The 247,915-nt window shown below is 41.6% G+C and overlaps 8 protein-coding genes and 3 pseudogenes across 11 annotated transcripts; 9 read left to right on the top strand and 2 right to left on the bottom strand.

Moving 5' to 3' along the window:
* Positions 1-20,567: 20,567 nt before the first annotated feature.
* Positions 20,568-135,936, top strand: kcnh4b (potassium voltage-gated channel, subfamily H (eag-related), member 4b). Its single transcript, XM_067969223.1, has 16 exons — positions 20,568-20,643; positions 55,343-55,576; positions 61,658-61,789; positions 66,491-66,621; positions 78,645-78,888; positions 81,980-82,137; positions 90,236-90,443; positions 94,979-95,173; positions 97,521-97,720; positions 99,558-99,807; positions 104,116-104,330; positions 110,952-110,990; positions 114,075-114,442; positions 119,723-119,829; positions 130,247-130,323; positions 134,862-135,936. Exons 1-16 carry the CDS (start codon positions 20,568-20,570, stop codon positions 135,867-135,869), a joined length of 3,642 nt encoding a protein of 1,213 aa, XP_067825324.1. The 3' UTR covers positions 135,870-135,936.
* Positions 135,937-167,407: 31,471 nt separating this feature from the next.
* On the top strand, positions 167,408-206,511 carry LOC137299899 (ras-related protein Rab-5C). Of its 4 annotated transcripts, none has more exons than XM_067968878.1 (7): positions 167,408-167,586; positions 170,736-170,796; positions 189,390-189,660; positions 197,735-197,886; positions 201,811-201,933; positions 202,093-202,186; positions 204,883-206,511. In XM_067968878.1, the coding sequence occupies exons 3-7, from the start codon at positions 189,495-189,497 to the stop codon at positions 204,996-204,998; spliced, it is 651 nt and encodes a 216-aa protein (XP_067824979.1). In that variant the 5' UTR covers positions 167,408-167,586; positions 170,736-170,796; positions 189,390-189,494; the 3' UTR covers positions 204,999-206,511. The 4 variants fall into 4 exon arrangements, with proteins under 4 accessions (XP_067824979.1, XP_067824980.1, XP_067824978.1 ...); XM_067968879.1 differs by having other exon boundaries at positions 170,736-170,801; XM_067968877.1 differs by lacking the exon at positions 170,736-170,796.
* Positions 206,512-210,382: 3,871 nt separating this feature from the next.
* LOC137300062 (large ribosomal subunit protein uL15-like) lies at positions 210,383-210,843 on the top strand (annotated as a pseudogene).
* A 4,659-nt stretch (positions 210,844-215,502) lies between these two features.
* LOC137300134 (heat shock protein beta-11-like) lies at positions 215,503-216,197 on the bottom strand (annotated as a pseudogene).
* A 4,384-nt stretch (positions 216,198-220,581) lies between these two features.
* On the top strand, positions 220,582-221,570 carry LOC137300133 (heat shock protein 30C-like). The gene has a single exon (XM_067969222.1). It carries the CDS (start codon positions 220,731-220,733, stop codon positions 221,382-221,384), a length of 654 nt encoding a protein of 217 aa, XP_067825323.1. The 5' UTR covers positions 220,582-220,730; the 3' UTR covers positions 221,385-221,570.
* Positions 221,571-222,584: 1,014 nt separating this feature from the next.
* Positions 222,585-223,386, bottom strand: LOC137300061 (heat shock protein 30C-like; annotated as a pseudogene).
* Positions 223,387-227,264: 3,878 nt separating this feature from the next.
* LOC137300132 (heat shock protein beta-11-like) lies at positions 227,265-228,288 on the top strand. The gene has a single exon (XM_067969221.1). The coding sequence runs from the start codon at positions 227,453-227,455 to the stop codon at positions 228,104-228,106; it is 654 nt and encodes a 217-aa protein (XP_067825322.1). The 5' UTR covers positions 227,265-227,452; the 3' UTR covers positions 228,107-228,288.
* Positions 228,289-231,714: 3,426 nt separating this feature from the next.
* Positions 231,715-232,769, top strand: LOC137300131 (heat shock protein 30C-like). The gene has a single exon (XM_067969219.1). It carries the CDS (start codon positions 231,923-231,925, stop codon positions 232,574-232,576), a length of 654 nt encoding a protein of 217 aa, XP_067825320.1. The 5' UTR covers positions 231,715-231,922; the 3' UTR covers positions 232,577-232,769.
* A 3,431-nt stretch (positions 232,770-236,200) lies between these two features.
* On the top strand, positions 236,201-237,251 carry LOC137300130 (heat shock protein 30C-like). The gene has a single exon (XM_067969218.1). It carries the CDS (start codon positions 236,405-236,407, stop codon positions 237,056-237,058), a length of 654 nt encoding a protein of 217 aa, XP_067825319.1. The 5' UTR covers positions 236,201-236,404; the 3' UTR covers positions 237,059-237,251.
* Positions 237,252-240,682: 3,431 nt separating this feature from the next.
* On the top strand, positions 240,683-241,733 carry LOC137300129 (heat shock protein 30C-like). The gene has a single exon (XM_067969217.1). It carries the CDS (start codon positions 240,887-240,889, stop codon positions 241,538-241,540), a length of 654 nt encoding a protein of 217 aa, XP_067825318.1. The 5' UTR covers positions 240,683-240,886; the 3' UTR covers positions 241,541-241,733.
* A 3,431-nt stretch (positions 241,734-245,164) lies between these two features.
* On the top strand, positions 245,165-246,215 carry LOC137300127 (heat shock protein 30C-like). The gene has a single exon (XM_067969216.1). It carries the CDS (start codon positions 245,369-245,371, stop codon positions 246,020-246,022), a length of 654 nt encoding a protein of 217 aa, XP_067825317.1. The 5' UTR covers positions 245,165-245,368; the 3' UTR covers positions 246,023-246,215.
* Positions 246,216-247,915: the final 1,700 nt, after the last annotated feature.

The raw sequence follows: 247,915 nt of genomic DNA, 5'->3' as shown, positions 1-247,915 counted from the left end.
AGCAGCACACTACAGTCGTCAGTGCCTACGCCCCGACCCTAGACGTAATGGACGAGATAAGAGGCAATCTACTCTAGCCTTGACCAATCGCTGTCCCGTATCCCAAAGGGAGACAAGCTGATTCTCCTCGGCGACTTCAATGCCAGAGTCGGGAGGGACGCAAACCTTTGGAAAGGCGTGTTAGGCAAGGAAGGTGTAGGGAAAACAAACCCCAATGGAGTCCTCCTCCTGACTAAATGCCTAGAACATGACCTCGTCATAACTAACACCCTGTTCCACCAGAGGGACAAGTACAAGACCTCATGGCAACACCCCTGCTCTAAGCACTGGCACCTAATAGACTACATCATCATCCGAGCGAGGGACCGCAAAGATGTCTGCATCACCCGAGCTATGACCGGAACTGACTACTGCTGGACTGACCACCGACTAATCCGCTCTACCATCTCCATCAATCTGGCCCCAAACTGGCAGCGGCAGAAAATACTCTGCTGCAGGAGACTTGACGTCGCTGGACTCAAAGACCCTGAGAAGAAAGACCTACTCAGCCGTCGCCTTACAACCAACCTGGCGACAACCAACGAACCAGAGTGCAGAGTGCCCACAGCGTCCGGTCCATCCTAAAAGCTATCATAGTCAGCACCTGCTAGGAGACGCTCTGTCTCTCGACCAGGAAACACCAAGACTGGTTTGACGAGAACGATCAGGAGATTCAGGATCTCCTAGACTGCAAACGCAAGGCGTTCCTGAATTGGCAGCGAGAGGAAACGAGCCTACAGGCAATTGAAGGTGCAACAAAGAACCCGTGACCTAAAGAACAGATGGTGGGTGGAAAGAGCGCAGGAGACTCAGCAACTCGCCAACAACTGCGACGTGCGCAGCTTCTTCAGCGCAATTAAAGCCATCTACGGTCAGAGTACCCAGGGACCTACACCGCTGAGAGCCAAAAATGGAGAGGTGCTCATCAAAGACAGAGAAGGAGTCAACGCCCGCTGGCGAGAGCACTTCGAAAACCTCCTCAACCAAGACGCAGTTCTTGCCTCAAGTGCCCTCGACACCATCCTGCAACACGCTACCCGCCACCATCTCGGCACAACCCCAGCCCACTGAGGTCAAAAGCCATTTGATAGCTGAAAAACAACAAGGCCCCCGGTGCAGATGGAATCCCCGCTGAAGTACTAAAATACGGCGGAGAGGCACTCTTGACATGACCTTATCACCCTTGTCTGGAAGGAAGAGAGCATGCCGGGAGATCTCAGACACCGTAATTGTGACCACCTTCAAGAAGGTCTGACTGCGGACATTAGAGGGGTTTCCCTACTGTCCACCATGGGAAAGGTCATCGAGAATCCTCCTTCCAGTGGCCGAAGAGCTCCTCCCTGAGTCTCATTGCACTTCTGCCCGTTCAGAGGCATAATGGACATTATCTTTTCCAGGAAAAGTGCAGGGAGCAGCATCAACCTCTGTACATGGCCGCCTTTGACCTCGCAAAGGCCTTCAACTGTGAGGGATTGTGGAGCATCCTCCTCAAATTTGGTAGCCTGCTGAAATTCGTCACCATTCTCTGCTTGCTCCACGATGACGTACAAACCATGATCCTCACCAACGGATCCAGCACAGACCCAATATGAGTGCAAACTGGGGTCAAGCAGGGCTGCGTCATCGTACCAACACTTCTTCTTCCTCGCTGCAACACTCCACCCCATCATCATGAAGCTCCCTGCCGGAGTGGAGCTAATCTACAGGACAAGAGGGAAACTGTTCAGGCCAGAACCAAGACAACCCCCAACTTCTGTCATCGAACTGCAGTACGCAGACGATGCGTTCACCGAGGCGTATGAGAGAATGGGCCTCAGGCTAAACATTCGGAAAACAAAAGTCCTCTACCAGCCCGCTCCTGCCACACAACACTGTTCCCCCGACCATCATGATCCACGGTGAGCCTCTGGCCAGTGTGCATCATTTCCCATACCTCGAGCTTCCTCTCTGAGCAGACATCAACAATGACATCGACTCCAATGCGCCAGTGAAGCCTTCGGACGCCTGAAGAATAGTGTTCGAAAACAGAGACCTCCAATCTAGCACCAAGCTCATGGTCTACAGAGTAGCTGTGGTCCCCGCCCTCCTGTACGCATCAGAAACATGGACAATGTACAGCAGACGCCTCAAATCCCTGGAGAGATATCACCAACGTTGCATCCGCAAAATCCTGCAAATCCACTGGCAGGATAGGCGCACCAACATGAGTGTTCTCTCCCAGGCTAACACCCCCAGTATCAAGGCACTGGTGTTGCTCAACCAGCTGCGATGGGCGGGTCACATTGTCCGCATGCCCGACACAAGATTCCCTAAATAAGTGCTCAACTCCAAGCTCTGCAATGGCAGGCGATCACTAGGAGGGTAGAGGAAACGCTATAAGGACACTCAAAGCCTTCCTTTTTAAAAAAAAAAATGCAACATCCCCACCAACACGTGGGAATCGCTGCCCTAGAATGCCCAAACTGGAGAAGAAACATCCGCGAATGCACCAATCACCTTAAGCATCACCGAGTGGAGGCCAAGTGTAAAGAGTGTGCCGAATCCAGAGCGTCTCGCCCACCCACCTTATTAAAGACTACCTGCCCCACCTGTGGCAGAGTCTGTGGCTCCAGGATTGGACGATTCAGCCACCGCAGAACCCAACCTCCCAGAGTGGAAGCAAGTCATTCTCGACCCTGAGGGACTGCCAAAGAAGCAGGAATAAACATTGGGTTTATTTAAGAACTATTGGGAGTGAATCCAAACAAGCTTCGTTCTTTCAGGAACCCTATAATCCCAGAGCTGGGTCTCTTTATTTAAATATCTCAATCTTTGACACTAGAATGATATCAGCGATGAGGGACTTCAATTATGTGGAGAGACTGGAGAAGCTGGGATTGTTCTCCTTAGAGCAAAGAAGGTTAAGGGGAGATTTAATCTAGGTGTTCCAAATTATATGGGGTTTTGATGAGAGTAGATAGAGAGAAACTGTTGCCACTGGCAGGAGGGTTGGAACCAGAGGACACAGATTTAAAATAATTAGCAAAAGAACCAGAGGGAAGATGAGGATTCTTTTTTACACAGTGAGTTATGATCTGGACTGCACTGACTGAAAGGGTGGTGGAAGCAGATTCAATAGTAACTTTCAAAAGTGTGTGTGTGTATATATACTTAAAGGAAAAGTTTGTGGGGCTATGGGGGAAAAGAGTATGAGTGGAACTAAATGGATAGCTCTTTCAAGGCGCAGGCACGATGGGCCGAATGGCCTCCTGTGTTGTAAGATTCTATGATTTTTTTTTTTCAATACTGTTCTCTCCTGGTTGGAGATGGCATGTTTTTCTTTTTCTAGTCACAAATATTATGAATGACACATTAAAAATAACAATTCTGTCTGCATATGCAGACACAGACAGAGACAATGTGCTGTTGTACTGTGCTACCTGACTGAGACAGGTAGGTGCAGAGTTTGGTTCATATTCATCGAAGCTCCTGTCACATTATCTGGCTGTGAATCATATCCTCGCTACCAGGAGAGAGCTCCATGCATGTGTGCTTCCAGGCAATGATCCACTCTGTTCCACAGTCACTTTACCAAATCAGTTTTTTAGAAAGAAACTCTAACTTTATAAAAGATGAAACTTTCAACTTCAGTAGGAGCATAAAACATGTTGAGATAAAGGGACAAAAGTACAATTATCTGTAATGCTGAAACAACACTGGTCATTAGTACAACCTTTGGAACAAATGCTGGAAATTGAAATGGACCAATAAAGGGTCTAGCTTACTGAGTTCGTGTTGAGGGGGGGAGGAAGCTTCACCTGATACCTGAACATGTCCGGATCATGAGCAGCTTCTCCTCCCCTCTCCCCACAGCTGCACAAATGCAAAAATCAGCCTTTAGGATCAGTTGCCAGTCCAGCCCCAATTTCTCACTTGACGTTACTTCTTCCCCCGTCTGCTGTGAGAAATTAAACAATTTTGTCTTTTGTTTTTAAAAAAGCAAATTTTTGGGCAGGGGGGGAAATTCGTAAAGGTTAAACCTAAAATATGGAAGTTACAAATCAAAATTTTTACAAAAATTATTTCCAAGACTAAGAATAAAATGACTAAAATTTGGGAACAAATGACTAGGCTTAAATTAGGATTAATTTTTATGGATACTGTAACTAAAATTTGAGAGATTGGTTTAACATTATAGGACTAAAATGCAGGCCCTGTCTAGCAAAAGCTGGATAAATAGCTTTTATTTTTTTTAAAAATCAATACAATAAGCTGAATGAGCCCTGTCTCCAGGAAGGTGAGCACATTCCTTTGGTGATCAGTGGCTCATTAGTGCCAGGTTACAGATACCCGGTCTATTCAAGTAAGGCCAAATGAGACTAATTTGATGAGCAGAATAGACCAGCTAAAAGGCTGAAACAAACTAGATCCATTCTCAAAGTCTTGGCACCCTTTTGACAGCATGATTCCTCCAGATACATTGTTCCAGTTAATATCAAAGTTTACAGATTTTCCTTTTCATTTTCTACTTCTTTAAATGGCTAATGAGTGTCTTTATATTTGTAGAAAATGGTGATGTGGCGACGTATGTTTCAAAAGCGGCTTTGTCTGTGAACAAAAGATGCTGATGTAGATTGGAAATCAAAAATCATATAAATAAGGGATTAGAAACTGGCTCAGTCGTTCCGAGAAACTAGCCGAAACACCCGTGTCCAGGATATACCTCGTGTTTGCTCGCTGAAAGAATTCGTAGAGATGGAAACCCCTGCAGTGAAAGTAATGTTTGTGCGAGAAGGAAGAGGGATGGGGAGTTGGGATATAGAGGGGAAAGTAAAATAAAAACAGGGGGAAAAAAGGGACTAATAGTTCTGTGCAAAGAAGAGCAGGTGTAGGTGTCAGAGGAAAAAGGGGAAAATGATTTGAGCAGAAGGTTTAAAAAAACAAGGGCCTGATGTAATGAGGGGGTCGAAGGGAAAATTGAAAGCAACTTTTTTTTTGATTTTGACTTTTATTATCTCTCCTGAATTTCGACGATATTTGCTTTGAATGCATTTTGCCTTTGTTTGCCAAAATACATCTACCTTTCCTGTAGTTAGTCGAGGTCATGTGCCCAATGCCACTGTCGTTTGTTCCCTTATTAGTTTGTCAGACAATTGATTTCTGTAAGTGTTTTAACTGAATCTGCTTTAGTTGGTTTGGTTGTCAGAATTACCTTTTTTTTTGTATTGTGCAGTTTATTTGTTAGGCATTCAAGTATTTTTTCCTTGCAGTTGTTTTAAAATTTATTTTGCCCTGCATACTAAATCATCCTCTGATAACAGGCAGGCAAGCTGTCACTCAAGCTCTGATGAAGCCACTCTGAAGCACTCGCTGGGAGATCGTTGCTGCACGACTCTTCCTATTTTTCCATTCTTTGTTGGAAAATCACCTGTTTTCCACTCAGCACCTAACTGCAGTTAGCCCAGCCGAGTGTGGCAGATCACTGTATAAAATATCGACAAGAATTTCTGGCTGTTCACGGTAGCACAAGCAAAATCTTTGTTTTAATTGTTGCTCTACATTGACCTGTTTTCTGCATGAATGTGATGTAATATTAGTGGTAACAAAGATCATGGAATGCATTGCCTGAAGGGGTGGTGGAAGCAGATTCAATAGTAACTTTCAAAAGGAAATTGGATGGAGCAGGGGCGTGAGACTAATTGGAATTGCTCTTTCAAAGAGCCGGCACAGGCACAATGGGCTGAATGGCCTCCTTCTGTGCTGCTGCAAGATTCTATGATTGTATTTCCACTAGTGAGACATCAAAAAGCAGTTTCAACTAATTCTTAGTTTTTTTTTTTAAAAAAAGAATTCTGCTATAAATCCTTTTTTAAAAGTTATGTGCGTACCCAGAATATATTCTAACCAGTTGTGAGATATGAGTATAACTTGTTTGTGATTTTATTAGTTATGAATAAGGCAAGTGATTTGGTGTAACAGCATCTCATGAATTGCTATGCTGGATGTGTGTAGCCTGGTTTGCTGCCCAAGTATTGCAATTTTGGACAAACAAACCTAGTGGAAATGAAAATGTTCGTTTCTGAACACCTCTAAGTAATAATAGATCACTGTTCCTGTGCATAAGTTAAGCTTAAGCTTGCAGTTCTGCCCCTTCTTCCTTTTTGACTTGCATGTTTCCTTGCTGATTTTCTTTTTCCTGCATTGTTTGACCTTAATTTGTAATATGCTGTCATCATTCGCTTGATATTTCATCCACTGTGTAAAGCAGTTCTGAGACTATTTGTCCAATTCTCATTTTCCTGTGTCTGTGCTAATGAATTTTGTTTTTATTTTGGTGGTATTGTTAAATATTATTACATCTTTATGCCGCCACTTTTTACCCTCCTAGTCCTGGCTGCGTTCCAGTTTGCTTATTTTTGATCATCCTTTTCCCCTGGAGATGTATGTTGATGTCAGATTCCTGCCCTGATCCATCGATTTGGCTGAATCTCCACTGTCATTAATAACACAGTTGTGAGTCAAGGGTTTTCACTTATGTACATTCAAGTTGAGTGTAAATAATGACATGGAAAATGTTAGATGACAACCAAAAACCATTCTGTTATAATGGAGGTGGAACTACAGCTGTGGACATTATAATAGACTCTATCCCTAAGATGAAACCTTGAACTTAACCCTTCTGAAAAGAGCAACTGAAATCCTGAATAAGATGATCTCAATGTATTTGCAGTCATAAATATAGGGACACAATAGAAATTGCTGACCAGCCACATGTGTGGCTATGGTGACTGTTTTAGCCACAGGCTCTAATTTTAGTAGAAACCATCTTCCATACAGTGCAGGTAAAGTACTTGTGTATATTAACAAATATCTCGCACCATTCAGTAATCAAGGAAGTAAAGCACTCTCAATGATCAAAAAACACTACCCTAGCCTGCTTTTCACCTCACCATTTTACCAACAAACATACAAAAAGGTTAAAGTACACATGCATATTTGAGTACGAGTAATGATCTCACATGCCCAACGATGGCATCTATTACTCATTTTTGTTTACTAATTAGCCAAACAACAAAAGCAAAATACTGTGGATGCTGGAAATCAGAAATAAAAATAGAAAATGCTGGAAACACTCAGCAGGTCAGGCAGCATATGTGGAGCGAGAAACAGATTTAACAAATGCAATTAGCTGCATTTTGATTCCCAACTAGCCACATGTTGCTAGTAGCTAAATATTGGACAACTCTAATTTAGAGCTCTTTTAAAATGGCTTCTTCCTACTGAATGTTCTTACTTTTTCTCCTTCTTGCAGAAGCTGTGTGCTATCCAGACTCTGGTCCTGCTCTGCTCCCTAGTCATTGCCTCTCCCAATATCCCCGAGTGTTGCCACCAGCAAACCTGCTCCTGCCGCCTTATTAATCTCCTGCATGGAACTGGAAACCATGCAGCTGGCATTCTCACTGTAGGCAAGAGGAAAACACATTCTCATCCTTTTCAGCGCCGCCTGTACCACCTTCTTCATGGCTTAGAGAACCAGGCTACTGGTATTCTCACTATGGGCAAGCGAGAAGAACCTCAGGAGGTCCTATCAGCGGAAGATAGTCCAGGAGCAGCTGGGATATGTCAGAATGTTACTTCCCTCCTGGAAAAGTATTTCAGTTGGGATCTGAAGATAGATTTGCAAACCAATACAGAAATACAACTGATCAATAAAGATTTCGACCCAAGGGGCTGTTTAACAAAACTTTTGAATCTGTGTTTTAACAGCAATACTGTCTTGGTGACTTAGATCTCCCACATACAGCCTGTGTGCTAGATCCTCTTTGTCAGTTATCCTGTAGATAATTATCAGCATTTGATGGATATTGCAAAGAAACTCAGTTTCAAAAATTGTTGTAGTGAAATCAATCTGGGATCTTTTCTGTGACTGTGAATGTTTGTAAATGTTGTTTGTAGGTTGAAAGAGTTAATGTTAACCTGTATTTTCAGAAAATAAAGTCACATTTTTAGGTTTACCATCAGCTAAAGAAGTGTTCTGTGTAACATCTTTTTGTTCTGTCTTTTTATAATACAATGGTGTCTTACTAGTCTTAGACTGGCTGAATCCAATTTCTCCATCAACCATCTCCACGCTGTTTTCCTTCAACTGGGAAGGTGGAGGGCTGAACTGGGGACCATCTGTGAGTCTGTATTATCTCAGATTGGTGTGCAATAAGTAGGGTTTTATATCTATGCACACCTAGTATAACAATCTCCAAGTCCATTAAAAATCCATTATAAGGAATAGGAGTGTTTGAGCATGAGTTCACTAAGATTTGAATCGAGAGCCTCTGGCTGAGAGTATATATATATTTTTTTGTCCTCCTCTTTAGTTCCCAGACACTCCAGAGGCAACTGCAGAAAGTCCATGAGTGCCATAGGTTGACTTCCCAACTTTTACCCTGCCCTGGTGGGGAAACAGCTCCCTCCAATGGCCTAGCTGAGAAAAGGAATTCATTATAACCAGAGTCACAGACCTGAATCCACCTTCTGCCGTTCGGTGGCATGTTAATACACCAGTCCATGTGCCATTGGATCTATTCATTTCCATTTGAATTTTATTCTTGACTGAACACGCTGGTCTAAAAAGAAACATTGATTTTGCCAAAGAAAATGATTATCTCATTGTTGAGCCTCAATTAGCATTGACATTTTGTAAGTATCATCTCTGTAGATATCATGACCCACAGAAAAGCACAGTGAAGATCTGATGCTCAAAGGGTTCCTATTTGTGCATCTGTTGGTGTAGATGAAACTGCTTGTGCAGTCTTTTGTGTGCAGAAGCATCACTGCGAAACAAATTTACTTTTACAGAAGCATGAAGTGAGAGTTTTAAATGCTACACCAATAAACTGTTAAGAGCTCATAATCCTAATTACTGTCAGATAAAGTGTAGAACTCCATCCCCAAATAATAAAATGCTTCTGTTGTAAATGTTCAAATCTAATTACTTGTATTAAAGTAGTTAAATACCCATCCCTTTTGTGCATCCCCTCCACTCCACTGTTAATAGTAAGGTTTTCAGCCATCTTAGCCCTATCTCTGGAACTCCCTCACTGTTTTTTAAAAAAAAGAGAAGTAATCTCCTCAGCCTTTTGAACTATGCTTTGGGTTATCTCATCTTTCACTACTACCTGGTTTCTGTTTCACCTCCTGTGGGATGTTTTCTACATTAAAGTTGTTGTACCTCTCCTCCAATGGGTTCCTTTTGATTACAACCAATTGAAGTCCACATTAACAATAAGTTGATTAACTTTTTTCAGAGATTGAAACTTCTTTTGAGAGCATAAAATCTGTGGGATATAATGTTTACGATAGTTCCCAGCTGGAAGTCAGTTGTTGAGACTATCCAAATTGAATTCTCTTAGAACCATTATGGCAAGCTGTATCAAAGGGTTAAGTGCAGAATTCAGCTTGAACTCCTGTGTTAACTGATAGTTGAAGGCCCTGTTTTAAATATATTTGTATAGGGCCTTGAAAGCCTTGTGATCAACACCAGAAAATATCTGGTTTTCTCGTGTAAGCAGAGTGAAATAGCTTAGACTGGATTCAAATTCAAGTACAAGGGCTGAAAGGACATTGTGCTGACCCACTACACAAATTAATCTTCCATCAAAAGAATTTGTAAAAGATAGGAAACAATTCTTGTTACTTTTATTTCATTACTAAATAATAACAGAATATGAAGAGTCCTGATAGGCTGTACCAATGCAAAGAGCTTATAGGGCTGATGGTGAACATGGGATCCCTTTTGTAGAACCATTTGGGTGGAGGACAGGATAAAAAGCAGGGCCCAAAGTAAATTCAGTTGGAGAACTAAAAGATCCCAATGAGCTTGTCTCATTGCTTAATGGATAAATGCATAGCTTGGTGCAGTATTAATAGCGTAAAAATTAACCCAGTATAAAAGGAATAATTAGATAATGCACAGTGTAGTAACATTCCTTATGAGAGTTCCCTCCTGTAATATTTGATATAAGGGTGGCAATCAAACTACCACAAGGACTAGAAATATGAAACCCAAAGAAAGAGAAAAAGACACTAGGGGGTTGATTTTAAACCCCCAAGAACTGGTAGGCTGGGAGCAGATGGGAGTTGAAACATTTTTTTTGGGGTCGCGCCCGCATCCCGGCTTTATTTCCAGGTTTAACGTCTGTGCGGAAAAGTACAGGCTTCCCACTGGGAATGCAAAGTCTGAAAATGTTGTGGTCGCTACCCAAAAAACAACTATTTTCAACTCCCACCCGTTCTCTGGGTTTAAAATCACCCCAAAGGAGTCCAAGTATACTTGGAAGTTCTAAACTTCAGATTGACATACAAGAGCCCAAAAATATAGGGAATGAAAAAAAATCAGCTGATCCCAGCTGCCACATTAATTAGTCTGCTATGCAAGTTCTAAGCTGAGCATTTTTTTTCCATACCTGTGTTTCTCTTCTGTATCAGAAATTTGACACAGCCCACCTGAGTGTTTGTTTGTTTGTTTCAGCTGGGTCATTTTCTACACTAGGTGGCGATCTATTCCATGAATTAACCATTCTGAAGGAGTTACTGAAGAACATTTCACGTTGAAAGTGGAATTGGTTTTGAATGGCTGCGATCCATCTTCTGTGTGGTAAAACTCACATGAATCATGGGTGGGTGTTGGCATAAACCATTCCTAAAGGGGTGGTTTCATTCACTCCACAGTTCAAACTACCATGGAGTTCACCCATTAAAACTGCTGTAGATTCAGTTACCCACAGTTGGCAAATCTGGTCACACCAATGCTTTATAGTGTGCAAGTATCATTTTCTTAAACAATTCACTGGTTTGATTTTATAACCTTGTACAGTGTGTTGATATTTTCAGTATTGCTAGTTATCACACCCAGATTGTTTCCCAATCTACTTTAAATAATTTTACTGTATAGTAACTTTGGTTATAAAAACTGCAAATGTACATTACTTTGAATTTCTCCATAGTAAATATTACTAATAAATCTACTGTCGCACTGCAGTGCATGGAGTTATGGAAGCAGTGGTCGGATAGCAAGTGGGCTTCAGGGAAAGCCACATTTACAGACAGCTGAGGAGTGGGAAGGGGACAGTAAATGGCCATGCAGTCTTGGCACTGAGTGGGAAGAGCAGGAAGTCAACAGGGAAAGAGAGTAGGTAGTCAGATGAGATGCTGGTCAGATGAGACTATCAACTTGAAAGTTGTATTTAGTCATTTCAATCAATTTATTTATTTTATAAATAGTGACAATGTAAACATTTAAATAATCTACCTGTTTAATAGCATGCGGGGCAAAGGCAGAACACTACATCTTTGGTGGAATGTGATTAGTTATTTCTAATCATTAACAGTAGTATCATAAGGTGATTGGCAAAAGAACCAAAGGTAACATGAGGAAAAACTTTTTTACACTGCGAGTGGTTAGAATCTGGAATGCACTGCCCAAGGAGGTGGTGGAGGCAGTTCAATCATGGCCTTCAAAAGGGAACTGGATAAGTACTTGAAAGGAAAAAATTTGCAGGGCTATGGCGAATGGGCGGGGGAGTGGGACTAGCTGGATTGCTCTTGCATGGAGCCGGCGCGGACTCGATGGGCCGAATGGCCTCCTTCCGTGCTGTAACCTTTCTATGATTCTATAAGCAGTGGAGATACTGAACTAGTCAGAAAGCTCCTGCTTGATGCTTTGGCCCATACACCTGCTTGTTACGAAGTCTCTCTCTCATTTTTCACTTTTACCATACAACTTTTACAATTTGCAGACTCTGATCTGATTGCCATATTCACATCAAATTCATGCGAAGATTCTGAACAGTATGCATTTAAGGACTCAACCCTGGGATATTCTCGGTCGTGTTTCTCTAATTAGAACTGCTACTGCTGATCACTATCTATTTCCTGTTAACTAGCAAATTCAACATTGAATTTATAGCATCCGCCTTTTGTCCCACTTTAGCCACAAGACAGTAGTAAGGGACCTTAAGTGTTTCCTGCCTGTCAAAATGTACATCAACTACATTATCATCACTAATTATGATGCACTTTCAAAAGATTGGAATAAACTTGTTTGATCTGTTTTTCATAAATTGATGTTGACTTAGAATTATTTCTGTTCTTGTTTAGGTTTGCTTAAATTAAAGCAATTCCAAGCAAAGATATTATTATTTAATCATTTGACTTATTTTTAAGTATAAACTCGTTACAATTGAACTTTGCTGTAATGTTGCACCATATAGCAAATCCCAATATCAACTGGACAATCAATAGAACAAAGTTGCAAACAACTGAAAACATCATTGTGCTCTGAACTATTATGACACTCTAGTGACAGAATGTGCCCAGGAGACCGAGCCGAATTCTTTTGATTAACTCTCAGTGAAGGATCTGTAGATAATCAAGCTGCTTTCTGTGCTGTTATTTTAAGTGCAATATAATGAGAAAAGACTCTTTGCAAATGAATGAAGTGCAGTAGTAATTATAGCTCCAGTTATATGGAGTCTGACTTTTGCTTTTATCTATATATCTATCTAGATATATCTGTATCCGATATATAAATATCGGAAGTGTAGTGAACAGTGAGGAGGATAGAGATAGACTTCAAGAGGACATAGACGCGCTAGTGGAATGGGTGGAGACGTGGCAGATGAAATTTAACAGAGAAGTGCAAAGTGATACATTTTGATAGGAACAACGAGGAGAGGCAATATAAACTAAAGGGTACAATTCTAAAGTGGATGCAGGAACAGAGAGACCTGAGGGTATATGTCCACAAATTGCTGGAGGTGGCAGGGCAGGTTGAGAAAGCGGTTTGAAAAGCATACGGGATCCTGGGCTTTATAAATAGTGGCCTAGAGTACAAAAGCAAGGCAGTCATGATGAACCTTTTATAAAACACTGGTTCGGCCACAACTGGAGCATTGTGTCCAATTCTAGGCACCGCACTTTAGGGAGGATGTGAAGGCCTTAGAGAAGGTGCAGAAAAGATTTACTAGAATGGTTCCAGGGATGAGAGGCTTCAGTTACGTGGATAGACTGGGGAAGCTGGGGTCGTTCTCCTTAGAGCAGAGATGATAGGGAGGAGATTTGATAGAGGTGCTCAAAATCATGAGGAGCTGTTCCCATTGGCAGAAGGGTCAAGAACCAGAGGACACAGATTTAAGGTGATTGACTGACAAAAGAACCAAAGGCGACACGAGGAAAAACTTTTTTATGCAGCGAGTGGTTTGCACTGCCTGACAGGATGGTGGAGGCGGATTCAATCGTGGCTTTCAAAAGGGAATTGGGTAAGTACTTGAAGGAAAAAAATTTGTAGGGCTACAGGGAAAGGGCCGGGGAGTGAGACTAGCTGGATTGCTCTTGCAGAGAGCCGATGTGGGCTCGACAGGCCAAATGGCGGCCTCCTGTGTTGTAACCATTCTATGATTCGAAGTCTTGTTTCTAAATGTGTCCACTGTTCTTCAGACAGTCAAAAGCATTATATATAAAAGATAAAAAGGCCAGTCATTTCCTGATGGTTTCTCTGACCTTGATAACCTGACTGCTCTGCAAGTGCAAGAAATGGGAATTTACAGACAGCTGCCAACCTACAGACACTGGAATGTCCTAATAGTTCAGAGCACAATGATGTTTTCAGCTGTTTGCAACTTTGTTCTATTGATTGTCCAGTTAACACTGGGATTTGCTATATGGTGCAACATTTCAGCAAAGTTCAATTGTAACTAGTTTATACCTGGGGGGGGAAAAAAAGTTGAATGATTAATAATAACATCTTTGCTTGGAATCTTTTAATTTAAGTAAACCTAAACAAAAACAGAAATAATTCTAAGTCAACATCAGTTTGTAAAAGACAGACCAATTGACTTCAGGACTTATTGGTTTAGGTCACTTACCCACAGGGAGTAACTAAGCAATGGGATGTGAAGGTTAAGAATAGCTCCAACTTAGCTAACTAGGAAAATGGATAGGTATCTCATTATGATCTGTATAAATGTTAGTCTTCTGGTACTTATTTTGTGAATGTCATTGCTCATGATGAGTGAGATATTTTCAGTATTGCAAGGGAAGGGGACTTGCACATCACCAGTGAAGGCATTTGGAAAGAGGTTTGAGAGACCTCCCCAGAAATAGTGAAATAGGTGTTTTTCTGGTTCCTTGAAAATGAATATATAGCTTTTTCTTTACCAACTGCAGATAGATATAAACAAATAAGTTTGTTCCTCACATGCTATACTTGCATAAGTAAATAAATCTCTATGAAATATAGGTGAACAGCTTTTTCCGATCCATCGGTTTAGGGTGTGTCTTTTACAGCAAAAGCCAAGACATAACATTTGCATCTTTCTTTCTTTATCAAATAGCACTGACGAGTACCAAATAGCAACAGTACTTATTGTATTTCAGCAGAGCCTTTTAATAAATTCTATTCAGAAGCTCCCTTTTAAATATGGATAATCCATTCAGTTTATACAACTTGTGTTTAGACAGTGACTGACATACAGGCTCAAGCTTCTCAGTTAGGTACAGGTCTTTGACTGAAAACACTGTCACAAAAAATTCTAACACAAAAAATGCTAATGTAATAGGTAGGTTTAATACATTTTTTTGTAAATTTTGTATTTACTTTGCCTTGTATTATGAATCTTATCTTCAGTAATAAGTGCTCAGCTTGGTGGGGGACCCAAGATGGCAGTTGAAGAGATTTTCAAAAAATATTTTGCCTTTTTTCTTGATAGCCATTGCTTACTGTCCATTTTTGGTTCTAACTTTTTGAATGTCATGACTGGTGGTTTTCATTCCTGCTCACTACTTGCTGAATGGTGCATTCCTTACCTGTTTGGCTCCAATGAGGCGCCAGTGTGACGTGCATATTTGCACATAGACAGCTAGCACGCCTGAAATGTGACAGGTAAAATGTGCTTGATGTACCATTTTATATACATTTATAGTATTATATCTTTTTTAGATTTTGTGTAAATTTCATTCTTGTTTTGCCAACTGCAATTCTATAATATAACGTTGTTTGCATTTTCATTTCAGATCATATGTTCTCTTGTGTTTTGCATCACAAAGTGAGAAATTTTCTCTGATTGTTATTTTGTAGAAAAATCACAAACCTGTTGGATTTCACTAGAAATAGTCTCTAAGAAATCTCTCGCTGTGATTGACGTGAACACAATGAGCAGACTGGTGCTTGCATTTTTCTCAAATTGATCAAATTTGCAGACACCGACTAGGAGGGGCAGTTGAATCTGAGGAGGGAGCTCAGAAAATACAAAGTGAGTTGAGCAACATATGTAAGTGGGTGGAACAATAGCAGATGAAACTTAATGGGGAAGAATATGCTCCCGAAATTACGGAGGATCTCAAGTGCGCTCTCCGTTTTTAATGGGGAATTGAAGGAGCAAGTTTCCGCCTGCGCACTTGCACCCTGAAACGCGGAAATAATGAACTTGCTCCTATTGGTTCGCCAGCGACTTGACAGCTGCGAATTAAAGGGCCATTGCATGCTGCAATCATTGAAATCACTGAAAAATTGCAAACTTGCTCATCCGCCCGGCTGGAAAAGAACTAATTACACCACCAAACAGGTACACTTAAAAATACCAGGTCTAATCTAAGTTTTAAAAGCGTGGTTAGTCTTAATGACTGTTAAACAACTAAAAATTAAATTTTAAAAATGTGGAGTCTCACATTAATCCTTATTTTAATAATTTTTGGGTCACTTAAAAAAATAAGTCATTGTAAATAAAACATATTTAATTTTTTTTTCTAAGAAGCCTAAGAAAGAATTGAATTAAATTAGAGACAAAAGGGAAAAAAAATTAAATGTTTTATTTAAAATGACTTCCAGAATACTAACTTTTTAAATGAATGAAGTCTGCTTTCCTGCTTGTGGGCATGACTTGTCTTCCTGACAGATTTTGAGGAAGTGTCTTTTATTCTCACAGACTGTTCCATGTGCATCGACTTACGCTGCTCAGAGGCTGAGTTGTTAGCGCACAGTTTTTTTAAAAGTTCAAAATCAAGCAAGTTGACACCACAGAACCTGCAGTAAGTACATTCGTTAATTTAATTCGCAGGAGCTGTGGCGAGTGTTAACACTCCGCTCTGTGCAAGTTCTGGCCCATTATAGACAAAAGTGTAAAATACTGCACCTTGGAAGAAAAAAAGAGCATACACGTATTCAATGAATGATGTTGAAATAGCTAAGGATGACAATGAAAGAGATCTAGGGGTCTTAATAAATTTGATGCCTAACATATTCAACCACTGCAAAACAGCAGTTAACAAAGCAAATTGAATGCTGAAGCAAATACCAAAGCAGTAGATTATAGGTCAGACAAAGTCATGCCGAAATAGTATTGTGCTTTGATCAGATCACAATTTGAGTGTTGCATCCTGTTTTGGTCACCAAGGTACAAAGGAGACATTCAGTTGCTGGAGAAAGTTCAGAAAAGAACCTTGAGGCTGATCCCTCAAGCCAGAGACCTGAGGTATGAAGAAAGATTGTTGAATCTTGGGCTTTTTGGCCTTAAAAGGAGGTAATGAGAGATGATCTTATAGAGGTATCTAATAAACAGTGTGAAAAAGATAAATCTGGAATATCACTTCAAAATAAATTCTGAGAATAGGCTAAGGGGACATGGGCTCAAAAAACGTAGAGGACTAATGTTAGGAAATTCTTCATACAAAGACTGAGCAATGCATTGAATGGACTTGCAGGTAGAGTAGTGGAGGTGAAAATCCTAGAGTTATTTAAGAAACAATTGCAATAATCTTGTGATTTTTTTCCCCCAGTATTTGCAAATTATGGTTGAATACACTGGTTTGATTACTTGTTCCATGAACATTTTGGTAATACTCCCCCTATTTAGTTACTTGCTCCTTTTTCCTGCCAAATGGGTTTGCTTGTCGTACAAACTTGGCTGGCATAAAAGGTGGGTTGCCTAATCTGAAGTCTCTGCCATGTTACTTTGAACTTGAATTGTAGCAGGTGCCCAAGTGAAGCCTAGACATGGCACTTTCTTTAATAGATGTCCTTCACTCATTTCCATCCCATGGCATCACAGATTGGGAACTCAGCTCAATGGTGAAACGTGGATACAGACCCATGTCCCAGTACTGCACCACTCCTCATTTGCTCTATGGTCATTTTACCTAATTCACCAAATTGATTCTCAGTTGTCGCGAGTCCTCTGTCAGCCCTGTCTCATCTACATTCATTGTACAGTGGACTTCATTAGAAGCTCTTCTGCAATGCTTTCTCCCAGAAGAGCAGATGATTGATCTGAATAAATTGAGTCTATTCTTGATTGATGACTATACAAAGTGCTTGAAGAGTCAGCCAACAAGCAATTCATTCAAACAATTAAAGACAGCAATCAGTGGAGTACAGCCTTAATTTATGTGTTTCATAATTACTTGATAGTACTTCTTCCCTCTCCAGACTAAAGCCATAGTCACAGCCATTTAACTCAAGGACAAATCAGTAGTAACAACAACAACTATGTTTCTATAGCACTCTATACATTGAAGAATGCCTGATTACTTTAAAAAGAAAAAGAAGACTAATAACATTGTCAAAGAGATGCTTTTGAAGATGAGGAGAAAGTTAACCAGTTGAAGAGGTTTGTGGAGAAAATTCTAGAGGGCAGGGCTGCAGTAACTGAAAGGGTGATCTTCAATGGTGCAGCAAAGAGAATGGGGAATGAGCGTTAGTAAAAGTCAGATAACTGAAGGGTGCAAAGTAAGATGTATTGTTGAAGTTCACTTCATGGCAGGATTCAAAAATAACAAGAACCTTATGCAATTCACTACGGCACAGGGAGCACTGGAGCTTATATGGGACATTGTGCAGAAGGCGATTTGGGCAAAGTATTTCTGGATTATGTGAAGTCAGTGCAGGCAGAGAAGCTGAAGAGGACAGCATTTGAAAAATCAATCCTTGAGGTGATTTAAGGCATGTCTTAGGTTTTCATTGGAGGGGGTGAGGTAGGGACATTTTTTAAGGAGGTAGAAGAAGGTGCACCAGATATGTCTCAAAAATCTGAGCACAGAATTGAAAGAACTCTGTGCAGTACTGGATTTAGCTTGAGTGGGCAGCCTGGGAGGTTGATGAAGTTAGAGCTAGAGGCATATATGAATAAAAGCACAGTGATATATCAGTTTGAAAATGTGTAGCTCTCGGTGCATTCATTTTGTATAACTAATGAGGACCATTACTCATTTTTAACAATTTTAATGTAAATCAGCATTTTGTGTTCACATTGCTAAGCAATTTTGCTATCTCAAACTGATAAGGAAAAATTTCCAAGTGACCATCTGTGTTTTAGCTTTGGCATCAAATCCTGTAAAACTCCATTATTTCTGAAACTGAAACCCAATCTCTATAAAACAGACTGGTATGTTAACTCTTGTGTGCTTGGTCCCTGCTAGTATAACTCCCATTCCCTCTTTATCCCCCTCCCCTGTCACTATGAAGCAGGGACACCTAGTGACCTCTACACTCAAAGGATCTGACTTCAACACGATTATAGATTCTTCCACGAGACACTGCCTAATCCATCAGCAGCAGCAGGAAATCAGACACAGATCTGCCACTGTTAAGGATTTTTTTTTTTGAAAAAGCACATTAAAAGGGGGAAAATGTTGTAACAATGAATTTGACATAAGTACTGCTAAATGCAACCAAGGGATGACTGCCCACACTAAAATCAAGGATCACCAACAAGTTGGAGTTTCATTATTTCTAGTAAATCAAATGAAGAATTAGTAATGTTGTTTAAAAGTACATTTGTTGCTCTAGCTAATCATATAGAGCAGTTACTTACCTAACAACAGTGGGATAAAGAACATGGTACAAGGCATGTACCCAGGGCATTTTGTTCCTTACTCCATTGTGTGGGCATTTTAATAGGGCATTATTTGCCTTCTAATTGCATAGGAAGCTTTGGGGCATAGTTTGTGTACATTGAGCAATAACATTTTTTCATGTGGAGATGGCAATGAAACGCTGGACTTAACTTATGCTGCTAGAAAAGATTAACATGACCCATAACTATTTAATGCAGTCATTAGTCCATTAATTTTAAACCGATTGAGGGCTGTGTTAAAGTAGTGCAGGAAATGTTTTTTTATGTAAACTAGTTAACTAGTGCACGACCAGGAGAAGTTAACCCCACCCCATCACAAAATGACTTGGTGTGGCCTGTATCGTGATGAAATAATGCATGGCTCTTTCCCAAAATGGTGAAAATCTCCCTATAGAAAGAAACAAACCCACGGTTAGCTGGAATTCAATAAATTAGCACAAACTGCCCATTTTGCATCACTTGGGAATTCAATTGCAACGACAGCTTCAATGCCATCTGAGGTTTTCGATTAATTGAACAGATGCAACATTCCCCCTTTTTAATGGCGATAATTAGCTTTGCCACATTCCAAGGAAGACCAGTAACTATGTTGTTCATGTACAATCTTTAAAAAATGCCCACGCTCTACCATGAGCGAAAAACATTTAAGATTACGGGATGTACTGAAAACTTGGATGCCGGTTTAAAAGTGGCTGTATGGATATCTGCACTTGCTTTAATAAAGGTTGAGAAATACCGATTGGACCGCTTTTAAATTGGAAGGTGACGGTCTACTGTGATTGTAAAGTACTATTTCCACTTATTTCTCGCATGGCATTTTAACCCCTAATTTTGCAGTCTATTTCGATTCATTTTCTTTCGCTATGCCCAACCGATAGACAATGTCCAACATCATAGAAAGTTCACTTGCTTGCAATTCATTTGAGGAGACAGACACCAACCGGTTGTGATGTTGGTTCTAATGCTGCAGATATCTGAAGCTTGTCCCCATTCCCTCAGTTTACTGTTAACAAATATTCTGCCCCCATTCTCCTTGTACATATTGCTTCTGAAAATAAAACGAAACCTTCGCACAAAACTTTGGATACAGTGGGGCAATCGACAATTTTTTTTTTAAGTCATCTCTTCTCAAGAAACTTAAGTTAACTTTAATTTAGAAAACCCTTCTGTCTTTTTAAAAAAAAAACACCTTGATTTCCCTCGCCCGCCCCGTGAGGTCTGGAAGTGCTGGGTTAAGGAGGAGGAGATTGTAGTGGTGTAGCGCACTCCCAATAGAAGTCCTGTTCGTGCAGATGTTGCGATCTATGATTCGAGGCTGGTAGAGAGTGGACCGAATGAAGAGTTTCAATGGAAATGTAAGAGTGAAAGATGGAGATGAGAAGAGCTCTGAATTATTGGGCCGAGGGGCAGCAAATGACTAATTATAATGATGGATATCGAAGAGAAACATGTGATGTGGTAGATCAGTCACAACAAATGTGTTGGTATCTCCGAACAAAGCTGACTTTAACGCTGTGACTGAGGCGACTCTGTGCTACCTTACGGTGTGGATCCACACAAAGTTCAGGGCTATTGATTGAGACAAACTTCACTCACCTACAATGGCACAGTTTTAAAGTGAGAAACTCTTAATCAACGACGGGAAAAATGCCTGTTATGAAAGGCTTGTTAGCGCCTCAGAATACCTTTTTGGACACCATAGCAACGCGGTTTGATGGAACACGTAAGTCTGAAAGAGACGGCAGAACACTGTGGAGAAGGAGAACTGGATTTCTGGTTTTCCATGGGGTTTTGGGTATTATTTTAAGTTTACAAAGACTGACGGGCAAGGGGAATTTCCTTGTAGTCCTTCCAATTAGCAGAAGGCTAAAGACGCGAACACCCCTAATTTCCAATGTATTTTTTAAAATTTTGCTTGAAACTATGACTCTTCATGCAGTGGAATGGTACATTGGGATCCTGTGTACCTGACCCAGTCACATTGTGTAAAGTCTACAGTATCAGGTGAAATCTCGGCTAGGTATAAATCTAAAATAATACACTGACCTCAGAAACTGGAAAAAAAAGAGCTGTTTGTTGCTTGGTTGGTTGTGGTCTCCCGGGAGACAGTAGATGGTAAACAGCCCAGAGCTCCGGGCTCCTGAGATATGCAAGGTTGCGTTTTTAAAGTTACGTTTAGAAGGAACCCTTTAACGTTTCAGCCACAAAACTATGGGATTAACCCAACATAATCGTTTAAAAAATACAACAGAAAATTTAATGGGAAACATTGGATAAAATCTGTTAAATCCCCCTCCGCCCAGAGCCTATCCTTGCTGAGCTGAGAGATGTAGGGGTTACAAATCCATTAAAGGTCGAGTGGAGGCTAACGTATTTACAGGTCATTGTGTTTGTTCCGCGGGTTTTAAGGTTAAATGAGTTTGTCCAAGGAGGTTGAGCACAATGCGGAAATGTGCGCTGTTTCAGTACCATGGACAACGCAGCCTATTTATAGTAAATACGGTAGCCCGGACTCATTCAAGCGAATCGGAGGAGCTTAATTAACCGTAATATGCCAAAATGTTTCAGTTTTACCCCTGTAAGACTTACCTTCAGAAGCCCCTAAATCGTTCGAGTTGTTTTTTGCATAATAAACTTTCAAACCTCGGCTACACACCGAACACTAACAGTACGAAAATATGCAGTTAAAGCCACTGAAAGTAACAATTACACTTTTTTAGGAAGCACTAAAAAATTAATGTTTTTATAAAATGGCAGAAAAAGGCTACTTAAAATTGTCAAATGGATCCAGTAAACTTTGCGCATGCTTTTTGTATCCAACATAAAACTTTCTTTTGAGCTTCAACACCAAGACTTCTTGTGCTTGAGAATAAAGATCCTTGTATCAGGACAAATATTGAGGTTCTAATGTTGGTGAAAAATTTCAACTGTATTTAACATAAATTCAGGCTCACGTTTCTAGCTGAAGGATAAGAATCCTTTTGCTCTTCATGTAGGTTGACTCCAGTTTTCATTTTCTTCACCTGAGAAAAGCATATTCTCTATGCTGCCCTCCAGAACCCAGTTGGAATCAGGGAATTTGCTTAATGCAGAATCATAGACATCCTAGAAATTATGGCGCAGAAGTGTCTCATCTTCTGCAGATATCTAATTTAATTTGATTTTGCTGCTTTTTCCCTGTAGCCTTTATAATAGGAATCAGACCTATTGCATATTACTATTCCATCACTTATTATTTTCTTCCCAATTTTCTCTCCTGCTCTTCCTTCCTGAGGGCAGTGACGACCTTTAGAGTATGGTTCCATGCATATTGGTTACCCTCTGGTACTTCAACCAAGTGCTCAATACTCATAAGTGAGCCTTAATAAATGAGTATTGTCAGGCTATTACAGAAAACTTAAACTGGACATTGCCTTGACTTCACTGGCGACCCAATTTGTAACTTCCAAACATGATGCATACAAAACAACACGTGGGTGGCAGTATGTTGTAAACCAAGAATCCATGAGGGGTTCAGATGACATCTGGGCAGTGTGGTGACATTCATTGGAGCTCAACAATAATAACACTACAGAATGGTTAGACATGGGTTCATGCCCGTAATTTGTTCTCTGCAAAAACTAGAAGAGAAAAATAGAGGGCTACATGCATGGGGGTGGGGAGGGGGGCTACATAATTACAAAAACATACTGAACCACAACAGCAAAGCTTGAGTGCTTTATTAATGAATTGAACCCTGAGATGCATTAGTTGCTTCAAACAGTCTTTTGTTTATTTTCTTCATAACATCTATGCAGATTTTGAAATTTTTACTTCCATTTTGTATCAATGTCAGGCTCCAGCAGTTGAATTATATAGTTGAACTGAAGTGATAATCTAACACATCATTTGCACTGCAATGTTGTTTTACCAAACGAGCTACACTGCAGCGATTTTGAGTTGTATTGCATAGCTTGTTGTAAGGGAATAGTTATGCATACACTGTATATCTTAGAGAAACAGATTGTACTGCAGTTACCTGTATATACGTATTTAGAGTCTCTCTTAACCCACAATCTTGCCTTTATCAGTGTTTATTGTGTTGTTTAGAAATTTAACTTGAATAATTAGAACAGGCAGCGCTTGGAAAATTAATTATAATTTTACCAAATTGTCTTTTAAATTGTACTCACTGAAAAGGTATACTATTGTCATTTGCAGAATAAATTTTGATTTATGTATCCATGGCTCCAAGAGAGCAGGTTGCCAACCATGTGAAGCAGTTTACCCAAGGAATAATAGGAGATCTCGTTAACACCTAACCTGAAAATTAACCCTAATTAAAATGTCACTGTTCTCTAGCCCTATCACAGTAAGGGTACTTGTTTTTACTTTTTACATGATAACGATTCCATAGAAACCTCCAGCTAATCCAAGCATTGGATTACAAAAGTACCAACTAAATTTTCATTAACCCCAGTATAAGCAGTTCTTGAGCCAGACATGCAATAATGCTTGAAGTGCATTAACCCACACAGTCCTGATCTCACTAGTAACATTTTCATTAGATCTGTAACAGTTCCCTGTTTTATGGGGGTGAGATGGGGTTTCTGTAGGCTGGACCCATCCTATATATCGCAGCTTTGTGTGCCTATACATTTTAGAATTTGAGGGGATGAAAACTAGATGAAGGAAGCTAATGAAAGGATATGGGGCCATTAAGAAAACAATCATATTCATTATAAACCAGAGAGGCTTTGAAATATGGGAGCCCAGTTTGAACCAGTTCTCTTTTTCAGTTTCAGCATTTTCACAAATTTACCAAAAGAGGATATTAAGCAAAGTACCATGAATCTTTGCACAAAATATAGCTCTATCTTTAATGCACAACTCCCACTTTTGACCATGAATTTTTAGAAGAGTAGCATCCATGTATAATGTATCCCCTTCCCCACTTTGGCTTTCAAACTGTTAACATGAATTATTTCACTGCAAGTGCTACAGTGCAGTGGAAAATGTAAGATTGTTCAGTACACCAAAGTACAATAGAGTTACTGGATTCAAGTTCCAGGTGTATGTAGTTAAGATGCAAACTTGGCAAGGTTCCAAGAAAACCCAGCGCGTATCCTGCAAAAAATACATGGCCAAATGCAGTCAGACTGCAGCTTTTCCTGAGTTCAAGGAAAACTTGCTGGCATTGGTCAGTGAAAGAATTGAAAAGGCAAATAGGGAAAAATATTTCCACTGGTTAATGAGTTGACAACTAGAAGACATAAATTTAAGATCAGCATCAAAAGAACAAACGGAGAGGTTAGGATAATTTTTTTATGCAGAGGATTGTTAGGACATGGAATGCCTTACCAGAAACAATGGTGGAAGCAGAATCCATAATAACTCTTAAAAGGGAAGTGGATAAATATTTGAAAAAGGCATTTATAAAAAAAGTTTGGGGAAAGGGTAGTGAAATGGAACTAAGTGAATTACTCTTGGAGCCGGCCTAGATGGAATGGATCAGAGGACTTCCTTTTGTGCTGTTACATTCTCTGGTTTAAGAAGGAATTGGGGTCAACATGACCAAATTCAGATAGGTCTCTGGCTAAAAGGAAGGGTATATTATTTAAGGCATCCAGGGTCTGGAAAGGAAATTTCTGCAGTAGGGTGACCTATTTGGTAGTGCTCCATTATCCTGCAGATACTTTCTGCTGACTTTGAAGAGAACTTAATCATTTCAAAGTGGAGCAGTGCAAAAACACAATAATCCTGCATTGGAAGGTATTATTTATGTTGTGCCTATGTAACAGTTATATAGTTACCCCTGCCAACACATCGTTTTCCCTATTTGCCAACAGAGAAGGGAATGATATCCACATTTCATTACACATAGCACAAGTGCCACCCAGTGATTTGAGTGTTTCTGAGGAAGCATCCAACAATATGGTTAGTCAGGCATTCACATTTCTTAGTGATGCCATCAGGTATGTCTCCACTTCCTTTTGGAAGGAAAGCCTCAGCCTGCACTAATTGTCTGCCAAAATGGGGAATGTTCATCTCTGTCTGCTGATGCAGGTGTGCAGGTACTGATGGGTGAGCAGAGAGAATCTCTTGTGCTGCCTGACCTACGTAGCATCCATCTGTAGGTTCTCCTCCTCTTCCACACATATCAATAGGAAGATTCCCATTGGGAAACCCTTTAGTGCCAGTAATGATTTATGAGGAAACAAATAAGTGGTGATAATTTGCATAAGGACTCCTGAGTACCTTAGCGTCAACAGCAAGAGAAAAAAAGTTAAAAATGCATACCATTATTTTGCTGTGTCTTTTCCATGATCTCCCAGGATATGTACTACTGCCTAGCAACCCTAGATGCCTATTTCAAATGGATGTTCTTTACACCTGGTGTTCTGCACATCAGAAAGGCAGGAAGTTGTGTGAAGGCCTGACATGCCCACAAATGTATATATATATAAGTGAAGCTTCTGCTTGAAAACATGGCCATTTCTGATGGGGAAGGACATGCACATATTTTCCAATACTGGCAATACTTACCCAACTCTGGCATTATTTATCAGAAAATGCAGGCTAGTGTGTTGCTAGACTCTCTTTCCATGAAAACACAAATCAGATCAAAACATAGCAATTTATCTCCGTTCTTGGTCGTTACTGGTACCAGTATAGCTATTCCAGTTATTTGCAAGTCTGGTTTGATTTTATTGTCCATCTAGAACTGATGTACAGAATATCATTTTACTGTGTTCACTGAAGTTGCAATCTTCACCATTAGACTGTTTTAGTAATCTCCATGTCTTATGTTTTAAAAGAAAAAAGTTTCACATTTTTTGAGTAATATTAGTTAATATTAAATTTGAAGTTATCTGATTTTCATTTTGTACTAGGTCCCACATGCCTTTATCCTCACCAGCCTCCATTGACTCTCTATCCCGTAGCACATTGATTTAAAAATCCTTGTTTTTGTTTTCCAATCCCTCTGCGGCCTTGCTCCACCCTACCTCTGCAATCTTCTCCAGCCCTTGGTCCAGCATCTAACCTCAGCTCTTCTGATTCTGATCTTCTTTGTTTCTCTCTTTCCCTGCCCTCTGCTTCATTCCACTATCAGTAGCACAGACATTCAGCCACCATTCTGGGACTTTCACCCTAAACCCCTTTTATTTTGCCACCTCTTTCCTTACTTTCAAAAACCTACCTCTTCAACCACACCTGTACAATCTCTCCCACTTCCTGCTCAATACCCTCCAATCTCCTGCAAATCACCTTTTGGCTGTTTAATTAAAAGCCTCTATTTAAGTGTAGATGTGTGATATTGCATAGTCTTCCACTCTGAGGCCATGTTAACTCACAACAAGGTGTAAATTAAATACATCAAACTTCATAAAGCTGTAAAGATCTTTCAGTAATTTGACAACAAAGAAATCCAGGCAAGGGTAAGGTAATGACATCCCATGTGACTGGTCTCTTTATTGTTGTCCCAGTGGGAGAGGTGCACAGCAGCTTTGCCTCAATCCAGGAGTGTCATTTGACACTTTTTCCACGATAACAAATGCCCAGCTTAAATAAACTGGAGAAATGCTTGGCGAATGTGCAGTGAAATGAAAAAAACTTGCAGTAAAACAAGAAAATAAATGTGATGTATTTAATCAGTTGCTTACTAAGTCAGGTACAGCTAGCTATAATTCAAATCAGAAACTGACTGCACCTTCCAATTGTTTGGGCTCACCTGTATCTACAGCATTGGCTTCTAACTGTAAACTGTATGGCAACAAGCCTTTTACTTTCTGTGCCTGATACTCATTTAGTGCAGGAAATATAATTTATTTTTGCCTTTAATAATATAATTGGATTAATTGTGATTTGATCAATAAATCTTTCAGTATAATATAAGCACTGAGCTTTGGCATAAATATCTTGGAAAATCTTCCTCCCTCGAGGTTAGTCGACACATGCCAAAGAAGAAACACTGTGTCCATTTTTCATCTACGTACCAAACTCTGGTAAATACTGTAAAATCCAGTGCTTAAAGCGTAGGTTTTATAAACTACAATCCTTGTAGGGTGCTATCAATCTTCTGGCAGAAAAGTCCCTAGTGTCACTTTGACATCGATGTGATTAAATTACCATCTTGTGCAGTTGGCCAAAAAATGACTCCAATATTGACATCCCTCGTGTCTGGTGACTTATTTTAGCCTGAACCATAGAGAAGTGCTACAGGTGCACCAATGGGCAGGAGAGAGATGAAAGTGGAACCTGCAAATCCTGTAAATGAACCTGAACACAATGAACTAGATGGGCTCCATAGCCTTTTTGTCATTCTTGATGTAGATTGACTAACTACAGTCATTCTGTCATCATTTTACAGGCACATTACAGTAAGATGAGCTGCCAATCAAATGATCCACAGACCAACTATAGTTTATGCAGAACATTCAATGCGACATAATTTCCATTTCTTTTAACTTTTCTTTTTTTATTGAGAAAGAAAGGTGAAGGCTAAAAGCTAGAGTGCAGGACATACCAATGTTGAAAAGAGTAAAAGGGATGATGTGAATCAGGAAGTAGTGATTAGGTGACACCAAGCTTGAGATTTGTACGCCAGTAGATGCTAGGAGGCAGCGAAGGTAAGGAGTTCCCCAGTTTGAGAGCTGCGGGAAAGAATTGATTTGAATAGGAGACTGCACATGAGTCTTGAATTCATAAAGGCTCAATGTAGGGAAGAAGCAGCACCTGTAGGATGGTGTTATAAATTTAGAAGGCACAATCCTGTCTTTGATACTGCAAAAGTAAATGGGGCAACTGGCTTTAATATGTAGTTGGAGAGATCGTGTCGCTAAGAAAGTAAGTTAAAAATGGAGCTGAATTTGGAGAAGTCATGGACTGTTAATTATCAATTCCATCTATTAGATCATGGGAACTAGAAAACCTGATTTTATGCACCGCGATTGGAAAATACTTCAACCAGAAGTAAAGTGAGAAGATAAAAAAAGCATTAGACTTTGCATAATAAGACTAGATCTAACCACAAAGTAATTATTTATCATAAAAGAGCCAAGATGTTCAAAATAGCAGCAATAAAAGTCAACAAGTGAATAATTGGTAGTAGTAATCACCACATGATTCATAAAATAAAGTGTTTTTCTGTTCTTAGAAGGAGTACCAGAAACCAAATCATGGATTTTAAGGATTGATTGTGGAATGAGAAAATGGATAAATTTGGACACATGATCTGACTGAAAGCAGTAGCCGGATAGGAAGTGTGGCTCAATGAGTTAATACACCATCTGTTGTAGCACTGAGCCCCACAAATAAGGAGGTGCCAGCGTGGTGATAGTGGATTATAATTAGTCTCAGTAATCCAGGAAAAGAAGGGGGAAAAAAATAGACAGCTTCTGATTGAGTGATCACGTGTGGATGTTGTGTGAAAATTACTGTGATTTCTCCACCCCCACCTCTCCCCACCCATGGTTTAACAGGCTGCTGACACTCATTTTCTGGGATTATGCATAAAGAATGATCATGCAAGCAAGATGAGAGCTTCCAGCACCCATGGAACTGCATCTTGGCATGAATTGCTACCTTTGGGTCAGAAGGAGAGAAAAGGGAAGGTAAAATTCGGAGGAGGGCATGGCTCGTAAAGAAATTATCAACAGTAAATGTAACTTTAAGAGATCTGAATCAATTTAAGTGGAAAACTGCCACTGGAGATTATTAATCTCTAGGAACTGGTATCGAACAGCAGGACAAAAAAGAAATAAGTATGGAATTACTTGGCCAAATAATATGTGCATTAGGGAAAGAGAGAATAATAATTATGGAGGGATTTTAATTATCTTGAGCTAAAGTGCAATGAAGAAAGATCCAAAAGGAGAGAAAAATTCATGGAATTAATGCAGGATTGCTTCTCGTTGAGCTTGTTGAAAGGAAGGGCGGGGAACTGGGCATACACGGTATAACGTTAAGTAATGAGTCTGAGATAATGGAAAATTTTATAAGTGAAGAAAAGATTTGATTAGCAGTGATTATAATATAATTAGATTTAATTTTGTCATGTACTACCAGCCCACCAGTACCTCAACCAAGTGGGCATTCTTCAGTGAGTGTTGGCAGACTGGCAGGACATTGCAGCTGAGCCCAATCCCGTCCTCACCCATGTGAAGTTTTTCTCATAGGAGCAATTGGATGGCAATGAGAACTGACTCCTTTATCCCTCTTGTTTTTTTCCCCTCCCCAACCCAGTGACACTGAAGCCAATTGTACCTCCTCCACTTCTGCTGTGACCGAGAACGGGTCATTCAGCACAGACTAAGGATAGAGTCTGGAGCTTTCCTTGTCTGTCTGAATCAGCATCAGACTGAACAGGATATTTATCCAGCTTTTCCACACCTATCCTCATGAGCATAAGAAAAGCATTCCCTCGTGTAATTGGGCTTGATACTTTTAAAGGTGTTGATATACAATTGTCGGTTAAAATTTAGCAATTGATGTACAAAGCGCATCTAGAGTTGCCTTGAGTAGCAAATTCAATTCATTTTGGTGTTTAACAGAATATTGCTATTAATTGGGAAAGGGCCACTATGTTTGAAAAACATTTTTGTTTAATTGTGTGCCAATGTCACATGCTAGTGACGTGATATGATTCATATGTTTATTTACAGACAAATGGGGGGCACAGTTTGGCCAAACATATTTTCATTATGTTGGTGTCCCTTCAACATACAAAACACTGATAAATTTGACACTTGTATTTAACCAGTTAAATGGTATTTTTCCACTGGCCATTGACCAGGCAACGTTTGTTGGGTGTGACTTGGAGCTGGAGCAGACAATAATTAATGACTGTTTGCCTCATACACCTGGGTTCTCCTCCAGGGCTTTGTGCATTTGTTCTAATACACATGAGAATGAGTCCAATTTGTGTGTGTTTTGTTCTTTTTTCAAAACAAAACCTGGCTTGATGATTATTCCCTTTTCTCTTTTCCTCTCTCCACCCACATTGTGATTCAATATTTGGAAACTAATACTATTGGTTAATGCATAGTTCTTGTCCGAGGCTTTCCAATTGGGGTTCATCTCCGACAGGTTGGGACTTCTGACCAACATCCCGCCTGACTCTGGCCGATCTTTGGCCCCAGGGTCATTAGCATGCTAGAGGTGAGCTCCCGTCCTTCGCCAATGTATCGCACTGAACTGGGGATGAAAACTTGCTACTGCAGGCTTTGGAGATGAAGAGAACTTCCACATACCATGAAAAATTGTTGCTCCTGCTTCTGGGCTCTGTGAACAGCCATGCTCCAAGAGTGGTTGCACAGGCCTCTCGGTGAAGAAATCTCTGAGGCCCCCTCTCAACACTGGATGTCGGGGCCTAACAGGTACTGCTGAGACCCTGTTTCCCTTGTTTCAATCTGATTTGCATGTGTCAGCCCCCATTTGGGTGGGTGCGTTATGTACTGCAGAAATGAGGGGGAAAGAATGCTCTTTTCTGGCCCCATCCAACCCAGATCTGCCAGAAAACTAGTGGCAAGAGGCCAGAAAGCCTTTGCCTCTCATCACAAAGTTAGAGGTTGTGAGGGCACTCACAATGAAGGGATCAATTTCCCTTCACTGCCTGATGGATAATCAAAAGTCTTTGAAATCTGGTCTTACACAGATGAAGTAGCAGTATCCGAGGCATGGGAATGAAAGTTAATTATAATAAAAGTAACAAAAGAAAAATTATCTGGTATATTCACCAAGAAAAGGAGATGAAATACAAATAACAAAAAGAGTTTTATGTTCTAAGCCGGCCTGCACAGGCTTGACTCTGCAAGTAGTTGTCAAGGACAGAGTGGCTCTTAGCTTTTGTGTCTTAGGATCATTCCAGACTGCCAGTGGGGACATCAGCCACATAAGTCAATCAGCTGCCCATACATGTCTAATGCAAATGGCCCACCTCATAGATATCTACTAGCTGCATGGGAGGGTATTACTGCTTTAAAGAGTGGCTGAATTCCTGTAGGAGCAGTCGATTATAGATTATGCTCATATGATCCACAATGACACTATCAACATGTAACAGAAAGGATTCCACTCTATGAATGTTCAGGTCATTTGCAGCCGTCAGCCCTGGATAATACAAGTCAGTGCCTGCTTCCCAAGCAGTTGTCGTGACTCCTTTAGTTTAAGGCAGTTCGGTATCCGACCAACCTTTGACCCACAAAGGCAGGTGCCAATATGTGTCCTGAGTTATTCTCTGGAGCCATGGCTCATGACGCCTCAGCAGCATCCAAAGGCACCAACTGAAAATGGGTATATAATGAAGTTATGCATCCACCAGAGTAATCATACAGCATACCATTGGCATGTTGAAGCAGAGAAATGAGCTGCTGAACTCCTTTTCAGGCCTTCTTTCAAAGCAATGAGTCTGCCTACATCATGCTAATGAGGCTGATCCCAGAAATATATATGGGGTCAGAGGATTAAAGGTTGGGCAGGCTCCTCTGATCAGAAGAGCAAACCCTACGGTTTCTGCTCTAATAGGTTGCCATGGCACCAAATGTAGCAGTTTCTGAATTCAGATTCCAGAACAGATCGATTCAGCAGTTCGAAGAATTTCTCAAAATTCATCACAGTTCTTAGAAATATTGGGAAATTTTGGTAAAATGGTATGAATTTCAGTATAACATTTGCATTTCCATAGCACTTTCAAGGTAGAAAAATGCCCCAAAGCGCTTCACAAAGGGATAATCAAAAGCTTTTGGAACACACTCGTGTCCACGTACAGCACTTGATTAGCTTCTGTCATGGGGGAGGGGGAGTCAGCAATATAATGGGCCGGATTTTCCTGTGAATGGCGAACGAACGGCGCCTACCGTTTGGTAGACTTGCACTTGCTCATGGGCTTTCGCACGGCGAGTTCCTCTCATCAGGCGCTCAATCCAACGTGGCGTCCTCTTCAGGGTGTCTGGGACCTGTGTGAATGGGGCAAGCAACTGTCAGACAAAGACTGAACCAGAAAGTGTAAGTAAGAATAGTGAATTCAGTGTCAAATCAGATACAGAAAGTGAAAGAAAAAGAGGGTAAGAAATATTAAATAAAGAGACAGAAAGAAAAAGTTTAAAAAATTTTTTTTTTCAATGTCCAACAATTAAAATCTGAAGGAATGATACTCAACACTTGTAAAAGTTAATTTTCAGTGCCAGAGAGGTTGTTAAAGGCTTTACCACGCCGTTAACAAGGTGCTTAGACTTAAAATGACTTGACGTACCTTTTTTTGGTGAGATTAGTTCGTATCCATCAGGTCAGTGCAGGAACTTCACACCGTTCCATTCATTTGAATGGCGGGCTAGCCGGTGAGATGCCGTTCACGCGTAGCTTACGGAGGAGAGTCGGATCTGGTACAGCAATTTCCAGATTTCCATGTTTAACTACGCCTGTGCGGTTGCTGGAAGATGCTCTACCATTTGCACAGAAATAAAGATGAGCCCTGTTAGCCTTGTCGGTTGTTAACAGGAAAATCCGGCCCATAGTATTTTCCTGATCATACGATTGAACTCCGACACACATTTAATTTGCTCATAGATATTGTGCTTGGAACAGGATTTCATTTTTTGTATGTGTTCCATGCCATGCAACAGTCCCTCAAGAAGAGAGTGGGCAAGTGTATTGTTCTCCTCCGCTCCAATATGTATGTGCCTACCCTAACACGACAGCTTCCTAAAATGACTTGAATGCAGGACTAGAAAGGGAACCAGCCATGTGGGGAATTGTGGGCTTGTCTACCAATCTATAGTGCCATGCATTAATGCCAGCACCAGACTGCCAGCTGGATCAGAAATTCCATAAACAATGGATCTAAATAGACAACATGCCAATCTTTAAACCACAACCATTAATCATTGATTCAGAAATTCAATCCAAAGAAAAATGACAGAAAACACTTCACAGTGAAATCTTTATTGTCTGCACTTTCCGTTATTCGTAAGAACATTGTGTAAACCAGCTGACACGGAATTGAGAGTTTCTAATTTTTCACAGACTCTGGTGTCTTGATCTGACAGGATAAGTAGTTGTTACCTGGGTGTCCAGTGCCTCGTAGCATTTACCATCCGTGCAGCTCCTGTGTTTAGCTGCAGGTCTGTGAAACCAGCAGGAGTCAGGCTGCCAGCAATTATTTTTTCAATATCTCCTATTTTTAAATATGGGTCTCATCTGCACGTGCTGGAAACGTGAAGTAATCTAAATAGAGCAGACAGAAGCTAAAAGCTCACTGTGTCAGACTAAATGGAGAGAGCCTCAATTATTGGTGGAGAGAGGGAGGGTCCCTCCATTATGATGCATAATTGAAGTTCCACTTTAAACAATAATGGTTAGGCTTCCAAACCATGCTGATGTCTGTCTCTAGGCAGAATTTGCAGTGCTTGATTGTATTTATTTTGAGCATTAGGTAATGGTAGAAAACGTTGTGCTTGGAAGAGATTTTATATTAAATGGTGTGCTTGAATTTGGAATTCTTATAGATAGAAAGGAAATTTTGGTGCATTATTACATTAAATGCAATTTGTTGTAGGTTTGGAAGCGAATGCCAGAATTCTTTAAGAGATTTTGGGCACTTTGTTTGAAACAATCTACTCTACTGAGGGCAGGGAGCTGGGGTGGTCCCGGCATTGCTCTTCAATTCTAACCAGCACCATTTGCTGGAAGCCTGAGCTTGTATCGTATGCTCATTACAATATGTATCTATCACAAGGCAAAGTGCTGCTTAGTAAGGTTTACTTTAGGTGCAGACACTAATGGTAAACATAGAACCATGTAAAGATACCCCGTTCGCAACAAACCTCATTTTCCATTTCATTAAGTTTTATGTTTCAGTTGCCCTATTTCTAAATTAGCCACATCCATGAAGATCATAGTTTTGAATGTATGGGAGATGTGTCTGGATGCTTTTTTCAAAAGGTGCAATGTAACATCAAAGGTTGATTTGCCTCTTTCCAGCCTCCTCCACACAGTCTATTAAGTAAAAAATGTCACAGGAATACAATGGATAATAAAAAAAAACTTCACATTATCACAGTGACACTTTAACTACCCCTTTTAAGGATAGCATTATCACAGCAGACAAATTTCAAGCCTAACTGCATGCAATTATCTTTCTCTCCATAGATCTGTTTTCCAGCATTATCGAAACCTCTTGATCATAATTAGTGCCATCCATGCTTTAATTGTCGCGATTCATGATCCTGGGCCAGTCATAGGGAAGAATGAAGAAGAATTGCGAGGGCTTTTAGTTGATTTCTATCTTGAGACAAAGACAATACGTGGGTGAGGATTTTGACCCCTCATTTGTGGGTTTTATTTCAGTGGGGATAACGAGCAGCTTTTTTTGGTGCAGTTGAGAGTTCAGACATATCTTAATGACTTTCCAGTGTTGAATTGGGTCCTGTCTTTCTCAGAGTCATTGGGGATATTTTGTGAAGATATATTTAACCCTTTCATAACTGAGTGGATTAACTGAAGCAGCAATACACAGTGGAGATGAGCAACATACCCTGCCTCCTATTCTGGATGACGAGGATCCAGAAAACACAAATTGGAAGTGTTGGTGTTAGTTTACACTTTTTCTTCAGCTGGGCTCAAATACGCTGTCATCTTTTGTGATTGTGGTTTTTCTATTAATACCCTGTGCTAATCTGGTTGATGTCTAATTAATGAAGACTCACAAAACAATTTGAAATAGAAAGCAATCTGAATGAGAGAAATTTGGATTTACCAGAACCCATCCTCTGAACTCCAAAATGATGTGGTTTCTAACACAACTGTGAGTTCATTCCTGGTTGTAACACAGGATTAGCCTGTTTCCAGGATAGAAATCATAGATGTCCGAATTCATGCATTTCTGACCACCTCCATTTTATATGCATTTTAGGAATTTAAAAATGGAGCTCAATAAAATTTTACATCTAAAATTATTTTAAATATTCAGTGCAGTTATAAACTAAGGTGACTTTTAAAAGATAACCTCCAATAATTGAGTTGTTCTACAGTCCTTTCTTATTCATAATGGGGTCAACCCTCTTGGGATTAACAGGCCTTATTCTCATCAGATCTCTACTGTATTTGGCATTTGGCAAAAACCTGACAGTCATGGGAATGAGGGAATCCAGTTGAATTCAGTAGGGACTCAATAGCAATACTATGATGTAAAGGAAGTTTCCACTTCCAATTTCTATTTGTGCTCCAATTACATTGTTGGAGTTTTGTAGGTTAGAGCCTCCTACACAAGTTCTAAGTCAAGTGGTGGTTGATGATGGGCACCAGTCTGTTCTGTCCATACTGTAACACAGCAGCAACAAAGGCCAACGGAGGCAACTAGTCTAGGGTATAGGGTAGGATGAATGGTTGGACAGATAGTCTAGAGTTTTGTTTGATTTATCTTTGGAGAGTTTCAGAAGAAACTTTCCAAGACATTTTCTCAGTAGATCAAATAGTTTGGGGTAGATTCCATAATAGAGTTGATCGTACATGGCATGTGAAAGGAGTGGACTTGTTTGGCTGAATGGCCCTATTTTGTTCTGTGCTTTCTTATCTGCACACTGAGAGCCAAGTGTTCTCAATTGCCCCAAATCTACACTGCATTCCAAATCACCACGTAATCTCAGTGTGGACAAAATTTTTCACATTTATTTTGTTACAACATGCTTCATCTTGAATGATTCCTTTTGGGGAAAACTACTTATTAGTTGACACTTTGGGCTCAATTTTGAAATGTTGGCGGGGGGGGGGATGGGTGAAGGTGCATGTGGCAAACCTGAATTAAAAAAAAACCTTACCTTTTCCGACGTGATCGCAATGTAATTGATGGTGATTAACGTTGTTTCCGGGTTTTGCGCCCGCCTGATTGACAGGTGGGCTGACAACAGGAGCTGAGGAGGCGGGGGAGGGGGGAGGGGGGAGAGGGGAGAGAGAGACGTCATCTGGCGCTGGAACAGAGAGTGGAGGGCGCTGAAGATACCGGGGGAGATCGGGGGGGGAGCAGGAGCAGAGCAGGGATGGCGGGAGATCGGAGAGGGAGACATCGGGGGCTGAGAGGGACATCAGAGAGGGAATCATCGGGGGGAGAGGGGGACATCGGATATCGGGGGGTGTAGGTGACATCGGTGGAAAAGTAAATTTATTTTGTTTTTTTAACTCTGTGCAATGGTTTTTTTTATTTTATTTAATTTATTTTTGCCTGATCCGGCCCTGGTTTCACCAGGTGTGAATCGGAAGCCGTGGGAAAGCCACCCAGGTAAGTTTAAAATCGTTTTAACTATCTACTATGTCAGAAATTTCCACATCGTTCACCTGAGGAAGGAGGTAGCCTCCGAAAGCTTGTGAATTTAAAATAAAATTGCTGGACTATAACTTGGTGTTGTAAAATTGTTTACAATTGTCAACCCCAGTCCATCACCGGCATCTCCACATCAGAAATAAAGTACCTTAAGTACCTCAATGAGGTACATTTGGTTCTTCAACTATCATCCCACCGACTTTAATTGCCGGCTTTTATTCAGGAAGCGCACACGCACAAAGGCACGCCTGTGGGAAACTTGGAAGTCAGTGGGTTATGGCTGGCTTCTGCACCCGCCCCCAACGCCCCCACAATTTGATTTGAAAATCAGGACCTTTATTTTTGTCTCGTTTTTCAATAACTGACTCAGAAGAACAGAAATTTGATTTATTTTTCATTATAAATGTAACAGAATTAGCAATTAGTTGGAGACTTGCATAATATGTTAAATGAATTAGAAGACACATTCATGGAAACCAGTTTATTGAACAAAAGCCACATTGTGTCTGCATCAGTAGTGCAAATTTGCAGTAGCACAAGCCAGCAGGTTACCCGGGGGGGGGGGCCCAACATTCTCCTGGCTTTGAAGAAAAGAGAACATGAAATTTTCATCTGTTGTAACCTTTGCCCTCCCAACACACCTGGTTTCTTGAAAGTGTCTATCAACTGCTTAATGATCTAATTTCTTCTGCAAAAATAAAAGATTGGCCCTGTTCATTGTATGAAGACTTAATGCACTCATTATCAAATTCTGTTTTTGCTGGGTCTTCTCTGCCCTGTCCGTGGTGAATCCTGGCTATTTTACTTTCAGGTTTCGGCCAGCTGCATGAGTTCTGCACATCAGCAGCTTGTACCACAAGCATGGGTCTTGTTGTAAAATAAAAACAGGTTTAGTTCAAATTGTGCATTCCAGACTGTCTCACTCATTGGGAATGACTATCACTCATTCTGGTTAGAATCTTACAGCACAGAAGGAGGCCAATCGGCCCATCGTGCCTGTGCCGGCTCTTTGAAAGAGCTATCCAATTAGTCTCGCCCCCCTGCTCTTTCCCCATAGCCTTGCAAATTTTGTCTTTCCAAGTATATATCCTATAAACAGGCTTACGCTGGCCTATATGGTTAAAAATATTATTTATTCAGGTGTATGCCACTCTGTGAAAAGCAAATGTATTTCATGGGGGGACGACTTCCTCTGTCTGCTCTTTGTAGCAACTTGTTTACCTGTCAGTACAAAGAGAAACCTGAGGTGTGTGCTCGCTTTCTCCCTCCCCCTCCCCTTTAATTTAAATGGATTTGCAATCATAGAAAGGTTACAGCACGGATGGAGGCCATTCAGCCCATCGAGTCTGCGCCGGTTAATTTATGACTCTCTTAGCAATCGTAAATATTACTTGTAACAGGTCACTGATGTTGATAGCTGTCCATCATGCAATGCCATGATGATGCATAAGATGTAATTATGTTGTTATCTGATGCACTTTGGCTGATAAGTCAATTATTTTTTTTTCTATGAGCCAGGATAACTGGCTCCTTTTAAAGGAGACTGCTTCTGATGGAGCCAGAGTTGAACAGGAGGAAAGCTTGAACTCAGGATCACATAAGTAGGCTTAAACTGGCCTGTGATGAGGCCTGTATAAAACTTCAGTGGTCACTCACACACCCAATGGAGTTTTAAATGTAAAGATTTTACCTATTGTCATCTATAAATAATATTGGAGCTTTCCCAATGCTCAGTTGGTAAAGGCCATGCCCAGAATGGTCCCAGGCTTGATCCCTGATCTATCTTGAGTTAGCTGATTTCATCCGGGTGGGTGATAGGGGTGCTACAATCAGGGGAAAATTGGCTAGTGTTCTTGCTTTAATTAATCCAGTGATTCTTGCTAGAAAGTGCCTGTGTATGGACATCAGCTCAAGCAAGTCTTGGCTACAAAGCACTTCTCTTTTTTTCCCCCACCCACCCATAAATAAGCCTAGACAGTAAGCGTTGGCAGGATATTCAAATGTAAATGTGAATGTTCAGGCAGCATACCAGACGGGTGCTGACACTTGTGGAATTATAGCCCACCAGGAGTCACACCTTCCAGTACAGAGATAAGAAATTTGGTGTGGAATAAATAAAAGCAAATTAACTCCCCGAGATTTGTGCAAGACTTGGACCTTACTTGACTGTTACCTTTTCTTTTTACAAACACATCTGTACATGCTGGCAGTAGAGAAAGTGAAAGGACAGGCAGAATTGCAGCTTGCTCTAGGCAATTTAACTAGTGTATACACTCATGCCCCCAATGTTCCCAGCTAAAGAGGAAACAATGGACGGAATCTGCCTTTAAGACTAAAATAACCCAATTGTTGAACACTGACCAAAAAGCAAATGATAAAACTAAGATAATCGGAACAATTTCTGACCTTGTTGCCGCCAAGAAATGAAATGAAGCTACTGCTGTGGTAGAATAAGCAAAGCAGCTTTTTAAAAAGTTAACACCAAAAATATCACTGGCCTCGGTGCAGCCACTCAACAGGGAGTGTCTTTAAAAGATTATTAACAGAGATATCATTCTGGATATTAGGCAATTCACAGAGATCTCATTGGAGTTTGTTTTGGACAAATGTAGAGTAACTGTGGAATATTTACTTGTTCATAATTGCTCTCTCTGGCACAACAAGGACTTTCTGCAGGAGGTGGTGGACATTGTTCTTTCAATACCCGTAATTAAAAATAAATTAAATTAAATTGGTGGTGAGTGTTTTAAATGGAACATAAGCAGCTCCATTGCGATGCTCAGGCCACAAAAACAGCTACATATTGATTTTTAAAAATCTTGCACTTGTGATTGTAAATAATAATGTGTATTTGTGTTCAGCATAGTGGGCTAGATGGATAGCTTTTAACGTGTAGGTCTTGGGTTTGAATGTAGCCCACATTGATGAGATAACTCTCGTCCCCTCTCTCTTGCCGTAAAGTGAGTCGGAGTAGACTCACTTCTAGGCCTTACCAAGTGGGAGTTCATAAAATAACATTGCTCCATAGTCTGGTACTAATTGGTACCGATTTTGAGGTCATAAGTGTGGTTTGTATGGAAACGGGAAAAAATTACGTTGGTGCAGTAGAGAGAGCCCCACTGTGGTTGGAGTTTAATGAGAATTGCCGAGACACTGGAGGGAAATTACCTTTGAAATTTCATCTATGCAATAGGTGGCATTGGGAATGCTCAATGGATGCCAATAGTAGAAAAATAGTCCCCTTCCCAGCAATGAGATTCATTGCCTTGAGCCAAAAAAACAATCTTGAAGAAATGATTTTCATCCTGTCGAAGCTGCATTCATCCACACAAAACTTCTGAGTGTGCTCGAGAGAGAGAAGCCTGGGTTATTTATCTTCTATTTTCCTTTTTTCCCTTTATTGAAATGCTTAGCTTCTCCTCTGAGCCTTCCTGGTGGCTTTGTCAAAATCAGAAAATTGGGGACGAGAAACAAATATAGGCATTGTGGATTACAAAATACTCTGTTGCATCATCTCTATTCTCTTACGCAGATCCACATTGAAAATCTTTCAGTCTGTTTTGTGTATTGGTTGGGGAGGAAAGTATCTCTTTACTGTATGAGGTAATTTCACAGCTCTGTAATGAGCTATGCAATTATGAAAAAAAAATGCTGCAGTGTTTTTCAAGACTACTTTAATCAGTTTTAAATTTGTTCAGATTACCTTGAATAATCTGGAAAAATCTCAGCAATTTAATGAGCAGATTGTGTGGATCAGTGCAGACACAAACTAGCAGGTGTGTGGGTGGACAGTGTTTTCTTATCTGGGTCAGAACACTGTTTATTGGGGCAACAGTCAGTCCCATATAATAATTCTATGAGCAATGCATTTAAAGTTCTACACTCGATCTATCAATCAATGAACTTAGCATTTTTCATTTATTTTAAAGGACTGATGTTCTTTTACAAAACAATGCCAAGGGAGTCAATTTCAAGGCAAGTCACATGATGGCAGTTTGGCCAACTCAGTGTCTGACTCTAATTAGCCCTCACTTCCACAAGTGTGACATTTCAATCTTGATGGCCCTGTGAGTGAGACTGCTTTCTTTTTGAGGAGAAGAGCTAAGGTCCATAGTGAAGGACACTGCTAAGGTTGAAAAGAGTAAAGGTGAGAGATATCAAGTAGTAGTGGTTAGAAGATGTCAAACTCGGGACTTAAAAGCCTGTCGACTGTCAGAGGAAGGGAAGACCGAGGGGGCTAAGGAGTTTCACAAGTTTGAGTAGGGTGCAGAATTGCTGGGATTCTCATGCTATGGATTCATGATGTGGAGAAGCTTTAGTTGATGTTGTTCAAAATTAATTTCTTTTATGACCTTTTAATCGCCTTTTATTTCCCTGCACAAGAAATCTGTTGGGACACTTTGTTCAGAAACCTTCAAACTATCCAGGATATCTTGTTTCTTCTGTTGAGGAATGGGGGAGCTACAGATGAACTGTTATAATGACGAACATGTCTTCTTTGAGAGAAATAATAAATGTCTACAAGAACAAGCTAGTATTTATATGGCAGCCTGAAACTTTTTAATTTTTTCTAGTTTATCAAATACATTATTTCCTTGAAGAAAATCGCATTAAATTTGAGAGAGAAAAACCTACAGAACATACCAATCTTCCAGGAAGCATGGGAAGTGATAATTAATCACTGACTTATTTCCATTCATCGTTGCTTTGATTCACTTACTTTTACGTGGTCAACATTACTGTGGGTAATGTGAGTGAAGGATTCTAGCCAGTCCTGGCTACTTATTAGTCGGGAACTAGAACAGCAAGACAACCGACTTCTATTAAACTATCACTTTTCAAAAGTTATCTTCCGCATTCACTGGAAGAAATGAATCATACAAGAAACAAATTACACCTTTTTAATGTAGACAATCGAAGGGCAGGAAGATTCGGATGCAGCAAAGAAAGAAACAAGATTGGAGACAGCATCAATGTGTTTGTCCTTCTGATTACAAGTTGATTAGTTGCTATGTCTTTTGTCTATCAAAAATGAAAAGTACCTTGCCACAAGATAGTTGACAAATGAGAAAACTGAAAATAGAATACTGCATATTTTTCATTATTTATTATTTAAGATGTCAGCCTTAGCTCAGTGGTAGCACTCTTGCCTCTGAGTCAGAAGGTTGTGGGTTCAAACCCCACATCAGAGACTTGCACACATAATCTAGGCTGATATTCCAGTGCAGTAGTGAGGGAGTGCTGTACTTTACAAAGGAGCTCAGATTGGATGTGTTGAGCATCAACTACCAAAGTGGGACTTGATCTAGCTTTCTGTCATTTGTTTTATTACATGCAACAAAACCTTGTCCTGCATTGACAGCTGATGTGGGAAATGGAAATAGCAAATTAGGGATTTTACCAGGAGCTTGTGGAAGTGACACAGTGGAGGGAGCTCTTTTTAAAAAAATATATACTTTTTTCCAATTTTCTTCCCCATTTTTTGACTCCTTTCTGTCCTGAAGGAGTTGAATTTTGCTGGTATACAGTTTCATGGCCAATGGCAACCCTCTGGTAGCTTTTATCAAAGAAGCCATTCTTCATAAACGAGCCTAGATGATGAGTGTTATTGGCTGTTTGACTGTGGAAGGCATCACAGCATAATATAACATTCACGTGCTTGCACTTTTCAGTGGGGGTGACTGGATAGCAATCAGCCATGGGCACTCATGGTTCTTCTTTCCCACCCCTCAATTGATGAAGCCAATTGTAAAACTCCCAACTGCCACCTGGATGGTATTGGCCAACTAGGCACAGACCAGGAAATCAACTTGGGACTTTCCTAGTCTGTAATCACTCAGCACTAACACCAGCCAGTACACTTACCCACTGATTCATTGAGGGAATTTTACTGTGCATCTAACCCAAACTTGACCTCAAGTGTGACTGGGTGAAAAAGTGGAAAGACTTCCATTCAACAGTATCTGCTACATACAGTCGATAATCAAACCCAACTTTGCCAAATTCCACTTTGTTTGTAACTATCATGCCAAGTTTAAATAAGTTTAATTAACCTTCACCTGAATATTGCCTTGCCTTGGTCTATGTTGTGTAAAGTTTGAAGAGTCATCCTCAAATTCTAATCGCAATGGAATTGAAGCAAAGACATACAAAGACATGTGTATGGGAGAATGTTTTAACACAGTGTTGATGGGACTGGTGGTAATGGTGCAGTGAGTTGCAATATTTTCTCTTATTTTGTTTATCTCTGTTACCTTGGCTGTAATGCAGGCTGAACAGATGGGAGAAGAAGTTCTTCCCACTGATAGTTGCTATAATGAGTTTGGGCTGTTTCACATCTAGCTCCCAGTGATTAGGGGCACATAGAGGTGTTTACAAATGGAGCTAACAGACAATTTAACAATCGGGTTCAGAGAGCTAAAAGGATACAGGAGATAGGAAATGAAAATGTTCTGCTGTGACTACAATGAGAGTCATTTTCGTAGCCTTGGGTTTATGTGTTTATGTGTCTGGTCTGGCTAATGTAGACAGACTCTGCATTACAACTTGCCCAGAGTAAATCTAACCAAGAATTGCTTGACGCTCTCTGAGTGCAAGTGGAAAAACATTGTATTCCCCAGAGTTCATTCTTTGTATTGTGGTAATCACACCTGTACAAAAAAAAAACCATTTAAACTGATTTCTGAACATAAAGCAACCGCAGTAGCAACTCCATTATTGCCAGATGTCCATTTCCTTCATTCCTGGATGTGGGAATTTTGTTGCCGTGCAAGAACCAATGTTTAAATAAATGAGCACCAAAAATAAATTCAGCCAGTGTTAAACAGCTTAAAGAAATTACTCACAAACAGCTTCTATAGCTGCTTCAACAGACACGAATCCAACTTGCCTACTCAAGTACCACTTGGCACAACTCCCAGTGACCTTTTTCTCTAACTCTACAGAGTGAATGTGACTGTAACACAAATGTCTGCTTATAATAAGCTGGCTATAGACTAAATTCATGATAATAGGTTCCTCAAAACCCACTGTAAAGACGGCTCCCTATTGCTTATGGCCAGATATGATGAAAAAACATTTGGAGAGATTTTGGGAGGCAGCAAGATTCAGTAAATAAATGAAAGAGCCAACATAATTTGAGAGGATGTCATTTGTAAAACATTTTGCCACTTGATCACACATTTTAAGAATAGATGGAACCAACCCAGCCTGCATTGGGGCTGCTGAATCTGAGGGAAAGGACATGTTTTCCAGGTAAAAAGAACAGCACCAATAAGCTATCCTGGAAAGATACAACCCAGTGTCAGTTCTGTTCCATTGCTAATGGGGCATGTGTTTTGACATTGACATTAGCCTGATCCAGTTTTGCCCCCCTGGATTGGAGAGCTTCCATGGTAAATATCAGAAGCGGCTGCTGAAACTCATCACTGACTTTTACCAAACCCATTTCCATTATTTCTAATGATGTGAACACCATTGTAGCCCAACAGCATATATGCAGCTTCAAATAGGACTCCTGAATCCCAGGGATGTCCCTCTTCCTTGAGTGACTTGTGTAAATATCCGACCTATGGTATTGCTCTCATTACCCTTTCACTGTGGCTATTTTCTCATGAATAGTGACTTTCTGTTGGATAATCTCCATGTATAAGCATCTCTTTACTAGAGGTGAGGATATGAAAGTAATGTTAATGCAGCCTCTTGAGGCTCTGCCAAGCTGGTGTCATTGTGACTTAGTTGTAAAGCTTTTAAGATGTTTGGTTCACGGCTTTACTGGAAACATTACTTTGCTGAGAGGCTAATTGTTAATGGAACAGCTTACAGAAGGAGGTCGCTTAGATATCTTTAATGCAAAATTGGATAAGTACCTCGAAGAGAAACACAATGGATATGACTGCCAGGCCAGCAGGGAAGTGGACTTATTGGACCTATAGAGGCAGATTTTGTTCTTCAGTGCTCGGCTATAACAGTTTGGTGGGCTGAAGCATTTATGTGCTGCTTACCATTTTCTGGCCATTAACCTTAATAGAAAATCTTGTTGCCTGAATTTGTGATAAGACCCGGGGACCTGCCACAGCAGGAAAAAGAGGCAGCCAGCGCAATGCCTGTGCAAAAAGTTTCTTGAAATGTCATCTTTTCCTGGTGGAGTCTATGCACAGCAGAGCTCTGAAACCATTTGCACATGCTCCCTCTTTATTTGGCCTGAGGTTCCCTCTGCTGTCATGGGAATACATGAAAGTACTCTCAAGCTACCTGTCCACTCTTTCTGATGGAAGGATGTAGCGGCACTCTCATTTACTGCAATGTCTGATATACCACTGCATCTCATATCCTGTATTATTCATGGTTTCCTTGTGAATCAAGCCATATAAAAACAGAATATTTATAATGTGTCCTTTTGCTATAAAGTGTTTTCTATAAAGTTTCAAAAACAATATTACAGAGAGAAAAAGCTGCATTGTTGCATAACATTTGTTTCAGAGGAAAATGGGCCCAGTGTAAGATGAAAAGTAAGTTTCAAATAATTTCTCTCCAGAAATCAAGAGAGAAAGAGCTGGATTGATGTTCAGTTCTGAGAAACATAATCTGTTCCATTGGTTTTATACTTTGTGCCTCGTGTTAAGATTTTTGAAGCTGCTTGAGATTAGTTTCCATAGACAGTCTAGTACACAAGCACACTGTGTACCATCCCCAATCAGGAGGAAGGCAAGTAATTTGTTCCTAGGCCTCTGTACCAATGAAATGCCCTATTCAGCTGCCAGGTGCTCAATGAGAACAATTCAGAGTGAGTCACCTTCAAATTCTGCTGAATTCATTGGTGTTCACCCAATCACATCAAAAATGGCTCCAAAATCATTTACCGTCTTTCAAGATCTCCAAATTTCAAATTCAGATTTTGACATTATAAAAAAATAATTTCTACCGTTTATTAAAATTGCAGTGTTTTAAAACACTGATTCCAAGTCTGAAACTAATTGAACCTCACCTGCATGGGTTTCCCATAGTTTCGGAATCTCATCAGGTGTTAGGAGGCATGAAGAGCCGGATCCATGAGGTGGGTGCTTTTATTGCACTGCTTGTGGGCCTAGAGGAGCAGAAGTGCTTCATCCAGGCCCAACAAGCTCACCTGACGTGATGGTAGACCCCTCCGACTCCTGAATCTGATGTTTAAATTTCTGATACTTACAGTTAACGAGTTTACCAGTTCAAATGTGCTTCTTGCTGATTTTTCACATTCACAACACCGATCTTCATAATCAAAGCTTTTTTTTTAACAAACTGCAAGCTTAAAACCAGTTTCCAACGAAAGGATACCCTTTGGTGGCTTCCAGGATTGCATTCCAAATTGTCACTTTAAGCAACTCTTCAAAATACTTCCTGGGTCTGATTTTTCTGTTGGATTCTAAATGCATTTAGAAGTCACCAAACAGAACCCGAGGCACTTGAAGGTAAGCTCTGCAGACAGTACCACAGTGTCCTCTCTTCACCACCCCCCCCCCCCGATTTCCTCCATGGCCCACGATCTCTCTCTCTTCCCCCTCCTCTCCGAAGCCAGGCCTTCCCGCCCGATAGCCTGTCAATCAAGCTGGCTGCCGGGCGCGAAACTCAGAAATAAAATTTTATTGCCGTCAACTTTACTTTCGGGTTTCATGTCCAATTACCTCCCCCCCCCACTACACTCTCTTCCTGGCCCAATGTAAAAATCATGCCCTAGGTGTCTGCAGTAGGAGAGAAGTCAAATAATTTTTACACTTAGTGATCTTAAAACAGTCACAAAACAAAAATAGTAAATGGAGATATCTGAAATCCTGTCGGATATTGTGGGATGTGGGAGAGGGACTAAAAGAGGAAAGCTTAATGTCAATTTGGTGCAATTCAAAGCCAGAACTGGATCTCGAAAGGAGCAGAGGCAGTGTTGCAAAGTAAGGTCACCACTCGGGGAAGTAGCCAGTGTGCATCTCCCTTTCGGGAGTTCATGGGTTCCCACGTGACTTTGTTGGGGGGATTCATTGTTATATTTTTAGCTTTTTCGACTGAATTTAGGGCAGTGCTGAGCTTGAGACTAACCAGCCACTCAAAAGGAATGATATACAGAAACTAAACCAATAAAACATTTCCGAGTAGTCTAGAGATTTATTTTTATACCTTTTTTGTTTTCCAAGAATACACAACGGAGCAATACCTGTGTTTAAACTTTCTTTTTAAAATCCTAATTAAGAAAAGTCTGTACCATCTCTGTGCCATGTGCTGTCAGGGAAATGATGGTCAGACTGTAGGGGAGGAATGAGCAATTGGACTTTACTGACCTGCTGGAAATAAAGAAATGCAGGGGATCAGGAGGTTGTCGCTTTTGAGTTTGAGTTTTTATTCAAAAAAACATTAGTGGTAGAATCATAGAAAGGTTACAGCACGGAAGGAGGCCATTCGGCCCATCGAGTCCATGCCGGCTCTATGCAAGAACAATCCAACTAGTCCCACTCCCCCACCCTATCCTGGTAGCCCTGCAAATTTTTTCCTTTCAAGTACTTATCCAGTTCCCTTTTGAAACTCACGATTGAATCTGCCTCAACCATCCTGTCGGGCAGTGCATTCCAGATCCTAAGCACTCGCTGTGTAAAAATGTGTTTCCTCATGTCACCTCTGATTCTTTTGCCAATCACCTAAAATCTATGTCCTCTGATTCTTGACTCTTCCACCAATGGGAACAGTTTCTCTCTATCTATTCTGTCTAGACCCGTCATGATTTTAAATACCTCTATTAAATCTCCGAGCAACCGTCTCTGTTCCAAGGATAACAACCCCAGCTTCTCCTGTCTATCCAAAGTCCCTCATCCCTGGAATCATTCCCTCTTCTGCACCCTCTCTAAAGCCTTCACATCCTTCCTAAAGTGCGGTGCCCAGAACTGGACACAATACCCCAGTTGTGGTCGAACCAGTGTTTTATAAAGGTTTATCATGACTTCCTTGAATTTGTACTCTCTGCCTCTATTTATAAAGCCCAGGATCCCGTATGCTTTCTTAACCGCTTTCTCAACCTGCCCTGCCACCTTCAATGATTGGTGCACATATACCCCCAGATCTCTCTGTTCCTGTACCCCTTTTAGAGTTGTGCCTAAGCTGTTCCCATTGGCGGAAGGGTCAAGAACCAGAGGACATATATATTACAGTTTCTATTGGAAATAATTCTACAAAGGCAGAATAGTTATTTTAAAAATCGCTTGAAAATGCTGTTTTAAACTCGGTTTATGAAGGTAGCAATGACTCAGTGATTCAAGAAAAATGTGTAGGAATTTGACATATGCTAATGTCGAGGCTAATGCAGATGGCGCTGCATTACTCACTGTACATCAGAAGGTCCATGTGCCATCTATTTTCTGAACATTATTTCAAGCACCTGTCAGGAGGAGTGTGTTGATGTTCTCCTGAGATCCCAATCTGATTTTCACTTCTGAAAATCTGTTGCGTTTCAATGTATACCTCAGAATCATAGGCCCCGATATTTACAGGGAGGGCGGGGGGCACGGTAGTGCGGAGAAAACCGGGCTCGGTAGCTGGTCAAATTGGCAGCTTGGTCGGCAGGCGGGAGGGAACGTCAGCGGCAGGAGGCCGCAGTCAGGCACCCGTGGGGGACCGCGATCACAGGAGTCTGGGGGGAGGCTGGCAATCAGCACTGGGGGAGGTTGAAGGCTTCCTTGACGGGCCTGGAGAGAACACTTCTGCTCCTCTTGGCCCACAAGGAGAGCTAAAAGAGCCACTTAGCTTGGGGAGCCCGCAGCTCCCGTCTCAGGTCAGCTGCCGGGAATCCCGTAAGTCGGGCCTCCCGCTCACTTGCTGTTAAAGTTAAGATGCGGTGCCAATTATGTCATCCGGTATGTTAATTAGGCCCCCGCCGGCCTTGTGCGGGAGCCTCGTCCATGGCCTGATTTCTGCACTTTAAAATTTAAAGGGGTGGGAATGGGGTCTGGTTGCATGTTCCTAATATTTTAACCCCCCCCTCCACACTCTCCCACCTATCAGGAGGGGGGATTAAAATCGAGGCCATAGAGTTTATTGTAGATTCAGTGGTGTGAAAGATGTCCCATCAAATACTAACTCATTCTTTTGTCATTTTGAGGACTAGATTAGCATCTTTGCGGCATGTGTTTGATAAAGCATTGTATTCTCACTGGGATAAACAATTGTAAACAATTTTACAACACCAAGTTATAGTCCAGCAATTTTATTTTAAATTCACAAGCTTTCGGAGATTTTCTCCTTCCTCAGGCAAATGTTTCAAGATCTCCTTGAAGCCTACGCATTTATACATATTGAACAATAATAAATGGTGTTTACAGACTGCCCCTGCAACTGCCCGTTGCCAAGGCAATCACCGTGTTCAGACAGAGAGGTGTTACCTGCAGAACCTCCGAATACACATTCAATAAAAAAACAAACAGGGAAAAAAAAACAGAGAAAAAAAAACACAGAGAGAGGCAGAAACATCCGGAAGGCAGAGAGAGCCAGCAATCATTTGCTGGCTCTCTCTGCCTTCCGGATGTTTCTGCCTCTCTCTGTGTTTTTTTTTCTCTGTTTTTTTTTCCCTGTTTGTTTTTTTATTGAATGTGTATTCGGAGGTTCTGCAGGTAACACCTCTCTGTCTGAACACGGTGATTGCCTTGGCAACGGGCAGTTGCAGGGGCAGTCTGTAAACACCATTTATTATTGTTCAATATGTATAAATGCGTAGGCTTCAAGGAGATCTTGAAACATTTGCCTGAGGAAGGAGAAAATCTCCGAAAGCTTGTGAATTTAAAATAAAATTGCTGGACTATAACTTGGTGTTGTAAAATTGTTTACAATTGTCAACCCCAGTCCATCACCGGCATCTCCACATCATGGGATAAACAAAGATGGGGACTTTCATTTTAACCCCCTCCCCGACAGATAGGAAAGGGTCAGGCGAGGGATTAAAATCTTAAAAAAATCAAAATCCAGCCTCCACAATATTCAGGCCCTGGACTAGGCTCCTGCTAAAAGCAGACAGGAGCCCACTCAAGACTCGATAGTCCTCACGGCCCGATGATGGCATCAACGTGCAACGTAATTTTAAGGCCCACGCAGGGGGAGTCCCGCTCTGTCTGCTGCCTGGCAGCCGAAATATGGCGGGAGGAGCCAACTGGCCAGAAGAGGCCCAGGTAAGTTTCAGAACTTTCCCCCTCTTTGAACTCCTTGTGGGTCAAGAGGAACAACAGGAATCCTTGGGCCTCCTCAGTCCCGGTATCGCCCCCGATCTTTGGGGAATCCCGAGACACAGAAACCCCGGCCTCCCCATTCCACTGCGATTCGAGGGAACCCCTCCACCCACTGACCGCCAGGGATCGCTCCTACGGGTCTCCAGCTGTGTCGATATTCCCGCTCCCACCCGCCGGCCTGAAATGAGAGCAGAAAATGCTGGGAATACACAACAGGTCCACCAGTCCCAAAAAGCATAAAAAAACAAAGGCCAATGCCAGAACTGTATTCTGATGAAGGATGCACACTGAAATGTCAACCTGCCTCCCCTGCTGCACCATATCATCAGCAGCTCAGACACATTCTACATTGCCAGCACCCCTTGATGTAAAGAAAATGGGGAATCGAGCTATTAAACATTACTGAACTCAATGTTCAGACCCGAGGGCTGCAGAGTGCCCAGAAGACAGAATTGATATGGTTCCAGGAGCTTGCAATTAACATGGTTGGAACAGCCTAGGAAGCTAAAGACAGAGTAGCAAGAGTGGGAATGGGAAGGGGAGTTAAAATAGCTAGCCACAGGGAGGTCAGGATCGGACCTGCAGACAGAATGGAGGGTTTCGGCAAAGCACTTGTCAAATCTGCGTTTGGTCTCTCACACCTTAAGCAGTGAACACAGTATACTAGATTAGAGGAAATTGTTTTTTCACAGGGAAGGAGTGTTTGAGACCTTGGATAATGTTGTGGAAGAAGATGAATGAACAGGTGTTGCATCTGTAACTGAAAAGTGTCAGGGAAGGGAATCTGGTATAGTGGAAGAACGAAAAAGGATTTCTTGGTCAGAACGAGCTGTCCATAAAGTAGAGCAGTGGCGGAAGGGAAGATGCCCTTGATTCATGTTATTGTTGGCAGAAATGGTGGTAGGTGATTTGGGTGAATGTAAAAGCTGATGATTGTTGAGAGGATGGTGAGAGCAGAGACATAGGAAAATAGACTGACTTGCCAAGAGTCCTGTTGAGCACAGTTGAGCGGAAACCTTGGCTGAGGAAAACACACATTTCAGAAGCTCTGGTACAGGAGTAGGAGTCATTAGACCAAATATGTCTGAGACAGAGAAATTGTGTGAAAGGAATGGAGTCTTTAGAGAAAGAGGTTTGCAAAGAAGTGAATACCAGGTAGTAGTGGGAGTTGATGCTCCAAACACCTCTGATATCTGAATAGATATTGGACAAAAGGATTTCATAACCGTCTGAATGGAACGAGCCCTTTGAATGTTTTTACATTTCAAGTGCAGTGAGACGCAGTTCAGAAAATCAATAGGATTTGCCTTGTCTAGAGATGAAATGCCTCTTTGTCGACAGTAACAAATTGCAAATAGCAGAAGCATCAAACTAATGGGGCAATTTCTAGTAATCACCACTGCATTGGGAATCGGAGGATAAGTACAAAGGCACCATTTGTGTGTGAATGAATGAATGTGCCAATACACAATACTTATGCCATTGAAGTATGTAACGCATCAAACCCAAAAATGGAATCTTGCATGCTGCTTATAATTCTAAAATGTAACAGTGTAGACATAACAGAACATTAGAATTAATAGAGAAGCACAGCCTCTTAATGCATTGCTCCTGCAGGTATGTTGTCCTGGGACTATGCATTCTGATGAGAGGATAAGGATTCCTGCGAGCACACCTATTTAATCTCCCTACAGGTGCAGCTATTTACTCCTTCCTCCTGTTGCTGCTCCTCCTCCTCGTACTCATCCTGTAGCCAGAGTAAAATTGACAGAAGGACTCGCAAGAAGAAAAATCTGTATTACCAGAAGCCCTTTAAGAATTCATAACATTGTATGGCTAGTACAAGCACTTTAACATAGTTAAACTAGAAACAAAACCCAGAACGTAATACAAACAAAATGTCTCCCAAAACTTTGCAGCATTTTAGCTGAGAGCAACTGAGTATCCTCTTAAATATTGACGCCTCCCATTTTGTACCGTACATAGTTTGTCGGCAGGTAGAGACAAAAATGGCATTGGGGTCTAAACAGTGTCATTTGACCCTGATTTGCATGCATTAATGAGGCTCCGCCTGGTTCCGGCTCCGATGGACGTCCAGCAGTAAATCGCTGTGTCAGTTCCCCACATGATTTTATTTCCATTATCGCCCCATTTTTAGTCATAAACAAGGCGGTAATGATATGAAAATCGCCCACAAAGAGATGGGATCAATTAAAGGGAAGTGCTGCAACGAGAAGGACAAAAAGTTAGAAAGTTTCTGGAGAGCATTAAAAGGCATCTCAACTCATCAGCAACTTTTGCCCAGCCTGAAGCAGCATGGGATTAAGAAGTAGCAGACCAGGATGAAGGGAAAGGGAGCCTTAGATGCAGACGTGAGTCTGTGGACAAGTGATGGTACTGCCCAGCACTTGGCCTCCTCTTTGATGACTACTGAAGTCAAGCTGCTGCTGCATGAGATGCTTGTGAGGAGGGCTTTCTTCTGTGCCATTCTACTGCACCATCCTATTGGTCAGCACTGCAGCATGCCTGTAAGAAGGTGCAGCCAAGTTTCAGCTGACTGTATATGTGCAAGCTCTATGCTATGTGTTGGTGTTGGTGTTCTTGCAGCAGATGGCGGGGCTTTGCATCTAACGCTCTGCTGATCCAGACTCTGAGAAGGCAAGTTACCACAGTCATTGCCAGGTGGGTTTACCAGGGACCTGCAGAAATGGTTGACAGCACCTTGACTGGTGTGGCCAAATGGGGTACACTGGCTCCTGATCACCCTGGCATGCCTTCTTTCATGTAATACCATGTAAAGCATGACACGCTGTGATGGGGCTGCTTCTGAAGAACCTTCCAGTACAAGAGTTGAACAGGCACTCGCAAATCATTACGATGCTGCTGGGAACTCTGCTGGTACAGCCGTCATCAGGAAGCGAGCCTCCAAAGTGAGATCTGTTACCTCTCTTTGAAGATTTTGGGTTGCAAGTTGCGGGAAGGAGAGCCCAGAGCATCTCTTGCACAACTTGACCTGCCTGGCATCCTTCCTGCTCCCCTTTTCCTCCACACACATCAACTCAAAGGATTCCTGAGGGCAAACCCTCTGGTGTCAATAAAGGAAGCTCACATAAGAAATACAAGGAAGATCTTTAAAATGCCTTTACCTTTACAGTGAATGGGCAATTTAAATGCCCGCTCGCCTGCAGGTCTACCCACGGCCTTGTTCTTGTCAGGTTTTACTGGTGTGCTGGAGACTCAGCATCCAACATGCCTGTGGGTCCAAAAATGAGTGCGGAGCCCTTCCCAACCCCCCTCTGTATACACTAGTGAAGTTCCACCTGCCTGCCTTGGGTGGGAGCTTCAGACACCTGCCCCAGACCTAACCTGAAAATTGAGCGGGGCCTTAAACAAGCTGGAATCTGGCGGAACTGATTTCCAGACTTCCACCGTCCCACTGGCACTCCAAACCGTAGTGGTACGAGTGGAAAATCACCCCCAACCAATCAACTGAATCATCCATTCTGTGTACTCACAATAGACACGAATGCTGCATGCTTTCCGGTTGGATTGTACAATGCAGCAAAATGTATTTCCAGCCATTGCTGTTGCTGGTCCGTAACTGGTGCTAGAGTGACCCAGAGGGACTCTCGAGCTGCTTTTCCCTCAGTGCTTGGAGGTTTCCCATGTCATCATAGTTTGAGGTAAGTCAGTCACATATAAACCCCCCTCCTACCATTAGATAATGTAAATTGGATTTTCAACAGAACTTGTCTCCACATTACCTCAGCCATACCCCTCTAAAGAGGGAGTCTCATCCTCCATACCTTCAACAGTTAAAGTAACTGCAATGCGACTTCCAGTACCACATTTCATTTATCTGCTTTCCTGATTATCTGCCAGAACTTTTGTGGGACACAACCTTCCGCTGCATCATTGCACAGCCAGCTAACATCAATCTCCTCCTGTCTGACCTAAATCTTTTTATTTTGGAGTGTTTTCTATTGTGTGGATTTTTTTTTTAATGATTTTATTTGAATGCTGATGACCTCATTGGAGAAACTGTTTGGAGATGATGCTGAGCCCAGCTGTGTAAGAGAAACGAATAATCATTTACCTGGAGTGCGTCAGTGGCATTTGTCATTTTAACTGAATGTGTTAATTCACCACCCACATGCGATTTGGCTTAGTAACCAGTCTAAGATAGTTTCACCGTTGTCACTATTGATAATCATTATTCAAATTCTGAAACACTGTTCAAAAAGAAGTAGGGGAAAAAAATCCAAAAAGGAATCTACCCATTTTGATTTTTTTGAAGGGATACTGATAGTTGAATTTACCCTCTACACTGTGATTTTTTGAATTAAATTATAGCAATTCTTGCCTCATATTTAATGTCCTGGCAGCGTGATATCGATCGTGAATGCTGGTTTACCATGTTGCTGCATTGCTATTCTCGGCCAGGTACCTCCCAGAACCGGGGGGGGGGGGGGGGGGGGGGGTGGGGGGGTGGTGGTGGAGTGCGGACGGGCAGATGGGGAAGAGATTGTCCTCAGCTGTTGTTTATGCAAATTCAAGTGGCTGGGCAAGTGTGTTTATTAGAGTTGATTTTGCCTGGCATGCTAATTCTGCCCCTTTCTGAATGTGAATGCAAGATATGAGCCCAGATTCCAAATGAATTGAGATGGTCTAACCTTTGATGGCTGCAGTTTGTTTATATCTTGTTTTTATCTTTAAGATAAACTTCCTGCTATTTTCAACAGTTTACTCAAATCCAGCGTGCGGTCTTCTTTGAGAAAAAATCTGCGACACAAATTTTAATTTTCTTTTCAACTACAGCACGAAAATTTGAGACGATTGACGGAGTTTTCAGTTTGGGTGCTGATGGAAATCTAGCTGTTGTGGATTGGCCACCTGTTATGCCATCAGTGGAAAGGAAAAATTGGGCGGTGGGGGTATAACAGGCAGCTGATCTACAATCGGCAGCTTTCTGCCCGAGCCCAGACTCAAAATTAACCCCAGTGTGTACTTTGCATGTCACTTTTATATTGGTTGTGACAAATACAATAATTTTGTTCTGTTAAATTTAAAACTATGGTTAACTGGGTCAAGATTCTAGATAATGAGTATTTACCTCCTTATTAGCATTCCATGGATCTTTTGTCTAATTTTGGAGAGTTCACCAAATTAGTGTTACTGCCACATGTCAAAATAATGTATTGTCGTTTTCATTTGGTACAGGAGAAGTGGATCTTTGTTGTTTAAAATTCTGAACACTGTTCAGACTAAATAACTTGAGGGAGCCTACTTGAAACTGGAATGGGCTGATTGTGGATGCAAACTGGGGGCCTAATGCCTATTTCAAGCCTCTGGATTTTTTTGCCTTTCCCAGGAGATTACGTGTTTTGAGGGGGGTGGACGGAGGGAGGGAAGGAAGAAATGTTCAGTCATGATGCTCTGGCCATCATGGTGTGGGGCAGGCTTAATGGACCAGCTGGTCTTTTCCTGCCTGTCAATTTCGTATGTTCGTATGCTACGGTCAATATTCTCAGGTGAAATGCAGTCAAACAAACAGTCGTTAAAGGGACCTTTTGAGGCTGCCAGCAAAACACTAAGTACATTTATTTCATTTACCTGAATATGGAACCAGGAGGAGAAGAGCAGGACTTCTGTACAGTTGATGTCAGGGAATTTGGCGTCATATCAGCTTTTTTGTCTAGACTTATGGGCACGCTCACTAATGCAATATTTGTGATAAACCAACAGCGAAGCGTTTTTTTTAATCTCACTAAATTTGACATTACTGCATTGAATGGGAGCCCATTAACATACAAATTTTAATTAGCCAAACATGTAATTTTAGGAAATTAAAGTTGGTGTTGATGTGAAAGTTGGTCTCTTCCTTTTTGAATTTGCAGACAGCAATTTTATCCTTGCGAATGCTCAAGTGTACCGGGGCTTTCCCATTGTCTACTGCTCGGATGGCTTCTGTGACCTCACTGGCTTTGCTCGCACTGAAGTCATGCAGAAGAACTGTGGCTGCCGATTCCTGCACGGAGCAGAGACCAGTGACCAGCTATCCATGCAGATTGAGAAAGCACTTGACAGCAAGCGGGAGTTTCAAGGGGAAGTACGATTCTACAAGAAAACTGGTAAGATGTGCAATGATGAAAAGCGCTGAGTGCTCCTGCACATCCACTCCATGACTTGTGATAGATTCATTCTACATTTTGTTAACGATCCAGACATCAAGGTAATTGACAAAGGCAGTGTTCAGAGAGGGCATGAACTGGGAGTCCATGACTTTGAATGGTGTAATATACCAGGGCTATCTGGCATGATCACTACAAAAAGTGTTTTATTGGGCCTGCATTTAATGACCACCATGCATGTCTTGTCAGGATGTGCCATCTTCACTCCCATGTTCTGAATATACTGTAGACTGTGTTGAACCTGCCAGGGATCTGAACTGCTGTCCTTTGGCAATCCAAACTGGGCAGCCCTTGTACACATCCTCTGCAGCAATGCGTCCACTTCTCAAAGGTGCATGGAGCAGTGCCACTCCATCACTTGTCCACAGATCCTGGTTCATGTCTCCATTTCAGGTTTTTTTGATCTTTCATTATTGACCATCTCTCCCCATCCTTAAGTAGCTTTTGCAGAAGCTCAAAACCTGTATGCAGCATTTTTGAGCTTTTTTGAAAAAAGCTCCAATATTTTTCATCACTACATGTAACCACTTACCTTTCAGTAGCTGCTTCCCTTTAAAAGCTGCATGCTCATCATATTCTCTTGGGCTCTCTTCATCCTGCTCCTTGTGCAAGGCTCCAGTGGTGTCAGCGTTCTGTTTAAATGATACTCATGAGCAGCATTTGGCAAGGCCAGCTTATTGTTCTTCCAGCACACAATTTTAGCTGGGATTGCTGAATTGAGCCGATAAAATTGTAGACAATGCCATTTGGCTCATCAAACCTGCTCTATCCAGAGTCTATGTTTGATTATCCTATTCTGGAGTCATTTTCTCCCCACCCCACCAACAGCATCTGTTGGTCCCCGACTTTAAGGAACATTACCTTCCATCCCTTATCTCCCTGAAAAAAATCAAGCAGAGCTTTCAGTTCCCTTTCTCAGCAGATATCTGTCCAGCTCCCTTTCAAATGACTTGAATCAAATACCTTCTCCTGGGGTCTGTTGCAGGTGCCCACTATCTGGGAATTTTTTTGAAATCTCTAACCTTGCTCGAGACTTGTGTGAATTTGTTACTCGTGGCCTCTAATCCTGTGCTTTTTGTCCAAATGAAATAGCTTTCTTGATACAACCCCATGTTTTATATTCACAGAAACAGAGGCCTGGATTTTAACACCAAGCCATGGAGAGCGGGCTGGGGGTGGGGGAGCATTTGTGGATGATTTTGACCTCAGGACGACTTTAAAATTTTTTCAGCAGGTTTCCTGTGCGACAGCCAGCCAGATTGACAGGCAGGCTGCCTGTCGTGGGTTGCGGGGAAGGGGGAGGTCGGAGACATCATTGTGGCGGGGAGGGGGGATATCAGGGACATCTTGGGGGAGGGGTCGGGGACATAGTGGGGGAGGGGTCGGAGATATCGTGAGGGAGTTGGAGACATCGTGGGGGAGTCGGAGACATCGGTTGGGGGTTGGTGGTCGGACATGGTGGGGGGGGGTGGGCAGTGGCCGATTGTGTGCATCCGATCGCGGCAGGTGAGCTTGTTGAGCCTGGAGGACACCCTCTTACTCCTCCTGGCCCACAAACAGTGCAATAAAGGCACTTACCTGTCGATCTGGCCTTTCTCACCTCCTCTTATGCGGCTTGAATTAGGCAGCTCGGGAATCCTGGCCCCCAGGAGTTGTTAAAATCAAAAAGCTATTAAAATGGAGGCCCGCAGCCTCCATAAATGATTTTACTGACCAACCCGCCTCCTGAGAGTGGGTTGGTCGCCCACCCCTCGACCAGCCTCCGTTAAAACCGGAAGTGGGCGCATTGGAGGCAGGTTGGGGTCGGGTTTTATATTTGTACAATTTTTTACCTTCCCACCCGCCTCCAATCCACCTGTCCTTGGGGATTAAAATTACTCCGAGTTTCTGCCAATATATTACCAAAGGGTTTGTGTACTGCTAAAACGCGGGAAAATTATTAGCATCACAAAACTTGAGTATTAGCACCTGATATGGCGGCTTTCACATCTAAACAAAAGTGCTTGTCACATTGATTGCCAAATGTCCTTGAGCCCCAGCACCTGATGAGGTGATAAAGACTCTAACATCAATGGATTGGTTACTAAGCGATTTTTACACCTCGACAAAAACCCTTGTAAAAAGAGTTTGACACGTTGATTGGCAAAAAGAGGTTTAGCAAGGCAGTGCATAATGAATAAATCCAGACTCTTGCAATTCATTCAAACGTTTTGTTTATATAACAGTTATTCATTTAACAGGGACAGCTATCATTGGAAGAGATAGAAAAGGGATTTATGCAGAGAGTTTTTATTCTCAAACATTTTATTCTTTTATCAGTTATTCAGAGAGGGAAGTGCTGGAAGTCTTAACGCGCATCAAGGTAGATAAATCTCCGGGACCAGATGAAATGTATCCCAGGATGTTATGGGAGGTTGGGGAGGAAATTGCGGGTCCCCTAGCAGAGATATTTGAATCATCGACAGCTACAGATGAGGTGCCTGAAGATTGGAGGGTAACAAATGTTGTGCCTTTGTTTAAGACGGGCGGCAGGGAAAAGCCTGGGAACTACAGACCGGTGAGCCTGACATCTGTAGTGGGTAAGTTGTTAGAGGGTATTCTGAGAGACAGGATCTACGGGCATTTTGAGAGGCAGGGACTGATTAGGAACAGTCAGCATGGTTTTGTGAGAGGAAAATCATGTCTCACGAATTTGATTGAGTTTTTTGAAGGGGTAACCAAGAAGATAGATGAGGGCTGTGCAGTAGACGTGGTCTACATGGACTTTAGCAAAGCCTTTGACAAGGTACCGCATGGTAGGTTGTTACATAAGGTTAAATCTCACGGGATCCAAGGTGAGGTAGCCAATTGGATACAGAATTGGATTGACGACAGAAGACAGAGGGTGGTTGTAGAGGGTTGTTTTTCAAACTGGAGGCCTGTGACCAGCGGTGTGCCTCAGGGATCGGTGCTGGGTCCGCTGTTATTTGTTATTTATATTAATGATTTGGATGAGAATTTAGGAGGCATGGTTAGTAAGTTTGCAGATGACACCAAGATTGGTGGCATTGTGGACAGTGAAGAAGGTTATCTAGGATTGCAACGGGATCTTGATAAATTGGGCCAGTGGGCCGATGAATGGCAGATGGAGTTTAATTTAGATAAATGTGAGGTGATGCATTTTGGTAGATCGAATCGGGCCAGGACCTACTCCGTTAATGGTAGGGCGTTGGGGAGAGTTATAGAACAAAGAGATCTAGGAGTACAGGTTCATATCTCCTTGAAAGTGGAGTCACAGGTGGATAGGGTGGTGAAGAAGGCATTCGGCATGCTTGGTTTCATTGGTCAGAACATTGAATACAGGAGTTGTGATGTCTTGTTGAAGTTGTACAAGACATTAGTAAGGCCACACTTGGAATATTGTGTACAGTTCTGGTCACCCTATTATAGAAAGGATATTATTAAACTAGAAAGAGTGCAGAAAAGATTTACTAGGATGCTACCGGGACTTGATGGTTTGACTTATAGGGAGAGGTTGGATAGACTGAGACTTTTTTCCCTGGAGAGTAGGAGGTTTAGGGGTGATCTTATAGAAGTCTATAAAATAATGAGGGGCATAGATAAGGTAGATAGTCAAAATCTTTTCCCAAAGGTAGGGGAGTCTATAACGAGGGGGCATAGATTTAAGGTGAGAGGGGAGAGATACAAAAGGGTCCAGAGGGGCAATTTTTTCACTCAAAGGGTGGTGAGTGTCTGGAACGAGCTGCCAGAGGCAGTAGTAGAGGCGGGTACAATTTTGTCTTTTAAAAAGCATTTGGACGGTTACATGGGTAAGATGGGTATAGAGGGATATGGGCCAAGCGCAGGCAATTGGGACTAGCTTAGTGGTATAAACTGGGCGACATGGACATGTTGGGCTGAAGGGCCTGTTTCCATGTTGTAAACTTCTATGATTCTATGATTCATTTAAACGGGGCTTGACGGAACAACTGTATTTGCCTCTACCATAAATAAAATCTAGCATTACTATAGTAACGATAACATATAATGCTATATGCCTTCAAGTTCAATGTCACTCTAATCCATAGAACGCAACCACCTGTGATGTTCATGAAGAAATATAAACACTATCCCTTAAATATTAAGAATTTTTAAAAAGCTGGAATTAAGAGGACTGTAATGTTTGCTTCTGGCCTGAGGTTAATAGAAGTGACAGGAAGCAGAGCAAATGTGAGTTTCTAAGAGTTATTGAAACTGTGATCTGGGCATGAACATGTGCATGAAGTATTTTTTTAAACACTGTAGTAATTCCTGTCTCTGTGCTCTGCAGTATTACTCCCAAGGGATTTTTTTCACTCTGGGTTTTGACATTAGGATTTGGTGAGTTTGATTTTGTTATTGGGTCAAACTAAACAAATCAACCAAACGTTAGCTGGCCCGTGGCTCTGGTAGTTCTGTGACACAGCAGAAAGGCTGTTCAGCTTATCATGTCTGTGCTGGCTTTTTGCTCGAGCAACCCAGAACAAATCCCACTAATGTTCTTCTCTCCCCTTATCTACTTCAAATATTTATCCAATTTTCCCTTAAAAATGCAATGGTCTCTGCCTCAACCACTCCCTGTGGCAAAGAATTCCATGCTCCAGCAATCCACTGCAGAAATAAATATATCCTAACCCCTCTCCTCACTCTTAGTGGCAATTTTAAATTGATTACTCCTCCTCACTGACTTGCTAAACAGAGGAAATAATCTTTCCTTATTAACTCTATCAACCATCTTCATAATTTTAGAACCTTCTTTTTAAATCTTCTCAGCCTTCTCTGTCCCAATGGAAATAGTGCCAGTATCTTAAGCCACTCCTCATAATTATAGTTTTTCATTCCTGGAAAGCAGCTATTTAACGGACCGAGTGATCTACTATAATTATCCTGGTTAAGACAAGAAGGAAACAGAGACTTAAGGCCTAGTTTTAACTCTGGGCGGCAATCATGCAGGTAGGGTCTGAAATGGGCAGAAAACTGTCCCAACGTTGGCAGCATGAGGCCCGGGAGATTTTAATTCTTGGGCCTCATCTGTATAGATCCCATCAGTCTACCAACAGACACCAGCGGGAAGTAGCTGGTGGCCGGGAGTCGAATGCTGCGCAGCAGGAGGTCACTGCTGGGTACTGAAGGAACAGTCCCCGGCGTTCAGATATGTCACCAGGAAGGGGGTCGTGTGGGCCTTGTAGTCGGGGGTAGGGAGGAAGCCCGTGGCAGGAAAGGCCTAAACTTTCCTTGTGGGGCCTGGAGGAGCAATCCTGCCCCTCCAGATCCCACAAGGAAAGCCAATAATGTAAAAATGAACCATATCTTTTTGGGCCTCTTCAAGCCCCGACTCCTCTTCCCACTAGGTTGGCTTTTTAGAAAAGCCACAACAGCTTCCCCATGCAAGCCTCTGGTTAAAATAGCAGTTGAGTCCTGATGACATCATTAGATCTTGATCTGCATATTTAAAGAAGGACCCCGCCATTTTCCGGAGGTTGTCCTTTCCGCCTGTTCAGAACAGCAGGTTAAAATTGGAACCTGCAGGAAGATAGCGGGACATCGATGGGTCAGACCTACGGGCAATTTTAACTACCCACTCTCCCAGTTTCTGCTGGGCGGGCAGGGTTTAAATCACCCTGCTAGTGATACAAAGAACTTGGAAACCTTGTGATTTCAGGGCTAATAGTTTAAACTAATTGAACCTGTGATTCCAAGTGCAAATTTTCTATAGAACATCATTGATCTGAATTAAATTGGCAATAATTTCAATATCTGAAATAAGCATTACAGTGTATCGTACACTAAACCATTTAATGTATTATAATAAGTAAGTGATAAATAAAACTTCTGGATGGAATAGATATGGCGATTTTGTAAGTTCTCCATTATTGTAAAAGACCTTAACAGATGTTTGTGACTTGTATCCCTCAATGAGATCACCTAATCAGTATTGTCGTCTTCTGAGTACAATGCCCCACTAACCTGCTGATTGTACTCTTCTCTGCTCTTCACTTACAGGAGCTGCGTTCTGGTGTATGCTTGACATTGTTCCCATTAAAAATGAGAAAGGGGAGGTTGTGCTGTTCCTTGTTTCCTTTAAGGATCTCACGGATACCCGAGGCAAAAGCCACCAGGGCGACGGGAAGGAAGGTAGGAGCATTCATGGGAGGAGACAGGTTCGGTACGATTACATGCTGCTTCTCTCATTTTATACAAATGCTTTCACTTCTGCCCAATCTCGCAGCAATCAGTCTAGCAGTCACAGGAACAATACTTTGTTATTTAGTAAAGTTCCAGTGATTACAGTGTCATCCCTTTAGTGTAGATGTAATCAGTAGAGATTGCACTGACTGTTGCTGTCAATGATACAGGACTGAAATCTGAACAAAGCTTCATTTTATCTATAATATATTAATATATTAATATCTATAATATATTAAAATCCTTGACGTAATGCAGTCCATTGTAATTAATGCAGTCCATTGTAATTAATGGTTTTGTAATATTGCATTTAAACATCTCTTGCGTGTATTATCTATTGTAAACAATTTTACAACACCAAGTTATAGTCCAGCAATTTTATTTTAAATTCACAAGCTTTCGGAGGCTTCCCCCTTCGTCAGGTGAACGATGTGAACGATTCTCACATCGTTCACCTGACGAAGGGGGAAGCCTCCGAAAGCTTGTGAATTTAAAATAAAATTGCTGGACTATAACTTGGTGTTGTAAAATTGTTTACAATTGTCAACCCCAGTCCATCACCGGCATCTCCACATCGTGTATTATCTAGTGTTTGAGTATAGTTGAGAGTTTCTCATGCTCTGTAACTGCGAGGTTTAAAAATGTGAACATTTTTTTAAAGTTTCTCTTTCTAAAGTTTAATATTTTAAAGGAACTTTTATTCTTTCCTACACCAACACTTTCTTTTACTAGTGCTTCAATTATCACCTTTAATTTAAAAATAAAATGCTGGAGCCACTTTGAACCTATCACTTCTAAGACAATGTATACAGCTTGTGGATCACCACAACACAAAATCAGTGATACTAAGACTACTCGGTACTTTGAATGCCATTCCGAAGCAGTTCTCAGTTCCTAACACCAACAAGTGGTGCTATGATGTGATATATCTTCAGTCAATTACCCACATACCAGGAATTAAGAATAGGCTCAAAGGATAATTTAATATTATGGAGTTTTGTGAATAAAATCAGAAGATCTGCCACCCTTAATGCTTCTTTATCTTTGACTCTCGGGAGGAGAAATTGTGCTTTAGGATATTAGCATTTGAACAATTAATGAGTTCATAAGGAACTCCTTTATCCATTATTATAATCTGTTTGTATTTTAAAGGTTAGACTCTCCATTAAAATAACTGATAAAGGAATTTGATATGAGTATGTTGAATATTTGTTTGCTAATATTGCAGAGAGTAATTTCACCCCATCAGAGGCTGTTGATATTTCCTTTTGTGATGTCGCGGTTCAGTGTGGATAGAGCTGCAATGCTATGGAGGGTGGATTTTACTCTTTGTAACACTCAATTCTCAGACAGTACTGAGGCAGATATGGGTGGAATATGGAGTGAAGACCTATTACGCCAGATTGCCATCCATTTTATGCCTTATTTTCTGCCAAATGCTTCAATTGTCAACCAAACGTGCAGGCATATTTAAATGAAATGGTAATGATATGGAGATGTGATAAGTCCTATTTTCTCCAAGTCATTATCACCTCGAAAGATTGGACATAATTCACGCTTGTATAAACAAACTTCCAGTGTCGCTATGCACTACAGGAAAGGAAGAAGTAAATTTAAAAGTACATCTAAAAACAATTGTAAAATCCTGATTTTTGATGTTGAATGCTGACATTTTTTCCCAAATTGATAATCCCGCTTGGCAAAATAAAACGGTTTGTGATGATGTCTGACCCTTTGTGCTGATGAAGGTTTTAATCCTGCAGCAACACGCTATTTTCCGCACTCCCTCCCGCCCCCCGCCCCAGTGGCAAGCTCCCAATCAGAGGCAGGAATACTGCTGGAGGCCGAATTCATTCTCTCCCACAGCAGTGAACCTACTTCCATTTAAAGTATAATTACTGCTCGTTTGTTTATTACCAAAATGAATCACCACACATTTACTGACATTGAATTCTATCTGCCACTTTATAGCCTATTCGCCCACCTTATCAATATCCCTATGCAGTTTCCTTTGGTTTTCCAAAGAAATAATTATACCTCCTATTTTGGTTTCATCTACATATTTTGAACCACTCCTCGGCCAAATCATTGATCTAGACCATGAACAGAAGTTTCCCCAGAACTGAACCCTGAGTGATTCCATTATCCACTTCCAACCATTTTGAAAAACTGCCCTTAACTCCGACTGTCTCTTCCTTCTGAACAATTTGTAATCCAGTTTGCTGTCCTACCCCTAATTCCAGACCTTTTAATTTCTCCAGCAATCTCCATGTGGTACCTTGTGAAAGGCTTTCCTAACGTCCATGTGCATCACATCCACTGCATGTTTTTCCATCTGCCATGTTTTTTACCTGCTCAAGGAATTCTGAGGTTTGTCCAGCACAATGCAGTGGATCGGATGCACATTGACATTAGGAAAGCCTTTCACAAGGTACCACATGGGAGATTACTAGAGGTTTGGAATTAGGGACAGGACAGCGATCTGTGTTGGCTAATTCTATTTCCCTTTATCTAGATATATGGTAATTTCACCCTTAAGAGACTCCAGCATTTTCCCTACACAGCTGTTAAACGAACTGACCTGTAATTACCCAGATTAGCTTTGTCTCCTTTTTTAAAAATAGCCACTCTCCAGTCTCTTGGTACACACCCACACTCAACAGAGCCCTGACACTTCTAGGGCCTCTGCAACTTCCTCCCTCAACTCCTTTGGGATCCTCGGATCCTGTCAGGCCAGGTGCTTTGTATTCCTTTAGCTTAACTAAATTATCTAAAACGTTCCTTTTATCCACCACAATATCGCTCATCTCACTCTCAACCGCTTGCGGACTCACTTCCTGTCTGATATCTTTCTCTTTCGTAAAAATTGATGTGAAGTACTTACTAAATATTTCCACCATTTTTTGATTGTCCTCTACAAATTAACAATCTTCTCTCCTCTCAGAGGTCCCACCCCACTTTTAACAATTCTTTTTACTGATATAATTTGTGATTCCTTTTGATGTTTTTCGATTTTTTTTCACCCCTCATACTCCCTCTTAGCTTTCCTTATTCCACTCAACCTCTTCTTTTTTTCCCTCATTCTCCTTTGGTTTTCTCGTTATTATTTTCATAGTCCTCTTGGGCCCTCTTCAATTTTATTTGGTTTCTAACCTTTTTATTTATCCGTCCTAAAACTACTAGTCGTTTCCTTCTTTGTTTATATGGAATATACTTATTCTGTACCTGTGCCATCTCTTTCCTTAAAACACCCCACTGTTGTTCCTGTGTGCCTATTCCACTTTTCAGCCTAGGAAATAGTGTGATGTGGAAGACTTCAAGGAATGAAGGACAATCATTTACCAACAGAAAGGAAAATCGCAACAATGTGACTTTGGCATTAGAATTTAAGGAGTAGGTTCAGGATGTTGAAATTTGGAGAGAGTTGATGGCTTCTTTGATATTTGAAAATATGCTAACAGATCAGGAATTTAATTTAATCATTCGAGTTGCAGTTTTGACTTTCCTCTTTGATAGGTTGAAGCTTCACACTGCAAGTTTCTAAAGGCTCAAACTTTTGATTCTCAGTTAAATGTGTCAGAAATCCCGAAATTTGGATCAGAATTCGGCTTCAGGAAAACTGAACTGAGCATTGCATTCTCAGCACAGGACAGAAAATCTCCCTGATCTGAGGCATTTTAATTGAACGCATGATTAAAATCCATGATTAAGGGAGAGGTAATGGAGAATATATAGCGTGTGGGCTTTGACTACTGAAATTAGGACCATCAACTCAAACATGATCTAACACTTCCCACTGATGGTGAAAGAGAAAGCAGTTCTGATGCTAAGGATTTGTCTGATAGTTTGTTTGAAGTATAAACACCCTCCTCTTTGGCATTATTTTTTAAGACATTTAAAGAATGGTGTTTTGTGTTTTGAAACATCTCCTTAATATCTAAAGCACTGAATTGTGTCACTGGGATGAACACCAGTTATGAATACCACACTCAAATTTGTGGATGGTTTTAAACACTTTATTCACACTGTGATATGAATATTCATGACTGATTTTATCTGATAATTATTCTGTTTGTATTACCTTGAGACAGAAATATTATAGAAAATTCATTACTGGCAAACATGTGGCAAGCTTAACATCAATTAACGTCAATGAACTGTGTTCATAGTATCATAGTAGGTACAGCACAGGAGGAGGCCACTCGGCCCATCGTGCCTGTGCCAGCCGGTGATGAGGGAAGATGAAAGAAACTTCGGAAAGAGGCAACTGAGAGGTATATAAGGTTGGAGAGGGTGTAGATAAGGTAAATTTCAAACTACTTCAAACTAAACCGTGACAGTAGAATAAGGGGCATGGTTCAGACAAGTGAAACTTTAGGACTGTTGCCAGGAAATTCTTCTTCAGACAGAGTGATCAACATTTGCAATGGACCTCTAGGTAGGGTTGTGGAGGTGAAACACTGAAATCATTTAAGAACAGTTCGATGTCAAGATGGGGGACTGTAGGGCCTTTCTGATGGGATGAGCTCACAGAGAACAGCAACCAGAAAGATCCTGAAGACCCAGCTGAGAGACTTATTTTCCCCTCTTGAAGTGCATTTGCATTGCCTGGGTTTAGTTTTAATTTTCTTCTTCCATTCTTCTCAACAGAGGAAAAGCGCAAGAACAAAAAGAGTAGTGGATCCCATTTTAGTGCTGCACGCAGACAGGGCAGAACAGTCCTCTACCACCTGACCAGCCACCTTCAAAAACGAGACAAAAATAAAGTTACGCTGAATAATGTGAGTATTTCCCTTTTCTATGAATTTACTTACTTTGTTGTTCAATATATTACTGTTTCAAGCTGAAGGATGAATAGTGTCTTCATCTTTTTCTCCACCATGTAAAACATATCATGATAGTGCATTTGCTTATATCCTAAACTGATTCTGGTCTCATTTGGATTGTACAATTTCATCAAAAAGTTAAGAAGTTGGTGAGGGTCCTAAGATTGATCCTGATGGCTCACGTTTCGGTGAATTTTAGTATAGTGGCAGACAGCTTCTTCAATTACACGGTTCAGAAAGCATCCACTACTGGATATATAGTGCAGGACACTGGGGGAGAGGTGCCACGACTAACCCTGACGTTTCTTTCCGAGGTAATTTTTAATAGCGTTCCATGCAACTTTGTGAAATTATGGTACTGAATGTCTGCCTCCCCTGAATATATAGTGCAGGGCACAGATAACCACTGGGAAGTAAAGTAGAGGTGCAGGCTATGGGGCACAGGCAGGCCTGCTCTAGTTTTTTTTTTATTCGTTCACGGGATGTGGGCGTCGCTGGCAAGGCCAGCATTTATTGCCCATCCCTAATTGCCCTTGAGAAGGTGGTGGTGAGCCGCCTTCTTGAACCGCTGCAGTCCGTGTGGTGACGGTTCTCCCACAGTGCTGTTAGGAAGGAAGTTCCAGGATTTTGACCCAGCGACAATGAAGGAACGGCGATATATTTCCAAGACGGGATGGTGTGTGACTTGGAGGGGAACGTGCAGGTGGTGTTGTTCCCATGCGCCTGCTGCCCTTGTCCTTCTAGGTGGTAGAGGTCGCGGGTTTGGGAGGTGCTGTCGAAGAAGCCTTGGCGAGTTGCTGCAGTGCATCCTGTGGATGGTGCACACTGCAGCCACAGTGCGCCGGTGGTGAAGGGAGTGAATGTTTAGGGTGGTTGATGGGGTGCCAATCAAGCGGGCTGCTTTATCTTGGATGGTGTCGAGCTTCTTGAGTGTTGTTGGAGCTGCACTCATCCAGGCAAGTGGAGAGTATTCCATCACACTCCTGACTTGTGCCTTGTAGGTGGTGGAAAGGCTTTGGGGAGTCAGGAGGTGAGTCACTCGCCGCAGAATACCCAGCCTCTGACCTGCTCTCGTAGCCACAGTATTTATATGGCTGGTCCAGTTAAGTTTCTGGTCAATGGTGACCCCCAGGATGTTGATGGTGGGGGATTCGGCGATGGTAATGCCGTTGAATGTCAAGGGGAGGTGGTTAGACTCTCTCTTGTTGGAGATGGTCATTGCCTGGCACTTATCTGGCGCGAATGTTACTTGCCACTTATCAGCCCAAGCCTGGATGTTGTCCAGGTCTTGCTGCATGCGGGCTTGGACTGCTTCTTTATCTGAGGGGTTGCGAATGGAACTGAACACTGTGCAGTCATCAGCGAACATCCCCATTTCTGACCTTATGATGGAGGGAAGGTCATTGATGAAGCAGCTGAAGATGGTTGGGCCTAGGACACTGCCCTGAGGAACTCCTGCAGCAATGCCCTGGGGCTGAGATGCTTGGCCTCCAACAGAATGAAATGCCCTGTCAGACTCTGATCTGCAAAGTGGGCCAGCTTTCCTGAATATTGGAGAAATCAATCATGGCATTCATGAGAAAAGTCTTCAATTCATCTTTCAGCCTCGTATTGTACAACACTGTTGTACTAATGTTTAACTATAATCAGTGTGCCTCTAAACTTTCCTATCTTGGTCCTTCTAAGCTAAAAATATTCCATCCTACTTGTTCTTCCTATTACCTTCATCTTCACTGTGTTAAAATCAAGACTCATCGCACTCTCTTACTCCAACTCATTGAGGCAGAAATTGGTCTTCGTTGCAGGACAGAAAACGGAGGCAACTATGAGCAATTTTTCAAGGCTGGGTCCCGTGCCCCAAGGATACCGGTAAACAGTCCGAGGCCAATTTTCAGGCATCCAGGAAGACCGGCAAAAACAGGCGATAGGTCCCTTGCGTATGCTAACGAGGGTCTTAACGCATGTTTTTGGGCCCCACTGAGAAGCTGAACTTCCCTGAGTGGAGCAAACCGATCAAGCCCGTTCCACTCAGGTTTCTCAGGTGTGAACGTGGCCTAGGAATTGGCTGCCACTGAAAAGGTCATTTAAAATTTTTTTTATTAAAGTTCACTTGGAGCCAGGAGGAATAATAATTCTTCACCTGGCTCCACAGCACTTGGCTGCTGCTACACAGATATGGTCCCCTCCTGCAATCCCACCTGGCACTTACTGGAGGGCGACTGCCAACGGTCTGAAATTCATTTTTGCACAAGGGTGAGCTTCCTGTGGAGGTGCGACAGGGGCCGGGAGATGGCCCAGGTGATTTAGATGAGGCCCAAGGCTCAATTTTAGGCTTCCAATTCTTTCAGGACCTCAAAACTGTGGAGCTCCTTCCTACAATCTTCAGAATTTTAAAATCCTGAATCGCTACATCCTCATTTGGCCTTGTCTTCCGATTAACTCTTACTCTGTTCAACCTTGATGGTGTCTTGCATTATGGGCTTAAACCCTTCACCTAATGTTCCCTATAAATACTTTTATTTAAAATAGCTGTGAAGATCGCATCATCTGTAAATTGAGATTGTCCCAAGTTTACAGCCGGTGTCATTATTGCTCTTCATTATTAACATCAATATCCTGGAATCTAGCTCTGGCATAGATCCTGGATTCCACTAGCTGTATGACATTTGACTGGATTATGGTTTGATAACACTAGCCAACCTGTGAATATTCAATTATCTAACCATCTTCCAGGGCCTTATCCACTCCCAATATAAGACATACATTTTCTGTTGGTGGCTGATCTGGTGCTGCTATTTTAAACAGATTAGACAAAATTGATTCATTGCACTTTACACTGCAGCATAGATTGCAATGAAAATTATTTTGTGTAAATGTAGGCTTCTGGACCCTCCAGTAGAACTTGGGTCTCACTATTGACATATTGCCTCAGCTTTATTTGAGCTGCTTGTATCCACGATAACATCACTGTGTAATTCTGAGCTTGTACATCAAGTTGCGTTGACTTGCGTCAACTGGTTGTTGAGCCAAAAATTTAGTTACTGGATAATTTATGCTATTGCATCACATAATTTGGTTATTTAGAAGTTAAAGTTGTAAAGCTAGTTGACTAACTGGTCGAGAGCCTATTAATCACAAGATAACACCTTTATGTAAATAAGAAGATTGTAAAAAGTCAAAACTCAACACACAACTGAAATGAACTGACATTGTGCACTTACTTCAGTGAAACAAGTTTATTTGTCACAAATTTTAAATCACAATTGCTGCTTTTTCTGTGATCCAAAATGTGATTGAAGGTTCAAAGAGTTTCAAAGGTTGATATGGTAATACGTCTTATATAACTATTAATCATTGTTTTTGGAGGAGCTGACAGCACAATGGCACCGTTGCATCTCTAATTGATGTCTGGTGTTCTAAACTTACTGGGGGATAAATTTTGAGCAAAAAGTGAAGAACAGGGAGATGAATTTCAGGTAGCGCCCGATTTCCTGCACCCGATTTGCCCCGGAAGTGCGCCTGCTGCTAAATTGGATGCTGTTGACTTTTAGGTGTGCAGGACGCCCACCTGAAATAGGCGCTGGCTCCTTGCGTATGCAAGTTGGCGTCCTAATGCCGATTGAAATCCATTTACAAATGGGCAGAGCTTGCACCACACATATTCCACCCAGTTGCTCCAAGTCTTGAGCCTGTTTGATGCAAGTGGGCCTCAGGCCGACAAGGACCGCCGCGCGAAGTAAGCACTTTGCTGACTTGCCGCCCGTTTTGTCTCGGCCACTGAGCCTTGGTCAGTGATTGAGTTAGTTGCTGTTGCCCTCAGCTGAGCCAGCACTAGGGGCGCTACAGTTTTCCTCTGTGTTCCTGTACTGAAGAAGGGGGAAATCAAGCAGGGTTCCTCTTCATGGTTACTATGTAGTGACCCCTACTGGAAAAGTCCACATGTCCAGACTTAACTAGTTTTCAAAATGAAGAATGACAAGATCCTAATGGGCTGTGAGCCCTTGTGAAACTGTGTCCCTTTTTCTCCCCGCTTTCCTGAAGGCACTGATTCATGCTGGGATCAGTTCCACAGAGGTTGGAAACCCTCCAGTATCTCATCCATATGGCTATTCTTCATGATTCAGCCTACACAGCCAGGGCAAGTACACTTTTCCACCAGATGTTGCAATCGAGTGATCTGCAGTGGCTGATTTTTCACTTTCTTTATCAGCAGAGGACAGCTGTAGTGTGCCTATGCATTAAATTTTAAATCCTTATCCTCACCTTTAAATCCCTCCATGGTCTTGGACCACACCATCTCTGTAACCTCCTCTAATCTCGTGTTGTTTCATTTACTCTTCTGGCTTTCTGTGCACTTTCTGTTTCTCCTTCCCTTCACCTCGCATCAGTGGCAGAGCCTTCAACCACCTTGGCCCTACTCTCTGTAGCTCCACCCTTAAACCCTTCGACTTTCTGCTTCTCCAACCACCGAGAATCCCTGCTTTCAGTCACTTCCCCTGACTGCCCTTCCATAGCTCACCATCCATTCCTTCCACTCCCCTCATCCCTTGAAACATTTTTCTACAATAAAAGTGTTATATAAGTGCAGGTGACTGCCCCAGCTGAGTGTAGCTAACTCAGCACTGATCAAGGATCAAACCTCTTTGTTGTTCTTGGTCTGTACCCCACCATACATTGGGGGTGAAATTAGTTTCGACGGTAGCAAGAAGCAGGTGATAGAGAATCGGCAGCTCATTTTACAGCCTGCCCGATTGAAGTCAATGGAAAGGAGAATGGGATTAGTTATCGTCCATTTTGTGCCAATGTGTTTATGAGTTTATCTTTGTTTTAACAATAAAACTTTTTTTATAAAACGTTATTACTCTAACACAAATATCAAAGCGCTGGAATTTGTCCAGAGTTTCAGATCATGCTGATCCCGTCTCTTCAAGGGTCTGAGCCTGCCTGAAATTCCCGAGCAGTGAAATCTCCCCTTTATACTCTCCATTACTGTGTTATAGCGATGTTAACTGTGGTGAGATTCAAAGCAAGTTCCACAATATTGAAATGTCCAAAATAAACTTCCTTGGGTCAGAGGGAAAGCCTGGCTGTCCATTCTTTCCATCTGTATTCAGGTTCCCTTAACTTCGCTGTAAAGAGTCTGTGTTTCTGACAGAACATCACTTGTGCTGAGTTAATTTCTGTTACACTTTGACAGATTGCATTAGTAGGTTGTACAGGGAAGTATAATTCTCCATCAACTTCAATCAGAGGGAACTATATTGAAGCAGACGGTCTGTGGTTAAAAGCAACCGTTTTCATTAATGGGCTGAGGATTGAGTGCCCTTTTCTACTACAGTTTACAGCACATTTGAACTACTTTAGATGATTTTTTTCTGTGATTTGAATGTACTTTAAATGTCTAGTTTTCTGACCATCTGTACATAGTGGGATATTTCAGGAGGAAATTTAATTTTAATCAATTTGATTTATTTTAGGATTATAGCCTTCTCAATCCAAAATTGCGATTTTAAAAAAAACTGCCCTTCATGTGATTGCAATTTTGTCAAATTAAATATTAGTGAATCATTTTTCTACCTCAGAACTTGCACAAACTAGAGAAGATTTTTCATTTTCTTTCTCTTTATCAAGATTTTGGAATAATCTACCTCTTGCTATCAAACCAAAATAACGAGGTTCCTGTTTTAAGTATGTTCTGTCAACAATTGGCTATAGAATGCTTTTGAAGTAAATCAAATGTGTAGAAGCTGTGATATCCCCTCTGTCATTAATTAAAATCCCAATATTATTTCTGTCTGAGTATCTGTCCGTTTCTCATCACACTTACACAGGCAAAAGTAGAAAGCCTGGTAGGTGGGCATGTGTGGGTGTCAGGTGGCTTATAGGTTTGACTCTGGTTACTAGGCCCTGCTGACTCTTGCTGGGTGGGGGTAAGCCCACGGGATCGGTTTTACACCCCGCCCAATATTACTCTTCAACCAATATTATTCTACGTTGACTTCAAAGGAGAGTAAAATCAGTTTCCCGTAAGGCAGGTTAGGTTAAAATTGCTCCCTTGTTGGCTGAACTCAATCCATTAAAAGGCCGGTTTGGTGAGGTTTCCAGGAGCTACAGATGCCTATGGAACGTACCCCAGCCTAAGCTGAGAAGGGCAAAAATTGGGGGGGTGGGTGGGGCGGTGGGGGGTGTGGAGGTTGGGTGGGGGGGTGGGGATGCGGGGGAGGGTGGGGGCGGGGGTGCGGGGGGAAGAAAGAAGGGGAAATAAAAAATAGAAACGTTTTTAAAATCACTGGAGTATATTATTCACAGTAACGTATAGAAAATTCTTAAATATATTCCAAGGCAGTGGCACATCTGAGTTGAGATGGTGTTGCTAAACTATGCCTTTGTAAGGAATCTTACAACACCAGGTTATAGTCCAACAGTTTTATTTGAAAATCACAAGCTTTCGGAAGCTTTCTCCTTGTGATTTTCAAAGAAAACTGTTGGACTATAACCTGGTGTTGTAAGATTCCTTACATTTGTCCACCCCAGTCCATCACCGGCATCTCCACATCAAACTATGCCTTGTCATCAGAATTCCTTTAATGTATTAGTGCCTTATAACACACTGCAGACTCTGTATTAGCCAGTTGGTGCTTTCTGATATATATTTCTTATATAGGATTATGTTAATACATGTTTTAAATTTGCTGATCTGCCTTTGTAGTAAGTTTCGTTATTTTTGTGTTAGGTCTTTTGTGTAAAGACTCTTCAGAACTATTTTAATTAACTAGAATAATGACAATCAATCAGTAAGAAGTTATTCTAGTTGCGAGGAGGACCCCCTCCCCATGGCTTCGGTCTATTATAGTTGAGCAGAACGCAGCCAGCAAGTTAGCAATGTGAGTAGCTGAGTCAGACAAAGGAAATCCCAGGTTGATCCCCATTCTGTGTTTAATTAGCTAACGTCAGACAGGGCATCAGTAGAGGCATTACAATTAGCCTCAGAAACCTTGTGTGAGGAGGGACAAATTGGCCAGGGTCCGAGACAATATTGGATTTAGCAGTGATGCCCTCCACATGTCAAATAGTCTTTATCTAGGCTCGCAAATGAATGGCCACCTGGGCAAAGTACTAGACATTGCCTGGGGACCATGAAACTGTACCCCAGTATGAGTCAGCACCTTTGTGAGAGGAGGAGTGGAGAAAATTGGTGGAAAATGGAGAGGAGAAATTTAAAAATTGTATAGTTGAAGGGAAGGGCCCACACTTGTTCACCAGTCTGGTTTTGAAGCCGGTGCTTTCCTATAGCAGCATTTGAGATAAAAAAATGTGTGATTTGGGGAATCACAGGTACTTCAATGCGGTGTGTCACTGCCAAACCATTAGCTAATGTCTATGAATGCTCAGTGAAGATTTTGTCCGATCAATTGTCACTTTAACTGATTGATGGATCTGGGAAGGCGCAGCATGTCTGTCAAGTAAGATTCACATTTTAGAACTGGCTGAATAGTAAAAATTCTTCATGCCTCTCCTTTCCTCTCTCTAGCTTCATTCTTTACATGTCTTTTTTAAAAAAAAACATTTAGTTGGGCAAGGAAGTGCATGAGGAGGAATTTCAGTAAAGGAGGGGAGAAACAAATTCTTTCTAGAATATACAAAAAGCAAAACAACTGCAGAGGCTGGAAATCTAAAACAAGAAACAGAAAATGCTGGCAAAGCTCAGCAAGTCGGTTAGCATCTGTGGAGAGAACAGATGAGCTAACATTTCAGGTGTGGGTCCTTCATCAGGACACCTGAACCGTTAACTCATCTGTTCTCTCCGCCGATGTTGACTGACAGGCTGTTTCCAGCGTTTTCTGCTTTACAGAAAGCACCTGTGTGAATTTCACACATTAGTTATGCAACACTGCCTGGTGTAACTAAAGGTGTCAGTCATTCAATGAACAAAAGTTCTTGTTTTTCATGAGTTGTTAGGGGAAGGACTTCCTGTTGGGAAGGAAATGTTTGACTCTCAATCACTCACAGACACCTCTTACCGGTAATGAGTTTAAATTTGATGTTTTCTGCGGGTTGATATTTTTTGGTCTTGGTAGACAGAGTGAGGCACCTATTTCAGAAACATTTTCTTCAGAAACAAATAGTGTTGGAGCCTTGGTTGCTATATAGAAAAGAGTGACATAATTACATATTGACATACTCATCAAATCAATAAAACAAAAATACAATTTTTTAATACTTTGTTGGTATATTGACTGTGAAGGTTCAGCATTGAGAGAGGGTTTCAGTTCTTCTCTGCCCCCTAACCTTCTCTGGAAAAGGCCTGGCAATATCCCTATTTTATTGGGATCTATATATGAAAAAAAAGGGACCGTGGATCCTTATAGAAACATCAGACCTGTCCTGTTTCTTTCTCTGCCCTGCTTGTTTGCTGTTGATGTCCTGCTGCTGAGTGACTCCTGTGGGTCGCTTACTCTCTCGGTTTCTTACTCTCTCTTTATCGTTGCTCCATTTGCATGTACGCAATGGCCAGGAAACTGAAAGCTCCTCAAGTGCTGTGGAGAACAGGAGATTCTCCAGCAGCTCCCAGTCGGGAATGTTTGTAAGTAAAACCTGATCGCATATTGATAAGCCCCTGCCTATCTGTATGGCTGTTATTGACACTTTGGTGTACAGATCATACTATTATACATGGAAAGCATAAAAACGTATTCCAAATGTGGCTTCTACACTGGAGTTTACGGTAGCAAACTAACCCTGGTTATTCAATAGGTTGGGGTACCAGTATAAAAATAAGTTTACATATGACAGAAAAGAGAACTGGACGCACCACAAAAATCCAGATTAATAATGATCTCTGAATATAATTTGCTTCTCAATTTGATTAGCGTTCTGGTATAAATTCTAAGATTTTGCCCTGATGCAGTAGTTGTCTCCTCAGATTTATGATGCATTATACAGCAACTTTCAATGCTGATGTGAAATTTTGCAATGACAGTAAAGTTGCACCTTGCTGTTTGAGACCCCTGGAGAAGGCAGACTCACATCTGCATGGGGTGTAGCTTTAGTATTTTGCTAAATCAGATTTAAGAAGTGCTTATGGGGTCACTTGGTCGTTCTGGACACTTCTTTTAAGTTTAGCCAGATTTAAATATTCGAGTGTGTAAAACCATTTAAATTGTAACCACTGGGAGGCGAATTTCCTGCATGTATGCTTATGTGCATTCCCTGGGTAGGTGAATGGCAGTTAATGACTGGGAGTATATATGAGATAATGCCTGTGCTAGCTCGACATTGGAGCTATCTACTCTAATCCCAATTCCCTGCTCTTTCCCTGTACCCTCATTTTTCCTCAAATGTTTATCTAATTCTGTCTTGAATGTTGTGAGTAGCTTGACGTCAATAGCCACTCGTTGAAATGCATTCAAAATTTGAAAGCCCATTGTGTTAATTTTTTTAGGAATTGTACAAAGGTGCTGCTTGTACAGTGGATTATACATTACTCTGGGCAGCAAAACATGGGGGTGTGGTGACAATTCACTTGTATCTGGAAAGCTGCTTGATCGTTAATTTTATGGATTTTGTTGTGTTCTTTTGGTGTCACTTCAAAGTGATATTTTCACATGCAGTTCTGGTCCATTATTGGACAATGTCCTAGAACAGCAGCTCTCCTAATATTTTTGGACTACCCTCCCTACACCGATAGCCCTCAGTGTACATAATTGGTCCCGGTTTCTCAGGATGTCAATTTAGAGCTTACCAGATGTTGCTGGCTAGGGAGTTAGTGTGCTTGCTAAAATAAGTGACAAAAGATGAGCTGTTTGTTATAGATAATGCCCCTTCAATCCTTCTTTACACAAGTGCAGGACTAAAATAGTCATCAAAGCTGCTAACCCCACAATAGGAAAGGACTTGAACCTGTACAAAAAAACAACTGTGAAAAAAGACTTGCTGTCTAAAAGTACATGTGCTACCTACCTATAAGTGAAGATGTTGGCTGAATTTTAGTGCTACTGTGACCTTCTCTAACTGAATAGAGAGCAGATATGGCACATCTTGGTATTCTGACTGAACTGGGTTGTGTCACAGGGAACAATGTGTTGACATGTCTAATATTGACCATACTGTAAAGCTGCTCCTTAGTTGCTATTTTGTTAAATTTTACCTAGTGTGTGAGTTGCAGTGTTCCTATATTCATGGGACGTCCTGTATTTTATTATCAAAATTACCCATGCACAGATACAGAAAGGAATATGAGGAAAGCTGGGAAGCTACTGGGTTGAGGAAAGAATGGTTACAAGTTGCACAAACCAAGACAGGCAGGATCTGAACATGTACCAGACAACATTGAAGTAGCAAAATGCACGTTTGAAACCCATTGGCAAAGTTGAATTTGTGGGTTAATGAGGTGCACCAGTATCGGCTGTTAGATTTAGGAAGTTAGGAGGAAGAAAAGAGGTCAGTCAGAACTTTTTCATCCGGGGGGTACCAGAGTTTTGAAATAAGTTACTAGGAAATGCCATTTGAAGCAGTAAAATAAGTAGGTTCTAGAGGCAATTAGAGGAATTTCTGGAGAGAGAAGGATTTGAGGGATATGGTGAGGAGGGTTGACTTTTTTAAAAAAAGGATGGGTTTGTTGGGCTCAATGGACTTTTCCTGTTCCTGAAAAATTCTTGCATCTTTATTTGTATGATTCTGTGTAATACCCCACTGGTTTCATTCTTTTCATGCATTTTCACTCCAAGGACATATAAGGAAATGTAGAAAAAAGCAATCGAGCAAATAAAAGTGGGGAAACCCACCAAGTAACCAACTGCTGACAAGTAATCAGGCCCAAATGTATCCCGTTATACCTGAAAGATATTGTATTATTTATAGTTGAATGTATTTGGCAACAGCTTCTTTCAGAGCTCTCCTCTGTTGTGCAAACAGTTTCTGGCTAGCGGAGGAAAAAAAGAGTAAGTACATTTGGAGAAATGTTAGCCCAACCAATGAAGGTTCAGACACAGCCAAGTATCTCATGCTGCCTATGAACAATGATGGACAGGAAAAGATCCTCTGGTCCATCCAGCTTGCCCCGCACAATCGAGATACCTTGTGTATCACAATATATACACATCCCACCCCATGTGATCCCCTGAACAATAATCTTTAGCTAACAGTTTACCTGTGCCTTAAAAGTCAACAGGGACAATTTCCCTAGATTTAGCAGGCTCATTTGCAACATGACGTTATGGGACAGGCTTGATGGACCTGCTGGTCTTTTCCTGTCATACATACAAATGAATGTCAGACCATGTGCACCCGGATTCCCTGCTTTATGCCAGATGCAGTTCAGGGACAATCTGCTCCCAAGAAAACTGGCACCACAGGTTCTCAAACTAATAATGAGGGGACAGACTGCTGTTGCCAAGAAAATACTTTCTTTTTTTTTTGAATGAAAAGATGAGCTTTCAGCTTCAGAAATTGTTGCCGAATGCTGTAACTCTTTTTCACTCACTAATGGACGCCATGTTTGGTACCCTCCCCTCAACCCCCCCTTTAGTGAAATGGCTGATTTGGAAGCAGGTGAGAGGTGTGTGAATATTAGTGTCTGAGTATTTAACACATTCATATGAAATTCTCTAGCCCACCATTGTAATGGTTAAACACTATGTTGAAGTATGAGACACAGGAATTTTCTGTGAATACCTCAAATCACACAACATAACTTCAAGTCCTACATATTTTTTGAAGAATTAGCTGACACCAGAAACCTATAAACATGAAGACACACAAAAGTTTGGCAAATTAATGTGTAGATGGTAAGAATGGATATAAAAGCCACATGCTTTGTATGGTGCCAAATTCTTAAAAGACTCAACCATGTCCAAATAGTTGGCACCTTGACAACTGAAAGCTCATTTCAATTGATCAGAAATGATACAATGATTTATTTTCACTTTGTGAGAGGTTTTTTCTGTTGTTTGTAACTGCTTGACTTTCTTCTTTGGTAGAATATGTTTGAGACGAAGCCTTCCCTCCCAGAGTATAAAGTGGCATCGATCCAGAAATCCCGCTTCATCCTCCTGCACTACAGCATGTTCAAAGCCGGCTGGGATTGGCTCATCTTACTGGCCACCTTTTACGTTGCTGTGACCGTCCCTTACAACGTTTGCTTCACAGAAAGTGAGGACAGCTCCTCCGCTTCTCGCAGCACTACCGTGAGCGACATTGCTGTGGAAATGCTTTTCATTTTCGGTAAGCCAAGTTTTTGGTTGATCGCTTCTCCACCACAGATCACAACAGAGCAGAATTTCTTCAGGCAGATGTGCAGATATTTCACCTCCGTGCCACACTGAGGCAGCAGGTAGGTGTACTTTAGGAATGAAGGTTCCAGCATACCGGAGAAATAAGACGGTGAGGTAAAATAGCTGCACAAAAGTCTCATTGACTATTCATACTATAACTGTGGCATCGAGGTGATGCAGTTTTGATTTGTATCATCACTAGTGTAAGTGCAGCCTGAATCCAGAGTCAGGGTCTGACCTGATACCAGAGTGGAGAGGCGTGAAACACCTTGGAGGAGAGAGTCTCAGTCCACTTCGCTTCAGAATCACTTGACACCTGATTTACACTCCAACGTTCAGGGTCAATGCGAAGAGCCTAAACCACTTTGCACCAACATTAAACTTGTAGTGTAAATGCATCGTCAAGGCTTCTTCGACAGCATCTCCCAAACCCGCGACCTCTCCCAACTAGAAGGACAAAGGCAGCAGGCGCATGGGAACAACACCACCTGCACGTTCCCCTCCAAGTCACACACTATCCCGACTTGGGAATATTTCACCGTTCCTTCATCGTCACTGGGTCTAAATCCTGGAACTCCCTACCTAACAGCACTATGGGAGAACCTTCACCACACGGACTGCAGCGGTTCAAGAAGGCGGCTCACCACCACCTTCTCAAGGGCAATTAGGGATGGGCAATAAATGCCGGTTTCGCCAGCGACGCCCACATCCCATGAACGAATAAAAAAGAAATGACGGAGTTATTTTTGCTCCACTCTTGGCTATGTGTTTTTCTATTATCTGTGCAGCCCGCGACATCATCCAATGGAACAACCCCTGTGAAAAGATGGGAGTAACATCACTTTAACTTTACAGTATAAAATGCAGACTCCGCACTCTCACCTTTTGAACACCAGTTTTTGAGTAATGAGTTCCATTTGCTCAAACTTTTATGCAGTTCGTGATACTTGTGCCTCATTAACCTATTTTCTCACCCTGCCTGTTCAATAAAACTTTTCTGCCTTTTCTGATTATTTCTGTTCCATATTCTTTTCTGCTTCCACCCTTCATATCAGGTCATGTCATTAGAATCCTTTGCTTGCTTGGCCTGGAATCATCTTGTTCTTTTCCCAATAATTCTGTTTTCCTAACTCATTAGCTGAATTACTGGTATTACTCTAGTCAGTAGTAGGTATTCACAATTAAAAATTACCAAAGGACGGGACTTTAGAATACTCTGCAGGTCCCTGTAAATCCCCCCTGATGGTGTTTGTAATGTTCAGTTATAGTTTGTGGAATATAAACAGTCCACTGGAAAATTACACTCTGTTGTTATCACAGAATGCCCAAAAAACAGTCCTTCTCTGCTCCTCCGACTTGCCCCTCACCATCACTTTCAGCTAGGACTTGATGCTGATCCAGATACAAATGATGCAGCTCCAGGGGATAAAATACCACTGCATATTTGAAGTGGGATTTCGCAGTGAGGCCAGCTGTACTGCCCTACTGCAGCTCTGGCTGAGACCAGTCAACTCAGCACAGGCTGAAGATTGAACCTTTATTCTGCACACCTCAGTTACACGTTGACTGTACCAACTTAGCCAACGGGGAGCTGAAACACATTTTTACTCAAATATCTTTCAATCTAATTTCTTCAACATCGATTATATTTAGTGGGACTTATTTGAAAAATTTCATATGATTACATTTTTAAAGTGTCCCTTTAGCTCTGCAAACTTCTCGTTCATTTAACATGAAAAATTTATGCCAATTAATGTTTCAGAGTTATGTGTAAGAGGAAAAATACTACATTAAAATCTGAAGAGCTCTTTGTTAAGACTGTTCATGGCGGTACCACCAACAACCTGCCAATTATTTTTTGTTAAATTAATTTCCAGCTGATTAATATTTTTGTTGCTTCGCCTGGGCTGCCGTTCTCAATTTGCAGGGGCTGGGCAGTCTGGAGCTATAAGTTCCTCTCACCTGCGGTCTTAGCCTCTTCACAAGGCTCCCTGTCACACTGGCAGATGTAGTAGACTCACTGTCATGCCTGTGATTGCAGCTGATTGGTCAATGGTGTACTGGAAAAACATTTTCTTTTCCTCACCTCCCTTCCCTCAATTTCGCCTTCAACTTGTGAAGGTTCTGACACATACTGGAGTATGGTTCTAATTGTCTACCCCACTAATGCTTCACCCAAGGGGCAACTCTTCATGTCTCAGTCAAGATAGTGGCTGTGTGAGGGCATTACAGCTGAGGCCAATCTTGTCCTCGTCCAACATCCATGGAGTGAGAAAGTTGGCTGGTTTATCTCCTTCTCCCAAGCCCAATTGTAGTTTACAGCTCAATTACACAGAATTTACAGCACAGAAATGGGCCACTTGGCCCAACTGGTCTATGCCAGTGTTTATGCTCCATAAGAGCCTCCTCCCATCCTCCTTCATCGAACCCTATCAGCATAACTTTCAATTCCTTTCTCCCTCATGTACTTATCTAATTTCCCCTTAAATGCATCTGTGCTATTCGCCTCAACTATTCCATGTGGAAGCAAGTTCTACATTCTAACCACTCTCTGGGTAAAGAGGTTTCTCCTGAATTCCTTATTGGATTTATTAGTGACTAGCTTCTTTTTATGACCCCTAGTTTTGGATTCCCCCACAAGTGGAAACATTTTTCTCTGCGTCTATCTTATCAAACCCCTTCATAATTTTCAAGACCTCTATCAGGTCACCCCTCAGCCTTCTCCTTTCTAGAGAAAAGAGCCTCAGCCTGATCAGCCTGGAGCTCTTTTTTTAGATCAGCAAACTCAGCATAGATCAGGATCTTCCCAGGTTCTCCCTGGTCTGTATGACTTAGTATCACACCGGCTAATGCATTTGCCAACTGAGTCATCAGAAGAAAGCTTTTAAGTAATGCTCACCACAGGAGTGAAAGTGCTGTTTATTCTGCATTTAAAAATGTCGGCAGTAAAGCACATTGTTCCATTAAATCACTTTATATTCTGAAGACTAGCTTTACCCTTTTTCTTTATAATGCTTATTTCTTTTTTTTTAATCCAACAGATATTATCCTGAACTTTCGTACCACTTATGTCAGTCAGTCAGGTCAAGTGGTATATGATGCTCGATCAATCTGCATCCATTACGGAACCACATGGTTTATTGTGGATCTAATAGCTGCATTGCCATTTGATCTTCTCTATGCCTTTAACATTACTGTGGTAAGTATGCATTTAACTCAGTTTTCCCTCTTAAAAGGGGCATGTCATTCTGTTGGGGAGCTCTGTGAGGGGAACTAAGATCTTTCTGAACGGATAAACTTGATGTGCAGGACGGCCTTCCTTATCTGTATCTATCTTTTACACACAACTCCTTTCAGATTTTTAGCCTCTTGGGGGGAGGGGGAGAGGAAGTGAAAAGGAGATAGAAAGCACTAACAATATTAAAGCAATGGGCAGAGTCCCCAGGAGCAGACACTATTGCTGCATAATATCGGTAATTTCACTGCCCACGCATACATAACTCAAAATGATGATTCACTTGTGAAATAACAGTCAATGTCTACTGTAGGCACTGCTCCAGAATTGATATCAAGACATGTTTGGGGTTGTACCATCCTGCACAAGCATATTAATAAAAGTGAGTTCCAATTGAGTGTGAGAGCATCATGATCAATTTGTGACTGCAGTAGTCCTGCTCCCAGAGCTCGTTCTCCCCAGTAAAAAATGCTCTGATTATTGAGTTTACTCTGAATTAAGAAATGCTCAATAATGTTTCTGGTTTCTCCAATTCCACTCACTTAAAGAATTCTTTAATCAAAACTGGTTTTGTCTAGTTCTTGTGAACTACCGGCAGTTTATACCCAATTGGATTACTTCAGTAATTAGATGACGGAACTGACTGTTATGAATCCAAGATCTGTTAGGCAGAGAAGTGTATAATTAACAAATTTTCAGTGTAATGATTCCATAACCGCCTAGTCGCAAATTAAACAGAGAAGCCTGTGTTGTTTCTCACATCCTCCCAGACCAGCAGCTATTTGACAAGCTTGTGTGTAGTAACAATAAATATGAATAAATAAAGACTTACATTTTTTAACATTAGACAGTAAAAATATAGTATCAAGTCAGTTAATGCTAGAAGCTGCTTTATGTCAGTCTACCCAGGTAGGATATCCACAAAGATGACGGAGGCCAGGATTTCATACTTAGGTGGAATCCTGGAGCATCTTCGGCTGACACCAGCTGAATTCTCTGGGTCGGGGTAATTGTCATATTTTAGATCGGCTCCTGGCAGAATTACCGCCTTCATTGGAGACCCTCTTGAATTTTTTTTTAATTGTGGCTCAATTTCACCTTTGTCTATGCAATTGATCATTTGCAAAGCCCTAAGCAGCCATTTCATTTTGAAATCCCTACCTGCCCCCCACTACCATAGTAATGATGGATGTCAGGAATATACAGGTGTCCTAGTGCTTAGTCTTTTGTGGTTTGCATTCCTCCCTGCCTCAATTGCAACTCCAGTATAATCTGTATTGTGTACGCTTGGAATGTGAAATGACAACTGTATTGTATGTTTTGCTGCAAATTTTATGAACAAAGTATATTTTTTGAAAAAAAAATCTTTGAATCCCTCCAATGAGTTTTCCAGCCCTCCCAAAGTACTGAATGGCCGTGGTGCATTAACCTCCTCATCCCCATTGACCTTTCCGCAGGATCACGCCATCCTCCTGCAACTCTTCTCCTCTGTTATCCAGCTCAGTGGGACTGATGTTGCTTGTTTCTGCTCTTACTTATCCGGTAATAGCCAGAGCGCCTCTTGCAACGGCTTCTATTCCCACCCACACTGTCACCTGGGAATTCCTCAAGAATTCATCCTTAGCCCCCTCCTGTTCCTCATCTTCATGCTGCCCCTTGGTGACATCATCTGCAGTCATGGAGTCAGTTTCCACATGTACACTGATGACGCACAGCTGCCCCTCGACCCCTCTCCACCACCTCTGTGCTATCAGACTGTTTGTTCAACATCCAGCATTGGATGAGCCATAATTTTCTCCAGCTCAACGTTTGAGAAGACCAAAGTCAAAATCATTGACGGCTGGCAAAAACTCTGTACCCTCACCCCTGTCTCAGGCTGAACCAAACTGTTCGCAACTTTGGTGTCCTGTTCAACTGCGAGCTGAGTTTGTGACCCCTATACTCTCCAGCACAAAAACCACCCATTTCCACCTCCACCCTGCCTCCACACCTACCTCAGCCCATCCGTCGCTGAAACTCTTATTCATGCTTTTGTCACGACTGGACTTGATTACTCTAATGCTCTACTGGCCAGCCTACTATCCTCCAACCTCCATAAAATTCAGCTCATCCTAAGCTCTACTGTCAGTATCATATCCCACAAGTCCTGCTGGCCCATCACCCCTGACCTGAATGATCTTTGGCATCCAGTCCCCAACTTCTTCAGATTTAAAATTCTCATCCTTTTTGTTTAAATCCTTCTATGGTCCCATGTCTCTCTATCTCTGTAACCTTCTCCAGCCATACAACCCCCTCAAACTCTCCATTCGCCTGACTTTAGCCGATTTTGCATCCCCCTCCCCACAGCCCATCATTGGTGCTTTCAGCCACCTAGGCCCCATGACCTTGAGTTCACTCCCTAAACCTATCCAATTCACCACTACCTCTCCTCCTTTAAGTCCCTCCTTAAAAATCCACCTCTTTGGCTAAGCTCTTGGTCATCCTTCCTAGTCTTTCCTTCTTTAGCTTTGTGTCTGTTTTTCCTTGAGTCTCTGTGAAGTGCCTTGGGGCGTTATAGGTGCTATATAAATGCAAGTTATTCAATTGTTTTTTTCTATGCCTCTGGCACTTGGCTTACACTTGATTCTCTGTGACTGCTTCCCTGCTAATTGTGACTGCTCTAAGGTCCAAGTGTGACCGAAGCTGACTTTTTGTCCCCTCCCTGATAAGTATTTCCAGCATTTTCTGTTTTTATTTCTTTGTCTCCTTTAATTTTTTAATGAAGTGAGTATTGACACCACTGAGTCAGTAAATTTGCACTGTGGAGGCGGGACGGGATTTACGGCAGGACTTACAGCAAACAGTCTATTTTTCAGCAAAGTCTATTTACTCAGCAAACAGAGTCTATTTAAACAGCGTATTACAGCAATTAGTCTATTTACTCAGCAAACAGAGACTATTTAAACAGAGTATGAACTACGGCAAACAGAACTCATAGCTGAAACCACAGCAAAGTCTCCTGATAAAAGCAGGATTATTTCTCCAGCAAAATGCAGTGAGTGGAGGATAGTTATGTGGGTAAGATCAATCCCGGTCGCTTACAGCAGTGTGGTCTCCAGGCATGATTAATGGGGGAATTAGCCAATCATCTCCATTCTGGCTGGGACTTGTGGTGTCACAACATGCAGCTATTTTTTTAATCCTTCAGCCATTGTTCTATTGTGGGACGGGCCTATTGTTGCTAAGATACTTTAGTGTGGGTCAAGAAGTCACACAAGGAGGACATCAACCTCATGGTGTTACTTCCAGTTTTGGGCGACCCTAATGGAGATGCAAAGTCCTGACCCCAGGGCAATTCAACTTTTCCTACCATGCCACAAGGACGTAAAGTGGGAGCAGGGGCTCATTTAAGCTATAGAAAACATTAAATGGTATAGACAAAGTAAATCCAGAATATCACTTTTAAACCAGGAGAATCATTCCAGAGAACAAAAGTTTAAATTAGTAAACTTAAAAAACCCATATTGGTAAGAACTTCTTTACTCAAAATGTAATAAATGCTTGGAATAAATTGCTAGGTAGAATAGTGGAGCCACAAACATTCAGGACATTTAAAATACAGTTGAATGCATTAAGGCAATAGAGGGATGAGCTCTGACAGACGGAATGGGCTTTTCGCATTCTCAGCTCTCATATTCTTGCAGCAGTCATTTTCAGTGATTACAACTACTTTAACTATCAGAAATAAACCACTTGACAATTGCATTGACTTTTCCCTACTCTACACAGACAGTGAAGTACAGAAAATGCCATCCACTGAAAGCACATGGCAGCAAGGTAAATTGGCTTTAAGAGTACTTGTAAAACAATTTACAAAATTCCAGAGTTTATTTTTAGGCACCAAAAAGCTAAAGGCCTATCAATGAGGCAATGGAAATGAGTTGAACATTATTAGAAAAGGCAAATCATCTGAACACCTAAAGATTGTTGAAAGCATGCCAATGGCTCACAGTGTATCACTGGATAAAAAACGCTTCAACAAATTTGGAATGCAGCACATCAATCTGCCAAAGGAGAATGATTCAGTGTTGGGAAATGAAGAATGGCCAAATGTTTCACCGTGTGGAATGACACCTCCTTTGACTCCTCTAATTCTGGTAAGTGTTACATTATTCTATCAAGACGTGTGTTACAATCTTGGCTATTATCATTACACATTGTACATAATATGCATTGCAACAATATACATCCAAATCCTTTGAGTAAAACATATTTAAATGTTTCTAGTCCATAATCAGATTCTTTTGTGTAACTCCAACCTTTTTTTTGCTGAATTTTGTGATGATCAGAGTAAGGGATGTTAGCTCTGGGAAATCAATCATTTTTCCATTTCATGCATTCACCTGTATCAAGCACTCCAAGGCTAGGTGTGGAATGGCTAGATACAATTGAAGTTCATCTACTCTTCCTCCACAGTGTGATTCATTCTCCACCTCCTTGTGCTGTATTCTAATTTGCCATTTTTCCCAGTCCCTAGATTAGCTATGTTATTGCCTCTCTGAATGGGATTCCCAAGTAGTGCTGAATTAGCTCTTGGACCCATTCCCACTAAGAACTGGGGTTGAGGCAGTTCAACCTCACTTGACATAAGACCCTTGCAGCCAACAGTCAGAGGAGGCTTTCAATCATCAGCCTGGGTTTGGTTCAGACCCAGGCCCCACAGGTGCAGCACCCGTTCCCAAATATTGAACACCTTTATCTTTGATGGCCAGAGTTCATGCAATCTTATTGTGATGTAGTCCTTCAATTTATGCAGAGTCCAGTTTGAATTAAACAACACACCCTTCCTTCTATCTTGACAGATAACTCGTCCACATCTACGTCTTTGGGATCTCTGACAAGGTTACCTGCCTAGCATGAAGAATCTGTTGTAGCTGAAAAAGGCATATTTGTAAAGGTGCAATGAATTCGTAGAGTGTGAAAGATAACCTTTTCTGGGAGCATATCCTCTATTGTGTAAACACAGATAACTGAGAATATTATCACTTGTAGGTGCTGTCCTTTCGTCTCTTCCATCATAATCCCAGGATATGCAAGATTAAAATCCTATCCCCATATTGTTAGACAATAGTTACAATTGAGGACACTGTATAATGTGGTTCAACCATAGCCAAAGGGGAACAAGTCCAATACAAAATGTCTTGCCGTATCCTGGAAACAGGTTATTGCTGCATGTAATCTTTCTTGTTGATGTGATGTACATGATCTTGAGATGTCCACAGCTCTATTCATTGCTGCACTGGGAAGCTACCAGTCAGCTGAAGGAAAATTTGGGGCATTATTTGGTGGCAGAGGCAGATGTGCAACTCTGCCCTAAGGATGACCCTGTGGAGAGTAACTTAATTGACGATTCTTCATCGGGGGCTCTTCAAACACTGATATCTGAATTCTGTAAATGGAAATGTAGCTGGTTTTATTGACATCAAATTATTATAGGATAATTTACCTCAAAGTAATAGTTTGTAATTGTTTACAGTTAATACTTTGAAATGTGATACTTATATTACACTTTAAAGAAACTGTTAATGTTTTAAAGAATTCATTGTTACTGTATTTTTTAGGTTAAATATTATGCAGTAAATATAACTTCATTTAACTCTTAAGGGTATATTTTCCTCAATTCTCCATCAACTTAAAAGTCTTATCTTATGGTTGGACCAACTTTTTCACTAACATCAGCAAAGAGAGGAAAATGTGCATCTTAACCCGACTTACAATCCAGATCTTGTTTTACTTGCTGCAGCTTTAGTTGTGTGTTGCTGGGAATAAAAGCTTTCTATTGACCACTTCTTTTTCCTGTGTCGTCTTTTTTCACTCACATTTTATACGAAAGTTGGACACAAACCAGAGTTTGGTAGCACAACCTGTGCTAAGTGATTATTGAAGAATTTCAGGAAACATCTGTTCCGTGGGGTCTTCTTTTATACTACAACTCACACCTTCACTGACATGTTAACACACCTTGTGGTTTGGATTATATCATTTCATAAGTGGAGATAAATCATAAATTTTCACATTCATTTTGCAAAGATACTTTTCCATATTATGTTCAGTTATGGTAGTGCTGGCAATATTTATGTTAAATAAAATTTTAGCATTCTGCAATATGTCCAAGAGTCGTTGGCTTTCTGTTGTATTTGCAATGGGAAACAAATTAAACAGTTATTTATTTTTACAATATCTTTTATGGAAAAAAGTCTTCCTTTTATAGATTGTGGTAATAATACCTGATCTGAATTCCATTGTGGGAGGAAGCCTGAAGTCATAAAATCCTGCAGTTCAAAGGTGATTGGATCTGTCTTCCTGATAATTGGCTAAATTGGTGAATTTTAAGACTGTGAAAACTCATTCAGCTCACGTAGACATGGGGTGAACAATGTGAACTGGAGGAAAACTGTTCTAAGTCTAAATTTCCCCATAAAGTTGAATTGATTGACTGATTGCATGATGACTTGGTGGTTAGAGATACCACCAAGAGCATTACTGAGCCATATAGATCAGAAGAACTTGGTTCAATTCCCATTCTGTGCTGAATTAGCTGGTGTCAGCTCAGGCAGTCTTTAGGACTTGTTAATCCCTGGGACAGGGAAGGAAAAAGTCAGCCAACGTTCATGCTCCTAATCAATATTGATTGACACCTGTTAGAAAGTGGACATTGGCATGAACAGGATCAGGCTTAAGTTGATAATTTCCACAGTTAATAGCCCACCAACATTCATTGTCTAAGTCCCATGTGAAGATGGACACGGTTGAGGTGCTGGAGGGTTGTCGGTCACATGACACCGTACCCCAGCAAGAGTTGCCACCTTCAGGAGAGAAGGGAGAATTTTTTTTGAAATCCAGTGTGGTGGAAATTGGGCATAGAATGTAACAGGTGAAAAGCTCTCCCACATATATATTTGTCTTAAAAGCAGGAGTTACAATATAAAATTATTCTGATTCACACAGAGGTAGCATGGAATATGTGTGTTGCAGTACACTGTACCCTGGATTAAACCTACAATTTCCCACAAGATGCCTTCTCTATCTCAGCCGTGTCATGGTGCCAATATTGCCAAGGTGCTTTCTCGAAGGAAGAAAGGGGCAAAAATGGAAACCGAATAATATGGGGGAGCTCTCGTTCATGACCTTGCAGCTTAAAAGAAACAGTAATGTAATCAGGAGCCCAGAATCAAGATGCTTACTCGACATCTGAGATCAGATGAGCTTTGGGGTGAGGAGATGAAAAAAAGGAAGGAAAGTATAAGGACATGAGAAGTCTATTGCTAGAAAATCTCATTCCTACCAGTAGCCTAATCTTCCCAATAGCGACCCACTATATTTTGAATGTCTGTAATATTTTTTCCTGCTGTACCTTGACTTAAAGAAATTCTTCCTACTATCTGTTTTAAATTTTTCACTATTTAAATTTATAGCCTTGCATCCTATTCACCTGCTTTACTCAAAATGCAAAATAGTTGATGGAAAGGAATGAATATATAATAACTTCAAGTGATGTCCTCTGTAGTCAATAAACAGCAATGGCATTTGGATATGGGGAACATTCTATGCAAACATTGGGGGAAGATATCCTTTGTGTTAAACAGCATTGCAAGCCTGTTTATAGAGAACAGGTTTGCATTAAAGCCAAAACAATAGTGAGAGATACACCAGAGCAGCAGGACAAGATGGTTCATGGTTATTAATCACAATGGAAGGGTGGCTGAGGCTTAGATATTGGGCTTACTTACGTCTTGTTGCGATGGGAAGATGATAAGATTGATACTTTGGAAACATGAACTGAAGGGACTTTTTCATCAAATCCATCTTGTGATTTTGTGCACAAAGGAACTCTTTCCCCACTTTTGATTTTTATGTTTTTGGCATCTGTGTTAAGGACACGCACTTGGACGTTTTAGTTTTAGAATCATTTAATTACTCAGAGTAAGTGCCTTGTATCAGTGTTGATATCACTTTAAATGCTGTCCAAAAAGACGACGCCAAACAAACAAAGTAACTGCAGTTGTTCTAATTTGTTTTCCAGACCTCCCTGGTTCACTTGTTGAAGACTGTGCGCCTGTTGCGGCTGCTGCGTTTGTTACAGAAGCTCGACCGGTACTCCCAGTACAGCGCTATGGTTCTCACACTTCTAATGTCAATGTTTGCACTGCTCGCTCACTGGATGGCCTGCATCTGGTACGTGATTGGCAGGAGGGAGATGGAAATGAATGATCCACACACGTGGGACATCGGTAAGACTAGACAAAGGTTCGAGTCACACAGATTCATCTTGGAACTTAACTGGCCCAAATATTTATTGGTTGGAAGTTAGGCCTATATTCATGATGCCATTATTCATGTTTCGATGTATTGAAGCACTGTGAATGCCTGTTTGGCTATCCCTTCTTGAATACTGGTCCCAGTTTAGTCTACTGCAGGAAGCTTCAGTAACATACTAGTAGATCGTTAGAGCCATTGCTCACTGTAAGTCTGAGGGCACTTTTTTTATATAAGAACAGGAGTGCTATGCCATGTTAAGTATAATGTATTATTTTCCTGCTAAGACGCAGTTGTATGTTACCTGCTATATACACTTTAAGGCCAAAAGGCCGAGTTGCTGTGCCTTCTTGAGTTCAATTAAAGGCTTCTAACAAGAGCCTGAGGTCAGAAGAACCCAACAGGGGAAAAAAAGTGCCTTTCTTTTATTAAAATAAAAATCGTGACACAGAAATTTTCTCGTGTGGCTCAGATTTAAAATAACACCAGATAGAAAATCTAGGCTCATATGACTTACTACTCAATACCAAGGCCTTGTGCAGTCAACACAACCTCACCCCGTGCTGACTATTTTTTTTCAATTATCTATTTCAGTGAGGTTTTGTAGACTTGCTAAGGGTTAAAGTCCTAACTCTGAGAAAGCAATAAAATGGCAAAGATCCAAGTGTAGTGTTAAACCTATTCAGAGTCATAGGACACTGCCAAGACTGATTGCTACAGTCTATCACCTCCAACAATCAAATTTCAAATCGGAAAAATGAAAATTAATTGGGTGCGGCTTGTACATAAAAGGCAGAAGCAATAAATCAGGCCAAGATGTTCCTTCTAACAACGAGTGTACAATTATGCCATTATACCATATTGTGGCAAGCATCAGCATTCTGTTTAACACCATTCTGTTTAACACCATTAAAATTTCATTAAACTGAATTGAAAACATGAACTATATTTGCTTAGCTGTGTCATCACTACCCATTGAATTACAGGAAATGTTGGCACACTACATCCAGAGTTACTGAAGCATGTTACACCCAATAATTCTCATTGTTTGATTTTTGAAGGACCATATTCTACACTTCTGAGTGTTATTGAAATATGTCTACTTCTGACAGCGGATACATATGCATGGGTCTCATCTACAGCTTTGTGTCGTGAACATGCAATTTCTAACAGTGTAACTGTTATTGGATGAGAAGTTTACCGACTGGAAATAATTCATTGCACACAAAGCTGTCTTTTTTTTTAAAATTACGATCAATTTTTTGTGATAAATGAAAACTCACCCAGTTACTCCAAAGAGTCGTTAATTGGGCCTCTGCAGCGATTCTAAAGATACATCTATTTATTTCAAAGTTTTACTGATGTCAGCTTTTTATTTCCAGATAATGTGATTGGGTGTCACAGAATGGAGCTGCCAAAATAAGGAACGTGTGACATACACAGCAAATTTAATATATTATAGATTGCATCCAGGTCACATCCATTACAATCCAGATGTCTCACTGAAAAACTTCCCTCTGTTTCTACCTTATACCCACTACAACTAAAGCTATGCTTACATTCACCACTTCCAGACATAATTTCTCCAGTGACATTCTTGCTGCCCCACCCAGTTCTACCCTCCACAAACACAACTTGTCTAAAATCCCTGCTGCCTGTATCTTAACCCTACAGGTGCCTGACTGCAAAGTTTCAAAAGTATTAAAAAAGGAAAGAAAGGCACACTGTTTTTATTTATGACTTGGAGCTGGTGATTTACAACCATTTCCCAATCGGCAAACTTCCCTCATTAAGCAGCAAACAATTTCTGATCTTGGGACCATTAAGATGACTTCTCCACCAGAGTACCTGACCAGTGGCCTTAAAGGGACTGGCCAGTTTAGCATCTAGCCAGACCCCAAGCTACCCGTGAGCAACACCACATCAGATCAGCTAGTTTTATATAGATTCTTATATTAAAAAAACTAGTAGATCTCCCGTGCTCGTGGAAAGTCAGGACAAAGCGACTTTCCTTCATAGTGCGTTAATGATGCTGTAGCTAAAGGTATCAGAATGTGCAGCTTCTGAAGCTCCAACTAGTGGTAGGAGTGTGCAGCTCTCGGACTTTTTTCTCAATTCATTCTCGGGATGTGGGCGTCGCTGACAAGGCCGGCATTTATTGCCTATCCCTAGTTGTCCTGAACTTGCTCGCCCGCTTCAGAGGGCAGTTAAGTGTCAGCCACTTTGGTGTGGAACTGGAGTCGCATAAATGCCAAGCCGGGTAAAGGGCGGCAGGTTTCCTTCCCCAAAGGACACGAATGAATCAGTTGGGTTTTTGCAACAATCCACTTTTTATTGATAACCAGCTTTTTATTTCCAGATAATGTGTTAGTGTGTCACAGAATGGAGCTGCCGAATAAAGAACGTGCGACATACACAGCAAATTTAATATATTATAGATTGCATCCAGGTCACATCCATTACAATCCAGATGTCTCACTGAAAAACTTCCTTCTGTTTCTATCTTATACCCACTACAACTAAAGCTGTCCTCCAGACTTAATTTCTCCAGAGCCACCCTTGCTGCCCTTCACCTAGTTCTACCCTCCACAAATTCCAACTTGTCTAAGATCCCTGCTGCCTGTATTGTATCCCTACAAGGAGAATTTGAATAATGGCCTTAAAAGGACAGGTCACATTAAGCATAACTCCATCTTAGCAGCTAAACATCACAAAGGTATTTCAGACTACTGTGAAAAACGTCATAGGAGATCAGCTGGTTTATTCTCAAAACCTCTGCTACTGCTTCCACTTTTTCTCCTTCCCGCCCCCCCCAGGATTACTTCCAGCAATAAATTCAAGGCACCCTTTAGAGCTCAGCAGGTTTATCCATGGAACCTGCTGTCATATGAGTGGTTGAAGCAGATAGCTTTGACGCATTTAAGGGGCGGCTTGATGCAGACATGAAGGAGATAGGGTGATATGATGGAAGGGTGGGAAGAAGTAATTAGAGTGGGAGGAGGCTCCTATAGAGTATAAACACTGGCATAGACCTGTTGGGCCAAATGGCTCATTTCTGCGTTTGAGATTCTATGTAACTCTGAGTATCTGAACTGTATAAACTAGGATTGCCCCATGTTCATTCCCTGGTCTTAACTGAGTTAGCCAATCTCAGTCAGGGCTTCAGTGCCCCTGGTTTCATGTTTCCACTTTTGGATGACTACCCGGTGATCCATGTTGGAAGTATGTATGTGTGGGTGTCACTGGAGGTCGGGATCGGGCTTGACTGTATTGCCTCCTCAGATGAATAGCATTTTGCCATTCTCTGTCAAAGTCCACATATAAGGGGAGAGACTGAAGAACTTTTTTGCTGTAGCATTCCTCTTATTGTTTTCGTAATAACTGTAACAACTTAGGTTTCCTCTACACCTCTTTACTCATGTTCATAGTAAAAAGGCAGCTTTCATAAACACACGTATCCTGCTATGAATTGAAAATTGTAACCTTAGCATGTCATGAATGGGATAGCATGCCGCCCAGTTAATGATTATGCTTTTACCACAGTATGATGCACCAGAGATTATGTTCTCCTACCTGCTTCAAAAGATGAAAAATACCACACTGTTAGACCATCAGATTCAGGCTAAAAATAATAGATGCATTTATTTACAAGAAACACAGTTACACAGATGCAGGCAAACACAGCAGGAAACTAACAGTACAATATTTGACTTACAACATTAGCTCTTTCAAAACAATAAAAAGCATGAAATCTTTAGAAATTCATTTCAACAACTCTTGACATCTCATCATGGAAACAGGTAATCAAAGCAGGAAATAGAAAATGCTAGGGCTATAGTCTAGATATTTTTATTTGATTTGGAGGAACAACTTCTCCAAACAACAAACAGATTCTTTACCAATGCAATTATTTGTATTTCTCAAGTAGAACATTTTATTCTTAGAAACCTCCCTGATCTGCATATGCATACAGCCCACTTTTAAGTCATTTTGGACAGTGAATCTGCAAAGTACCCACACCAACGTTTTGTATCCTTCCCTTTTCCTCAGCTCTACCCATGGTGATTCCACCTGCTATATTCTGGTATATTTCACTCGCAATCTTTCCCAGGCTACAGCCAGGTGCCTGTAACTGTTGCACATCAAACCTTTCCAGTTCGATTTGTGCTTCCAGTTTCCCTATTTTATGTGTAGTACTTCTAGCACTGGTAGAAAGCTTTCCCAACCCTTAGCATTAACATCCATTACTTTACTAACTTGCTTCACCTAAGTTGGTTCCTTTCATAAAATAATTGCCAATGTAGTTGGGGCATCTTATGGCTGATGAAATGTAATTTAAAATGAACATTTGTATGAATTTAATTTTGATTTTGTATTTTTTTAACCCTGCTGCTGTACTGTATGCATGTATGTAGGTGTGTCTAATTTTCTGGTAGTTTAAGTGAGGGTCCTGCCTGAACAGGGTTTTGTACATTTAAACACTTAGGACTTCTGATTGTCCTTTCCTCAGGGTGGCTGAATGAGCTGGGTAAACGGTTAGAGACTCCGTATACAAACAACTCGGTGGGTGGCCCATCCATCAGAAGCGCCTATATTGCTGCCCTCTACTTCACCCTGAGCAGTCTTACCAGCGTTGGCTTTGGAAATGTTTCTGCAAACACAGACGCAGAGAAGATTTTTTCAATTTGCACGATGCTTATAGGGGGTAAGTAACTTAGTCCAATCACTTAAACCATGTTCTACTCCATTATAAAACAGCGGGCAGGAAAATACCAGCTGGTCCATGAAGCCAGCCCCACATGATAGCTGAAATGGCACGGCTGGATTCTTCCTTCCCTAACCCGCCCGCACCCCCCCTCCGCCATATAAAGAGCCAAAATTAAAAGTCGAAGGCAAAGAAACACAGAAAAATCCAGGGCCAATAAAGGGGGAAAAAACTCTGGAAAATTCGTCTCTGAACCCCTCAGGTGATCGAAACCAGTCCAGGAGATCACATGCAACATGTGTTCTTTATTTGTTAGTGCACTTATTTTCCATATGATACGAACTCTGCCCAAGTCAAGAAGCGATCCAGCTCCCTCTTGAAGGCTTGCAGAGAGTCAACACCCATGGCACCAGCCAGAATAGGATCATCAAGGTGAAGTGTCTTGCAAGTCATTTTACTTTGTTTGTAAAGAGCAGGCAGGATCTGTCCTGTAATCAAGAGTTTAATGAGCTCATCTTCTCACCAGTTATGCCTGTTGCTACTACTATATTATTTTCAATGAAAGTTTTCATTTAAAACAAACTATGGTAAGAATGTTTTGAAGAAGCTATAAAGCAGCAGGTGCCTTGTCTGCTGCAGGGGAGCCTGTTGTAGCAGCTGTAATGGCAATATGTCAGCAGCAGAGCTTCCCAAGCAGGCTGTTTTTGCAGCTCAGCAGCCTGAAGATGGCCTCTCACCTTCAACCCTCCATAAACTTGAGCTTGTCCAAAGCTCTGCTGCCCATATCCTAAATCGCACCAAGTCCTGTTCACCTATAATCCCTGTGCTCGTTGACCTATATTGGGTCCCAGTCTAACAACGCCTCAGTTGTAAAATTCTCATCTTCGTGTTCAAGTCCCACCATGGGCTCATCCCTCCCTATCTCTGTAACATCCTGCAGTTCTACAACCCTCTGAGAACTCAGCGTTCCTCCAACTCTGGCCTCTTGTGCGTCTCCCACTTCCTTTGCCCACCATTGCCATCGTGCCTTCAGCCGTCTAGGCCCTAATACACTGGAAATCCCTCCCTAAACCTCTCTGTCTCCTTTAAGACCCTCCTTAAAACCTACCTCTTTGACCAAGCTTTTAGTCATCCATCCTAATTTCTCCTTCTTTGGCTCGATGTCAATTTATGTCTGATTCTGCTCCTGTGAAGTGCCTTGCGATGTTTTATTACATTAAAGGTGCTATATAATTGCAAGTTGTTGTCGTTGTGGATGTCTTGTTGACATGGTAAGTCATTGAATAATTTATATAGTATTCAAGACAGGCAAAAACCCAAAAAACTCTACACTTTCTGACTGGAACCATTGTTAATTTTAGCAAAGCACAGGCCAACATAGTGACCATAATAGCTGACTATCATCTTCTAAAATTCTATAGATTATGGAACAGTTCCTGCAGATTGGAGAGTGGCAAATGTAACCCCACTATTTAATTCAGGAGGGAGGGAGAAAACAGCAAGCAGTTAGGAAGGCAAATAGTATGTTGGCCCACATTGCAAGAGGATTTGAGTACAGGAGCAAGGATGTCTTATTGCAGTTATACAGGGCCTTGGTGAGACCACACCTGGAGTATTGTGTGCAGTTTTGGTCTCCTTACCTAAGAAAGGATACACTTGCCATAGAGGGAATGCAGCAAAGGTTCACCAGATTGATTCCTGGGATGGCAGGACTGTCGTATGAGAGATTGGGTCAACTAGACCTGTATTCACTGGAGTTTAGAAGAATGAGAGGTGATCTCATTGAAACATATAAAATTCTAACAGGACTAGACAGACTGGATGCAGGGAGGATGTTTCCCCTGGCTGTGGGGGGGGGGGCAGAATGAGGGGTCACAGTCTCAGGATATGGGGTAGGACACTTAGGACTGAGATGAGGAGAAATTTCTTCGCTCAGAGGGTGGTGAACCTGTGGGATTCTCTACCACAGAAGGCTGTGGAGGCCAAGTCACTGAATATATTTAAGAAGGAGCTAGATAGATTTCTAGACACAAAAGGCATCAAGGGGTATGGGGAGAGTGCGGGAATATGGTATTGAGATAGAGGATCAGCCATGATCATATTGAATGGCGGAGCAGGCTCGAAGGGCCGAATGGCCTACTCTTGCTCCTATTTTCTATTTTTCTATCACATCAATTGGGTACATAACTTATTGAGCTTTCTGTTGAATCTAACAGCTCATGAAAATGTTGGGGAAAAGAACAGTTAAATAATTATAAAATGAATTTTCTTTTAAAGCACTAATAAGAAAGCCAGATTTTAACTTCCCTTCCTTTCACAGTTCTGTCTGTTCCATCTTCCTTTCCAGCTCTGATGCATGCTGTTGTTTTTGGGAATGTTACTGCCATTATCCAGCGCATGTACTCCAGGCGTTCACTCTACCACACGCGAATGAAGGACCTGAAAGACTTTATTCGAGTTCACCACCTTCCCCAGCAGCTCAAACAGCGAATGCTCGAATATTTCCAGACAACATGGTCAGTGAATAATGGGATCGATGCCAACGAGGTAGAATATCCTGGACTCCTGCTCTTACATTAATCTAGTTTTATTTATGAACCTTTGTTTCATCCAAAAGTCTGTTTGTCACATGAGTGGAAAAAATTCAACACACCGAATAACCGAAGTGCCCTGTTCACCAGTCTTGGTAACGGTCTATATGATTCAAGTAGAGAATTCCAGTCTACCATTCCCATTATATCTAAATTCCCATCTAAGTACAGCATTCCAGTGTATTATTTCCATTCACACCATATATAGGGAGGGGGAAAGCACCTGAGGAGAGGGAAGCATTTGCAACATCAGCTAGCATGGGGGTCAGGAACGGAAGCTGAGTTTTCTGCATTTTAATAGGAATGGTGTCAAGGGAGCACAAGATGGGTCTTATGGATGAGATGGGCTCAGAGAGGTTATGGAGGAGATGAGCGAGAAACTAGGGAGAGATAAGGGTTTAAGGCTTAGGGCAGGGGAGAGCCTAGGGGGATGTTTGACTTAGAAGGCGAATCTTCAAAGGCAGCTGTACAGATAGTCTTAATCGTAGTAATAATGAAGTCCATGAACTCCTTGGACTTGTTGCTGGAGGTAAGGGTGGGAGGAGTAGGTGAGAGGGGTTTAAAGAGATGGTCTGTAGTGAAGAAGTCGGGTTATCTTTGCTTTCCATGATGATCCTGGAGTAGTGAGGCCCAATAGCACTTATTGTGGTCCAGCCAGATCTGGTGATCGATGGCTAGTACTTGAATTCAGACTAGTCCTATCTACTGCACTATTACTTGGACTCAAGCTAGCACTATCTACTATACTAGTACTTGAATTCAGACTAGTGCTACCTACTCCACTAGTACATCTCATTTTGTCACACTGTAATTGTGGCGACTGAGAGAGAAAGAAGAAGATATTGAAGGATCTTCTGAGTAATGAGGAGTTCAGTACAAGTTAGTTGTTAACTCATTTCCACTGAGAAATGGACTAACCTCTTGAAACACATTTGATTTGTGATCCTCGGCAGAAGGAGAAGACCTTTGTCTAGACTGGATTCAAATTTAGATCTCTGAAATTAGAGGGAGTTAATGTAATACATTGTATCACTCACTGTCTTCACTCTGTATTGATTGTTTTACTGTTATAATATGGGGATGTGGCAAGTAAAATTCCATCTTAATGGAGATTATTTTAAAGAAAGTCTTGTTCTTGGTATGACTAAACTCTAATTGAAAGCTATCTAAACCATTTAGCATTTTAAAATCCATTAAGTACTTCTTTGATAATGTGGATAAGATATACTCATTGTCTAATTCCCCAAGGCCATGCACCAACTCTCGCTAATAGGGCAGGCAGTCAATCTGCTCCCTCCCCTCCACTGATGAAGTTTTGAACCAGCCACTGGGAGATGCCCATGCAGCAGCATGTGGACTCCACCTAATACTTCTCCAGAGGTGTGTGGCTGAGATTGGGAACTCTGTGGGAATTATAAGCATAAACCTGTATCAATTTACTCTGAGATGTTGCATGTTGGTGGTCTAAGCTGGGCACTGCAATTTAAAGTCTGTGCGGGTTCTTTGCGTATCCTACTCCAGTACAATGTTATACTTGTTAGCCTGCTAAAGAATAAAGGCAATTAGTGCATTAGGACTATTACCTTCTTTGTATCTTCACTGGTATCAAATGTTTGAGGTCTGCGAAAGGCACCTGATGTCTTTGATAGAAATGGTTAAATCGGAACATATCCACAAACGATCTGTTAACTTCATATTATGCTGTACGTTTTCACTACTGAGAATGTGCATTGACTTCTGTCCGGAAGCACATCCTGGGATGTAAGTTCAAATCTTCCCTTTATGTTCTGCAGCTTTTACGAGATTTCCCAGATGAGCTACGTGCCGACATTGCCATGCACCTCAACAAGGAGATTCTGCAGTTACCCCTCTTTACATCGGCCAGTCGTGGATGCCTGAGATCACTGTCCCTCCATATCAAAACCTCCTTCTGTGCCCCAGGAGAGTACCTCATCAGACAGGGTGATGCTCTGCAGGCAAACTATTTTGTGTGTTCAGGCTCAATGGAAGTTCTGAAAGACAACATGGTATTGGCAATTCTCGGTAAGAGCTTAACATCATTTGAACTTAGCTTGGCGTAGGTGGCTGTCTTTTTCACGTTACATTTTGGCATCTTCTTCAGTTGGATGTGGTCATACACACTTATATAGAACAAACACAATTTCCATTCATTTGTGTGACCCAGTTTCAGCTTATTAAGCTCAAGTGTTTTTCAGTGCGCAGATCAGTTTTGCATTTCTCAGTATGTCAGCTTTAAGCAACCTCAGCAAACCATTACTTAGATCAGTCTGGCATACATCTCATTTTGGGCAGACACTCAGTGTTTTACACTTGGTGTGCATGCTTGTAAGTAAAAATCAGCAGGGTTTTAAACTTCACCCACTACAATAAGGATAAGCCATCACAGCTCAGTTTTAGTGGTCCCACTTTGATTCCAGTTTCAACCTGATCCTCTGATGCTGGGGGTGGCACTGCGGGAGGCAAAGATGGTAACCAGGAGTGATATTGGGGGAAAGTGATCTATCTTCCTGCATTAAATTGTAAACTTTAATGGATCTAGTTTTGTAAAATCGGGAATTCCCGCCCACAAATTGAATCATAAAATGTTACGGCACAGAAACTGCCCATTTGGCCCTCCAAGTCTGTGCTGGTAATCTTCTCCACATGAGCTGCCTAGTCTAATCCAACTCTTGTGCTCACTCCCTATTTCCTTTAATATTTGCTTTTTCAAGCAACTACCTAATTTTCATTTGAAAAGTGGTCTTGAGATGTTCAAGTTTAAAGGTGACATACAGAATTGGGTCCTTAATCAAAGTATGACGAAATGGGGGAAGAAGATTGATTCTCTGAACTGAGGGAAAGAGGGGAAAGAGTCTCTGTGATTGAGAGAAGAGTGTCTCTGATAACTGAGGGGTTGGCAGAGGTGTAATTGAAGGGACACGGTGGGATACTTTAATGTTTTAGAGGTAAGCATGTTACTCTCCTACTCTTGATTCTGTCACTACCCCTCCCACTGTCGATTTCCCCCCCCTGCTGTCGATTTCCCCCCCCCCCGCTGTCGATTTTCCCCTCCCGCTGTCGATTTCCCCCCCCCCCCACCGCTGTCGATTTCCCCTCCCATTCCACTGCTCCAATAACCTGGGGAAGCAGATCGCCGCCTCCCTACTTGTGTTATGGGTGGCTGGCAAACTTCCAAGGTTGGCTCGCTACTAGTTGATTGTGTAGTTATGGTGGCTGGCTGACTTCTAGTGACTGCTCATTGGTTGTGAATAGGTAGCTTCTAAATGCTGCTTGCTGGTGGTGCTTGGTTGCTTGTGTGGTTGGCTACGGTCGGCTGGCTGGTTGCAAGTTTATAGGTTGGCAAGCCTTCCTGTTCTGTTTGACTCAGCTACTCACTGGATAAATTCACTGAGCCAACAATGAGCCTGTTTTATATGTTTTAATTGGATTTTAGTATCCATGTTATAAAATTGCATTACATTTAACATTTTCCATCACACTGTTTTATTATTGACTGTTCAGAAGGGTTGAGACTTCCAAAAAGAAAACTCTCCATGTGTTAAATTTGCCACTACACTACTGGGAGGGTGAGGGGGTGAAAAATGTGGCTGTGTATCACAGTGACAACTGTCGAAACAATTAGATTTGGATGGCACAAAGTGCTTCACATCCAATGAATTCTTGTTGGACGTGTAGTTACTGTTATGTATGCAGCTAAACTGCACACATCAAAGTCCCACAAATAGCAAATGAGATGAGCAAACACTTTAAAAAAAAACAAATGCTGGAATTCTGGAAAAAAATTAGATGTATTTGGAAACACACGACACGTATATCAGCATCTGTGGAGAAAGTGGATCTTCTCTCCACAGATACCAATTGCCTGCTGTGAATTTCCAGCTGCTTCTGAACAACTAGTCAATCTGTTTTCATGACATAAGAAGAACTCTCTACTTCTCTATCAAATAGTCTCATGGAATCCTTTAAATCCACCTGAAAAGGCTCCAACTCTAACACTCCCTCAGTACTGCCTGGAGTGTCAGCCTGGATATTATACCCAAATCCTGGAATGGGGCTTGAACCCACAACCTTCTGACTCTGAGGTGGAAGTGCACCTCACTGAGCCAAGCTGACAATTATAAATTGGGAGGAAGGAATGAGGCAAATTATTACCTTTTTAACCATAGTCCATTAGATTGCAAGAAGAAAACCATTTGTAAAAAGATCTTATTTTAGCAGTGTGAAAAATGATAGAAATTTCCAGCACTTTCTGTTTTTATTTAGATTTCCAATTTTCATGGTTTTTCTTCATATCAGATACCAAATGCAGACATCTTAAAATATTGCTGTCTCATTTTGAACAACCCTGTCCCTGGAGTAGGTTAAATTTCAGCCAAAGCACCAATCAGTTTACTTTGTTTGTTATATACTGAGTTCTGGTATTGTGAAAAGCCACATCGTTATTGCTGCTGTTGCTAAGCTACAAGTTTATATAATATGAGTAGGAGGGTGTTCTTTCATTGAGGTTCTCTTATGCACTGCTAAAGTGAGAACTGTTTGAACATTTCTTTGTAAACTAATAGTCTTCCCACTTCTCCAACTCGAGTTCAATTCTTAAACAATTTGCCTCATTCTCTCCTCTCCTCCTCTCTGTCGTTATTGAAATAACAATTGCAGCAACAAGGAAGTTCTGCAGTACTTTCACTGAGAGGGTTTGTTCTGAAACAGGTCCTAATGATTCAAGAACTGCATCTGGCAGACTGCACTCCTGATAGCCCTACAGGATTTTACAGCACTCAAAAAAAGATTGAAGTGAGATAAAATATTCTTATCACGTTATTATTTGCAGCCCCTGTGGACTATGGGTTGTTTTGTAAATTCCGTGTTCAATCACATTTGTTAGAAATAGACCAGTTCTTCACATATTCACAGTGTCCCCTGGGTGTTTGGAGTCTGTAGACTCTAGAAACAGTAAATTGATTCACAAAAAATTCTATTTGCTATTTACAGTCAAAAAGGAGCTTAGTGGAGCTGAAAGAAATCAACTTTAGTAGAAAACAAATACAATGTTAAACTGATCTGTTTAGACAGACAACTTAAAAGGTTCAAACTTGCAAAAGTAAGAACAGTAGTGATAAAAGCAAATTACCAACCCAAGTTAATTACTTCAAACATCTAAATCCTTCTTTTAAAATGATGATTTTGAAAGGTTTAAAACCGCGAACATGTGCCTTCAATTTTATTGTTGTCCTCTCTGGATTGATCCATTGTCAACCCCTGAAATAGCAAATGTAGTGCCAATTGGCAAGAAGTTTTGGTGCTGTTGCATCCATTAAGAAGTAGGTTTAAAAACTATCCAAACTCATTTAATGTAACACCCTTACATCTAGACGGGAGAGGACCCTTTCATCCCAGCAGTCTGGGCTGGATTCAAAACCAGGTTCCCAAGGTGAAGGGACACTGGTGTAATCCAAATACCCAGTGTTTCTGAAGAAGTTTTAAAGGTATAAGTTTTCAAACCAATAAAACATTTGCAGTTTATTGATCTAGTTTGTGTTGACAAAATGAAAATGTATTTTTATAAATTCAGAGCACAGTAAGCAGAAAATATGTTTGTGCAGTCTGGAAAAACAAAGTGTTAGGAAACTGGAGATAATTATCTTAAGGTCAAATGTTCATGATTACGTAGGCCGAAGGATGGTAATTAATGTTAGATTTGGGGAAGAAAAATTAAAGGTATCATTAGGAGTGACTCTCCTTAGTATGTCTTTACAAAGAAACATATGGGAATTGTCAGAAGAATAAGAAATCAAATTAAAGCTCCATTTTCTAGGTAAGTTTCAAATCTCCTTCCTATGGTCTTCCATCCTATACCCCACTAGACAGACGAGCTCTCAGGCTTTGACAATGGTTATTTTGTAACTGGCCTTTGATAGGTACATCATAATGCCTCGTGGCTTTGCTTTACACCCCTTCGCTGTGAGGAAGAGCCGGGTTTCCACTCCTTTAACAGCAAGACTGAGACTGGAGTTTCACCACATGGGGAGATCACTTCTCCTAGGACTCGTGTTGGTGCTCCAAAGATCTGCTCCATTGTGCTGCTTAATCTCAGTAATTTTGACCAAACGATAAGTAAAATTTTGAATTTTGATTGAACTCAAATAGAAAATATAGATATGGATTTTTAAAAAGTCATATCCCCTTCTCCACTCCTTCAATACCTATTGAGTAGAAATGATTGTAATATATTTTGATTGCTTTCCCCAATTCGCATCCACCATAAAGATTTGGATATAACATGAGTTGATGTTTAAGGTACATAAATATTGTCTGTACTATTTCCCATTCCAGGCAAGGGGGACCTGATTGGTGCAGATCTTTCAACCAAGGGTCGGGTGATTAAAACAAATGCTGATGTCAAAGCATTAACTTATTGTGACCTGCAATACATCAGCCTGAGAGGCCTATATGAGGTACTGGAGCTCTATCCTGAATATTCAAGCAAATTCCTGGCAGACATCCACCGTGACCTGACCTTCAACCTTGAAGAAGGACATGAAGCATTGGTAAGAGCAGACCTCTAAAAATATTTGACTTTTAGAAATGGCCTGTAGTTTGCTCCACACTTACGCCCAGAAACGCGCGTAATTTGGGTGCAATCTAATTACGTGGCTTAAAAGATTGCAGAATTTTAGGCGTGAGTTACGCACTTAACTACAATATGTCCAAGTCTCCTCGATCTTTTACAGTCATTCATTAAACTCTGCATCTGAACTAATCTCCGCCCACAAACTGACCATGTCCGCAACTGTCAAATTTGAGTATCTTCCAATTGCACTTGTTCGAGGGCTCCCTTCACATTGCGACCAGATTTTCAGGCACAATGGGAAGCAGTCATTTTTCTGGTGTTTAATTGAAATTTTTTGAGTGTCTTTTCTTATCCTCACTGAGACCTATTCCATATTTTCTGTTTCTTTGAATGCATTTTATGGCAAAATATAAGTTACATTAAAATTTGAAAATCTTCCCCGTTTGTAGATTTCTAAATATGCTGAGCCTGATGTGCGGGAATGATGGGTGAATGAGTTGAAACTTAACTTAAAGAAGAATTATGTGGTGTGGGTTTGGTGTTTCCTTGGGCCCTGATTGTTTATGCTGATTTCCACCCATTTATACACATTTTACATTTGGACGTATTCTAATGAGATTGGGAGGAAACTAAACTGTAACAGAAGGACAAAGGAACAAGGTAAAAACTAGTAAAAGGTAAATTTAGGACCGAAATCAGGAAGTTCTTTTTCATACAAAAAGTGATCAACAAACACAATGGACTTCTGCATAGGGTAGTGGAGGCAAACATTCTGGAACCATTGGAGGCTGTGATGGGAACTAAAGGATATTTCTGAGTGGATGAGCTAAAATAGGCCTAATGGCTTTCCTTAACTGTATCTGTCTTGTGTTCTTGTGCAACTGCACATCAATCTCAGTAAATTGCCCATTAAGCCCTGAGAGGCCACCTTATTTGCGGTGTGCGTATCAGGGATTTTTGTCCAGTAATTAGTGAATCATCCAGTCAATTTAATGCCATAAAAGCTACTAATTAAAAACAAGATTAGAAAAGAAATCTGATGATCAATGAACAAGAAAATGAAGTTTTCACCTTCTCTATGTGGATTGGATCATCAGAGTTACACAGCATTGTGTTAAAGTCACTTAATCTGGTGTTCAATCTGCAAGCAATCTTCATCACATCATCTCACTAAAACTTCCCTTTACTGTATATTGGCTATTTTACTAAAAACTTGTCAATTCTTGCTGAAAGCTATCCTAATCTGACATGCTGGATTACCATGAAAATACATGGGTATTGAGTATATATTTGGATTTGGGGATTAACTCCAACTGCAGAATTCAGTGTGAGGAATCACTAAACTACATGCAATCTGGATTCTACGTCCTTTTAAGTCTCATTTTTATGCAGGTTTTTGCCAAATTTCTAAGTGATGTCACCTCATGGCCATTTTTATTTTTTCAATAGGTGGGAGGGGGGCAGGCGAACTGGGATTCAGTTGTATGATAAATGCAAATTCCAGCCGTTCCTGACTGATGTTAAAGAAGAAGAGCACGATCAGTAACAAAGAGAGGTAACACTGTCTGAGGTCAAATAAATGACAACCATTCTTAATAAGTCGATAAATCATGAAGACATCCATGTCTGCAGCAATGTCTGGTTTGTGGCAATTGATTCTGCTGTAAAATTTGGCCACTGGTTTTATTCTTATTAACTCCCTTCCCATCTTATGTATAAAAAATAGCATATTAATCAACTGATCATGGGAAAGCCACAAGGAAACCATGGGAAACTTACTAGTAATTTTTTTTTTTTAAGTTTTGTGTCTGTAAGATTGAAGGATCTTTGCTGTCTGCTTAGTCCACGCTGACCAATCATATTGCAAAAACCACAAACAGAAAGCAGCCATAAGTTATCAGTATGGGGACTGGTAGCAATGCACTTGTAAGACTTGACCAGCAGTAGCAGAGGATGAGTTTTGGGACCTCGATCCAAGTGGTAGCAGCAGGAAGTCAGCGAGCGGAAGCAGCAGGGGCTAAGTGTCCAAACCCTTGGGTCATCATGAACAGTGGGAACTCCATGACTAACTGTGAGCAACATCACAGGTGACCTAAAAATAAATATAAAAGAGAAGAGTATTACAGCACTGAATCACTTTATAAAGGACTCCCATCACTTCTTGCAGCCACAATGCACCTCCCCTTTAAGAGGTGCAGGCTGTCTCTTCACACTGGCAAAATGTAAGTACCTCATTGCTGCATTAAATATCATTGGGCTGGATGCTAAAGTGACCACCCGATGGTTTTTCCTGACATCCACCAGCATTTTCCTTGGCACCCTGTATAGACACAAATCACTGGTCTGAGACATCACTAATTACATATGTAGAAAAGTGCCCTCTGCTTTTCCCCTACAATGTCCATCTTCAGAAGAGGAACCCTATTTCACCAATGTGAATCTTAACTATTTCCCACACCAATCCTCCTCATGATCTTGCTGATTGAGATTCACGGTTTGTTATCAGTTTGTGACGTACTATTTGTATTGTGAACGCATGCCCATGAGAAACCGAGTTAGGTTGCCTGATGCTATTTCACATAGTACCATCATCTGGGCCTCATTCAAACTCAGTTTCAGTTTGCAGAAGGGAAATGTTTGGGAGCAGGAGGGATTTATGTTCATCTAACTGGATCGTAAATTCCCTCTTTCCGTCTCTGGCGGTGAAACTCTCTATTTTAGGGGTTAATATGGCTGGATACTGGGGGAGGAACAATTAAAGCATTAGAATAAAGGCAGAGTTGATAACCGTCTTTCACATTAAACCCATTTTTTCCGCTATCAGAAAAGATCTAGCTTGAAAGGTTATCGCATTAAGAGACTTGCACAAATCCCTTTTAGGACATGTGTTTCTGTGGACTTCTGTTGAGAGCCGTATGTTTATAGATGCATCACACTGTGTCCTACTTACCTAAGTCAACAGCAGAAATCAGATTCAGAACATATCACATGGGACACTATTTTTATTAAGGAAGCATCTCATGGGTAAACTAATCTAGAGAACATTCCAGAAAATTGTGCTTTAACATTTGTTATCATGACAAGGACTGAAGGCTGGGTGCACACAGGATAGAAGGTTGGTGGGAGGGTGATGTGCTCATCACAAAGCTTTCACTGCTTGTAAAAAATCTGTTTTAAAAACTAATCCAGCTGTATTTATTAGAATGTAAAAGCAATTGCTGAGCTTAATCCACAAGATTATATCCTCGTTGCTAGGATAGAATAAAAGTTATGGTTTTATTATTAGAAGGCTCAGAGGTTCTATTATCCACACATCAGAAATTTGATTGTGAGTGTATATATATCTTTAGCACTTGCTTCTATGTAGTGCCTTTTACGACGCCTCAAAACGCTTTACAGCCATTGAAGTACTTTTGAATGATTACTAATCCATTGAAATATTGATAATTCTTGATTTATTTCCTGTTGCCACAATTTAGTGACACTGGTAATGCCTAAAGTATAATAGTAACACCTATTTCTATTATTTTTAATATTTTTAACAGTTAATACTGTAACACCTACTATTCAGACCTCCCACCAGTGGTGGCACTGTGGCATAAGTGATCCCGATCTGTCCACCATTTTTGTTCTGTTATAACAAACACAATTTTGAAAAAAATGCCCCATTTCCTCCAACTAACAGTGAGCAAAACCTTGGGAGATCACTCGCATCTACATAACATTCAACGCCCCTTGGATCTTACTCTGTCTTTTCCTGTACTGGACTTTACAATCTGATAAAAGTGCTAAGTTGCCTATAGAAAGGGCCACCTTGCCTTATGTGGTAACAGTCACACCAGAATTCATCAAGTACAGGCTGTACTATAGAACAAGCCTGGCAGCATGAGCCACGCAGAGTTGTGGACTTTTGTGTCACACTAACATAGAAATGCAGCCCCTTAGTTTCACACGGGTAAGCTCATAGGTACTGCAGCATAGAACATATAGGCAGATTCAAACTGACATCTCTATTCCAGCATTCACCCTCTGTTTCTCCGGAAACCAGAGATGCTACCAATACTTGTAAACTGAGTTGCATGCTGCCGCGAACAGCAGTAGTGATGCTACATGATGGTGACGATATAAATGTTTCAACATGATTTCAGCATTTAATATGGCTTTTCAACAATGGAATTGCAACTGGGCCCAATATAAGTTTATTTATACAAATTTGTTGCACAGCAATGGTACCTTGTGTAAATTTATAACTGTCTAAGTAGCAGATGATCACAAGCTTGCCAGATACTAATTCCTGCTACCGTGCACGACTGTACAAGCTTGCTACTCTCAAGGGTTCAGGATATTGGTAGGCTTGATGTGAGCAAGGTTGGTTGACAGTTTGGAGGATTAGGTGGAGAGATTGTTCTGTGCCAGATATTAGTAACACATGATTTTTTCTGGTAGGATTACATGTCCTCACCCAGTATCCTAATTCCTCTGGGCCGCCAGATACGCGCTAACGGCCTATTGGTTGTGGGAAGATTATGTTAATCAGACGCAGGATGGGGAAAATTGCCTCTGGTCATGACTTTCGTTTTTTAAAAATTGTGGTGATTAAATAGCAGCTGTTCTCATTATACAGTGCAATAAAATTAAAACATATATAAACATTTCTGAATTCCCTTGGAACAGCTGGTAAAGAGAAGGATTCGAGATGTTTAATTTCCTCTCTATGCCGTGGCTAATATGTTTGTGATAAATTCTTGCCTGTGCTATTTTAACACAGTTGTTAACGGAAATGAAACCCCAGATCTGTTTTACACTTTGCAGCAATGTTAACCCCTAAAATAGTGAATACATGAAATGCCTGAATATTGCGAGTGAGAAATTTTGATATGTGAATGAGTTACTTACTGTTAGTATTAGAAGGTATTTCTGACAGAAAGCATGGGGGGAGTTTTAACCCCCCACCCAACACAATGGGCGGGAGAGGGTCAGGAGTGGGGGTTAAATTGGTAACTATGAGAAACCCGAGCACAACCCGTCGCGAATGCACCTACTTCCGGTTAAACCGCAGTGGGTTTGGGTACGTCCAAGTAACCCACAATGGAGAGGCGGGTCCACGATTATAATTTTAAAATGAGGCTCCATTCCTCAGATTTTAGGAGCTGTTTGAATTTAACGGCTGCGGGCCAGGTTTCCCGTGGCTCAGGAAACCCGGCACCTACAGGGAGGCAGGAGATGCTGGCTCAAGCAGGCAAGTGCTGGTGGGCCAGGAGGAGCAAGAGCACTTTCCCCCGGCCCCTAAAGCAAATCTTCTGCTGCGATCTGCTGAACCCCCCCCCCACCCCCGATCCAACCGCGATCTTCTGGCCCCCTCCCTCCGCCGTGACCTTTCGGCCCACTCCCCCCCCCCCCCGAAATTCCGGCCCCCCGAACTTCCGGCCCCCTCCCCCCCCCCCCCCCCCGCGATCTTCCGGCCCCCCCCCGCGATCTTCCGGCCCCCTCCCCCCCCCCCCGCGATCTTCCGGCCCTCCCCACCCCCTGCGATCTTTCCAGCCCCACCCCCCGCGACCTTTCCCTCCCTCCTTGCTGCCGTGCTCCAATCCCCCACCCACCACCATGCCCCGATCTTTTCCGATTGCTGGGGACCGTCCCAATGGGTCCTAGTCTGCGACCCGCTACCGCTGGCTTTCCCACCCAGCAGCTGGTCAGCCTCTCAATCTGGCCCGATGGGCTGTATGGCCGTATGGCCTACTCTTGCTCCTATTTCTTATGTTCTTATGGCTGGCTGCCGGGTAGAAAATGGAGTAAAAATATGATAATGAGGTCCTGCCGTTAAATTCGGCAGGGCCTATGCGTTCCTGACATTTGCAAACACATAAATATTGGGGCCCACCACTCTGACCCTCCACATTAAACCCTATCAACTTCCCACAGCACAATATCCTCCCATATCCCCAGTAAAGGAAATAGCCAGGCATGCTGGCAGATGACCTTTCCAGCTATGAGGCTGCAGGTTGACAGGACAGTAACCCTGAGGTTGTGGCACAATATTATTAATCCGGTTCAAGACACTATTTCCTTTTTATAGACAGGCGATGGATTGATTTTAGTGCATTTCCTAGAAGAATGATATAGGCACGATGAATTGAATTGTGACCATTGTGACATTCCCATTTCCCACAGCAGCCAATCTAATGGAATATTGGAGTCAGACTGTTAGTTCGGCTGAACTGTGGACACATTTGGGCTTACCCCAGCAGGGCATGGGTTGAATCTGCTTAAGCTAATTTCAATTAACAGCTGGCATCAAAAGGAGGCTTTCCTCCCATCATTTTGGGCTGGACTTGAACCCATGTCTTGGGGGGTGAAAGTAGACATCTTTTAACCAGTTAAAATTGAGGGTTATGCTAATACACTTACTACCTTCCTGTTTGTCACAATATGCTTTGACTACATTTCCAGTGCCGGTTCAGATGCTTCGGTTATACTGTAGGTCTGATTGTTACTGCTCGATTCTCTGAATATAGATTCAGATATAAATCCCTCTTGTGGAGATGCTGATCTATTCTAGCTAACTGCACTATATTAATTGCATCTATTGTTTTCACAGGGAATCTCAAAGTTCTGCAAATCCCCAAGACTCGCCCAGGTATGGTGGCTATTTTATTCCGTGTGCAGTACGTTATTTACTGTGGTATAAACTAAGGATGGAGAAAGGAAAAAACTGAACTGGGAAATGAAGGGAATCGTTTGACAAACCCGATTAAAAATTCTGGGAAATCTCATGTTGTATTTATATTGGAGCTATCGGTCTGAGACTGGCAGTTCTAGTATTGGATCCAAGCAGGCAAGACCTCATTTGTACTGTCTGGCTTCAACTGCAGTTCCACCTGAGAGAATGCTCTCCGTACTCGTGGTTCCACATGTGCACAAAGCTCCCCTGCTTTCACAAAACACCTTAAACTCCAAATAGCTCTAAAACCTAGATATTATTACTAACGACTTAGATGACGGGATAGAAAGCCACATTTCCAAGTTTGCCGAAGACACAAAGATAGGCAGCATTGTAAGCAGTGTAGATGGAAGCATAAAATTACAGAGGGATATTAATAGATTAAGTGAATGGGCAAAACTGTGGCAAACGGATTTCAATGTAGGCAAGCTTGAGCTCATCCACTTTGGACCAAAAAAGGATTGATCAGAGTACTTTCTAAATGGTGAAAAGCTCGAAACAGTGGAGGTCCAAAGAGACTTAGGGGTCCATGTACATAGATCATTAAAATATCATGGATTGGTACAGAAAATAATCAAAAAGGCTGTTGGAATGCTGGCCTTTATATCCAGAGGACTAGAATACAAGGGGGTAGAAGTTATGCTACAGCTGTACAAGGCCCTTGTTAGTCCACACCTGGAGTACTGTGTTCAGTTCTGGGCACTGCACCTTAGGAGGGATATATTGGCCTTGGAGGGAGTGCAGCATAGATTTATTAGAATGATACCTGGATGCCAAGGGTTAAATTACGAAGAGAGATTACACAAACTAGGGTTGTAGTCCCTGGAATTTAGAAGATTAATGGATGATATGATCGAAGCTTTCAAAATATTAAGGGGAACTGACAGGGTAGATAGAGAGAAACTATTACCGCTGGTTGGGGAGTCTAGGACTAGGGGCCATAGTCTAAAAATTAGAGCCAGGACTCTCAGGAGTGAAGTTAGGAAACACTTCTACATGCAAAGGGTGGTAGAAATTTGGAAAACTCTTCCGCAAATGGCAGTTGATGCTAGCTCAATTATTAATTTTAATTCTGAGATTGATAGATTTTTGTTAACCAAAGGTATTAAGGGATAAGGGCTAAGGCAGGTGTATGGAGTTAGGTCACAGATCAGCCATGGTTACATTGAATGGCGGAACAGGCTCGAGGGGCTAAATGGCCTACTCCTGTTCCTATGTTCTATGTTTCTAGACTCCAGGGGACTCCCTGAACTCTTTGTACTCCTGATTTGACAGGACACTGGAGTTATAGTCCATACAGTGACAGACCATATGGGTACAAGACTGACTTCTCCAGGGGGTCTCAAACAGCCTCATTCCGGAGTCAGGTCAGGGGAACCGAGTCCAGAGTTGGCAGGATGTTGTAACTCAAAGTCCCTCACTCCGTCCCTCACTTCAGCATGCCAATGCCAACGGACAGAGGAGACTTTCATTTCATCAATCTGGGCTGGATTTGAACCCAAGTGTCAAGAAAGGACGGCAGGAGAATTATTGCATGGGGCTCTCATAATGTCTCGATTCAACTGTGGCAAAAGATCAGCGGAAACCCCGAATACGCAGTGTAAATGGCTGTTTATAGCCGTTTTCAGCCTGTTTCTCGGGGAGTTCCACTGATCACCTGCCAAAGTTAGGGCAGTAAATTGGGAGAACCTCCATAGAAGTTTCAGGTGAAGGTGCCGAACCCATTGTGCCCCACAGTTCCCGTGACCCCAATATATTTTTTATCAAGAGCACCTAAAAAGTATTTTAGTTGACTTCTGAAGAAAAGTATTTTTTTCCCCTCAGCCCAACCATCCAGAAAGCCTATACCTTTGTCATATATTCTGAAACCACCTGCTTTACACCTTGATGCCATACCACTCTTGTATTTCTTATCATAGAGAAATCAATTTTGCTATGACCACAGGCAGATGGAGATGAGTGATGTGCCCTGCAATATACCATTGGTTCAAATGGATATTCTGAGACTGCTAGGCTGACAAGAGTTAAATATGTCTTCAGAACACATTTAAAACAACACCTCAAATCTCACCCTCCAGCCCAGACCTCTGTAGATGTTTCATGTTTCTGAAAAGTGCACCATATTTCGCAGAAACGTGTTAAACTTGAAAAGGAACATTCTTACCTGTGAAAAAGGGAAAGCTAACAAATATGTCCTCAGCATTCTGTCATGGCTCGCATTCCCCTGTCATCTTGCCACATCCAGGCAGTGGGTATTTTTTTTTCTAAATATAATTGCTGAAGGTATTCAATATTGGCTCAGTTAATTAGATCTCACTTTTTCATTGTGACTGTTTAGCAGGTAAACCACCAGATCAGTGCTGGGGGTCAGACAGGCCAGCCAGGCCCCAGGTCCAACCCTCGTTCTGCATTGAGGTAGCTGATCTCAGCTGGGGAAGCTCCAGTTGGGTTCAGCCTCCGAGCGCAAAATCAGCTGGAATGTAACTACATGTGGAAGTTGGGTGAGGATAGGTCAGGGCTCAAATTTAAATAGCCTGCTTACAAACCCTGTCCAATGTCACACACGAAGAATGGCCTCTTGCTGAGATACTAGAGGATAGCCAGGACCTGAGGACACATACCCCAATATAAGGTAGGAACTCCAAGCGAGGAGGGAAGTAACTGGGCAAATAATTTTCACAACATTTTTATGACTAATATTTCCCCTCCTGAACAAGATAGCTCACACCCAATGTCAGTTTCTCACTTTGGTGAGAAAGTTATTGAACTGTAGATGCTTTTCATTCATTGAAACAATAGGAGACGTATAATAACTAGAATGTCACACCCTGAGTGCTGCATTACAGGAAGGGCATTCGAATTCACCTACTTGGAGCTCAGCTTAGCAGAAAACCAAGAAAACATATGAAACCCATCAGCAAGAGAATTGAAGGCTTGGAGCCTATACATGCCTCACTTAAAAAATGTACGGACAAACGAGACAGTTGTATTTATTTTCAGAATCGATTGGAGAGCAGCGACAATTCCAATAAGAAACTGCCCTCCATTTTGGAAACTGAGGATGAACCAAATGAATATTCACACCTCTCACCAGCAACTAAGACCCGGAGGAAGCTCACTTTGCCCGGTTTGAACAGCCCAATCCGGCGAGGGTCACTTGGTAGTTTGCTGGGAGATGACCTCAAGCATTATTCGGCGATAAGGCTTGGCAGTCGGTCTCCAGGGAAGTGCAGGAGGACAAGAAGCGACTCCCCCCAAGACAAGAAGGAAGACAGTACATCTAATGGTGGGAATGGTAATGTGCGAAAGCCAGCAAAACTACTTCTACCATCTCTGAATTGCTGTGGACCGCCTGACCTTAGTCCTAGGTATGACACTCCAATTAAATGTGATGACAATATGATCTCTCAAAATATATATTATCACGGTACACAATTTGTGACTCATAATGCGAACTACACTGCACCAGTGTACTCCCAACAGCCCTATTTACATGAGATCATATTGTTAGTGGTATATTTGGGTGATGACCATTTCTCTTACCGACTGGATAATACAATGGCCATGGATTGGGGAATTTATCTGCACTTATAACTAATTTATAGACCACGATTAGTCAAAAAATGATCATCTAGGATTTACAAAGTGATGAATGATGGTAACTATTCATTAAATGAACTGGCAGATTTTGTTTGTGGCAGACTTTGGTGGAACAGCTTTCCACACACAACACATGTCAGGGAAGTTTCAGAATAAATGTAGACATTTGGGGGTGAAATTTCTCTTTTTAAAAAAAAAATGGGGGGCTTACCTGCTCGTCCCCATAATTCACAGTCACTAACGGAATTGTAGTAATGCACAGCTTCGAAACACACGGTTTCTGAGGTGATTTCATTCAGGATTCACCAACACGGAAAAAAGATTCCTTATTTTTCTACAAAAGAGGAATTTCACCCTGCCGATTTTTGTGTCTTCCAATTTTAGGGCAGCGACCAGTGCTATTTAGAGGGATTTTATCCAAGTGAGAAAGTAAATACAGAATTATTTTACACACCGATTTTTCCAACAGTTGAAATTTCAATATTTTATTGACCACCCGTGACAAAACTATTTGAGATACAAAAGTAAGGACCAGAATGTTCTTGCCTGGATTCTACCTCCTTGGTTGCAAAGCGGACCTCGATTTCCTGTAATATGGCCAATGACTAAGTGGTGCTACTGGGTGATTCACTCTGGTTCATTTAGTATGAAAAAGAGTCTTTCTAAAATACTCAGTCTCTAAAGCAAAGAGGACACTGCATGTGTTATAAATAGCAAAATCTCTGTAAGTGATACACAAGGTGCTATAGGTAAGCAGAGCAAGTGACTGCGTCATCAAAATACATTGGAATAAAATGGGCACCAGGAGGAAGCAGTAGCAGAGGTTTAGAAGAGAGAACATGGTGATTAAATACCAAGGAAGGGACAAATCTTAGCTGTTTAATGCAGGATGGAAAACTAGTTTGGTGTTCTGAATGTTTTATTTATTTTTGAGCGGGGGAGCAGAGAGGAACCTGGAAGAACTTGTCTTCAGAAGATTTAATAGGTGGAGACGCGCTATGTTATGGAGGTGGAAGTAAATGGTTTTTATGATGGAGAGGATACAGAGGCTGGAAACTTAGCTCAGGGTCGAATAGGATGCCGAGATAGCAAACATTCTGGTTCAACCTCTGACAGTGACCGGGGAGGGGAATGGAGTCATTGGCAAGAGCCAGCTGTCAAGACATACGCAAGAGTATCCGTGCCAACTTACTTCATGATTTTTTTTCTCTTTCCTCGCTTGCTTTGGGGAATCACCTGGCCTTGCCTTGACCCCTTCCCATCTAGTAGCCTGGCTGACATCAGGGGGTAAATTTTAACCCCCAAGAACGGGTGGGTTGGGGGAGGGTGGGAGGTTAAAATAACAGGTATTTGGAGGGGGACCGCATCCCAGCTCCAACTTGCCCGCTTCTGGGTTAAACCCAGGCAGGTTTGTATGCGTGTGGACAGCAGACACCAGGAAGTCCAACCCCCATTTAAAGCCAGCGGGCCGATACTTAAAAGAGCAATGTACCTCATTGAGAGACTTGAGGTACTTAATATTTTGTGTATTGGAACATTAAAATGAATTTAACCTTACCTGTTCGTGTTTCCCATCGCTTCCAAATCACGTCAGGCGAAAGCAGGCGGGAAAGGCCGGACCCATGAGGTGAGCGCCTTTATTGCACTGCTTGCAGGCCCAGAGGAGCAGGAGTGTTTCATCCAAACTCACCTGGCCGGCAGGAACCCCATGATCGGCCAACCCCACCACCACCACCTTTGTTGCTGGCTGGATACTCCCCCCACCGATGTCGTTGCTGGCTGACCCCCTCCCGATCTCCATCGTTGGCTGACCGCCCCCATCCTGATCTTCATTGCTGGCTGACTCCCCCAGCCCGATCTTCATTGCTGGCTGGATGCCCCGATGTTGTCGGTTGCTGGCTGACGTTCCCCCCCGCCCACCCAATGTCAGCGCTGGTGGCCCCTCCCACCACCCGATGTCATCTGCGTCCCCCCACACTCCGATTTTTTCCAAGTCTGATGATCTCTCTCTGCTTCCCGGCCCCCCTCTCTGATTTGCAGCTCCTTTCACTGCCGACGGTCAGCCAGCCTCTCAATCTAGCTGCCTGGCATGAAGGAAACCCGGCAGCTTAAATACTTAACTTCAGTTGAGTTGCGATCGCAGATTGTGAGGCACTCAATTCGCTTCCAAGTTCCCAACGCGAATATTTGCGGTAGCGTGGGGTAAAAATCATGCTCAGGAGTTTGCTGTGTGACGAAACTAGAGCATGAACCTGCATCCCAGCATTCCACAGCTCAGCACAGTAAAGTTACCAGACACTCATATATATAAAAAAAATAAACCCATCTGATTTGGGGGGAGGGGAAGGATGGTAACTCTCTGCCCCCTCTGACTGTAATTATCAGATACCATTGTAGCAGAATCATCCCTTCAGAAATGGAGGAGAGATTGGTTTGGGTTCTCAGTTAACACCTACTCTGCCCCTTCACGACAAAAGCAAGGAGACCACAATCCCACAATCACTTTGGGACCACTTCAAGCTGACGTGTTGTTTAATGGTGAATCCAATAATTAATGATTTTGCTATCTGAATGTTGTCTAATTACCCGACTGCCACAAGCGGTTTTGAATTAAAGCTGATCAGTGAAAAATTGTTGTCACCCAGATAAGAGACTTGAATCCCTCGGGGAGGAATGATAGAAGGTTTTAATCATTTGTCACTTTCCCCGCCAATTTAATAACATTCTACACTATTGTGCGTCATTTCCCGCACTGAGTAAGAAAACTGGAACAAAAGCAAGGACTGTGGGTCTGACGTGCTTCGGGATGTACAGACCTGCTAACTGACTCTCAACAGGAGTGACAAACGCTCATTAATGTACCTATTTTGATGCACGTCACTGAAAAATAAACACAGCTCCATTTGTTTAAATGATTGTGATCTGTGTCACTTTTACTGATCATGAATCTCACCGATGTTGTCAGGTCTAAAAATAATAAGAAATCATGAACTTGCACTCTTAGCTTCAATCCAACACATGAGCCAAATGTATCTGCAACATCTCGTACTAAAGAGAGAAGTGATGTGGAGCAGGGTTTTTTTTTTCATAGGAAAGGAGAGGAGGGAATTCTTGGGGCAACAAATTATACAGACCTGCCCTTTGCTGTTTACTTTGCTGATCCTGAATATAACGTGGAATGTGGGTTAGAAGACTGCGTGAGTCACTGTCAAAGGGAGGTGGAAAACTTGAAATAAGCAAGCTGCTAATTATATTTAATTACCTGGTGCTTAAGTTGCAAGGAAAACTTAGGTGACACTACAGACAAAGGCAGATATTAAAAACTGTGCCAAAGTACAATTACTGATGTATAGGTGTGGATTTAAAAGTGTTTTTGTTTTGCTGTTCAAACAGATTTAAGTCTTTCTAGAACTCTCTAGTGTGCATTTACACTGTAACAGTAGCATTGGCCTGATCTGACTCCAGAGAGCGGGGTGAAAATGTCGTCTGAGAGCACTGTTACACTCAGGAAGGTCTGAAAAATACCCAATGAATAATGTTATATCTGTTATCAATTTGCAGCCAGCCATTGTATACGTGGGCTAGCATGCTTCTGCTCAATGCCTGATGGAGAATGGTATAAATGGGGGTGGGGGCAGTGGGGAGGTGGGGAGCAGTGCCATGTGTGAATTTGAATGGGAAAGAGCGGAACTGGGTGCGTACTATGAATGGGGAAAGAACAGAACGGGGTTGGAACGTAAATGGGGGAAAGCAGCATTGAGTAGGAATGTAAACAGGAGAGAACATTGCTCAAAAGTCTGTAGAGCATGGTTCTCCCAAAATTGGGGCTCCAATGTAAAAGCACCTTTAAATTAGTTACTAACTTTTTTACCTAAATTGAAGACAACTATTACACAAGGCTAAAACTAATTGAGTCCACCTCCTGTATAGAAGTCTCACTGAAAGGCCATGACTTTTTTTTATTAACTGAGAGGTTTGTGGTGATAGCTGACTGTGTATCTCATGTTTCGGTCATTCCTGATTCTCATCTTTCTCCACCTGCCAGCTCTCCTGTCTGTTCTGCCATTGCCTCTCCCACTTTGCTGTTGCTCCCATAATCTGATCCTTCCTCTTCTTTAGTGTCAGCTGTGGCTCAGTGGGTAGCACTTTTGCCTCTGAGTTAGAAGGTTGTGGATTCAAGTCCTACTCCAGAGACTTGAGCACAAAATTCAGGCTAATACTCCAGTGAACTACTGAGGGAGAGCTGGACTGTCAGTCTTTCAGATGAGACGTTAAACCAAGGCCCCGTCTGCCCTCTTAGGTGGACGTATAAGATCTCATGGCACTATTTTGAAGAAGAGCAGTGGAGTTCTCCCTGGTGTCCTGGCCAATATTCATCCCTCAAACAATATCACCAAAAACAGATAATCTGGTCCATTTATTTCATTGCTGTTTGTGGGACCTTGCTGTGTGCAAATTGGCTACTGTGTTTCCTACATTACAACAGTGACTGCACTTCAAAAGTACTTCATTAGCTGTAAAGCACTTTGGGACGTCCTAAGGTCATGAAAGACGCTGTACAAATCTCTCCCTCTTTCTCTCTTTTTTTATCTCTCTCTCACATTCTCTCTCTCTCTCTTTCTCTTTTTTTCTCAAGGCCTCTGTATCCCATTCTGCTGCTGGTTGCTGCACTCTCCCACTAAACTCTGCACCACAGCAGTGTAGATTGTGCAGCATTTTTCCTAGTGGTCTATGCATTTTAAGAAAAGTGTCAACAGCAGTGACGTTTAGATTTGAAAAAAAGCAGCAGAAGTTTAGAGAATGGCACTGCAAACCTATGGTACCAAGGAGATAGGAGCAGCAGCAGAGCAGGAGCTGTAGCATCGGCTGCAGTTGTAAAGATGAACCTGCTACTCGCTCCTTGTTGAGGTGTCAGCCAGTAATACACAGTCAAGTCAGTTCTTAATATAGCGAGATGGTAATGGTATAGTCACTCATGTATGAAACATGAGATTGATGTTCATCAGATTAACAAACTGTTTACATTTAGTTCTTCTCTTTTTTTGCAGGGTTGTTGATGGGATTGAAGACGATGGCAAGACATACGAAACACAAACATTTCACTTCAATGTTGATCCGAATTTTCAGAAATCGACCAAATTCTCTCCAAAGAAAGGTAATTCGCCTCATACACCTCACATTGGGGAGGGTCATCCAAACCAGGAGTGTTTGGGAAAGCTTGAATAAGAGTTAAGAAACAGCTATTCATTTTTAAAAGGTTGACTGGCATCGGAAAGGTCTATTGCAAAGAATGTGACTACTGGATGCTACATTGCTGAAAATAGAGGGATTGAAATTCCTCAGGTTGGGATCCATATGATGGTGCCCACTGGTGCCCTCCAATGCCGGAGTTTGCAGGGTCAATGGGAGGACACCTCATTTGCGTGGGGCAGGCCGACTCGAGCGCCACTACAGCACCGTCTCCTGTGCCCACCTGAACCATGTGGCTCGAAAATCTGGCACCCACCCACCACTGGGCGATTGTGGTTGCCCAGGCCCCCAACCCTGGCTATGCCCTGTGTAAGGTTATCAAACAGTAATTTTTTTAAAAATCCCCCCCCTTTCTTTGGACGGGGTGGTGGTGGGGGGGGGGGGGAACAGCGGGCCATTTCCCTGCCTTGGACCCAACAAGCAGGGCCCACCTTTGCCCCTCTGGAAGCCAGTACATCTCAATTCAATTTGCGTACTGGTCTCCACATATGCGTCAGGTCCTGGAATAGGGAGTCTCCGCCCCTGACTCTGCAGCCCCCCACCAACAACATTTGTATTGTGAAGGGAAGGAGGTTCTAGTTCTTGCAAAGCAAGTTGGAAACTCTTGAAGAGAGCAGAGCCGCAGTGCAGTCAGGATTCTGCTGTATTCCGGAGGGGGCGGGGGCGGGGGGGGTGGGGTGGGGTTCTGCCATAGTTGTGTTGAGAGATCGGCAGAATCTCTGAGTTTATCCCACTTGTTCAGATGCAAGCAACACTGGCTGCACTTATGTTGTGTAGCACCACTCACAAATGGGATAAATTCTACATTCAACAACTTGCTATTAATTATTCTTTTTAGAGTACAAATGTAGGATACAATCTAATTAATCTATATTAAAAAAAATTTCATTGACTAGAAGCCAGCCTTACTTTGCTTCTCTTGTACAGTTGCACCCAACCTCTGCTGTATGATGAATGAAGGAGCACTTCCCTTTGAGCAACATTTAGTTCTAAGACCATGTGCCTGTGATGTTTAAAGGTTTTTGGATTGTGTGATGGGATTTCAAACAGCTATATACTGAAATCACAAATTGTTAAGATCGAATGTGTTCTGGGCTGTGACCAAAGTAATTGAAGGGAATGAGAGAATGATACAGCCCCAGCTGAATAAATTACATCGATAAGAGATTATTTAATAAAAATTAGATTATAGGAACAAGAGTAGGCCATTCAGCCCCTCATGCCTGTTCCACCATTCAATTAGATTATAGCTGATCCATACCTCAACTCCCTTTAACTGCCTTTGCTCTATATCCCTTGATACTCTTCCCTAAGAAAAATGTATCAATCTCATCCTTGAAAATTTCAATTGACCCCCAGCATCCACAGCCTTTTGGGAGAGAGAGTTCCAGATTTCCACTACCTTATGTGTGAAAAAAATGCTTCCTGATTTCACCCCTGAATGGCTTAGCTCTAATTTGAGGTTTATGCCCCATTGTTCTGGATTCCCCTACCAGAGGAAATGGTTTTTCTGTATCTACCTTATTGAATCCCTTTATATATTACATCCCACCTCCTTTGTGATGTAAAACATGATTATTTTAATTTACAAAATGAATATTCATCAGTAAATATAGTCTAAACAAAACAGGATCAATATTTACAGCAACAAAGATAATCTAACTCAAAACAATACACAGACAGATGATTTAGAGAATTATAGATGTTTCGAGAGAAAACCCTTCCTGGTGAATGATAAACCTTCACCAATGAATATAATGAGCTTTCTGTGTCTTGTAGCAATGGGGACTCAAGAAATGTAATGGTTGTCGACAGGGTTTATTTGGAATTTTAATGATTGTGGGGAAATGAAACTTTAGATTAGAAACTTGTTAAATCTAGAAACAAGCCCCCAACATCCAATTCATGCCCTAAAAAGAAATTGAAGGCTCCAAATAACTTTTATTTAATAACTTTTAACATTTTATTTTAAATAAGATGTTAAACCGAGGCCCCGTCTACCCTCTCAGGTGGATGTAAAAGATCCCATGGTACTATTCGAAAAAGAGCAAGGGAGTTCTCCCGGAGTCCCGGCCAATATTTATCCCTCAACCAAAATCACCAAAACAGATTATCTAGCCATTTATCTCATTGCTGTTTGTGGGACCTTGCTGTGCGCAAATTGGTTGCCACATTTCCTACTTTGCAACAGTGACTACATTTCAAAAGTACTTCATTGGCTGTAAAGTACTTTGAAATGTCCTGAGGTTGTGAAAGATGCTATATAAATGCAAGTCTTTCTTTACACGGAACACTGTTGTAGTGTTGAGTTTCTGCTGCTCATTCATTCTTAATTTATCAACATAGGAGATCAATTTCCAAGGGAATGGTTTCCATGGGAACAGCCTTCACTGTCGTAAGATCAGCCCTCGGTCTTTTGCCACCAGATAATGTTGCGCTGTTGGCTAAAATAAATTGAGTGACTGGGAGCTGCCCGATGGCTCAGTGGGTAAATGCACTGTGCGGTGTTGGATTGATTGACACAGACCCTGAAAGTCCCAGGTTTAGATCCTGATCTGTGCTGAGTCAGCTGATCTCGGACTAGGCAGCGCTGGGGACACCACAAATGCCCTCCATACCTTGGGCTCGGGAGAGAATAATAAGGCAGGTGTTCCTGAACACTGTCCAGTGACACCTGCTGGAAGGAGTGTATGGAGAGAGGATGGGGACAGGTTTAAGCTGTGTTGTGATGCTGTCCCGTGTCAATTAGTTCACTAATTCTTACTGCTTGCCTTCACTTGGGCAGTTATTGGAGAGTTGCTAGTCTCTGTGGAACTGTATCTAGCATGAGTCACTGCCTTCAAAAAAAAGGGGGGAAAAAATTATGTTTTTTAATATTCTCTCTCTCTCTGCCATTTTGGGTTTCTTTCTGCCTGTCTGTGTAATTGACACAATGTATATCCAGTGTACTGGGATGTGCTGTTCTCCGTGACTGGCCTGTTTGAATAACAACGACACCTTTTGATTGGTGTGATGCTGTCCCAGCCGAGTATAAGATATGCGATTTGAGAACCTTTTCACTCATTCATCTGACGAAGGGGATAATCTCCGAAAGCTTGTGATTTTAAAATAAATTTGTTGGACTATAACCTGGTGTTGTAAGATTCCTTACATTTGTCCACCCCAGTCCATCACCGGCATCTCCACATTCAAGATTGGAACAGAGAAAAGGGTGATATTATGGAGAAACTGGAAATGTTAACATTGGAGAACAAATTTTAAAAATTAGAATTTATAAAAATAGGATTTTAACCAATTAAACAGTTTCCTGTGTGCTTTTTGGAGTGGTGGAGATTTCCTTTGAGCACTTGGTGTAACAAAATCATGAATGCATTCATAAAGAGGGTGGTTATTATTTCACTGCACTGGGCAGCCAGAGGAAATCTTCCCCTGTATTTAATGAGCAAAAATGAACTTGCAACACACAGAATTTCTGGATTTTGTGTAATCTCAACAAAGAGCAAGACACTGTGACAAAAAGAGCTGCTAATGAGCTCAAGGCTACTAATTCTCTGCAAGAATGGATGTCTCCTCAGTCAGAGGGAAGCATCCACTTTGAAACTTGTTAGCAGTGTGTAGATGAAGTGATAAATTTAATTAGTACTGGGAAGCAGATAGCGGAAGCTGTACTCTGTGCATGAAGCAGAAATTATTTGGAGCCCACAGCTTTTCTTTAAGATAATTGACTGTTAAGTGAAAGGGAATTGGAAATGGGCATATTTCACTGCATTTTGAAGTGTGGAACACTTTCAGTGTTGTCCTTTCCTGGCAATTTTAAATTGCTAATTTATTATGTTTAAAATGGATAAGAACAAACATACAAACAAATGTTCAATATCCCTACATTGGCCATTTTTTGTTGAAGCAAAGTGGTTTTGAGCATTCATTGATGGAAAAAATGTCAGTATAACACAGATGTTGCATCCCGATCTGATGATCTAGTGCAGTAAAAGGCTACCTCACATCTCTTTGAGTTTGCATCCGATGCAGAATAACACTAGTCCAAAGTCTCACTTTAAGCGTGCGTTGAATGGTACTTGATGTGGGATAGGGTATTGGCAGCAGAGTTTTGCATGAACTGAATTTTATGGAGGTTGGAGGATGGGAAGCCGGTGAAGAGAGCATTGAATAGTCAAGTCTGGAAGTGACAAAGGCATGGATGAGGATTACAGCTGCGATGGGCTGAGTCAGGAACAGAGGCGAACAATGTTACAGAGGTGGAAGTAGGAGGGCTTTGTAGTGGAGAGGATATGGAGTTAGAAGCTCAGCTCAGGGTTGCATAGGATGCTGACTTTATGAACAGTCTCTGTTTCTAGCTGAGATAATGGCTGGGGAGAGGGATGGAATCGGTGGTGAGGGAACGGAGTTTCTGGCAGGGGCCGAGATGATTGCTTCAGTCTTCAATGTTTAGCTGGAGAAAATTACAGCTTACCCAAGACTGGATGTCGGACAAGCAGTCTGACAACACAAAGGCAGTGGACGGGTCAAGGGATGTGGCAGAGAGGTAGAGCTGGGTGCCATCAGAGTACATGTGGAATCTGATCCCATGTCTTCAGACTGTGTCACCAATGGGAAGCATGGAGGGGGCCAAGGTTAGATCCTTGAGAGACTCCAGAGGTAACGGTACAGGGGCGAGAAGAGAAGCCACTGCTGGAGATGCGCTGGCTATGATCGGATAGGTAAAAGTGGAATCAAGCGAGGGAAGTCCCACTGAGCTGGACAATGAAGGAGAGGCGACGGAAGAGAATGTTATGGTTGAACGTGTCAAAGGCTGCAGAGAGGAGGATGAGGAGGGATAATGTATTATGGTCAAAGTCATAGACTGTCATTTATGACTTGGATTAGTGCTGTGGCAAGGGGCAGAAACCTGATAGGAGAGATGCAAACATGGAGTTACAGGAAAGGTGGGCATAGGTTTTGGAGACAACAACACAGTCAAGGAATTTGGAAAGGAAAGGGAGGTTGGAGATGGGACAGTAGTTTGCAAAAGACAGAGGGTTGAGGGTAAGTCTTTTGAGGATGTGGTGATGATGGTGGTTTTGAAAGAGAGAGTACAGTACCTGAGGAAAGGGAACCATTTATAAAGTCAGCTAGTATGGGGGCCAAAAGGGAAGCTGAGTTGTCAGCATTTTAGTGGGAACAGGGTCAAGGGAACAGGAGGTGGATCTAATGGATAAGATGAGCTCGGAGAAGGCATGAAGGGAGATAGGAGAGAATGTCATAGGTTTAAGGCTAAGGTGCCTGGGTGAGATTTGTTTTGATGGGCAAGGGGAAAGGAGGAAATTAGCAAACTTAATCCAGGTGGCAAGATGCCCATCTTGGCTGGCTCATGGAGCATTACACTGTGGAGGCCAGAAACCTTGCTGGTTGGGAGGTGGGAAGAATTTGGCAGAAATTCCAAATTGGAACAAGCTTCACTAACCCTTCACCAATTGCCGGCTAGCTGCAGAACAGTACTGGCAGAGACCAAGGAAATATTCATTTGGAATTCAGGGTGCACAGTCATTGAAGCCATTAGAAAGTATTTGGATATGCACTTGAAGTGCCGTAACCTACACGGCTACGGACCAAAAGCTGGAAAGTGGGATTGGGCTGGATAGCTCTTTATCGGTCTGGATAGCTCTTTTTCAAATGGCCTCCTTCTGTGCTGTAAATTTCTATGATTCTATGAAAAGAAATACATTAAGACAAAAATAGGCAATTTTTTTCCACCCAGTTTTGTCCCCTCCTCTCCTAAAAAGAAAGACATGCATTTATATAGCACCTTTCACAACTTCAGGACATCCCAAAGCACTTTACAGCCAGTGAAATACTTTTGAAGTGTATTCACTGTTGTAATGTAGGAAACGCAGCAACCTATTTGTGCACAGCAAGGTCCCACAAACAGCATTGTGATAATGACCAGGTCATCTGTTTTAGTGATGTTGGTTGAGAGATAAATATTGGCCAGGACACCAGGGAGAACTTCCCTGCTCTTCTTTAAAATAGTGCCTTGGGACCTTTTACGTCCACCTGAGAGGGCAGACAGGGCTTTGGTTTAACGTCTCATCCGAAAGACGGCCCCTCCGACATTAACTACTGCACTGGAGTGGCAGCCTACATTTTGTGCTCTCTGGAATGGGACTTGAACCCACAACCTTCTGACTCAGTGGCAAGAGTGCTATCACTGAGCCTCCTAGAGATGTTTATTCTTGATGGAGTTGGTACCTCACCCAAGGAGCCATTCTTGATGAGGAATGTAGAGAGTGAAGCCTAGCTTTTCCGATCGATGTTGTTTGAACATTAGCAGTGACAAATTTAAAATAAACAGGCTTGACTGTCATTGGGCAGTTCAACCATGGAAGGCATCAGAACCATGCCGTTCCTGTACTTATTTGAAGTCCACACAGGTGTGCTTTCCTAAATGGGTCACTGGGTAGCAGCCAAGAGCAGGAATCCTTGATTACTTGTCTTTTCCCCATCCCAGGATACAGAGCCAATTGTAGCAGCCTTGCTATTACCCCAGCTCATGTCAGAGCGGCACAGACCAGGAAAACAAACCCATGGCCTTGTTATCTCCATGTCTAGGAGCTACACCCATTAGACTATCAGGGTAGCAAAAATATATTCATTTAATTTGACTGTGGCAATTGAAATGCAGCTTTCTGGTAAGTTGAACATCCAGATTTGTCTGAGGATAATGAGGCCTGATTAAGGGCATCAAAAAAAATCACCCACTTCAGCAAAATTGAGAGCTTCATGGTACAGTTTGACCTCAATAATTTTTGAAAGCTGCAAAAGAACCCGAAAAACAAAATAGTTAGAGATTGACATGTCTCTCTACCTCTCTTTCCTCCTTTAAGATGCTCCTTTAAACCTACCTCTTTGACCAAACTTTTCGTCACCTGTCCTAATGTCTCCTACTTTGGCTCGGTGTCAATTTTTGTCTGATTATTCTCTTGTGAAGCACTTTGGGACATTTCACTATGTTAAAGGTGCTATATAAATGCAAGTTGATGTTGTTACATCCCTATCCTCCATTCCAGCGCACAATACAGTCCATTATTAATTATTTTACACATGATGTCATCTATCAAAACAATTAAGATTCAGTCATGATGGAATCATTTGCTTGAAATGTAAATGATCAATTACAGTTTAACAACACAGTTAATATGGCACATGAACAATAAACTGCAGCTTATTTGCTTAGCAACGCAGTTGCTACGACATCATCAAATGAGTATTATGACACAATTGGCTTATCAAACATTCAGGCCTCATGATATAAATTGCTGCTAAACAGATTCATACAGTGCTGTGTATATAAATTCTAATGATTGGAAGAAAATGATAACAGAAGAAGTTTTATTTATGATTTGTATTATTTGTAGTGAGAAAGCAAATCTTCTTGTTTTCTGAAGGCGGGTGCTATTGTACTCCAAGGATTGATGTAAAGTACATTGCTTGTCACTTTACATTCTGTTTCTTCTGCTTAATGTTCCAGGTGTTAAACAAATCCATTCATTTGTCTCCTATGCACAAGCTCAATCTTAGAGCACAAAATCAATTTAAGTGCAATTAGCATAAAAATAGGAGGAAAAACAAAAGTCTAGAGGAATAATGTATTGTAATAAATCATCAACATGTGACTGACTCAGTTGTGACTGATTTTTAATGTTTTACTCCTTTTAAGACTTTTAAGCTTTTACATTCCAATATTTCTGAAAGTAACAATTTGACAAAAGTGGTGTTCCAGAACAAAATGGAAACAAAATTTGAAACACAGTGTCCCCCATTTATTGATGGCTATTTTCTCTTTCTTTAGCTCCTGTACACCAGCACCACACACCACATCTTGATCAAACAGGTAGACAAGGCTTCTCCTGCCCCTCTGCCAATGACCTGCTAGAACTTAATACAGTAACTGCTAGGTGATTGATGAAGGCCCTTCAGGTTGTCTTGTCCTCTACGTTTCCTTCCCCTGCTTGACACCTTCATTCCACTCTACACCTCTTCCTGACAGTCGGGCTGAAATTGGGTACTTACACCATGGGGAGTCACAACCATTCATTATGTTTTTCTTCCATTGTCTCCCCTTTATTAAATCTTCCTGCTGACGTATCTTTTATGAAGGCAGAAACCTCTCTGTTCCTGCTGTTGATGTGACTCTGCAATCTGCCAGCAGGCAACGTGTTTTGATAGAATTTCCTCCTCTTGATCTGGAGCCACAAGGTACCCCCTCTGCTGAGCAGGCTGATAACTGCTACCGCTTGTCTGCTATCCACATCACTTAAGTAGAGAGTCCAGTGCTCTGTTGCTGGAATTACTGGCTGCCTTTATATTTGATCAACATCTGAATAGGATAAGAAAACGCTACTAAAGTCCTGAGCTGGATAGTTATTCCTCCTTAAATCTTAAGTTGCATTTTTTCATCAAAATCTGAAGAAGCACTCCAGCAACACCTCACAAAACTTGTATCTATGAGTCTTCCCTTTCTAACTCCTAGCTATGACCAGGCAAATTACATTGAAACTTACTTTTCCAGTAGCTTAGCCCAGAAATTACTGTTGATAGTTGTAGGTGAACATTTAATACGTTTGTATGTTCTTGATTTTGGTAGAGGCATTAACTTAGAGGCGTTAAAATAGCATTCAGAAGAGTGTTTTACAAATGTATTGTGTTTTGAAATATCATCAGCAGTGATTTCTATGCTTTTATTTTTTAATAATGCAGCCATTGGTTTCCAGAGATCTGGAATTCTGTGGCCTCGGCCACATTCCACAAAGCATTATCTGGGTGGGCAGAGCCTGGTTATGCTGGACCTCTGCCCCCTTTTTGTTAATCGTATAAAATTCCACCAGAAGTGGGGGCAGGCACTTCTCGAGTCTGATACTGGTAGGATGACATCGTCCGCCAGAACTCTGGCCAAATCTCCCTCTCTCGCCTCCGATGCTGCGTACACCTTCATCATCAGGCATACTGCCGTGGCAGGACCCGATCCTGTCATTTCAACGGCCAGTTTCCCTATGGCGTTCAATCGCAGGGAAAATGGCAAATTCGAAATGTTCCCAATTTGAAGATTTTCTACCGGCACAGCCAGCCCACTTATGCGGCAGCAAGGTGTCGCAGCAGTATCCCCTCCCTCACTGAGGTGGGCACCCCAGTTGCACCAAAACCCTCCATAATTTTAATAAGCTCTATTAAATCTCATGTTAGCCTTCTCTGCGCCAGCAGAAATAATCTCTGTATCACAAGTCTGTGATCATAAGTATAGTTTCTCATCCCTGTGTAGCCCAAATCCAAATAGCTATATGTAATCAAGAACAAAAGTTTGCTTTCCACTTACCCCTGAGGTACACCACTTCCAACCTCCTTCAATATTGGCAACGCTTGTTAATCTAACCCTTTGCTTCTGATCCATGCTGCCATTTTTCCTCTGACACCATACGTCTGAATTTTTGTAAAGCCTCCTGACATGTTTATTATACCTAGTGGAATAGAGTCATAGAAACTGTACATGTTAAACATTGCTGAGACTCAAAGAGAGACATTTCTGTAGGGACCTTATAAAAGCAGAACAATACTTCAAGATGCACCAAGGCAACAGGACAAAAGGTTGAAGGTTGTGAAGGGCAAGTTGAGGACAGATGTTTGGAAGCAGTTTTTTTACACGGAGACTAATCAACAGCTGGAATAGATTGGTAGGAGGAGTGATTGCGGCCAGGACATTGGGCTCATTTAAGAAACAACTGAATGCTGTAGAATGCTGAATGGGAAGATAGTATGATTGGCATTCTGGAAGGATGAGATCAAGTCAGCCAAAGAACCTTTTTCATCTGAAGCCATCTTGTGATCAGTACTTTATATTTGCCCAAGTAACTCAAACAGGTGTAACTTTTGCCCAAATTGTGTGTTCTTGTTGAAATCATTCGGATAAAGTGGACCTGATCAATTACTTTAAATTAATGACTTTGTACTTCCAAATAGTTAAAGTATATTTAATTAGTACAATGGCATGTGGGGTTATTTAGAACCTAGCAACATGCACCCACAATAGTGCGTTTCTGATCAAATCAGCCACTGTCAGGTAACTTTCTCTGTAGAAGCGAGCATCCACATAAGAACGCACCAAACTGGAAATGCATCCAAAATCTTTTCAAAAGTTAAACTAGATGGTTGCAAATTCTCCCTCAGGCAACCATGGTATATCTTCCAGCCCCCACGGCCGTCCCTCTCTAATTCTTTCTCTTTGTCCCTCTTTCTCCTTGATCTCTTTTAATGGTATTATCTCTTGTTGACAGCTGCATCTCAGATGAATCCAGCTGCAGCAGCTGAGACACAGGAAATAAAGCAGAACATCAGCAGACTTAACCAGGAGGTAAAGTATGTGGATGTCTTATTACACCATTCTGATTTTATCACAGCTGAATTGTCTGTACTCAGTTGTTCAATGTGCCATTTGAAACAGGACATTTAGTGTCCCAGTACTGAGTCTCTTGTTACTTCAAGTTGCACTGCATGAAAATAGAAATGGTTTTAAATGGACCAAACCTTCAAACTGATCATTAAAAAAAATTACAGGTTATTCTTTGAGGTCTGAGTCTTTGAGTATGGGGGTCATTATACAGAGGATAATTCACTGTGACTACAGGAAGACAGAGTTTACTTTTTAGATGTAATTCATCTGTTTCAAATGGATGAGGATTTTGTTGCTGTTTAACTTCCCACCAAAAACTCATGGGAACTCATCCTTTGATTGTTCTCTCATCTTGTCGACGTAGCATCAAGCTTCTACTCACTTCCTAATGGCATGGCTGAGATAATGGAGAGGCCACCTTTTGGGAAATTGCAACATCCCATCACTCCTAAACATAGCATTTTGCAACATCAACAAATTGAGCATTTCATGGACCATATTGGGTAAAGGCCACATTGTCCACATATGCTTGGTACTGTAATGTATACCTCGGTGTCAACTCTTCTACGGAAGATGTAAAAACCAACGCTTAGTTCCTGAAATTGTCAGAACACATGGGAAAACTATTGATTGGATGGATGTGTTCCACCAACATCAAACATTCCTTGATTCCAATTTAGAGCTATGCCAAGAAATGCTTTAAGAAACATCGCATGACTCCTAAGGGTGAGACATTTGCAGGTTTCTCTCACCCATCTTATATCTGCTAGCTCAAGTTGAAATGGTAGAGTTCTGGTAGATGACTTTACCTTTTCTTATATGGGAAATTAAACTCTAAAGGAAGAAAAGCATTTTAGAAGGGAGAGAAATTATTTTTTAATTAAAAGATGATAATCCTTCTGATTGCAGAAAAGTGCACATGTATGTGTGTGTGTGTGTGTGTGTGTGGACATCAAGTTAAAACAGGAATGGGCTCATAGGTGATGCCTTCCATTGCCAAATAGACAACTAACACTCCCTGTCTAGCCTCATACATGAGCATCAGCCACTTTAGTGAGGTAACAGAGGGTTGGGGGTACCAATGGAATTATCGAACACTCAATACTTTCTGAGAGGAAGAGAGAAAAAGGGCGAAGACATTTGGGGGAAAAAGTGGCCTTTTATTGTAAGCCAATGAAGTTGCAGCCACATAAGATCATTTGTCTCTCTAATGTGTGAAACAATCATCATTTTATGCTTCAGCTGCTCTGCGGTTGGATTTCACATCTTTTGTCTATAAAGAATTCCTAAAATATCACCAATTCCCAGGAATTCAGCCACTATAAAAATCATAAAATATAGAAAGCTAATCTTTCCCACCAATACATAATGATTCTTTCAGTCTTTGCTCCCGGTAACCACCCATCTGTCTTTATTAAGGTTGTCCTTGGTTCCACCCTGTTATTCTTCCTAGGAACTAGGAACTTTCTTCAACTTTCTCAAAGTCTTAATCTTGATATATTCTATTTATATAATAAAATGGGTTTTCAATTTTAAAAAAAAACTCTAATCAGAGAAAGCTGTTAAAATGTTTTGAGATGTTATGGTGGAAATGTAACTTATACAATATTTACACTAATGGATATATATATCAGTGTTGGCTCAGTGAGAGCATTCTCATCTCTTAAATCAGACATTTGGGTTCAAGCCCCATTCCAAGACTTAAGCACATAACCTAGGCTGACACTTCAATGCAGTACTGAACAAGTGCTGCACTGTTGGAGGTGTCGTCTTTCAGATCAGATATTAAACCAACGAGAGGCTGCCCTCTCAGATGACTGAACAAAATCCTATGGCACAATTTGAAGAAGAGTAGGGGAGTTCTCCCTGTGTCCTGGCCAATCCCTCAACCAACACCACTGAATCAAATTAACTGGTCATTCATCTCATTGCTGTTTGTGTTTGGCTGTGCGCTAACTGGATGCCATGTTTGCCTACTACACAAAAATGATCACACTTCATAAGTGCTTTGAGACATGTCAAGAATGTGAAAAACATGATGTGAATGGAGGTTATTTCTTTCCGTATGGCATTTAAAAGAATGTCATACCAGAATGGAACGAGATGCTTTCCTTTTACCCCTCTGTCTGTGTTCAAGTAGAGCTGAAAATGATGATGCCCTCTCTTTGGCTATAGGCACTTAATGAAGTTATTTTATGCATTCTTAAGCAGGCTCCCTGTGGACAGCAGCCCACACCACAGAATTGCCTTTAATGTAGGCACAGATTCAGTAATCCCACTCAATAAGCAGTAAAGAGAGAAAATCTATCAAATCTAAGTGTTGTTTTCATAATCAGCGGTGATCTCTTCTGAGATAAAAAACAGAAAATGCTGGAAACACTCAGCCATAGATACCAGGAAGGCCCTGGGATTGATCGAGGCACTAGGCTGCATCTGTGGAGGAAGGAACAGAGGTAACATTTCAGGTCAATGACCTTTCATCCAAACTCTCTTCTGAGGCTAGGTCACGGCTGAGGTTGTGTAGAACAAGTCCTTTATTGCATCTAGGCTGAACCGTGCTTGATCTGAGAATGGTTAATATAGTTACTGGGTACCAAGTATAAACGTGTTTCATTTTCCAGTATTGTTATCCCTCTCTTTAAAAAAAAATTATCCTTTTCTTGCCAATTTACTTCCGAAGACGTCTGCTCCTTGCTGGATACAGTTCCTTTGGAACTAATCGCTTTTGACTACCTTGCCCAGGCATTATTTATGTTTGAGCATATATCGTGAGTGTCGGCAGGCTATTTCACCATGGGGGTATCGCAGTTGAGCCCGATTCTGATCCTGTCCTCACCTGATATTCACACAATTCCAACAAGGGATATAGTGATCAGGGTGGCTGATTTTTCTCCTCCCCAGCTGAAGAGCATTAATGCAAAATTGTAGCAGTCCCTGCTGTTGCCTGGCTGAGGTCAGTTAACTTATCATAGATTGGGGATCAATCCTCAGGCCTTCCTGGTATGTATGGCTCAGCTACTCCATTAAATTAACTTGCTAAGCTAATGGGGAAGCCTTTATCCTTCACCTTCAAGAAACCCAGGCAGTTATTTTGCCAACTGTGATAATGCACTCAGTCAGCATTTCCCCACAGCGATGCTCATCGCGACGACATGAAATGACAGAATACCTTAAAGGGAAAAGAAGATGAAAACAACGTAAATGAATAACATTCCTCCAGTATCTAGCTCACTGCACTAATTACATTTAACAATTTCACCCACACTGTGAACACAAGTTGAAAATGTAACATTTTCCACTTGTTTGATAGCAGCTCTACATAGGAAGTCCTGTGGAGAAATCATTAGCAGCATTTACGCAGCAGAGCATGTTATCAGTGCCCTGACTGATGCTTGCTGAATTCTACAAATGTACGGGGAATCTAGAAGCTCAACATATTATAGTTTGTGTGTAGGGAGGAGATTATTACCAGAAATTTCTTAATTTTTGGACAATGCCTCTGCTGTACCAAAAAGAAATCTGTTTTATATGAAATGTTATCAATTTTCCAGTATTATTATCCTTTTCTTGTCAATTTTTTTCACCTCCTCTCCTGAAAATATTGACTTCTTGCTATGGTACAATCCCACAGGTACTAACAACCCTCGGCAGGTTATTATTAGTGCGTAAGCCTAGACAGTGTGTCGTCGGGCTATTTGACCGCCAGAGACATCACAGCTGAGCCCGATGCTGATCTGACTGTGTTGCCAAGTTTAATTTACCACATGTTATTCTGGCCAAAAGAAGTCAGATCACTCAAGTACCCTAGGAGAAGAGGTGTGAATCACATTGTACGGCTTGCTGCACTTGAATCTTTCCCCCGTACAGCTAATCTCAGAACAGCATCAATGGTATTTTCTGAATGCATCCACAGTTTCCAATCATCTCACCCTCCCAGCTAGAGGAAGGGGAAAGCCCCCGAAAGCTTGTGGGATTAAAAATAAAATCGTTGGACTATAACTTGGTGTTGTAAAATTGTTTACAATTCCCAGCTAGAGGACAGTGGTAGTAAGCCTCTTGGTGACAGTCCAGGGTGAGAATATGAAGAAAGCGAATAAAAGCATACAAAAATTGGTTGATAGGGTGACCTATCATTTATAGTGTAATAAACTTTTGTGCACATTGTGCATTTGGGCAATACCATTCTGTGACACACAGCCAAGCCTGCAGCTGCACACTTCTACCACTAGATAGAGCATCATAAACCCCAGGTGCAAGTCCCCATACCTATACCTGCAGCATTCTTAGTGCACTCTCAGGCAAATTCATTTTGTCCTGCCTTTTCGTCACGGGAGATCCACTAGCCTAGTTTAATTTTACTTTGGGGTTTTGTTAAACTTAAACCCACATTAATATTTCAATAACATCTATTACTGCAGAAATTATGATATAATCTTTGAAATAAATGCAGTGAAAAATCATACGGCTGCTAAGAACATGACTTGTCTGTTTATTTACAGATGAATAATCTGAATCAGGAGGTATCTCAGCTTGCCAAGGAGCTACATCATATGATGCACCTTCTTCAAAGGCAATTCTCTGCTCAGCATTACACTCCTACTATGACCTACACCCCATATGGTGTCTCCATGGTTTCTTCCACAACTCCTTCTGTGAACAGCAGTGGGAATGAATGGCAACCAAGAGTCTCGTATGCTTTAAAACCATCTGCTCTACATGTACAGCCTGGGCCAATTGCTGGAGCTCAGCTCAGCCAAAGCACGAGAGCTCCCAGCTCCTGGAATTTCAACAATTCTTCAACCACAGCATGCCATCTGGGAAGCTCTGTGAGGGCAACAGTATCGTGCCAAAGGTCAGCAGATGTGGAACTTCATCATCCAATGGTAGACTGTTTCCATACAGTGTCAAGTCCTGTGACATCATTTCATTATCAAATACCTCTGGGGGATCAGAGAAAGAGCCCAGTACAACATACAGACTTAAATCAAAATCCTAGTCAATCTGTGGCAGGCTCTCCAAATATTGGTCGGTCAGCCTCATTGTCTCTGAACAGTGGTTGCTCCGTCATTTCCTCTCCCAAACCTGGACAGCCTACATCAATGTCACAAAATCTCAGTCTTTCAACGTCTCCGAGCCCTTGTCACTCTCTATGTCCATCTCTAAGTCCTAACAACTCTCCTCTGATCACTGCAAGTCCGGATCGATCTATTTTGAGAACTTCAAGCTCCAAGCAGTCTATTCACAATTCTTTAAACTCTGTACATTCTGTCCCAATCTCTCCAACCGCCAGCCCACTTATTTCAATCATCCCAACGCCTTATCAGGCTGAAACTGCCACTCTGAACATTGGTCAGTCCTTCTCCGTAATTCCCAATCCCAACCACTCCATCTTTGGTTCGCCAAGCTCCAATCAGTGTTTCCCAACCTCTGCAGTTACAGGCTTGAGCTCTATGGAGGACCTGATGGGTTTGAACCCTAGGGGTACAAGTGATGAATGTATGTCTTGAGATCAAGAGGATTCAGTATTGATTCAGAGACCCAGATGATACAATGCAAAGAAGCCTCGAGGGCTGGACAAAATTTCCTTAATCATGTGTTACTTTTATCTATTAAACAAATGACACATTTAGGGAAATGAATACTAAAATGATTACCTGGTCTCATGGGTTGTCAAGCTTCAGGGCTAGCTTTCCTTGGGCATGTAACAATTTAATCTGGGTTGAATTAACCAAGGTCTGATTTGAAAATCGCGGAGTTCAAAGAAAAGCAAAAAGAACTGGGAGAGTCAAATTGTGACTCATTCTGCCTCCTTCCAAGGCCGACAGTTTTAAAAAAAGTACACCATGAGGCCATTGATGAAAGTAATTAGCATTTGGATAAGGAAACACTTTGCAGAGTTAATATTGCAACAATCTGAGAAACTAATCACAGTTTAATTTACAGAATAGGTCAACTGACTGAAGCTGAAGGAATTAGTTTGTTCTAATCTCTGACAGCTCTTACAGCCAGAAAGATCTGTAGAACTATTAACTTAAAAAAGGTGTTTGAAGGTAAGCTGGTGCCACAGTGCATTGTTGTACCAGTGTGCTGTGCCATGGAGCGGCAGGGCATGGGTCAGCGCACTGTTCTAATCAGGCAGCCAGAAGAGGTGCCAAAGTATGGTGAGCCACTTACCCACGGGGAGGGAAGTAACAACAGAGGACAACTCAGCCCAAGCTGCTCTTGCTGGCTGGTTGCAGAGCAATGTTGGTAGAGGATTGAGAACAGGCCACCTGTTTGTCTTGATTAGCGAATGGTGCTGGATGGCCCTAAAAAGATGGAGGAAGGAGACACAAAATGAAGCAGCAGGAATCGCACATGTTGAATCCAACATAAAAACCTTTCTGATTGGGGTGAGCAAACCCCAAGCTAAATCAGGAAAGTGTAAATCTCAGGGGGACTTACATTATCTGGTTTTTTTGAACCTACTTGACAATTAAAATCTAGAAAATATATTTCTTATATATAAACCCATACCACATTTTACATCAGTCAGGTTCAGTTCAGTTTGGTTTAAGTGGTTTCCATGTTAGCTGGTATTCAGGTGCATCAGGTGCATATTTCAGTATAAACAGATCAGCTGAACCCTGCCCATTGCTGCTGAGGAATGGAGAATACCTCACAGATGATCTGACGGGATCCAAGATCCCAAGGTGGGAAGACTGAGGAATGTCTGAGTCTATTTAATGATGAGTCTGTGGTAAACCAGAAACTCCGACTCAGCACATTGCCCCATTGAAATTACATAGTAGGCAGACTCCACCTTTGAACCAAATGAGATAAGTGACATTTTCTGTTTACCCAGTTGATATGAAAAGAATGTGAACAACCAGGATTGAATTGCTTGGAAAGATATTAAGCACTGAAGAGGGAACAATGCAAAGCTCTCTTTCATGATAATGGAGACAGCTGAATGTAAATTATAATGTATTTTTAAAATGTACCCAGTGTGGTTTTTTTCATGTTCACCTACTGTAGATGTAAGGGATCCTTCCCTTCAGACTACAAGGATGGAACCATACATTGTCTCAATGTCATCATTCTACTTGCATGTTAATTTAGATGCGGATTTCTTGCTTAAACTTCTGAAAATTGTATTCTACACAAGATTACCTTTATATAAAACCCTTTGAAGCCCAAGTAGTCTTTTGCACTATATACAGAAGGTTAAGTACCCTACATTTCTATCTCATTAAATACATTTCCTTTGTGTTGGTTATTTTACATCCATATTAATATCCGTATTAATTTACAGAATAGCATTCTTGTTGCTACCAAGGATTTCTGTTAATGTTGTCAAAGTGCAAAATAAAGTCAGTGCTCGCTGGGTTAAAGGGGCTGTGTTGTCATTTTAGGGTCATTTATAAGGTGGCTAATTTCCGAGAACAACCTTTACCATATAATTAGAATGGTTGCTGTAAGGTAAAAGGATGTAAAGCAATTGTTTGCAATACAAAACTTTCCCAAATGAATATTCTAAACTATCTACTAATATTTTTATAAAGGAAACATCTCGCATGCATCTCCCGTCTGCCACAGTTTAAGTGTCACACTCAAATTTCTTTGTCACAATGTAAGGGAGAGAAGGATAAATTAGGTAACTATAAACCAGTTAGTCTAACATCAGCTGTGCAAAAACTTTTAGAATCCAGAAGACAAAATAAATTAGTGAGTATTTAGGGATGCATGGGATAATTAAGGACAGATAGCACAGAATTGTTAAAATCAAGGCATATTTGAAAATATATTAGTAGCTTTGAAGAAACGACGGTACAGATGAAGGGAATGCAGTAGATGTGGTGCACATGGATCTTCAGAAGGTTCACAAAAATGGATGCATTGTATATTACAAGGTATGATACTATCCCGTGAGGCAGCATATGCTCTGATTGACTGAACAATGTCATGGGAGATCCACTGGCATCTTAGAAGAAATAAAAAATAGATACTTCAGAAATTGCCATGTTGAATTATGATGGAGAGATTGCAAAAATGGCATGGTAAGAGAAAAGGAAACCAGTTCAAAGCGGTTCTGAAATTAATAGGGAAACAAAGCAGACTAAGGTAAAATGATTGCAAGCATAACAGGATATCTCTCATCCTGATAGAGAGAAAGACTATTTGAGAAAATATGAAATTCTAAGTCACAGTGAGAGAGAGAGAGAGAGAGAGAGATAGAGCCGAATGAAGAAAAGAAAAGCTGCAGTGACAGCAGGATGAAAGAGAACCAGGGACAGAATGACTGTAAAGGCTGAGTGAGAAAGGAGGAATCGTGAAAAAGACAGAGTTCACATCAAGAAACACACGTTCTTAAGATGGTCGATAAAGAAAGTAAGAGCAACATTTAGAGTAGGTTAGATAATTGGTTGAAGAAAAGGGAGGAAAGAGATTTGGGAACAGGGCGGGCACATGGGATTAAAACTACTGCTCATGTGGGGGACAAGCACTAAACTGGTTGGGCCGAACGGCGTGTTTCCGTTTTGTGATTTCTATGTAATTCTATGCAGCATTGAGTGATTGGGAGAATAGCGAAGGTAGCAGATAGACAGGGAGTTGGAACAGAGCAGTAGCGCAGAAGCATACACATATTCACAGAAATAGAAAAAGAATTGTCACCTCATTGGAGATTTGTGAGGCAGGCTGAATGTTGCTGCAGAACAATCAGGAAGCATCACCTTCAAAATGTCCACTCAAGCTCTGTGATGTTGGCCTCAGATGTTGCCAACACATATTCTCACACTGAGCTCTTAATAAATTTCCAGCAGCAGACACAGTTAGTGGGGTGTTAGCAATCATGCCATTGTGTTAAGTCCATTTATAGCCTGGTGCAATGTCCTGCAAGATATTTTACTAAATGATGGTTCCCTTTAATTCATTCTACTGTGTTTTTCCAATTGAAGTATTTTTCTTTCCTTAATTATAAATTAGGTAACTGCAACTCTCTGTAATTCATTTCAGTTAGTATTTATAGTAAAATAGTCCACTTATCTTGAATTTACTAATTCACGGCCATTGGTCAGATGGGTATAGTGGCTGCAAGGAATGTGCAATGCTGAACTGCAGTTAGGCTTCCTTTCTACTATTCAAATATGCACCCAAAATTATACGCCAAAGGATTAATTACAAAATGTTTTTTCATCCTCTTCAATGTTTTAGTCATAACGCGATGCACATTTTCTGACCATGCGTTGACCTGTAGCTATAGCTGACCTGGGAGTGTATGATGGGAACACAGGGTTCCCAAAGTGGAAAAAAAATCTTTGGTCCCTCACTTTGATGAATAATTTTTTTTTAAGTGTTTCTCCCCCACCCCAACAATGGTAATATGATAGCCATTTCCTAACTATGCCAGAAGCTGTTATATATTCGCAAATTCAACAATGGCATTCCCCCTGGAGGGTTATCGTAATAGCACAAGGGCGGTCCAGGAACTCTCTCTACGCTACGGAATTCCAGTCAGCAGGGACTGAGGTAAGTGCAGAACTATAAAGCTATTGCTAATTAGTGATTAAATTACAGGGCAGCAGCATCAACAGCATGTAAAAGACAACATCACTATTAGGAACAGAGTGTTGTGATTGGGGATTGCATGATTCTCAGAACTGAATGTCTATGAATTGCTTCTAAGAAATGAACCTTCCTTCCTCATTCATTCCCAGTCCAATGCCTGTATTGTGAAGAGTGGTGGCTATTTAACAGTTTTTTTTCTCTTTTGTTATTTCAGGCTTAATTTTTTAGTACTTGGATTATTTTTTTAGATTGAGAAACCTAGATAAAGGACCAAGACCCATGGTGCAGGACACCACCACAGTTGAATGCAGTAGAAGAGAAAATTAGCAAAATCAGAAAGCAGTGGTTACATAATGTCAAGCTTGGGTTTCAAAAGCAAAGGAAGCAGGGAATACTGCAGGGGGTGAACAGTTCTACAGTTTTGAGGTCCTGGAAAGAATGAGATAGAGTAGGAGACAGGGCAATGAGTCTTCACTTCAAAGCAGTGAGGCTGCAAGGATGAGAAAAAGCGTGTCGGATGGCACATTGCATCAGACTTGTTTCTATTATGTGCCGAGTGGAATGTTCATGTTATAAAACTTTTTTATGAATAAACATGTTTTCTAAAAATAGAGCATAGGTACATGATGTTCTTCATAATGTCAGATGATTGTAACCAAACTTAAGTAATATGACTTTGCAACCAAATGACACACTGTGTGAGAATCACAGATTTATACTAACATACTAGATCAATCACATCATTGAGGTTTGACTAGTGTATTGTTAGTAATATTACAGTATTGCTTTACAGTATTACTTATAATACAGTACTGAATTACAGTATTATATTACAGTATTGGATGCTTTCCACTTTCTTTTGAACTTAACCAGCATTCCAGAATATGACCATTTATCTACATGGTGTTTCCAGGTCCTTGAATGCTTCCATTTCTTCTAGGTCATAGTCAATGGCTGAGAACATATTGGTATAAATCTGAGTGAAACCCATATGGAAAGAAAGCCTAGGTTGGGCAAGTGGAAACCACAATCAAGAAGTGTTTGCTTGAAAATTCCTGTAAACAAAGCCCACTCATTTCTCAAACTATTTCGACCTTTTTGAAATTTACTCAGTTTCAGTTAGAACACTAATCAGTCGATTAATGAAAATTCATGTTACATTCTGAAATAGGAGACCTCCAGACTCGACTATTCCAATGCTGTCCTAGCTGGCCGCCCATCTTCCATCCTCCATAAACTTCAGCTCATTCAAAACACTGCTGCCCGTATCCTAACCCGCAGAAAGTCTCACTCACCCTTCGCCCTTGCGCTCGCTGACCTACATTGGCTCCCTGTCCACCAACGCCTCCAATTTCAAATTCTTATCCTCATGTTCAAATCCTATCGTGGCCTCGCCCCTGCCTATCTCTGTAACCTCCTCCGGCCCTACAAACATTCAAGAACTCTGCGTTTCTCCAACTCTGGCCTCTTGAGCTTCCCCACTCTCTTCACCACACCATTGGCGGATGTGCTTTCAGCCCGTTAGGTCCTAAACTCTGGAATTCCCTCACTAAAACTCTTCACCTCTCTACCTCTCTCTCCTTATTTAAGACCCTCCTTAAAACTTACCTCTTTGACCAAGCTTTAAGTCACCGCCCATCGCCCCCCACAATATCCCCTTCTTTAGCATGGTGTTAATTATTTTCTAGTTACACTTCTGTAAAGCACCTTGTGATGTTTTCTATGTTAAAGGTGCTATACAAGTTCAAGTTGTTGTTCGGATAATATGACCATTTATCTAAATGGTGTTTCCAGGTCCTTGAGTGCTTCCATTTCTTCTAGGTCATAGATCATAAATCGTAAATCACAGATCATAACCATTGCTCCCATTTTTTCAGACAGCAAGTGCTGGTAGTGGTTCTGCTGTTGCCATTTACAGCTATTCCTCACCCATCTTTTGTTTCTTAACTTGTCCAATTACCGCCCTCCTTGCCTTGTACCATCATCCCTTTAGTCATTTCATCACTTTTGCCCTCTTCCCTATTACAGACCTTCCCTTTTGTTCTTTCCTCCCCACCCCTCCCTCCCCCCGCCTTTCCCCTGGCTCTGTACTTGCTTAAAAACAGTTAACTCTTTAACATCTTCCAGGTCTGATGAAAGGTCTTCGACCTGAAACGTTAACTCTGTTTCTTTCTCCACAGATGCTGCCTCACTTGCTGAGCTTCTCCAGCATTTTCTGTTTTTATTTCAGATTTCCAGCATCCGCAGTATTTTGCTTTTGATTTTATTGTTGTGTCTGTTTACTTTATTATTGATTGTTATTCAGTGGAATCCTGATTATACTGACCGATCGGAGCAGTAGCCCAAATCATCAGTAGATCAGAAAGTAACAATCCCTGCTCTGTACCACTGATCCCGTGATGCATGCATGATGTTCCTTCATTGCAGAGCAGCACTGCTCAGCACTCACTGGCACTTCAAACAGCTGATTAATGGGCAGCTCAGCCTCCCCTCTGCAATGTGCTGCTCAGCATGTTAGTGCTGTAAAAAGAACATTCGTGCTATTATTTGGTTCCATTCATTGCTCTCAACCCAAATTCTCCACTTTGAGTGGGGCAATGCTTAGCGGCTTTACGTGTTTGTGAGCATTTAGCTGTGCTGTTCAGCAGTGCAGCCATCCTTGGGCTCCTTAGCGGTAAATGAACTAAGGCTAGTTAGCAGCCCATTACTAATGTTATTGCTCATTCATATGATATGCAAATTAAGAAAATATTACAACCGAGATAATTAACTTTCAACAATGGGGAACTGCTGTTAATATGATCACTGGAACCGAACTGGAGTGATCACTGAATCATTGCAAGAAAGCAGTATCAGCTAGTTTGTGGTTTTGGAAACAAATTACGATCATTATAAGCGAATGATCACTAGAATCAGCTTCCCACTGTAAAATATGGCAACTTTGAAATTTTTTTGCTTGCAAGTTATTGGTGAATTCTGTTCTTGTCAAGGAGGAGGATATCAGCATCACGCACGTTCAACTCAAGTATATCACAAGCAAGGTAAAACATGATCTGTTTTCTACCCCAATTCCCTGCCACCCCATCTGAACAGATGCTTTTGTGCTGTAGACTAGTGCCCATTAGAAGCTGGACTGAGACAGCAAAAATGTTTAGGCTTGTTCCATCTATTAAAGATAAGAGATTTTTATCCCTTCTTTGTAGGCTGGTTCCCTACCATTTCCCCCCCACACATACATTTATCTATTGCTCATGCTACATTAGATGTACCCAAGCCAGAAAGGTCATCAACTTCACATTAAAATAAATCATTTCAGCCCTCCCCTGAAGAGATGATTTTGTGCTGTCATCGGCTTAATGAGAGGAGGCTGCTGAAGTTCCAACATCCCCTATAATTGTGTGACAACCACTGGCATAGCTGATGAGCTGACAGAACCAAAAGTACTCAAGAGGTGGTGGGGGGGGAATAGGTCAAAGGTCAGAAATATGCCAATAAATAAACAACAGTGGGTGTTACGACTCACCCAAGCCTGTTAAAAATAAGATGGAACGTGTAGAACAACTGAGGAGATAGAATAAAATAAGAAATGGGTAAAAAAATGGAAATAAAAGAGGCAAAATAAAAAGGAAAACTACAAAAGCGTTGAAATCTGAATAAAAACAGAAAATGCTGGAAACACACAGCAGGTCAGTCAGCATCGGTAAAGACAAGCTAATGTTTCGGGTGTCTAGCCTTCAGCAGAACTGAAGGCTGAAGTATAGGCGGGCATTTTAGCAAGGTCGGAAAAAATAAAGAGAAAGAAAAGGAGGGGAAGAGAACTAATAGATCAGTCATAGAGAGCAAGTGCACTAACTGACCTACAAACTGCTCAATAGAAAATAGATAAACGATATAAAGCATCATCAGTGAGATGATGCAGAGTACAAAAGGGACAAAAGAAGGTGCAAATAATGGCAGGTCAGGGTGAAAGCAAGGATGATGGCGAGGGTGATCGGTGATGGGTGAGGTTGAGGGCGAGGAGGAGGGTGAAGGCGAGTGTGAGTGGTGACAAAGGTGAGGGTGAAGGCGAGGGCGAGGGTGAGGGCAAGTGGAAGGGTGGAGGCGAGAGTGAGGGCGAGTACTTATTGATAATTCTTTAGTTCAGAAAGTGTTAACATTTCATAGTTTCAGTGTGGAGGTTAGAGAGATTCCTTTAACAAAATGTTTCTGACTGTTTAAATTAACCAATAAGTTTGAGGCAGATTGCATTAGGCAGGTCTGCAAGATGAAATCTGTTTACAGAGACTGAGAATACACTCCTATATATAATTCTCTTTTAAAACCTTAATAAAGTTATTTATTTTTGTCAATTTTGGATTAAAATGAACCCTGAAACATGTGCAAAGCAAGGTACCTCTGGCCAAGTACTAACTAAAGTAAATGCCAACTTGCAGCAAGTGTCTGTTATCTTTGATAATACTTTTCAAGTTCATTGATTAAAAGTAATAATCATGGTCATCACTTACTTTATAAAAAGGAATGGGACCTTATTCTGCTAATGAATGAGAGGAGTGATGGTTGGATGGTATCAGGTGCTTGTGTATGTTGGAACTCAGTGTTTAGAAGGTGCAATGGCACACATTTTCGCAGTACATGGGTCCAGATGGGGCTGGAATTGAAAAGACTGTGCACACAGTGTTCTTATAAGGCCTGGAATTTAATTCCTTTTTTCATTTTCTAGGTTTTTGTGTCTCAAGTACTTTTTTTAAAATTTTGCGTCATTGGAAGGCTTTGTTTCAATAAAATATTTCAAATCATTCACCTTTCATTCTTTAGAGTCTTCTCTGAGCCTCAAGTACCATCAAGTACTAATCTTGAAGTCTGGAATCTTTACTCTCATGTCCTTTAAATGTCAGTTAAGACTGGTAGAAATCCCTTGGCATTACTCATGGGCAGCCCAGGACCTGGAGTGCAGACTTTGGTATTTACTGTGCTCCTGCTACAGACTAAACACTTTAATGCAGCAAATTTATTGAAGCAATACATCAAGGAACACCTTTCCATTAAAAGGTATTCCTTGACGTATTTAAGACTGGTAACCTGGTACAATTTTATTAATACAGCTGAAAATGGCCTTATCACCAAAAATAAGGATTTTTAATAAGCCTGTCCAGTCCTCCACCTGTGAGTAACATGATTTAAAATCACTGAAAATGACTTTAAAAAGACTATACTGAACCATTTAATAGTTTCATTAGTCAATTTCTTAGTAAATTAAATATTTTGTGACATGAAAAAACTTTTAAAAGATGCCTACTAGTGCCTGTGCGCCTAAGAAAATGAGCGCAATTTGAAGAGCCTTCCCGAACCAGTGCAATCTCGCAATTTCAACCTGGGGGCGTGACCAGTTTTTGTGGGCGGGTGAATTGAATCTTGAACCAGCGTAAAAGATTGTGGAAAACACGAGCGTAACTTATGTTTAAAACTCCCCCATCTTTTGCGCTGGTTCAGCCAATTTCGCCCAGATTGCTCCGATATAACTAGTGGAAATTCGACCCCTACATGACTAGTTTAAGGCAAATGTTTTACACACTTCACAATACTGAAAGGTACAAGCTGCCCAGATATAATATTTGTGATACTAACCACTTTATCAAATTTGCTTAAGGTGCTGCCGGCGAGACAGGCAGCCCGACATTGATGTCTTCGCTCAGGCGATCTGGCTGTGGAGGCACGACTAGTGCCAGCAGCACGTGCCAAGTAGGCTGATGAGGTCCGAGGACTAATTTCAATCGATCCTCAGGGCCACTTGGTTAGGGTGCCGCTGGTCTCTCGGTGTCTTGGCAAGAATTTATCCCTCAATCAACACCACCAAAAACAGATTATCTGGTCATTTATCTCATTGCTGTTTATGGAACCTTGTTCGTGCTAATTGGCTGCTGTGTTGTCTACATAACAACAGTGATTGCACTTCATTGGCTGTGAAGCATGTTGGGATGTCCTGAGGTCGTTAAAGGTGCTATATAAATGCAAGTTCTTTTTTCCTTCTTTGTTCGCTCGTTGAAACAAAAATGAGCGGTTTGGTTGCTTTGTTTTCTGCTGGCTACTTGCACCTCATTGGTACAGTTTGCTTTTTGATTTGTTCACGATTAGTCAATCGGATATTTGATTGCTAACTTAAATAATTGTTTTCAGCCAATCACTACTTTTTGCCAGTGTAACTGACAGGTGTGTTAGACACGTCATAGATACACACCAGCAGGTCTCCCATGACATTGCGTGTGGTGAGTCAGAAAATACATTGTTTTATAACAGTTGGGATATTTTCAACAGAGTGTGACAAGGACAGTGAAAGATCAAATACTAGAATGTAAAGTAAAAGTCCATTTCTGAACATGGCCATTGGTTTCGGATTTTCAAAGGAAAATGGGTGCAATCATAGAATGCCCATAACATTCCTGGAATCCTATTTAATTAAAACAAATGTACTTATTCAGCCATTGTAAACCAGTGGTCCTGCATACAATCCATTTGTTTATACCAGCAATTTAATCAAAATAATGACTGCTGAGAAATAGCAGCCCCAGGACATATTATCATATCAGAGAGTAGGTTAAAGGGCTGTAGGCTAATCTTGCCGTTCAATGATAAACTGCTTGAATTTTGCTTTTATTATTTTTCGAATGTCTGAGTCCATCAATCAGATTACAGCCTTGTGACTTGCTCCTTGCCGCCTGAAAAAGTGAGTGTCGATGTTATTTCTCCATCTGAGACTTTTGATTGTACAGCTGTAGCTATTATCCATCTGCATTTTCTAAATGTGAAACAGCAGCTCTTACAATCAATAGCCTAATGTACAAAGGGCCTGTTGATTTGGATTCAATCTGCGCTAATTAACAATTCAATTAAATCCGGAATAATTCAGCGGCTGCATGTACTAATAGTGCAATTTACATTGAATTCTTTAGAACACATTCCAGCTATTAGATTGAAAGTGGGTTAAACCAGTTTCATCACCAATCTGTCCAGGGGGAACAGTGTTTCCTCCCTGTAATTCAAGGAAAGTGAATTAAAAGAAAATCTCTTTTGCAGATTTCAAAACAAAAAAAAATTTGAACAGAAAAATACATAAATTGACACTGATCTAACAGAAATTTCCTCAGACCTTCTCCTGCTCCACCACTGGAACTTCTAAAATATTATATTTATTTTAATGAAAATTGAGGCCCCATGCAGTAAATATAGTGCATCAAAAGAATGTTTTTTTATATATGTTCTCCATCTCTCCCTGCCCCCACCCCCAGCATAAAGGTGCATTAAGAGTTTATGTCTTTAGTCCTATATCACATTCTTAATCGGTGATATTGGCATGCTCTGAGAATTTCTGCACCACTTCAGTGTGCATGGACCTCTTAGCAAGTTGCAGAAATCACAGCCAACTCCAAGATCTTGGATCTTGAGGTAACTGGTCACTACACGTGGAAATGCAGCAGGAAGTATTTCTCATTTACATTGAGGGATGGTGCCTGCATTCTTTGACATTTACAGAAATTACATCATTTGCAATATATTGCAAATTTCATTTTAACAGCTGACTGTAAACTGTGCAGACAAATCCTCTTTGATCCATCTGCAGCTTTCAAGAGAACAGCGTCCACGACACCACACAACCATGCTACGGTAACCTCTGCAAGACATGCCAGATCATCGACACAGATACCACCATCACACGAGAGGACACCACCCACCAGGTGCATGGTTCATACTCCTGTGACTCGGCCAACGTTGTCTACCTCATACGTTGCAAAAAAGGATGCCCCAGAGCATGGTACATTGGCGAGACCATTCAGACGCTGCGACAACGGATGAACGGACACCGCGCAACAATCGCCAAACAGGAGGGTTCCCTCCCAGTCGGGGAACACTTCAGCAGTCATGGACATTCATCCACCGACCTTCGGGTAAGCGTACTCCAAGGCGGCCTTCGAGACACACGACAACGCAAAATCGTCGAGCAGAAATTGATAGCCAAGTTCCGCACCCATGAGGACGGCCTCAACCGGGATCTTGGGTTCATGTCACGCTACACGTTACCCCACCAGCGAACAAATGTTATCTGTTTTTAATATAACGGGTCAGTTGCTGTCTTTTCTATGTTTCTACCTCTCTATCTCTGTTTTTTTTTGTTTGTTGTTTTTTTTTTGGTGATTTGTATATTCTGTGAGACCTGGCAGGTAACACCTGTCTGCATACTGATTGCCTTGGCAACGGGCAGTTGAAAAAACTGTCTGTAATCACCAAGCATTGTTCTGTGAATTATAAATGCGATTTCATTTCGAGGTTTTCATTTTCACATCGTTCACCTGACGAAGGAGGAAGCCTCCGAAAGCTTGTGAATTTAAAATAAAATTGCTGGACTATAACTTGGTGTTGTAAAATTGTTTACAGATAAATATTGGCATGGTGAGAAACAGACTTATTCTTTAGCCCGAGGCAGGACAATGTTGTATTCATTAAAGCTGTTTAACTCAGCAGCTGAAAGTCCTCTTTTGGTGCAGTATTGTTTATAATGTCGTTATGTGACTTATTTAAATTAGACACCTTGAAATTGAAGTTGTTGATCACATGAAAATTTTCACTTGCAAGATTCTTGGATGAGATCTGTAAACCTCCATCTCAGACAGGATGAATCGAGTAGATGTTCTGAAAGGTCCCCCCTCACACATCAGCTGAACTAAGCAAGGATCTCTGCTTCCAATTCTCATAGAGACAGTGTCGGCCCAGATATTGTGCCGGACCTTCTGACAGAGAGAGGAGAGAGTGCTGCCACTAACCCAAGGCTGACACCTAATGCTTCAGACAAGGAAAAAGACTTTATGAGGGGATCGTCAAATACAGGTGTAACAACACCTGAGGCTCTTTGTCACAACTGGCGCTACCCTGGCACCAATATTTACAGAGCCGTCTGCAAGTATCTCGACATATCAGAGAAGACTTATCTTTGACAATTCTGCTTCACAAGACAGGCATTTGTACCATTTGCTGCAAAATTACCATCTGCAGCAGGGTCAGCTCTTCCTGTAGAAGTGAAGGTTACCACAGCACAAAGCTCTCATGTTAACGGATCCTTCCAAGCCATCCCATGATTATGTGCCACATCAGGCAGTCTGCAGCACACACCTGTATCAAGCAAGTGACAGATGCTATGTTTTCAAGGGGAAACACCTTCATTATTTTCCCTGTGGAAAGGGGGCATCAGCTCAACAGGATTCATTACTTTCTCCAGGTGGTAGGCCTCGAGGGCAAGGTTTCGCACCTATGTGTGGTAAGGAGCACACTTCGAATTTCTTTCCTTCTCTTATAACCAAAACTTTTCTGCATTTATAACCAGGTGTCAGAGCCCTGAGTGGCTGCATGAACTCATGAACTCAGCTGGTGAACTCATTTCATGCATTCTGTACCTGTGTTTTACTGGAGCATTATCTTCAGCCCTAAATAGGGCCGTTTTCCTTTTGTGTACCTCAAACAACAGGAACTCCAAATCTTCGTCGTCAAAGGGAGCAATGTTGCTTACGTATCTTTGTATTTGCATTGTTATTAATTACTCCAATTTTCTGTCCCCACCACAATCACCAGCTGCAGTCCTTTAAAAGCTGCATCATAGCCATATTTTCCAATCCCCAGCAGCTGTGCTACAGGCCAAGATCAATGGGCAAGCTTCTCCTACACCCAGAGCCTCTTCAAACTAGGAGGACTCCCATTGAGAAATTGGGCCATACCGTTCCTCTGAATGGAGGAACAGGCAAGCATGTGCATTGGGCCAGCTCAACTCTACTTCTTCCATTATCAGAAAATTAGGGCTATTTATATATGTAAGGGACCTAACATCTCTTTCAGGCAGCTGCCAAGGACACATGTAAAATGGCCCAACCCAATTTCAGGTCGAACGTTTTTCCGGCATCTCTGGGTTGCAGGACGTTGGTGGTAGGTAGAGTTTATTTGACACGTGAAGCCACAGACCTGATATCTTTATGTCGGCGATTTAACTATGGCACTGTCATCCCTCAGCATAATAATAAGCAAAACAGTGAAAGAGGAGCAGAATGTGCTCCTGAATGTTCACACCAGTTATGTATCTGCTGGTAAACAGCACCACGGCAACCAAATCTCTCAGGCACATGCAGTGAACTGTTGCTTCAAATTTATTCAGTTTCCACTTTGCACTTAAGTGGGAGGAAAAAGCACTGTTGAAATTAAGGCTTATTTAGAACTCTGCTTTTTTTTAGCAAAAAATTTACATTGAATCCAAACCATTTGCTCCCAATAGTATAAATCCTAGGGCAGCTGGAGTACTGTATTCATTAAACCAGTCTGCTACTTTATTAATGTTAATAGGTAAGTGTTCCAATTTGGGCTTCAATTATTACATTCCATGTGTACAATGTTGAGAAAGAGATTCATTACCACCCAGAGATGACAATATAACAATGTAATAAAGGATGAAGTACATTAGTAAGTATTGTACCTTGATACCTGCTGAAATTTTTTTTAGACTGCAAATGCTCCTGCTACGGTGTAGAACAATATTCCAGTCAGAAGAGGTACTGAGGAAAATGGTTCAACAGGACCATTTCCCCAGTGCGCTCCTCTGTGTTCTTCTAAAAACATTGACTTGGGTTTTCTGAACCTGTACTCAGGAGCTAATGAATTTCTGCATGAGTTAATGCCTCCAAATAGTTCCATTTGGCACCAGTCATCCTCTGTTGCCATGCACATCTAGCTATTCTTCATGAGTGAGTTTTAGTAGTCAGTGCTGGCGGGCAATTCAAATGTGGGAGAAATTACAGTCAATCCATATCCTGCGTCCACACATACGCACTTTGCAGTAATAGTCACTGGATCGCAATCAAGAGTGGCACTTCCCCATCTTACCCAAAGGACACTGAGGCCAAATGTAGAGCCCATGCTGCCATCTGGGCAGATAATTCAGCACAAACTGGCAATTGTACAGTCGGCCTTCTGGTTTATATGGGTGCCTTTATCAGCTGACCAATTAGGGGAATTCTCTTTCTTCCTGTTTAATTGTATGATATTTAATTTTCTGTTTATCCCCTCCTCTCATGGAGGTGGTTACTTATGCTGAGGTACTGATCGACAGGTATTGGCAGCCTTATGGTATCTTATCCAAGAGGCCAGTCATTATATAGAGACCAGGCAGTGAATGTTGTTAGAGGCCTTTCCAACCAGGGGGAGGGAATATCACAACTTGGACTGCTTCCTTTGTAAATACTTTTGTTTATATTTCCTCCCCCACCGCTGTTGTCCTCCAACAAGGTGGAAAGTGGGGCAGGCGGCCTCTGGGCTACAGACATCTTCTCAGCTATCAGCAACCCAGCTCTGTGGCTGACTAGCAGATGTCATGATTTAAATGAATTCAACAAACAAAATGATATGTTTGATTGAAATGAATCATGTCAAATGAAGAAATTTAATGAAGCTAATCATTGGATTCTGACACTGGCTTCAGCCCACACATGAGTCTTGTGAATATTGCTGTACCTCGAGTTCATCTTCTTGATCCTTCACCCACTGAGCCCCCAATCTCAGGGAGGGTGTAGAAGAAAAAAAGTCGGGATTCTCACTGTGCAGATATCTGTTCCCCTCCCTAGCTTGGGGGGCTGTGAACTTTCTGCCACTACAACTGTGATTAATACCTCAGCACAGACTAAAAATTAAATCTGTCTCAGTTCCACGCTGCCTTCATCAACTGAGAAACCAGCAGATATTCCAAAGCAGCTTTGTGGAGCAAATTTTCCCACCCTCCTCCACTGTTGTCCTCTCATACTCTGGGAGCAAATCCCCCACCGTCCTCCACCTCTGTCCTTTCATACTCTGGGAGCAGTACAGCACTCACACGGTATTCAGGTGCTGCTGAGTGAATTCTGTTTATTTAAGGTCCTTAAAGTCACAACCACGGCAATTGAATGCAGCAGGTAAGGCGTTTAAACAAATCGTTTTTTAAAAAAATAACATTTATCTGGTGAGTTGGTTATTTAGCTGCAGTCACATTACTATTTTTTTCCTCCTAGTTAATTCCTTGCACCCCTTGGTTTACCTTTATGGGAAAGTAACAACCTCAACAGCTGTCCCTGCCTTGCCCCTGAGGCGTTCTGCTCCCTGTCAACTTGAGATTTTATTGCACGGGTCAAAGGTTCACTGGAAGTGGATGCTTTTAAGAGCATTAACACTTCATTGCTGCACCTGATAGAGCAGTAGGAATAGTGCAGAGAGACACCTCAAGGCACAATACATTGCCACCTACGCCATCTCAACTAAATAAAAATTGCTTCACTTAAGGTACTGCCACTTTGTGCATCAGTACAAAGTGGAAGTATAATTCAGGTGCCAGGTCGGCAATCTGGCGCCCAAGTGCATTAAAGTGAGACATGTCACACATTAAGTAGGTCGTCTCACATCGCTTGGAGTCTGGGTCAGGGTGCAGTAACTCCAGCTGAACCAAAAGGGGACTTTATAAACCTATTTTTCAATTTTCTTAATGTCAGGTGAAGGTGGACTCTTTTGCCTGCTCTCTCCGAACAAGTTTCACCAACTAGGCAATGAGGGGCAGCAGCATGCTCAATATAACTTGGATCTCCAGATTGAGTATCGCGCTTATAATGTTTTTCTCCACCTGAAGGCACCTCATTTATGTAACCTTACTTTATGTTCTTTATCCTCCCAATACTCTAATCCCATCATCTAACCCTCCAAAGTACCTCATTTCATTAAAGCAAAACTCTATAAACTTTTACAAGCACATTTCGTTTCTTCCTCTTTTAGAAAATTTTCATCTGTAACCACAAGTGAATGAACTGCAAATAATTAAATTCCATAGACACCCTTCATGGGGACCTACACAGAAATATCAAAATTAGAATTTATATGCTAATAAAACTAACACTAGGAATTAGAGAGTTCTGAACAAAAGCTGCAGGAATTTATTTCCCTATATGTTCGGTGCATGTGTGTTCAGTGCTTTTTACACTAGTGCTTCCTCCTTTGCTGAGAATGAATATTGTGTATCTTCTAGATCCCATTCCTGGGCTCAATCTGGGTGCTCCTCCAGTGGAAGGTGTCATGCTTTAGCTTTAGTCTCCTCTTGTGATGGCCCTGCAACTGGTTCTTCAAAATCCACTGCAGTGGTTGGTATAGAAACAGAAGAGGAAGTTATGTTTTGATGCTACTGGATGAGACCCTTCAAATATTACTTAAATGGTAATTTAACATGCATCATAGTATTGTGCTTCAGTATAGATGTAGGAGGGAAGGAAGAAAGAAGTGAGTGAGTGACTGGGTGAATAGGCAGAGAAGAAAGAACATTATAAGGATGGTACTAGACCAGAGCTTGGGAGAGGCCTCCATCTTCAACCTTTCCCACTCTCTTTATGCTCTCAGTGCTAAGGGTTGCCATGGTGGCCTCTTCAGAGACTCAAGGGCTTATAGTTGTGGTGTCCTCTTTCTCTGCTTGTCCGTCTCCTGTTTTGTGCCACCTTGTCATGTAAACAAAGAAATAGTGTTGAGATGTTGGAAGTATCAGGTGTGAATAAAGTGACAACTGAGTCCCTGTCCTGCAGCCCATTATGGGTATGAATACATGAACAGACAGTTAGGTTTTGTTAGAAGATTTCTTTGTGTGAAGCCCTTTTAAAATGTCAGTGTGTTAAGTGTTTCAAGTATAAGTTGCAGCTGCAACACGTATGAACATGCATGGTAAGTATGCAAAGGTATTCAAACTATTGCACAGGGCAGCAGTCAATGTTTAACAGAGTGAGAGGAAATCTTGGCTGATATTTTCAAGTCCACAAGCTTCGTCCTTACTTGATGTAAGGTCCTCTGGGTGTAATACATATCTTCTCAGGCACCCTGGATTGCTGTCCTGTGGATAGGATGACTTGTAGTGCCGAGCAACCCTCCTTTCCCCCATTGCTTGCAGTAAACCTTACACTGCTGCACCTGCAAATCTGGGACTCTTATTTGCTCATGCTATGTAATGATAGTGTAAAATGCACAAGAACTTTTGCAAACTGTTTGCCTGCAAAAAGGCCTTTCATTTTATATGGCTGCTGCAGCCCTTTAAATGCCCACAGCAGTACCTGATAGCCTACCTGTAAGTCTTTATGCCCCAGTGACTGCTGCTGGCAGCTCAATGTGAATAGGTAATTAGGAACAACCCTAGAAGAGTGACCTGGGTTGGTGGAGAGTTATTCCGAATGGTACAAAGCTCGTACTACAATGTTCCTGCCACATCTGTGCTCAATACTGGAAATTCTACACCATAATCTTCAAAATCTTACTGAACATTCAGATGTCTTTTATTTTCAATGTGTTCTAAATTTAGAATATCCCTTACTTCTTAAAACCAATCATCAAATTATGAAGGGGTTAGTTCTGTTCGTTGTTTGATTTTCCGTGGATTGCGTTAAGATGGATAACAGCACCCTCTACAGGAAGTGCGGGAGATTCTGCTGCTGAGGAATTACCATGAACCAGACATAGGCTGGGTGTTATTTCTTTGTGTGTCAAAGTTGGCACCTCTCAGATCCTTGTTCATCATAACCAAGGAAGTGTTATTTTACTTTATCTGCAATCTCATTTTGCCTGGCCAAATAAATGCAGAACTCATAAATTATTTAACTGGGATGAGATTGCATCTAGTATCCAGGAAGGCAATCTCTGGCCTCACATAATTCAGCAAGGTGTGTCTTGTCTTGTTCTTAGTTGTGTATCAGGATTTAGAAAGTCTTCTCAAAAGTTCCCACTTTATAAATAATGCCACAGACAACAAAGATTTTCCAAATCCCTTATTTTTTTCCCAATTCTCTCTCCTCTCCTGAAGGTGGTGATGCACACTGGGGTATAATTCTAGAGGTGCCACTAACCCCCGGTACCTCACCCAAGCACCCAATCGTTATGTGCGAGCTTGGACAGTGAGTGTTTTGGCAGGTTGTCCAACCATAGACAGCATCAGAGTCGATCTCAATCCCGTCCTCACCCGATGTCCACTCACCAGCACTTTGAAGCATAGGTCAACTGTGGGAAACCTGGCAGATTTTTCCCCTCCCTAGCCCAGGGACAATGAAGTTAATGTATGCACCTCAATTGGCACTCCTGTCTGAGAGCAACTAATTCGATAGAACACAAACAGAATGGGGATAGAAGCTGACACTTTCTGGTTTGTGGGAGGGACAGTATTGAGGGAGTGCTGCACTGTCGGAGGGGCAGTATGGAGGGAGTGCCGCACTGTCGGAGGGGCAGTATGGAAGGAGTGCCGCACTGTCGGAGGGGCAGTACTGAGGGAGTGCTGCACTGTCAGAGGGGCAGTACTGAGGGAGTGCCGCACTGTCAGAGGGGCAGTACTGAGGGAGTGCCGCACTGTCAGATGTGCCATCTTTCTGATGAGACGTTAAACCGAGGCCCTGTCCTCTCAGATGGAAGTAAAAGATCCCGCAGCACTATTTTGAAGAAGAGCAGGGGAGTTCTCCCCGGTGTCCTGGAACCAATATTTACCCATCAACCAACATCACTAAAAACATATGATCTGGTCATTATCACGTTGCTGTTCGTGGGACCTTGCTGTGTACAAATTGGCTGCCCCGTTTCCTACATTACAATAGTGACTACACTTCAAAAAGTACTTCCTTGGCTGTAAAGCACTTTGGGACGTCCTGACTTTGTGAAAGGCGTTGTATAAATGGAAGTCTATCTTTGTATGCCTCAGTACAACACTAGATGGTGCTTAACCATTAGGGGAGCTCCCTCAACCATTTTCAAAAAGTGTCTTGATGTTGTGCTAAGGCCTGTATTTTCCAGGTCTTCACGTCCACCGACCGTAGCAAATTCCCAGCAAGTTTACTTTTGGGGTGTAACCGGTTGCATGGGACCTGCACATTGGGCACTGACTCCACTAACTTGAGTTTTGCACAATCTAAAAGCAATTTAAAAAACAAAGAACTGTGGTTCATGTAAATTATGTTATTATGCCACATGCCCACTGTTCAAGATGGAATAACATATATCATGCAGGGCTCCCAGATATCACAAGAAAAAAAATCTTGCTTCAAATTTGCTCTGCATTACCCACTGCCCCATTGTTGGTCCCGGTCAGTACTCCTTCAACAGATCCCAAGCCAGCAACTTATTAAAAATGTTAATCAGAAGGATGGTGTGTCTTCCAATTTAAATTAATTGTGAATTATAATTAGCTGCAAAACATGCAGCAATTCCTTGTTATTTAATAAAATAGCACCATAGTTGCAACATTTCCAGACTCATTTAGACTAAGTTTAATTTTGACTGTTAACAGGAAAAGCGGGCAGGAAGATCTTTAAAGCTACACAGGAAAACTAAATTGTAAGATTAATGAGGAACTGGGAGGCCCAGTCATGGGACTTGATACGACTGTTCCTTTGCATCCTGCATGTAAGCTCTCGAAAGCAAAAATGAATTTTACCATTAACTCAAAAGCAGCCAAATAGAACAAGTATTTCCGGCATCTGCAGTTGTTTTTTGTTTTTACTTGAATGTTGCTCTCTTTTGTTTTTGCTAATGGCCTGATCACTGGAGGCCATTACTGCTGAGATTGTCAGGTTCAACATCCTAAGAACATAAGAACATAAGAAACAGGAGCAGAAGTAGGCCATTTGGCCCCTGGAGCCTGCACATTCAATCAGATCATGGCTGATCTTCGACCTCAACTCCACTTTTCCGCCCGAGCCCCATAACCTTTGATTCCCCTAGAGTCCAAAAATCTATCCATCAGCCTTGAACATATTGAATGACTCAGCATCCACAGCCACTAGGGTAGAGAATTCCAAAGATTCACAACCCTATACATGAAGAAATTCCTCCTCATCTCAGTCTTGAATGGCCGACCCCTTATCCTGTGACTATGCCCCCTAGTTCTAGACTCTCTAGCCAGGGGAAACAATCTCTCAGCATCTACCCTGTCAAGCCCCCTCATAATCTTACATGTTTCAATGAGATCACCTCTCATTCTTCTAAATTCCAGAGAGTATAGGCCCATTCTACTCAACCTCTCTTCATAGGACAACCCTCTCATCCCAGGAATTAATCTAGTGAACCTTTGTTGCACTGCCTCCAAGGCAAGTATATTGTTCCTTAGATAAGGAGACCAAAACTGTATGCAGCACTCCAGATGAGGTCTCACTAAAGCCCTGTACATCCTTACTCTTGTGCTCCAACCCCCTTGCAATAAAGGCCAACGTGCCATTTGCTTTCCTAATTGCCTGCTGTACCTGCATGCTAACTTTTTGTGTTTCTTGTACGAGGACAACCAAGTCTCTCAGAACACCAACGTTTAATAGTTTCTCACCATTTAAAAAATATTCTGTTTTTCTATTCTTCCTACCAAAGTGAATAACCTCACATTTCCCCACATTATATTCCATCTGCCACCTTCTTGCCCACTCACTTAATCTGTCTATGTCCCTTTGCAGACTCTTTGTGTCCTCCTCAGCTTACTTTCCCACCTAGCTTTGTATCATCAGCAAACTTGGATACATTACACTCGGTCCCTTCACCTAAGTCATTAATATAGATTGTAAATAGCTGAGGCCCAAGCACCGATCCTTGCAGCACCCCATAGTTATAGCCTGCCAACCTGAGAATGACCCATTTATCCCTACTCTCTGTTTTCTGTCTTTTAACCAATCCTCTATCCATGCTAAAATATTGCCCCCAACCCCATGAGCCTTTATCTTGTGTAACAACCTTTTATGTGGCACCCCTTTATCTACCCTGCTAGTTACAACCTCACAAAACTCTAATAAATTTGTCAAACACTGTTTCCATTTCAGAAAACCGTATTGACTTTATTGCTTTGCAACCCCGTTTGCTGACAGGTGGGGCCTGGTGTCTGACTAATATGTTTTCACAGCTGCAAGAATGCTGAAGTTGCACATATATGTAATTGTATAATTCTTTTACTATTTCATTTAATGTAATTGTCTGAATTAGTTTATCTTTGCATGTTCATGCTGTGATTCAAACTGGCTCAATGTGTCACTCGTGTGCATAAAGGAGCAGGAAGGATCTTACTGGCATCTTTCCAAACATATCAAAGCAAAAAGAGAAGAAAATAGGAAAATGCAAGTTTTGGTGTCTGAGTGATCCTCAGAAACTTTGGCCCATCAGATGAGGCTGGGCACGTGACGATATAACTGATGTGCAGGACCAACACAGTGTGCATGTTTGTGCGTGGGGGGAGGGTAGAAGGGAAGGAGAGAGAAAACAGAGAACTACAGGCCAGTTAGCCTGACGTCGGTCATCGGGAAAGTGCTGGAATCCATTAATAAGGAAGTGACAACAGGTCACTTAGAAAATCATAACATGATAATTTTCCGAGGATCACTCAATCATATTATGATTTTCTAAGTGCCCTGTTACCACTTCCTTAATAATGGATTCCAGCACTTTCCCGATGACCGACGTCAGGCTAACTGGCCTGTAGTTCTCTGTTTTCTCTCTCCCTCCCTTCTACCCCTCTACCCCTCCCCCCCACACACAAACATGCACACTGTGTTGGTCCTGCACATCAGTTATATTGTCATGTACCCAACCTCATCTGATGGGCCAAAGTTTCCGAGCATCACTCAAAACTTGCATTTTCCTATTTTCTTCTTTTTTTGCTTTGATATGTTTGGAAAGATCCTTTATGCGCACGAGTGACACATTGAGCCAGTCTGAATCACAGCATGAACATGTAAAGATAAACTAATTCAGACAATTTCATTAAATGAAATAGTAAAAGAATTATACAATTACATTTATATTCAACTTCAGCTTTCTTGCCAGCTCTGAAAACATGTTAGTCAGACACCAGGCCCCACCTCTCAGCAAACAGGGTTGCAAAGCAATAAAACGGTTCAAACCATATTAGAACTCCATGTGAACAAGGAGACCTGCATACGTTTTTAAATGGATACTTGCACGTATGATATGTGCTGCAGGTCTACTCCTAGTCCCTCTGCAGTCCCAGAACTATTGTCAGTATCTAATGTTTCTATTCATCTTTCATAAATGCATAAGCTTGGCACACAAAAAGAAAGTGGGCCTAACATTAAGCACGCTCAGGACTTCTTTTAATCACAGTCTACATGTACAAATTGATATGGTCTGTGTGCTTAAACTCTATCAATAGGACACTGAGCATTGTAAACAAAGGGAACAAAAGCTTAAAAACATATCTGTCATGACTTCTAAGACAAGCCAGCCGATATCAAGGAAAGCACTCAAAGCAAGTATGAGTAGGGTCATGTCCTTACACAGTAACACGGTTGCACAAACCTATTGTGACAGGTTGAAACGAATGTAAGGGATTTGACAAAAATACATGAAGCAGAAAATGGGAGATGTTTCTTTTCCAGCTCAGGACATCTGCATTGACTCCCCCCACACCCCCACCCCGCAATCCTACCACTGACGATTAAAACATTGTGACCCTTTTAAGACCTTACATCTGATTATTTGAAATTGCTGCTTAGGAAAAATTTGTGCTGATTTGTGTGACATTCGTAGCCATGTGTTAATGAAACTTTCATTCAAAAGTTTCCATGAAAAGCACAACTTTACAGCTGTCCAAGCAACATCTTCATCACAAAACCTGTGGCACGTTTACATGCCCTGCTTGATACTCCTGAACTAGTTGTGTGTACATCTGAATTTCTTGTTTCCAAGTTCATGAAAAAAATTCCTCTTGAACTCATAATTACTTTTATAATAACGCTTACTAAAAAAAAACTTATGTCAAGCTTTCTGGCAGTGGCATGTGCTAAGTTTATTTATTCAGATGCTAAGGTTCCAATAGACCCATGGAATTACAACAAAGAATGTAATATGGAAAATCAATTCTAAATGGCATGTCTATGAAGTCTAATTATTTTAAGGGGAAACATTACTGTAATGTAGAGGGAGTACTTTCAATATAAACTATTATCACCAACTTAGAGTTTCCTGCCTGGGATGCTTCCCAATAAGAATCAGGACAAGTTGAAATGTCAGTCAGTGGGATTCACTGTAGAAATGTTTGCTGATGTGCCTTGTTACTAACGTTTGTGGAATTACTCTGAGCTGTAATTAGAGATACAAATTTAATGTGTAGTAAAAGCAACGTAAAAGTAGGAAGATCTCCGAGAAGCTAGGACGTTTTGCACAGGTTGAGCACCCAAGTTGGGACTAGAAAATCTTAGGCTCCAATCCCAGCAAGTTTCACTCAACAAGTACTCATTTTATCCTTCCAAGGTGGATAAAACGCATACTACGTCATAACATCTGGGGAGAAAATAGGAGACTATTAAGTTGAGCTTACTGCAATGTTTCAGTATTTCTTGGTTGTTTCTATTTGTAAACAGGGATTGGAACCACACCCAATAGATGTAAGGTTAATGGAGCCTGACCATGGAGTAACCTCACTCTGGGAGAGCATTTTGCTGGTAGTGGTCATAATTCAGTTAGATTTAGCATAGTTATGGAAAAGGAAAAAGATAGAACAGGAGTAAAAGTTATAAATTGGGGGAAGGCCAATTTTACTAAGCTGAGAAATGATTTAGCAAAAGTGGACTGGAAACAGCTACTTGAAGGTAAATCAGTGTCACAGCAGTGGGAGGCATTCAAGGGGGAGATTCAAGGGATTCAGAGTAAATATGTTCCCACAAAGAAAAAGGGTGGGACTGCTAAATCTCGAGCCCCCTGGATGACAAGGAGCATACAGGGTATATTAAGGCAAAAAAGCAAAGCTTATGACAGACACCGAGAGCTCAATACTGCAGAAAGCCGAGAGGAGTATAAAAGGTGCAGGGGTGAAATTAAAAAGGAAATTAGGAAAGCAAAGAGTGGGCATGAAAAAATACTGGCAAGTAAAATTAAGGAAAACCGAAAAATGTTTTATTAATACATAAAGAGCAAGAAGATAACTAAGGAAAGAGTAGGGCCTATTAGAGACCAAAAAGGTAACCTATGTATGGTGGCAGAAGATGTGGGTATGGTTCTTAATGAACACTTTGCGTCTGTCTTCACGAAAGAGGGGGACGATGCAGAGATTGTAGTTAAGGAGGAGGAAAAGTGTGAAATATTTGATGGGATAAACATAGTGAGAAAGGAAGTATTAAGGGGTTTGGCATCTTTGAAAGTGGATAATTCGCCAGGCCCAGATGAAAAGTATCCCAGGCTGTTAAGAGAAGCAAGGGAGGAAATAGCAGAGGGTCTGACAATCATTTTCCGATCCTCCCTGCTACAGGCATGGTGCCGGAGGATTGGAGGACTGTTAACATTGTACCGTTGTTTAAAAGGGGAGAAAGAGATAGACCGAGTAATTATAGGCCAGTGAGTCTAACCTCGGTGGTGGGCAAATTATTGGAATTGATTCTGAGGGACAGAATAAATCGTCAATTAGAAAGGCACAGATTAATCAAGGACAGACAGCATGGATTTGTTAAGGGAAGGTCGAGTCTGACTAACTTGACTGAATTTTTTGAGTAGGTAATAAGGAGGGTCAATGAGGGTAACGTGTTTGATGTAGTGTACATGGATTTCACCAAGGCTTTTGACAAGGTCCCACATGGCAGACTGATCAAAAAAATAAAAGCCCATGGGATCTAAGGGAAAGTAGCTAGTTGGATCCAAAATTGGCTCAGTGGCAGGAAGCAAAGGGTAATGGTTGACGGGTGTTTTTGTGACTGGAAGGCTGTTTCCAGTAGGGTTCCGCAAGGCTCAGTATCAGGTCCCTTGCTTTTTGTGGTATATATTAATGATTAGACAAAGTTAACATGGATTTATGAAAGGGAAATCATGTTTGACAAACCTACTGGAGTTTTTTGAGGATGTAACTGGTAGAATAGATAAGGGAGAACCAGTGGATGTGGTTTATTTGGATTTTCAGAAGGCCTTTGATAAAGTCCCACATAAGAGGTTACTGTGCAAAATTAAAGCACATGGGGTTGGTGGTAATATACTGGCATGGATTGAAAATTGGTTAACAGACAGGAAACAGAGAGTAGGAATAAATCAGTGTTTTTCAGGGTGGCAGGCAGTGACTAGTGGGGTACCGCAGGGATCAGTTCTTGGGCCACAGCTATTCACAATATATATCAATGATTTGGATGAGGGAACCAAATGTAATATTTCCAAGTTTGCTGATGACACAAAACTAGGTGGGATCGTGAGTTGTGAGGAGGATGCAAAGAGGCTTCAAGGCGATTTAGACAAGTTGATTGAGTGGGTAAATACATGGCAGATGCAGTATAATGTGGATAAATGTGAAGTTATCCACTTTGCCTTTCTGTTTTTCCTTCCAGAGTGTTATTTAGATGGTGATAGATTGGGGAATGTTGATGTACAAAGGGACCTGGGTGTCCTTGTACACCAGTCACTGAAAGCAAACATGCAGGTGCAGCAAGCAGTTAGGAAGGCAAATGGTATGTTGGCCTTCTTTGCAAGAGGATTTGAGTACAAGAGCAAGGACGTCTTACTGCAGTTATACAGGGCCTTGGTGAGACCACACCTGGAGTATTGTGTGCAGTTTTGTTCTCCTTACCTAAGGAAGGATATACTTGCCATAGAGTGAGTGCAGTGAAGGTTCACCAGACTGATTCCTGGGATGGCAGGACTGTCATATGAGGAGAGATTGGGTCAACTAGGCCTATATTCACTCGAGTTTAGAAGAATGAGAGGGAATCTCATTGAAACGTATAAAATTCTGACAGGGCTAGACAGACTGGATGCAGGGAGAATGTTTCCCCTGGCTCAGGGGTCCAGAACGAGGGGCCACAGGATACGGGGTAAGATATTTAGGACTGAGATGAGGAGAAATTTCTTCACTCAGAGGGTGGTGAACTTGTGGAACTCTCTACCACAGAAGGCTGTGGAGGCCAAGTCACCGAATATATTTAAGAAGGAGCTAGATAGATTTCTAGACACAAAAGGCATCAAGGGGAACGGGGAGAGAGCAGGAATTTGGTATTGAGATAGAGGATCAGCCATGATCATATTGAATGGCGGAGCAGGTTCGAAGGGCCGAATGGCCTACTCCTGCTCCTATTTTCTATGTCTTCTATTTGGACTTGAATGTGGGGGCTTGATCAAGAAGTTTGTAAATGATACAAAAATTGGCCGTGTGGTTGATAGTGAGGAGGAAAGCTGTAGGCTGCAGGAAGATATCAATCGACTGGTCAGGTGGGCAGAAAAGTGGCAAATGGAATTCAGTCCAGAGAAGTGTGAGGTAATGCATTTGGGGATGGCAAACAAGGCAGTGAGTACACAATAAATGGGAGGATACTGAAAGGTGTCGAGGAACAAAGGGACCTGGGAGTGCATGCCCTGAAGGTGGCAGGACAGGTAGATAAGGTGGTTAAAAAGGCATATGGAATACTTTCCTTTATTAGCCAAGGCATAGAATACAGGTTATGCCAGAACTATATAAAACATTGGTTAGGCCACAGCTTGAGTACTGCGTACAGTTCTGGTCACCACATTACAGGAAAGATGTGATTGCACTAGAGAGAGTACAGAGGAGATTCACAAGGATGTTGCCAGGGCTGAAGAATTTTAGCTATGAGGAAGGATTGGATAGGCTGGGATTGTTTTCTTTGGAACAAAGGAGGCCGAGGGGAGATTTAATTGAGGTATATAAAATTATGACGGGAATAGATAGAGTGGATAGGGAGGTCCCATTTCCCATAGCAGAGGGGTCAATGACCAGGAGGCATAGATTTAAAATAATTGGTAGAGGGATTGGAGGAGAACTTTTTTCACCCAAAGGGTGGTGGGGGTTTGGAACTCACTGCCTGAAAGGGTGGTAGAGGCAGAAACCCTCAACTCATTTAAAAAGTACTTGGATGTGCACTTGAAGTGCCGTAACCGACAGGGATACAGACCAAGTGCTGAAAAGTGGGATTAAGCTGGATAGCGCTTTTTCAGCCGGCGCGGACATGATGGGCCAAATGGCCTCCTTCTATGCCGTAACTTTCTATGATTCTTTGGTGATTGATATTGAAAATACTTCCCACTAAATTGAAAAATAGCTTAGTCTTCCGTATGATGGTGTGTTGACAATTTCTCAAAGCATGTATTTTAGTGGAGGGGCTCTTCAAGAATGACTCATGTTTGGAGAAGACAAAATGGCGGAATGCAAGTAAGCCAATATATGCACAGTAAAACTGTGCATCTTATTTTACCCCAAAATCAGGCCCAGGTTTTGCCGGAAATGCCAGATTCAGAGAGTGAATTAGACACAGGAAGCACTGACTGACCAGAAAGAGAGGATATATTAAACCTGTATTCAGTAACAAAAGCTGGAACTCAAGAGCATGATGCATTCATAACACTGAAGTATGAGTCCCCACAGCAACAGAACCAACTTCAGATCTTTGGTCATTTTTACACAGATGTACTAAAATATATAGAGGCATGGAGGATGGTATTTTAAGATTCTTTGAAATGTATCAATGCACTCCCCACGCAAGCACCATGCAATCAAAATGGACAATGGCCTGATAAAATTTGGATGAAAATGTATACTTTCATTAAACAGATGTGTGAATACACACCTATTTGTACCATGGCTTCATAAAACATATGTGAAAATATTTCAGAATCCAATAAAAAAAATAAAAAAGAGAAAAAATATATAAAGAACTATTTGGCATAGAAGTTGATCACAGCAGTTTATTCAACACAAAGAACACGACTCCTGGCTAAAGGACTTCCTGAGATCTTTACACAGGTCAACGATTGACCATATTAAAACAAAACCGATAGCTTTAATAAGAACGTGAATAGGGCTTCAGGATCATATATATTGTGCTCATGGTAATCAGCTTCCTCCTCTTGACAGCAGCCTCATGAGGAGCTTCTATCATGCAGCGATTATGGTATTTTGTATTCCAGAATACTGTTGATGATTGACTAGCCATAGTGGCTCACTGGTGACAACTGAAGGCTGGGATCCTTCCCACTCAGCTCCAGGAGTGCACCTGCGAGGCCTACCAAAATAGTATGGGCTGCTGCCGCCCCAGGACCACCACCCTCTACAATCGCGATCCCCCCACCTCACAGCTTACCTTGCTGGCGGCCACCCCGGCCCGATTTTGAGGCCTCAATCCAGCAAACTGCATTGGGATGACTGTTTGCCGCCAAACTTGAATGAGGCTGGGGCCTCAAAATCGCGGGGGCCTCAAAATCGCGGTGTCCTCTTCACGGCCAGCCAGCGCACACCGCCGGTCGGTCACCCAAAAGTCAAAATCGACCTCACTGGGTTTTATCTCAAGAGGTGTAGAATATAAAAGTTGAGATGCAATGGTGGAATCTATATAAAACCTTAGTAAGATCACAATTGGAGTAGTGTGTGCTGTTTTGGGCTCGACACTATAGGAAGGATGTTAAGGTAATAGAGAAGGTACAACGCAGATTCATTAAGATGTTTCTCATATGGGGGAATACAAATACGAAGAAAGACTTGAAAAATTGGGACTGTTTTCATTCGAACAGAGGAGGTTACGGGTGACTTGATGGAGGTGTTTAAAATTATGAAGGGATGAGACAGGGCAGATGGAAACACAAAGTGGTTGAGGGGTCTAGAACAAGGGGGGCATAGGTATGAGACCAAATGTGAGAGAATTGGGACAGAGGGCAGGAGAAACTTTTTTACAGATGAGTGTGGGACTAGAATACACTATTGCTTGTGTGGAGGATAAACATCAATATAGACTGGTTGGGCTGGATATCCTGTTTCTGTATTATAATATCTATGTAATTCAATGTATTTTACTTGACCCTTCTTGCCTATATCAAAGCTCTCTATAATTAGGTAAATGAGGTGTGTCCCCATGGGAAAGGAGTGTGTACCCATCCTGGGCAAACAGAAATTCTATCTGTGCAGATTGGGTTGGAGACTCTTAAACATGGTGAGGAGTTTCTGTAAATGTCAGACACCTGGATGAACAAAAAAATTATCAATTTAACCCCCTTTATCTGAGATATTGCATAAATATTCGGAGTAAAACTTATCAAAACATGTGAGGCAGACCAGAATCATTTGAACACTTGAAGCTTTTAACAGAGATGCATCAAAATAGGCTTCATTCTTAAACCAAAATGATACTCAACCCTAATAAATGAGGCTTGACAGGTTTGCAAAAGACCAATTGAAAATATGTTGTCACAAAGCACAACTGTCTGGAATTCCAATGTTTGCACTTCAGCCATGCAAGTTTTTTTTAAATTAGTTATGCCGTTTAAAAACAGGGGAGGGGGGGGGGTCTGTTTATGACACTGTCATCTTTATGAATCAATTAGCAATTTAAATCACAATATTATCAGTGTCTATTATGCACTCTAGTCCCAGCGGTGCCCCCCGGTTGCGGAAGGCCTCAACCATACAGGTGGACACCGCATGCCCTTTCTCCGGGGCCACCCGGGTGTGGAGAAAGCCTCGGAAGAGAGGGAGGCAGCCAGAGCGACCCCCCACCTCCCCCAGGCCACGTCCAACTTGGACCTATGGATGGTCACCTTGGTCAGGCCCAGGAGCAGACCCACGAGGAGGTCGTCCGAATTGCCTACCCCCTTCTCACCGGGTGGCCAAAGATCAGGAGCATGGGACTGAAGTGCCACCAGAAATTGAGGAGCAGCCCATTCAAGTAATGGAACAGGAGCTGCAACCTCTCAGGTTCCATATACACTTGGAAGACTGACTCATCCAGGCCGCGAAAGGTACAGGCAGCCTGGGAGTCCGTGAAGTGGCTTAAAAGCCGCTTTTGTGGGGGCCGCTCATTCCAACACTTTCCACGCCAGATCCTCAACGGTGCAGGAGATTGTGGGGGTTGTGGGGGGGGTCTCCCGCGTAGAGAGCCCACCATTGGGGACCTCCGCCTCCACTGGACGGCAAGATGGTCCGGAGGGGAGACGAAGGGCGACCAAGCGGAGAGCGTACAGGAAGCCCCTCCACGTAGACCGGAATGGCACGTAGGGAATTTCCGAGAGGCGGGTTCAAGTGGTGAGGCGCAGGCTCCCGAGGGAGGCTTCGGGGGCCTGGCGCGGATGAGCAATGGGATGCAAGTTTTATTCTTCATCAACCCCACTCTTCTGCATTCCTGGGACAGGGAGCCCACAGCCCACAGGCTGCTGCACCAATCAGTCCTCATCCCACAAAGAGCTTCTGCCCACCCCCACCCCCTCCTCCTCCCCCTCCCCCCCCCTCCTCTCTCCGCTAGGCCCTCTGGGTATTGTAGTCACCTTTCCGGGACTACAACTCCCGAAATGCACTCGCCCCACCGCCGGTTGGCCGATGTCCCATAGCGCGGCCACGCGATTGGTCGCCGAGCGTCACCCTACCACGGGCGGGGAGCGGCCGCTCCGTCGCTGATTGGCGAACGCCGCTGTCAATCAGCGAGGAATCCCACCTCCCCGCGCCCGCCCACCGCGTAGTTCCGGAGGGAAAATGGGCGGGTTTGGAGAATGCGAAAGCGGAAAGGCGGAAGTGGAGGCCGAGGCTTGGGCCTGGAGTTTTTTTTTTAAAAAAAGAAAAAGATCCGCAAAGGGGAGAGAAGTGGAATAAGAGTTGGAGGAAGAAATATTACCCCGCCGCTTGGTTTCTTTTCCTTCTCCTTCTCCCCATATTCTTTTCACGTGAGTTATGATTTAATGGGAGCTAAAAGTTCCGGGGGTTGAATCTTTTTTTTTTCTGAGGTAAATGCAGCCGTTTTGTTGGGTGTGTTCGCGGCCAGAGTAGGGCCAAGTTTCGTTGGCAGCGGAGTCGGGCATTTCCACCCTGGAAACCCGAATTGAATTCGGTTCCCTCCCTCTTTTTGATGTTGATAAGAAGTTTTTAATAGTGAAAATAAAATCCTTGTTGGCGGAGGAGAACTTTAATAACATTCGAGGGCGAGATTGGATTCAACTTACTGGGGAGGTAAAATGGTACATTGTTCCTGATTTTTTTTTTAAATTGACGTTGGATATATTTAAATCTATTTTTAACTATGTATCCACAAGCTTCGGATGAGTCCAAGTGAATCATAGTTTCTGTATCGAGTCAACTGCTTAAAGAGTTTGTTGCGAAATAAATCCCGGGCACAGTACAAAGCTTTAGATGCATGTTGTTAACTGCCTTTTTGTTGCAGTCAGAAATAATAAACCCCCTTTGAATTCAGTTGCTAGTTAGCCTTCCACCCCGCCTTCCCTTTTTTGTTTCTGGTGGTTTTTAATGCCTTACTTAATGTCTGTGTTTTAATTGCAGCCCAGTTTCAAACTTCCCCTCCTCCCTTTTTTGGATTCTGCTTTTAATGTTATGTGAACTTAAAACTTGCATGTACATTAAAGACATTTATCACTAATATTATTGTGGTCACTTGGCTCAGGAAGTAACATTTACCAGAAACTTTCATAGTGTGGTAAATTGCTGTTAGAGGTAACTACTGTAGTACAGTATATATTCATTCTTGCTTTTCACACTGAAGAAGGGAATATTTAGATGGGGATGGCAAAGTGCTTTTTAAGTGAAGCTGCACAGATGCATCCTGACACATTTGGTGTAACATAGTTTAAAATGTAGTGAACCTCTTTCATGGGAAGATTTTAAGGAATTTATATATGTAGAGATCCTTTTGCAATTCTATGTAGGGGTCTACTGGTCTGTAATTCCAACAAAAAGTTTCCCCTTCCTTTGTAGAATTACACATTTCTCCATTTCCAGGGCATTTGTGCTTGTGTAGTCCATTTTGAGTGAGCTAAGAACCACTATTCCACAATTCCCTTTCTAGCCTGCAAAATGAAACAAAAACAAGGAAGTACAATCCCACAACTGTGCATTTTGTAATTATGTACATGAGTAGACTGAGTCCAAGAGTGATGGTCCAAGTTATGTTGTAAATACTGCAGTCCATTGTTGCAATGTTAGTTGTTCACTTTTTGAATGGTCCTAGGAACATTGGAAGAGACCACAGTAACTAACAATTGTTAAACTTCCTATTTGTTGCTATAACTCATTGTGCAAAGAAGTATGCAGAAGCCAGCAAGATCTCAAAGATGCCAGTGGATTCCTTTTAAATCTTAAAAATAGGAGTGTTTAGAACACATGATTTTGAAAGACTAGTTTTAGCAGTTTCTAAACCTTCCAGTGTAATATGTGTTTTTCTATGTTGGAGCTGAACTGTGAAGATTAAGTTCTACAGTGTTTAAAGTGGTACATTTTGGTAGGAAGAATAAGGAGGCCACATACTTGGAATGTAAGAGTTTAAATGTGCTAGAGGAGCAGAGGGATCTGAGGGTACAGATACACAAATCACTAAAAGTAGTGATTCAGGTTAATAAGGCCACTTTTTTTTAAAAGCAGCAAACAAAGCACTGGGTTTCATTTTCTAGATGGATAGAGTTGCAAAGCAGAGAAGTTGTTAAATTTGTATAGAACCTTGGTTAGACTGCACTTGGAGTACTTTGAGCAGTTCTGGTCTCCACATTATAAAAAGGATACAGAGGCACAGGAGAAAGGTGCAAAAAGGATTTACTAGGATGATACCAGAACTGGGAGCTTATACCTATTAGAAAAGATTGAACAGGCTGGGGCTATTTTATCTAGAAAAGAGAAGTTAGAGGGGTGACCTGATAGAGGCCTTTCAGATTATAAAAGGGTTTGATAGGGTAGACAAATATTTCCACTTGGGGGCGGACGGAATGGAGACCAGGACCAAGGACCATAAATATAATGAAAGCAAAATACTGCGGATGCTGGGCTGGAAATCTGAAATAAAAATTTTAACTCTCTTAACATCTTCCAGTTCTGACAAAAGATCTTCAACCTGAAACGTTAACTCTGTTTCTATTCTCCACAGATGCTGCCTGACTTGCTGAGCTTCTCCAGCATTTTCTGTTTTTAGAATAAATATAAAATAATCACAAATAGATCCAATAGGGAATTCAGGAGAAACTTCTTTACCCTGAGAGTGGTTAGAATGTGGAACTCACTACCACAAGAAGTAGTTGAGGTGACTAGCATAGATGCATTTAAGGGGAAGCTAGATAAGCACATAGGGGAAGAAAGGAATAGAAGGATGGATATGTTGATGGGGTGGGAGGAGGCTTGTGTGAAGCATAAACAATGGCATGGACCCTTTTGGATGAATGGCCTGTTTCTATGCTGTACGTTCTATGTGCTTGTGTGTGTGGCCATGAGCTGATGATTTTGCGTTAATACTATAGTTTGTGAATATTTGTAAACCTTGTTGAGTAATAGTTGACGGGCTAAAATTTGAAGCGGTGGGACAGTAGTGCTCAGATTTTGCATACAATTGGAATATATGGCAATTGTATAGGAGCAGGAGTAGGCCATTTGAGCCTGCTCTGCCATTCAATATGATCATGGCTGATGCTCTATCTCAATACCATATGCCTGCTCTCTCCCCATACCCCTTGAAGCCTTTTGTGTCTAGAAATCTATATCCCCTTTAAATATCTATTTTCTTGAGATTTGTCTGAGGCTACATAAATGCCTCATCTGTATAATCCATAGTCATATTTCTGCCTACTTAGTCAATGATGGAAATGTCATATTTATATTGTGTATATATCTATATCGCCCTAGTTTTTTTTAATTTGAAATGTGTTTGAGACGCAATAGTCTCTGGCCGCAGTGTGACCGGTTCTAATCTATAACAGTGGCACATAACAAAATGCTAAATTTGCAAGTTTTTTTTTTACAAACTGGATCCAATAGACATTTGCAAAGATAAGGAGCTTTTCATTTGGCCTGTCAATATAGTATACTTTTTTTTCTTTTGCAGGGTGCAGGAAGTAATCTTCAGACTGGCAAATAGAAATTTTCTTGCCCACTTAGCCTTAAAAGTAAGGTCGGTTGATTAAGTTCTTCACTCAACTCCGCGTGCAAGGCACCAAGTTCTGTTTTTAACCTATTGTTTTCTTGGCTTTCAATTTAAGGTCATGTGCTGTACAAGGAGAAATGGATTGAATAGGCTTATCCTGGTTTCAGGCTGCCTTTCAGAATGATACCAGGGATGAGGGACTTCAGTTATGTGGCGAGACTAGAGAAGTTGGGATTGATCTCTTTACAGCAGAGAAAGTTAAAGGGAGATTTAATAGAGGTGTTCATGATTGAGGGGTTTTGATTAGAATAAATAATGAGAAATTGTTTCTACTAGTAGGAGGGTAGGTAACCAGAGGATACCAATTAAGACAATTGGCAAAAGAACCAGAGGGGAGATGAGAATTTTTTTATGCAGTGAGTTATGATTTGGAATGCACTGCCTGAAAGGGTGGCGGAAGCAGATTCAATAGTAACTTTCAAAAGGGAATTGGATATATACTTGAAAAGGAAAAATTTGCAGGGCTATAAGAAAAGAGCTGGGGAGTGGGAGTAATTGGATAGCTTTCATAGAAACATAGAAAATAGGAGCAGGAGTAGGCCATTTGAGCCTGCTCTGCCATTCAATATGATCATGGCTGATCCTCTATCTCAATACCATATTCCTGCGCTCTCCCCATACCCCTTGATGCCTTTTGTGTCTAGAAATCTATATCCCCTTTAAATATATTCAGTGACTTGCCCTCCAAAGAGCTGTCACAGGCATGATTGGCTATATGATTCTATAATTCCCAATGTTACTTTGTCAGTAGCTGCTGAATTTGTCTTAGAGATCTAGGCTTGATGTTTGTCCTGCCCCCACCCCCTGGCGTAATGCTCTTCTTTTTTTTCCCCCAGCTTTGTCAGATAAAGGAAACAGAATGAATCAAAGTGCTTTCCTGTATTTTAATTTTGGGTGCTGGATATTTGCGACTGATATGTGAAAATGAAGTGGTAGTGATTGCACATGTAAAGGTGCTGCTTTTTAGAAATATACAGGTGATGTAAATTTATCATGGTGGGGAGGGGGGGGGAGAATTCCTGCAACCAATAACAGAATAAAAAGCATAGCTTATACATTTCTCTTTTTTAAATATAAGCAATACTGCAATATCATTTTTGAATGGGAATGTGACCAGTTTATATTTGTAGTAACTAAAGATTTTTATTCTTGTTAACTACTGCATTCGTACTAAGCACACGTGATTACATATTTTTTGCATTTGCTAATTTTGTTTGATGCCTGCAGTGCAGATCTAATTGTTAAGTATCTTTGGTCCCAAGAAAGGGAAATTCTGCCAATGTTACTGATGCAGAAATACATTTTAATATTGGTATCAAAAATTAGCTCAATTATGTTAGGGTTCTGGTGAGGAGGGGTGAGTTAGACAGAAAATTCTGCAGTCTTTAGACTACCGTTGGAGTACAACTTTTAAAGGGCCTGCATCATATTGAGGGTCATTGGATCTTGGGTTTTTCAAGTGGCCCATGCTATGCTCATTTTAAGAGTCAATTTGCAGACATTTTTAGATTTTACTTCCATCACTAGTTCACAAAATGCTGGAAATATTCAGCAAGTCAGACAGCATCTGTAGAGAAAGAAACAGTTAATGTTTCAGGTCATGAACAGTCAGAACTGGAAGAAGTTGAAGATTAAACAATTTTGAAGCAAGTACAGAGCCAGGGAAAGGCGAAAGGAAGAGAGAGCAAAAGGTCTTTGATAGGATGGAGGGCAGGAGTGATTAAATGACTAAAGGGACGATGGAGCAAGGTAAGGAGGGTTGAAATGGGACAATTAAAGAAACAAAAGCTGGGTCGAGAGCTGTAATTGGCAACATCATAACCATTGGCAGCACTTGTTCGAAAAGGGTCATCTTTCTTTCTCCACAGACTCTGCCCGACTTGCTGAGTATTTCCAGCATTTTCTGTGTTTATTTCAGATTTCCAGCATCCGCAGTATTTTGCTTTTGAACTAGTTCACAAAATCTGTGTTCTAATAAACTTGATCTTTTATGCAACAAGGCCTAAGGTTTCAGGTGGGTTGGAAGGGACGGCCTTTGCGGGGTTTGGGCTTTTCAGTTTTAACATCAAATAATCGGTCTTGTACAATGGAATCTCCTTGGGCTTGTGTCTAACATCCTTGCTTTCATCGTGGATTTTCTCTTGTGTCAAGTTTGATCTGTGGATAAACCATGTTGTAATTTCCCAAGCTTTCTCTGCTTTGTGTTTTGAGATGTGAACATGGAAGGTATCCTGGCTAATCCACAGAATTCATCCCAGATACTAGTTCAGTTTGGTTACTGTGCTATTCTCCTACATCCTGTTTTGTTGGCTATTGTCTTGTTGAAATTAAGTTGTCTGACTTATACACTTTTTATATAACTCCCAATGTCATACCAGGAAGTGGCAATAGTGAGCATATTGTACCAGGTATAGCTCAAGGGCAGGGAGGAATGTGATTCTCGTTTAACTGATCTGTCTAATTTCTTCGTATGCATTCCTTGATCTGATCAAACTTGATTTCAAAGATGTACTGTAGTAGCATATCTTCATGGATTTGTTTTTGGCTCTTGTTTCAAATGTATGTAGATTGGTTTTGATAACAAACTTCAAAATTTGCTTTGTCAGAAATAACATGCATTTCATTGAGTGAACATGTAGGGTGTATACATGACTTGGGATGAAAATTTCCAGGTTTCTTAACTTGTCCCTCAGTGTTTGTTACAGGACTTCCATTTTAACGGTGATTTGACATAGTTTCTATTCTGTAGCAAATGTTATGCAACAAACTTTGAATTTTCACCCCCCCCCCCCCCCCCCCCAAGCTAATTGAGATGGGAGGTTAGTACTGGGGAATAGAACTCTCCCTTTCAGACACAGTGTCAACACCAAGCACTCCTAGGCACAGCATAGGCAGATAGAGTGAAGCTCCCTCGACTCTACCTCAAACAACGTGCCACGTACCCAATCTGAAGAGCCCCCTACTGTATAATTTTGTTTCTATTTCCAACATCCGTCTCCCACGGCCTCTTCATGTGAGCCAGACAATGTCCATCATGGGAGAGGGCATCATAGTCCAGCTGTATCATATATGCACATTACAGCAAACTAGATAAGTGGGGAATGGAATACCAGCTATCCTGCCCCCACCATCCCAGAGGTCCTGAGGCCAATTGTCACAATTCTACAACCAGCACTTGGCCTGAATCAGCTAATGGCACAGATTGAAAATGTTGATATTTAGTAGAAAAAGTGTTCACACTGTAATCTGATTTCTATGCAACTGCCAATATTTCAGCTGAAAAAAACCCTCATGCATCCTTTCACAAGACACCTTAAGCCTGATCGCCATTTTGCTTGCAGTTTCTGTAGTGAACAAGAAACTGAAAGTTCTGTAACTTTAATTGAGTTGTACTGAGCACTAATGATATAGAACCTTCTTTGACATTGTCCTTTCCTTTTGTAGTTTGATAAAAGTTTGGAGACTTGGGCAAATGCAGATACCAGAACATGTTGCGTTGTACGTGACCCACCCAGCTCTAATCTGATGTCAGTCTGTCTGAGAGGATCAAATGGGTTGTGTTCTGTACAGGTTCCTTTTTTTAATGGCTTCTATCAGCTGCTGATATAAATGTTCTCTTTCTCTTTCTCCCCCTTCTCCTCTTCCCCCCCCCCCCCCCCCCCAAAAAAAAATCTTAGGGTTTTAAATTTTTTAAAAATTAAACTGCTTTTCAAATGACAGACTTGCAGTTCCAACAAAATGAAAACAGCAATGGCTCTTGTAGTATACGTAGAAAATGTCCCAAATTTATTGGACTGGGCTTGGCAGAATTGTATTGCAGTGCTGTCTGGTTGAGAGAAGCATGTGATTGTGTAGTTCAGGTGACCAATTGCTTTGAAAATTGGCTTTAACAATGAATGTGACTTGCAGTGTAATCTTCATGTGGATACAATGTAGCAGTCAGGAAACACATTGCAAAATGTAGTTGAGCAGAGAGCTGCTTTTGTGCAGCCAGAGAAATTCCAGAAGGTTAATTCTCTTATAAGAAATAGGAGCCGGAATAGGCCATGCAGCCCCTCGAGCACAGCGCCACTTGCAGCATAGCTGATCTTATATTTGCAGTTAAGCTTGCTACATATTGCTGTGGTTAAGGGGTTGCGTCTCCGGTACTGACTATTTCTTAAATTTGGGCTAATTGGACTGACAGCGCAAGAACTAATGAGCGAACAGCAGGTGGAGCTGTTTTGTTTGGCATCTTAGCTCAGAAGAGGAGCAAGCTGATTCAGGCTATCTTTTTGTCTTTGTTCTCTGGATATGAGCAGTGCTGGCAGGACTGCATTTATTGCCCATCCCCAGTTGCCCGAAGAAGATGGTGATTGTAAGTAATGGCTTACACACTTAAGAGGCATTAAGAGTCAACCATGTAGTGTGGACCAGATTGGGTAGCAGTGGCCGGTTCCCTTCCCTGAACGACATTAGTAAACCAGTTGGATTTTTATGACAATCTGGCAACTTGTTTTTTTTTCTTTCCTAGTACTAGCCCACTGATTTATTGATATCAAACCTGAATTCATGACCTCTGGTTGCTAGACTGGTGCCATAACCACTACACTACTCCAGATGTAGCTAGCTTGCTCCCTGTTGGCAGAGTGAAATATAATTGTGCCAGACCTTGTGACTCATTTTATTTTCACCCAAATAGAATGTTTTAAAAAGGGAAATGGGAGATTGGAGAAGTGGTTTAAAATATTAATGGTGGTTTTGTGGTATAGCTCACTGGTGTGCTAGTATGCTGTGCCATGGAGGAGGAAGTGGTATTGTATCTTCAAATGTTCAGTTGTCAGTCTATAATTACCATAACAATGGTGCTATGAGAGGTGCGAAGAGGCCAGGCATTTCCTTATGTAGGGAAGACTTGAGTGGCTCTCTACCATGTTTATGCATCTCCCAACAGCTGGTTTGAGGGCAGCATTGGTTTAGAGTGGGTGTCTCAACCTCTTGGGCTGTGGATGGTGTAGGGGAAAGATTGTACAAAGTGAGACCAAATTACTGAGCAGTTGCATTATGCCAGAAGTTCTTGATCTGAATGTGTTTGGTAGAAGGTGTCCCATGTAGGATAGTTGACTGTTGTAATGCAGCTTCTCATTGGTTACAAAGCATCAATGGAGGCATAAGACAACCCCCCCCCCCCCCCCTTGAGCTGTGGAATGGTATATATTACAGCTAGCCAAATGGGGAAAAATTGGAAGCATTGAGGAAAAAATTCGACAGTAAATTCCTTTCTTTCTCCTCTGTTACGCCCCAGGCCGCCACACTGGGTGCATGTCCTAAGGACAACTTGATTTCTGATTTCACAAGAATGGCATTGCTGAGGTCAGAATCTCACTGCTTGGAAAAGACCAGCTGGATCATTTGAGCCTGATCTGGCATAACTTCTGTACACCCTGACCCCCAGCTGCCACCCACCAGCCATGCAATCTATGGAGTGGCAGGTAAAAAGAGAGAGGCCCATGGACCAATTTAGGAAAATACTCTGGGAACTTCCCTTCTGATCACCAAAGACAATCAAAGATGTTTCAAATGCATCCCCCAATACTCCATATCTTCTATATTCATTCAGGAACTTGCCCAACTCCCTTCTGAATGCTTGCAGCAAATCCACATGTTTTGTATACTGGCAATTTGTCTGAGGTCACTGACTGTGAAAAGAAGTACCTCCAAGATGTCTAAACTAGTTCTAACTTATCCTTATGTCCTCTGTTACTCCTTAACCTATTTAGCTTGAATAACCTATCCACATAGACTAATATTGCAGACAAAACTAAAACTGCATCCCCAACATGTATTTAATTATTTGGGACTAATTAAAGTAACTAGCTTCGAGGAAGGGGGAGAAGCTCAAAGTGGAGTTTCATTTTTAGTCAGTCAACCTGGCTGTATATCTGAAATCCTCTGCTAGTAATTCCAGCTGATCGAGCATCTACTTTCTCCAATGTGCAGATTTTTGTCTATCTGCCTTTCTCTTCCCTTTTCACTTCTGTTTTCTTAGCTTGCTATAACTTTTCTTTAAAGCAGAAAACTGACTTTTTTATTTTAAAAAAACTTTATTTTCTACACCCCAACCAGCACACAGAGAGTGTCACTTTTTATACAGATGAAAATTTACATTCACTGTGAACACACAGAATTTCTGTATAAATAGCAAGCAGCAGAAAATTTTCTTTTCTGCTTCCCCTACCTGAAAAGTGGTCATGTTTAGGTTAATGTAAGAAAGATTGAGCCTGGGTCAAGAATAGAATGGTTTCTAATGAAATGTTAAGGGAATGGTGTTTAATGAGCAGAATGGTATAGTATGAAAATGAGTCACTTTACCAGCAGTGCCATTAAGGCCCACCACCATTTTGGAAAGCTGGGCCAAATACTGGCTTGTTTGCTTTCCCTTGGTATTTGGTTTTTGTGATTTTCCTAAAGCTTGTACTTCAGCAGGAATTCAGTAACTTACAATGTGAGAAGTCCAAGGGTGCCAGGAAGAAATAGCATTGTTAGTTGAATGTAATATAGTGTCTGTAGCTAACCTCTACTGTGGCCACATGGTATCCTGCTGCACGATATTCATCCAGATGGTAGTTGGAATGTGTAAAGTTATAAGATTGTACAACATCTGGTTTTGGTGGCTGATGAATTATTCAATAATATGCTCATGACCGTTGGCCAAATCATTTTGCTGTTTCTTTGGGCAGGTTCTTGTGCAGGCATTGGATGAAGTTTTGGCATTTGTGGAAGATTGTAGTAGAAACTGTTCAATTTTCTGTTTAGTATTCTGGTCAGTTTTTTTTTTTAAGTACTCTGGTTAAGGTTTCTAGATTTGACAGCTAATACTATTGATACTCCAGTTTGTGCAATGAAGTATTAACATCACTAAAGTCAGTACCGTTGATCAATTAACCAATTTTTCTGTTTCTTAAGCCTATTTTTAAAACCCGAGTACTTTATTCTTGCCATTTAGTCAACTTCCTTTACTGTTTAGTCAATATATTTTCTCTTAAAAGGATAATTCCACTTCAGATTACTGATGTTTGAATTTATAATGGGCCTGGAATTGCAAAGAAGTGTAGTTATTTGGAAAATGGATAGTATGGTTTGAAAGTACTATTAAAGTTTGGTGTATGATTTGTATTTCAGTGCTTTCTGACCTGCAAGTCTTAGGATGTATCTCTGGCACAATTGTGAGCAGTCTTTTGGTTAACATGTTCTCACATGTGCCACCTTTGCACTCTGATAACCAATGCACTGAATTTAGATATTTTGATACAAGTTGGGTCTGAATGATCAGAGATGGGTTGACACTCCAGAGCTGAGTGCTAGTTCGCTGCTGTGGCCTTCACCTAAATGGAGGATAGTTGTTTTTCCCCTACAGGGCGGTTGAGGGTAGTAAATTGGGGCTTGAATAACTACCTTTTATCCATCCAGCTGCTGGCTAACAGTTGCCACAGAGGCAACCAGGAGTTTCTGCTTTCAGATAAATGAGTGTTAAATTGTTTGAATAGACATCCCTGGAAGGTGGGAAAGTGGACATCTTGAGAATAAATCTCATCTTAAAAATGCAAATGAAATTTCAACAAAGACCACTTAAACATTTTGTGAACATTTGATATTTACAAATTAATTCTGTTTCACATGCTAACTTAAAACTGTTGAAGCATAACTGCCAAGGAATCTTGAGTCTACTATTATACAGTAGAGAATTTATATTTGTAGCTCAGATTTACATTTAAAATTTAATGTAAGCTTCTGTTCTGAGAAAAATCTAAGACAAGGGATGCATTCCTAATAGTTTTGGCTGCGATGCTATTTAAAAGGTATTTGCTCTGAAAGTTTGAATAATACTTGCCCTGTTTAAGCCTTTGTTTTGGTAGTGAAATGTTTTTGTTTCCCTCACTATGGCTCCCCTCTTAAAGGTGGAGATTTGTGCTAGGGTATCTTGCCATAAGCATTGGCAACTCTGATATGTTACTCGTGACAGGTTTTTGTGTGGTTTGAGGTGGTGTGCGTCAGGAGGCTTTTCAGCTACGGCGGAGCAGCATCACTACTGTTCCTGGGTCGTTGTGTACACTTCTGTCGGGGTCACTGGATAATGATGAGGAACAAGAACCGAAGCTGTTTCTCTCCTACTTCCCTTTTATTCTCTCCCTCTCCCATTCACCACTGTAGCATCCCACTTCCATATGGGCTGATCCAGTGCAGCACAGGCTTGGGATTAACTGGGGAGTTTTTCTGATCTGTTTGGCTCAGTATTTTGCAAAATAATTGCAGGTAAATTTTAAACTTTCTTTCCAGTTTGTATTTCTAATTGAATTAAGGTTGGAAATGCAGAACTGTATGTTTGACATAGTCTGTTCTGCAGTTATCTTTTCATCCTTCTCTTTCCTCCCCCACCCTGAAGAATATGAGGCTTAGTGGTGCTGTGGTGAAATATTTAGTCATGCAGATCAGGAATGTCCTAGTTTCATTCTCTACTGTATTGATTTAGCCAGTGTCAACCTATGAATGTTTTCTCTTAATATCCAAAGGGAGAGTAAAATTGTACAAGGTTTCCATTCCTGATTATTACCTGTTGACTTGATGGAGATTGCACCTGTGGACGTTGGTGAGGATGAACTAGACTTTGGCTGTGATGCCCTTTATGGAAATTAGCCCATCAATAGTATTGTCAAAGAATAGACAAATTTGGTTAAGATACTTGAGGCCTGCTGGTGCCTGTAAAACCATATCCAGTATGAGTCAGTGTCTTGAAGAATGTATGGAGAAGGGGAAACTGAAGGAGAGTTTTGGGGATTTCTCCTGGTCACCTCCCAACCTTTGCAATATGGTCCAACAAGTCAGTTGGTGGGGAGGGGAGGGGGAAAAGAGTCCATTTTGGTTTCAAATGGTTGTCCCACGACATGACTGAGAGAAGGAGGGAGACTAGACCATGTTTGAGACAACGTCTGGATATAGTTTTATGACCATTTCCTGCAGCTTGATTTTATAAATAGCTTGTATCCAAGCTATTGAGTTCAGATGTGTTTCTTCATTGACACATTATAGTTTGCCTCTCATTTTACTATGTGTACAGTGTCATTGTTCCCATTAATAACAATTTAGCAACTGTGCTGTTAGTAATGGTATAGTCACACTACCCTGCTGCTCTCCAAGGTTATGTACTGTAGAATTTGATGGCGAGCATTTCTACTGGAATAGATCATAGTTATCTGCTATTTATCTGAGTAAATTTTTCAAATGCGCAGGTGCATTTCCATCATAACTAGTGGTATACAATGGATGATTTTACTAATGTCGCTTCCTAGACTTGCGGCGGATCATGGCCAATGGCCAAAGTAAAAATCCATTGCAATGGGATTCTACTCGGGGCCTGGAGTGTTTAAAATAGATGTTTGGAGGCAGAAACGAGCACAAATTTAAATTAGAGAGCTGATTCGTCTTGAGGACTTGTATCTGTCTGGTTAGTTCATGAGATGGAACAGTGATTCCCTTTCCATTGAGGTTATACAAACAACACTGTAACCAGAGATTTTTAGTCTTCAATTACTCAAGCACTCTGTGATCCTTGCACTATTTCTGATTTACTGCTTGGATTTTGATGTGTAAATAGTCACATTTGTGATCACTAACCACCACGTTCACAACACATGGGATTAACGATCCAAATTACAAAAAAAGCATCACATTCGACTGGTAGCTTAAGGCTGGGAACTGGCAACCCGCTCCCGCCAGATATATAATTTCTGAAATAAAAACAGAAAATGCTGGTAATACTCAGCAAGACAGGCAGCATCTGCAGGGAAAGAAAGAGTTAACGTTTCAGGTAGATGACCTTTTGTCAGAGTTCAGACAAAAGGTCTTCGACCTGAAACGTTAATTCTGTTTCTTTCCCCACAGATGCTGAGTATTGCCAGCATTTTCTGTTTTTTATTTCAGATTTCCAGTATCTGCCGTATTTTGCTTTAGATATATAATTTCTGTTGCTTTGCACTGATGAGCTAAGACACTCAAAGCTGCACCACTGAATAATTTTTTAAAAAGGCAACACAATTATTAATTTAAACAGTAAACTACGATTCCTGTGATTGCACCAAGCATACTGTGGAACAAGGCCAAAGTCCCAGCAAATTGTGGCATCCGTAATGCCATAAGTCACTCATTGCATAATTTCCGCCTCCATAATGGCGTGCACCAGAGATGCACCATTACTGTGGCGCTAGCTTTTAGCAAATTCGGGTCGCACAATATATTTTGGAGCTGTCCCTTGAAGGCCACAGAGTTTAAGTAAACAGAAGCTCAGGTCATTGAGTTTTAATTGTTTGCTCAAGCAACTTTACCGACTGTCATGTGCAGGTTAAAAGCAACCAGCATTTAAGATTGTTTTGTGTAGGTAACAGTGTGACATCTGGAGTCTGTATATCTACATCAGCTGGATCTCTTATTTGGAGGTGGGGGGTGGTTGGAAATTGCTTCTCTTGTATAGAGTTCAGAAGAGGAAAAATCTCCAGTAATTGCTTTCTTTCCCACATTGCCTATCCAAGTGCTTTGTTGTAATAAGCTATTAAAAACATGTTCAAATAAAATCTAATGGATCCCATTATGTAGACTTGACTGGCTTCTATGTAAATATCTGCGTAACCTGACAGCAGTGAGGTCTTGGACTGCTTTGAATTGAAACCATGCCAGCAGAGGTACTCTGCACAGGTAAAGTGGTTCTACATGCAGGTAATTAGTTGTCTCATCAGGGCCACGTATAAATGTCAAGCCAATTAAAAGGAAGTTGATCACAATTAAATGTTATTTACCTTATTTCTGTAAGTGTGTGTGGTTAAGCAATGAGTGCTGATATTGTAAAGACAACTTGCTGTAGGTGCTGCCTAGTGTGGCTGTATGAGGGAGCTAAATTAACATCCTAGTTAATCAGTATCTTTCAGCTCTGATGGTGACCATCCCTTTTGAAGGAAAAATAGTTCAGTGCACTTCTCTCCCCTCCCTTAAAAACAGAATCTGTTTACATGAGGACAGATTCAGAGAGCAGCTTCATGGCATTCTGCAATGTTAGGTCTCCTATTTGTCATTGGTGGCAGAGCCATCTTGCACTCTCACTCTAGAATTCGTTCCCTTAACGCCATTGTCTTGCTGCATCTCTCTCCGCCTTAAACCCTGCTTTAATACCTACCTCTTCAACCACCTCCCCTAATTTCTGTCTTGCTCCAATTGAGATTTTTGCCATGTTAAAGATGATGTATAAAAGTAAGTTGTTAAAGGCTAGCTGGCTGCCATTTGAAATTAGCAAGTGGCACTGGTTGGTTGATGTAGAAAATTATATTATGGTATAAGTACTATAAATCCATAATGTAATCACCCTTAAACTATCAGTCATTAAAAACATTTGACATTCAACTGTGCTTTACTTTGCTCTGGAAATGAGAGAATCGAGCTGTTTTGTAACCTTCCAGCATATGCCCAGTGCATTATGCAAACAAAATCAATAATGGATGTGTACCCAGATTTTACTGTCTCTTGGCGGGGGGGTGGGAAGAACCTGTGCTGAAGTCTTCCTTTTGAGTTCACTATTGCCGTTGGATTGATTCAAGTGTCAGCTTTGCTCAGTGGTGGCACTCTCGCCTCAAGTCAGGAGGTCGTGGGCTCAAGCAAAACTTGAGCACCAAGTCCAAGCTGGCGCTTCCATAATGCACACTCCTTCAGTACTGCATTGATGGTGCTGTCTGTCAAATGCGACTCTTGCATCCACCTTAACAGATGGATTTAAAGGTGCCACGGCTCTATTCAGAGATATCCTGGCCAACGTTCATTCCTCAACCAACGCCACGAAACAGATTAACCGGCCATTTATCTCTGTTTGTGGGACCTTGCTGTGTGCAGATTGGCTGCTGTATTTGCCTATATGTGACTTCAAAAGTGATTCATTGACTCTGAAATGTTCTGTGACGTCCTGTGAACCTGACGGTTACTGTATAAATTAAAAAGTCTCTTCAGTGTAAGTGTTTCCTCATCTCTTGAGATGTCTTTGTTTTATGGAGTCTCTTAACCCTGACCCCTCTCTCTTTCCTCCCACCTTGAAACCTGCCAGTTTGGGACTTCACTTAATTGGAACTACTCTAATCCTATATGCTATGTTTGTGTGTCTTGGGGCAGTTCAATTTGCCTAGAAGTTTTCCTATGTCAATTCCAAGACACAGGAGGCAGCAGGCTCTTACCAGCTGAGTACACGTGTTCAGGCTCTAAATTATCTTCCTTCACCGAATGGAATTTTAATCTATCTACAGGCCCCTAGTGCTGCTGTCCAAGGGGTTCAGAAACTGTACTGGTTTAGTATATTAGGATATGAATTTCTTTCCTGAATGATTTTCAAAATAAATTCTTTCCTCCATCCTTTTGAAATAGACACTTCCAAATTGAATTGACATCAAGGGATACCATTAAACTGTTTGGAGTCAGACCAGTTGAGCTGGCACAGAATTTAAAATGGTACATTTGCATATCCCTGAACATTTTTTTGCTTTGACAGTAACAATGACTGCAGGTTGAAATCCAACTCTACACTCCCAATTGTATTGGCAGAGCACATTTAATACTTCTATTTACAGTTACACTTTAAATGGGCTGTATCATTGTTTATGGGATATATTTCCGCTATGAAAACCCATAGGACCAATACACGTGCATTTGGAAAGAGTTATGGAAAATGCTGACCACCTTCAAGTTCAGTTTAAAATAATTGAAATTCCCAAACCTCTGGATCCGACCTTCAAGAACATTAGGAAATGTTTAACTTTTTAGTATTCTTGTACCATGTGAGGTATCTGGGTATTAGAGCACTGAAAAGACCAACTTCAAAATAGAGCAGAAACCAACTGCATGAGTGCAAATTAAATAATTTCAAATGCTTTTTTTTGAAAAAGCACTTGAATTCCCAGTAGTTGCTTTTAACTGAACATGACAGCGATATGGCAGTGCCTTGCCGTTTGTGAGCTGGTAACATTTAGTGCTTGGATTAGCAGTCAGCAACTTTTGGGTGTAACAAACATTATACAGTCAGTGAAGACAGATTGGGCAAAGAAACATTCAGGTACTCCCAATTTTAGATTGCTCATGTAATTGTGTTGGATCAGTACAGTGCTTTTCTGTATAAGTGCACCTACAGGTAAGGAAATAAATTGCTAAGATTTGGGTATGCATTTGTATACTTTGTTTTGAGTACTAAAGTGGTTGTGTGTTCACCAACTTTGCTGTGAATTGCATGGGGAGTTGCAAAGGAGCGCAAATAAATCTTGCTGATAGAACTGACTGAAAGGAAAATGTTTACTTGTTGACATGTACAAAACTTCTACCCAACATACACAATTGTTTTTATAGATGGGGAACTAAATTAATGGATTAGAATCACTGATTGTTGGATGGATAATTTCTTATTTATCTGCATATCATAGTTCTGACATACATCTCAGACACAAGATGTCCTGTTCTATTCTTATGTCTTTATGTAGGAAGGTTTAGCTCTGGATTATCATGCTTAATTTCAGTTGACTATAGTTAAGATATAGGTTCACAAACTTTCAAAGACTCTGCAACTCCAATGTTATTTTTTCTGCAAATTGCACTGTCAGAATCCTGTTTCAGGTATTCTTTCAGTGTTGCGGGGGAGGGGGGGTGGGGTCATTTCTTAATTTCGTAAGATTTTAATTGTCAGTAGCCCATGTTGTAGGTACAAGCCAGGTGCAGTTTTGAAAATGGAACACGCCATCTGGGTATGAAGTCCTTTTATGTTCTTATCTCTTATTCTGTTCCCCTTATCTTTATCCTGCTTCTACAACTAAGATCTATATGATTATACTTGTACTGTTCAGCAAGATTGAAACTGCAGTATAATCGCAGTAGATTATAACCTCTGACTTCTATCCCGGCCTCTTGCCTACTCCTGTTCCTATGTAATTATGCAGCCCCTCGAGCCTGTTTTGCCATTCAATTAGACCATGATGGATCTGTACCTCAACTCCATTGCCCCACATCCCTTGATACTCTAACCCAACAAAAATCTCTCTCTGCCTTGAAAATTTCAATTGACTCAGCATCCACAGTCTTTTGGGGGAGACCCAGATTTCCATTGCCTGTTGAAATATTTCCTGATTTCACTCCTAACTGGCTTAGCTCTCATTTTAAGGTTATGCCCTCTTGCTCTAGATTTTCCCCATTAGAGGAAATAGTTTCTCTATCTACCCTATCAAATCTCTCATTTTAAATAACCTTGGTTAGATCACCCCTCAACCATTGCAATTCAAAAGATTCTTGATTTTGAAGAACTTGTGCTCTTTATTTCTGTTTCCACTACCTGTTCTCTTCTCCTGCCTCCTCTGTCTCAATAGCCACCTTTTTTGCTTATTTCCTCCTTGAAGCCAACCATTTATTCCATTGACCCCTTTCCTTTTCTGCTCCAGCACTGGAAACTGATCTTTTGATCATTATGCTTCTGGAGCTCTCTTCCAAAACCACCTTTTGCTGCCTCCTATATTTATAAAAAAAATCTTTCTTTTCTATCTCCCTCTCTCTCTGTGTATGTATTACTTTCCCCTGCAACCCAATTCTTTTACTTTCTGTTCAATATACAGTGTCTATCTCATTCTTGTAAGAATATCACTTATACGGTAGCATAGTGGTTATGTTACTGGGCTAGTAATCCAGAGGCCTGGACTAAAATCCAGAGTCATGAGTTCAAATCCTGCCACGGCAGCTGGTGAATTTAAATTCAATTAATTAATTAAAAAATTCAATTAATTAAATAAAAATCTGGAATTAAAATACTAGTATCAGTAATGATGGCCATGAAACTAGGGAAGGAAGCCTGCCGCCCTTACCCGGTCTGGCCTATATGTGACTCCAGACCCACAGCAATGTGGTTGATTCTTAATTGCCCTCTGAAATGGCCGAGCAAGCCACTCAGTTGTAAAATCTCGCTACGAAAAGTCATCATAAGAATAAAACCGGACGGACCACCCGGCATCGGACCACTAGGCACCGGACACGACAACGGCAAAACACCAAGCCCAGTCGACCCTGCAAGGTCCTCCTTACTAACATCTGGGGATTTGTGCCAAAATTGGGAGAGCTGTCCCTCAGACTCGTCAAGCAACAGCCTGACATAGCCATACTCACAGAATCATATCTGACAGCCAACGTCCCAGACTCTTCCATCACCATCCCTGGGTATGTCCTGTCCCACCGGCAGGACAGACCTACCAGAGGTGGCGGTACAGTGATATACAGTCAGGAGGGAGTGGCCCTGGGAGTCCTCAACATTGACTCTGGACCCCATGAAATCTCATGGCATCAGGTCAAACATGGGCAAGGAAACCTCCTGCTGATTACCACCTACCGTCCTCCCTCAGCTGATGAATCAGTCCTCCTCCATGTTGAACACCACTTGGAGGAAGCACTAAGGGTTGCAAGGGCACAAAATGTACTCTGGGTGGGGGACTTCAATGTCCATCACCAAGAGTGGCTCGATAGCACCACTACTGACCGAGCTGGCCGAGTCCTGAAGGACATAGCTGCTAGACTGGGCCTGCGGCAGGTGGTGAGCGAACCAACACGAGGGAAAAACTTACTTGACCTCGTCCTCACCAATCTACCTGTCGCAAATGCATCTGTCCATGACAGTATTGGTAGGAGTGACCACCGCACAGTCCTCGGAGATGAAATCCCGTCTTCGCACTGAGGACACCATCCAATGTGTTGTGTGGCACTACCACCGTGCTAAATGGGATAGATTCAGAACAGATCTAGCAGCTCAAAACTGGGCATCCATGAGGCGCTGTGGGCCATCAGCAGCAGCAGAATTGTATTCCACCACAATCTGTAACCTCATGGCCCGGCATATTCCTCACTCTACCATTACCAACAAGCCAGGGGATCAACCCTGGTTCAATGAGGAGTGTAGAAGAGCATGCCAGGAGCAGCACCAGGCATACCTAAAAATGAGGTGCCAACCTGGTGAAGCTACAACTCAGGACTACATGCATGCTAAACAGCGGAAGCAACATGCTATAGACAGAGCTAAGCGATTCCACAACCAACGGATCAGGTCAAAGCTCTGCAGTCCTGCCACATCCAGTCGTGAATGGTGGTGGACAATTAAACAACTAACGGGAGGAGGAGGCTCTGCAAACATCCCCATTCTCAATGATGGCGGAGTCCAGCACGTGAGTGCAAAAGACAAGGCTGAAGCGTTTGCAACCATCTTCAGCCAGAAGTGCCGAGTGGATAATCCATCTCCGCCTCCTCCCGATATCCCCACCATCACGGAAGCCAGTCTTCGGCCAATTCGATTCACTCCACGTGATATCAAGAAATGGCTGAGTGCACTGGATACAGCAAAGGCTATGGGCCCCGACAACATCCCAGCTGTAGTGCTGAAGACTTGTGCTCCAGAACTAGCTGCGCTTCTTGCCAAGCTGTTCCAGTACAGCTACAACACTGGCATCCACCCGACAATGTGGAAAATTGCCCAGGTATGTCCTGTCCACAAAAAGCAGGACAAATCCAATCCGGCCAATTACCGCCCCATCAGTCTACTCAATCATCAGCAAAGTGATGGAAGGTGTCGTCGACAGTGCTATCAAGCGGCACTTACTCACCAATAACCTGCTCACCGATGCTCAGTTTGGGTTCCGCCAGGACCACTCGGCTCCAGACCTCATTACAGCCTTGGTCCAAACATGGACAAAAGAGCTGAATTCCAGAGGTGAGGTGAGAGTGACTGCCCTTGACATCAAGGCAGCATTTGACCGAGTGTGGCACCAAGGAGCCCTAGTAAAATTGAAGTCAATGGGAATCAGGGGGAAAACTCTCCAGTGGCTGGAGTCATACCTAGCACAAAGGAAGATGGTAGTGGTTGTTTGAGGCCAAGCATCTCAGCCCCAGGGCATTGCTGCAGGAGTTCCTCGGGGCAGTGTTCAGCTGCTTCATCAATGACCTTCCCTCCATCATAAGGTCTGAAATGGGGATGTTCGCTGATGACTGCACAGTGTTCAGTTCCATTCGCAACCCCTCAGATAATGAAGCAGTCCGAGCCCGCATGCAGCAAGACCTGGACAACATCCAGGCTTGGGCTCATAAGTGGCAAGTAACATTCGCGCCAGATAAGTGCCACGCAATGACCATCTCCAACAAGAGAGTGTCTAACCACCTCCCCTTGACATTCAACGGCATTACCATCGCCGAATCCCCCACCATCAGCATCCTAGGGGTCACCATTGACCAGAAACTTAACTGGACCAGCCATATAAATACTGTGGCTACGAGAGCAGGTCAGAGGCTGGGTATTCTGCGGCGAGTGACTCACCTCCTGACTCCCCAGAGCCTTTCCACCATCTACAAGGCACAAGTCAGGAGTGTGATGGAATACTCTCCACTTGCCTGGATGAGTGCAGCTCCAACAACACTCAAGAAGCTCGACACCATCCAAGATAAAGCAGCCCGCTTGATTGCCACCCCATCCACCACCCTAAACATTCACTCCCTTCACCACCGGCGCACTGTGGCTGCAGTGTGCACCATCCACAGGATGCACTGCAGCAACTCGCCAAGGCTTCTTCGACAGCACCTCCCAAACCCGCGACCTCTACCACCTAGAAGGACAAGGGCAGCAGGCGCATGGGAACAACACCACCTGCACGTTCCCCTCCAAGTCACACACCATCCCGACTTGGAAATATATCGCCGTTCCTTCATTGTCGCTGGGTCAAAATCCTGGAACTCCCTTCCTAACAGCACTGTGGGAGAACCGTCACCACACGGACTGCAGCAGTTCAAGAAGGCGGCTCACCACCACCTTCTCAAGGGCAATTAGGGATGGGCAATAAATGCCGGCCTTGCCAGCGACGCCCACATCCCGTGAACGAATAAAAAAAAATATTGTCACAGCAGTGCTATGTCATGCTCCTCCTACCTGTCCCAACACAGTCACCATTTTGCAAGAGGTTTCCCCAACCCTGACTGATAGTGACTAAAATATTCAAGGTCTGATGTACTTAATGACCCTAATGATCTAGTGCCATCTAGAGAAGCAGATGGATTTGCAGTCATCAACTGAATTGAATAATAGTGAAGCAAATAATTGCACGAATTAAGGAGTTGAAGTGGTGCTGGCTCGTGCCACTTGTCACAAGGTTGTAAATAATGAATATTATTTCAGATCAGAAGATATAGCGGGTGGGGGGATAATTGATATCAAACAACAAATTAGATTTGAGTACAGAGCCATATGTAAAAAAAAACTTGCATTTATGTAGCACTCCAATGTCTCAACATCTCGCAGCAAATTACTTTGAAGAGTAGTGGACAGCAGATCCTAGAATCAACAATGAGTGACTAGTTTTTGATGTGTCTGTATTCTGAACCTCAACCTTTTATTTTTCTGTACATCCAGCTGCCTGTTGAAGTATTGCAATTTGAGATGGTGACTATATTAAAAAAATGTTTTAACTGTGATCATTTTTTGTATATGTTTTGCAGTTCTGAACTTGGTGATAGCTGCCTCTTTGGAGTCCAAACCTTGACACCACACTGTTTCTGCTGTTGAAACTTGGAACAGTTCTGAGAGCCTCTGCACTTTAGGCCATGGCGAGTCGGGGAGGCGCGGCTCGATCCAATGGACCAGCCGCTGGAAACAAAATCTGTCAGTTTAAATTGGTTCTCCTGGGTGAGTCAGCAGTGGGTAAATCCAGCCTCGTATTGCGCTTTGTGAAAGGACAGTTTCATGAATTTCAGGAAAGCACAATTGGAGGTAAGTGGAAGTTGACAGTAATATTTTGAATTTTGTAGTGCGGTAGCTCTGCAGTTTTAACATCAAATCTTTAGACAGGGTAGTCAGAAGCTGACAGGCAGTGGTTTACTAATGTAGAGACTGGTAGCTGCAATTCGGGTTCCAGCCAGGCAGAGCCCTGTTTACATTGCTTGCTTTCCGCCTGGCTGGAACTTCAACTCTCCTGTTTAAGGGACAGTTCTGTGCATGCCTGAATACATGCATGGGCAGAGCTGTCTCCCCAAGTTATAGATTTACATATACGTTGAACAAGGTGGGAAAGATCTCTGACAACATTTAAATTAAGGTGAGGTAGGTTTAGAAAGTCCAGCTGAGCCCCTCACACTTCATAAACCAGAATTGATACTGCAAAGAGCGTAAATCCAGTGTAGTATCAAACCAAAACGGCGTGAAACTATCCCCTATGGAGAGTCTTGCTTTGCTTTGGAGTCGTCAGGCCCTGACTCTCTCAAATTTGCACTGCCAGTTTAGTGTTGGTAAGAAGCTGAAATTACTTCATATTGATAAACTTCAGTGTAAATGCGAAATAAATGAGCAATCCACTTCACACAAGGACTTTGAAAAGCTTCTAAAATACCTGCAACAGCAGCTTTCATGTGGGAGAACAGTCCAGTGAGCATGTGCTTAAAGTATTGCAGTAAATGCATTCAGTCAAGCTAGTCTTGCCACTGTTGCGTGAAATGGAAACATCATAATTAGTGCAGAGATGTGTTCTTGTTTGATTTTCACACTAATAGATCAAGATCTGTCTGGTTTCAAGTTACAAGAACTTCTATATTGTGAACTTGTAGTGAGGCCAACACACTTAAAAAAAAAAAAAAATTACAGCTGTATTCTGAGATTTTCTTTTGTCTTGGCCAAGTAAATTATCTGGAGGCTTCATGTGTTAAAGGATAACAAATTCATTAATGGCTGGACCATCACAAAAAGCTATGTTTTACAGAAGCTGATGGGTTGCACGTTGTAGCATTGATAGTTCCTGGATATCCAGATGTATAAACATTGACAAAATTGTTTGGCTCAGTTAGTAGCAAACTCCTGAGTCAGAAGGTTACAGATTTAAGCCCCCCTCCAGGACTTCTCGACTGATTTCAATGTAGTACTACTGATGCATTTATTGTCAGAGGTACTGGCCTTCAGATGAACTGTTAAACTGTGTGTAAAAGGTCCCATGACACTATTTGAAAGAGCAGGAAGTTATCCTGATGTCCTGGCCAGCATTCCTCCCTCAATTAAAACCACAGGAACAGATTAACTGTTAATGCAGCTCACTGGTTAGTTGGGCTGCAAGTAGTTCACCAGTAAGTCATAAGATGCCATATTATTTCTCTGAAATGTCTTGGAATTTCTTCTGAGTGTAGTTTTAAGCTACTTTTTCTGGTAATGGAACATTGAAATGTGGATGAACGTGAAGTGATATTAGATCTGGTCTTACACAGTACTGTACAAGTACACAATTGCTTCTGGTTTATTTTTGTATTAGTTTGATCATGGCCTCTATCACCTGTCAATACAAGTCTTGTGTTGGGGAGATTCATCAAGCCAGCTGATGCTCCATTTGATTCAGATTGAGGAATCTATTAGTAACAGTGAAGTGATTCAGCAGATGATCATAAAGGGATGCAAAATCAACAGAATATGTTCTGAGCTCAAAATGGTCCTGAATCTAAGATTGTGCACATCTCAAAGTTGCTTTTGATTCATTCTCTGTGGAATATAGCTTATGGTGTTTCAAAGGGTTTCACATACAAGTTAGGGGTTTCACATACAAGTTACTTTGAAGCAGTGACTATTAGGCAGTTTCCAGTATCTTGTATTTCATTGGAACATACTAAAATTACGATGTTCCAATTAAGCAATGGGCATCACTTGGGAATCAACGAGGGTATAAAGCATAAACAGTCTCTTCTATTATAAGAGCAATGACCAAAATGAAGCAACCACTGATGCAACAAATTAAAGTACCACAGAGCATATCACAACAATTGGGTTATTAATTTGGCTTCAGCAGCACAAATATCCAAGCTGCACCACTGCTACTCACCTGACAGTTATTGGGGTAGGAGTAGTCAGAGTAGGATGCTTTCTGGATAATCATAAGAACATAAGAAATAGGAGCAGAAGTAGGCCATTCGGCCCCTCGAGCCTGCTCCGCCATTCAACAAGATCGTGGCTGATCTTATACCTCAATGCCATTTTCCTGCACTATCCCCATCTCCTTTGATGCCTTTAATATCTAGAAATCTATCGGTTCCTGTTCTGAATGTACTTAATGACTGAGCCTCCACAGCACTCTGGGGTAGAGAATTCCAAAGATTCACCATCCTCTGAGTGAAGAAATTTCTCCTCATCTCAGTCCTAAATGGCCTACCCCTTATTCTGAGACTGTGACCTCTGGGTCTAGACTCCCCAGCCAGGGGAAACATCCTCCCTGCATCTACCCTGACGAGCCCTGTAAGAATTTTGTATGTTTCAAGGAGATCACCCCTCATGGCAAGTATATCCTTTCTTGGGTAAGGAGGCCAAAATTGCACACAATACTCCAGGTGTGGTCTCACCAAGGCCCTGTATAATTACAGTAAAACATTTTTACTCATGTAATAAAGGCCCACATACCATTTGCCTTCCTAATTGCTTGCTGCACCTGCATGTTAGCTTTCAGTGACTCATGTACAAGGACACCCAGGTCCCTTTGAACATCAACATTTCCCAATCTCGCCACTAAAAAAAATACTCTGCATTTTTGTTTTTCCTACCAAATTGGTTAACTTCACATTTTTCCACATTATATTCCATCTGCCATGTTCTTTCCCAGTCTATATCCTCCTCGCAACTCACATTCCCACCTAGTTTTGTATCATCAGCAAACTTGGAAGTATTACATTTGGTCCCCTCATCCAAATCATTGATATAGATTGTGAATAGCTGGGGCCCAAGCACCGGTCTCTGCAGTACCCCACTGGTCACAGTCTGCCAACCTGAAAAAGACCTGTTTATTCCTATTCTCTGTTTTCTGTTAATGAATTCTCAATCCATGCCAGTATGCTACCCCCAATTGTATGTGCTCTAACTTTGTTTACCAACCTCCTGTGTGGGACCTTATCGAAAGCCTTCTGAAAATCCAAATACACCACATCCACTGGTTCCCCCTTATCTATTCTACTAGTTACATCCATAAAGAACTCCTATAGGTTTGTCAAACATGATTTCCCTTTCATAAATCCATATTGACTCTGCCAAATCTTATTCTTTTCTAAGTGTCCTGTTATCACATCCTTTATAATAGATTCTAGCATTTTCCCTACTACTGATGTCAGGCTAACAGGTCTGTAATTCCCTATTTTCTCTCTCCCTTTCTTAAATAGTGTGGTTACATTTGCTACCCTTCAATCTGCAGGAACCATTCCAGAATCTATAGAATTTTGGAAGATGACAACCAATGCATCCGCTATCTCTATAGCCACCTTTTTCAAAACCCTGGGATGTAGATCATCAGGTCCTTGGGATTTATTGACTTTCAGTCCCATTAATTTCTCTCTTTTTTTACTAATACTAATTTCTTTCAGTTCCTCATTCTCACCGGACCTCTGGTTCTCTAGTATTTCTGGGAGGTTTTGTTTTCTTCCATGAAGACAGACACAAAGTATTGGTTTAATTTCTCTGCCATTTCCTTATTTCCCATTCTAAATTCTCCTGTCTGTAAGGGACCTTCGCCTTCGCCATTCTTTTCCCTTTTGCATACCTATAGAAGCTTTTACAGTCTGTTTTTATGTTTCTAGCTAGTTTACTCCCATTCTGTTTTCCCTTTCTTTATCAATTTCTTGGTCCTCCTTTGCTGAATTCTAAAATGTTCCCAATCCTCAGGCTACTGCTTTTTCTAGCAACTTTATATGCCTCTTCCTTTGATTTAATACTATCTTTAATTTCTCTTGTTAGCCATGATTGGACCACTTTTCCTGTTGGGTTTTTGTGCCTTAAGAATGTATATTTGTTGCAAATTATGTATCATTCTTTAAATGCTAGCCATTGCCTATCTACCATCATACCTTTTTAATGTAGTTCCCCAATCAACCACAGCCAACTTGCGCCATATACCTGCATAGTTTCCTTTGTTTAGATTTAAGACCCTAGTTTTGGATTGAACTACATCACTTTCAAACTTAGTGAAGAATCTATCATATTATGGTCACTCTTCCCTAAGGGCTCCTTTACAACAAGATTATTAATTAACCCTTATTGCACAATTCTAGATCTAAAATAGCCTGTTCCCTAGTTGGTTCCTGAACATACTGATCTAGAAACCCATCTCGTATACATTCCAGGAATTCGTCCTCCACAGTATTAGTGCTGATTTAGTTTGCCCAATCTATATGTAGATTAGTGTCCATGATTACTTTATTACCCTTGTTACATGCACTTATAATTTTCTACTTTATACTGTGCCTTACATTACCACTACTGTTTGGTGACCTATAAACAACTCCCACCAATGTTTTCTGCCCTTTGATGTGTCTTAGCTCCACCCAAACTGATTCTACATTTTGATCTTCTGAGCCAAGATCCTTTCTCACTATTATACTGATCTCATCCTTGATTAACTGTGCTACCCCACCCTCTCTTCCTTTTTGCCTGTCCTTCCTAAATGTCGAATATCCTTGAATATTCAGTTCCCAGCCTTGGTCACCCTGCAGCCATGTCTCCGTAATGGCAATTAGATCATACCCATTTACTTCTGTTTGCCGTCAATTCATCTGCCTTGTTGCGAATGCTGCGTGCATTCAGATAAAGTGCCTTTAATTTTGCCTCTTTAACATTTTTTCCTATTTTGAACTTATTTGGTGCTGGCCTTTGTTTCTGTTGCCAATTTCACTTACTACTCTCTTGCCTTCCACTTCCAGCTTTGTTACTTTCCCTTCTGAATCTCCTCTCAGGTTCCCATCCCCCTGCCAAGTTAGTTTAAACCCTCCCCAACTGCACGCAAACCTCCCCGCAAGGATATTGGTCCTGGCCCTGTTGATGTGTAACCCGTCTGGCATGTGCAGGCCCCAACTCCCCCAGAACCGGCCCCAATGCCCCAGGAACCTGAAGCCCTCCCTCCTGCACCATCTTTACAGCCACACATTCATCTTCTCTATCCTGCTATTTCTATATTCACCAGGTGCGTGGCACTGGAAGTAATCTGGAGATTACTACCCTTGAGGTCCTGCTTATTAATCTCTTTCCTAACTCCTTAAACTCTGCCTGCAGGACCTAATCCCTCTTTCTACCTATGTCATTGGTACCGATATGGCCCTCTTTTTTTTTCTCTTTTCCCCCCCCCCCCCTCCCCTCAACCAGAATGTTCTGCAGCCACTCAGGAACATCCTTGACCCTGGCACCAGGGAGGCAACATACCGTCCTGGAATCATGTCTGCAGCCGCAGAAACGTCTGTCTGCTCCCCTAACTATGGAATTCCCTATCACGATTGCTCTCCTGACCTTTTCTCCTCTTCCCCTCCCCCCACCTTGTTCAGCTGGGCCACCCATGGTGCTATGGTCTTGGCTCTGGCTGCACTCTGCAGAGGAACCCTCTCCCTCATCAGTATCTGGTTGGAGAGTGAGATGCCCTCGGGACTCCTGCACTACCTGCCTGCTCCTCTTTGTCTGGCAGTCATCCAATCCCCCTCTGCCTGTACTCTCAAGCTGCGGGGTGACCACCTCCTGAAACGTGATATCCACGTAGTTCTCAACCGTGCGGATGCACTGCGGTGACGCCAGCTGCTGTTCAAGCTCTGAAATCCGGAGCTCGAGTTCCTCCAGCTGATGACACTTCCTGCACCAATGGTTGTCCAGGACATGGGAAGCGTCCTGGAGTTCCCACGTGGCACAGGATGTGCATTCCACAGGATTGAGAGGGAGGGAAGGGACCTGCACTTTCCCCCAATCTCTCAGATCCTATATATCTTAATAAAGAAATGCCTTAAGATGTGTGTGCAGAATATCTACTAAGATGCTGGATGTTTGTACATTTTACAGCAGAGTGTCTGATTCCCAAATGCTACTCCGTTGCCTGTTTTAATGCATGGGCTTGATTGCTATAGTTTGTGTAAACAAATATGCAGTATTGAATGGGCAAGACTTGTCAGCAGCTGGAGACAGCTATATGAAAAAACCCAACACTTTTTATAGCTATTGTAGTGTTAGAACAGATTGCACGTTATATGGTTGTTAATATCAGAACTGTTAAAGCTGGCCTGTACCTTTTAAGACCGCAAAGTCTAATTTCTATAAGTAAGCACAAGCCTGAGGTCAATTAGTTTAATTATTTTTGAGGGAAGTTTGCAGGTGGTAAGTGCTGGTCAGAAGGAGGCAGTGTGAAACAGCCACTTTACTTTGATAGGAGCTTGTAAATCTCTAGTTCCAGCAGGGAATGACTACCATTACTTTTTCTTAATGCTTTTAATACTTTGGTAATACTGTCATTCCCAAGCTTGGATTTAGAATGTAATAGTAATGCAAGTTTGTTTCTCTTGTGCAAAGGTGCATTTGGAGCTGTTTATTTAGCATGAACCAGAAAGATAACTGCCCTAAAGAATATGCATTTTAATGTAGGGGCTGCTGTCCTGAGTCATTGTTAGATGACTGGAGAATATTATTCTGTACCGTTAAAGCAGCTTGCTCCCTATATTGGTGTGATTACTTGAGCTCTACAAAGAGCAGACTTGGATCCAAAAACACAAGTCTGTTATGTGAATTTGCAGAGTGTGATCTTTGAAGTTTACACATGAAATGGTAGTACACTGACTGAAGATAATCGAAGAAGCTTAGAACATATACTTGATTCAGGTGCACTGGAAGAGATTGTGCCAAAATTGAAATGGCCTTCAATCCTAATAAAAAGGACAACCTTGCATTTATATAGCACCTTTCAATTACACGGGGCACCCAAAACACTTTGCAGCCAATGAAGGACTTTAAAAATGTAGTCAGTGTTGTAATGTAGGCAAACTTGGCTGCAACTTGGCATGAATAGCAATGAGAGATTATCTGGTCATTTCTATTTTAGTAATATTGGTCGAGGGATAAATGTTGGCCGGGGCACTAGGAGAACTCATCTTCAAATAATGCTGAGGGCAGGCAGGGTCACGGTTTAACGTCTTGGTCGAAGCAGCATTTCCGACTGCTGGACCCTCTACTACACAAGTGTCAGCCTGGATTATGTTCTAAAGTCTATGGATTGGGGCTCGAACTCATGATCTCCTGACTCAGGTGAGCGTGCTTGCACACAGTCACGCTGACATTGAGTCCCATAAGCTCTCCAAAATGTGCAGTAGCTGGCATGAGACTATTAAATATTATTGAAAAATTAAGCCATCTTTCGTTCCCAGATGACTTATTTCCTTCTGGCAAAATTGCCAACTACGCAGCTTGAAGTTTGCCTGTGAGGTTACTAAGATTCCGTTGACTTTTTTTTCTCTTTTTTAGCATTCCTTCACCAAGATTGAACTAAACATAGTTCACAAACTTTTGCTTCGTTATTCCTGTGCATGCTTTGCAGACCCTAAACATGAATTCAAACTGATCAGTTGAGATCCTATTGCTTATTGATTAATTTCTTGTATAAAACTGTGCTATCACTTCAGTTCACAGGAGTAACTGAACTTTAAAACAGCAGGTGCCTTTAAAGCACTGACCCAATTGAGCACGAAGGGGCGCAGACCAATGGATTTGATGGTTCCAGAAAATGTACATAGTTAACTTCCTAGAACTTGGCCCTTTCACAAATAAAATGTTGCAGCATAATGAAACAAAACTGATTTAGAAAGAACTGGAGCTGATTAATTGGATTACATTGGAAATAATCAGGGCTGCTGGCTTAGTAACTGTTTTAGATGTAACTGTGGGCTTGAGGCCAAACCAACAAGATTATTTTTCCTACTCTGCACCAGGTTTTGAACTTTAAAAAAATAGTTTAACATCAGACTAAATACAGGAAACTTTTATTTTCCTTTTCTCATTGCCTGAAATGAGTACCTGTATCAAATTTTACTTTCAGCTGCCTTTCTAACGCAGACGGTCTGCTTGGATGATACGACGGTTAAATTTGAGATCTGGGATACTGCTGGGCAAGAGAGATATCATAGCTTGGCACCAATGTACTACAGGGGGGCACAGGCTGCCATTGTGGTCTACGATATAACCAACACAGTAAGTAATCTCTTGCTGCCTTTTCCTCTTCTCCCTCCTTCCCCACCCAAAAGAATGTCCTCCCTTTTGAATTGAGGCAGGCACTGATGTACATACTGAAGAGGGCTCTTAGCCTCCTCAGATGAATTGTAAATTTTCACTGACTAGGACCTATGATGCTAAACAAATATCTTTGGCCAGAGTGTTTTCTGTTCATTTTAACATGGCTAAAAGCGTTGATTTTAGATTTAGTCCACGGCTTCTGTTATGCTCCTCGTCCATTAAGAAACCAAGCGCATCAACGTACAAAAATGGCAGACAGGAGACGACCACCTGGCCCATCCATTATGTCTGTTTTGATGCCTCATGCATCACAATACATACACCCCCCCCCACCCACCCACCTGGAGTCATATAATCTCCTTTGTAAATTTCCCTTTCTATAATATCCTTGTGTAGCTTGACAGAAAACTGATGAAATTCAGAGTTGGTAATTGGGTGTTGGTGCTTGCTGGGTTTCAAATTCAACCATAGCAGGATTCTATCAGATCTTGTTACCTGCTCGTCCAATTGACTTTTCCTAAAATATTCTAGTTGTGTGCATCTAGGCACGAAATCTTAAACAAAACCAAATTATTTCTACATGTTGAGTCTTGTGTCTGTTCGTAAACCTGAAGGTTCATTTGTTTTAAGTTTGGGGAGGAGGAAAGAGGTACATTAATACTCTATCAATGAACACTAAATTCTCAACTCACTAACACAGGGGCAATTCAATACAAATGGGCTTACCATTAACCATATTAAATACTTGCTGAAAATCAAGTTCAACAACCGAGATTACCTCGGTCATGCCTACAAATTGTTAGTTTCTCAGTGAATTCAGCTAAACTTGTTCAGTGTGACGTGTCGCTTTAAAAAGTGAGCAGGCCTGGAACCATCCCCAAGCCCTATTTATAGATCTGTAATATCTGATGGTTTTCCCCTCTGACATATGACCTTCATTTGCAGCTGTTACCAAACTTACAAGTATTTTCTTTTCATTATTTCCTCATTTCAAATTGACACGCTGGGAATCCAGACTGGGATGTTTATAAGTGTTCTGTACTTGAGCGTTAATTGCAAAACTTCATTGGATTTTTGGTTCCTGCTCACTATTGCGTGCTATGAATGTTGATTTGCTAAACTTAACTTTGCTTCTAGTATTTTATTTAAGTCATTCATGTAACTAAAACTCTTAGCACTAACGCACACAGAGACATCTCCTGACATTTTTATCTACTTACCATAACCCCTCACCCTCATCACTTCCCTTCCCCCCCCCCCCCCCCCACTTGTTTTGCATGTGCAATTGAGTGTCTTGGTACTTATTACCTTGAACGTACGATTTTTTAAAAACTTGCCGCATAATATCAACAACATTGTCAGCACCTGAGCCTGTACATGTTCCAGTCTTGCCTCTGAGCAATTGAAGTTGCTCATTTGTTCAGTCACAAGAGCTTTTTTGAAACTGGTTTAATAATGCTGTGTATTTATTTATGTAGTATTAGTTAGCAAAAATATTTTCCAAATTAGGTAGTGTTTTATGCCTGAATAGTCAACTGTTGAATCAAATTTAGTTGCCCGGGAGCGCCTTACTTCTCAAGCAAATTGGGTAGCAGATAACCTAAAACCCTGCAGTGTAAGGCAAGAGATTGCTAGATTGTGTAGCTCATTGAAAATTTTAAGACTGTGTACCATTTCCTGTCTAAATTGACTGAGCAGATCAGTAGCTACAGTAATAGCTAAATCACACCCTCACCTCCACCTTTGATGCCCTTGTCCCCATTAAAACCATTACCCTCTTTCGCTCTGGTCGTTCTCCCTGGTATGGCCCATATCTCCGCTCCCTTAAGTCCAAGGGACACAGACTTGAATGTTTATGATGGACAACTGGTTCAGCCATTCATCGCCAGATCTGGCTGGGCCACGTAAAGTACTGCTGGGTCCTGATCTCCCCTGCCAAAACTGCTCACTATTCCAGGATCATCCTGGAATGCAAAGATAACCCCTGGCTTCTCCTCACTACAAACAGTCTTAAACCCCTCTTCCCCTGCCTCCTCCACCCTCACCTCCAACAAGTGTGAGGAGCTCATGGACTACTTTGCCACTAAGATTGAGGCCATCTGTTCAGCTGCTTCTGCCACTTCCCTCCCTTCCCCTAGCCCACCAACCCTAAGGTTCCCCCCTGCCCTAGCCGTGAACTTGCATCTGTCTAGTTTTTCTCCTATCCCCATGCCCTTTCTCAGCTCATCTTGACCATGAGACCCACCTCCTGCTCCCTCGACCCTATTCCCACCAAACTGCTGACCACCCAACTTCCCTTCCTGGCCACCATGTTAGCTGATATTATTGTTATTGTTTCTCTCTGGTTTTGTCCGTCTCCCCTTCAAATCTGCCGTTACCATTTCACCCCCCAAAAAAAAACCCTTGACTCCTCTGTCCTCTCAAACTACTGCCCCATCTCCAACCTCCCTTTCCCCTCGCCCTTGAACGTGTTGTTGCCTCCCAAATCCGTGCCCATCTTTCCCGCAACTCCATATTTGAATCCCTCCAATCAGGTTGCCGCCCCTGTCTCAGAACTGCAACGGCTTAGTCACAAATGACATCCAATGTGACTGTGATGGTAAACTATCCCTCCTCCTCCTTCTCAACCTGTCTGCAGCCGTTGCCACGGTTGACCTACACCATCCTCCTCCAATGCCTCTCCTCCATCGTCCAGCTGGGTGGGACTGCGCTCGCTTGGATCCATTCTTATCTATTCAGATTCCACATATATGCTGGCTACATCCAGCCCTACCTCACCATCACCCCTCTCGAATCGGCCACTGTCTCTCATTTGCCACACTACTTACTTGACTGGATGAGCAAACATTTTCTCCAACTAAATATTCGGAAGACCGAAGCCATTGTCTTTGGTCCCCGCCACAAACTCCGTTCCTTAGCCACCAACTCCATCCCTCACGCTGGCCACCGTCTGAGGCTGAACCAGACCGTTCGCAGCCTTGGTGTCCTATTTGACCCTGAGATGAGCTTCCAATCACATATCCACTCCAAGACTGCCTACTTCCATTTCCATAACATCACCCGTCTCTGCCCCTGCCCGTGCCTCAGCTCATCTGCTGAAACCCTCATCCAAGCCTTTGTTACCTCCTAGATTCAACCATTCCAATGGTTACCTCCTAGATTCAACCATTCCAATGCTCTCCTGGCTGGACTCCCATCTTCCACTCTCCATAAAATTGAGCTCATCCAAAACGCTGCTGCCTGTATCCTAACTGGCACCAAGTCCCGTTCACCTACCATTCCCAGTCTGGGAATTTTTTTTATTCGCTCGTGGGATGTGGGTGTCGCTGGCGAAGCTGGCATTTATTGCCCATCCCTAATTGCCCTCGAGAAGGTGGTGGTGAGCCGCTGCAGTCTGTGTGGTGAGGGAATGCCTCAATTTTAAAATTCTTACCCTTGTTTTCAAATCCCTCCATAACCTTGCCCCTCCCTATCTCTAACCTCCAAGATCTCCATGCGCCTCCAATTCTTGCCTCTTGCGCATCCCCAATTCTAATCACTGCACCATTGGTGGCTGTGCCTTCAGCTGCCTGGGCCCTAAACTCTAGAATTCCCTCCCTAAACCCCTCTACACTCCTCTCCTCCTTTATGACTCTCTTTAAAACCTATCTCTTTGACCAAGTCACCTGTCCTAATACCCTTTGTGGCTTGGTGTCAAATTTTATTTGATAACGCTCCTTTGAAGCACCTTGAGACGTTTTACTACGTTTAAGGCGCTATATATATGCAAGTTGATGTACCGCTTCCTAACGAGCCACCGGGAGATGTATGCTCGACAGTGGGATGAAATCTGTTATGGATCTGCAGCTCTGCTCCAATAATGAATTTATTGTTTATTTAAAGGACACTTTTGCACGAGCCAAGAACTGGGTAAAAGAACTGCAGCGACAAGCCAGCCCAAATATAGTGATTGCATTATCTGGTAACAAGGCTGACCTTGCAAATAAGAGAGCTGTGGAATTCCAGGTAAGTCATTGTACAAAATTGAGTTTATGTGCCTTCAGTTTTCTCCTCGTATAAAATTTAGTTCTTGCAGCCCCAGTTTATTTTGTATTTAGATGTGTGGGCTGTACCAGACATTTGGGTGCTGCTGCTGCTTAGAATTCAGGTTGCTTTGTCTTGCAGGAAGCACAAGCATATGCAGATGACAACAGTTTGCTGTTCATGGAGACATCAGCAAAGACTGCAATGAATGTGAATGAAATATTTATGGCCATAGGTATGTGACTATTCTTGAAGTATGCAGCCAGATTCTCTTTTTTTCTTAAAAATATGTTTTCTGATCACCTGTCATTTTTTGTTCTGCCTTTTGATAATTGCATGTATGTTGTCTTCTCTGGAACTGCATTTTCTGTTAGATTGGTTGGTTCAGCCCTTTTGTAGCCCTGCTGATTCATAGCACAAAGTTGTGCATTGATTCATTTAAAGTGGTAAGTGTAATGTTTTTTTTAATGCACTTTGTTCATTCATTTATCCTCCACATACATTGAGATTGGAATCATTGAAGGTGAATTGCTGGGCAGTATCCCTGCAGGAATTTTTCACTTTGAAGTTACATCATGCTCTAGTTTATTAACAGGATCTTGCTGTTTCTGTTCCTTAGGAGATATACTGAATCACTACTTTAGATCAGCCAATTGCAAGTAATAAGTCTTTTGTGGTAGCATCATCATGCATTTATGCTAAACTAATAAAAGCTGCTCAAGAACTGTCCTGATAATCTGATAACTTGTGAAAACAAGTAGTTACATGTTTTTTTTAACATGCACTGTAAGTGCACCTGATATCCTTTGCTTGTATTGAAAAGAGAAAATGTTAAATATGAGCCTGAAGAAGAAATACATACAAAATGTACAAAATTCATGCCCCCCCCCCCCCCAAAACCAAACCAACCTGGAAAAGTTGATTTTTGATTGATTAATTTTGTAATATTTTAGAATCTAAAATGGACAGTTTTCTCCCAAAATTCCAAGCGTAAAGAGATGTGCTGACTTTTATTGAAAGTTGCTTGGCATTTGGGAATGAATTGTATTTCACATTTTAAAACTACTTGTATCAACAACTCTAAAATATATCTATCTATCTCCGTTAGCAGCTCGAGGATCTTATTGCCCATGGGTGACCAATCAGGGCAGCAAATTTAGAATTGTGTGCATTCCTTTCAGTTATGCCAGCTTGTGCATTTTTAGGTGGTTCTTGAAAAATTTTGAATTTTTAGATTAAAAGTGTATTCTAGTTAATGCTCAACATTTAGACAGTTGATAAATTTTTAATCTTTTTCACAGACACTTGAATTAAACTTGACACTCTACTGCCCTCTAACCCAGTTCAAGTTGGGACTCTTGTCTCTTTGCAACCTCTCCAATTCATACTGGCCCATTTCCCCACCCCCCTCACCTCTGCCATCAGTAAACACTGGCACTTTGCTTCCTCCTGCACCCAACGTGCTGCTTACTGGCTTTTTCCCCCCGCCCCCCCCTTCCTCCACCCAGGTTACTGCTTAGTTGCAGATCAGCAATCTGGTTCTAGGCAGAAAGCAAGGAATGGGACAGAATTAAATCCCAATGCTCAAAACACAAATACAATTCGTAGCACTGACTTTTTAAAATGGTTGTCGTGCCTCAGGTTTGGACTCACCTAGAAATTTAAGATTTAAAGTTTTTTTGGAAACCAGATGTTCAATTTAACTGCCACATGTTTAATCTTATCCAGAACTGGGTGGAATTCCCACCTACTTCTGTGAATAACACTGGATGCATGCCTCCTGTAAACTGTCATTCTTCAAATATTCCCTCTAGGGCTTCAGAACCTAAATAATAAATCTGTGTAAGCCAAGCAATAATCATCCACTTACGAAGCCTCAGCGCCTGGATAGTTTAAAGCTGTATATCATGACCTCTAGCTCTTCCACAAAGCTAGGTGCATTATCTTAAAATGAGTGTTCCATCAGAATAGTTCCCCTCAGACCTTCTACGGATAGCTCAATTTTTGAGCAAAAGACCAACTGAAGCTCCATCTTTTGTAAAGGATGCATTCTTAGCATCTAGAAAATGATCTACTCTAATTGCATGAATTATCAGGTGGAAGATCCTTATGTATCAAGATAATCACTTTACACCTTGTTTTTTGGCACCTGAAACTGAGCATTGTTCTTGATATATTCCATGAGAAAACATTCTAGTTTTGAGGCTTATTGGTGATCTCCAAGCGGGCCTTTTGCTCCACCCCATGAACACCATTGTGACATCTTTGTCTGAACTTCATAGTCCAGGCTTTCTGTGTCTTCCACCCTGACCCCACCCCTCAATGGGCAGGTGTATGTAAACCATGCTTCTGCCATGTTTCCTGCCATTTGTACTCTTCAGACACTGGACACAAAAGCTGCCTGTTTGGCCCCAATGTTCAAAGGTTGGTGGAGGGGGGGACCTTGGCAAAAAAAAGGGAGTGTTGTGAACAGAGCAGTGACCAGGCACCATCAATATTTTCTTGGTAGGGGATTTTAAAAGCCTCTGTGGCCAGCTGCAGCAAGTCTTTGCTCCTACACTTTCTGATGGAAGCCAGGAGCTGGCTGGCCTCCTGTATAAATGTACCTGGGGCCAGAAGTGCAGCTGGAGTTGGGTATCTCCAGGGCAGGTGGAAATCTGAAAACATCCCCCAATCTGAGGTTGGGAGCAGAAAAGGCCAAGGGCCATGAGTCTATCTTGCAGCCTTAAAGTTTCTTTAGGCCAACATCCTGGCCTTAATTTCCACACGCGAGTTGGAGTTTCAGCCTCTCGGGAGATGACAGTAGCAACTAGAGGTTGTCTGAAATTTTTATCTATCATTTCTCAATAATTTGTGCATGACTGAATTTTATGTTAAAGTAGAGGAAGGTCCATAATAACTTGCTATGTCTTTTTTAAAACCCTCGTATAGCCAAAAAGCTGCCGAAGAATGAACCTCAGAACGCAGGTGGAAGCTCAGGCCGAACCAGGGGCGTGGACCTCCAGGAGACCAGTCCACAGAGTCGGAGCCAGTGCTGCAGCAATTAAACTGGTAACTGGCAGGTGTCTTCACAAAACCCCGACCGGAATCCCCTTTACCACTCGCACTTACCATAAGAGCGGCCGCAGATCGCTGCATTGATTCTTCACACCACTCCGATCAGACTGGAGGAAATCCGCCAACACTTTTTCCATATAAAATAAATTTTAAGTCTTAAATCACTTTTTTTATAAATAAGAACCTTTTGCTCTTCCCTTCTAATTCCGGTGGCGGATGCATGCACCAGTTATTTTGACCCAACTTTATCTGGGCGATTCCTTCATTTTCAGACTCTACAATCTTGTATAATATTCTGGAGAAAAGATTTAAAAAAAAATAGATTAGGTGTCTTTTTGTGAAAATCTGCCTAAAGAACTACTTACTTAGTACACAACCCATCCAATAAATGTAACAAATATTAATTTAACACAGGAATCAGTGGTTAAATGCTCGTGGTTTTGACCAAATCACAATTATGAATTTTGAAAAGGATTTCTCTCTAATTGTAATGTAAGTTTTCTTTACCATGTATTCAATCAGTAAACCATTATGTCCATACAGCACCTTCCAATATAGCTATTTTGCTCTTCCTCTTTGTGTTCAGAAAGCATGGAGTTTTCTTTTTGGTTTCTAGTGTAATGCACTATTCTGTTCAGATTTTTGCAATAACTTGTAAATTTTGTTGTCTTTGGAGGCGATGTGATGTCACTAATGTCAGTAATTACATTCTTGCACAATGCTCAGATTTGTGGAGCGTGTGTCACGCTGTGACCATTGATAGTGAAAGAACGAGCTTGCCTGTGAGAAATACCAGTCTGTAATACAAAAATCTGTAATTTGACAAATAAAAATAGAGGGAGGTATCAATTAATTCCAGTTTGAATTTGTTCTGTAATAGTATGTTGAACTTTTTAAAATACCGACTCCCTTGGGGTTGCATTACTTGTAGTAATACAAGTAGCAATTAACCAACAGTATCTTTTATGTATTGAAGTATTAATTTTACAACTTTGCAAATCCGTATGGTGGAACTAATTCTTGTAACAATTTGGTATAAAGTATGCTTCAAGTACAGTATTGCACACTGGAAGTGTTAATTGCATCTTCAGACATTCATGCCAGCTAGCTTGAGAGAAAATGGGCTAATGTGACCAGGATTTAGAATGTAAAAGGTTGAGAGTGGCTTTTTAAACTGGTAGTGATAATGAAACTTCATCTCGTTCTGAGTGACTTCATTTTCACTAACTTCAGTAAGTAGTCCTAGTTCAAGGATGACTTGCACTGAGTACAATGCAGGGCTCCTCCTGTAACTGGTACCTTGCAATAATTGCACCACAATCTCAATCTGCAGTTTCCATATGAGTGTAACCTACTGGTATCAAATGTGGACTTGTACACACTACTGTGCAACAGCCCGTAACATTCTGGAACTGAGGGACATTTTGATAGCCAAGCACTCGTGGTTTAGTATTCCACAAATGAGTGCTAATTACTTCTAATAAACTTATCAACTTAAAGAAATGGTGTATCTAGCTTCCTTTGGTAACATTGTGAACTTGCAACAAATAAAACCACTCCAGTTCAAAGTGAGGTGCTGTGGTTTCCTGAATAAAACCTAGGTGATAAAATGTACAGAGGATATTGATCTCTAAAAGAATGTGAACTCTAATTGTTCATGCAAAAAGCTTGAAGAAACACTTGAGCATGTCATGGTTATTTTGCCACTTTCAGCACCTGGTTTGAATTTGGAGAAGTTTTTAAGAAATCGGCAACCTAATGGGTTTGGATCAGAAATCAATTTAGAAACCTACCATTTGTGTGACTGGAGCTGGATTGAGAATGCCAGGTCTCGAGGGCAGTTCTTAATATTCAGGAGAATTTCATTCATCCCAAATGAGCCATATAATCTACTGTATTTAATCTTTCTCTTTTTTTTTCCCCCCCCCAATCTTTTTCTCTTTCTCATTTTCTTTTTCTCTCCCTTTCCCTCTCCCTCTCTCTAACTGTAGTTTATACAACAGAGAATGAGCTCTTTAGAAAGTAAAGGGAGAATATTGCCAAATATAATTAATAAAAGCAGTGTTGATCCCTGCTGGTTTTGCCAGCAGCCCTGAGTAACTCTTTATTCTCCTTCCCATTCGGTAACACTGGCTCTGTGGGATGGCTGATTAGTCTTTAGGAATGGAACATTTTAGAATGAAAAACCCAGAGAAATGTAGACAATTACATGATAGCTTTTTGACTGCATTAGAGCAAATTAACAGATACTAATTCCTAATGTAAAGAGAAACTTTTCATGGTCCTTGCGCTCTTCAGATTTTTACCATGTCTTGATTTACAAGGCCAGTTGTGAATGCAGAAAGATTAACTCAAAGTTCTCTTCACTGGGTGCTTTAGTTCAGGGGGATTGACCAGAAGATATTTACAGACAGGGAGAACCATTCAACCCATCTTTCATCCATCCAGGAAAAAAAACTAGTTTCCCCATTGCACTGTGCAACTGTCAAATTATTCTAGGGCTTCACCCCCACCACTCTAACTGGAAGTGTATTGATCACTTTGTGTGAATAAATTTTAATATTTCTAAATCTGCCTTCTATTGGTTCGAATCTGTAGCATCTGGTCCTATGCTAACAATTTAATTAAAAAATTTCCAGATTTACCTGTACTGTGTAGTTATTTTGTACCTGTAAGATCACCTCTCAGATTCTTCATTTCAAAGACTGAAATGCCCAGACTTCGCCAATATTTCCTCAGAACTCAAGAACTTTGATAGCAGGGATCAGCCTCGTGAGTTTCTCTGGGCCGTCTCCAATGCTTGACTAGCTCCTTCGTGTCTGACCGGAACTAAACAGCACTCGAGATGTCGTCTGACCAGGGCACTGTACAGTTTGATTGTGACGTCCTCTGACTTGTATTCTATAATTCAACTTTGTATTGCCGTTGTTTTGACATGTTGCCTGGATATGTTGAGTATACCAAGACTCCTGGGTCAACTTTATCTTTGGCTATTTCAACACCATTCTTGGAGTGTGTTGTCCATTTTTCATTCCTACGTGCAGTACTTTTCCCTTGTCTCCATTAAATTTTACGTGCCCGTATTCTGTCGAGGTACAAATTTTGTCCAATTCATTGTAATTTGAGCTGCCTCCTCCAGTTTCATCGTCTTGTCTCATTTGGATGGAGAGAAAGCAGGAAACACCGGTTATAAAACCAGGTCCTGTTGCAGCTGGTATGTGTGGGGGTGGAATTACTCCTATTTGCAATCTTGTTACCCACTGGTGGCTTAAATTCCTTTTAATCCTTTTGCTCCAGAATTTTTGTGATTATTTAAAATAGGGATTGGAAATCTGAGTCATACAAATTCTAAAGTTTAAGGCAAGGATCTGTTAAAGGGGTTATAGGTGAGCTGTTGAAACTAGAAAACTGGAATTTCTCTAACTAAACCAGATTAAATGCAAATAGATATTTTCTTGGGTGTGAAGTTTAATTATCATTTTTTTATTTGAGGTTTGCCCCATTTTGGAATGTATTCCTTTTTTTGTTGGGTATTTTTGTGCCATTCACCTGCTGTAACTAGATTCATTGTATGTACACAGTTTATCAAATTTTTGTTTTGCTGCACGTTTTTGCTATTGTTCCATTAAATGACTCTTTTGAGCTACAGTTCTGGCAAAAGGAGTGTTTCATGCATTGAAAAGTTGCAAATAGCTGCTAAGTGCTTGAGTTGGTAAGAAAGCTGCATTTTTATAGTGCCATTCATGTCCTCTGGTGTCATCAGGTTTTTTTTATTCATTCATGGGATGTGGGCATCACTGGCAAGGCCAGCATTTATTGCCCATCCCTAATTGCCCCTGTGAAGGTGGTGGTGAGGCACCTTCTTGAACCGCTGCAGTCCGTGTGGTGAAGGTTCTCCCACAGTGCTGTTAGGTAGATAGTTCCAGGATTTTGACCCACCGATGATGAAGGAATGGCAATATATTTCCAAATCGGGATGGTGTGAGACTTGGAGGGGCACGCGCAGATGGTGTTCCCATGTTCCTGCTGCCCTTGTCCTTCTAGGTGGTAGAGGTCGCGGGTTTATGAAGTGCTGTCGACGAAGCCTTGGCAAGTTGCTGCAGTGCATCCTGGGGATTGTACACATTGCAGCCACGGTGCGCCGATGAAGGGAGTGAATATTTAGGGTGGTGGATGGGGTGCCAATCAAGCAGGCTGCTTTGTCCTGGATGATGTCATGCTTCGAGTGGTGTTGGAGCTGCACTCATCCAGGCAAGTGGAGAGTATTCCATCGCACTCCTGACTTGTGCTTTGTAGATGGTGGAAAGGCTTTGGGGAGTCAGGAGGTGAGTCACTCGCTGCAGAAGACCCAGCCTCAAACCTCTTGTAGTCATAGTATTTATGTGGCTGGTCCAGTTAAGTTTCTGGTCATGGTAACCCCCAGGATGTTGATAGGGGATTCAACGATGGTAATGCCGAGGTGTTAAACAAACTATATTGACGGTAGACCCTACTACCCATGACTAGTCAATGCAAAGTGCTGGACAGCTGATAGGTCAGCTGGTCACTTCCAGCAAGTTTCGATGGCTTTGGGCAGATGAGTGCCTGGAGGAGGATAGTGGGTCCCTTGGTGGAGGAAATGCCATCAAATGTCTGATATGCTAATTAGTCCTGTAAGCAGTGATGTAGCAGCTGTACAGAACAAGTCGATGAAAGTGACCATGTACAGTCCAAAACATAACACCAGCATTCATGTGCTTGCCTTAAAATGAGGTGGAGGACAGTCACAGAAGCTCAGACAAAATCAACTGATGATTTCATGTCCTTGGGATATCCCAAAGTGCTTCACAGCCAATTATTTCTTCTTGAAGCGTAGTCAGTTGTGAAGGCAAACATGGCAGTCAATTTGTGGGCAGCAAGGTCTCGCAGATAGCAAATGAGAAATTACCAGTTAATTTGTTCTTAGAGTTGATTTAGGGATAAATGTTCGCCATGGTACCAGGAGAATTCCCCTGCTCTTCAATTACTGCCATGGGATCTTTTATGTTCATCTGAACAGGCAGAGAGGGTCTTAGTTGAACATCGCATCAGAAAGACAGCACCTCTGATAATGCAGCACTCCAATGATGCACTGAAGTATCAGCCTAAAGTATGTGCTGAGGTCCTATAGTGGGGGTTGAACCAATAACCACTTGAGTGAGAGGCAAGTTGATACTTGTACTTTGTGTATATACTGTTCATATTAAAATTACCAGCATCTACTTTCACTGTTTGGTACTGGGGTAAACAATTTGATATCTAGTGACTAAGCTTTGTCATGTGGGTATTTTTAATCCCTTGAACTAGTGGATTGATGAGATTCATTCTGAAGTTTATTCAAACTGTCTATGTGTTAATGCACTGTGATAGCAGTATTGTAAAAACCAGGAAGCTGAGAGGGCACGTTTGCAATGGTCGTGGCTGTATTGACAAAATCAGGAAGCATCCCACGTGGTGGTGGCAATATTGGTAGTATGCATCATCATAGAATCAACTTTTATAAATATCACCCAGGTTACTTTGGGAAAAGTAACATTATCATCTAAAGAACCACCAGTTGTTCTCGGACCATAAATCTGGATAAGCTGTGAATGCTAGTCGTTGAACAGACCAGACTAAACTATGCCAAGAAACCCGAAGGACCAGCACTTGTTGATGTTGTGCATGTTGGTTACTATGAAGTCCTGGGCAAAGGAAGACTACCCAAGCAACCAGTCTTTGTCAAGGCCAAGCTCTTCAGTAGGAGAGCTGAAGAAAAAAATCAAGGAAGTTGGTGGGGCCTGTGCATTGATAGAACAACCACCTTCATTTATATAGTGGCATTAACATAGTAAAATATCCCAAGGTGCTTCACAGAGGGGTGAACGGGACTTGGTGCGTGTTAGGATACAGGCAGCAGAGTTTTGGATGAACTCAAGTTGATGGAGGGCATACATTCTATGATTGGGTGTAAGAATAAATTACTATTGCTTTTTTAAAAAAAGTGCTGGCATCAAAACTCTGGTTCAGATGTACAGCTACTTTCAGTTCATGGGCAGACTTACAAGTTTGAGTTATTTGCTTTTCCCTTTGATGAATTAAAACTTCTGTCCATGTGTCTCGTTGGTATCTATATATTAAAAAAAAGACTTGTATAGCACCTTTCACAACTTCAGGATGTCCCAAAGTGCTTTACAACCAATGAATTATTTTTGAAGTGTAGTCACTGTTGTAATGTAGGAAATGTGGCAGCCAATTTGCACTCTGCAAGATCCCACAAACAACTGAGATAAATGGCCAGATAATCTGTTGTGTAGTGATACTGGTTGAGGGATAAATGTCGGCCAGGACATCGGGTGAACTCCACTGCTCTTTGAATAGTGCCGTGGGATCTTTAACACCCACCTGAGAAGGCAGACGGGACCTCAGTTTAACATCTCATCTGACAGTGCAGCACTCCCTTAGTACTGCACTGAAGTGTCAGCCCAGATTTTGTGCTCAAGTCTCTGAAGTAGGACTTGAACCTAAAACCTTCTGACTCAGAGATGAGAGTGCCACCACTGAGCCTCACCTGACACACTGATTATATTGGGTTTCATTTGAAATATTTCTATTTTGGATACAAATCCATTTTGCAAACATGAATTTCACCAATAATTTGGAGGTTGTAGATGTAACTAGGTTTACATTCAAACTTACCATTTTTAAAAAAAAATTATTTCATAGACTGGTAAGTCTAGTTGTCCCTCACTCCATCTGAGATCCAATGAAGAATGTACTATGCTAATCCTTTTGCTTCATCAGGCCTATTCCCTCTACAACTTATGTACAATTAGCTTTGCCATGGAACTGACGTGATCCACTTACTCTCTTAAGGGAAGCTTTTAATTACTGGTAAAATTTCCAGAAATATCCCTGACCCTTGAAGGTAATGGAGGGGAAACTCCAGGCAACCTTGCACCCATATTCCACTATGACTCATTTTGCTTCTGCACTATTGGAAGCACTGTCTTCTGTAGAGCACTTGACATATATTCTTAGAACTTTAGAAACAAATTGCTAACCAGACACTTAGGTTGTTTTTTTATAGATATGTGCTGTAAGTTTTTTTTAATGAGACTATTTATGCACTACTCTAGGAGAAGGGGAAGTTTTGTCTGAGGCTTTTGTACTTTTTTGTCTGGTTTATGGTCACAGTCTACGTGAAATAACCAATTTACTTCTACATTTCAAAGAACTGGATCTCATGTCGTTTTCTTTCCCCTCCATCCCCCAATGAAAATAGGTTCGGTAGAATGAATCAGTGATGCACCATGTACATTTATTCAATGGGCAGCTACCATCTATCACTTTTAGGGTTGAAGTCGTAATGAGCAATCACACCTGTGGTACAGACACTATTTAAGGAATTGCTGGTATTCAGAGCTGTTCCTATTTCCTTGATGAAGGTGAATGCCCTTTAATCCAGATGTCCTTTAAAACATTTGAGGCCTTACTACTAGCCTGTAGAGTTGACAAACTGTTTGAATCTGAAATTTGTCCAATCTTTGTGAAGATTGTTACATATTAATTAAGACGTTAAAATGAGTTTGTGTCGGCCTGCTCCATTGGTTCAGGTGGATGTTAACGATCCTATGGCACTATTTGAAGACGAGGGCGGGTGTTCTCCTGGTCAACATTCCTCTCCCAACAAACACCACTAGAAAACAAATTAACTGAGCACTCGTGTCGTTGCTATTTGTGAGTTATTGTTAATCTAGAATGGCTGCCACATTTGCCTGCACAACCATCGCTGTACTTCAACAGTAAATCATTGTGTGAAGTGTTGTGCACAAATTGCTGCCCCGTTTCCTACATTCCAACAGTTACTACACTTCAGAAGTAGTTCATTGGCTATAAAGTGCTTTGGGACGTCCGGAGGTCATGAAAAGTGCTGTATAAATGCAAGTCGTCTTTCTATATAAACTCAAGCATTTTGTTGCCACTTGATTTTCAATCATATTTCCTTTCGAAGACCTCTCTGGCCTGTACTAAGTGTCCATAGCAGTGACGAGCCTCATTATATTTAAGATACGCTGGCTCACTATAAATTGACTTCTATTTCCGTATGAGCAATTACTGTATGATGGGGTGCAGGCAATTTGTCTCAGAACTTGAGTAATTTTAGCTATTCCAGTGGAACCTAACTGATTAATGTACACTAAGCAATAAACAGGCTAACTAATAATTAGGCACTGTTGACTTGATTACAAAGCATAGAGCATGATAATGACTCACTTCCTAGCCGTGGCCATTTCTTTGGCCTGTTCCTGACGATATGCTCATCTTGGCATTATTGTTGTTCTGGGTCTCTTTCGCATGCTCCCAGTGCTCTCCTTACACTGTCTCGGCTGAGCAGAGAGAAATAAATTGAACTGGAAAGAGAAACAAAAAAATACAAAATTCAGTGATTTTAGTTGGATCATTGTTTTATCAGGAATTACAAACTGATCATTATGCTGGGTTTAAAGTATATACTGTATTTAATTTTGCAGCATTTCATTTAAAAAAGTATACTTTTAAAAAAATACTGCAACAGGACTGTGCAAACACGGCAATTATAATAATTTACAGTATCTTTTAAGCTCACTTTATGGACTGAAAGGAAAATCATTACCATCCTGATGAAGTGGTTTCAACTGCTTGGGGCTGGCATGTTGCTGGAAAGGACCAATGTCATCCTCACATTTAATTTGAAGTCACACAAACATCGCAGTGTGAATGATGCCATCACATTGCGTAGTAATGGGGATACAAGGCAATACTGATAACTTTTAGAGTGACAACAATGCCCCTTGAAAATTGCATGGTAATTTATTATTTCATAATCATAAGTTCACACTAATTGACTGGTGGAATGAATGCCCCACGTGCACCCCATCTACTGGCTGGAAAATGATAGGTCTCAACATAAACAACACTGCAATTGCACCAAACACTTTCACAGCTCTCAGACATTTTGAATTATAGTTTACATTTATGGCTGCATGAGATGCTCAATCAAAAAAAAAAGTAGCTGATCACTTTTAAGTTAATATATTACCTGTGTATCTGTTTATAGAAGTTTAGTCTGCAGTGAATACCGTGCCAATAGTGAACCCCTGTCTGCCTGTTAATTTTGTTTTATTTGATTGATCTGACAATGTTTATTGAAAGGAATGTCAACCAAAAAGGTGTATGGTGTGAGTGAACCCAAGCACCAATCCACGAGACACATCAGTAAACCCAAGCACCAATCAGTGAGACAAGTCAGTAAAACCAAGCACCAATCAACGAGACAAGTCAGTAAAACCAAGCACCAATCAGTGAGACACATCAGTAAAACCAAGCACCAATCAACGAGACAGGTCAGTAAACCCAAGCACCAATCAGTGAGACAAGTCAGTAAACGCAAGCACCAATCAATGAGACAAGTCAGTAAATGCAAGCACCAATCAGTGAGACAAGTCAGTAAATGCAAGCACCAATCAGTGAGACATATCAGTAAACTCAAGTACCAATCAACGAAACATGTCACAATCTCCAACCAATTGAAATGGCCGGGGTGGCTATGAAAATTAGACATTTTTCCTAGGCATTTGTTTCTGTAATACATCAAGCCTGTACTGCCCTGGGGTGCTTCCCCTCCAGGGTTCCACCTACGTTCTGCTTCACATCCTGGCCTGCCCTCAGCTCGTGCTCCACCCTCAGGCCTGGGACCTGCCTCTGCTCAGCTCCCCGACTGAGCAGCAGTTTCTGTATGACTGCATTCTCCTGTTATCTTTTGCTGCAGTCCACCCAACGTCCCTCTATCCGACAGCTCATATCTCACCTGATGCTTGGTGCACATATTGACCGCCTCCTTTGGTGGCCCCTTACTGAATGTAAAACCACTGACTGAAAAAACCATCGGCCATCTCTGTGAAGCAAAGCCTGACACTTGAGATGTGTAAACCAAAGACAGGAACTGCTATTTTTTTTATGTGCCTGAATGGTCACACACATTTTATCTTCCCTCATTCTTTGCTGCACATTCAAGAATCTGAAGCTAATGTGCAACCTCTAATTCACCATTTTATGGATATAATTTTATTAACAAATATTCTAAAATACACATAAATCCAATAAGTAAATAAAGAGAATATATTTCCCAGATATAGTGAATGATTTGAAGGAATCTAATTCTTGTGATACAACACATAAGAAGTTGGGACTCAGAGTAAACTTATTTTGTGTTGTATTTAGTCTAATATTTAGCAATATAATGAGTGAATCAAAACTGATTCCTTTGTCATTTCTGTGTCTTTCCTTTCTGTTACTCTGTTCTGTTTGGCCCCTTGTGCCAAGATTTGAGAAGCAATTTACTGCAGACATAAAACCGTATATTCTAAGATACAGAACAATAAAACAAATTACGAGGAATATGCAAAGTGAATCTCTTTATTATCCATACATAAGTTGATTTTTGTGCAGCATTTACTCAGATTCAGGACTGTGGAAATAGGACTCAAGTTTGGACTTAATCAGTTCTAATTGTCCCCTTCCATTTCTCCTGCTCCTCTCATCAACTTCACTGCTGCAATTATTTTGTCCCTATTTCTCTGTATCAGCTTTTGACTGGACAGTAGCTGTTATATCAGAGGTGATGTTGATGGGGACGGTTTGTTCATTTACAGCTGGCAGTGCCAGGCGTGGGGCTTGAACCTTTAACCAACCGTCCTGTGACAAACAGCAGTTAAGTGCTTGAGCAGCGACATCTTCTGACAGCTGAAATTCTCTCCTGAACTCTTCATATTTGTAGCTGCAACAGCCGCTCCCATCATCACTTTTCTTCTCATATTTTCCTGTCGTCCGGACTTTCCTGACATCCAAGTACTTTCACCTTCAGTTCTTCTGGGGAGAATCGCTGGACATCCAGGGACAGAGAAAAGCCATCTCCATCCTGGCCCTCGGATTCTCTTTTACCTTCTTCATTGTCATCAGGTCTGTTGTTCTGGTTTCTTAATCTTTGCTCCAAAAATTCTTTTAAGAGTTGCTCATGTCTTCCTAGCTTCTGCCATCTGTTTCTGCATATTGTGTTCAAGCTGTTTAAAGACTGTCTGTGGAAAAGGCCTCAGTGTGTACACAGTCTGCTGGCACAGACTCTGAAAGTGGGAAATGTGACAGCCCAGCATTTTCCCTGCCTCTCATAACTCTTTATCAGTTCTCTGAAAACCCTGGCTGCTGGAAACTCCCAGTCTTCAGACTCTGATCTGCTGCAGCACTCAGAACACACACCTGATGTATACCACTCCTAGAAATCCACTACCTTGCAGAATTAACTGAAGTTTAATGTGTGTGACACAGGAGCAGAAAATTATTGTGACACCTTGGCCTTGCAGTAAACAGGAATTACTCCTGCCAGTGATGAGCTGGCACCATTCGAGACTTCTGGAATGTACTAACACAGTGACATCATAAGTGAGGAAGGAGGAAGCCTCCGAAAGCTTGTGAATTTAAAATAAAATTGCTGGACTATAACTTGGTGTTGTAAAATTGTTTACAAACATCATAAGTAGGAGGAGCTTGTCTGGAGCACTGTCTCTGATGATTCTTTTGAATTTTACAAATCTACCAGACCCTCATACTTCAAGAAATTGTTTTTAAAAAATCAGTTTATGTTAAAATGGCTCTGTTTAATTCCCACTGTCTGTGACTCACAGTGAAAGACGAGTGAGTGGGCCAAACAGGAAGTGACATCATTCGTGGCTTTATTTTGCCTTTCAAACCAGAATTTTTCACTTCATTGTTGTTTGAACTCTTCTCTTTTACAACTTAAGTATTTAAAATTCAATTTACTACTTTAGCAAAGAAAAGTCAGATGCACGGCTTGGAAATTAGTCAAAACTTCCAGAAACTGAGGTTAGTTAAATCATTGGTTTAGAAGCTTAATTCTGGGGCCATGATGTTTAAGAAAATTAGTATTTGTGTTATTAACATTTTGTACAAAATTAAGACCTTGGAAAGGTTTTAAATTGGATAAGGAAAGGTAAATGTGTTTGTATTTATTTTAAAGTTTTGGAAAAAATGAATATATCAGAACCACAGATAAAAGCAGGCTCCCCAACAAAGCATTATATTGAATAATGGTACTCCTTGCAAAAAGAAAACAAAGGAATTGATATGTCAGTGAGACTGCTGAATTAAGTCTGTAGGTTCCTGCGATAGCTCATAGGTTGTCATCTCTAAATCATACAGACCAAGAAGGTTTCAGGTTCAATCTGAGCAAAGTTAACTGGTCTCGGGTGGGACAGAAGCACCAGGAATGTTTGCAGTACTCCAGGGTTAGGAAGGAAAAGTCAGCAAGGTTTTCCACTCTTGATTGCCGTAGGATAACCCCTGATGGAAGCGCCGATGTGTGGACACTGGGTGAGGAGGTGATTGGTCTTCATTGCTGCACAGTCTTCCAACACTCACTGTGTGGCTCTCCAGTGAATAATAGTTACTTGAGTGGCATGAACTTTCTACTCTCTATGGGGAGATGCCTGGGATGTGTTGACTGTATTTGAGATCGGGAACTCCGCAGGGTAGGTGACACCAATTCATCATCCAGTCCTTATCAAATTGAAATCTTAATCACATCCAATAGGACTGACCTGTCTTTTGGTTGATTTTCAGTAAATTAAACAATATTTAATGTGAAATGTGAGGAGACAAATTTAAACATTTTCAAACTGTTTGATTTCTGCTAATAGAATATTGTATGTTAAATATTCCTGCCAGTTTATTACAAGAACACAGGAGTGAGAAAAGGTCTCAGTTTTTCATCCTGTGTCTCCCCCTGCTTTTTCCACTAGGTGGCTGTGTTTCATAAATGAAAGATTGATCAGGAAATTAGCTGACTAAGGATTAAAATAGTGTACCCTGACTCTGCACAACATAACTCTCCACATCCACCTCATCAATTCTCTTTATTATTTAAAAAAATTTGCAACATTTTCAAAGGGCAGTATATTTAGTCGTCATTTATGGCTTAGGGATCTAAGTGCTACAATGATCTTTGTTGCCCTACTCCAAATCCTTGCCAAATTCTCCACATCTATAATATATTTGAATGTCTTGTGTATGGCACAAGGTTCCTGTAAGTATCACCTTGCCTACAGCACCCGCCCCATCACACTTAGCTGATAAACGCAATGTATCTGCGCCCCTCCAATTCTGGCCTCCTGCGCATCCCCGATTTTCATCGCCCACCATTGGCGGCCGTGCCTTCAGCTGCCTAGGCACTAAGCTCTGGAATTCCCTCCCTAAACATCTACGTCTCTGCACCTCTCCTCCTTTAAGATGCTCCTTAAAGTCTATCTCTTTGACCAGGCTTTTGGTTGTCCTAATAACTCCTTATGTGGCTCGGTGTCAAATTTTGTTTAATAACGCTCCTGTGATGTGCCTTGGGATGTTTTACTATGTTAAAGGTGCTATATAAATGCATCTAATTTCTGGAGTATCCTCCAGCTCATAGTGAGCAAGACCACAGGTGAGCTGCTAGTCTTTTCATACACAGTGACTATAAGGGTACACTGTACTCCCTGGATTGTACAAAGCATACTTTAAAGTTTCTAAATTAAATAAAAGTCACAGTTCATGACCGTGTTCACAGCCACTGACACGATAAAGCACCCAGAATGTTGATAGAAGATTGTAGAACAGGACAGTAATGGATCATCATAGCAAGGCACTGCAGTGAATTACAGACTTTTTTTTTCAAAAAATATACTTTATTCATAAAATTTGCAGCAGTACATACAATACAGTTGTCATATCACTTTCCAAACGTACACAATACAGATTATACAATTTGCAGGTTACGTCAAGTACAGTTCAATGAACACATCGGACATAATTACAGTTCATGACACTCTAGGGTGTCTCATTGCATCATACTCAACACAGATTATTGCTTACAGATTCATTTCAGATTCATTACAGATACATTACAGCAATTTGAATTTTACATTCTGCCCGAGGGGGTTTTTCCCTGATTGCAGCCCCTCGGTTTACAATGGCGGGAAGGCTCTAAACGGTTGCCTTTCCCCACAGGGCCTTTGCGGCGGCCGCACCCATCCTCAGTGCATCCCTCAGCACGTAGTCCTGGACCTTGGAATGTGCCAGTCTGCAACATTCGGTCGAGGACAGCTCCTTGTGCTGGAAGACCAGCAAGTTTCGGGCAGACCAAAGGGCGTCTTTCACCGAGTTGATGGTCTTCCAGCAGCAGCTGATGTCCGTCTCAGTGTGCGTCCCCGGGAACAGCCCGTAGAGCACAGAAACCTGTGTTACGGAACTGCTCGGGACGAACCTGGACAGATACCACTGCATCTCTCTCCAGACCTTCTTTGCAAAGGCACATTCCATAAGGAGATGGGTGACGGTCTCGTCTCCACCGCAGCCTCCTCTGGGACAGCGCGCGGTGGCGCTGAGAGTCCGGGAGTGCATGAAGGATCTGACGGGAAGGGCCCTTCTCACCACCAGCCAAGCAAGGTCTTGGTGCTTGTTTGAAAGCTCTGGCGATGAGGCGTTCTGCCAAATGACATTGACAGTCTGCTCGGGGAACCAACCGACAGGATCCACCATCTCCTTTTCCCGCAGGGTCTCGAGGACGTTACGTGCGGACCACTTGCTGATCACCTTGTGGTCAAAGGTGTTTTCCTGCACAAACCTTTCCACGAAGGACAGGTGGGGCGGAACGGTCCAACTGGACGGAGTGTTCCGTGGCAGCGTGGCCAGGCCCATCCTTCTCAACACCGGGGACAGGTAGAACCTCAGCACGTAGTGACACTTTGTGTTTGCGTACTGAGGGTCTATGCACAGCTTGATGCAGCCGCACACAAAGGTGGCCATCAGGATGAGGGCCACGTTGGGCACGCCTTTCCCCCCTTTCTCTGGAGATTTGTACATCGTGACCCTGCGGACACGGTCCATTTTTGATCTCCAGACAAAGTGGAAGATGGCTCGGGTGACTGTCGCGGCGCAGGAACGAGGTATGGGCCAGACCTGCGCCACGTACAGCAACACCGAGAGCACCTCGCACCTGATGACCAGGTTCTTGCCCACGATCGAGAGGGATCGTTGATGCCACAGTCCCAGACACCTCAAGGGAATTAATGGCTCTGCATGGCATAGAATCAGAATTTTAGATATTTCACTTCAAACTGGCCTGAACTTCACTTTCTGATCACTCTAGTCTCCTGCTGCGAAATATCACATCGACCTCTTTCCTTTAAAATTACTGCACCAAAAGCAGTTAGAGAATTACTGACTGATCTTAACCAACCCAAATCTAAGCTAATCAGGTTAAGTTGAACATTTTTGTTCCTTCACAAATCCCACTTTATCATGCAATCTTGTCCTTAGGCTCAGCTGTCAATCATTAACTTTGCCCCTCCCATGAGTGCAGTCACTGTATGAGGACAATCCAGCAGTCTCTGGAATTGCACCAGAGGGTGTCACTGAGCCGAGTCATTCTTCTTTCAAGCAAGGCAGAGATGAGACGTCCGTTATTTTCTGCTCACGTGTCCTAAACCCAGTAAAGTTTAGCAAATGCTGGAAGTGTCTGGATTTCTGGGAGTAGAATATATAAGGCGTGTGTTCTGAGTGCTGCAGCAGATCAGAGACTGAAGACTGGGAGTTCACATCAGTCGGGTTTGAGAGAAGTGATAGACGAGGCAGAGAGAATGCTGAGCTGTCGGGCTTTCCACCCTTCACGTCTGTGCCAGCAGCCTGTGTACACATTGTGGCCTGTTCCACACACAGTCTTTGAGCCGTTTGAATGCAACAGGTGGCAACAGGTGGAAGAAGCGAGAAAGAGCATGAATTTCATGAATCAAGTTCTTGAGGAGCTCGACAAAGAATTTTGGGAGGAAAGACCAAGAAATCAGAACAACAAACCTGATGACAATGAAGGAGATAATAGACAATCCGAGGACAAGGATGGGGATGACTTTTCTCTGTCCCTGGATGTCCAGCGATTCTCCCCAGAAGAATTGAAGGTGAAAGTACTTGGAAGAAAAGTGCTGGTGACAGGAAAACATGAGAAGAAAAGTGATGATGGGAGCGGCTGTTACAGCTACAAATATGAAGAATTCAGGAGAGAATTTCAGTTGCCAGAAGATGTCGAACCTCAAGCACTTAACTGCTGTTTGTCACAGGACGGTCGGTTAAAGGTTCAAGCCCCACGCCTGGCACTGCCAGCTGTGAATGAACAAACCGTTCCCATCAACATCACCTCTGATACAACAACCACTCCCCGGCTAAATCCTGGCGTAGAAGCACAGACACAGGAGAGTGGCGAGAACAAGACAGAGGCTGAAATGAATGAGGACTGTTGACACTTGTTTGCAATGAACTTTTGCTGTACATCACAGAGCAATTGTATACTGGTGGAAATGAGCTTCAAGTAAATTTGTGTGAAACTGAGAATGTGAAACATTGTTTTCATTCTGAAAAATATTTTCTTGAATACAAGCATTGTATTTCAATTTGTATATTGTGGTAATAAAGTACAAATCTCTGAATTGGTGTTTCTTCATTTTAAAAAGTACAATTTTAAAATATTGAAAGAGTTGCATATCTCCAAATCCCACTCCAGGCTGTTGTCAGAGTGCAGTGAGATTTAAAAGGAGTGAAGGGTTCAATCAGTGTGTCCAAATGTGATGTCTTAATCAGTCATGTAGCAGCGTACCATGCAGTCCCTGGGACACAAACAATTACAATTTCAAACGTTTAGGTCATGAAATTTTCAATTGTTACATAACATTTTTAACAAAAACTTCCCATGAGCCTTTTATGTTACTGAATCCACTTTGTCTTTTCTCATATTGTTACAAGCCTTGGAGAGGGTGTAGAGGAGATTTACCAGAATGATATCAGGGATGAGGGACTTCAGTTATGTGGAGAGACTGGAGAAGCTGGGATTGTTCTCCTTAGAGCCGAGAACCTTTATAAAACACTGGTTCGGCCACAACTTGCTTACGATGCAAGTAACATTGCTTTTCTCTCCCAAAATCTCTTATTCTCAGTTATTTATACTGAACAAGTAACGGTTATGACCATCCACTAAATGAATGGTGTGCAGTTTGGTGCCTCTGTTGGAAGACAAGCTGATTATTGCTGGTCATTGTGAGACTGCAGGGAATACCTTGGGATACAGAGATGTATTCGGTTTTTGGTCCACTGGGTCTGTACTATGTTTGACATTTATACTGGACTGAGTTCACTTTGAAGTAGATCTTTACATTAGAAACCCTTTTCTGCTTCGAAATTCAGCCAGATTAAAAGAAGTGTCTTTACTGAGAGTGAAAGGGAGTAAATGTGCAGTTATTGAATTGTGAAATATATATTTTTATAAAGTTAACAAGTTGAATCATGGACATTACTGTTCCAAAATGTTTATTGTTCCAATGCATATACATATATATAAAAATAATCCACTTGAAAACAAATAACAGGACAATGAACAATTTCAGGCATACAAAATGAAAAAAGAATTAATTATGAATTCATAACATTGCCTCAGAAACTCAAGTCTCTCAATATTCAATTATTCTTTCATCTTCCAAAATGTCACTGTAAATGAGTCTAAAAGACCTTTTTTGTTTCAGCCTCTTGTTCCCCTCATCCTTTCCACTGTTCTGTTTCTGTGGCTCTTTGCCAGAATTTGGGCGGGGAGTGGTTGTTGTATCAGAGGTGATGTTGATGGGTTTGGCTCGTTCATTCACAGCTGGCAGTGCCAGGCGTGGGGCTTGAACTTTTAACTGACCATCCTGAAAGAAACAGCAGTTAAGTGCTTGAGGATTGACATCTTCTGGCAGCTGAAATTCTCTCCTGAACTCTTCATATTTGTAGCTGTAACAGCCGCCCCCATCATCACTTTTCTTCTCATGTCTTCCTGTCACCAGCACTTTTCTTCCAAATACTTTCACCTTCAGTTCTTCTGGGGAGAATCACAGGACATCCAGGGACAGAGAAAAGCCATCTCCATCCTAGCCCTCTGATTGTCTTTTACCTTCTTGTTTCTCATCAGGTCTGTTGTCCTGATGTTTTGATCTTTGCTTCAGAAATTCTCTTAAGAGCTGCTCATGAACCCAGTCCATGGTCTTCCTCGCTTCTTCCACTGGCTGCCACATGTTGCCTTCGAGCAGTTCAGGAACAGTTCTCAGTGTGCGTGCAGGCAGCTGGCACAAACATTTGGTATCAGGGCTCAAACCTGAATCATGTCGTTGCTAAGACTTCAGTCTCTGATGTGCTGCAGCACTCAGAACACATGCCTTATATATTCTACTGCCATGAATCCAGACCTTTCCAGAATGAAGATTGCTGGCTTCGTGTCATGTCGGCAGAAAATAATTACTCCACCTCAGCCTTGCTTTAAACCAGAATGACTCTGTCCAATGACACAGTGGCACAAATAGAGAAACTTCCAGTGTGTATTAACATAGCGACATCCCAGGTAGGAAAAGCTGACCTGGAGCTCTTCTCAGGAGGGAGTGGCCATGGGAGTCCCCAACATTGACTCTGGACCCCATGAAGTCTCATGGCACAGGTCAAACATGGGCAAGGAAACCTCCTGCTGATTACCACCTACCGTCCTCCCTCAGCTCATGAATCAGTCCTCTTCCATTTTGAGCACCACTTGGAGGCAGGACTGAGGGTAGCAAGGTCACAGAATATACTCTGGGTGGGGGACTTCAATGTCCATCACCAAGAGTGGCTCAGTAGCACCACTACTGACTGAGCTTGCCCAGTCCTGAAGGACATAGCTGTCAGACTGGACCTGCGGCAGGTGGTGAGAGAACCAATACGAGGGGAAAAACCTACTTGACCTTGTCCTCACCAATCTACCTGTCGCAGATGCATCTGTCCATGACAGTATTGGTAGGAGTGACCACTGCACAGTCCTTGAAGAGACGAAGTCCCATCTTCACACTGACAACACCTCCATCATGTTGTGTGGCATTACCACCGTGCTAAATGGGATAGATTCAGAACAGATCTAGCAGCTCAAAACTGGGCATCCATGAGGCGCTGTGGGCCATCAGCAGCAGCAGAATTGTATTCCAGCACAATCTGTAACCTCATGGCCCAGCATATTCCTCACTCTACCATCACCAACAAGCCAGGGGATCAACCCTGGTTCAATGAGGAGTGGCTGCAGTGTGTACCATCCACAGGATGCACTGCAGCAAATCACCAAGACTTCCTGGTGAAGCTATAACACAGGACTACATGCATGCCAAACAGCCGAAGCAGAATGCTATAGACAGAGCTAAGCGATCCCACAACCAACGGATCAGATCAAAGCTCTGCAGTCCTGCCACATCCAGTCGTGAATGGTGGTGGACAATTAAACAAGTAACGGAGGGGCTCCGTGAACAACCCCATCCTCGTGATGGCGGAGCCCAGCACATGAGTGCAAAAGACGAGACTGAAGCATTTGCAACCATCTTCAGCCAGAAGTGCGAGTGGATGATCCATCTCTGCCTCCTCCCGATATCCCCACCATCACAGAAGCCAGTCTTCAACCAATTCGATTCACTCCACGTGATATCAAGAAACAGCTGAGTGCACTGGATACAGCAAAAGCTATGGGCCCTGACAACATCCTGGCTGTAGTGCTGAAGACTTGTGCTCCAGAACGAGCTGCGCCTCTAGCCAAGCTGTCCCAGTACAGCTACAACACTGGCATCCACCCAACAAAGTGGAAAATTGCCCAGGTATGTCCTGTCCACAAAAAGCAGGACAAATCCAATCCGGCCAATTACCGCCCCATCAGTCTACTCTTAATCATCAGCAAAGTGATGGAAGGTGTCGTTGACAGTGCTATCAAGCGGCACTTACTCACCAATAACCTCACCAATGCTCAGTTTGGCATTCTGCCAAGACCATTTGACTCCAGACCTCATTACAGCCTTGGTCCAAACATGGAGAAAAGAGCTGAATTCCAGAGGTGAGGTGAGAGTGACTGCCTTTGACATCAAGGCAGCAGTTGACCGAGTGTGGCATCAAGGAGCCCTAGTAAAATTGAAGTCAATGGGAATCAGGGGGAAAACTCTCCAGTGGCTGGAATCATACCAAGCACAAAAGAAGATGGCCATGGTAGTTGGAGGCAAATCATCTCAGCCCCAGGGCATTGCTGCAGGAGTTACTCAGGGCAGTGTCCGAGGCTCAACAATCTTCAGCTGCTTCATCAATGACCTTCCTTCCATCATAAGGTCAGAAGTGGGCATGTTCGCTGATGATTGCACAGTGTTCAGTTCCATTCGCAACTCCTCAGATAATGAAGCAGTCCGTGCCCGCATGCAGCAAGACCTGGACAACATCCAGGCTTGGGCTGATAAGTGGCAAGTAACATTCGTGCCAGACAAGTGCCAGGCAATGACCACCTCCAACAAGAGAGAGTCTGACCACCTCCCCTTGATATTCAACGGCATTACCGTCGCCGAATCCCCATCCTTCAACATTCTGGGGGTCACCATTGACCAGAAACTTAACTGGACCAGCCATATAAATACTGTAGCTACAAGAGCAGGTCAGAGGCTGGGTATTCTGCGGTGAGTGACTCAGCTCCTGACTCCCCAAAGCCTTTCCACCGTCTACAAGGCAAAAGTCAGGAGTGTGATGGAATAGTCTCCACTTGCCTGGATGATTGCAGCTCCAACAACACTCAAGAAGCTCGACACCATCCAGGACAAAGCAGCCCGCTTGATTGGCACCCCATCCACCACCTTAAACTTTCACTCCCTTCACCACCGGCGCAAGCAGCTGCAGTGTGTACCATCTACAGGATGCACTGCAGCAACTCGCCAAGACTTCTTCGACAGCACCTCCCAAACCCGCGACCTCTACCACTTAGAAGGACAAGGGTATCAAGCTTATGGGAAGAGCGCCACCTACACGTTCCCCTCCAAGTCACACACCATCCTGACTTTTAAATATATCACCATTCCTTCATCGCTGGGTCAAAATCCTGGAACTCCCTAACCTAACAGCACTGTGGAAGAACCTTCACCACACGGAGTGCAGCAGTTCAAGAAGGCGGCTCACCACCACCTTCTCAAGGGCAATTAGGGATGGGCAAGAAATCCTGGCCTTGCCAGCGACGCCCAGAGCTCACGAATGAATAAAAAAACAAGATGAATTTATTTGCTATAATCGGAACAGAGGCTCTTTTTTGTTAAATTTTCAGTTTGTTACAATGGCTCAGCAAAATTCTCACTCTCTGATTTTTCATTGGGAGATAAAGATACTGACGTAAACGGGACGTGATTTGGGCATGGAGTTCTCTATTGTCCTCGACACCAGATCTTTTTGGAAATTTGTCCAAGAAAAAGAGAATTTGTTTTGCATTCCAGAAAACCGAGTAACGAGGGAATCGTCATATATCTTCACTTTTCGCACAAAAGCTAATTTAGAAAAAAAATTGAACACTTTGGAGTGGGGGGAACGTAACGTTAATTGAAATATGGCATCAAATTTAAAACCAGCCACAGCACAAAGAATTACACTTGGAAGAGGAAAACCAGGGAATGAGATGCACTAACAATTTCTGAGCGATGGAATTCAGCAGGCTGGGGACTTCCACTGAGCGGTGCATTAAACTTTAGTTTCTCTTGAAGTCAGTGTTCAGCTGAATTTTCGACAAATATCACATTTATCATCAGGAGAGATTCTTAAGCAATATCAAACTGTTTTATTTCTGATTACAAAATACTGTACGTGGACTATCTCCTCCAAAATGGAGGAATGCAAAGGCCATCACTCCATCATCTTGGAAAACTGGATAGCAACACATTACCATAGCAACACACGGTGGTAAATGAAACAAAAAAATAGGCAACTAATGAACCTGTACGGGATAGAATCAGAATTTCACATAATTTAAATCAAATTGATCTGAAATTCACTCTTTCGATCCCTCTACTCTGCTGTTGCTAAATATCACTTTAATCTTTTGAAAATGTATGAAAATAGTGGAACAGGAAAAACACTGACTGGCTGTTCATTGTCTCAAAATGTTAGTTTGGATTTCATTAAGTTGAACACTTCTGATCAAACACAACTTTACTCCACAGTCTCTTCCTTCTGCTGGGCTGTCAATCATTTGCTCTGCCCAGCTGTGATGTCAAATGTCAGCAGCTTCCAGCAGTCTCTGGAATTGCACCAGAGGGTGTCACTGAGCCGAGTCATTCTTCTTTCAAGCAAGGCAGAGATGAGACGTCCGTTATTTTCTGCTCTCGTGTCATAAACCCAGTAAAGTTTAGCAAATGCTGGAAGTGTCTGGATTTCTGGGAGTAGAATATATAAGGCATGTGTTCTGAGTGCTGCAGCAGATCAGAGACTGAAGACTGGGAGTTCACATCAGTCGGGTTTGAGAGAAGTAATAGAAGCGGCAGAGACAATGCTGAGCTGTCGGGCTTTCCACCCTTCACGTCTGTGCCAGCAGCCTGTGTACACATTGTGGCCTGTTCCACACACAGTCTTTGAGCCGTTTGAATGCAACAGGTGGCAACAGGTGGAAGAAGCGAGAAAGAGCATGAACTTCCTGAATCGAGTTCTTGAGGAGCTCGCCAAAGAATTTTGGGAGGAAAGTCCAAGAAATCAGGACAACAAACCTGATGACAATGAAGGAGATAATAGACAATCCGAGGACAAGGATGGAGATGACTTTTCTCTGTCCCTGGATGTCCAGCAATTCTCCCCGGAAGAACTGAAGGTGAAAGTACTTGGAAGAAAAGTGCTGGTGACAGGAAAACATGAGAAGAAAAGTGATGATGGGGGCGGCTGTTACAGCTACAAATATGAAGAGTTCAGGAGAGAATTTCAGCTGCCAGAAGATGTCAAACCTCAAGCACTTAACTGCTGTTTGTCACAGGACAGTCAGTCAAAGGTTCAAGCCCCACGCCTGGCACTGCCAGCTGTGAATGAACGAACCGTTCCCATCAACATCACCTCTGATACAACAACCACTCCCCGGCTAAATCCTGGCGTAGAAGCACAGACACAGGAGAGTGGCGAGAACGAGACAGAGTCTGAAATGAATAAGGACTGTTGACATTTGTTTGCAATGAACTTTTGCTGTACATCACAGAGCAATTGTACACTGGTGGAAATGAACTTGAAGTAAATTTGTGTGAAACTGAGATAGTGAAACATTTTTTCCATTCTGCACATCTGAAAAATATTTTCTTTGTATTTTAATTTGTATATTGTGGTAATAAAATACAAATCTCTGAATTGGTGTTTCCTCATTTTAATAATTATAATCTTAAAATATTGAAATAGTTGCATATCTCCACATTCCACTCCAGGCTCTTCTCAGAGTGCAGTGAGATTTAAAAGGAGTGAAGGTTTCAATCAGGTGTCCAAATGTGATGTCTTAGTCAGTCATGCAGCTGAGTACCGTGGAGCACCTGGGACACAAACAATTACAATTCCAGACGTTTCGTCATGAAATTTTCAATTGTTGGATAACTTTTTTTAACAAAAGCTCCCCGTGAGCCTTTTATATTACTGAATCCACTTTGTCTTTTCTCGTATACTTACAAGCCTTGGAGAGGGTTAAGATGAGATTTACCGGTATGATACCAGGGATGAGAGAGTTCAGTTATGTGGAGAGACTGGAGAAGCTGGGATTGTTCTCCTTCCAGCAGAGAAGGTTAAAGGGAGATTTAATAGTGGTGCCAAAATTATGAGGGGTATTGATTGAGTAAATAAGGAGAAACTGTTTCCATTGGCAGGAGAGTTGCTAACCAAAGGACACATAGTTAAGATAATTGACAAAAGAACCAGAGGGAAAATGAAAATTACTCAGCCAGTAATTATCTGTTGTTATGATCTGGACTGCACTGTGTGAAAGGATGGTGGAAGCAGATTCAATGGAAAATTTCAAAATTGGAATTGGATACACACTTAACTGGGAAGAAATTGCAGGGCTGTGGGGAAAGAGCAGAGGAGTGGGATATCTCTTTCAAATAGCCGGCGCAGTTATGATGGGCCGAATGGGCTCCTTCAGTGCTGTATGATTTTCTACCAGTAATTTATTATATTAATTTGCAGTATTTGCATATTTAATATGTCAAAATACATTTTTTTGTAATTTCTTTCTAAACTGATAGCAACTTCTTTATTTTCAACTATTTTATTTTTAAGAATATATTATTTCTGTTTATAAAGAAAGAATTTGCATTGAAACAGCATCTTTAATTTGCTCAGGTCATCCCAAAGTGCTTCATAAATATTTAATTACTTTGAAATTCAGTTCTTGTTGCAATGTAGCCAAATGCTGCAGTGAATTTTGTCAGAGCAAGGTCCCACAAACACACTGTGATAAATGACCAGATAATCTGTTTTTGGTGGTATTGGCTGAGGGGTAAATGTTGGCCAGGAATCTGTCAGAAGTCTGAATAGGGCAGTGGGATCTTTTACTTCCACCCAAGGGAGCAGATGGGACTTGAGTTTAATCTCCCACCTGAAAGACGGCAGCTCCTACAGTGCAGCATTCCCACACTGAATTATCAGCCCAAATAATGTGCTCAGGACTATGGACTGGGTCTTGAACCCAACACCTTCTGGTTCTGAGGTGAGTGTGTGAGCACTGCGCCAAGACTGCCACCTAATTTAGGGAATAAACTTCCTTTACATTGGACAAAACTGGCAGCTTGAATATAATTGGGTTTACTGATAACATGTAGCAATTTTTTAAGTTCCTAATTTAATATCAGAATGCATTAGAAACAATGATGATCCGATAATTAATGTTGATGTGAAGCTCCCAACACCATAACTTGGTAAATGGCTACATGACAGTTTCCATAACACACCGAGTCTCCTATGAACTGCAACCTGAACCTTTATTCCCTGCTGTATTTGGGTTGCATAACAGTTAAATATATTCCAGGTTTACTTTAAGTTTGTATTCAGAGTTTACATTTTGTACTCCATTTGATATTTTACTACTAAATCTCCTGTGGCATTGCTCACGTGTAGTCTGGGACCTGCCATACGGTTGCTGATATTTCCCACCCACCTCCAGCAGCCTAAACCTGAACAGTGTGTCCGTTGCTGTAATACAGTAAATTTACTGAAAGAATAAAACTGCTGACTGACACTGTGAGAAATATTACACACCTTACTGATACTTAAAAATGCAGATGCATTCGAGACTGGTTCCATGCCTTATTGTTCTAGGAAACTATCAGGGATCAGGCAGTTTCAGAACTTTTCTTGTTTAATGAGACATGGTTAATCATAGTAAGGGATCCTCTGGGGAAGATTGATCATAGTATGATGAATTTCACATTAAGTTCAAGAGTGACACACTTCAGTCAGAAACTAGAGTCTTAAACTTTAAATAAAGCCAATTATATAGGTATGAGGGGCCAGTTGGCTAAGGTAGATTGGGAAATTAGATTAAAAGGTGTAACAGTAGAGAATCAATGGCAAACATTTAAAGAAAAATTTCATAATTCTCAATGAAAATACATTCTGTTGAGAAATGAAAACTCCAGGGGAAAAATGATCCACCCATGGCTAACTAAAGGATAAAGATAAAAATGAGAATTAATTTTCAGTATTCATACCATTGTCTCAGAAACTCCTGTCTCTCTATATTCAATTATTTTTTCATCTTCCAAAAGTTCACTGTAAATGAGTCTTAAATGTCCTTTTTTACTTCAGCCTCTTTCTTGTTCCCCTCATCCTTTCCACTGCCCTGTTTCTGTGGCTCTTTCCCACAATTTGGCCGGGAGTGGGTGTTGTATCAGCGATGATGTTGCTGGAGATGATTCGTTCATTTTCACTTTCTGAACAAAAGTTCATTTAGAAAAAGAAAATTTGAATTCATTGGACAATGAGGGGTGGTGGGGGGAGGGGTGTTGGGGGTGAACATGAATAGAGATACAGCATCAAATTTAAACCCACCCACAGCACAAAGAATTACACTTGGAAGAGGCAAACTAGGGAATTAGGTGCTTTAACAGCTGTCTGAGAGATGGAATTCAACAGGCTGGGGACCTCCACTGAGTGGTGCATCCCCTTGACAATAAATATCTTCATACGCACATCTGGTTAAACATTAGTCTGTCTTGGAGTCAGTGTTTTGCTGAATTTTCTATAAATAACACATCATTTATCATGAGGAGAGATTTTTAAACATTATCGAATTGTTTTATTTCTGACTACAAAATACTGTACGTGGAATATCTCCCCAGAATCTAGGAATGTAAAGGCCATCACTCCATCATCTTGGAAAACTGGATCGCAACACATTACCATAGAAACGGACAGTGGCAAATGAAAGAAAAACAAGGCAACTAATGAACCTGAATGGGATCGAATCAGAACTTCACATAATTTAAATCAAACTGATCTGAAATTCACTCTTCCGATCCCTCTGCTCTGCTGTTGCTAAATATCACTTTAATCTTTTGAAAATGAATGAAAATAGCAGATCTAGAAAGCCACTGACTGGCTGTTCATTATCTCAAAATGTTAGTTTAGATTTCATGAAGTTGAACACTTCTGATCAAACACAACTTTACTCCACAGTCTCTTCCTTCTGCTGGGCTGTCGATCATTTGCTCCGCCCAGCTGTGATGTCAAATGTCAGCAGCTTCCAGCAGTCTCTGGAATTGCACCAGAGGGTGTCACTGAGCCGAGTCATTCTTCTTTAAAGGGAGAGATGAGACGTCAGTTATTTTCTGCTCATGTGTCATAAACCCAGTAAAGTTTAACAAATTCTGGAAGTGTCTGGATTTCTGGGAGTAGAATATATAAGGCATGTGTTCTGAGTGCTGCAGCAGATCAGAGACTGAAGACTGGGAGTTCACGTCAGTCTGGTTTGAGAGAAGTGATAGAAGAGGCAGAGAGAATGCTGAGCTGTCGGGCTTTCCACGCTTCACATCTGTGCCAGCAGCCTGTGCACACATTGTGGTCTGTTCCACACACAGTCTTTGAGCCGTTTGAATGCAACAGGTGGCAACAGGTGGAAGAAGCGAGAAAGAGCATGAACTTCCTGAATCGAGTTCTTGAGGAGCTCGCCAAAGAATTTTGGGAGGAAAGACCAAGAAATCAGAACCACAAACCTGATGACAATGAAGGAGATAATAGACAATCCGAGGACAAGGATGGAGATGACTTTTCTCTGTCCCTGGATGTCCAGCAATTCTCCCCAGAAGAACTGACGGTGAAAGTACTTGGAAGAAAAGTGCTGGTGACAGGAAAACATGAGAAGAAAAGTGATGATGGGAGCGGCTGTTACAGCTACAAATATGAAGAGTTCAGGAGAGAATTTCAGCTGCCAGAAGATGTCGAACCTCAAGCACTTAACTGCTGTTTGTCACAGGACGGTCAGTTAAAGGTTCAAGCCCCACGCCTGGCACTGCCAGCTGTGAATGAACGAATCGTTCCCATCAACATCACCTCTGATACAACAACCACTCCCCGGCTAAATCCTGGCGTAGAAACACAGACACAGGAGAGTGGCGAGAACAAGACAGAGTCTGAAATGAATAAGGACTGTTGACATTCGTTTGCAATGAACTTTTGCTGTACATCACAGAGCAATTGTATACTGGTGGAAATGAACTCGAAGTAAGCTAGTGTGAAACGGAAAATGTGAATCATTCTTTTCATTCTGTACGTCAGAAAAATCCTTTCTTGAATACAAGCAGTGTATTTACTTTGTATATTGTGGTAATAAAGTACAAATCTCTGAATTGGTGTTTCCTCATTTTAATAATTATAATCTTAAAATATTGAAATAGTTGCAGATCTCCACATTCCACTCCAGGCTCTTGTCAGAGTGCAGTGAGATTTAAAAGGAGTGAAGGTTTCAATCCGGTGTCCAAATGTGATGTCTTAGTCAGTCATGCAGCTGAGTACCGTGGAGCACCTGGGACACAAACAATTACAATTCCAGACGTTTCGGTCATGACATTTTCAATTGTTGGATAACGTTTTTAACAAAAACTCCCCGTGAGCCTTTTATATTACTGAATCCACTTTGTCTTTTCTCATATTCTTACAAGCATTGGAGAGGGTTTAGACGAGATTTACCGGTATGATACCAGGGATGAGAGACTTCAGTTATGTGGAGAGACTGGAGAAACTGGGATTGTTCTCCTTCCAGCAGTGAAGGTCAAAGGGAGATTTAATAGTGGTGTCCAAAATTATGAGGGGTATTGATTGAGTAAATAAGGAGAAACTGTTTCCATTGGCAGGAGAGTTGCTAACCAAAGGACACATAGTTAAGATAATTGACAAAAGAACCAGAGGGAAAATGAAAATTACTCAGCCAGTAATTATCTGTTGTTATGATCTGGACTGCACTGTGTGAAAGGATGGTGGAAGCAGATTCAATGGAAAATTTCAAAATTGGAATTGGATACACACTTAACTGGGAAGAAATTGCAGGGCTGAGGGGAAAGAGCAGAGGAGTGGGATATCTCTTTCAAATAGCCGGCGCAGTTATGATGGGCCGAATGGGCTCCTTCAGTGCTGTATGATTTTCTACCAGTAATTTATTATATTAATTTGCAGTATTTGCATATTTAATATGTCAAAATACATTTTTTTGTAATTTCTTTCTAAACTGATAGCAACTTCTTTATTTTCAACTATTTTATTTTTAAGAATATATTATTTCTGTTTATAAAGAAAGAATTTGCATTGAAACAGCATCTTTAATTTGCTCAGGTCATCCCAAAGTGCTTCATAAATATTTAATTACTTTGAAATTCAGTTCTTGTTGCAATGTAGCCAAATGCTGCAGTGAATTTTGTCAGAGCAAGGTCCCACAAACACACTGTGATAAATGACCAGATAATCTGTTTTTGGTGGTATTGGCTGAGGGGTAAATGTTGGCCAGGAATCTGTCAGAAGTCTGAATAGGGCAGTGGGATCTTTTACTTCCACCCAAGGGAGCAGATGGGACTTGAGTTTAATCTCCCACCTGAAAGACGGCAGCTCCTACAGTGCAGCATTCCCACACTGAATTATCAGCCCAAATAATGTGCTCAGGACTATGGACTGGGTCTTGAACCCAACACCTTCTGGTTCTGAGGTGAGTGTGTGAGCACTGCGCCAAGACTGCCACCTAATTTAGGGAATAAACTTCCTTTACATTGGACAAAACTGGCAGCTTGAATATAATTGGGTTTACTGATAACATGTAGCAATTTTTTAAGTTCCTAATTTAATATCAGAATGCATTAGAAACAATGATGATCCGATAATTAATGTTGATGTGAAGCTCCCAACACCATAACTTGGTAAATGGCTACATGACAGTTTCCATAACACACCGAGTCTCCTATGAACTGCAACCTGAACCTTTATTCCCTGCTGTATTTGGGTTGCATAACAGTTAAATATATTCCAGGTTTACTTTAAGTTTGTATTCAGAGTTTACATTTTGTACTCCATTTGATATTTTACTACTAAATCTCCTGTGGCATTGCTCACGTGTAGTCTGGGACCTGCCATACGGTTGCTGATATTTCCCACCCACCTCCAGCAGCCTAAACCTGAACAGTGTGTCCGTTGCTGTAATACAGTAAATTTACTGAAAGAATAAAACTGCTGACTGACACTGTGAGAAATATTACACACCTTACTGATACTTAAAAATGCAGATGCATTCGAGACTGGTTCCATGCCTTATTGTTCTAGGAAACTATCAGGGATCAGGCAGTTTCAGAACTTTTCTTGTTTAATGAGACATGGTTAATCATAGTAAGGGATCCTCTGGGGAAGATTGATCATAGTATGATGAATTTCACATTAAGTTCAAGAGTGACACACTTCAGTCAGAAACTAGAGTCTTAAACTTTAAATAAAGCCAATTATATAGGTATGAGGGGCCAGTTGGCTAAGGTAGATTGGGAAATTAGATTAAAAGGTGTAACAGTAGAGAATCAATGGCAAACATTTAAAGAAAAATTTCATAATTCTCAATGAAAATACATTCTGTTGAGAAATGAAAACTCCAGGGGAAAAATGATCCACCCATGGCTAACTAAAGGATAAAGATAAAAATGAGAATTAATTTTCAGTATTCATACCATTGTCTCAGAAACTCCTGTCTCTCTATATTCAATTATTTTTTCATCTTCCAAAAGTTCACTGTAAATGAGTCTTAAATGTCCTTTTTTACTTCAGCCTCTTTCTTGTTCCCCTCATCCTTTCCACTGCCCTGTTTCTGTGGCTCTTTCCCACAATTTGGCCGGGAGTGGGTGTTGTATCAGCGATGATGTTGCTGGAGATGATTCGTTCATTTTCACTTTCTGAACAAAAGTTCATTTAGAAAAAGAAAATTTGAATTCATTGGACAATGAGGGGTGGTGGGGGGAGGGGTGTTGGGGGTGAACATGAATAGAGATACAGCATCAAATTTAAACCCACCCACAGCACAAAGAATTACACTTGGAAGAGGCAAACTAGGGAATTAGGTGCTTTAACAGCTGTCTGAGAGATGGAATTCAACAGGCTGGGGACCTCCACTGAGTGGTGCATCCCCTTGACAATAAATATCTTCATACGCACATCTGGTTAAACATTAGTCTGTCTTGGAGTCAGTGTTTTGCTGAATTTTCTATAAATAACACATCATTTATCATGAGGAGAGATTTTTAAACATTATCGAATTGTTTTATTTCTGACTACAAAATACTGTACGTGGAATATCTCCCCAGAATCTAGGAATGTAAAGGCCATCACTCCATCATCTTGGAAAACTGGATCGCAACACATTACCATAGAAACGGACAGTGGCAAATGAAAGAAAAACAAGGCAACTAATGAACCTGAATGGGATCGAATCAGAACTTCACATAATTTAAATCAAACTGATCTGAAATTCACTCTTCCGATCCCTCTGCTCTGCTGTTGCTAAATATCACTTTAATCTTTTGAAAATGAATGAAAATAGCGGATCTAGAAAGCCACTGACTGGCTGTTCATTATCTCAAAATGTTAGTTTAGATTTCATGAAGTTGAACACTTCTGATCAAACACAACTTTACTCCACAGTCTCTTCCTTCTGCTGGGCTGTCGATCATTTGCTCCGCCCAGCTGTGATGTCAAATGTCAGCAGCTTCCAGCAGTCTCTGGAATTGCACCAGAGGGTGTCACTGAGCCGAGTCATTCTTCTTTAAAGGGAGAGATGAGACGTCAGTTATTTTCTGCTCATGTGTCATAAACCCAGTAAAGTTTAACAAATTCTGGAAGTGTCTGGATTTCTGGGAGTAGAATATATAAGGCATGTGTTCTGAGTGCTGCAGCAGATCAGAGACTGAAGACTGGGAGTTCACGTCAGTCTGGTTTGAGAGAAGTGATAGAAGAGGCAGAGAGAATGCTGAGCTGTCGGGCTTTCCACGCTTCACATCTGTGCCAGCAGCCTGTGCACACATTGTGGTCTGTTCCACACACAGTCTTTGAGCCGTTTGAATGCAACAGGTGGCAACAGGTGGAAGAAGCGAGAAAGAGCATGAACTTCCTGAATCGAGTTCTTGAGGAGCTCGCCAAAGAATTTTGGGAGGAAAGACCAAGAAATCAGAACCACAAACCTGATGACAATGAAGGAGATAATAGACAATCCGAGGACAAGGATGGAGATGACTTTTCTCTGTCCCTGGATGTCCAGCAATTCTCCCCAGAAGAACTGACGGTGAAAGTACTTGGAAGAAAAGTGCTGGTGACAGGAAAACATGAGAAGAAAAGTGATGATGGGAGCGGCTGTTACAGCTACAAATATGAAGAGTTCAGGAGAGAATTTCAGCTGCCAGAAGATGTCGAACCTCAAGCACTTAACTGCTGTTTGTCACAGGACGGTCAGTTAAAGGTTCAAGCCCCACGCCTGGCACTGCCAGCTGTGAATGAACGAACCGTTCCCATCAACATCACCTCTGATACAACAACCACTCCCCGGCTAAATCCTGGCGTAGAAACACAGACACAGGAGAGTGGCGAGAACAAGACAGAGTCTGAAATGAATAAGGACTGTTGACATTCGTTTGCAATGAACTTTTGCTGTACATCACAGAGCAATTGTATACTGGTGGAAATGAACTCGAAGTAAGCTAGTGTGAAACGGAAAATGTGAATCATTCTTTTCATTCTGTACGTCAGAAAAATCCTTTCTTGAATACAAGCAGTGTATTTACTTTGTATATTGTGGTAATAAAGTACAAATCTCTGAATTGGTGTTTCCTCATTTTAATAATTATAATCTTAAAATATTGAAATAGTTGCAGATCTCCACATTCCACTCCAGGCTCTTGTCAGAGTGCAGTGAGATTTAAAAGGAGTGAAGGTTTCAATCCGGTGTCCAAATGTGATGTCTTAGTCAGTCATGCAGCTGAGTACCGTGGAGCACCTGGGACACAAACAATTACAATTCCAGACGTTTCGGTCATGACATTTTCAATTGTTGGATAACGTTTTTAACAAAAACTCCCCGTGAGCCTTTTATATTACTGAATCCACTTTGTCTTTTCTCATATTCTTACAAGCATTGGAGAGGGTTTAGACGAGATTTACCGGTATGATACCAGGGATGAGAGACTTCAGTTATGTGGAGAGACTGGAGAAACTGGGATTGTTCTCCTTCCAGCAGTGAAGGTCAAAGGGAGATTTAATAGTGGTGTCCAAAATTATGAGGGGTATTGATTGAGTAAATAAGGAGAAACTGTTTCCATTGGCAGGAGAGTTGCTAACCAAAGGACACATAGTTAAGATAATTGACAAAAGAACCAGAGGGAAAATGAAAATTACTCAGCCAGTAATTATCTGTTGTTATGATCTGGACTGCACTGTGTGAAAGGATGGTGGAAGCAGATTCAATGGAAAATTTCAAAATTGGAATTGGATACACACTTAACTGGGAAGAAATTGCAGGGCTGAGGGGAAAGAGCAGAGGAGTGGGATATCTCTTTCAAATAGCCGGCGCAGTTATGATGGGCTGAATGGGCTCCTTCAGTGCTGTATGATTTTCTACCAGTAATTTATTATATTAATTTGCAGTATTTGCATATTTAATATGTCAAAATACATTTTTTTGTAATTTCTTTCTAAACTGATAGCAACTTCTTTATTTTCAACTATTTTATTTTTAAGAATATATTATTTCTGTTTATAAAGAAAGAATTTGCATTGAAACAGCATCTTTAATTTGCTCAGGTCATCCCAAAGTGCTTCATAAATATTTAATTACTTTGAAATTCAGTTCTTGTTGCAATGTAGCCAAATGCTGCAGTGAATTTTGTCAGAGCAAGGTCCCACAAACACACTGTGATAAATGACCAGATAATCTGTTTTTGGTGGTATTGGCTGAGGGGTAAATGTTGGCCAGGAATCTGTCAGAAGTCTGAATAGGGCAGTGGGATCTTTTACTTCCACCCAAGGGAGCAGATGGGACTTGAGTTTAATCTCCCACCTGAAAGACGGCAGCTCCTACAGTGCAGCATTCCCACACTGAATTATCAGCCCAAATAATGTGCTCAGGACTATGGACTGGGTCTTGAACCCAACACCTTCTGGTTCTGAGGTGAGTGTGTGAGCACTGCGCCAAGACTGCCACCTAATTTAGGGAATAAACTTCCTTTACATTGGACAAAACTGGCAGCTTGAATATAATTGGGTTTACTGATAACATGTAGCAATTTTTTAAGTTCCTAATTTAATATCAGAATGCATTAGAAACAATGATGATCCGATAATTAATGTTGATGTGAAGCTCCCAACACCATAACTTGGTAAATGGCTACATGACAGTTTCCATAACACACCGAGTCTCCTATGAACTGCAACCTGAACCTTTATTCCCTGCTGTATTTGGGTTGCATAACAGTTAAATATATTCCAGGTTTACTTTAAGTTTGTATTCAGAGTTTACATTTTGTACTCCATTTGATATTTTACTACTAAATCTCCTGTGGCATTGCTCACGTGTAGTCTGGGACCTGCCATACGGTTGCTGATATTTCCCACCCACCTCCAGCAGCCTAAACCTGAACAGTGTGTCCGTTGCTGTAATACAGTAAATTTACTGAAAGAATAAAACTGCTGACTGACACTGTGAGAAATATTACACACCTTACTGATACTTAAAAATGCAGATGCATTCGAGACTGGTTCCATGCCTTATTGTTCTAGGAAACTATCAGGGATCAGGCAGTTTCAGAACTTTTCTTGTTTAATGAGACATGGTTAATCATAGTAAGGGATCCTCTGGGGAAGATTGATCATAGTATGATGAATTTCACATTAAGTTCAAGAGTGACACACTTCAGTCAGAAACTAGAGTCTTAAACTTTAAATAAAGCCAATTATATAGGTATGAGGGGCCAGTTGGCTAAGGTAGATTGGGAAATTAGATTAAAAGGTGTAACAGTAGAGAATCAATGGCAAACATTTAAAGAAAAATTTCATAATTCTCAATGAAAATACATTCTGTTGAGAAATGAAAACTCCAGGGGAAAAATGATCCACCCATGGCTAACTAAAGGATAAAGATAAAAATGAGAATTAATTTTCAGTATTCATACCATTGTCTCAGAAACTCCTGTCTCTCTATATTCAATTATTTTTTCATCTTCCAAAAGTTCACTGTAAATGAGTCTTAAATGTCCTTTTTTACTTCAGCCTCTTTCTTGTTCCCCTCATCCTTTCCACTGCCCTGTTTCTGTGGCTCTTTCCCACAATTTGGCCGGGAGTGGGTGTTGTATCAGCGATGATGTTGCTGGAGATGATTCGTTCATTTTCACTTTCTGAACAAAAGTTCATTTAGAAAAAGAAAATTTGAATTCATTGGACAATGAGGGGTGGTGGGGGGAGGGGTGTTGGGGGTGAACATGAATAGAGATACAGCATCAAATTTAAACCCACCCACAGCACAAAGAATTACACTTGGAAGAGGCAAACTAGGGAATTAGGTGCTTTAACAGCTGTCTGAGAGATGGAATTCAACAGGCTGGGGACCTCCACTGAGTGGTGCATCCCCTTGACAATAAATATCTTCATACGCACATCTGGTTAAACATTAGTCTGTCTTGGAGTCAGTGTTTTGCTGAATTTTCTATAAATAACACATCATTTATCATGAGGAGAGATTTTTAAACATTATCGAATTGTTTTATTTCTGACTACAAAATACTGTACGTGGAATATCTCCCCAGAATCTAGGAATGTAAAGGCCATCACTCCATCATCTTGGAAAACTGGATCGCAACACATTACCATAGAAACGGACAGTGGCAAATGAAAGAAAAACAAGGCAACTAATGAACCTGAATGGGATCGAATCAGAACTTCACATAATTTAAATCAAACTGATCTGAAATTCACTCTTCCGATCCCTCTGCTCTGCTGTTGCTAAATATCACTTTAATCTTTTGAAAATGAATGAAAATAGCAGATCTAGAAAGCCACTGACTGGCTGTTCATTATCTCAAAATGTTAGTTTAGATTTCATGAAGTTGAACACTTCTGATCAAACACAACTTTACTCCACAGTCTCTTCCTTCTGCTGGGCTGTCGATCATTTGCTCCGCCCAGCTGTGATGTCAAATGTCAGCAGCTTCCAGCAGTCTCTGGAATTGCACCAAAGGGTGTCACTGAGCCGAGTCATTCTTCTTTAAAGGGAGAGATGAGACGTCAGTTATTTTCTGCTCATGTGTCATAAACCCAGTAAAGTTTAACAAATTCTGGAAGTGTCTGGATTTCTGGGAGTAGAATATATAAGGCATGTGTTCTGAGTGCTGCAGCAGATCAGAGACTGAAGACTGGGAGTTCACGTCAGTCTGGTTTGAGAGAAGTGATAGAAGAGGCAGAGAGAATGCTGAGCTGTCGGGCTTTCCACGCTTCACATCTGTGCCAGCAGCCTGTGTACACATTGTGGTCTGTTCCACACACAGTCTTTGAGCCGTTTGAATGCAACAGGTGGCAACAGGTGGAAGAAGCGAGAAAGAGCATGAACTTCCTGAATCGAGTTCTTGAGGAGCTCGCCAAAGAATTTTGGGAGGAAAGACCAAGAAATCAGAACCACAAACCTGATGACAATGAAGGAGATAATAGACAATCCGAGGACAAGGATGGAGATGACTTTTCTCTGTCCCTGGATGTCCAGCAATTCTCCCCAGAAGAACTGACGGTGAAAGTACTTGGAAGAAAAGTGCTGGTGACAGGAAAACATGAGAAGAAAAGTGATGATGGGAGCGGCTGTTACAGCTACAAATATGAAGAGTTCAGGAGAGAATTTCAGCTGCCAGAAGATGTCGAACCTCAAGCACTTAACTGCTGTTTGTCACAGGACGGTCAGTTAAAGGTTCAAGCCCCACGCCTGGCACTGCCAGCTGTGAATGAACGAACCGTTCCCATCAACATCACCTCTGATACAACAACCACTCCCCGGCTAAATCCTGGCGTAGAAACACAGACACAGGAGAGTGGCGAGAACAAGACAGAGTCTGAAATGAATAAGGACTGTTGACATTCGTTTGCAATGAACTTTTGCTGTACATCACAGAGCAATTGTATACTGGTGGAAATGAACTTGAAGTAAGCTAGTGTGAAACGGAAAATGTGAATCATTCTTTTCATTCTGTACGTCAGAAAAATCCTTTCTTGAATACAAGCAGTGTATTTACTTTGTATATTGTGGTAATAAAGTACAAATCTCTGAATTGGTGTTTCCTCATTTTAATAATTATAATCTTAAAATATTGAAATAGTTGCAGATCTCCACATTCCACTCCAGGCTCTTGTCAGAGTGCAGTGAGATTTAAAAGGAGTGAAGGTTTCAATCCGGTGTCCAAATGTGATGTCTTAGTCAGTCATGCAGCTGAGTACCGTGGAGCACCTGGGACACAAACAATTACAATTCCAGACGTTTCGGTCATGACATTTTCAATTGTTGGATAACGTTTTTAACAAAAACTCCCCGTGAGCCTTTTATATTACTGAATCCACTTTGTCTTTTCTCATATTCTTACAAGCATTGGAGAGGGTTTAGACGAGATTTACCGGTATGATACCAGGGATGAGAGACTTCAGTTATGTGGAGAGACTGGAGAAACTGGGATTGTTCTCCTTCCAGCAGTGAAGGTCAAAGGGAGATTTAATAGTGGTGTCCAAAATTATGAGGGGTATTGATTGAGTAAATAAGGAGAAACTGTTTCCATTGGCAGGAGAGTTGCTAACCAAAGGACACATAGTTAAGATAATTGACAAAAGAACCAGAGGGAAAATGAAAATTACTCAGCCAGTAATTATCTGTTGTTATGATCTGGACTGCACTGTGTGAAAGGATGGTGGAAGCAGATTCAATGGAAAATTTCAAAATTGGAATTGGATACACACTTAACTGGGAAGAAATTGCAGGGCTGAGGGGAAAGAGCAGAGGAGTGGGATATCTCTTTCAAATAGCCGGCGCAGTTATGATGGGCCGAATGGGCTCCTTCAGTGCTGTATGATTTTCTACCAGTAATTTATTATATTAATTTGCAGTATTTGCATATTTAATATGTCAAAATACATTTTTTTGTAATTTCTTTCTAAACTGATAGCAACTTCTTTATTTTCAACTATTTTATTTTTAAGAATATATTATTTCTGTTTATAAAGAAAGAATTTGCATTGAAACAGCATCTTTAATTTGCTCAGGTCATCCCAAAGTGCTTCATAAATATTTAATTACTTTGAAATTCAGTTCTTGTTGCAATGTAGCCAAATGCTGCAGTGAATTTTGTCAGAGCAAGGTCCCACAAACACACTGTGATAAATGACCAGATAATCTGTTTTTGGTGGTATTGGCTGAGGGGTAAATGTTGGCCAGGAATCTGTCAGAAGTCTGAATAGGGCAGTGGGATCTTTTACTTCCACCCAAGGGAGCAGATGGGACTTGAGTTTAATCTCCCACCTGAAAGACGGCAGCTCCTACAGTGCAGCATTCCCACACTGAATTATCAGCCCAAATAATGTGCTCAGGACTATGGACTGGGTCTTGAACCCAACACCTTCTGGTTCTGAGGTGAGTGTGTGAGCACTGCGCCAAGACTGCCACCTAATTTAGGGAATAAACTTCCTTTACATTGGACAAAACTGGCAGCTTGAATATAATTGGGTTTACTGATAACATGTAGCAATTTTTTAAGTTCCTAATTTAATATCAGAATGCATTAGAAACAATGATGATCCGATAATTAATGTTGATGTGAAGCTCCCAACACCATAACTTGGTAAATGGCTACATGACAGTTTCCATAACACACCGAGTCTCCTATGAACTGCAACCTGAACCTTTATTCCCTGCTGTATTTGGGTTGCATAACAGTTAAATATATTCCAGGTTTACTTTAAGTTTGTATTCAGAGTTTACATTTTGTACTCCATTTGATATTTTACTACTAAATCTCCTGTGGCATTGCTCACGTGTAGTCTGGGACCTGCCATACGGTTGCTGATATTTCCCACCCACCTCCAGCAGCCTAAACCTGAACAGTGTGTCCGTTGCTGTAATACAGTAAATTTACTGAAAGAATAAAACTGCTGACTGACACTGTGAGAAATATTACACACCTTACTGATACTTAAAAATGCAGATGCATTCGAGACTGGTTCCATGCCTTATTGTTCTAGGAAACTATCAGGGATCAGGCAGTTTCAGAACTTTTCTTGTTTAATGAGACATGGTTAATCATAGTAAGGGATCCTCTGGGGAAGATTGATCATAGTATGATGAATTTCACATTAAGTTCAAGAGTGACACACTTCAGTCAGAAACTAGAGTCTTAAACTTTAAATAAAGCCAATTATATAGGTATGAGGGGCCAGTTGGCTAAGGTAGATTGGGAAATTAGATTAAAAGGTGTAACAGTAGAGAATCAATGGCAAACATTTAAAGAAAAATTTCATAATTCTCAATGAAAATACATTCTGTTGAGAAATGAAAACTCCAGGGGAAAAATGATCCACCCATGGCTAACTAAAGGATAAAGATAAAAATGAGAATTAATTTTCAGTATTCATACCATTGTCTCAGAAACTCCTGTCTCTCTATATTCAATTATTTTTTCATCTTCCAAAAGTTCACTGTAAATGAGTCTTAAATGTCCTTTTTTACTTCAGCCTCTTTCTTGTTCCCCTCATCCTTTCCACTGCCCTGTTTCTGTGGCTCTTTCCCACAATTTGGCCGGGAGTGGGTGTTGTATCAGCGATGATGTTGCTGGAGATGATTCGTTCATTTTCACTTTCTGAACAAAAGTTCATTTAGAAAAAGAAAATTTGAATTCATTGGACAATGAGGGGTGGTGGGGGGAGGGGTGTTGGGGGTGAACATGAATAGAGATACAGCATCAAATTTAAACCCACCCACAGCACAAAGAATTACACTTGGAAGAGGCAAACTAGGGAATTAGGTGCTTTAACAGCTGTCTGAGAGATGGAATTCAACAGGCTGGGGACCTCCACTGAGTGGTGCATCCCCTTGACAATAAATATCTTCATACGCACATCTGGTTAAACATTAGTCTGTCTTGGAGTCAGTGTTTTGCTGAATTTTCTATAAATAACACATCATTTATCATGAGGAGAGATTTTTAAACATTATCGAATTGTTTTATTTCTGACTACAAAATACTGTATGTGGAATATCTCCCCAGAATCTAGGAATGTAAAGGCCATCACTCCATCATCTTGGAAAACTGGATCGCAACACATTACCATAGAAACGGACAGTGGCAAATGAAAGAAAAACAAGGCAACTAATGAACCTGAATGGGATCGAATCAGAACTTCACATAATTTAAATCAAACTGATCTGAAATTCACTCTTCCGATCCCTCTGCTCTGCTGTTGCTAAATATCACTTTAATCTTTTGAAAATGAATGAAAATAGCGGATCTAGAAAGCCACTGACTGGCTGTTCATTATCTCAAAATGTTAGTTTAGATTTCATGAAGTTGAACACTTCTGATCAAACACAACTTTACTCCACAGTCTCTTCCTTCTGCTGGGCTGTCGATCATTTGCTCCGCCCAGCTGTGATGTCAAATGTCAGCAGCTTCCAGCAGTCTCTGGAATTGCACCAGAGGGTGTCACTGAGCCGAGTCATTCTTCTTTAAAGGGAGAGATGAGACGTCAGTTATTTTCTGCTCATGTGTCATAAACCCAGTAAAGTTTAACAAATTCTGGAAGTGTCTGGATTTCTGGGAGTAGAATATATAAGGCATGTGTTCTGAGTGCTGCAGCAGATCAGAGACTGAAGACTGGGAGTTCACGTCAGTCTGGTTTGAGAGAAGTGATAGAAGAGGCAGAGAGAATGCTGAGCTGTCGGGCTTTCCACGCTTCACATCTGTGCCAGCAGCCTGTGTACACATTGTGGTCTGTTCCACACACAGTCTTTGAGCCGTTTGAATGCAACAGGTGGCAACAGGTGGAAGAAGCGAGAAAGAGCATGAACTTCCTGAATCGAGTTCTTGAGGAGCTCGCCAAAGAATTTTGGGAGGAAAGACCAAGAAATCAGAACCACAAACCTGATGACAATGAAGGAGATAATAGACAATCCGAGGACAAGGATGGAGATGACTTTTCTCTGTCCCTGGATGTCCAGCAATTCTCCCCAGAAGAACTGACGGTGAAAGTACTTGGAAGAAAAGTGCTGGTGACAGGAAAACATGAGAAGAAAAGTGATGATGGGAGCGGCTGTTACAGCTACAAATATGAAGAGTTCAGGAGAGAATTTCAGCTGCCAGAAGATGTCGAACCTCAAGCACTTAACTGCTGTTTGTCACAGGACGGTCAGTTAAAGGTTCAAGCCCCACGCCTGGCACTGCCAGCTGTGAATGAACGAACCGTTCCCATCAACATCACCTCTGATACAACAACCACTCCCCGGCTAAATCCTGGCGTAGAAACACAGACACAGGAGAGTGGCGAGAACAAGACAGAGTCTGAAATGAATAAGGACTGTTGACATTCGTTTGCAATGAACTTTTGCTGTACATCACAGAGCAATTGTATACTGGTGGAAATGAACTTGAAGTAAGCTAGTGTGAAACGGAAAATGTGAATCATTCTTTTCATTCTGTACGTCAGAAAAATCCTTTCTTGAATACAAGCAGTGTATTTACTTTGTATATTGTGGTAATAAAGTACAAATCTCTGAATTGGTGTTTCCTCATTTTAATAATTATAATCTTAAAATATTGAAATAGTTGCAGATCTCCACATTCCACTCCAGGCTCTTGTCAGAGTGCAGTGAGATTTAAAAGGAGTGAAGGTTTCAATCCGGTGTCCAAATGTGATGTCTTAGTCAGTCATGCAGCTGAGTACCGTGGAGCACCTGGGACACAAACAATTACAATTCCAGACGTTTCGGTCATGACATTTTCAATTGTTGGATAACGTTTTTAACAAAAACTCCCCGTGAGCCTTTTATATTACTGAATCCACTTTGTCTTTTCTCATATTCTTACAAGCATTGGAGAGGGTTTAGACGAGATTTACCGGTATGATACCAGGGATGAGAGACTTCAGTTATGTGGAGAGACTGGAGAAACTGGGATTGTTCTCCTTCCAGCAGTGAAGGTCAAAGGGAGATTTAATAGTGGTGTCCAAAATTATGAGGGACATTGATTGAGCAAATAAGGAGAAACTGTTTCCATTGGCAGGACAGTTGCTGACCAAAGGACACATAGTTAAGATAATTGACAAAAGAACCAAAGGGAAAATGAAAATTACTCAGCCAGTAATTATCTGTCGTTATGATCTGGACTGCACTGTGTGAAAGGGTGGTGGAAGTAGATTTAATGGAAAATTTCAAAATTGGAATTGGATACACACTTAATAAGGGAAAAATTAATGGACTATGGAGAAAGAGCATAGGAGTGGGATATCTCTTTCAAAGAGCCGGCACAGGTATGATGGGCCAAATGGCCTCCTTCTGTGCTGTATGATTCTACACCAGTAATTTATTATATTAATTTGCTGTATTTGCATATTTAATATATCAAAATACATTTTTTTGTAATTTCTTTCTAAACTGGTAGCAGCTTCTTTATTTTCAACTAATTTTTAAAAAAATATATTATTTCTGTTTATAAAGAAAGAATTTGCATTGAAACGGCATCTTTAATGTGCTCGGGTCATCCCAAAGTGCTTCATAAATATTTAATTACTTTGAAATTCAGTTATTGTTGCAAAGTAGCCAAATGCTGCAGCGAATTTTGTCAGAGCAAGGTCCCACAAACACACTGTGATAAATGACCAGATAATCTGTTCTTGGTGGTTTTGGCTGAGGGGTAAATGTTGCCCAGGAATCTGTCAGAACTCTGAATAGGGTCGTGGGATTTTTTACTTCCATCCAAGGGAGCAGGTGGGACTTGAGTTTAATCTCCCACCTGAAAGACGGCAGCCCCTACAGTGCAGCATTCCCACACTGAATTATCAGCCCAAATAATGTGCTCAGGACTATGGACTGGGTCTTGAACCCAACACCTTCTGGTTCTAAGGTGAGCGCGCGAGCACTGCGCCAAGACTGTCACCTAATTTAGGGAATAAACCTCCAGTTGGCTAAGGAAGATTGGGAAATTAGATTAAAAGGTGTAACTGTAGAGAATCAATGGCAAACATTGAAAGAAAAATTTCATAATTCTCAATGAACATACATTCTGTTGAGAAATGAAAACTCCAGGGGAAAAATGATCCTTCCATGGCTACCTAAAGATGTTAAGGATAAAGATAAAAATGAGAATTAATTTTCAGTATTCATTCCATTGTCTCAAAAACTCCTGTCTCTCTATATTCAATTATTCTTTCATCTTCCAAAAGGTCACTGTAAATGAATCTAAAATGTCCTTTCTTTTCT

This window comes from Heptranchias perlo, chromosome 30, assembly GCF_035084215.1.
Source record: "Heptranchias perlo isolate sHepPer1 chromosome 30, sHepPer1.hap1, whole genome shotgun sequence".
Taxonomy (NCBI): Eukaryota; Metazoa; Chordata; class Chondrichthyes; order Hexanchiformes; family Hexanchidae; genus Heptranchias; species Heptranchias perlo.
Note: the sequence above shows the minus strand (reverse complement) of the source record. Positions and strands in the feature narration are given on the sequence as shown.

What these genes read in the sequence shown, in the direction of transcription:
- kcnh4b (XM_067969223.1), top strand. Translation starts at nt 20,568, where the DNA reads ATGCCTGTTATGAAAGGCTTGTTAGCGCCTCAGAATACCTTTTTGGAC. An exon ending in ACGATTCTACAAGAAAACTG is followed by an intron (nt 55,577 to 61,657) that starts GTAAGATGTGCA and finishes CTTCACTTACAG; the next exon opens with GAGCTGCGTTCTGGTGTATG. An exon ending in GGAAATGCTTTTCATTTTCG is followed by an intron (nt 78,889 to 81,979) that starts GTAAGCCAAGTT and finishes TTAATCCAACAG; the next exon opens with ATATTATCCTGAACTTTCGT.
- LOC137299899 (XM_067968877.1), top strand. Translation starts at nt 189,495, where the DNA reads ATGGCGAGTCGGGGAGGCGCGGCTCGATCCAATGGACCAGCCGCTGGA. An exon ending in TCTACGATATAACCAACACA is followed by an intron (nt 197,887 to 201,810) that starts GTAAGTAATCTC and finishes GTTTATTTAAAG; the next exon opens with GACACTTTTGCACGAGCCAA. An exon ending in AGAGAGCTGTGGAATTCCAG is followed by an intron (nt 201,934 to 202,092) that starts GTAAGTCATTGT and finishes TTTGTCTTGCAG; the next exon opens with GAAGCACAAGCATATGCAGA.
- LOC137300133 (XM_067969222.1), top strand. Translation starts at nt 220,731, where the DNA reads ATGCTGAGCTGTCGGGCTTTCCACCCTTCACGTCTGTGCCAGCAGCCT.
- LOC137300132 (XM_067969221.1), top strand. Translation starts at nt 227,453, where the DNA reads ATGCTGAGCTGTCGGGCTTTCCACCCTTCACGTCTGTGCCAGCAGCCT.
- LOC137300131 (XM_067969219.1), top strand. Translation starts at nt 231,923, where the DNA reads ATGCTGAGCTGTCGGGCTTTCCACGCTTCACATCTGTGCCAGCAGCCT.
- LOC137300130 (XM_067969218.1), top strand. Translation starts at nt 236,405, where the DNA reads ATGCTGAGCTGTCGGGCTTTCCACGCTTCACATCTGTGCCAGCAGCCT.
- LOC137300129 (XM_067969217.1), top strand. Translation starts at nt 240,887, where the DNA reads ATGCTGAGCTGTCGGGCTTTCCACGCTTCACATCTGTGCCAGCAGCCT.
- LOC137300127 (XM_067969216.1), top strand. Translation starts at nt 245,369, where the DNA reads ATGCTGAGCTGTCGGGCTTTCCACGCTTCACATCTGTGCCAGCAGCCT.